At 39.9% G+C, this 288,358-nt stretch overlaps 8 protein-coding genes and 3 long non-coding RNA genes across 19 annotated transcripts; 5 read left to right on the top strand and 6 right to left on the bottom strand.

Annotated features, from left to right (window-relative positions):
• Positions 1 to 56,758: 56,758 nt before the first annotated feature.
• Positions 56,759 to 119,003, top strand: ctnnbl1 (catenin, beta like 1). The gene is made up of 16 exons (XM_003449124.5): positions 56,759 to 56,944; positions 57,874 to 58,104; positions 59,857 to 59,963; positions 60,135 to 60,274; positions 60,865 to 60,962; positions 64,944 to 65,037; positions 68,931 to 69,022; positions 70,576 to 70,648; positions 71,860 to 71,918; positions 72,543 to 72,691; positions 78,705 to 78,886; positions 91,280 to 91,377; positions 94,169 to 94,249; positions 108,414 to 108,551; positions 109,219 to 109,291; positions 118,401 to 119,003. Exons 1-16 carry the CDS (start codon positions 56,915 to 56,917, stop codon positions 118,487 to 118,489), a joined length of 1,734 nt encoding a protein of 577 aa, XP_003449172.1. The 5' UTR covers positions 56,759 to 56,914; the 3' UTR covers positions 118,490 to 119,003.
• Positions 119,004 to 123,701: 4,698 nt separating this feature from the next.
• Positions 123,702 to 173,067, top strand: LOC100698494 (V-set and transmembrane domain-containing protein 2-like protein). Its single transcript, XM_003449125.5, has 4 exons — positions 123,702 to 124,033; positions 165,188 to 165,357; positions 167,155 to 167,199; positions 170,497 to 173,067. Exons 1-4 carry the CDS (start codon positions 123,916 to 123,918, stop codon positions 170,968 to 170,970), a joined length of 807 nt encoding a protein of 268 aa, XP_003449173.1. The 5' UTR covers positions 123,702 to 123,915; the 3' UTR covers positions 170,971 to 173,067.
• A 2,866-nt stretch (positions 173,068 to 175,933) lies between these two features.
• LOC112843376 (uncharacterized) lies at positions 175,934 to 186,449 on the bottom strand. Its single transcript, XR_003215708.1, has 3 exons — positions 186,212 to 186,449; positions 185,396 to 185,600; positions 175,934 to 177,025 (listed from the first exon to the last, which is right to left on the bottom strand). It is a non-coding gene; the product is annotated as an uncharacterized LOC112843376 (long non-coding RNA).
• An 8,966-nt stretch (positions 186,450 to 195,415) lies between these two features.
• Positions 195,416 to 197,262, top strand: LOC100704702 (uncharacterized). The gene is made up of 3 exons (XR_001224757.2): positions 195,416 to 195,464; positions 195,689 to 195,865; positions 196,130 to 197,262. It is a non-coding gene; the product is annotated as an uncharacterized LOC100704702 (long non-coding RNA).
• A 1,799-nt stretch (positions 197,263 to 199,061) lies between these two features.
• Positions 199,062 to 203,590, top strand: szrd1 (SUZ RNA binding domain containing 1). 4 transcript variants are annotated; one of them, XR_266434.4, is made up of 6 exons: positions 199,062 to 199,247; positions 200,491 to 200,540; positions 200,753 to 201,016; positions 201,789 to 202,321; positions 202,443 to 202,463; positions 203,406 to 203,590. XR_266434.4 is itself a non-coding variant. In XM_003449148.5 (4 exons), exons 1-4 carry the CDS (start codon positions 199,200 to 199,202, stop codon positions 201,898 to 201,900), a joined length of 474 nt encoding a protein of 157 aa, XP_003449196.1. In that variant the 5' UTR covers positions 199,062 to 199,199; the 3' UTR covers positions 201,901 to 203,513. The 4 variants fall into 4 exon arrangements, 2 of the variants coding, with proteins under 2 accessions (XP_003449196.1, XP_025757800.1); XR_001224758.3 differs by having other exon boundaries at positions 202,443 to 203,533; XM_003449148.5 differs by having other exon boundaries at positions 201,789 to 203,513.
• Positions 203,591 to 203,893: 303 nt separating this feature from the next.
• On the bottom strand, positions 203,894 to 220,117 carry atp13a2 (ATPase cation transporting 13A2). Of its 5 annotated transcripts, none has more exons than XM_003449126.5 (29): positions 219,887 to 220,117; positions 216,081 to 216,157; positions 215,509 to 215,676; positions 214,667 to 214,725; positions 214,490 to 214,556; positions 214,333 to 214,412; positions 214,091 to 214,168; positions 213,942 to 214,011; positions 213,664 to 213,798; positions 213,504 to 213,570; positions 212,452 to 212,583; positions 211,526 to 211,687; positions 211,147 to 211,257; positions 211,005 to 211,051; positions 210,735 to 210,923; positions 210,430 to 210,636; positions 210,152 to 210,256; positions 209,658 to 209,814; positions 209,425 to 209,536; positions 209,188 to 209,312; positions 208,870 to 209,048; positions 208,318 to 208,410; positions 208,156 to 208,235; positions 207,864 to 208,016; positions 207,624 to 207,720; positions 205,850 to 206,073; positions 205,551 to 205,702; positions 205,205 to 205,377; positions 203,894 to 204,191 (listed from the first exon to the last, which is right to left on the bottom strand). In XM_003449126.5, exons 1-29 carry the CDS (start codon positions 219,897 to 219,899, stop codon positions 204,027 to 204,029), a joined length of 3,477 nt encoding a protein of 1,158 aa, XP_003449174.1. In that variant the 5' UTR covers positions 219,900 to 220,117; the 3' UTR covers positions 203,894 to 204,026. The 5 variants fall into 5 exon arrangements, with proteins under 5 accessions (XP_003449174.1, XP_013129176.1, XP_013129179.1 ...); XM_013273722.3 differs by lacking the exon at positions 219,887 to 220,117 and adding an exon at positions 216,780 to 216,948; XM_013273725.3 differs by lacking the exon at positions 219,887 to 220,117 and adding an exon at positions 216,821 to 216,948.
• An 837-nt stretch (positions 220,118 to 220,954) lies between these two features.
• Positions 220,955 to 224,523, bottom strand: LOC100705239 (succinate dehydrogenase [ubiquinone] iron-sulfur subunit, mitochondrial). Its single transcript, XM_005454102.4, has 8 exons — positions 224,367 to 224,523; positions 223,423 to 223,556; positions 223,228 to 223,313; positions 222,975 to 223,111; positions 222,753 to 222,869; positions 221,984 to 222,085; positions 221,755 to 221,877; positions 220,955 to 221,673 (listed from the first exon to the last, which is right to left on the bottom strand). The coding sequence occupies exons 1-8, from the start codon at positions 224,424 to 224,426 to the stop codon at positions 221,593 to 221,595; spliced, it is 840 nt and encodes a 279-aa protein (XP_005454159.1). The 5' UTR covers positions 224,427 to 224,523; the 3' UTR covers positions 220,955 to 221,592.
• Positions 224,524 to 234,459: 9,936 nt separating this feature from the next.
• Positions 234,460 to 253,367, bottom strand: tmem240a (transmembrane protein 240a). Its single transcript, XM_003449150.5, has 4 exons — positions 252,521 to 253,367; positions 252,026 to 252,132; positions 248,372 to 248,580; positions 234,460 to 235,942 (listed from the first exon to the last, which is right to left on the bottom strand). The coding sequence occupies exons 1-4, from the start codon at positions 252,575 to 252,577 to the stop codon at positions 235,788 to 235,790; spliced, it is 528 nt and encodes a 175-aa protein (XP_003449198.2). The 5' UTR covers positions 252,578 to 253,367; the 3' UTR covers positions 234,460 to 235,787.
• Positions 253,368 to 255,432: 2,065 nt separating this feature from the next.
• On the top strand, positions 255,433 to 262,027 carry otud3 (OTU deubiquitinase 3). 2 transcript variants are annotated; one of them, XM_003449127.5, is made up of 8 exons: positions 255,433 to 256,007; positions 257,425 to 257,678; positions 258,229 to 258,377; positions 259,587 to 259,699; positions 259,812 to 259,934; positions 260,073 to 260,205; positions 260,423 to 260,610; positions 260,826 to 262,027. In XM_003449127.5, exons 2-8 carry the CDS (start codon positions 257,473 to 257,475, stop codon positions 260,988 to 260,990), a joined length of 1,077 nt encoding a protein of 358 aa, XP_003449175.1. In that variant the 5' UTR covers positions 255,433 to 256,007; positions 257,425 to 257,472; the 3' UTR covers positions 260,991 to 262,027. The 2 variants fall into 2 exon arrangements, with proteins under 2 accessions (XP_003449175.1, XP_005454160.1); XM_005454103.4 differs by having other exon boundaries at positions 257,376 to 257,678.
• Positions 262,028 to 262,817: 790 nt separating this feature from the next.
• Positions 262,818 to 268,016, bottom strand: bcas2 (BCAS2 pre-mRNA processing factor). Its single transcript, XM_003449151.5, has 7 exons — positions 267,798 to 268,016; positions 265,995 to 266,087; positions 265,833 to 265,903; positions 263,866 to 264,027; positions 263,725 to 263,775; positions 263,551 to 263,631; positions 262,818 to 263,463 (listed from the first exon to the last, which is right to left on the bottom strand). The coding sequence occupies exons 1-7, from the start codon at positions 267,888 to 267,890 to the stop codon at positions 263,337 to 263,339; spliced, it is 678 nt and encodes a 225-aa protein (XP_003449199.1). The 5' UTR covers positions 267,891 to 268,016; the 3' UTR covers positions 262,818 to 263,336.
• A 13,522-nt stretch (positions 268,017 to 281,538) lies between these two features.
• LOC112843375 (uncharacterized) lies at positions 281,539 to 284,036 on the bottom strand. Its single transcript, XR_003215707.1, has 2 exons — positions 283,981 to 284,036; positions 281,539 to 283,867 (listed from the first exon to the last, which is right to left on the bottom strand). It is a non-coding gene; the product is annotated as an uncharacterized LOC112843375 (long non-coding RNA).
• Between the last annotated feature and the right edge of the window lie 4,322 nt (positions 284,037 to 288,358).

Genomic DNA, 288,358 nt, shown 5'->3' with positions numbered 1-288,358 from the left:
GACACAACTATAGAGACCATTGACTGTAGAGCGATCTGACTGGGACAAGTAAAACTAACTGGGAGAGCAGTTTTCTTCCATTAATCGCTACCAAAATAAAACAGGAAGCACAGTAGCAAATAAGCTAAATGTAGTCAGACCTGGAAAATGTTAAGCTGGAACAGAACCTTAAAGCAGCAAGATGTGATCCTGTAATTCAAAGCCGACAGAGAGTCGTTGAGGTTTTCAAAGAGCAGGTTTCTCTTTTCAGTTTGATTAGAATATTTCCATGTGACAAGAATAAAAAATTATTTTTTTATTCATCCATCCAGATTGTATTTTGGATCATCTTTTAAGTGAAAAACTGAAAAAGTTGATTTGTGTGTATTATTAGTGTAAGTAACCACTGCTGGTTGACCAGGATTTTTAATTACAAAAGAGTTTCTTAAAAAGTTGTATTATTTGATTAAATAAATGCTACATTTTGAAGAGGTTGCAGATGCAATCAGTGTCATTAATGTGAAAGTCATTTTGTGAGACGAGGGAAGTGTTTTATGTAAGGTGAAAAAAATCAAACAAAAGGTGTGTAGAAAGCAGTAACGTGAATCAGAAAATCACTACAGTGACATATTGCGTGTGAGAGGAAGAAGTGTGAGTTTTGCAGCTCTATGCATTAATCGACACTGCAGACTTTTAAAGGATCGGCCCTGAAGCCGTGACCTGCAGAACAGGCAATATGATGAAGATCATGGACTTAGGAGTCATATACAGGGTTCTTGAAATCCTTGAATTTTAATATTGTCTTTTCAAGGTTTGAAAAGTGCTTGAATTTCAGATGTGGCTCTTAAACGTGCTTGAAAGTGTTGTAACTAAAAGTTACTGTGACTCAAACATAGAAAAATTCGATTTTTTTATTTCCCACACCTAATTTATTAGAGATTATTTTATTTAAAAGTATTTTATAGCATATAACACCTTTGAAAATATGCTTTGGTTCACATTTAACTCCAGAAAAACATCAAAAATATGGATATTACCTGACCACAGATTCGTGGTGACATAACTGCTCTTTTAACTGTTTGGTGTCTTTGCTTTGTTTAGTGGTTGTAGAAATGGTTTATATGAGCTTTGAGCTGCGATTCTGTTAGGTGCAGGCTGTGTGCAGACAGGAATAGGACCCAAGGTGCAGACTCCGGAGACCAAAGGTGAACTCAAAACAGCTTTAATACTGAACTCAAAAAGGGGTAACATAACATGACTGGAAAAAAATCAAAATACACTTAAACCAGAGGACTAACAGAACACACAGCTAAGTAAACGGTAGATCGCGACAGAGAGCACAGGAAAACACAGGGCTTAAATACACAGAGGGAGCAATCAGGGAATGGGCAACAGGAGGGAAACACAGCTGGGGCAAATCAGGACTAACGAGACAAGGAGAGCAAAACCAGATACACTAACATGAGACATGGACTTTCAAAGTAAGACAGGAAACATAACACAGACTCACAGGGAGGCATTATAACAAAGGGAACAAAGACGTGGGACCAGGGCAGACACAGACACTGACTGGACGTGGGGATACAGCAAACAGGGGAGACAGCAACTCAGAATCACAGACAGAAAACCAGAACACTAAAACTCTAACAGAACCCACCCAGAGAACCTAAACTAAGAATAATCCAAAAACCCAAAAAGCAAAACTAGAATATAATGAAATAACAAACTCAAAGAACCAAAACACAAACCACTGGGTCGACGACCCAGGGATCCTAACAGATTCAGAGGTTTCTGTGGACACTGTTCATGTCGGCACTTATATTTCTAACCTTTTCTTCTAACCGATTAAACATGATCTCCTCCCTTTTGCCCCCATTTTTGGTGGTGTAGGTGCAAATGATCAGTCATGACATTCTCATAATAAATAAGATACTGCAAATAATTATTTCTGCATTTGTGCGATTGAAGTCAGTTGAAAATGTGTATGCAATGACACTGTTTTAAATATTTGGCCTAAATAATTTTGGAGTGAATGAGTCTAAATATGATGACCTAACTAGTGATACCCTGTCACCTGTCACACACACACACACACTCACACACACACACACACACACACACACACACGCGCGCGCACACACACACACACACACACACACAAAATCTAATACAAAAAGCGCTAACAAAACACATCTCACAAAACACAAAATGGAACAAGAATCAGTAATATTATGGATTAGAATATGTTCCAAAATACCCACTGAAACCTGTTAAATATATATTAAAGACAAGCCTACATGTTCTATATATATATATATATATATGTATATATATATATAACAAATGCCCCACATGCTACTGCTTATGTCGATACATATTACAGCTGCTGTTCCCATGAAATGTTTAGCTTTAAGCACATGGTTGGCATCTTTGTAAGTCATAATTAGATTATGTTTCTAAGCAGCCTGGAGCTGGAGGTGGGAGAACTTTAGTTGTAATGTAACCCTCCGCTGTATTGATAAAATATGACACAACCCTCTCTATTGTATAGATATTTTGTCTACAACCTTTTCCATTAATGCCTTATCCACTTATGCAGCTTAGGGTTGAGGGAGCCTATCCCGGTTGTCATAAAAGGAGAGGATGGGCACACCCAGGACAGGTCTGCAGTGTGTCAGCAGAGAGCGAGACAATTATTCAAGCTCACATTCAATTTAGAATCACCAATTAACTTGACAAGCCTGAGTATCAGGAGAGAACACCCATGTATGCACAGACAGAACATGCAAACTCTAATGTAATGTTTTATATTTAAAAGATAGAATAAACACTTTATCCCAAAAGTGTGGAAAATAATTTGTTACAGGAACGCAAAGCAAAACAAACAGTGTATTGATTCAATCTGGATTCACACCAGAGCAACAATGATAAATTCCATTAGTGAGTTATATGGACGCGTTCCAGTAGTATCAGTTCAGTATGTAGGCCACAGAAACGCCCCCTCACAGCAACATGTCCGTAATCACGCCACTTTCTGCAATCACTTTACTTTGCTCAGATTACTGCTTAGATTTTTTTTTTCAGTTCACCAGAAAAAACCCAAACCTGAAGCCAAGCTGGGTCACACTTTGGTCTGCGCGATGTGTACGTGGTCCATCTTGCTACAATGCCCCAATGCTGTTCAAAGCACATCAAACTATGTTCACTGTGTTCCACCTGAGTCTTAATTAACTCACCAAGCCTGTCTATATTATTGTCTGAATACCTCACATTCCCCAAAATGATCATTTGAACAGCACTGAAGGCCTTTCTCCAGGACTGCCATCTCCATCATCTGGTTAAGATCTATTACCAGGAGTGTAATGTGAAGAAAGATCATTAGTAGATTTGTATAAATAATGCAGTTTCCCTGTGCTTGGGGCAGAAGGTCATGTTGGATCACTAGTTCCCAGAAGCATCCATGAAGGAATGGTGCAGTTGCTCAGAACAATATCTTCTAACTATCCACAAGAAATAAGGCTCACTTGTTGCACCAGGACTCTGTTGAGTAGATGCAGGAGGCTGAAAGGAAAGGAGTCCTGGGACGTTGATGTCCTAGTGAGCTGTCTCTCTGGAACCAAAGAAGATAGTAATATCATTCCAAGATCTTGCTTTCTTGCTTGAGATTGAGAGTATAAGCGACATGTTATGCCATCCAACCTGCCAGTGGCTGATGATAAATTATCCCTGTCCACAGTTCTCAAGTGTGCCTGGGAGGCATCAGATTATTCTCTTCTTGTCTGAAAGCCGGAGAAGAACATTTCTGCAATTGTGACTTCAGCTTTAGTAAAGATACTGACCTTGTCAGTTGCGTCCAAACACAGGCACACTCATTGCTAAGGCCAACACACGTCTGCTTGACTTTAAAATGGTGGCAATCAAAGACTTGAAGAGTCCATGAATATTTGGTTATTATATAACTAGGGCTGACAGCCAGTGTGCAGCCACCACAGGTGGTGTGTCTCAAATAGTAGCCATTTCAAATGGGAATGGTTGGTGTCAGTCCCTGTACACATGGAATATGCAGGGTGGAAAGCTACTCTTAAGCTTGTGATTAGTCTAATTGTTTAGCTGACAGCCTTCTCATTATGTCAACAATAAAAATAGCAGTTCATTTTCTTGCTGGATGTTTTCTTCCACATTAAGCATAATTATGGACCTGTGAGCTCAGTCTACAGCTTTTCTTATGAAAGAAAAAAAAAGAAACAGTGACTCTCAGCCCCATCCAGAAAGTTCCTATACTTTTAGAAGGTATTAGGGTAAGACCCTAGTTGTCCATATATTTTTAGACCCTAACCCTATGTTTTCTTTTACATTAACTGTCTAACAAAACATATTCAAGTTACAGATATTTAATGATTAGGGGTTTGATTCTTCAAAAATTATGTTTGGGAAATCTTGTCAATTCCCACTCCATTACAGGCACAGCTGTTTTCCTGTCATTGCAATGAAATAGCTTTTCACCAGCTAAATTGCATACCCACTGCTATAGCTGTTACACTGCCAACTCAACGTTACCAATCAGTGTTTATAAGGTACAGATAGAAAAAGTTTTATATTGACCAAACTTCTATAAAAAGGCTTATTAATTTGAATACTGTGCCTTTTAAGTTTCAGTCTGATTTTTACTCTTGGCAATTTTTACTCATTCTGTACACTTTCTAATCATGACAAACTGCCAAAAATCATATCTGAAGGGAACCAGGCAATGCTCATCACCTGGCTAATATAGTCCCCACTGTGAAGCATGGTGAAGGCAGCATCGTGCTGTGGGATCTGTTTGGCAGCAGGAATTGGGAGACTAGTCAGGGGCAAGGGAAACATGAATACAGCAATGGACAGAGACACCACTGATAACCTGCTCTGCACCGCTCTGGACCTCGTGCTGGGCTGAAAGTTCATCTTTCAACAGGACAATGACCCTAAGCACACAGCCAAGACCACAAAAGAGTGGCTTCAGCACCACTTTTTGACTGTGCTTAGGTGGTGCAGCCAGATCCCAGACCTTGAACCTTAGTGAACATCTGTGGAGAGATCTGAAAATGGCTGTGTACAGATCCTCCCTATACAGCATGATGAGGATTGAGAGATTCAAAGAAACAAGACTGGAGAAACTGCAAAGCTTGTATCGTCATACTCAAAAACTTGCTGCAAAATTGCTGTAACATGACAAAATGTGAGACAAAAAAATTAGTGCTGTGAATACTTTCCAGATGTACTGTATGTCTGATCTGCTAATTTTCAACAGTTTCAGACAGTGTTGTCTTTCCACAGCAAAACTGCTCAGTATTGCATCATTAATGAGAATTTGGCAGCTAGGGTTTCAGTTCTCTTTTATAATGTACCCATATCAACACCTAATTATTTATATATCGGTGACTTATCACTTATCAATTACATGAATGTATTCTTGATTATGTAGCCCCATTAAAAGCCAGCTTAGGCCTAGTTACCAATCCTTTACTCTGGATCAATGATAATATTTGTCATTAGGGAAGCGTGTATAGAAAGGCAGAATGGAGACAGTAAAACAGAAAGCTCTATACATATACTACCTTCACATGAAGGAATTAGATTCAGATGCAAGGTTTGTTTGTAAGCACAATCCAAGGTTTTTGTTGAAGAATCCTTAATCCTGCTCAGTATGCTTTCCCTGCCATGTGCTCTGATGACTTCTACATTTCTTTGCTGGGAAGATCAGTGGTATGTGACATGAACAGGTCACAGTCACAGTTCCATACAAGATCCTATCAACCTGCCCAAGTGTATCATCCAGTGCTATTATCTGAGTTTAATCTCATTTCCAGGACACATCTCCTTGATAACATTTCTCAGATGTACACATCTTCCTGCCCAACTGACATTATATCCCTCCTAAATTTATTAAATGAGTGCTACCTGTCATCTCTCCCTGGCTTCTCTCTATTATTAATCAATCCCTTTCATCTGGGTGCATACCAGATTGCTTGAAAACAGCCAGCATTTTCACGTTACTTAAAAAAACCCTTCCTAGATCCAGTGTTGGATGCAACATGTTCCAAAGTTATGTATTACTGTAATCACATTACATTTTTCAGTAATACACTAATGCAATACATTACCGCACTAAATTAAGTAATTAACTACAGTTACAATTAGGCCAGCCCTAACTACAGACCCAGTTATAAACTGCCGTTCATTTCAACAATTCTTGAGCAAGTTGTTGCTCATCAGCTCTGTCAGCCGGTTGATGGAAACTATCGTTGACAAATTTCAATCTATTTACCAAAGCACTGAAACAGCTTTGGTGAAAACTGCTAGTGATATTCTTCTGAATAGATATAGATCAAGATGAATATTGCATTTTAGTCCTGCTATTCTTATCTGCAGCCTTTGACATCGCTTTTTCTCAGGGTCATATGCATGACTGGTTCCACACTATTTCTTACCATTGCTATGCTGACAATATACTGCTGTACTTTTCTGTTAAGCCAACCAACCTCAGTAGCCTCTCAGTGAAGGCTTTTGCAGACCTTAGTGTCTGCTACTAATTAAATATCTTCAAATTTCCTTCATCTCAGTCCTGGCAAAACTAAGACTCTTACTGAGAACCTTAAAACAGATTTGTATAGGTTAGCTTTTCCTTTGTTTCTCCCATTATTTTTGTCCATAGTTCAAATCTAACATGTACCTGGAAATGTGTATGTTGGAATGAATGTAAGACCATATGTTTAACTGCACGCACACTTGTCTTTAAAACATGGTTTTATTCAAGTTTTGTAACTATGTTTTTTTAAAATGTGATTTTTTTATTCATAACTTTTTCCATCAGCACAACTCTGAAGAAAATATATTTCTTAAAGTCCACTAATACCACAGATTCAGAACAGATAACACTGATTCAACATTTCATAGATTATTTTAGAAACTTCAGAAAGAAAAAAAATTGAAAACCATCTCAAAAGCTGTGTTTTTCCTGAATGCTACCATGAACACCATAACTTTCTGCCCTGTTTCTATATCCTGTTTACAAATGCATTGCTTGTGAGTGTGTGACTATGTTTTGCTAGAAGAAGTACTCACTAACTCTTTGCTGCCTCATTAGCTCAGTGCAGATGGATTTCCCTGGCCGCTATATTTTCCTGCATTTTCCTGTAGACAAACTCTTGCCATGGGGGATGCTAATATAATGAATTGGTCCCAGCGGGTTCTTGCACAGACACTTGGCAGCCCACAGGTAGCACATTTCCTCTCCAATGCAGGCCTTATTTCTTAACCTGGGACCCATATGACAAATTCATCCTCATTCTGCGACCAAGGCTTATGAAAATATATTGCTAATTTTGCCAGCGAAGAAGAGGTCATTTTGAGTTTTCTCATATTTTATTGATGGAGGACAGAAGGCAGGGAGTTCAACAAAATCTTGGACAGAGTGATATAATAATGGTGATACACTTACCTACATAATCCTGCCAGGTATAAAAATGATAGCTCTGGCAATGAAATGAATCACACTTCTTTTACAGTCGCTGGATTCCTGCTGAATAGATAAAATTTTAACTTAGTGACTTAGTTATATAAAGTCAGAACAGGAACATCCTCCTTTTTAAAAAATCCTTGAAAATGTTCTTGAGACTTTAGCAAACAAATTAAACTTTTATGAACAGTAAATAATATTCAGACAGCCGTCACTAAGCTCAGCTTATTTAGCTTTAAGTTCAGAAGCTGTGACTGTGTGTGAGAGCTCACCTGTCTCAAATGAAAAAAGCACACAGCATCAGTGTAGGTCTTGACTTATCTGTGTCAGGAATGAATAATAGTTCTGAAAAATTAATGAAGTTGTTGCTATGCCACATGCAACTCTCTTCCTTTGGAAACGATCGATTATCATCGATTAAACGTGTGGTCCCGCAGAAGATGCTGGACTCAACACTAAATCTGAATTAATGGAAAAAAGGACAATTTTGAGTGCCTATAAAAGACAGGGAAATTGGATTGCAGTCAGCCATTTTGCAACCAGAATATGTGTCATGGTTTAATGAGTCAGTCAGCCATTTTGGCTTCTGGAGACACGACTTAATCAGTCAATTAGAGCAGCACTTGATTAATATGGCTGGACTGGGAGCAACCTGCAGCCAAGAGAGAAAAGGGCCTGTGAATGAATAATCACCACCTGAGTGCTGGAGCACTGCTGCGTGAGTTATAATCATCAAAGATTAAAGGGGAAATAAACTCAAATTTTAAATATGGTCCTGGCTCTCTGCTTTGCATCATGATGAGCCGTAGCAATTTTTCTGAATGAGTGGAGAAGGAAAAAAAAAAAGTTCAAAGATGGTTATTTGGCAATTGAGCAATAATGATACCTCTGGGGGCTATAAGGAACAAAGTCATGAATAAAACAGGACTGGCTGTAATTCTTAACACTCTCCATGGCTTCCAAGAGGCCATGATTCAAGAAAATCGGACTATATGTTTCAATAATCAATATTTTATGAGCTACAGAGTCATTTTCATCTCCCTTCGGCTCCTTTTTGGTCATCTGTGAACCGGAATACATCATCGTTGAGCTGCTGCCGCGGAAGGTGCTATTAGACTATCAAAGCTAACCGATTGCTAAAGTTGCCTCAGAGGCAGCATTGCTGAAAATCCAATATGTAACAGCAGAAGTTTAGTTGGAACTTTTATGCCTTCAAAACAGTAAGTTATAGCTTGTAGAGCTGGAACTGCATTGCTTCAACGTGTGAGCCGGGGTAATTTAAAGACTAAAAGAATTACAGTCTGCAGTTTCATCTCTATTAACATCCTCTAGAAGAACCATAATGTTATTATTCTGCAGTCATACTGGTGCTATTTGTTCATACTCACAGCAAGTAATACTCTGTGTTTTACTTGAAGAAAAAAGTGTGTGTATTCTGGGAATTCTTGTTAGAAAAAAAAACTTAATTGAAGACAATTATGTGCTTTTGTATTTCTAGTATATAAACAGCATATGGCAGGAAAAGGTAACTAAACTAAAGCAGCCTTTTCATATATGGCAAAGCCCCAGATCCCACAATATGTATATGCTGGGTGGTGAAACCTTAGATTTCCAGTTTTACTGACTTCTGGAAAGCTTTTGAATATACACATGTACATAGATCCATAGGTAATACTAGCTGGTTAATTGGTTTCTTTGTTTAGTTTAAATGCAAATTAGTTTCAATTAGACACCATAAACATGACTGTGCATTAACAGCCATGTTACTAACAGCTGAGAGGCAGATGCTGTTTGGCTAAGTATAAAGAGAGCGTGCATAATTAGCCCAGTCTTTAGGCATGGACTGTTTTTTGGTAGTGCACAAAGGAGTTAGATCACTTCCTGCATTCACCATGTGGAGTCAGCGAGCACTCACTAACCACATGTATAGCGTGTAAATTGGATAATGCTATCTGTTGAAACTACATGTGTTCACACCGATGTTGTTTATCATGTATGAACTAGACTTGTAGTCAAGACCGCCTAAACTAAGACCAAGACAATACCAAGACCAGAGGGTATCGAGACCAAGACAAGACCAAGACCAAGACAGACCGAGTCAAGACCGAGACCAAGACTGAGACGGAGACAAAAAAGTCTTTAAACTGCAGCCAGATGCTGGTTTGTTTACGGGTGTCGGCCATATTTATGTATTTTTGAGATGCACTCGCACAGCTCTTCACCGCTACTGTCTCACTCACTTACTGAGAGGACAGACGCACGCTTAGCACTGATGCTTTTGCACATGACACATTATCGAACGTTACGTTGTGTGCCATGGATACTGTTGACTCCAAATCTCCTGACCACTATGTCGATCTGAGACAGCAAGACCGAGACAGGGAGACCAAGACAAGACCGAGGGATCCGAGACCAAGACAAGACCAAGACCAAAGTCCGTCAAGACCAAGACAAGACCAAGACCACGTAAAAGTGGTCTCAAGACCGGTCTTGAGACATCCAACTGTAGTATGAACAGACTGATTATGCACTTTTTGGAGAAGATTTGATCATTTACATTTGACTGAGAATCCATCCATCCATCCATCCATCCATCCATTCGCTTGTGCTTATCCTTCTTCAGCGTTGCGGGGGGTGCTGGAGCCTATCCCAGAGGTCTTAGGGCAAGAGGCAGGGTACACCCTGGACAGGTCGCCAGTCTGTCGCAGGGCTAACACATAGCCAGGAGACAACCAATCGCACTCACATTCACTCCCACATTCACATCTATAGGCCAATTTAGTGTTTCCAATCAACCTATCCCCACTTATTTTCTGAGTAATTGTAAACTATTCAAATGCCGCATTTAAACAGAAATAAAAAGTCAAAATTCTGTACATTTTGTGCATTTTCAGAAGCAGTCTTCATATCAGTAGGTTTGAAAAATCAATTATTGTAATTTTGCCTCATTACACCACCACACAGGATTTTAATGAATATTTGTGATTGAAAAGATAAAGTGCAAACTTTACCCTTTAATTCAAGGTGTTTGACAAAAGTATTGGGTTAACTGCTCCATTTTCACAGGATCATTTGTAACTTGACAAACTACATATTTTTTAACAAGATTTTTTTTCTGTTACATTTTCCTTTCATCAATAATTTATCACTGGCCCGATGATGCCCATACAAAGAACATGGTCAGGCCTTGAAACCATATGCTCAAATCATAGCTTGTACTGGTCAGATCTAACACTTTACCTAAGAGAAACACAGATTCTTTAAGGCACTTGAGGACATGAAGAGAATTCATAAATGGCCATGAAAAACAGCACGCCCTGTTAAACATGGCAGCCACATTCCCAGAGGAAAGAGTCATGTATGCTGAACAATAATAGGCAGTGGATAATTCTACCATGAAGGAAAATAAGTGTAAAAGTGTTTTCATCACTGAGCCTTGGACCACGTCCAACCTCATCAGGAGGGTGAATTTATTTCAGAGTCAGAAATGCATTGGCTTTAATTTCACGCTGCACGCATTTTGATACCAGCAAAAGGAGAGGGCAGAAAAGAGGGACACAGAGAGAGAGAGACAAAGAAGTACAGAGAGAAAATATGAAGTTTAATTTTCTGCCAAAAGTCACCATACCAAAGAGAATTAAAGTTGATACACTTACAAACAAAAGAGGGAAAATAAGATAAGGGGACAGGGGGAATGGAATAAACACTTTATATAAATTCGGAGGAGGTAATTGGAATTTTGTTTTGGAAATAATTTAATTCATTCAGTATTTAATGTTCGGCTTTGTATAACCCGTCTTCATGAATGCTGCAGTGCTTGTAAAATGTCTCCATTTTATTTCTGGATGTAGACTCAAAGGAAGATTGTTAACAGAAGGAACTGGTACTTTAAGAAAAAAGAAATACTTTGTTGTGAGCCTGTATGTGTGTATTATATTTTTTTAGCTCTTATATTGGATAGAAATGCTCAGTTTTAATCTCTTAGGATGTGCCATGCCTCTTGGTGCCTTACATTTGGCCCCTTTTAGCATGGTGATACTTGCCAGGTAAGACTCTGGCCATGCACTGAGCTGCTGGGTGTTTTACTTGTGGCGTTTGGTCTTTTTACATCGTGGCCAAAGCTTTTCTCCATTGTTTGCACGAGTATGACATGCAAAAGGAGTTAGTGTAAAGGTGTATAGTGACTTTAATAAAAGGACTCCATCATGATTTTGTGTAGCCTGACAATATATACCAATCACAGACAGGCGAACTGATCATCTCTTCTTCATGCACCTGTTAGCTGGTGGGGTATTTTAGGGAGCAAGTGAACATTCTGTCCTCAAAGTTGATGAGTTAGAAGCAGGAAAAATAAAACTGAATAACTGAGATGGTGTATTAGCAAAGTCAATTCAATTCAATTCAATTTTATTTATATAGCGCCAAATCACAACAAAAGTCGCCTCAAGGCGCTTCATAGGTACAGAGAAAAACCCAACAATCATATGACCCTCTATGAGCAAGTCACTGTTTAACTGGTTTCTTATGTACTAATCTGCAAAGGCGGACTGTAACAAAGCAAAAATAGTTTGTTACCATACTTAACTAGAATTTTCAGCTATCTGCACTTCATTTGAATATTTATTTTTCTGGCAAATTTTGCTATTATACATTCTAAAACAGATATCTGTAATTCCCATCCCTTGCATTTTCAAAAAAGGTTTGTTAGTTTAGGTTTAAGCCATTTCAGAGGAGTTATTTCCTCTCCCTGCACGCCTTCAAACATCAAACCAATTTAAATTTAAATGGACAGAACAATAACACATAAACGACAGTGCTATTGGTGTATCCATAACCACTGCTTATCACACACAAAAAGATGCAAGACACAAAAGCATGTAATTTATGTATCATTTATTGTACAACGGTGTTAAAGTGGGTTGGAATGATCCAGAATTATGTTTCTTTGTACAGATGTAAATGAAGTTGCAGTCACAGCACAGCTCCAGCATTTAGTTAGAGTTACAGAAGAGGAGCAATGTTTTTTTAAAGTAAGGTAATTTCAAATGCAACATTTCTAACAGCTCAACAAATACCAGCAAACACACAAAGTGTTTCCGTGCAAATTATCACACAGTGTGTCTGCTAGTTAAAGGTACAAATGCTGTATTACTCAGGGAGAGAAAATAATGTGAGATGAGGAAGAAGAGAGATTACATCAGAAGGTAAGGAGTGTGCAGTGACATTTGATAAACTGGAAATGTAAAGCTTACATCTAATGTCCTCATTTAGTTTAGTTTTCTGTTTTTTCTGTCAGATAGAGGATCCATACATGACGTGAGGTTGAAGTTAATGTTCTCATATTGTGAGCATCCTGAAAAAGAAACTGAAGTATATTAACTTTTTGTTATTTAAAGGTTGAATGAAAACAAAGCAAAGTGCACAAGAGGTTGATTTTCACCACTGTGGTTAAGTTTAGTATGTAACAGTAATGCACTATGTTGTAAGGCAGCTGTGATGTTCATGGTTACTGGTAGGTTACATCAAAGCAGATATCATCATTTAAGTGGATAATGGCGATTAGATTAACTCTATATTTATACCATCTTTGTAATATCTAGGACGGGACCATGTGCCATAAAGTCTTTGACGATAACCTCCTGCTCTCAGCCAGAATGCGTAATTTATTCTCAATAAGGAGCAGTGATGCTGGCCAGGTTCTGGCAAGGAAGTTTGAGATCATTGACTGGGATCTGATAGGTGGGGAAGCAGTGGTTTTGGATGTGTGCAGGTGGGTGGAAGAGGGTACAGCCTCAGTCCTCATAGTTGGAGGACAGTGATATTGCCTGATGGATGAGAAATGATGATGGCTGATGGTGGCTGGGTGATTGAGCATTTACAGTCATGATAGCAGGCTTGATAGCACATTGGGAGCTGGTCATATACTTGTTTGGGGGTTGCTTGAGCCTTCGATTGTCCAGTATGGTTCCTTTCCATTTTTTCGACTTGGTGCCAGGATGGCCATCTTTTAAATTCTTTTTGTTGATCTCTTATAAGCTTGCAGCAGTTTGCTCTAGCAGCACTGCCATATTGTGCTGTTTTGCATTTTTCACACATGCTGACAAACTTGATGATTTTTTTATATTATGCAGCCTGCAAGATAAAAGTGAACACACGTCACAGATTTTGTGCTTGACTCACGACCATCAGCTGTTCCAGTTTCATTGACGGGGTGGTATTTTTCTCTACTGTGTCCAAGAAGTCTGCCAGATGGGTACTGTCATCCTCCTGGTAGCTCCCAGACCTGATGGTGGTAAAGAGCTGCCCAGCAGATATTATTCTTAGTTCATAATTTCACTGGAGTTGGGACAGGATTTTAAAATGGTAAACAGAATGGTACTTATATGGCACTTTTCTACATTCAGAGTGCTTTCTACTGCAAGCCTCATTCACCCAATCACACACATTCACCTTGTCTAATATTCACTCACACAGATGTGTCGTGGGCAACTTATGGTTCAGTATTGTACCCAAGGACATTTTGATATGGAGACCTTCTGATTAGAAGATGTCTCACTTTACCTCCTGAGCCAAAGCCGCCCATAAAACCTTGTAGATTTTTAAACCCCACACAGCTGAAAGTATTTACAAGGCAGTGATATGTTAAACTTGGAGTTAACACAAGCATAAGTACAGCACAAGTATAAAAGCTTGTTTAACTGCAGCTGTGTGACCAGGTTCCCAGTGTGCATGTGCAATGCCACATTTGGTGTGATTGCCATCTCACCTCTTTAACCATGGCAACATACCTAAAACTATGTTAACACAGTGGGTAACAGTAGCTGTAAAGACAAATCCTCATATTTTACGTTCAGAATATAATATCACTAAAATTAGAAAATTGCTTAATAAATCCAAAGATGCCACAAATGCTGTCGCTCTTATAAAGGAACTGCAGCCTTTCACCTGGAGATGATGTCATCAGACAGTGCCCCTGGGTGTTTTGACCCTTAGCTGTGACACTCACCAGTGTCACCAGTACATGTAATTTTAACCACCAGTAAAATGGCCTATACTGTTTTTATGTGTGTGTGTGTGTACTTTTAGAAGCTGATACTAGCTTTTAAAAATGCACACAGCTCTTGGTATTGTTCACGTAAAGAACAAACAACAAAATGAACACCAATAAACTAACATTTAAGTATTTTGAAAATAATTTCCCAGAGGACCTACTGAGTTGAGCATCCATTCAGCTATCCTTTTTTTGAAAATGTACCTAACATCCTAGTTAGTCACTGGTAAACTTTGTGTGGACCAATAAGGGAAGATGCTAACAATCCCCATCCCTTCGGCTCTCCCAGTCTCCAGCTGAATTGAAACTGGCCACTTGACAAACCAAAAATCCCTCAGAAAAAAATACTTTAGGCTCTATTAGAATGTTCTCTTTCTTAGCTTGCAGCAGTCTGCTGTCTGCTTTACAGTACCTGCCAAAAGCTGCTTCTATTTCTGGAGCAGAGAAACTGCTGCATATATGCATATCAATACAATACAGACACAGAGCGTCACTTCATTCATGTGATTATTGCACAGATGATAAAAAAGGAGTCTTAGACATCACACAAAAAAATACAGCTTGGTTTTTAAAAGATCCTCAAATCAGCCACTGACTCAATGTTTTTTTTATTTTTCTAGACAGAGGCCTAGGTATGCTCTAAAAATGACAACTGCACTGGAAGCTTGTTGCTCAGCTGAGTCACCGCTCTGCTGCTTGTGTGTGGGAGATGTATATGCAGGGCAAAGGTAAGCAGACTGCAGAGCAGGTACCTCCCATAAACACACACTACCCGGCAATGTGTCACAAAAAGTATGGCATATTTAGTAATAGCTGATTGTCTGTACCCTGTGATAGACTGGAGACATGTCCAGGGTGTACACTGTCTCTTGACCCATGTCAGCTGGGATAGACTTCAGTGCCTCCGCAGCGCTGGGGATAGTTGGATACGTGGTTAAGAAACTGAATGGATTCTTTCCTATTTTCTAGTAAGAAAGGATATTAATGCATTTATGCATGGCTAAATATTTCTTTGTTGTACTGATGCTTCATAGGGATAAAGAATGTTGGAAAGCCTGTTTATTTCCCCCTAAATGATGCCACATTTGTAAGGAAGATGCATTTGTGGGTTGAGCAGCAACGTTGAGTATGTGGGTTACGCCAAAAAAACACTTGCCAGATCTTCTCTGCTGGTGCCAAACAGCTTATTCTGCTATTGACTCTTTTTTGGAGCTTCTAGTACCTCATGTGCTGACACATATCACCTATAAATAATCATTGAAACACTAAGTGCTATATCATATAACCTTTTTGATATTTGTTGCCTGGAGCGTTGCATTTGGACCCAAAAATCTTTTAGCTATAACAGCATTTGAAAATTATGAGAACAGTTGGGAAGTAATAGAACATTTGTTAAAATTTCCCTTTGGAGAGATTTGTGTCCTGTGAGGCACCAGAATTTTTTTCGACATCCTAAACCAATTAATTAGGAAATAACTGTGGTTTTAATTAAATTTGTTGGGTGTTAAAAAGGTTTTCCACACCTCATAGAAGCAAAAACCCACTTTCTTAGAGTGGACAGGTTAATCTAGTACACACGTGGGTGCGACACTGGACTGGACAACACTAGCATAGATTTTACCAGCTCTTATTCTGGAGAGGTAGCTTATGTAATCTGGGCCATTTCTGCTTTATCAGTGATCAGAATGGATGATGCAGACATTCTGGCCTATTAGTATGGTACTACAGGCACTTAGGTAAAGTACCTGTAGTACCATTAATGGATTGATATCAGGGATAAGGGTCATTTAATGATCTGATAACCTTTGAAGCAGCTGTACACATTTAACATATTAACACTGAAGGTGTATGAAGTTAAATCATTGTCCCTTAAAACACAATGTGCTGCGAACATTGATTCTGACTATTGTCTGTGTCCAGCAAATCTGATAAACCTCTTTAGCTGTTAAATGTGTCACTGTGTTCAGAAATGAGCCATTATCCTTATCTGTATGAGGGTTGATCATCTTCACTAAGTTTAAGCAGATAATTAGAGTTAAATGAAAATGCCATAAAACCAAAATAGTGAAACAGACGGTGCTTTAGGTTTGCCACTATGCATGCATGCACATGCAAACCACGTGCAGCTATTGGATACATTGTTAAAAAGAGAATGTTGGCTAAGGTAACCTTTAATCACTAATTTAAATATGATTTAATTAGACACGATCAAGATATGATCTTTTCACCAGTGCCCTTGGTAACCCACTGCACATCCGGCATGTGACCCTGTTACAGAAAAGGCCTAAGTAAGTGTCATGTCTACATATTGCTCTTTATTTGCAACTCAACATGCTGGATTCTTGAGATATTCTTGCATTGAAAACTTTTGTATCAAGTTCTGTGATGATAATGGAATCATTCATTCTTAAACTTTAAATCTAATTTTAGGTCATTTGTAAGGAAATAGCAGAGCAAACGATTAGCCTGTTAACTTTGCAGCAAAACAGAGAGAGCCCATCAAAGGGTGCCTGCAGCCTGTAGAGCAAGCAGCCCTTTGCTGACTGAGCACTCGGCAGTCATAAGCATGCATCCTGACACATAAAGACAGACAGTGAAACCATCACATCGTAATGTGCTTCTATCTTCACGACATGTTCATATTGAATTTGTGCTACAAACTATGTGATGGCACGCGGACGATGATGGATGACTTTTAAAACCGAGTCTGTCATGGAGATGCATGTTACATGCACAACTGAGAAAGCAATTACGGCAGATATAATTCTCACATATACACAAATGTCAAACCGCTAGTGTCGCTCCTCTTCATCCAACTTCCCCTGCCTGTCTGTGTCTCCTTCACTGCCACTTTCTTTTTCAAATATTTGAACAACTCAAGCAACACTGTGGGTATTTGATGTGATTCATTCATTCAGCAGACTCAGAAAGACATGCAGCACTGTATGACAAGGATACATGAGGAGTGATTACACTTAAAGGAAGTCGTGTCCTTTATATTTGTAATGTAAGTTTCTTTGAGGGTAGACTAAATGGTTTAAAGAAATGTTTATACACTGCATTTAAAGCACTTCGTTCATTTACCTTTGCACACATGAACTTGAGTGACGTCCCATTCTTAATCCATAGGGTTTAATAAGATGTCGGCCCATCCTTTGCAGCTATAACAGCTTCAAATTTTCTGAGAAGGCTTTCCACAAGGTTTAGGAGTGTGTTTATGGGAATTTTTGACCATTCTTCCAGAAACCAATCCCTGATGTTGGATGAAATGCCCTGAATCGCAGTCTCTGCTCTAATTCATCCCAAAGGTGTTCCATCAGGTCACAACTCTGACCTTCCTTATCAAGCTTGTTCAACCGTGTCTTTATGGATCTAACTTTGTGCACTGGTGGACAGTCATGGTGGAACAGGAAGCGGCCATCTCCAAACTATTCCCATAAAGTTGGGAGAATGAAATTGTCCAAAGTGTCTTGGTATGCTGAAGGATTAAGAGTTCCTTTCACTGTAACTAAGGGACCAAGTCCAACTCCTAAAAAACCTCCCCACACCATAATCACCCCCAGCTGTTTGTAGAATCAGTCTGCATGCCTACGTGCTTGATTTTATACACCTGTGGCCATGGAAGTGATTGATACACCTGAATTCAGTGATTTGGATGGGTGAGTGAATACTTTTGGCAATATAGTGAGGTTAGTGAGAACTTAAATTGCTTCACACCAGGAAAGGAATGTAAAAAGGTTTTGATTACACGATAGGTGGCAGGCGCCATCAATTACTCAAATAATAATAATGATAATAATAATGTCTCAGCTTGCTCTTCTTCTAACAGAGAGAAGGAAAAAACCCCGCTGCTGTGCCCCACCTTGCTACTTTTTACCAACTCCCCTCTTTCATTTTCTCAGTGCAGTATTCCTGAGCTCTATTACAGAATTAGGACACCCTCCCCCCAAAAACGATGTCTTGTATATACAAATCATCCACCGACTGGTTCTATTTTCAATGAATAAAACACTAACTTGTCTTTACTGTGATATCTGTGAGATGTTAATTCATAAAGCAACTCAATAAAAGGTCCAGGATTCAGGGAGCCTATAAACACACCAAAATACAACCATATTTCTTTCTCCCATCTTGGCCGCACGCACACACACTCATACACACTCACACAAATGCACACACACTCACACACACACACGCACACACACACACTTTGCTAAGGCACACAGTTGTTGTTTGAACCCATGTAGGCACACACACAGGCTTATAGGATATTTACGCTCACACTCCTTAAGAGACTTGAGATGACTGTGTTGCTATAGTAACATGAGTAGTGAGATACATGGAGCATCTTGTTTGGTCACTGCCCTTTTCAAAGAATCGTCCCCCGAGGCACTGAAATGAGAATGTAGCCTAAAGAAGTGGACTATATAGGACTTCTTCTGCAGCAGCTATAGAAAAGATCTGAACATGTTGAATTCTGTGTGTGTTTGTGTGTTCAAGTCTCTGCCCTCAGTGCATTAAATAAGTACTTGTTCAATGCAGTTTGGACAGAGTGTAACTCGTGGATTTGTAGCCACAATTTACTGATTTTACTGTCCCCTAAAACATCACATGCAGGCAATCATTAAATGCCTGTTTTAAAAAGGGTACTCTATAGAGGACTGAAAAGTTCCTCTATGGATACAGTGTGTGTGTAAATGTGCCCGCTCAAGACGAGACTATGGGGAAGAGACAGATTGTGGCAGATTACAGGTTGCAGCTTTTGTCCAAAAATTATGAGTAAGTAACTAAAGTTATTTGGTACAGGAACCATGGACAAAAAAATAAATAAATAAACAATAACCTGTCAAACCATCAGAACACTTCCAGCTCATTTTTTCCTCACCTGTTTGAGTGCAAAGACTTTGTTTTAGGATTTAGGTTGGACTTAGGTTCATGTTAGGGTTACGATAAGTCTACTCTACTGAGCACTTATTCTACATGCCTATTTCACCCATTCATACTTTTTTCTGCATCTAAGAGTTTTCTATCTAACGTTCACACAACATTCATATTCTGATGAATGCATTAGAGAGCAACTTGGGGTTCAGTAGGGATTGAACCACCAACCTTCCAATTATTTAATGACCTACTCTGCTTTCTAAGCTGCAGCCACCCAGGCCAAAGGTTACCAGGCTTGGAGATGCTTGACTCTCGGTTTGTCATAGCAGAGGCTATGTCAGTGAATTTTCTCAAAAAGGCTAAACAAGTGTATATGTATGAGTGGGCCCCTCAAGATGGGTAGAAAATGTACAGATGGATATCCAGAAATTACTCAAATAATTAGCAAGATGTGTTCTTTAGACTGTAATTAGATTCAGTTTTCTTGTAATTCCTTCTTAGTCAAATCTATCTCGCAGTATCAGTTGGTTAGCCTCGGTAAAAGTGCATTTTTGCATGCTGTTTTTGAGTATTTGAAAATATGTTGAAGAGATTGAGCATCATGTGAAACATCACATTTGATTGTTTATGTAGCATTTATGCCTCTAAAAATTCCTTGTGTTCCATTTGTAATGTGGAACTACCTCAGTGTTAAGTGTAAGCTGTTGCAGCAGCTTGTTTGCACAGCACAAGTGGCGTGTCAAATAAAATAGGTACATCATTTTGGGGAAATTCACCATTTGCATCAGAGTCATGTTTCAGTGTACAATTAGTCCCCAGTTCAAAAGACACGGAGCATTATGTGACACTCCAGTGATCTGTGAGCCACAATCAGTCACCTGTTCCAGATTAACTATCACTGTCTGAATCAGGGTGTAAATGCTTTCATTTTGCAACAACTTGCAAGCAAATTACATTAAATTACTTCTTTTCACTGAAAATCCCATAACACAATTAATTTGATACATTTACTGTGTATTTGCTGAACTTCACTATGCCCTTATAACACAGCAGTGGCATTTCAGTTCTGTCAACATGACTTTATCATTAATGGTGTGTGAGAATTGAATTTTGGAATCTGTAGACTGATTCATGATTGACTGGTTCTGAGGCTGTAAATCAAGTCTGGCAGGATAACAAATAAATTGCATCAATATTCAATTCTTCACCTTGCAATTTAAGTCCTGTCTGAACTGTGGGATTATGTAAAGAGACAGATCGTTAGGATGTGAAGGTCGTGGCAGTGCATTGTTGTAGTGAGTCATACTGTCAGCAGAAGACGACATCCTGCAAATTAATGTTTGTATTCATCATAACCACCATCTTTCTCCTGCCTTAACAAATCTGGGCGTGTTTACCATGAGCACAGTCAGCTTTAGATATTTTAACCTAAATTCTGTATTTCTTGTGTGATTTTTATATTACATGCATCAGCTGTTTGCTTTATTGTCCAGTACTAGTTATCATTGTTTTGCAATAGCAATAAGAGAAGCCCTTTCTTTATATCAAATTTAACTTCTCTCATGTCCTGGGTCCAGAGGGGATTACTTCAAAACAAGACTGAGGTATGCTGACAAGTCTTGGTTTTCAATCTTAGAAATATGGCTCTCTATACTCTCTATACTATATTTATATCTGTCTAGGTCCTCAGTCATCTTGGTCACGATAGTCTTAAGAGCCTGAAAAGATGACAAGTGGACTTCTTTAGGTTTTTTGGAAGACGTTTCAGCTCTCACCCAAAAAGTTTTAAATCAGAAAAGGTGGAGAGTCTCAGGTATATTAACCTTACTAGGGGTTCTCCTTTAGGAGGTGGTTGTTGACCAATTATTAATCATATGCATCATCACATGAGCAAATGTGAGATAAAAAAGGCATGGGTCATTACCACCAAAGGTTTTTAACCACCCATTACAGACGTTCCACCGGTTGGTTTCAGAACTGAAGAAGCCTCTTGGATGAAAGGTAAGACATCTTCAAAAAAAACCTAAAGTCCAGTTGCCTTCTTTTCTAGCTCTTAAAATAACTATATGTATTCTTGTTGAACAAATAAAACACTCCAGAGCAGGTTATATTTAGAGTTTTGGTTTAAAATCAGCTTTAAAAAATACCACATGGATGTAAGATATTTTCTAGATGACATTTTCCATGATTCTCAGGTAATTAGATGTGCAAACATGTTTAGCTTTTTGTCAGTAATACTACCCATTGGAGCTGTGTTGTGCAGTTACAGTAGCAGATTATGTATGCATCCTGTTGCCAGAGTAATTAACATGCATTCAGGTGGAGGTGCAGAAAATACATAAATATATGTTTATATTTAGTTCTGATTTGGTGCCATGTCGGTTACACCGCTGCAACTTCAACAAATAAACACAGGTTAGAAAACTGCCTTTTTTACCCTGTCCAGGGTTAGGAATGGGTATCGTTTAGGTTTTATCCGATACCGGTGCCAAACTGGTACTTTTGAAATGGTGCCGGTGCTTAAACGGTGCTGGAACCGGTGCTTAAAGAATGGAGAACACAAACTTTGTGTTATAAAGTTTGTTTTTATTTTTTTATTTTTTAGCAGTCTCTTTTTTTCTGCAAAATGATAACCAAGTTAGCCTTTTCTGTTGATACAACATACCTCCTTTGGTTGGAACCGGTGCTTAAACAATGGAAAACACAAACTTTGTCCAAAAACCTCTCATGTTTAGCTTTTTTTTTGTAAAAAGATAACAATGTTAGCCTTTTCTGCAGCTATAGGACATATATGGTATCGCTCTATCAAACAAGAAGACAGCCGCATGTAACTACGACGGTGTTTGCTAGTTCACCTTATGTGCATTAATGTAATAATGTGGTTAGCCTACTCAACGTAAATTACACACGAACAACATTAAGCTACTCACGCAGAGAAGAACGGCTGCTGCTGCCATCATCATCGTCATCATTTCTGCTACACTGACAGGGCTAGGGGCCAGGACTCTACTCTTCGGGTTCTTGGGGGATGTTGCTAACTCCAGGTCCGCTAACAGGCACCACACCCGCAGTAGATGTGCTCGGTGTGAGGTCTCGCAGCAAGCTATCAAATACGGTGCATTTCTCGGCTTTTAAAAAAACGCTATACGTCGCCAGGTGTTTCATCAGATTCGAGGTATTACCTCCTTTGCACAATATCAGCTTAAAGCACTTGTTGCAGGCTGCTGAGTTTGCATCTTTTGCTGTGAAGTACAGCCAGACTTTTGACCGCTTCGCCTTGGGCATTTTTAATCTGTAGCTCTGCTCTAAAAGAAAGTACATACCTGGGCCCGCCTACTATCCTTGGAAAGGTAAAATGATTGGCTAGAATCCAAAGTGTATGACATCTCAAGAAAAAAAAAGCACCGAAATGTGCGCTGCTTTTTGGTCTGGTTACTACCATTTATGTCAGAACCGGTGCCATCCCTATCCAGGGTATAACCTGCTTCTTATCGTATGACAGTCTGGATAGGTACAACAACAACAGCACAGGGATATCAGAGCACATGCTACAGTAACAGCCTTACATCGATCAGGTGTAAGATTATGACCACCTGCCTATTATTGTGTTGTGTCTATCAGGAACAGCATGAACTTCTTTGGCAATCTGAACTACAGTCGTCCATCTGTTGGATCAGACCAGCCTTCACTCCCCGCATGCATCAGTGAGTCTTGGCTATCCATGGCCCTGCCACTTGTTCCCCATTGTTCCTTCCTTCCTTCTTTTTTGCTAGATTATGACCACATCAGACCTGGAACAGCCCATAAGGGTTGCAGTTTTGGACGTGCTCTGACCCAGTCATCTAGCCATTACAATGTGGTCCTTAACAAATCCTTTCACTTGCCCAATTCCCTGCTTCTAACACATCAACTTTGAGGACACAGTGTTCACTTGCTCTCTGATATATCCCACCCACTAACAGGTGCCACGATGAAAAGATGATCAGTGGTATTCACTTGGCATGTCAGTGGTCATAATATGCCTGACTGGTGTATAAAGACAAGTTTTAGATATGCTTTTGGGAGAAAAAATGACACAAAAAGAACACAAAGCATCAAAACCTTTCACGGCTGTAGTAAAAGTGCTGGCATAATTGCATTTGTTTCATAGCTACGCCTTACTGGTTATGATCTGAATATTGATGTATTACTCATGGCTTTTGGTCTATTTCCTCAAACGTGTCTGGTCTGACCTGATGAAGTGAAAATCAATAAAAAATTTTTTAGCTGGAAGTCAATTTTCTCTTTCTGTCCTCGACTCTCCATTTATATCAGACAATCTAGCTCTAGTTTGTCTTTGACTGTATATATTTTCTCTTTTGTAGTTTCTTTTGTTTTTCAGGGGTCTTCTATATGGCAAACTCTTTTTCTTTGTTAAATAATTATAACAGTCGTGAGTCATTCTGGTGACAGACCTCATTGTTGTAGCCTTAGCGGTCATAACAGCTCTGAATAGATTTTCTGTGATTACTACTGATAAAATGGTGTGCACCACATGGCCAGTGGTCATGTCTGGCAGAAACACAATGGATTCAAAATTCACTGCAGTCAAACTAGAGACAAAAGGTTGCCCTGCAGAATCTTTATAACTTGTCAAATAACCACAAAGGTAAAAATCTTAATAATGTTTAGCTTTGTCCTAAACTTCATAAAGCATTTTCCGGGGTGTAAATGTGTAGACAGTTCTTTTAAATGGACCGTCAGTCTGACAGGGAGAAATACAATTGAAGAGAAAATGCAAAGAAGGGTAGCAGTGAAATCATGAATTCTTCATAAGGTGTTACAGCTCAATATTAAGAAGGTGTTGTGGTGACACTGTGCACCCAGTGCATAGCTAGCAAGTTTATATGAATGCAGGCTGTGTGGGTGGTGATGCACTGTGGTCGATAGGATTCACACTGGGCCTTCAATATCACAGAATCACGCAGTCTCTTCAGCTCAAAGCTCCATCTTAACAGAGGTAATCATTTATCCTCTGTGGATGCACTGAAATGACTGTCTGTCACACACACACACACACACACACACACACACACACACACATTAGTCAATTCTCCCTCTCCCCTGTGACACCATCTCAGATAGAGTGATGAAATGATTTTCTCCTCCAGTGCTTTTCAATTCACATTAGGGGGAATATTGTGCACCCCCTTTTTTTAAATGGCTACAGGTAAATCAAACTATATTGGATGCACTGAAAGCTAACCCTTGTTACTTTATCCGTACGATCTACAAAGACGCAGATACGTGATTGCATGTAAGTGCAATTGGAATGCAAAGCCTATATTTGAATTATTTTCTCTTGAATTTTAGAGCATGAAACATTTTAGAATATTGCTAAAACAGTGAAAGTGCATTTGCCGCATACATTTAAATCGTCTTAATGGATGCTGCATTTGAAGACAGCAATCAAGTCTGCCAGCAGCCATACCAATGTTCTTTTCTCATTTCAAAGTTTGCTCGGATGGGGAGCTAGCACGGCTTCATTAGCAACAATTTATAGCGGCAACAACAAACCCACACGTACACACAAACTCAAAGAAGTCAGAGTTTCCTGTTAAAAATGCCTGCAGTGAAACCCTTGAACAAATAGCTCTCCAAACAAGAACAAAGCACTACAAAGCAAATCAACGCTCGATGCCAGCTTAATGACATCTGGGAATTAAATCACTTTCGAGAGCTGCAGTCAGGTAACTAAAAAAAAAAAGAAATACAAACAAACTGCATTTCAAACTGACGGCACATACTGAACACATTTCTTCTCCTTCAGCTTCCACCTGCCACTGGATTGATGTCCTGACAGCTGTTTTTGTAGTCCTAAAAATAGTTGACAATAGCTTTGTTTTGGCCTGATGATCAGCACAGAACTTTTAAAACTGCAGTCTCCAATTGATACAACATTTAATGGAGTTTTCGTGATTTCATTCACACATTTTTTCTAGGGATTGATCCTGCAGTACAAATAGTGGTTGCATGAAGTTGGATTTTTGAATTTTGTTTTCAGCTTCATGAAATAAAAGTTTGCCTTTAGTTCAGCAAGTCAGTCTTCAACTCTGCAACTCTGGGTCCAACATTATCCACACACTATGATATAGCCAAGATGGGAATTATAGTCTTACTAGAACCCTGCACAGGTTTCTATAAGATGCATATTTATATAATTGAGCAGATGTGTTAAGAAGTCAAGCACAGCTGCAGTGCCTGCAGATCAGCTGATCACAATTCAGACACATAGTTTGCTGAAGTCATATAGGGAGTGCTGTTTAGCCTGCCTACATTTCCTGTGCGCCTGCAAGTCGCTTTGCAGCCCACCTCCACAACAGCTGCTCCTTTTGTTTTGGATCTGACTTAAAGAGTAGCAGATCTCTTGTCGCTGGTGCCTGCTCTGTTCGGTGTTGGGTCTTGCTGCGGCTTGCGGCCAGGAATGATTATTCTGTCTTATGCGGTCATGCACATAGAATGGCAGATTGGACCAAGAGCGAAGCCACACTGCCAAAATATAAGTTACTGCAGCTGGAACTAACAACCGTCGTTCAACTACAGTGGTGCTGACTGAACTGAATTTTCTAAGGCAAGTATAATGATCTGCAGTATGATCTGGAGGGTAACAGTGACAACTAGTAATTGATCATCTGAGTACAATTTTCACATATAGCTGACTCAGAATTAAAGATATGCCAATGACAAAAAGAACGAGTCCAACAATCTTCCCCCCCCCTTGTTTCCCTAATGAGTTCTTCCTAAACTACATAACAAAGATTTTGTTGCTGCTCAAGTCAGCCTTACAGATTACAGCATTGTGCCTGTACGCATCTGTGTGAGCACATGTGCACTTGTCTGTGCAGCGTTCTGATTATTAGTAAAAGTTTAGTGGATGTAACTTTTCTTAAAACTGGTTTGTTGTGGTTAGTTAACTTTAAACATGCAGGTATTATTCATTTATGTTTGGATGTATCTCCAGTTCACTTGTTACTTGAAGGATCTCCAAAGATTACAGCTGCCTTTCACTACCCTACACACTTTAACTCTGGAACAGCTCTATGTGGGTGTCACAGTGTAGGAGGATGGGAGTGATATTGGTTTGTCTGACCACAGAACAGTTTTCCACTTTGTCTCAGTCCATTTTAAATGAGCTTTAGCCCAGAGAAAACAGCAGTATTATTGGATCATTTGCACATATAGTTTCTTCGTTGCATGACAGAACTTTAATCTTCAATTGTAGATGTGAATGAAATAGTTGCCAGAAATCACTTTCTCTGAACACAGTTCACAGACTGCGATTTCTGGAAGTGTTCCCGAGTCCATGCGGCAATTTCTATGACAGAATCACGCCTGTTTTTAATGCAGCGCCTCCCGAGCACACAAAGATCACAGGGATCCAGTATTCATTTCCCCAGATTCTCAGAATCTCCAACATTTTTGGAAATGGCTTTCTACGTTAAATGTTGCTAATAATGCAACAAATAAGTTTATTTGAATGAATTTTCGGAAGCACTTAACTATATTCAGCTGTTCATTTTATCAGCATTGTACAGCATATATACTGTATGTTTAATGTTGACGTGTACTTGAGACTTGATGGCATGTATTTTATTTGTTCAGAGCTATCCAGTGTTTCACTGAATAAGCAAAGGTTCAGCTGTGTCCTCTTTTCATTTTCTCATCATTACTTAAATATAATTATAGCAACACAGATATCCCCGATTTATAAAAGCAAACTTTCATGTGTTGCCATATACAAGGTCCCTGGTTTTTCAAATGCAACAAACACAAACCCATCCTCAGGGAGAGTAGAATATGTGGCACTGAAGATAGAATTTTATTGTTAACCTCAATATTATTGTTAACCTTAATATTGTAATTAGGTGAACATGAAATTTCAGGTAGCCAGAAATCTTGTCTAAGCATGTAACTCTTAGGAAAGTCAACAACAGTCAAATGTTGAGAAATATTGAAAGTGGATTCAATTGCCTTGATATTTTGAGTTTTCCCTGCTTTTTCTTTTTAACAGAGCAGAACATGAGGCAGTAACTCCAGCAGGAATGATACACATCAAACACAAACAGTATTTAAAAATTCTGTGAATATTGTCACATCTTAATTATGAACTTTACCCCAGAAACTATAGCTGGTTTACATCTCACACAGAAAGCAGAAGACTGTCATTTAACAGGATCAAATCACAGCAAAGTAATTATTTAGCTTGACACACCTCATAAAAGAAGACAACCAGCTGCCCCTGGGCCACTCTCTTTTCTCTAACCCACACTCACACAAACTCAATCACATGGGGGCATAGGGATGATGGGAGTTGTGAGTCCAGTGTAATTACCCATAGTTCTCTGTGTGACATCTGTTCATCTGATAAGCCTTGGGTTCATCTATCTCTCTTAAAAAATCAGTCAGCTCTGAGAAATTGGCGTGGATCTCTGGCATGAAATGACCGGGCTTGGCCCGTTGGCTGAGGCTTGTAAAAGTCTGTCTGTGTGTGCACAGGCTAAAGAGCTGAAGTGCAATTTAAACAGTGTTAGCTGCTACAAACTGTCACTGTATGGTTCAGAGTTTGCTTTTTATTAAAAAAAAAGAGAGAGAGAGCAGCTTAAATATGAGCGATGCCACATTGTACCACATCTTCAGTAAGTGCAAGCAGCAGTCCTAGTGCAACAGGACTGAATGAATGTCTGAATCTCTGTTTGTTTTAAATATAGGCACCCAGACAGTCCTCATCACAGGTCTTGTTCAGGGCACATCCATGGCTGTCTGAACATTTGCTGTGTGTACTCATCCACAAATTTTGGATTCTCTGGAAGTTATGCAAACAATTCACGTCCCTGTGAACACACAAACAGCAAAGAGAGCATTCAGCAATCGCAATTTTCGCTGATCATAACATGACTGATCTAGGAAAGTTAAAAAAACTGTTTTTATATATGTAGGAATTTGTTTTCACTCAAATCTAAAATACTATTTAGTCTAGTATAAACATTTCTTGAAAGAGAAATAATGCATTGTATGGATATTGTGTAGCATGAGGATTTGAGTTTTCCCAGTATTCACGCAGGACTTGCGTATTTAGATAAATCCTTCTGCATTTTGTTAAGCATTTCAAACCCTTTCACAATAATACATCTGTTTTACATCCAGAGCAGAGCTGTGAGGCATTAAAGTAGGGAGCCAGAGAATGAAGGAAAAACACTGCACAGGAAAGACAGGCAAGTTAAGAGAAAGAGAGATTGCCACCTTCAATTCTCTGCTGAGGGATAAAGAGATCGCTACCCTCCATTTCACAAGTCTGTCCCTGATGAGCTGGTTTAGTCGGTTCTGTTTAGTGATGGGCCAGCCACAATTACGGGCAATCCACTTAACTGGTGACAGCTTCCCTAAACGTGATAAATTACACTGGCGGGGCAGAAATAACATTCTAAACTTTGGTTTGATGAATTTGGTCTCTGTTTGGTTCCAAAACTTTGCAAGTTAATGAGTGAAGTCCCACAGCTCCTGAGCTTTTAATTGGTGTATTTTGTTGTGAGTGGCTATTCTGAGGTGTGTAGGAGGGCGTTAAACACACATCTATCTATCTATCTATCTATCTATCTATCTATCTATCTATCTATCTATCTATCTATCTATCTATCTATCTATCTATCTATCTATCTATCGTTAAATTAATTAAAAGATAATTGCACAAAAATCAAAGATTAACACATTTAAATGCAAATTGATTAAATCATCCAAATAAAATTGAGTAAATTACAAAGTAAAAGATTATTAACCTCTTTAATATTTAAAAAGATTGATTTACTGAAATAAAAGAAAACAGTGAAAAGTCAGCCAAAGTACACCAATTAATTCAGAAATAAATAATGGATTTTCTTTTCTTCAATAAATCTGAAAATGCACTTTGAAAAGAGACACGGATGGCTGAAACCACCAGAATTAAGAATACAGCGTTTGATCAGACATTTTAAAGGTCAGTCCAATTTCATCATTTGCTTTTTCTCATCCTTTAAGCTGTTTGATTTTCTTAGCCATTTAGCTGCCCCTTCCAGTCTCTCCATTTTCCTCTCCGTGACACACGAATCAGAGAGGGCCACTCGCTAATTTACATTACTTATTTTTCCTTTACGTCATTTTACCAAGGGCTTAAGTGTCAAACAAAGGGCCAAACCTAACAATCATAGTGTGACACACACAAAAAGGTGGGGTCCTATTATTTACCACAGATGTGATTATTCTTGGTAGAATTTAAACAAGAGGTAAATAGCTTAATTATACTATTTTACTTTACTGTTTTGGACTAACCTGTTTTTCTACATTTATCTTCAGCTGTGACCACACGCCATATTTCATGTTAAGACATGACACTGCTGTCAGCATCTGTTTTCCAAAATGCTGATCTAATTCCTTACATGAGTGTGCTAAATGCCCTGCAAGGGACTTGCAGATCCTGGCATCTGCCCTATGATAGGTCTGGCTGGCTTGCTGAATGGATGGATGGATAAAAGTCTATTAAATAAAACAATATACTTCATAAAGACTGATCTATATTATTTATGTGGTAAAATATCTCCCTTCCTTTTTTTATTTCTTTATAAATGTATTTCTGTCTCTTGTGATTCACTCATTCAAACACACAGACACTTTCATTCTTCACTGTTATTCTTTCCCTCTCTTTCGCCCTCCACTCTCATGTCTCTCGTGTATATCTCCATTGTGACACACACACACAGAATGGCTGACATTTCCACCCTTCTTTCTGTCTCTCTCACTCTACTCTTTACCTCTACCTCTACCTAGCCTCTCTACTTCCATTCCCCTCCCTTTCTCATTCTAATGCATGGCTGTATATTTGGCCTTTGTCGAGACACCCTCACTCCTGGAGGATGCTCCTGGAATCAATTTGGGCTGCCTGTGCCAAGCCACTGATCAACAATTTACAGGCCATCAACTGCTGGGGCTGCTGGGAGGCTGTTTAACTGGTATATTATGTGTCTGACATGACAGAGCATTTACAACAGGTTTAGTCCCAGCTTTAAACACAAAGAGGACTACCTCTGACATTAGCTTACATTGCTGTTTGTGCAATTCCATACTATTCACAGCAGTTTTATTTAACCTGCAGTTGCTTTCCTGTTTGCTTGCACACTACCTTTTGGGACCTGAGTAGATTTAATCTATGATTAAGTTTGTAACACAACTGTATGGAGCAAAACTCTAAACCTGGACCCTGTGGCCGATCAGCTGAGGATTTTGGATTTAATTTTTTTAAGAAAACATCAGAGAGACAGAAAAAAAATAATAATCAATGCACCTACAGAGCAATGAACAAAGCACCAGCACACTTCATTGCAGTGAATTTCATGCAACACATTTGGCAGAGGTGAGACTGAAACCTGCATGAATAAATTTAGACCTGCAAATCCATTAGACAATCCTTGCATGCCTTTGTGATTTCTTTTTATTGTTGTTGTGAACTCCTAAATTGGGAGTGCACAACTTAAGAATTCTGTAGTGCTGTATCCATAGAGATTAATTAAATTCATCGGGGCTCTCGCATTCTCTCTTGACACTATTTACGCGTGCAGAGAAAGGAAAAGCAAATGAGAGCAGAAAGAGAGAGAGAGAGAGAGAGAGAGAGAGAGAGAGAGCTTAAGAGACAATTGGGCAGTTCAAACGACAAACAGGCAGAAAGGAATGTAGTGGTTGCCATGCGACGGCCATATATAGTGGTGATGGCCTCGGTAATGCTACCTGGCGTTCTGTTCGGTGATTTAATCAGCTCTCCCAGCCAGCCATAAATCATCATCAGGGCAAGTTACAAAAGCTTAAAGGAGAAACACTGACAAACACCAGAATTCACAACACTGTTGCTGAAAAATAAGCTTGTTTCTCTGACTTCTGTCCACTTCTACTCTTTTGTCCAGAACAATTACATGGTTCAGTGTATGGTCGGTGATTGTTTTAAAGATTAATGAGCAGAGCCAGGTTTGTAGCCCAGTGGGGAGGACACTAAAAATGGTTGTGACATCAGTGTTGCCAAGTGAACAAAAATAGACTTCATGATGCATTTATATTAAAATGTACCCATCAGTAAGTCTAACAGCCATGTGTGATCATTTTTACATGTCATGGTTTTTCAATAGGAGGATTTGCAATCAACAGCCAGAGCAACGTTCAATTAACCAAGCTCATCTCTGCTGACATCGTGTGACATAAATGTGTTGTGTGGACGTGGAAAGTGTCAGGGTTTGAATGATTTATTGTAGAGTAGCCCCAGTAAGGAACTTAAAATAAGAGATGCACTGACTGCAATTTTCTTGACTGATTTCTGATTTTTCTCTAAGTGCGACCTGTTGATGCTGTTATCTTCCTAAGAACTGACAGTAAAGAAGAAAAATCAGCTTTTAATATAATAAATTATTATTAAAATTTAGATTTTCTCCAAAATTACAATAAATTTGTCACTTGGAATAAAATAATAAAAGCTCTGTTACTGGAAAGAGGTACAAACAATTTACTGATTTGCTGTACATCCACCTTTACCTGACATATTTTACATTAACAAAATACTTAAATTAATTTCCAGTATGTTTATAAATTCACAGGCCATCATATCTCATCTCATCACGTCTCATCAATGCTTTTTACTTTTTCACTTCTCTATAATCATCATTTCCTCAGACAGTGGCAGCTGGCTTATGGATAGCGTTAGCAACTGTCCCGTTGTCAGTTTCTTTAAAATGTCCATTCAAACAGGTGAAGGTGATTTAAGTGTCTGATTGTTAAACCAAATCCCTCCGAGATTTACTTTGACAAACTTTGTTTCCTCACTCACAGTAATAACATGTTAAGCTGTAAATGTGGTGCTGCTGTTTATGTGATGAAAGGCACAAACTCGTAATTGGACATATGTGAGACTCTGAGCAGCTGATCCCTGGTCAGCACTGAGAATGGCAAAAATCAGTTGGTATTCATCAGTACATCCCTATTTACAAACATGTATAGTATTTCCTAGACACTTGCAGTCATATGCTGTGAACGTGACCCACATGGCCAGGCACTTTAGATTTTTGCAACATGACTTTTTGATGATATTTGGAGTGCTTAGACAACGGTGGAACCTCTTCTTCATTGAGCAAGTGTCAACATTAACGAGTTAGCTAGCTTCAGCTTTCCAAATAGTTATCAAGCTTGCTAGCTTCCAGATCCTGCATAGTATCCATACTGAGGCTAGCACTGACAATTTAAGGCGACATGCATTCCTTTAAGGCATCTCTGGGCACTGATGGTCTATACTTCAAACTACAAAGGCTATGAAAAGTATGTCACTGTAGCCCACAGTTTCTGCAAATACGGGCAATGCATTATCATCAATATAAAGCTATTTTTTTTTATTGATATAATAAATATTTCATGTTAGGCAGATAAAAAAAAACTTGAATGCACAAAATGCCAGCAGCCATACGTGCCCATAAGATAACATTGACTTCACCACTTTGACAGATGATGTAGTATGCTTCATATTATGAGCTGTTGCTCTCCTTATCAGTATTTTTCTCTTTCTATCATTCGGGTATACGTTAATCTTTATAAACTCTCTGTACTTCCATTTATGAAGACATCTCTTTTGTTTGTAGACTTTGACAATGAAACGCCTACATTGTCAAGACTTTTCTTGGATTAGATGTTGTGAACCATGGAAATGTAAATTCATCACTTTGAATCAACTTTGGCTATTAGGTCTGCTTCATTTGACATAAAATAACAAGGGAATGGGCCTCACCTTGCCACGAAACTACTTGTCAGTTAATTGTTAATTAAATTTGAGGGACTATGTATAAAAATGGCTCAAATCCCTAAAAAGTTAATTTAATCTCTTTGTCAAACCCCTTGAATTAAAGCTGAAGATCTGCACTTATTAAATTATTGATTGTTTGATTTTAAAATCCACTGTGGTAGCAAAAAAACAGGCAAAACTACAAAAACTGTTACTTTATCCAGCAAATTATGGACCTAAGTACATTTGACACTACTACTTGTTGGCTTCTTTAGTCCAAAAGGAGACACTTCAACTACTATGTTCCCACATGTTTCCATATTTAATATATTCTACAAGATGAACTGGCAAATTTAAAGCCCATTAAATAACCTATGACCTATACTACACATTGGGGAAATACCAACATCAGCAAAACTTTCATTTTGTTTTATATCACCAATTACTTGTTTCTGTGGTATTCCACTGAGTAATATTTGTAGATTTAGCACGTAGGGCAGAGAGATCCTCATCTGTGTCATCTAAAGTTGCGCCCTCCAACTCCCCTTTAAATACAGGACAGATGGCTCCTGTGCAAAGAAAGCTGTCTGAAGTAAGAAGGAAGCACACACAAACACGTGCACCCACACAGACACAGCAGCAGGTAGACTTAACCATAGGTCTTATCAGGTTGCCCCAGCTGTGTTGCCAGACGCTAGCCTCTGCTCACCGTCTGTCTGCCATAGTTAAACTGGGGGTGTTTAAAATTAGATTTAACATCGATCATTTCCCCGGCCTGAATAGGGCCTGGTGGCAGAGGGTGGCAGGGGCAATCCCTCACCCACCGTCTGTCTGTCTTGCCTTAACACAACATCAGTCAGTCTTGGGAGAGATGGAGGAAGAAATGAGGGGAAAAGGAAAACAAGTAAAGGAAGATAAAGCAGAGTTGTGCAACTGAAAAAGGGGAAGGGGGAAAAGCAAAAAAGGAAGAAAAATCAGTGGAACAGGTGATGAAAATAAAGATGAAAGGAAAAAGACAAGATTGTAGAATAGATTGTAGCACCTTATCTCTCTTTTATCCTTTCAAAACAGATAAAGTACATGTAGAGCAAATAGAGATTTGTTAAGTTTAAAACAATTCTGTTAATTTATTGCATTATTACTGTTCTTCAAAGAATAAGACTGCAGTGGTGGAGGCTGCAGGTTCCTGACAGTTGTGTCATTTACATGACTTATTTGCATGGTAATTCTATTTTCATGCTACGTTTCCCTTTATGCAGTGTTACCACCAAGGTAGAGGAGGAAGCTGATCTGCATATTAACAAGCTACATGGTAAGTAATAGCAACACAATTTTGGATTACAGACTGAGTATATATTCTGTCCCTGGATGGTTTTCCCATATTTTAGCTGAATTGCTTACATTCTTACACTATTTGACACAATTTTTTTTTATTATTATTGTTATTATTATTATTATTATTAGGACAAGATATTGAGATTAATTGTGCCTGGAATCTGCCACTCTTCCAGTTTTGGGGTAATAGCTTCTCATGTTCCTGTTACTCTGGACTTTACCGTCCTTATCTGCTCCAGTTATTCCTTCAGCCCCTGGTACTTCTCTGTTTTCCTATACTCTCCTATACTCTTGTTGCTGTGTGCTGGAATTCACATATCTGTCACAATTGTGGTCTTCTGCTCCTTTTCAACCACCACTATGTCTGGTTGGTTGGCCACGAGCTGCTTGTCAGTCCAAACTCAAAGTCCCACAGGCCCTGTTGTTCTCAGCCACCCTTTGTTGTGTCTCCCATCGGGACTTTGGAACTTCTAGACCATATGCACAGATGTTCCTTCACACTATCCCAGGCATTTGGTTGTGCCTCTTAGTGTATGTGGTCCCAGCATTCATCTTACATCATTTGTGTTGGATAGTCTCCAGGGGACCTTTGCACAGTCTGCAATGTGGGTCTTATCTCCTGAGTTAGACTGTTGCCTCTATGGACCTGGTGCTTAGGGCCTGTTCGTATGCTGCCGTGATTAGAACCTTTGTCCTTTAGGTCGGCCTTTTGGCAGGATTTTTTTTAAGTCGGCCACTTCCTTTTTCTGTGGATGGTACATCCCATGCAGGGGCTTGGTCATCCATGATAGTTTCTCTTTCTGTTCTGCATCACCATCTGTCTTCAGCTGCCTGAAGCATTCTTGTAGCAGCTCATCTCAGGAGGCCATCTTCCTGGTGTGTTTGCAGATGGTGCCTGTTTCATCTTGGATTGTGCAACTGATGGTCACTAATTCTCACCCTCCCTCTTTCTTTTGATCAAAGAGCCTGGACTTCGGGTGACCTCTGTGCATTGTAGGACATTTTTGTGCCTCGACATCAATGAAATCTGTGTCCTCCTATCAGTTCACCATCTCAGTATATTCCACATTTAACTGTGACTTGTGGAATTGCCTTCGAGTTTCCAGTCAGTCCGATTGAGTTCCTGATGAATGTTATCAGTCTACTCTTGTACAGTGCCAAGCACTCCAGTATCCATTTGTAGAGCACTGAGTCGCAGGTGTTCTTGAAGTCAATCCAAGTGGTGCTCAGGTTTGTTAGCCTCATCTTAAAGTCATAAAATACTGCTCTGCCAACCAGGATCTGGTGCTTTGGCCCTTTGGTTTTATTTCCAATGTCTTTCTGAGCTTTCCTCATATGCTTACTCAGCTTGGTTATTAAGATGCTGTTATAAAAGTCTGAAAGGACCTTCCATGTTGTGGAGGAGCAGATAATTTTAATAGTTACTACCAATAATAGTTTGATGGTGTTGTACCCTTGTGGGAATCCATCGTGATTGGGATTGTTCTGGCTTGTGTTAGCCAGTTTGGATGACTGCCTGCTGGCAGCAGACCCCTTATTTGTGCTGCCAGACAATCATGGAATGCCTTCGCTTCTTCTGCCAATGGGCATGGATCATGTCATAGCCTGGTGCTGTCCAGCTCATTTATTCTAGAGATTTTATTGTTGGATGTGTGTCTTTGTAAGATCGACTGGTTCTTGCTTGTTGTTGTTGTCTGCTCTAATGTCCACCAGCCACTTGGCATTGGTCTTGTGTGACACTTCTTTACCCCAGATGTTCTTCCAGTATTGCTCAGTCTCAGCTGTGGGCGGTCTGTCCTTGTACTACTATTCCCTTGTAGGTGAGAGCACACCCTGGATGGATATGTGGAGGACAGGCCATTTATTCTCCTGGCCTCTGCTTCTCTGGTATCTCTTCAGCATTGCAGCTAGAGTGATGGCCTTTGTTTGGCACTTTGTAGAGCCTCGGTATTGAAAAGCTTGTTGTATCTTATACGCAAGTGCTTCTAGGTGCTTCCATTATTTCTATATTGCTCACTACCGTTGCCACTGTGTTATAGCCTCTTTGATCCAACTTAGTACCAGACTCCTGTTGACATTATTGCACTGAACAATTAGGTGCTTTTTGGTTAGTGGGGATGCTGGTTTTCTATTCATAGTTAGTTCCCAGATGTTTTGCATGTAACCTCTGTTACTAGGTCAGCTGGCACAGTAGCATGTTCCACTAACCTGCTCCTCATCAGCATGTCCTGGTTCTTCCACAACTGATGTGGATCTTGTTAAGTTGGACGACCTTTGACCCAGCAAGGCTTCAGTTATGTATCTTGCATTCATGTTTCTAGTAGTCAACTTCCAGATAGCCTTGTTTTGCCCACCCTTGGCTGACCACTAATCATCACCTTTTACCTTCTGGTGATTTTAATGTTTTTATAGTTTTATTGCCAATATTTTGGGTAACTTTCTATACATGTATTTTTTGTGATAAATTATGATATTTTATTCACTCATTGGTTACCATAATTTTAAATGCTTTCCATCTGATTTGGAAAGGAACAAATACCTTTTTCTTTCATAAACATTTTTTTAAATGCTTATGATTCTTTTTCATTTACAGTTTTATACACAGTAAATTTATTTAAACTCTTTCTAAAAATTTCACATACTTAATGCTTGCAGTGCTTCTTGGAATAGAAGCAAATGTGGAAAAATTTAATAAAATTCTACTTAACATAACATAGTGTTACTATGTACTCTATCTATCTATCTATCTATCTAGATAGATAGATAGATAGATAGATAGATAGATAGATAGATCAAAGGTGGTTGCTACAGTTTATGAATATTTGCATTTCGAGTTTTAGTCATCACATTGTTTACTCCAGCACTGGACTGAAAGAGTTTTGAAAAGACTGATAAAACAGATGAAAAGTGTCAAAGAAAGCTCAGTTTGGATTAGTCACTTCTATGCTGTGCCGTACCCTTTGCCAGTCAAGCAGCACATCCTTTAATGAAATACACAATGAAGCTTTTCCAAGCATGACATTCTCTCAGTAATGCCATCCATCCACCACATCCTAGTTATGGCCTTGCAGCAGTAATGCCCACTCATTGGACTGTGCTAATACCATCAGCATCCTTGTTATGTTTGTGAGGCATGGCCTTGCCGAATGTGAGGAACATTGATTTTTATATCCCTGCTTCCAGCAAGGTTTGTAGTATCTTTAGTCTTGCACCTGGCCTTGCATCTTTATTGCATTTTTGAGTAAATGCAGTAATTAAACAGTCACTGTTTTTCTGATTGATTTGATCAACAGTGTGATAAATTCTGTCCTTTTCATAGAATAGATGCATAACTCAGTCGCAGTTCAGTTCATTCCTTAAGAGGCTTCCTCATTACTGTCTTAATGGCTGTTCAATTAGAGTTTCCATCACTATCAACTGAAAGTGAATTAGTCCAACACTGTAGACTATGAACTGCAGTCAACTATTTGTACAAAAGGGTCATTTGAGGCGTGGAAATGGGTTTTATTTCAGGGATGAACTCATACGGCTGTTACAGTAATGAGAGACTAGGTGTTTTGTCTGCATATGGACTTACACTAATACAATAATGCATATACAGTATGGAGTCCAAAGTTAGCTGAGGCTTTACATTGTCTAACATACAGGGATCTGTGTTTTATGACTAACTACCTTCAATACTAATAATATTTCCATGATATTACAAATATTACTATATTGTTAGCATACCACATAGTGAACATTAAGCCTGCTATTTGACAGCACTGTCAGCATGAGCGACATGCAGAGCTGCTAGCAAGGCTTTGTTCTCTTACATAAACACTTCCAGTTTGGGTTTAAGATAATATATAATGTATATAATCTCCAGAAGTGTGTGTCAGATTATACCTGTCTTGATGAGCTGACATTATCTGTCTTTTGCCATATATGCCCTTTACTGCCAAACAAACATAGTTAATTTTTCTTTTTCCCCCCCAACAATGTCTTCTTCCCTCTTGAACCCTTTGCGATATCCATCAATCCTTAACTGTTGAGGGACACACTCATTTCACAGGTCAATTAATTTTAATCAGACTGTGTCAATTTAATCTGGGTTCAAACCGCTAGACGGACACTTTGTGAAAATCTCATTAACCTTCCCATTTCCAATCTGCTCACTTCATCAGTGGGGCACAGCAATGACTCAGTCATTTTAGAACCCACGCATTTTCTGTCAGTAAACAAACTCGTGAATTTGGATAATGTCACAAGAAAAAAGGCGCCTGGGAGAGGAAACACGCGACCCTCCCCGCACACTGAAAACGACACTGACATTGACTTAGTGTCCTCAGGTAGGTGTTTTAATAGCAATAACGCTGGCGAGAAAATCAATGTGAACTCAAGATAAGATTATGGTTAAATGATTGCTGTGAGGGTAAGGGGCGACTGCGGCAGCAAAACAATGCAGGATACGAGTGACGGCACTGAAACGCTTGTTAAACAACAGTTGTCCCGATCAGGCCAAAAAGTAAATCTTTCAAACTGCGTTCACGCTGCACAGACAAATGCTGCTACTGGGATGTCTTTTCTTTTACCTGAGTTTTTACTACTGTGTACTTTTCTGCATCATGAAGAATTTGTGCATTTTTATTTTATTTTATTTTTGCTGAAATTGAATGGAAATCTAAGAGAGCCAAAAAGGGACGGTGAATGCTAAAGTTATCAACACAAAAGTCGGTTGGTTTGCATGACTATGTTGTGTAACTTTCTGAAGCTAATTCATTCATTCACACCCACATCATGATGATTGTTTTCCTCTCTCTCTGTCTTGCCAGTTTTCATTCTGGCCCCAACTATTTTTGGCTCTTTTCATGTGTACAAGTTAATGCAACACTCTCTATACTCCCCCAACAACAGCTATAAATACATTGATTTCCAATATAGTCAGACAGCACATCTTAAGAATTATTTCAAGAGAGCATGAAACAGCATTTTAAGTTGTTTTTTTTGTGCTCAAGCAGACGAGAGAGTCTAGTCAAGTATATTACATGGTGTTGTTTATTTCTTTTGGCCATTTCATCCAATTAAAATAGCATTACACGTGGATCATCATTGATTAGTAGATACCCTGAGGAGGTTTGATCTTTGTGCTAAAATGCCCTCTAATTATTTTACCCCTGTCCCACCATGTGTTTTGTTTTTAGTGTGACAGATTTTTACCAACAGCTAAATCATTTTTAGTGCAGCGTAGGTTCTCTGAGATTAATGTCTCCATTAACCAGCTGTTTGTATGCTTTCTGTTGCAAAACCTCCATTTTTACAATCTGCAAAATCGCGGAGAGAAAGTGTAAATGAGCTTTTGATTGTACAACACTCTCTTTAAGTAAATGAAACAATACATAATTACATTTTAAACATGTGCATGGAGTATTTTAAAATGTGATTATCCCTATTTTTGATATTGTAAATAAACAATTGTTCTCTATTTTATGTAAAATATTAAAATTGCAATCATGACTAAGCAGCTGTATGCATGCATTATGTGCAACTAATTTGATTTTACAGATGGAAAACCAACATATTTACACTGGCTACACTGTTGTTAGTTATTAACATGGTTATATTACAGCTTTTATTTAGTGCTCCATTAAAATTTACCAGACTTCAAAGCAAAACCATGCGACACTACAGAAATATGCCGTTGTTATATGGTGAATCTTTAGGCACGACGATTATATCTTGTCAGCTGAGGTTACACACACTTCATTAAGCTTTACCCTCATTCCAACTAATGCTTAGTGGTTTTTATTCTAAAGGTTTCAGTGTGCTTGGCAGACCAAATCGAGTGCACCCGACCACTACGGCCAAGTACTCATTATTTGGACTTCAGTGTCGTGGAGAGCTGATAAGATGCAAACTCATTTGCATGAGAGGCCAAGACACCCTTCAGAAACCATAGAGCCGTGCAGGGAAGCCACTATACTCAACACTGGCCTTTCATCTCTATCTCTATCTCCTTTACTCTTCTATTCTCTTTCTTCCCTCTAACACACACTCACAATGCCAGGCACAAAGAATAACATGCATGCACTGCAAAAAAAGAAAAAGAAAAAAGACAAGGTTGGCAAGAGATTTTATTTGGAATGAAATCTTATCAGGTTAATTTTACAATAGCTACCATAGCTTGCAGACTTGTAGCAGTATGTTAACTGTTTCAGAGAAAAAAGAGAAACCGTCTCAATGAGGGTTTTTTGTGTTTTTATTTCTTTGGGGGGGGTTCATGATTATTCTCCGAAAAAGGTCATTTTGAAGAATTAAAGAGCAGTTGCACAAAGAAGTGCAACTGCAGTAAAGGTGATAATTCTTAGTACAAAATACAAGGCATTACCTGGCTTGTCATTTTTATAGTGTAGGAATATGAAGACACACTCACATACACACAAACACACGCATGTATGGGCGCTCCTACTCCTGCTCTCACTTTCTCATAAAAGCACTCACTGGCCTTTTTAGTATTCTGATGGGGTTCGTGATTCTCTGTCAACATTTGACTTCACAGGCGGTGGGGATCAGACTCATACAGAGAGAGGCCAACCGCCTGTGGCTCACCACTGCAAAGGACTATTGATAGGGATTACACAGACAAAGGGACAGACTGATAAAATGCCATATAGACAGACACCTGGTCTCCTTACACTTGAAGTGAAGAAACATTTGACCTTAAATAACCTGGATCGGCAGGTACAAAATCAGAAACTGTAAGAATCAACTCCTCTTATTCTGTCATCATTTGAGCTACAGTGGCCCTTTATGGTCAAAAAACACAAGAAAGATGGATGATCAGAAAACAGGCAAATAATCTTGCTAATTACAGCAAATACCTTTTTCTATGCCTTGAAGATATATAACAAGCAGTTTTTGCTCTGAGGCACTTAACAGTAATTCATATATATATAAACCCTTTAACATTCATCTCACATCCAGTTTGCTTCTGGATATGATTCAGCTGGAGTACATTTATGGCTGACATTAAAATGCGACAGCAGTATACACAGTGAAATTGGATTTCTCTTCCCCTCGCCTAAATGCAGATTGTGTCCTTTACGTCCTTTGAAACTGACAGTAAACATCTCATCTTAGTTGTTCACCCACAAGTACCGAATTTTTGACATATATTTTACAATTCAAGCCATGTGTTGGCAGTTTGATGTGTTTTTATCTCTGTGTGTAGTTTCTTTATGCACATCGCTGTTGCCTTTCCAGGTGCATCCTGGGGCATCTGGGAAACAGAGATGGCATCCTGCACATGCGCTCTGCCTTGCTTAGAGAAATATGTAGTGGATTATGTACTGAACACGCTGGTGCAGTAATATCCTGATAGTAGTAAAGCTGCGGAGCTTGTGACCAAATACTGAATATTTAATCTTTACTGATTTAAGCTTCTAGTGCATCGTCCTTCCTCTGCATCTGCCACTGTGTCCTGGAGCAAGGCACATCTTATCTCTGTTGCGGTTATGCCTTCCAGGTGGACTTGAAATGATGAAACATTATGCTTCTCTCACTCCAGAGCAAACTCATTTCTTACTGTCATGATCACAGCTGCTAACTCAGTGCTCACGCTGACCTCTCACATCTGTTTTCATTACCCCAACCCCAGCCCCTGTTTACCTATAATAAGTAGAGAGTAATGGGTAAAAACAATAATGTTACCAGTGCTGGGTCAAATTCCCCATTTGTGGAAAAAAAAGAGGTCCCTGAAAGGTTAGGGGAGTGGGTAAGTCATGTTTCTACTTTCATTTTCATCATCCTGGAGAAGGAATTTGCATAAGGAGTTTTCTTAACCAATAATTCAGTTTAAGAACTACAACAGGTTTGATGATGAGCTGGCACTCTGTAAAATGAAATGAGTAAACTAGCAAAAGTGGAGCTTAAAAGGGTATGCGAAAAAAGCGGGATAATTGGTTATTAAATGCTACGGTTTCACATAAATGACTCTCCTTTTTCCTGGCGTAACTTATACTAAACACATGTATGTACTGTATATTCAGAGTTTGGGTTTAAAATCAACTGGAAGTTCCATGTTTTTACAGATTCTTTTATTTAAAGCATGTTTTAACTTTAATAATTCACCTGGTAGGGACGTTTTAGATGCGCACCTTAAGATGTACCAATACTAATCTACTGCCTTCATCATCTGAATACAGTTCTCTCTGAAGAGCGAAGATTATTGCAGCTTTTGCTCTTCACTGAGATACATTTTACACTTACGCCATCCATGACAGGTGTTATCCTTAGACACCTGGCTGGAGGATTTTGCAATGTGTTTCAGCACAGAAACAGCCTTCAAAGAGTACTCCAAGTAGAGAACCGTTCAAAACGTGTGCTGCTAAGCTTGTGTGCCAGACCGGTGACACAAGTTGTGATCTCTGACTGTAATTCTGGATCTGAATTAGGTTCAGCGAGGCAGAAAATCTCCTGGTAACATTGTCTCTGTGCTACATCCACTAGAAAGGCAGATCCTGTTAGCCATGAAGAAAATGTTAGCTTGTCACCTGGTTGCACGATCAGTTGGGTTGTTGTTGGTAGACACATTTCCACTGGCTTGCTCTTGTCGGCTGTTTGATCTGTTGCACACGATTGTGAACATAAACGTAAAAGCGTCTTGACTCATTTAAGTTTTGGCCAAGCACTACTCTGCTATGAGTAAAGAAGTGCGCATCATCCAGTGTCATGTCTAACTCTTCCTGGAGCAGCTCTGCTACCTCGACAGCTAGTACAGCAGCGCAGAGTTCAAGTCGTGGAACTGTGGTCTCTGGTTTCAGAGCAAGCTTTGCTTTCCCAAAGATGAACCTGATGTCACTGTGACCTTTTGCATCTGTAACTTTCAGGTTTTATTGCAGGTTTTAAATGTGTCCTTGATCCAAATCCACTGATTTAAATGGCTAAATTACCTCCTCAGTATGTCTTGAAATTCTCCAGAGGCCTGGTAATGAACTAATCATTTGATTCCGGCGTGCTGAACTAGGGTGATAGATAAAACCTGCAAGATACCGGCCCTTGAAACCTGCAGTTTCCCACCCCTGCTCTATGTGCACTAAAGGTCTGCTTTCTAAGGTTATCTTAAACAGGAAGTCCACTGCAAACCTCTCTTTGACCTTGATGCTGTTTCCACATGGTCTGAAGGAACTGGGTCAACCGTTCTCCAGAATACTGGTCTTAAATGTGTTCACATTAGGTCTGTGGGCTCCCTTCAGGCACACGTCTCTAAATGTCACCCATTCTAAATCAAGGCATTGTGTAGCCCATTAAAGTGACTGCACACCTGATGGACATGGATAATGTCTCTTCCAAGCAACAGGAGCGTTTCAGCTGTTGGGTCAAGAGTTGGTATCTTGGCAGCAATGGCTTTAAGATGATGATGATGAGTAGCAACCTCTGGTGCGGGAATTTCTTCTCTATTGTTGGGAGTTAAGTTGCACTCAATAAATGTTGGTAGTGCTAGGAATACAGCACCATCTAAAGCTATCACAAAGTCCATGGCCCTTCTTCCACTAGTGTGTATTATGCTGGGACATGTTTTCAAGATGTAAGAAGATCCGGCTCCCTGAATGCTGAATATGTCATAGAAAGCAGACCTGACTAGTGACAAGTTACTCTGCTCATCAAGAATCACATACATCTTCTTCCTATGTTCAGGACATCCTTTGAGATACACACTGATTAAACACATCTTTGAACATGTTCAGAGTTGGAGTCTGAAGAGTGAATAACAGCCTTGCAATCTCTAGCTTTATGGTTTGTAGACATGCAGCATTTGTAGCAAATGGAATGCTCTTTGAGAAAACTCGTCCTCTTATCCACAGTTTTCATTCTGAAACTCCTACATTTTTCCAGAGTAATTGTTTTCTAATGAATCAGATGATGCTTGTCTGGATCGATGCCGGGCATTTTGCCATCTGGAGATCTGAAGGCTTCAACCTCTGTCTTATTAGCAGAGATGGGAAACTTGGTCTTCCACTGCTTGTCTAAAATCCTCTCAGATTTCAGGGGGGCTGCACTGGAGCTCTGAAGGGAAAAGCTTTGGTCTGTTTTCATTACTGCATGATAGTCAACAAAGTTAAGAAAGAATGAGAATTGTGGGTAATGAACAAAATAGTTTTGTTTGTATTTGGTGCCTTCAGTACCCATGACTGTTGAAGGTTTTGTGGGAGCTTTTCCAGAATTGGATTGATTCCTCTTGCTGAACTGAGGAAGCTCAAACCAGATAGGTAGCCCTAATTTTTTTGCTGCATCTACCTCAATGAAAAGATCAGCAAGCTCTTGAAGATGTCAGTTATCTTTATTAGAGATCTTCTGGAAGTTCTCAAGACATTTGAAAAGCAAAGCTTCCATGACCTCTGGAGAACTTCACGAAGTTCTTATCTAACCGTTGCCACAATCTGTCAAAACCAGCTCCTGGATTATTGACGTGGACTTCTCTCATTCTTAAAGCATGCAGGTTGACTTCCACGATAGATAATTCTCTCACCAACAGTCAAATACCTTATAAAAATACCCTGCCGTAAGAAGATCATGATGAGCAAGGAAGGCAGCAAGGTCTGAGACCTCTGTAAAAATCTGTTTAGGTCTGCCACTGATTTCATGAGGACCCCACTGTTAAATGAGCATGGACAATAGGCTTTAAGGTTGGCGTGAATGATGGTTGCAGTGTCTTGAAATTGTCGAGGTGTGTGAGGAGAGAGAGAAAGGCTGCAACATAGGTTGGCTGGCATATGTAACACTTTTATACCAAGACTCTGAAGTATTCTTCTTTTCATCTGCTGATGAAAGAAGTGTGCATTGATGTATTCATCAGTGTGTTGTTGTGACACAGCTGGAGATAAAGGAGGGCCAGTGATGACAACATCACTTTTACCATCTTCATTGTCTGCAGCAGTTAATGCTTTATGTGCATTAAGCATTACAGCAATGCAAGCTATCTCCATTTCCATGTCTATTTGAGGTCTGGCAAATTCTGTTCTAGTGCGAGCTGCTTCTGCTTTTCTGCATTTCTGCTGCATTTCGGCTTGCATGGGATTTGCAAGAATGGCGTGAAGACACTGACTTTGACGATTAAACTTTACACTCTAACCTGACCTCCAGGTTTAAAGCTTCATTTGGATCTGGAGGATCTGACATGTCAGTACTTCACAAAGATGTAGTGTGCATCAAATCCACCATGATGCTCTTGATGTATGGTAAATCTTTTCACTCTACAGAACAACTAACACCACTGAACGAAGCCCAACTTTTAAGTTACAGCAGTGCAAACTGTGAATCACACTGTTACTATTCAGTTGGAAATAGAAATGTACTACTATTTGGTCCCAATATCGCTTTCTCTATTTTACTCAACACAACACAAATTAAGGAATTGACTGGTTAGATTTGTATGTTATTTATCACCAAAAATATGTATTACATCAATAAAATTAGTTTCACTTTGATCTCCCCACAAACTCAAGTGTTTTCCACATGTATGTTATTAGGCTGTTGGTCAGTAACCTGTGTAAAAAAAACCCACAGGCGTAACAATTTTTGGCAGCATTAATATCCTGTTATTTACAACAGTCTTGGATTTTACTCGTCTTTTTTATCGATTTTTATCATCATTTTCTCCTCATCTCTACCATCTGATAACATCTGTGAGTGAAGCAGACATCCCTCATAGGGATTATTCTGTGTGGAAGATGAGTCATATGACATGCGAAAAGTCCTTTTTATGGAGCCTGAATCATAAAGCCTGGATTAACAGAGAAAGCTGGTAACGTTAACGACACCTTTCAAGGACGCTTCCTTGTGTGTCACTGTCTTGTGTCTGTGAGTATCCCAGTATTGTTGGAACAGTAAACAAATTTGCACTGAGCCAGGAGGGGAGCAAGAATTGTGTTGGTCAAATGAACTTGGAAATAAAGCAACTAGACTTGTTTAAGTTTTGTTAAGCCATTTCACCCTTTCTTAGAGGCTTCTTCAGTTCTAACACCAAATGGTGGACAGTCCCAGGTATTTAAACCGTAACGGGGGTTGTTGACCCATTATTGATCATTTGCCTCATCATATGAGCCACATGGGCCAGTCAAGCGATACTGACCAATGTGAAAAAAGATGTGGGTCAGTATCACTAGAGGTTTTAGGTGAAACCACTGTGAGAACTTGCCTCATCCTATCATGTGACCTATTGAGGTCAGCTGATGCAAGATATGTGTGGGTGTTAAGGCACCTGGGAAAGGATCTCAAAACCATATTTTAGGTGTCTGACAGTTAGTGTTGCCTTTTCAGTGTGCCGTTTCCTGATGCATTTCATGTCTTTTGTGCCAAATGTTCTTTTCCAAAGATAAAATCTACTGAAATCAAGTTGTGAGATTTTACACACTGCACCTTTAAGTTCATTAACTAAAAAGTTCATTATTATGTTACGTTTAACACAAGTAAGAGTATACACTAAAAGAAAAGTAAAAATGCTTATGTTAATTTCATGTTCTTCAAAAGAATAGAAGCTGCGTTCACTTAGGATTTCAGTATATTTGTTTTTTACTCACTTTTGCTTTTTGTGTAGAGCTGGGAAGTTTTCAGCTCATGCTAGTGCTGTGGGTTCACATGTAATATTAAGTGGGTGTTTTTGGTCATTTGTGTGTTAGGATGTCTCTTGTTTCTTGCTTCTCACTTCAAATCTTTCATTATTGTTTTGATAAGCTAGGATTCAGGCATGAAAAGGGATCTCTGATACACTTAATAATTATGCTGAGCAAGAAAAACTTTGCTGCTTTTAGAAATACTGGGGTTTGACTAATCTTTGCACAGTATGAACACAGCGTGTACACAGATTTTAGGTTTTTTACCACAGTTTAGATGTTTGCTAAAATATTTGACAGACAGTTATGCACCATACAGAAAATGTTTTTTGCTTTTTTCCAAAATGAGAGTTGTGCAAATTGTTCCTGGACTCAGCTGGATAGGAAAGTCTCATGCCCTCAAAAAAAAGAAGAGAGAGAGGGAGAGGGAGAAAGAAAGTCTGCTTTCTCTCCACCCACTAATTGGCAGAAATTAATCTTTGAACCCAAAGCTTAGATGATGATGTACTGGTGTGCATTGTGAAATTTTCTGAACAGCTAATCCCACTATCAGATGTCTGCATTGTGGAAATGCGATTATACATGTGGAAACGTTTGTGGGGAAACGATAAAGAAAATCTCAGTGGGCGCTACTACAACTTTCTGTGTCCACTCGTGTAATCGTGTATGCATGTGAATTTATGCGCATGCAAAATGTCATTCAAGACAAGTGAGGCTTCGGGGGACTTGGTGCCGTGTGTGCATGCTGAGAAGGCGTGATGCAGGGATTAATCCGTAGGGATTTCTGTAGTGCTGTGAATAATTCATTAAAAATCTGAGTTAATGACACATTTGATTTTCAAGCAGCACTTCTGACTCGAGCTCGAGAGTGGAGTTATGAGTGAATACGGGGATTTGAAAAAGATGTCTGTGGGTGACAAAGACACAATTGTGTGTGTTGGAGTAATGTTGGGATTTTTTCTTTATGTCCATTATGAATTAATCCCCACCGTTTTGTATGTAAAGCAAGTGTATATGCAGATTGGACATACATTTATTCAGAATGTATATACACATGTAATTTTTGCAATCCACTGATGTATACAAGGTAGTGGGGGCCAGGAGTGCAGGCATGGATAGACCTTAAATATGGCACCAGGCTATCAGAGCACATTGCTATATAAAGACTATAACCATTCTGAAACAGAAGCTCCCTGCATTTTGTTGCTCTGTGACTTTAAATCAGGTCTTCCGTTGGTATACACAAGGGCGCGCAGATTAATTAATTTAATTAATTTTCATGGCTTTAAGGAGCTGCTAATCCATCTAAAACACTTTCATCAGTATCTGTTTCATCGGAGTTTTTGTATCACATCTTGTTCTAAATTCTTTTTCATAGGCTTTTCCATCCAGCCAAGAACAGTGTGTGTGTGTGTGTGTGTGTGTGTGTGTGTGTGTGTGTGTGCACGCACAAAGGCCCCTCCGATTAAATACCGCTGGTTTGCTATCACCCAAAGGCGTGGGCCACCACCACAGCGCACCACAGCCATCATATTCATAATGGAGATAAAATTAATTTGCTTTCCCCTCCTCTATCGCTTCCTGCCACTCTCCACCTCCTCTATCGCTTGTTCTCTCTCCCTACTCTCTCTCTCCTCCTACACCATTCCCTACATACATTTATCTCTATAGTGTGTGTCCTGCCATCTTCTGTGTCTCTTTGTTTCACTGCCATGTTACAGCAGGCCAGGCAGCAGCCTCCAGCCTCTATCGGTGTCAGGTTTGTGAACCGCACAATGGAGAGAGAGGCTATTAGGTGCTTTCTGGCTCCTCTGAAAACGTTTGTAGCAAATAGGCTTGAGCTTGTTCTTGGGCTTTCTTATCAGGAAAACACCATGCTTCAGTGTGCACATCTATCCATTAGTTGTTCTTCTTTGTTGGTTAAAATGCATTAGCATAATAAAAAAAATGAAATTTTACTTATGCAACCCAACCAGTTCATTAGCAGGTGCAAATGAGCACCTGCTAATGAACTGCTGTTAACAGTCAAGGAAAAACTGCATAAGAAAAAAAGCAAAATTTATTGTTAACCCCCCTTTTTTTTTCTTTTTTTTACCAGCATGGGAATAGTAGCCATAAACATCCTCTCAAATAGCTGGAATAAACCCAAATTCACTTACTTTTCTGCAGGATGCAGGTCACTGAAAAACTAAACTCATCCTGCTCTCCAGTCTCCTTTATCTTTACGCTCAGTTTTTTGCTATGGATTCCTAAACACAGTTTATAATAGTGCTGTACTAACAAAGTAGTCTATAAGTGACCTGATGAAAAAAAATCTGTTTCATGGTTGATGTCCTGGGCATTTTCCACAAATGACAAAGCTAGGTCTGCAAGTACAAGTAATTAATTTCCCAGCATGAGATGTCAGAAATCTATGGAAGAGGATTGGGGCCACTAGGGAAAAAAGTGCAGGTGTTTTTTGGGGGGGTTTCCCCAGAATTCTGACTTTAACGATAGAATTCTGAGATTAAAGTCAGAAATGTTAAGTTTTAATCTCATTTTTTTCTGAGAATTCAGTGAAAAAAAGATATCCCCACTTTTTTTTCTAATGGACCTAATCCTCTTCCATAGACATGCACTTTGACTCCCACAAGTAACTCTGAATTTACTGGGGTAGTCCGCTGTGAAATAATTTGCTTTTATTTGAACTCTACCCCTATAGATGATTTCCCTTACAGTACAGGGATTTTATTTTAAATATTTCAGATATGTGTGTTTTTCTTTATATATCCCTTCCAAGACATACTGGCATTCACAGTACCTTTTTGAACACCTTGTCATGTGGAGTTGAGGAACGACTCAGCCCTCACTAGGGGCGAGATCACTGAGGCAGTTAAACAACTTGGTGGCTGGGTCTCTGGGGTGGATGAGGTTTGCCTTGAGTTCCTAAAGGCTCCAGATGTAGTGCATGCTTTTACAATGTCATGTGGAGATCTGGGACGATGTCTGTGGACTGGTAGACTGGGGTGGTGGTCCCCATCTTTGAGAAGGGGGACCAGAGGATATTTGAGGGTGTGTGGGAGTTTGCTCAACATATCTACATGTGCTTTGTGGACTTGGAGAAGGCATTCGATGGCATCCCTCTGAGTATCCTGTTGGTGGGGTTGCTTCGGGAGGATGGGGTGTCTGGCTTACTGTCACAAGCCATTTATTCCCTATATAACCATTGGATGAGCTTGATGAGCTTATTGTTGGTAATAAGTTGGATTTGTGCCCTTTGGCACCGATTCTTTTCACAGTGTTTATGGGCAAAATTCCCAGGCATAGCCAGGTCGGGGGAAGGTTTTCACTTTGGTGGCCTGAGAATTTCATCTCTGGTTTTTGCAGATGATGTGGTTCTGCTGGCTTCATCAGGTGGTTAAATGAGAATCAGCTGCTTCAAATCTGAAGCCATGGCTCTCAGCCACAAAAAGATTGAAGTGACCACTCAGGGTCAGAGACGAGTTGCTGCCCCAAGTGGACGAGTTTAGGTATCTCGGGGTCTTGCTCACAAGACAGGGGTAGACAGGGGAGCGTGAAATTGACAGATGGATGAGGCCACGGCTGCAGTGATGTGGACTCCGCACTGGTCCATCGTGGTGAAGAGAGAGCTGAACATAAAAGCAAGGCTATGAATTTACTGGTTGATCTACAACCCTACCCTCACATATGGTCACAAGCTCTAGGTAGTGACCGAAAACAATGAAATTGCAGATGCAAGTGGCGGAAATGTGTTCCAAGGAGTGCCTGGGCTCTCCCTTAAAAATAGAGTGAGGATCTCAGCCATCGAAGAGAGGCCAGAGTAGAGCCGCTACCCTCGCAACCCCAGATAAGCAGAAGAAGATGGATGGAAGAAAGAGTAACATGTTGATAGTATACTGTGAACTACAACATACAAAGCTTTACCCAAAATAGGAGCAAAATTGATTTTAAAATAGATCAAAGAATACTTGCTGTGTTAAATCTGACAGCAGAAAATGCAGACACCACCAGAAAAACGAAAAGAAAAAAGCCCAAACATTATCTAATGTGATGATATGCAGAAATCTCTCTGGTTAGGGTTATATAAAAGTATAATAGCAGCATTATGAAAAGGCACATAACCCAAATAATAATAAAGCACCTTTTTACTTGTACAACAAGCAATTCTTGACATATTCTGCAGACTATAACACAATATACAAAATTGTACTTTTACGATTTCCTAACAATCAAAGGAATACGGTGCAATTTCTATTTAGTGAGAGTTTTTGCTATGTTCAATTAAAATTAATTTATTATCAAATGTTCCTCCATCCAAGGAGGATAGCAAAGCTTATTTCTTGTTCATCCACAGAGAACTACTGTACATCATGACCAAACAACTTGTTAATTCTTTAGTTTTCTGGAAATCTAAGTAAGGTAAGTGCTTAATGTGCGTTGTTGGAGAGTGGGGCTTTTAAGTACTCTGCTGATGTGATGCATAATTCAAATCATGTTTAAGAGGAGAGAAAATCATTTGATTGCACCACTTGACTTAGTGAGGGGGAAATGATAAGGCTAATCGGCTGTCACCATCATCTCTCGCTCTCTCTCCCCCTCTCTCTGTGTCTCTCGCTCCTTCTCTGACTGTTTTTTTTAATAACATTGCCACTCTGAATTTTGAACACACTTATGCGTGTCTCCACAGCATGATACAATCACACTGACCTCATGTGATTTAATGTAATCAGCCTTCCCAGCTTGTGTGAAATTGTATTGTTCTGTTTCAAGGAAAATGCTGTGCGATTCTGTGTAAAGGGATCACACAGCGTCGAACCAGAATAATTCTGCGGGGGAAACGATGAGGCAATGTCATTAGGCAGACGGCTGTGTGTGAAAAGCTTTTGGCTCCTTCAGGGATAGCGAAACGTGTTAATTATTGTGTGGAACATAAAGTGTTTGTAATCATGCAAGCTTCAAGGTAGGTTTCATTCAGAGTTAATACTCTAGTTGACATGTTTATATAAAAATATTACACTAGATACACAATATACACCTTTCTGATGATCCCCTTAGAGAGTTAATTGGTGTTTCAGCTGAACTTAGTAGATTTGCTGAAAAACAATAAATTAATTTTAGCATATCATTATTTTTTTGTAATACAATAAGAATGTTTGACATAGAAATATATAAAAATACAACACAATAAGGTCTAACATCTAAGATTAAAAAGACATTAACTTGTCTGTAGAGTTGTATCCTCTCTGTTGTTTAAATGTAAATTTGTTCTACCCATCAGAAGCTTATTCAAGTAAGTCAACTGGCAGCCATAATTTAAAACTTAAAAGCATATCTGTGTCCTCAGTTTCCAGGAGAACACGAGCTACTGAAGAGCATTTGGAATGCAGAAAACATTCACAATGCTCCATGTGAAAGTGTCACAAACCAATTTCTTTGCGTTTGTAAGTATGTGAGGTTTTCTATGCCTTAAATCATGGCTATGGGTTTTAGGGCACTGTAAAGGGCATTTAGGGCGCTGCATCCTCGATGCATGAAGGAGCGTTTCCGCAGGTCCTTCCTCCCTGCAGCTGTCAGACTGTACAATCAAAACTGCTCCCAACAAACAGAGATGTTTCCATCAGCGCTGTAACTGCCATAACTTAATTAACCGATTCGCACTACAACCTGGTTTGCCTCTTATCTGTAGTTATTTTTATTTAATTTAATAACTGTACAGTACTCTGTTTATAGTAACCATTGTCCTTAATGTAAATATGTAAGAAAATTTGTGTATGTTTCTGTTCTGTGTCCTGTGTACCTGTGTATGTGTCTTTTTGGCTGCTGTTACAACCAAATTTCCCCTTGTGGGACAATTAAAAGATTATTCTATTCTATTCTAAAAGAAAATTTTAAAAAAGAAAGAAAAGTACACTATATTAACAAAAGTGTTGGGAACTTGAGTGCCATTGCATTCTTAATCCAAAGGGTTTAATATTATGTTGGCCCACCCTTTGCATCCTCTTCTGGGAAGTCTTTCCATGACATTTAGGAGTGTATTTATTGGGATTTTTGACCATCCTTCCAGAAGCACATGTGAGGTGAGAAGCTGATCAACTAATATATTTGCAATACTGTGGATTACAGTCACTTTGACTTGACTTAGGTACCAGTGTTACAATATTTCTGTTCTATTAAACTATCTCAGTAAAGCATGACAGTTTCAGTGTGACAGTGAGCCATCATGCACAATACCCTTCAACTGAAGCCAAATGGAAGTCAGCAATTAATCATTTCGTCCTATACACTGGTGGTTTTTCTACAGTGACTTGTGTGAAAAAGACCCTCTGATAAAAAAGTTAACTTTTAACATTTAATTTTTTAAATTAAATTTAAATTATTTTTTAAAGTGCCTTACACTGGAAATACTGTGTGTCTGCTTTGCTGGATCAAATCATATCATTTCCTGTGTCCCAGATGACTATACATTTAACTCGTGGCTCAGATATCTGCTCTCTTGAACTTTTCACATTTTGACGATCTCCATAGTCACTATATTCCTCGTCTTTCACCATCCAGTTTTCGGGCATCAGAAGAACATGTGTTCATTGTCATTGTTCACATGCATATTATACAACTGTCAGCAATATAAACATTAATAATGCACCTGGACGTTTACCTTATTGTATACTTGGTAAATAATCACAAACAGGCATTGGGATTGGGAGTTCAGTATAAATACTTTTACATCATCTATTTTTTGTCTTTTTTTAACCCAAATTCATTTGTCAAACTCATAAAAAGAGCCTTCTCCAGGTCCCTGATTCAAAGCTTTGTATTCATCTGAAACTGCCTCTCACCAGCCCTGGGATTTCCATATAAAGTCCTCTTTTCACCCTCATGCTCCCTTTTATTCTCTTTTCTCTCTTTTGCCTTTGATCAAGTGCATTTTCCCTCGTGTTTGGTGGGACGTCAAGCTTGACTGCCTGGCAGTGGCCTTCCTTTTAAATGTTGTTTCTATTGCTCTACTGTCACAGATCACTGGCCAGAGACTGGAGTGGCAAAGGAGGCTTCTACACCATGCGGCACTCATACATTTCTCAATGACGCTCACTGAAAAGGTGATTTTCTGCTTGTCTGGAACAGTGGGACAGTTTGGCATATGAAGCATCTTCTGTTATGAATGCAGCAAAATTGAGCCTATAAGACCAGGATTCAATGTTGTGAGGTCTGATGAGGTAACAGTCATGTGTAATTTAGTTGTATTATTAAGTGGGCTTATTTCAGCATTGGCAACAGAGCCCAAAGGATTCTGTTGGGAGGGGAAACATATTTTTTATTAAGATGTATTATCAGTGGTGGATGAAGTAGCTTATTAATAATGCATCCATATGTACACATATTCTGCTAAACAAGAACAATGAGACTGACAAAAATGTAGGTTTAATGTTTTAAATGCATATTCTAGAATGTTGTATCCAACTTCAATTTAATTTTATTTAAATTGCACCAAATCACAACAAAAGCCACCTCGGGTTTCTTTATTATGTAAAAACCCTACAATCATTGAGAGAAAACCCCAACAATCAAATGACCACCTATGAGCAAACACTTGGCGACAGTAGGACGGAAAAACTCCCTTTTAACAGGAAAAAACCTCTGGGAGAAACAGGGGAGGTAGCCATCTGCTGCAACCACCTGGACGTGAGGGGAAGGAGACAGGACAAAAGACACACTGTGTACAACAGAGATGAACAATAACTACGTAACTGAAATAAATATATAAACACGTGGAGAGTAAAAAGAGATGAGTGAAGAAGAAACACTCAGCACATCATAAGAGGCCTCCAGCACCCTAGATCTATTGCAGTGTAACTAAGGGAGGGTACAGGGTTGCCTGGTCCAGCCCTAACTGTAAGCTTTATTGAAAAGGAAGGTTTTAAGCCAAATACAAAAAGTAGAGAGGGTGTTTGTCTCCTGATTCCAAACTGGGAACTAGTTCCACAGAGGAGGGGCCTTAAAGCTGAAGGCTCTGCCTCCCATTCTACCTTTAAATATCCTAGGAACCAAAAGTAAGCCAGCAGTCTGAGAGTGAAATGTTCTATTGGTGTGAAATGGTATTATGAGGCCTTTAAGATAAGATAGGGCCTGATAACGCAAGACTCTTTACTCTTGCTGTAGCATTTTGGATCAACTGAAGCTTTCTAGTGACTTTTTAGGACACCCTGATGATAATGAATTCATTTATTGTTTTGTGTTATAATACTACTTTGTGATAACATACAAGCAATGTGTTCCTGTTACTGCTTGTTTCGACGATCTAACTTTCAAGCACTGCCGTTGATTTGCAGAATTCTGTTTGGGCACTTTTGGCCCTAAAAGTAACCATACCTCTAACTTCTGCAACCCTGATGGTATCAGCCCCAAGTTTCTTCAGACTCGTGCTAGCCCACTGTCTGTTAACCTGAGTCAAATTTACAGCTCACTTATAAGGCAGCATATGATACTGGCGTTGAAGCCGACATTATCAGAGCTTAACAACTGTTGACCACCACATGTGACTGGAGTGATTGGATGTATCAGTCATGGGCAGAAGGAGGAGGAGTATAAAACACTAGTGAATGATTTTGTGGCATGGTCTTAGAGAAATAATCTGCTTCTGAACATGAGTAAGAAAGAGTGAGTGGGAGTGGATATTGTGGAGGAATACAAGTACCTGGATGTCCAGATTAACCACAGAGCTCGAAAACCCACACAGAGGCTGTATACAAGACAACAATGTCCTATGGACGCTGAGACCTTCCTGATAGAAAATAATAATAATGGATTGGATTTCATATAGCGCTTTTCAAGGCACCCAAAGCACTTTACAATGCCACTATTCATTCACTCTCACATTCACACACTGGTGGAGGCAAGCTACTAAAATGATGGAGATTTTTAATCAGCCAGTTGTGGTGGTTGTGGTGTCCGCTGCTGGCTCTGTTACTGGCTGCAAACTGGACACATTTAAAAAGTGATCACTGAAAAAAATATTTTCTGTCATTCATAAGCCTGATCAACTTCATCGCCGCTTACAGTATAGCGTTTCCGCTAACAGACTGATTCAGCTCCGCTGCCACAAGGACAGATACACGAAATCTTTCATACAATATGCAACAACTTTTTATAATGCAATTCAGATATCTGACATACAGTGATCTGCTTTTTCATTTGAACATTTTATTGACATTTAAAGTGGTTTTTCCCTTTTATTACTGATTTAGAAATATTATGTATTTCTTTATCGTTGCTTGGAATTTCAGAAATATGGGAAAAATAAAGTATTTCTTAATATTATTGTTGTCTATAATAGTGTTTGTGCGCTGTACTGTTAACCAAATTAAGTCATATTTATAAGTTTGGTTAAATCACTTATGAGAAAATGAATAACACATATACAAAGGAAAACAAATAATCCTAGTACGGAGAGACATGGCAGTCCAGTCTACGGGAGAATTCCGTATCAGCAAGGATGAAGATGTAACGATGACAGTAACTTGGAAAATAGTCAAAATCCCTATCCAAATAATCGCTCCGAGACGTTACGAAGATGGTTGAAAACTCTGCTCATGCAACGTCAACGTTTACGACAATTCGTTGCTACGGCAATGAGTGAAGACTGTTTTACGGCAGGCATGTGTATGTAGGGAGCTTGTAGTTAGCGGAATAGCTGTCTACTTAAATTGTGAGAGCGCTTTTTCAACTTTGAAATAAAATTATAAGAAAGCTGAGACTTGTATCCTGGACAAATGGACGTCGGAGAGCTCCTGAACTATCAGGTAGACGTTTCACTCCTGCTAATGTGTGTGAGAGCTAACTAAGCTAACGGTAACTTATCTCATTCATTTGGTTGTAAATAAACGCTAACAGTTTAATGAGTGTGGGCATGTAGACTTTTATTTACCCTCCTTTGTTTGCGTTCTTGTTTAATGATCAGTAAATTAGAACTGAGTGACGCTTGCACGAAAAGAAAGAACAACTTTGGACCTCAAGTCCGTGTTTACTAACGCTAGCAGTTAGCCCGTTTGCTAAAAGTCTGTTAGCTATCTCGCTGCAGCACATCAAGAGGGTTGAACATCGGTGGACTTCCCTGAGATACATCTGTTTAAAACTAGTTATGCATAACAAAGCATTTTGAATCTTTGGCATTCTTAAGTCAGCTCGATTCGGTGTTTTATATGTTAATGTCGAAACAAATGTGTACCTGAACAGTTTCGTTTATCATACAAGGCATACGCACGAGAACTCGACTTCACCCAGTATTTGTATCAAATCTGCAAATCGCCATTATATCTCTCATTTCATAAATCTGTATTTCAGTAAAATCCCGTCTTTTACTTAGGTTCATTGTTCTAGTTGCAACTTTTTAAAATGCCATCAGTTTTCTTAGATTAATTGTTTGACAGCTGCTGAAAACTGTGGCAGCTGCTTCGATTAGCTTGATAAAATTATATGTGCTTCTTTTTTTAAAATTCATTTGAAAAGTCATGATTGAGTGTTTCTATATTGACTTTTCTATAGCTGCCCGATATGACCTAGTCAGGTGCTATAATGGTGTATTTCATTAATTTTTTAAAATCTCATTATATGTCACTTTGCTGAAAACAAGCAACAAGATAATTTTTGGCTCTGCCAACACTTTTTCATATATTCATCTTATAGAGTAAATCCCTGTACATACATTTAATGATCCCTTTTCTTGTTGCAGCCTGATAGGGGAGCAAAGCGTCCCAGGGGCGAAGAGGATGGAGGAGCAGGAGGAGATGAAGACTCCAGAGGAGGCAAGCAGCTGAAAGGGATGAGTGCTAGAGAGCTGGCCAGATACAGGGAGGTGGCAGGAGCAGAAGGAGGTGCTGAGATGAGGGAGAATGAGGAGCTGATAGGGGACAGGAAGATAATCCTGGAAAAGCTGATGGACCAGGATGCAGAAGAACCTGAGGTGGGAAGGTTATTGTAATTGTTATGTTATTATTATAGAGTTGTTACTCTGGTTTCTTTGGGTGATGAAAAATGAAGAAATGTAACAAAGATCATGAAAATTAAATGTGTTCCTTTATTCTCATATGTTTGGAATTCATAGTTTGCATGGCAATCTTTGAACAGCTTTCACCATACTAGCATGCTTCATCAGGACATTAGCCACATTAGCAAATTCAGATAGATTTACACAAACACTACTAAAACAAACACAAACATGCTATGATTAAAAGTGTTTCAGCCAGATTTATACCGTCAGACTTATTAGATGTTAGTTGTTGGTATAATCTGCATGCATTGTGTCTAAATGTAACCACCTGTGACATCTGTGTCGGTGGAGTAATTAGAAAATATTAAGATTGACAACATTAAATAGACAAAAGTTCAGTTTCTTTAACACGTGGGAGCACATCTATTAAGTCAGACTTACTCAAGAGCGCGTTTGTTTCCTGTAAACAACACAAACAACAGACTTAAATGCATTAGCATTCTTAGCGAATGTTCCATTGATAATAACGAGAGCACTTTAAATCAAATAGAATACAATGTTAAATGACAAAGATGACTTATTTCTTTTATGGCAATCTCTGCTTTAGTCTGGAGGAAATAATTCAGACTCCTTTGTTGGAAGACAAATGTGAGATTTGATGGTGCTGCCACTAACCCAAATTCTCCTCTTCACTACTGCTGCATCCTGGCTTTGGGTCTGATTAAGAGATCCCTCTTTTTACGTCATTTAAAGTCACGCCATTAAAACAGACTTGGCCACTGTGGTCATGTCTGTTTATTGTTCTGTGACCTGTTAAAGTCAGTTAATTAAAAAAACAAAAGTAAACGTCCATTTATAAAGTGTCTTTGTATTTTTCATTTTTGTTCCAAGCTGCTTAGTCTGCAGTACCTACTTAAAATAATAAGCAATAAATGATATAAACTGTAAGATCATTATTGTAGTGGACACAAAAGGTTTTTATTGCCACTTTTCACTTTCCCTTGTCATAGTTTTCTGTGATTCCCCACTGGTTTCCCTGCCCGAATTTCCTTTTCAGTTTCGTATTGTTCATTAATTTTTCTGGTTGATTTCTATCCAGGTTTCTGCTTTTAAAAAAGGAATTGCAAAATGGTTTATTCCTCAAAGCTCTTTGAGAAATCCTCTTGCTCCACTGGGGTTAAAACTTCCCATACATCAATCCTCCAATCACAAAGTTGCCAGTATTGCTGGTCCCATATTCAGTGACCACAGGGGGTGTGCAGTCAGTTTGGCTGGTCTAATGCTCTTGTGGCTTTGACAAACCAAACAAAACTAGATTACTATAACCAGGATCTGGTGTCCTCAATCACCCAGTTAATCTTGGATCTTTCAAGAAACTTGGAGAGAGTGAGACTTGAATTACTGAAACACTAACATGGTGAAATGGTAACAAAGTAAGTTCCAGGAAAGGTTGTTTTATGCTACATTGTTATCTGTCCAGCACTTTGGAGGTTTATAATCCATCAGGAGGTCAAACACCTTCTCTTTTCAGTCAAATGCATTCCATCTGATTGAACAAAATGTCTGCACGATTTGCTTCACTCACATGATTAAGGTGACCCTACAGTCTCTTTGTTGTTATTGCAGCAGTTGCTTTAATAAAATCTTTTTTTTTCCTTTTTCTTTCCATCTTCCCTTCTCCATCTTTTTGCTCCCTTTCCCCTGCCTCCTGTGCTAATCAAACAGGCAGAACTGGTCGATGAGAGCTCAGTGAAGAAAATGATTCTGACCTTTGAGAAGAGGTCATACAAAAACCAGGAACTGAGGATTAAGTTTCCAGACAATCCAGAAAAGTAAGCCCATTACAGACAGAGTATCTTGTTTGACTTTATTCCAACAAACAAAACTATATGTGGATTTAAGTGGATCTAAAGAAAAAAGAGGGTGTCAGCATTTCTAAGAAACACTGTCATATTATGATCAAATTTATAATGCAAAACTTCTAATTTGTGTTATTAAACTAGGTTCATGGAGTCGGAGCTGGATCTGAATGACATTATCCAGGAAATGCATGTGATTGCTACGATGCCAGATCTCTACCACCTGCTGGTGGAGCTGAACGCCGTCCACTCACTGCTGGGCCTCCTCAGTCATGAAAACACTGATATCCTTTCACATTGAGATTGATTCAGATCGCCTCTCTCTATTGAATGTTTTGTTACGTAACATTGGTCTTTAAACTTGTTCCCTGTTTACTGTTGTAAACGAAGCTAGTACAAAGAACCAAGGACAGGATAAGAACATGAAAAGAGCTAAGAGAGCAAAGATGTGTCAACTTTTTATTGAATTTGTTGCACACAAAGCTTTTATTTTAGCCATGTTTTTTTAAACTATAAACTTGTTCTTACTTACATTAAAACTGTAACAAAATACAATTTACTAAGTGAGTCATATTTCAGATTCAAAACCATATTGGAGTAAATACATAAACCCTTAAAAAATATAAGAAATAAATATTACAGTAGCCATTAAAATACCTTCAGTGAAGGCACTGGTACTCAAGGTGCAGCCCCCAACAACAAACCAAAAATACGGACCAACCTGGGCGATCAATTTGCATTCTGGGTGAAGTAGTCGCCTGGCTTTGAGAGGAAAGACAAAGCATTGATTTGGGTCCTTTTACTTCTACAGTGTTATAGGATTGCAGAGTTAAATCAAGTAGGGAGTATTGTTATTGTCCTGAGCCTGAGCCACATGTCGCCATAGCCGTGGTGGACCTGCTGCAGGAGCTGACAGATATTGACACACTGCATGAGAGCGAGGATGGTGCTGAGGTACTCATAGATGCTCTGGTGAGTACAAAAGTTTCATGAGTCTCTGCGGATATTGATGAAGCAGCACTTTTTGGAGTTAGTACTTAAGCTTCTTGGATACGGTGGAGAGAAATTGATTGCTTAGTCTTTGTTAATGAATCAAAAGAAAGGTTTCAGTTAAGTCTCACTTAGAAGCATTCATGGTTTTTGTTTTTGCTTTTTTGTGTGTGTGATTTGAAACACAAATTACATTAAATTAAAATAATTCTAAAAAAAAGGGTTGTATTAAAATAACTTTAAAGGGGAAAAAAATCCACAAACATTAGTTCTTAGTAAAGCTGCCAGTGTCATTTACAGGGGCACAAATGTCTGAAGTTACCTGTTGATTTATTTATTTAAAGTCTTTTTAATTATCTCTTAGCGGCGGGCTGTGACAGTTAAAAAAAAAAAACATGATGGGATTAGCAACATGACAAGAACTCAGTCAAGAGGAAAAAATGGATTTCAGTATGTAGTTTGATCAGCATAATTATAGCATCGACTCTCCCACTCTTTCTTTTTCCGTTCTGTTTTCTTTGTCACCCTCCGGCTGTGTGTGTTGGCATCACTTCACTGTCGATGATCTCTCCCTGTCTCTCCATCTCTCTGTATATTTAGCCCCCTCATTCCTGTTTTTTTTTTTTTTTTTTTCTTTTCTAGTTCAGCCTGTCGTGCTGCCGGGCTTTCATAAATATTAGAGTGTCGTGATTCTCGATATCCCATTATGTTTTTTGACATTTAGAGCGACACAGACAAAGGTCAAATTACAATAATGTGCGGGTAAAGCCATGATGGGGAAAAGAAATGCGTGCCTCTGTTTCTTCACACCTGTCACTGTGACACTTCGTCAGAGAATCAGTTGACTTTTTTTCTCTGCTACACTTGACCACTTTGGTTGGGAGTCTTGGGAGTTTTAGAGTAGTTTGATCCAAATATTTTACACATCCACGTGGCATTTTGAACATACTGATAAATTCAGTGTGACTTCATGAGGATAGCTCTGTTTCTGATGTGAACAGAAACAAGATGCTAACACCAGACCTGTGTTGTTGTTTTTTTAAAGATATCTAGGTTAGCCAGTTAAGGTTTATACAATTACCTGGCATGGACTTAAAAAGTGACAGGAGAAGGGAGCGGGAGATCGACAGACGGATTGGTGCTGTGGCTGCAGTGATACAGACGCTGTACCGGTCTGTTGTGGTGAAGAGAGAGCTGAGTGTAAAAGCAAAGCTCTCAATTTACTGGTTGATCTACGTCCCTACTCTCACCTATGGTCACAAGCTGTGGGTAGTGACCGAAAGAGCAAGATCGCAGATACAAGTGGCGGAAATGGGCTGCCTCCGAAGGGTGGCTGGCCTCTCCCTTAGAGATAGGGAAGTTTGGCCATCTGGAAGGGGTTTCAGAGTAGAGCCGCTGCTCCTTCACATCGAAAGGAGCCAGTTAAGGTGGTTCGGGCATCTGACAAGGATGCCTCCTGGGCGCCTCCTGGGTGAGGTGTTCCGGGCATGTCCCACTGGGAGGAGGCCCTGGGGCAGACCCAGGACACGCTGGCGAGATTATATCTCTTGGCTGGCCTGGGAACGCCTTGGTGTTCCCCCGGCCAAGCTGAAGGAGGTGGCTTGGGAGAGGGGGGTCTGGACTTCTCTGCTTGGGCTGCTGCCCCCACGACCTGGCCCCGGATAAGCCGAAGGGGATAGTTGGATGGATAGATGGCCTCTGTGGATTTTTAGCACTTTCTATAGATGGTAGATTGGATTTTATAGGTGAAACCAGCACCATGGAACTTTCGCCGTGCTCTTTGAACAATTTCTGCAGTATAGCTGGTAGCATCATCCTGTTCTATTCAATGAGATCATTGCAGAAAATTACTCATAATATTAAAATACCTTCAGCTCAGCTTCTTCCTTTAATGCATGTTGCTAGCCCAAGTAAACACAGTACCAGCAGCAGAATGTGGGGATATCACATATAGCTGGACCAGTGAAAATCCTGTTTCTATCTGTGTTTAACTGCACATTTAATCCCTGCGATATCTAATTATACGCAATGGAAGTGTATTTGTAACAGTACGTCTCTGTTTTTTAATATGATAAACAAATGTTGCTGTAGTAAATGAAAGAAATCTGTCAGAACAACTCTTCGGGCTGAAAGTGTAAGAAATTGTGTAATTTCAGAAAAATGACAGATCAGGTTCTGGTAGCTCAGCTCAAACTGTCCTGTGAATATAAAACAGAAGGTTTCTGTTAATTCACAGAAAGTTTGTATTCTTTCACTTTGATATGTTTAACTAAAACAATTATACAGTAGATGGTGAAAAAACAGGAACTTTTGCCATTTATTTGTTTATCTATTACGTAATCATTTTGGCATAGTATTAGTGGCCATGGTGGAGGTCTTTATCTCCAGAAAAAAACTTTAAAGCTAAAATTTTCCAAAGTTGCCCGCATGGTCTTTCCTGGACCAATTCTGGGACCCAGACCTCATGTTTGACATCCCTGATCTAGACAGTGTGAAAGAACCTGTTTCATTGGACCATACCTACTTGCTCTATTTTCTGGTTCTCATGCTAAGTTTCCTCTTTGCAGGCACATTAAGAGGTAGATATGAGTTACAGTGTGCAATGTAACCAGCAGGCACAGCTCTGTATGTGGCAAGTAGCAATGAATGGTTTGGACATCTCTCAGTTGTGGCCCTCATTAAGGTTTTCAGCAGTTGTGTTACTGCGCTATTGGTCTATATAGTAAGCCTTGGGCTTGTTGTCCTTCCATTTAGGACATAATGGCAACTGCATACCACAACACCTCACAAGAACTGCCTTAACGCTGTCGTGTAGTTGTCAAATGCCTCAGCTCGTCACTCTACCTGTCCTCAATAGCAGGTGCCACTGTAAATAATTAATGAAATGTATTCACTTTATTGAATGGTTGGATGTATAGATGGTTTCTGTGGTGTTGCCCATGGGTCCTGTCTCTGAAATAGTCTTACAAACACAGAGCAGAATATTAACTTCACTTTCTGTGTAAGTATAATGTGTTGAAATACTGTTTGTGTTCTAAATAACTGACACAGTCAAGTTAAGAACACATATCTGAGGCCTCTATCTTGGTGATATTGGTGTGTGATAGGAAGAACTGTAGATGAAGCAGGATAAACATCAGAAATTGCTGACAAAAGCTGGCTTTTGTGTGTGTTTGTGAGCTGGCTTCTTATATGATAGTGGGTGAGATAGTGACTCGGGTAGCTGTGTAGCACTCGCAGGATGAAGGAATTTTATAAATGCAGTCCATTTACCATGCAATGGAGCGCCCATAAACCTCACTCTTCTTTACAGCTCCTTCCAAGGGAAACAGTTTCAGGGCAGCAAAGGTTGGTTGAATCCATTTGTCTGTCCTCTTTGCTGTAATGCCCTCGGCTCCTCTGTCCTTGCTGCCTGAAGGCCAGGTGGCATCCTTGATAAGATAAATCAAAATGATCCACGGCGGTCTGCAGTGGCTCATAAATCTGTGTTGACTGTCTTCTTTCATCTATAAGAGTACATTTATCCAGCCCGCTGGCACCTTGCAAGCTTTGTGTGGTTATGAGTCTCCAATCTTGACTTGACTGATAACATTCGGACATTGTCAGAGAGGCTCCAACAGGAACCAAGCGTCTTCTGCAAAGACAAGTCTTAAAAGTGAACCATCTCTCTGTTATCCCTGGATAGTCTATATACATCTTTTCTTTCTTTCTTTTTTTTTAAGATGGAGACTGTAATTTTGTTTTCAGACAGGGTAGACACAATCATCTGACAGACCTCCAACAAAGTGCAAGGGTGGGAGTGTTTCTAGAACATGAAAAAATATTGTCTTTGCTATGTTACATTTCACCAAAACCTTTAAAAGATGAAAAATTGTTTCTCCAAAAGTCTGATAAAGTTGTATATGACCTTTGGCAAAATTGTTTTAGAACCGTGACTTGAATTTCATCTTTGTGTGTCTGTAGTTGGAGGGTCAGGTGGTTGCCCTGCTGGTGCAGAATATGGAGCGTCTGGACGAGCAGGTGAAGGAGGAGGCTGATGGAATCTATAACACCCTCGGTAAGGAGACATGATCCAAAATCTTAGCAATGAAAGTCCAATTTCTAGTTGTCCTAAAATAAACTGTCATCACACTCGAGAAGAAAAAACATAAGCAAAACAAGACACTGGATTTACAGTTAAACAAGGCTACATGTAATAATGTGTTTGTCAGCTAATTCCATATTTTATGCTTGGAAACAGTTTTGTCCACTTTGGCTAAAATGACATTGAGTAATGGTTTAAAGGACTATATGCAGTGCTCTTCCAGCTGTGGGAATAACATGCAAGTTTGATTGCTTCAGTCAGGTAATGTCTGAAACTACAACACTACCACCTGAAATAGAAGGACTGAAATACAGCTAAAGTCATTTTGTTGTCATCTGTCCAACATAATGTAAAATAAACAAGCAGTCAAACAGTTGAAGTTTTGGCATGAAGCACTCAAACATTCATCATGGATTGAGTGGAATAGTAGACAAGTGAAACTGCCCAAACAAACCAGGTGGCAGGAATAAAAAATGGAATTGTTTATTTTTTTTAAACAGTCTGTTTCTGTCCTGTTGTTCAGTGGAGTGAATTCAAGTAAGAAGTGTCTCATATGTATATATAAAATAGTTTCGTTTTTTATTTCTGTGTTGCTTGAATGCTTGAAGTTATCAGGCTTTGGCACTTTGGTATTAACAGCTACGAGGGCAATCCCAAAAGTAAGGTCTCCTGGTTTGTTTTAGAAGTACAAAAAACTGTTTATTTTCTGTAATATTTACATCATTTTAAAGGTTAAAGAATAATTTATTTTTCGACATAATCACCATTTCGGTGGATGCATTTTTGTAGACGCTGCGGCAGTTTTAGAAGGCCCATGTCATACCAGCTCGCCGCCATGTCCTTCAGGAAGCGTTGAATCTTTCACCTCTTCATCGGAGCAGAATCGTCTACGGGACAAATGTTCTTTCAACTTAGGGAACAGGTGGTAGTCACTACACCACTTGCAAACGTTTTTGACATCCATGCACAGCTGTCCATACACTTTCATCAATTAGCGATGAATTCCAACCGGTTTAATGCCTTTTGCGTTCAAAAATCGAATAACTGCGCGAACCTTGCACTTGGTAGCGTTCAACGGGAGCTCCGTTGTCAAGGGCTGCCAAGCCAAGATTGAGAATCCCAGTGAAGCTGCACATGCTTGTTTGCGAGTGGAGGAAGCACCAACCACAACAGTGTTGCCAACAGCTGTACAAACAGTTTCCCCACCGCTTTGGAGACCTTACTTTTGGGATTCCCCTTGTACAGATTTCGATGAGTCAGCAGATTCTTATTTGTTATACTTATTATTTGTTTATAGACAAATTTTTTCCACCCACCACATGCTTTATCCGTTTTAATTCTGTGGCTGCACTAATTATGTGACCCTTTGCAGAGTTGATGCTGCAGGATTCTTCTACTTTCTTATTTTAGCAAAATAATATAGAAAAAAAACATGTTCTGATTATTTTCTAAAATACTAGTATTACACGGCAAACAACTCTTACATTTATAGATATTTATACTCACGTTGCACAGTAACTGTATGCTTCAACACTCAGAGATCCTGCCTAATAACTTTATTTGGTCTGCTCTTTGTTGCAGCAACAACACTCACAACTGCTTGTTGAATATCTAGGAGGGAACAAATTTCACAGACTGACTTATTGTAGCGCTGGCATGCTATCACAGACCCATGACCAGTGAGCTCTTTAGAATGACCCAATCTTTCACAAATGCTGTAAAGCCAGACTGAACAGTTTAGGTGCTTGAGTTTTTTTTTAATGTATATATTTATTTTCTTATTATATAATCCTGAAGCAATGGGACTGAAAACACCTGAATTCAAAGATTAGAAGTGTGGCCCAACACCTTTGTCCATAATGCATGTAGATATCTGAATCTCAATAAATGGATGCACTAAAGCCTCCTCAGGCTAGCTGTCTTAAAACTAAAGCTAAAGACATTCACTGCACATCTTAAAGTGTAGTTTTTATTATTTTTGTATTTCAGTGACCTATTTTTTTTTTCTACATTTAGTAACCTTAATTAATTTTTAGGGGGCATGTTATGCTGAAGAAAAGCCTTTTTTGTTTTTTTTTTCTTTTTAACGTGTTTGCTGTAATGCTTGTGTTCATTTTTTTTACCTGAACTTCAGAAATCAGTAAATATTTAAGTTGCTCATATAACACATAATAAGGGCTACAATTTATACGTTCCAAGTGAGTAGCATAAGCAATAAAGACTGGACGCAACCCTAAATGCAGAGTTTTGTACATTTGTTCATATGCAAAACAAGGGAGACTCCTATTTGGGAGAAATCTGGGACATTCACTGCAGGTGCTGCAGAGAGTCTGGTCCTAAATTCAACACTATAAAAACAGACTTGGTTAAAAATAGCACCTCAGTAAGATTTGAATATTTTGAGCAAGAATAATTGGCAAAGCGTGCCTTCTTTCTAGAACTGAAACTTGGCAAGTGTTTCCAGAGGGAGGTGTGCCTGTAAGGTGTGTATGAGCCAGGGTTAAGTCTTTGGGCAGTGCGGTGACAGGGAGTCCTTGCAGACTTGGGTTATACATCATGGAGGCTATAGGCTAACTTTATTTGTATTCTGTTAGCAGTGTGTCCCCCTGTTGCCAACTGCCCTAGAAATTTTCAGTGACAGTGAAAGGAAGCTGTCAATGTCTCGCAATGTCTAGCATCAACTCTTTGGAGGTTTTATACCTTTTCAGAGCCTCCCATAAAAGTCATAAGAGTTTCTGGGGAGTAATAATTGTATACACAAGGTCCTGGAGAGGGCATGGGCCAGCAGATAGTTTGAAAAGTCCTGGTCTCTGTATTTAGCCCCACATGAATCAGACTTTTCTGCCTCTCAGCTCTTTTTGTGTAGAATGAGTCTACTGAGACGATTTTTTTCCTCTTTGTTGCCAGATTGAGGCCGAGTGTCAAGAGGGCTGTTTAGGTGTGTGTGCTTGGCTCTGTGTATGAGGGTTATATCGTGGGGGCAGTGCTTGTGCATCCTCTGCTCAAGTTTGTGTGTGCGAGTTATCAAGGGAGCTCTCCAAGCTTGAATAAGCCTTTTGTCTGCCTTGGCTGCTCTCTGCTCTGAGCCGGCTGTCCTCCAGGATGCTGTCTGTCTGCTCTGTTTGAATCACTGATAAAGGCCCATCTCTCCCTCAGCACCCTGTCACTTCATCCCCTGTTTCACTCTTTCAATCATTTCTCTGTCATCTGCAGCTGTTCTCTCCAGATGTTTTTGCTTTATTTCAGTTTTTATGCTCTCGCAAAACTCTCTTCCCTTTGTCATCTTGTTATCTCCTCATTCACTCTGTTTTCCATCCTTCATCCCTGACACTGTCTTCCCATCCCCTTTTCCCTCCCTTCTGCTTTTCCTCTGCCCTCCTTCCTGTTAATCTTCCTCTTTCCCCCTGGTGTCCTGAACACCCCACAATGTCTTTTGCTCTCTCCGACCTCCTCTGCACTTAGTCTGCTCTGATGGAGACATCAAGTCTTTCTGATGATAACATTAAAGAAGAAGCTGGAACAGAAAACAGATTAACCCTCTATTAAACTGCATGCAATGATGTTTGACTAATAGTTGATTTTGATATTAGGCTTAGAAATAAAACCACTGTACTAAAACAACATTGCATGCAAAGGAACCCAGAGCAACACAGATTAAACATAAATGTTAAGACATGTTTTTATAATGGGGAAGAAAGTGGATTAGTCACATCCGGGCAATTCTTAATCCATTGAATAAGATTGGCATTGGTTTCGATATCAATCTGGCAGATTTTGATCTCTATCAGAAATCCTTTTAGAAACTTACTTAGAAGGAAGGGCTGATATTAACAATAAAGGCTGAATTATGGTGTTGTGTGTTGCAGCCATCATTGAGAACATGGCAGAGTTCAGACCAGGCATGTGCACAGAGGCTGCCCAGCAGGGACTCATGCAGTGGCTGCTCAAGAGAATCAAGGTAAGAATGGGAATATTGTTTTAAGTTGCCCCAAAAAGGGTACGTGATTGGTTTGTCAGGTTGTTAGCATGATTTGATTCATTTTTTAAATTCCTTCCACCAGGAGGTCAGCTTAGAAGTTTGTAACGGTGGAGTCTATCTGAATTAATACATTTCTTTTTAATGATTATTTGTTGTTGCAAGATATTGAGACTAAATACATATCACATTAAATGATGTCATCATCAGGTTCTTAAGCAAATATCAAAAACTAATCGAGAGTTTTCAGCGTCCTTCTCGATTTTTAGACCCAAGCTAAAACTAAATATTTTGAGGATAAAATATGGCATCATCTTGACTTCTGTGTTTTGGAGTTTCTTTACCAATATTTCGATGTAGAGTTAGCATTTGCCTTTAGTTTCCTTTACTTCAAACCTTCACGTGGTATTAAGCTATCTTGTTCCTAAAGGTGTTAGGTTTGAATTAATTCTCATAGAAATTGTTGTGTATAGTGAGCTCATGTGAACTGTTAAAATTAGGCTTAGATCCACCAAGGTCTTCGAGGTCAACTTAATTATTTAATGGAGTGTGGTGTGTATTGTCAACACACAGAAAGTACAGTGTAACATATTGTCACATATGACCTCTGACCTCTCCTTCAGGGTCAGTTGATTGATCTGAAGGTGAAAGTGATAATAATCCAAAGAGCTATTTTAAAACTATATTTCTTACTGCCATTGTTGTTTTGATGACATATAGGGAATGATCTACGTTATGATCTACGCTACTTTAGCTCTCTGATTTCTTCTTCACGGTCAGATAAGGTCAAACCTCCATAAAATGCCTTTATTCTTTAAAACTGTGCTTGAAGTCCTACTGCCTTTGTTTAGATTGGCAACATTTAGGAAATGATACTGGTATAGATCGACTGTATATATCATGTCATAGTTTGCAAATATCAAGTCATGTTTTACCTCTGATGTCACTTTTAAACTTCACATCTGCCTTTCTTTCAAGTTGACCTCAAAATATGTCATATCTTTAAAGGGCGTGTTGTCAAGAGAAAGAGAATGAGCTGCAGAGTTAGTTAGAAATGTACCGTAGGAAAATATTATATAATAAGATGAAGTTATTCATGTCCAGTTATTTACAAATCAATGCCTGTTATCATTACCTACTCCTACAAAATGTTGGTGTAAAGCTATCATGTGTCGTGCTGCCCTTTTTACTACAAACTTCTTAAAGTAGGTTTAAAAAGAACAAAGAAAACAAAATGAATATACATGAAATGTAATACAAATACTGCCCAGAGAGTCAGCTGCCTTGGTGGAGGTTTGTGTTCTCTGAGTGTTTTTTTGTTGTTGTTGTTGTTAATTTTTTTTATTTGGAGTTTCTGTAAACCAGAAAATACAAGCAAAAATTTCAGTTTAAAGAAAGAAACAAACAAGTTTGTTATAGAATATGTTTTGATTTCCAAATTCTCATAAAAACCACAAGCCTCCACCCGAAAACTAAGCACAGCTTCTCAAGATGAGTAGTAATTAGATTTTGGTCTCTTTCCCTCTCCCTCTAAGGCAAAGATGCCTTTTGATGCTAACAAGCTTTACTGCAGTGAAATCCTGGCCATCTTGCTTCAGAACAATGACAGTAAGTGTGTCTCACTAAATGGTTTGTGGATTCCAAATGATATTAGTTTATCTTTCATATTTTTGCCAACCTATTTCCATTCTTTTCATTCCTTTTTTCTGCGCGTTTAGGCTTAGTCATGGTCTGTCGCAGCCTTATCTTATTGTGCCCTTTCCGTGCTCCCTTTTCCCTCCCTGCATATTTCTCCTGTGTTACCTTTTCTTTTCTCTCCCTTTCTTTTTCCTTCCACCACTTTATGACTTCATGTTACCTTTTAATGTTTCTCGTTCTCATTGTGCATTTGCCGTCTTTCCCGCTAACACTAAAAAGCCAGTAGAGCCTCACATAGCCACAGAACTATCTGGTCCTTAAACAAGTAATCGTTAATGGTACAAGTTACATTGACATTCAGCTGGAGTTGTCTCATTTTAAGCTCACCACCCTTCTCATTCACTCGTGCTGCCTCCATCCTATTCCACTTATCTTTCAGACACATAATATAATGTAAATTTAAAAAAAAAAAAAAAATGTTCTTTTACAAAAGAACATTTTTTTTTTTCTTTCGAGAAATGCTGCCAGAAATGATGTACCTTATTTGAAGTAAGAATAAGGCAAATCACACAGCTGCTAAGAAAATGCCAGTTTGGAAAGAGCCTTGATGTGCTAATTTTAATGTTGAGTTGGATTTAAAACTGGACTCCGAAAGAGTGCATTTTAAAATTCAGCGTCCCATCCCAGTCCATAAATAGCATGAAAATTGATCATGTTCTCCAGCTCATTCAGCTGTTTATTGTAAAGTTAACAAAGAAAGGTAAAGGGGGAAAAAAGTCATAGCACAAAATATTATTAGTGTTATGTGTGCCACTTTCTAATGTGAATTTATAGGACGTGTTAGTGTGCGCCAGTTGGGTCTGCTGAGAAGCAGAGGTGTGTTGTGTAATGCTCAGGTCTACATGGAATAACTTGTGAGGATGTGTATTTTTCAATGCCCTCATTTTTCCTCATTTGCTGACTCTCTGGAGGTCCCTCGTAGCCGTTGTGTTCCTCAGTATTTATGCCTCTGAAGCACTTCTGTCGTCCCCACATTTCTCTTGTTTTCCTCTCTCTCTGTCCACTTAAACATGCTTTTTCCTGCTTTCTGTCCTCCCTGCTGCTCACTAAATGTCTTTTTTTGCCACCATCTCGACATGATCTCCCTGCTGTCTTTTCCTTTTTATTTTTCTCCTTCACAGATACCAGAGAACTACTGGGTGAGATGGATGGCATTGATGTGTTACTGCAGCAACTATCTGTAAGAGTTTTGCTTTTTTTTTTTCCTTCTATTTTTAGTTTCTTCTGTGCACTACCCTTCATATTTTCCCAACAGCCCTTTGAGGCATACACGGGTGAAGCTTTAGTATTTCTCTAATATGAGCTTCTCCAGATCCAAGAATTAACTAGAGCTCCACCACACAGTACTATACAGGTCCACATGAATGCCTCATTTTGATCCTTCTAGAGGACGGCTAATGTTTTTAAAAAACCATATCAGAATGTCAAATATAGTAGCCCTGATTTAGACTGCTGTGTAAATCTTTGTAGAGCCTATAATGTAACCTGTGTAAGCGCCTAACGTCATCGCTGACATTTGTGAGTCCTGCTTTTGATGTTATGATTATTACGGTAATTGTTATACTGAAACAATAATTATCGACAGTACTGAACAGCCCAAGCACAATAGTTGAGTGCTGCGTTGACTCGATGTGTAGTTTTTAGGGAGGTGCACATTAGTTTACACCAGAGGGGTTTGAGGTTACACCGGAGCCCTGGTGTAGAATTCCTGCTGAAGCATAAATCCGTGGTAAATTTTTAGAAATGTGCAATACTATGTATCCTTTCAAAATGCTTCCTTTGTTCTCCCGCCTACCTTCTCCAGGTGTTCAAGCGTCACAACCCGTCCACAGCTGAAGAGCAGGAGATGATGGAGAACCTGTTTGACGCTCTGTGTTCCTGCCTCATGCTGCCCTCCAATCGTGACCGCTTCCTCAGAGGTGAAGGGCTTCAGCTGATGAATCTCATGCTGAGGTGAGGCTACGTGAGAAGTTGTAGAAATGTAGAAGTGGAACGTTCCCTGATGGCTTCATGCTGTAGATGCTTAGTTTTCACCTGGCTGAGAGCCACCCACAATGTCTGCATCTCACATTAACACACTTTTTTTCTTATGATACTCAGCTACAGATTGCACGCTAAAACCAAGTGTAATTTAGGTTCAGTCTTGTTAACCCTCTACAGAAATCAGCTTTCACTCTCCTGCTGTTGCAGATGTCACTACGATGTTTTACTTCCCAGTTTCTCTACAAATTGAGTGCTTGCTGGTGGGCCTCTTTGACAGTTCATTCATGTTAACTGTTGCTGTTCACAGCATCTGCCCAGTTAGTGTTTTTGTTTGGCAAGGTAGTGCTATCATTTACTGCCGTGATAATAACTACTGCTTGCAAAGCATTTTTAATCTTACAGTGGAAACTGTGATATTTCTGGAACTTGATTTTGCCATACTAGCTTCTCTTTACAACAACATATGGATGCAACTTCTAAAAACTTGGTGCTTATTGTTTTGTCCATCATTCATACAACCTTTTAGAAAAGTCAAATTCCAAAGTAAAACAGAGTTCAGGCAATTCAAGGTTCTATTTATTAAATTTTGTCCTTGCCTGGCAACAGGGTATCATAACAGTAAAAATCTACAACTATTCTTATCCTTATTATTATTAGTAGTAGTAGTGTTATCATTATATCATGCAGTCAGTATTATTGTTTTCATTATTATTATTATTATTATTATTATTATTATTATTATTATTATCATCATTAGAATATTCTTCACATAGGATTAGCATAATAATGCAAATTTTTGCGGTTTAGTTTTTTCTACCACAGTTTTGAGTAAATGATTTTAAGCTTTTTAGTAGTAGTAGTACTTGTAACCATGGTTATATTGAAAGGAAAGATGGAAATATTTGAAAAGCCACATTTTTTAAATAATTACTAGTGCAGAACTTATAGCTCGCACAGAGAGAAAAAGAAAACATTTAAGGAACAAGAAATTGTAAGAGAACTCCTTCATGTATTTGTGAGGTTTAGAAAACCTTGGACTTTAGAGCTCTAAATGTTTGCTGCAAAATCTCAACCTTTGTGCTATGACGGCTTTCAATTTTAGATTATACTGTAATCTACATCTTATACTGTTTTCTGTAGCTTATGCTACAGTCTCACTAGGTAAAACAGTTGTTAGAGACTACAGCAAGACCCATGTGTAATGAACTTAAAGTCTTGTCGCATTTTGAAAGAATTGCTCTGACTGCGACCACTCTGCAGTCAGTTACTGTTCTGAAAGCAGCTTGGTGTTTCAAAATGGCAATGAAAAAGCAAAAAAGATGGAGTCATTCTGCTATCAGTTTGTGATAGGTGGTCAAGGTGGCAATTAAATGCAGTCTCTTTAGGATAATACAGCAATTAACTGTGATAAATTTGTGAAATTGCAAGTCTGCTGTTGTCTACATACACAGAAATTCAAACTGCTTACATTCAGAAACCAATCGGAACCGCATAAATCTGAAACAGAAACACAAAATAGTTATGTAGGTGCTGTAGGAACACAGTTTAACTGCAAAATGACAGACACAGCAGCATTGCTTTCATTATAGGAATATAACCAAATGGCAATAGCTGAGTTGTTTCCCCTAATTCAGACTGATAGATGTGTCTCACTCAGCTTCTGGGAAACCAGCTACTTGCAACTGGTTGCTGAATGCAAACAGTTTTAATGGAACCCCCACCTCCCCAAGCTGCAAGTAAGTTGCTGTCCTATTGTTACTCTAGTGCAGGGGTGCCCAATCCTAGTCCTCGAGAGCTACTTTCCTGCAGCTTTTAGATTCATCCTTGTTCCAACACACCTGAATCAAATGAATGTCTTGTTATCAGGCCTTTGCCAAACTTGATGACATGCTGAAGAGGTCATCAAACCATTTGATTCAGCTGTGTTGGAGTAGGGATGCATCTAAAAGCTGCAGGACAGTAGCTCTCGAGGACTAGGATTGGGCACCCCTGCTCTAGTGTGACTGAGGCATAAAGCAGAGTCATCAGTCCTGTGCAGTTGAGACGGGGCACTCGTTTTAATAATTAGACTGGTTTAGTGCTCTGCCATAAAAATTGATATATGGGTGAATTACTGCAAATGCAGTGATTGCTACATGAGAACTAATTAAATGTGAATAGATAAAACTTAGTGACGCTACTTGCCATATACCTGGCGACAGTTTAGTTTCATCTGCATCATAGATATCGTACATGAACATGTTTGTTGCAATATTAAGTACCAATGAACAGTATAACTTCCACAAATCCAGAAACAGAACTTGGTGTATGAATTTTGTTCTCAGTGTAGTAACGTACAGAAGTACTATAAGTGAAACTTTAAATGACTTCTTCAATGATATAAAAGTAAACATTAAATGTCTTTGTATAGAATGGGGCCCTTCTGGCACAGCTTTCCTTGCGTGCCTCTACTCTATGCCTGCCGTTTCTGCCAGTCCAATCAATCAACAGCTGGTCGAGTGCAGCACCGCAGAGATGTGACCTTAAAGACTCATAAAGACGCATTACACGCCTTTATGAAACCTTCACAGCTTCTGCATTATTGTGCTAATAATCACATCACTGGTCACGCAGATTTAATGCTTCGATCAATATCTCATTATTGGAATGCAGAACCCCTTTTCTGGTAAATCATCTACCAGGGGAAGGGAGAGAGAGTCAGAAAAGGAGATGGCGCAGTAATTACAACAACATATGATGGAGCAGAATATATAACTCTGGGTATGTTGTAAATGTCTTCTTTAGAAAGAAACGAGTTTTGTAATTTTTCACTTATGAGCACTTCATTGTGCAAGGATGACCTTTATTTGACACTAACTTTGTACAGAGAAAACTTCCATTTTATCATATTAAATAATCCTGCTGCAGCCCTCAGTCTTCATGTTTTCATTACCTCCCTAACAACATGTCAATATCATAGTCAAGCTGTTGGCCTGCATTGAATATGTACCTCTCAATAATCACATTCATGTTCTTTTGTTCATTCATTCATATCTATCGACAGACAGACAGACAGATATAGAGACACACACACGTCTGCAGCAGCGGGATGATGGAAACATTTGTCTCATCTGCTCCTTACTGAAGATGAACACATTGCTTTATAGAGCAATGCTTCAATAATTTTAACATAACTTCATTAACTTTTCACTGTCTTGACTTCCAGCTGACACTTCTAGGTCAAAAAAAGACCCAGTATAGGAAATAAGAAGTATTCTTAGTGGTTCACTTGTTACATAATTTGTCATGTTATAGCTTTATTCCAAAACTACAAGTAGTGGGCAGTTTCTCCCATTTTACTTTTTTGGATGGATGGGGCACGTTGGCGCATAGCCATTTTTAAATCTCTCCAGAGATGTTTAATAGGGTTCAAATCTGCGATCTGGCAAAGTCACTCAAGGACATTCAGAATGGTGCGGAAGATACCCCTTTGTTATCATGGCTGTGTGCTTAGGTTAGTTGGAAGATTAACCAGAGTGCTCTGGAGAAGGTTATTACCAAAGATGTTTCTGTGTTTTTCCCTAACATGACTCGTCTTGCAGTTCCTGCTGCCAAAAAAGATCCCCACAGCGTGATGCTGTCTGCACCATGCATCACAGTGACCAGGTGATGAGTGGTGCCTGGTTTCCTCAAGGCATGCCGCTTGGCATTGAGGCCAACAGGTTTAGTCTTTGTTTCATCAGACCAGAGAATTTTGTTTATCATGGTCAGCGCGTCCTTTGTGCCTTTTGGTGAACTCCGGCTGGGCTGTCATGTGCCTTATTTTGAAAAGTGATTAGTGGAGTGCTGCAGAAATGGTTGGCGTTCTGGAAGGTTTCCTCTCCTCACAGAGCAATGCTGGACCTCTGTTAGATTAACCGTCAGGCTTTGCACTAAGGTCCAGTATAAGATGAATAAGAATAATTTTAAACTGTGAATCATAAAAAAGCTAGGTGTGGTTTAAAAGAGAGAATTAAATTAGAATAAAGATCCACTTTAAACACCAGATCACTTATATTTTCCTTATATTTATGATAAACTGCCAACACGCCTAACAAAATAACCCCACATCATACAAAATGTAGTGTTTTTGATCTTTGAGTTACAAAGTAATCAAGATAAAGAGAATAAAAAAACAATGAAAAGCTACTCTACTCACTGTGACGCTTCGATCAAAAACTCAATTTCAGACCTCTTCAGCCTCATATAACATAAAAGATTTGACACCTGGTGTCTTGATGAATTCCTGGCAGAGCTTAATATTTGTTAGACCCGCCACTGAAACTGTGTTTTATCAGAGCTGTTTTACAAACACACAGTAAGACTTTTAAATGCATCAGCATTCATACAAGTTCTTTAATGTAGTTCCCTGTCTTTTCCAGTGGGATGTAGCCATTTTCTGATCAATCCTCGTAACTGTCTTGCTCAGGTTAATAAACTCTTTTCCAGGTTCTTTGACTTTGTTCTTCAGTTTAGTCTAATCTAGAATCTGACTGAAATCGAAAACATACTGCTGCTGTCATGCTTGTATCCACTAGATACAACCCACAATCCATTTTTTATGTGACAGCAGAGTAGTTCATGACACCAGGACTTTGAGTTAAGTCAGCTGTCTGCTAGCTGAATTGGCTTCCCTTCAGAAGGTTTCCTTCTGAAAGTACACTGCATATCGCTCCCCCTTGCCCTTCACTGCCGTCCATCATATATAATGTGTCTGTCTGCAGAACCAGACACAACTGCCTGAAATATGTGTCCCTCCTGTGAGATAAACACTGTCATCTGTCATTGGTGGGAATGGAGGAAGTGACACTTTGATAGACAGCTACATTTCCTACAAGAAGTGTGTAGAGCCGACAGGGTTGATGCAAAGAGAAGAGAACAGCATATCCTCGTTATTACTACAATAAATTGATGATGAAAAACAGATGACAATTCATCTTGTCATGTTTACTCTTATTCTTTTATTAGTAAAAGCATATATGAGTTTTCATGCATTACATTGGGCCGACAGCCTTTAGTGATATACAACTTAATAAATGATGTGACTGGAGAATATAGGCAACATTTCATTATTGCTTAGCAAGCTTGCACGTTCCTGAACGTCTCAAATCTCTCATGCTTAATACTGTGTGTTGTTTTACAAGTTGTACAAATCAGCTCTTTAAAGCTGCACTTATTTGTTGTGAATCAAATATAAAGCAGCTGTGTGTTTGTCAGATATGATTTTTAGTCTGTAAAATGCTATGAAATGCTAAGTTGTTTAGACCAAGCCCTGGCTTTGAAGAGAGAGGGATGTGACAGTCATATAGATACTGAAAGAGAATATTATATGTTTATGCACTGCGAAAACGTCAACAACACCTACAGCTACCATAAAGAAAGTTTGTTTTAACAGTGCTGCAAGGATTGTCAGGCAGCTGTTTGAGGAATTTTCTGAACCACTACAGAAGTTTAAAGTTGCCACGCAAAAACGCCAAGTATTTGTCAGTAAATTGGAAAGCCTCATGCTGAGGGGAACAGCGAAAAAAGTATTCTTTTATTTTAGGTCTGGATCACTTGTATGTTTTGTTTGCAGATAAGAGAAAATTCCAAAAGCCAGAAGAAAGTGCTGAAATCACTGTTATGTGGTGCTCGATAACAAAAGTGTTTGCACAAGTGATTCTTCATGCAGTCCACTTTTTATTTTAAGTGCTTAAAATTTCCAGCAGCATTATTGTCAAATGCCTTGTTTTTTGTATCTGTTAATTCTAGTGATAATGTAAATAAATAAATGAATAAATATATATTGTTTTTCTGTTAGAAATGAGAACATGCACCTCAAGGCTGAAATTTCATGTAGATATAAATGCATTTAAAAAATGGCACGTCTGTTATCGGTGTCTCGATACTGTTAGCTAGACTTTTCCAGGACAAAATAAAAAAGCCTGTGTTCTGTATTATTCAGTGTTTCTTCTTTATCCTGCAGAGAAAAGAAGATGTCCCGGACCAGTGCTCTGAAGGTCCTGGATCATGGAATGATTGGACCAGAGGGAACCGATAACTGCCATAAATTTGTGGACATCTTGGGGTTGCGAACAATCTTCCCGCTTTTCATGAAAACTCCCAAGAAGATGAGAAAAACTGGTGTTTCAGAGAGGGAGCATGAAGGTCAGTTACTAATTACAGCAGGTCAGCGAGGCTGTGCTCAGCTGTAATCTTGTTACCTTGTTTTGACCTCTTGGAGTAGAGTGACATATTGGTTCAAGCAATGAAAAAGAAATTATTGCAACATTTCTAAATTGCGTAAAATCTAGGGGGACAAAATATTGATTGGACTGTTTTTGGTTTTATTTTCTCTGAGACATTATCAATAGACTGGTGCCAATGTATTGACTTTTCCACTGTGTCAGTACTTCATGACTCCTCGTGGTGGCACTTTTCAAAAGACTACAAGGCACAGTGTTTGAGAGCAGGGAAAAGGCATTAAATTGATCCAGCCTTGAAATTGGTTAATGTTAGTCTCATAAACTTTTTGCAATTTTTTTCTTCTTTGAGTTAAACAGATATTGTGATGTTTTAAAGATAATTGTTTTGAATAAAGTTGAACATAACTGAATTGCTTTATTGTGATTCTAGGCTTTAAGTGGGCACTGGGACTAAATGATAAAACACTGTAGCTTTGATGAACTCGGCTGCTCACAGAACTAAACAAACTGTGGTTCATTTTTTATTGTGACCATACCAGAAAAGACATGTCCCTCTTTAAACCTTTGTATGAGGGGCAGCAGCTCTCTTTTTAAAGTTATGGTGACTCTTCAGAATCAGAATACTTTATTAATCTCTAGGGAAATTATGTGGGTTACAGTTGCTCCAGTACAGTAGCATCAACAAAAACAAACTAGACTATTTATCAACACAGTATGTTAAGATATGAGGAATAGCACAATATATACAAGTCACCGAGTAATAAATATTCAAGGTTGACAGATGTGATTATAAATAAATATCAAGAAATTGACAGCAACATTACAGAACAAAGGCTGACAGTGCCCATTTACACAAGTGCAAAAAGTCATTTGCAAGGCAGAAATGTTACATAGCTTGTACTTATTTTGCATTACAATCTAAATTTGTTCAAGATCGTCTACATGATGATCAAAAGTGTTGGGGCTACTTTGCCTAACAGTCTTCATAATTTTGGTTATTTGTCAAATTAAAAAAAACAAAACATTTTGCTGACCATGCTAATTGAAATGATTATAGTAATCAAGCCAAGGTCACTTGTTTCTGCTCCTGTTTTCTAGTTTTCTGCAACGTCTAGTCACACTCATTTCCTGCAGGCACACTCAGTCCTAATCTGCTCATGTATCATGGTTTGCTACCTCTTCGGCCTGTCAGTTTACACTATCAATCCAATCTTGATTGATTTTCCTGCCTGTGCTCTCGAACCTCTCTTGTCTCTGAGTGAGAGATAGGAAGCGCAAACGAGAGACAGCGAGAGAGACGTAGGTTCGTGTCATACACGACAAGCGAGTAAAAATGGAGAGGAGACTGAAAGAAGAAGAGGTAGACAGCTTGTCCATCTCTCTGCCCTTTGTTTGATTATCAACGTCCGAGACGTAAAATCCTTCCTCTCCTTCTGTTCGTATTAATTAGGTTTCATATGTCAGCTGGGGCTTGCTAGCTCTGCAGAGAAGAACAAATTGTCTTCCATTGTGTCCCGTTTTCACCCAGGGACTCGATAAATTAACCTTTGACCCCCTTGAAGAGCAGGACCAAGATAATAAAGCCCCCCCTCAGTGTGTTGAAGCCTCTGGCAGGGCAGACATACTCTTAAAAGACTAATGTGGAAATCCATCCCCAAGCTTCTCCCAGCCCTTGAATTTTGACAAATGTGGTCTTCATGGGTTAGTATTTGACAACATAAGCTGTGTTTGGAGATCAACAGTGTGATATGGAGTAATGATTAAAGAGGTCAAGATCAGAATCCCAAAATGATGTTTTTAGGCCAAATCAAACACTCAGTTGGGCTGTTTTGTGGTCTTCAAGGGAAAAACTGGGGAATTACTACTGGTCCTTTTTATAGGCATCATTACATGACATTATTATTTTTTTTAATAAGCATAAATGCAGAACAGTTCCTACTGAAGGTGGAATTTATTACATATGCTCTAAATGCATTTCTCTTAAACGTCAAGATTTTCAACTTCTCTTGTAAACTGCAAGCTGCAAAAATGTTCAAAGTATTACATTTTTAGATTTGGAGAGCTAAAATATTTTCCCTCCTATGGAATGTGGGGTCTTTTAATTAAATGGGTGGCTATGTCTCAGGAGGTGTCGCAAGCCATCCACTAATGCAAACGTGAGTGGTTTGATCCCTGGCTCCTTCAGTTTCGAAAGCATCGCTTGGAGTGGTAGCTATAGAGTGCTTAAACACATAGATCAAAGTGCTGTATTAAATGTGTGTATGAATCAGTGAATGTTGCTTCTAGTAAAGAACATTTCAAAGCTCAGCGTGGAAAAGCACTCTAGAAGCACCAGTTAATCTAACTTAATCTTCCATGTTTTTATCCAAAGCTACAAAGAGGATGGTTCACTCGAACAAATTTCTACATTTCTCTTAACAGTTCAACAGTTCTATTAATGATAAAGAGGAAAAGGTTATACCAGCAAGACCAAAATACTGCACACATTTCCTGCAACTGGTGTGTGGCACACCAGTTGCTTTAGCTACGTTTTTACTTTACTTATATTTACTTTGTTGAACTTGTGTGGACAGCTGTTTGCCTCCACCACTGTGCATGAAGCAGACTAATTCTGATTTTGTGCATCTCTACTATTTTATTTATTTATTTAGTTTTTCAAATGCAAACATAATCATTGGTATGGCGGGGAGGGGGACTCAAAATAACTTCATAGAATCAATATAGCGCTCCTAGTTTGATATTTGGCACATGATTACTGTTATTATTCTCTGTGGTTACAAATGGGACCTGCGTAACTTTCCCTATCACGTCTGTATTGATTCGTCAAACAGCAATAGATGTAATGAGTTGCCTGTCACAATATAAGAGTGAACCCTCCTTCTCCGTAAGACTTCTAATTGAATATGCTGTGACTCAAGTGGTTCTCTGGAATAACATAATAACAGTGTAGATTAATTAACTATCACGCGCTTCAAACAGAAGTAATTAGGAGGTATGCACCTCGCTGTCCTTCTATCCACAGTCCCCTCTGTTACATTCACTCTATTGCTCTCTCTATCATAAACCTTTTTGTGAAGACTGATCCCCGTGAAATCCTTTGTGAAATTAGCACAGCCCAAATGACCAGGGATTGCCAGACCAAGTTAGCACACAGAATGGCGTAATTAATAGAGACATCGCAAGTGGCGAGAAAACACTGAAAAGATGCGAAAAAAAGAAAAACCCAAACAACAAATTACATTTCTGTGCTCATAAGTATTCTTGTCTCGACACTGCCATTCACCTTGTTTTAGGGTCTCGGTTTATTGGTGTATGTACTCTGTCATTACCAGTGAAATGAGATTGTATGATGGAAATTGGTGGCAGCCGGTTGTTATATTTAGGTGGCTAATGATGCGAGCGAGTGCGGGAGGGAACAGAAGTAAACAACTAATTTACATGGCGAGGCACAATAGTCCTAGCTCTTTCTGTGGCTCCAACTCAGAAAAGTGTTTTTTTGTGTGTGTGTGTGCACTTGTGTGCATGTGCGTGTTTGTTTGGTGGCGAGAGAGGGAACAGAGGCCTTTGTGCATGATACATTTTGAATGCCACACAAACACCTTCTAGTGCTGCGAACGGCCGTATCGCAACCCTTATTTTCTAATGACTGCACTACTATAGGTAATGAGTGAGACATGCTGCCAGAAAGAGACCTGTATTAGAAGCACCGTCATGTTTTATGGCTCTGCAGGTCTGCAAGATATACACATTGTGGGTATAAAAGATGGAATAGGCCATTTGATGGAAACTGCATGCCTTTATGAAAGGAACTCCACTCCTCCTCTTCCTCCTCAATAAGAGATTTCATTACAAAGAAGAAACATCAAACTCTATCATCTTATTACTTTATCACAAGCATCTCTTCTCTGATATTAACAAATGAGATTTTTTTTTCTTAAAGCATGAATGCATAGTAAAATATATGACATTAGATAAGTGACTATAATGGAAAAACTTGGTTATCTAGATTCTAAGATGAAACTTGTATATTTCGGGAAAAAAGCCCAGAATCAAATAGAAATCTCCTTTATTCGTCCTTCTCCCAGCACAGACGTTTTAGGCATAGATTGGTATCAGTAACATTTTACAAGTATGATTGCAAACTGTGTTGTCGGAGTCGTGCTGTGTTAATCCTATTATTAGTGTATTTCAGAGGGAGAGATTTGCTGTTTGAGCCTTGTGTAAAGACATATCTAATTAACATCTTCTTCATATTTGGTCTTTCCTCTGTGGGGGGATCATGTTTTATCTCTGTAAACTTTAATGAAATGTGCTGTGGTATATTTACATGTACTGTATATAAACGGTTTATTTCAACAGACTGATCAGAAAGGGACTTGGACAACATTTAGGCGAAATGTATTACTCAGTAGTAGTAGTAGTAGCAAGTAATAAACACAGCCGTTTCCAATGTAGTGTTTAGAAAATGATTGCTCTGCAGTCATATACTGTTTGTTAGAAATGGGTTATTAGCATGGGTTAAAGTGGGATTTGGCAGGTAGCTGTGAACCCTGTTCTCTGGTGTAACAATCCAGCAAGGGAAAAAAAATCACTTAGAAATAAGACACATAAATTGCATCATGAGCTCCAGGACGTTTATTTTCTTTGCATACAGGTTGTGACCAGCTGACCCGTGCTGCTGTTGCTCCTTTAGGTTTTATTGCACTTTGTAAATTAGATAGTTTAACAAGATTTAAATTAATGTCTGCTACTCTTGATATAATCTAACATTTACCAAGAACAGCAGAGCCCTGTACCAGTCCTTTATTGCAGTCTTCATCAGAATACTGCAAAATAACCAGTTTAGCCTGCACGAAAGTGTATTTTGATGCAACAAAACTGTTGTACATTTTGTTTTTGTTTTTCACTATATGAAAAAAATACATAAATTCAGCAACAGATCATCAATAAATCCTGTAGCTATTGTAAAAAATCTCTAAATTTAGAACTTTACCTAACCTTTAGATTTTTAGTGTTTCAGATTTCACTGAGCAGTCCTTGCCTCTGAAAATAATCTCACAGCTTCTTCTACGGTCCTCTTTTTTAACACATTTCTCTGTCTCTGAAAATGAATTATCACACATTAACATTTTTCCTTCCCTACTGGTCTTCTGTAGTCTTAGCCAGGCAACTTTATTGATATCTGAAGCATGAATACGTCACAGTGATTACAAGAAAAAAGGATGTGTTGAAGATATAAGTTGACTGTGGGATGACATTATTTTCTTAGTACTGAACATGCATCTTCATTTCGTCAGCTGTGAGCAATTCCAAGTTGCAACACAGAGGTAAATAACTTTCTTGATAGGCAGTATCCTAAAGAAAACTATCAGATTAGACTACTAATTAACTGGATTTCCCATTCTGGATTGTTCCGTTCCACTTTAACAGCTGTTTAGAAGCAATAAAACTGCAACCTTAAATTCTCTCATACCTTACCTGGTGGAGCTGTCTGTGTGTGTCCAGCACAGTCAGATATTGATTTAACCTGACAGCTACTTTTTTTTTTTTTTTCGTTGAAAGAAATAGTCTGAAAAATGCATGCTGAGCAGACGTCAAGTGTCCCACCACACATTCCAACCAGGCAGCGTCCTTGGTTAATTCCATTAGTAAATGACCTCTTATTGTTTGCTACATATCAGAAAGGACAACATTAGATGTCCCATACAAATTACATACAACTTACCACAGTTCATCTGTGATCATGACTATTCTGACAAATATAGACTAGAACTATATATACTTTGTATACAAAAACCGCTCCCATAAAGTAAAACTGTGCTGTATACTGTGTTACAAAGTCTGAGAATCTTACTGAGAAACATAATGAATGAATCCGAAGATGTGGCCTTTGGTCTCTTTCTCCAGACCTTTTCCTCCAGAGGAACTTCTAAAGGCCTTTTACTCACCAAGTCCATTGCAAAAAAGTGGCGCTAAATTCTGGATTTTTTGGATATGAACTTGCATTTTTGTGGAAAATTCATCTGCCACAACCACACTGTGAAGAAAAGTTGAAATTTAGTGATGACAAGCTGGACCTGGTGTTTCTGCACAGAAAAAAGAAGAAATGGAGATTCTGGGTTCATCCAATTCTCAAGACAAGCAAGCAGCACGGAGAATTTCATGGTTTGATCCAGGATTTCAAGCTCTATCATGGCCGCTTTCGTACATATTTCAGGATCTCAGCTGGGCAGTCTGAGCTTTTGTTGTTAGAGTTGGGACCACATTTGAGGCAGAAAAACAATGTCAGAGAGTCAATTGAGCCAGAGCAGCATCTATCTGTGTCTCAGGTAAAATAGTATTATTTTACTATTTGTATATCCAGTACCTGTGCGCATTTTGAGCTGCAAGCACACTTGTTCCCAAATACAGTGGTCTGATTGGTCAGATCTGTTTATTCGCATCTGAAAATTCAAGCTTGGTTAAAAGAAAAACAAATGCAGCAAATTCTTCTATGGAAATTACGTGGTTGGTGTGAACATCTGTATTAAGAAAAATAATTTTAACTCACAAAATATTCAAACAGATTTTACATGTCATGTGTGTTAAGTCATCAGGATGGCCTGCATTTTGTCAACAGGAGCATAAATTAACTTTAATTTTTGTCATCTCTGCCCACAAATCCGTATCTGCTTCCAAGAACATGCTCTCAGATACCTGTTTATGTACTCATCTGAGGAACCGTGAAGATGCTAATTAAACAGATGACTGCTTCAATTATGACAAAAATAGGACAGAAGCATTAGTTACTGTGGCAGCTGAAAACATCCAGGACTGCACATTTCCACCCTTATAGTTCCCAAATTATCAGACCGTGTGCCCACCAACAGGTATCGGAACAAGATGTATTATGCGTTTCCTAGGGGCAATATGTAGATTTAGTTTTTAAACTTAGCCAAACTAATGATAGCAAATTGATAGCAATGATATAAATGAAACAAACGAAACCACAATTCATTCATGCTCCTTCAGGTACCTCCTGACAGTCTATCCTGTGGTGTTGAGAGGCTGATTGCTCTCCCTAGGGTGCTCTTAATCCAGACTCAATCCGTCTATCATTTAGCTACCAACTATCTGTTCTTCTGTCATTCAGAACTACACCATGCTTCCTTTAACTGTCAATCAATAAATGAATCCAGGCCCCTCAGGGTTATTTGCATGTTAACTTGGTGTTATGGATCCCCTGGGGCAAAGCAAATGCAAATGATGAATGATTGATGGAGGATGAGTGAATATTTGCAATTGGAATATTATGCATGGGGTAATGTGAGTGCAAATATTTCTAAGAATATTTGACAGGGACCTTGTTCACTGCTGTGAAGTAGTTTAAGTTTACTGGAGGGTTTTGTGCATTACTTTTTGGAAGTGCAAACACTAACAGCAGTCTCGCTTTGTCTTATTGTCGGCAATGATGCAACTCTAAAGCGGTGAGGTAGACTTTTCAGACTACATTGTAGTCTCTCCCCCCCCCAGTTGTTACACTCATTATTCAAAAGTAAAGCACAGTGTTTGGTTACTTGGATAACCTCGATTCTCTGAAAACCAAGTGTGGTATCTCACTATGGGAGATGTAGCCTACTCCCAGATTGCATGCTCTGAAGCCTGTGCCTCCCTGGCCCAGGCAGATCAACACATCACACCTAATCTAAAGGGTCTGCATGTTTTTAAGAGCTCACACTAAATACTGAATGTGCTAGTAAGTGTGCAGTCACATCAAGGCAATAAAACCTAACATATGTGTGTAGGGATGCCCAACTAGTAGCTGCACAGGTGTCCCCCCCACAGACACACCCCTGGAAAGGGTCCCTGAGGTAGCCATTCCTCTGGTACAATGTGCATGCAGGTGTACAGGAGGCTGCAGCCCCTGGCACTCATATGCCATCACAGTAGCCTCTACCACCCAGTGTGATAACCACTGGCGTGACATAGGCTTTCCTCTATGAGAGGTAGCCCAGGACACAAAGAGCTGGTTGCTTTTCCTAAACCCCTTAGTTCTGTCTAGATAAATGCATAATGATCACACAGGACAAAGTGAGTTAAGCCACCTCTGGCTCTCAGCAGCAAATGGTGGAGGAAAAGCTGATAGGTCCTGGGCCAGCTATAGGTAGACTCCCTAACTTTAGGCATGAAGGCAAGGATGCAGAGCCAACTTATATAATTATTATAAGGTGGGGGAAACTGCAGACAGGAACAGGACATAGATAACTCATTCATAGCATGCAAATCACTCATCATTTTTGCTGATGCCAAAGCCAGCAATAGGACAGGTGGGACCTTTGGCCATGGGTGCATCCTTAATCCTTAATGACATACCTTTGTTTCTTAACGAAAAGAACAAGAGGACATTTTGCATTTTTGCGTAATGCAAACAGATCTGTCCGAACCTCTCCCACAGCTGGTGCACTATTTCTGAATTGTGTCTAAACTCCTGGTAGAGTTGATTCCCTCTGGAGAGCAGATCTGCCATGGTGTTCAACACACTGGGAATGTGCGTCGTGCGTAATGACGGGAGGTGTTTGCTGCTCCACGTAATCAGGCTGTGAGTCAGTCTGTGCAAAGTCACAGAGCGAGTGCCTCATGATGGTTTATATACAGCACTGCTGTTATGTTTGTTTTAACTAAGACATGACAACTTTTCAGAAGTGGCAAAAAACACTTCAACACTGGAAAAACTGCTGCCAGCTCCAGGTAGTTTTTAGCGAGGTGCCATTTATGGTGGACCCCTCGAAAACATACCCCCATCCTGTTAATGAAGCATCCATTGTCAGTTTTCCTCATAGTAACGGTACTCAAAGGGGCACCAGCAGTAAACAGTTTGGGGTCCCTCCAGTGACCGAGAGCCAGTAGACATTCAAGGAGAAATTTTGGCCATACGACTGAGATGACGTCTCACATTCAGCTGCAGCGAGGACAGCCCCTGGGGAGATGACAGAAATCACTGAAACCATCAGCCCCATTAAACGCAAGCAAGCTGTTAATGAGACCAGCTTTCTGTTGCAAAACAGAGCGTTTGATATTTGTAGGCTATGCCCTGGAACGCAAACCTAAAGCATTTCCTGTGCTGGATAAATGCGAATGTGGAAATGAGTGTCCTGTAGATCTATCGATGTGAATAGATTGAAACAACACGTTTTGTGTCAACATTCTGAATTTGTATTTTCTGAGGTGAGAATTGAGGGAGTGTTAATTTCAGAATGGGACCAAATGATCCCCCCCTTTTCGGAATTTGGAAATATCTGGAATAAAAGCCTAGATTGATTTCCTTTTCTGGTCCAATTTGTACCACTCCTCAGCTTAAGCGAGAGGAGAATTTGCTCTCTAAAGCCTTTTTCAAGATTCAAGATTTAAGATTCAAAGTGTTTATTGTCATGTGTCACAAGAGAAAAAGGCATTTCTCTGTGCAATGAAATTCTTTCTTTGCTGTCCACCCACAGATGCTGATTAATATATACAATAGAAATAGAACATATTAATAGAAATAGTACAAATAAATAAATGAAGACAGAAAAAAGGCTTGTCCTGTAGCCATTGAACCCACCATGCCATTGTAAATGGTTGGTTTTATTGCGAGCTGTAGCCTGTAGCCCCTGGCAACAGTTGTTAACACTCATGAATAGACTGCGCATGCTTGCCATTCCTCCACCCTGGCAGCTAATTGGCCCTGGGGACGGAAGTTCAGAAATCAAGGTCCAGTCACACTGCGCTCTTGGCTTTATGTCTGGCTTCATAAAAAAATAAAACAAGTCCATACATACCCGCAATGCTACCAAAGGCACAGGATGTATCTGGATGCCGCCAAGCTAGTTTTGTAACACGCAGATAGCAGTAACGCGACAACTGCTATTATTTCCTCAATGAAAATGCATAGCTACAGCATAATAGATGTTCCTGAAAACTAGAAAAACCCACGTTCTTGAACAACCTTAACGACTGCGTCAATGAACAGATTAAATTAATTATCCTGGTTCAGGATCGCTGAGGAGCTCTTATGATCTTTACAGGGAAGAAAGTGAGAATGCCTAGTGTGGGGGCCAGGGGCTCTTATAAAGGGGGTTGGGGGGCCCCTTGTCCTTGAAGTGATTGGTCTGTCTTGGACAGGCGTGGTGGTAGTGGCGCTTCCGTGATTGGTCACGCCAGAGGACGCTTCCCATAGTGAAATACCGAAGGAGGTTTGAAAGAGAACATTTAAATGAGGTATTGATTGTACACTTTTCTAAAGACAGATGAGGAAGCTTATTTTTACTCAGCTTTGCCCTTTATCTGGAAGCCACAATGTAATCCCGCTCCCACCTCCTTCACAAATCTCAAAGGAGCAGTCTCTGCTTAGTTTTAAACTCTTTGGAAAGAACATTCCGCAGCCAGCGATCAATAGCCTCCCCGGCAGGGCGTGGAGGTGGTGACATCAATTACCACTTGGATCAAGTTGATAAAGTAGTGTCCTTTTGGAAATGGCATTTAGCCTCCTTGTCTTTGTGTACAGGAAATAAGGCTGTCTACATTAAAATAAGGGATCTTTGGACTGAACCGTCCTGATGTGCAGCCTGAGCAGATACCTGTGATACCTCTGAACCAGTCAGATATAGTTTATTTTTTTCTTTCTTCTGATGTGTCATGATGATATAAAGGATTTTAATAGAAATGCTGAGGTGATGTATGGTTAATTAATCCTTAATTTACTCCTGTAAGCAAACAAATCACAGCAGTATAAATCAAAAATTGGTCTACTTTAGACATGGGCATTCATGCAGTGACTGTTGAAATATGGATAATGCCATCAGAGTGCCTTGAAAGTTTTACATATTTAAGTAATCCTCAAATTTTAATGAATCAGAGTTTAATAATATTTCAATCAAAATATAATCGTGGTGTTGTTGTTATTTTGCCATCACCATATATCACACCTGTTTAAGCCATGCCCATATAGGGCTTATCACCAACATTACCTTTTCTCTGTGTCAACAAATAACTAAAAGCTGTTTTTTATTCAAGAATATTTGGTTGCTTAGAGGCTTAATTAAAGCACAAAGCTATAGCTTCAGGGACTTTAATTACAACAGAAATATGGAGTAAATTAATAGAAGTTTGATGTAAAACATTGCAGGGATTTAGTTTGATAGAAGAGCAATAGACGCGAATAGAAGTGTTGAAATAACCAAATATTTGGCTTGCAGATTTAGCAGGAATAAACATTTATTGTTTAATTTTAGCTTTTGCTACATATTACATTTCCTCTGAATTGCCATCCTGAAACACTGCAACTCCAGTTTATTTTGCATTGTACGCTGGTTCATTTTCACACGTTTTTTTTCTTTTCTTTTTTTTTTTCCTCTGCTTTTGATGGATATTTCTATATTCTGAAAAGGCTACATCTGGCAGGTGTTAGAGCCTTAAGTGTTCCCAGCCTTCACTTCTTGTGGGTAGAGAGCCTGCGGGTCATAGGGGATTGCACAAAGGGAGCTGACAGCAAATACGACCCCTTTTAAAAAGTAGAAATGGGATTGATTCCTGCACTCTTGTTGCTTAGCAACTGCAAAGCCTCGTTGAGAGAGAATATTGACCTCTTGTTGATAAAGTCCAATTACATTTTTTTCCCCCTCCACTCTGTATATCCAGAGATTTTACAATGTCATATTCTCTTCCCCCCTTGTGTGTACACTGTATTTCCCATTCAATATCATGGAGCAATATTATGCTATGATTGTTGCCTTTTCGTGCCGCTTTGTGACTAAGAAGGTCTTTGAATGAGATAACACGTCTTACATAGCATGAATTTGGTTAACAAGGGCACTCAATGTGACTAACTGGTGTTTGTTGCTAATTCAGTCAATTAACATGTTTCTAGACCTCCTGCTTGCTAAATGGCCCCAGAGCTGCCACAGACAAATTTCTATCACCCCGATAAATGTAATTCAGCCACAGCCGAAACCATTTAGCATGTTCCAGCATGCCCTAAAATGAAAATTGATTTCTAAATTTCATTAACATTTTTCCCTCCTCTCATTCTGTGCACTCTCTGTAAGAGTATCCAGGCTTAGCCAGCTGCGTGCTCTAATTGCAAATTATCAAGTGCTAATCGATTTGTCCTTTCTGTGGATGTGGGTGAGAATGAGCTTTGCAGTAATCGGTTCTTTTATCGTAAGAGTTTGAGACTGTTTGTTTTGACTGTACCTGTGGTGAAAGATCATGCACCTGTTGGGTTTCAAGCTTACTGTAAACCCCTGTGAGGTCTTTAGTGAAGCGATGCCGTGCTGGAGATATTTGAGAGATATTTTGTGTCGCTGATGAGCTTTACTCTTCTCTCTTTACTCTTCCTCAGAACACGTCTGCTCCATCATCGCCTCCATGCTGAGAAATCTCAAGTCCCAGCAGAGAAGCAGGCTCCTCAGCAAGTTCACGGAGAACGACTGTGAGAAGGTTTGTATCATCGTCATCTTGCTGGTTTCTTCATTATTCTTCTTGCCTTGCCCCCCGTTTTGTTTTGCATCTCATGTTTTTGAGTGCTTCATCAGACTTTTGTTGTCTTCATTGCCAGTTGTGTTTTTCATTCAGAGCAGGTGTGCTGTGTTTCATGAATTTAAATGCCTTAAAAATATATTTTCTAAAATTGCTATGTACTCTGTGCAATAGAAATGCACTGATCAATATTAGGAGTAGATAAAGGTCCAGTCCTGACTCAAAGTGCTGGACTGGGTATCGGTGAGAGCAGGCTGTGAATACTACTACAGCATGACTGAGCTTAAGTAACCTTACAGCAAGGGTTATTTTACACTTTGTCATATGTTTGCAACAGGTTTTTACCCAAATACTAGAATGAAACTTACAGGCAACGAAGCTTTCCATGTTGGATTCTCTTTCTGTCATTTATCCACACTTGCTAATAACTGATCTTATATAATGTTTACCCCTGGATGAGAGCAGCATGCAGTGACCCTACTCTAAGCTGAAATGAGACTAGTGAAAAAATATCAGATGAAAAGCATAATCACATTTTTTTAATCTTTTATTTTCTTTATCCTGGTACTGTTTTCATTTATTAATTTACTAAATGTATATTCTTGGGGGTATTTTTTTAAATTTATTTTATTTGGTTCCGAATTTTGTGACATAATCTTTGGGTCCTGAAACTGGGAAAAGTTGATCAGTATGTCCCTTTTGGACACTGGTAGGTGCGTATTTCTCTGTGCTCGATGATGTAGTGCAGCGGTCCCCAACGTTTTTTGCGCCACGGACCGGTTTGATGTCAGGCAATATTTTCACGGACCGGCCATTAAGGTGTCGCGGATAAATACAACAAAATAAAATTATACGACCAAGACAAAAACTGTGGTATTTTGTAAATATAATAATGAACGCGAATTCACTGTGTAATTGTGTAACTGTATTAGCAGCAGCATCCTGAAATCCGCCAACAACATTGAGAGTAACATCCTCCTCTCTGCCCCTTAATGCTCTCTGGTCGTTATGGTAACACGTAAATATTTCATTCAAAATAAGACACACAACTACAACACGGGGAAATACCCAGGGAAACCGAGTTAACGATAAAATCCCTGAAAACCATAAATTTCACACCCGAGCCTCCACTCTCGTGGCCCGGTACTAAAACAACGGTCCATGACCCGGGGGTTGGGGCCTGCTGGTGTAGTGGTTTACATATTGTCTTTACACACAGAAGATGCTTGGTTCAGGACTGGGAGGAGATACAAACCCAGCCTCATGGGGCCACAAGTTAGTGTACTCCTCATGCCGGCCCCAAGCCCACTTAAATGGGAGGATTACATCAGGAGGGCATCTGTGCCTAATCAAACATGCAGATCCATCCGCTGTGGCGACCCTTGTGATTAAGGGAGCAGCCAAAAGAAGCTTTTAACTATTAGTCAGAAAATTCACACGGCAGTCACATCAGCTGATTTCCCCCAAGCCTTTTCCTAATATCTTTAATTTTTGTTCAAACTAGTCTTTAGTTTAAGTTAATGTGAGCTGCATCAACAAAACTTAAGCCCAGTCTTAACTTTGAGCGGTCTTTGCAATGCAAAATGTTTTACAGCAACTATAGAGGATCAAACGAAAAGAAAAGGCAAGTTCAGTGACATCTCATTTATAAAAGTATTAAAGTTGTGTGGTCAAAAAAAAAAAAAAAAAAAAAGACACTGCCTGCCTAACTGTTTAACTTCATGACAAGAATGTTGAACATGTATAAATAAATGTATAAATTCTAATCATAGATAGACTTCCTGCAAACCTAAGAAAGATGTTTCTTTCAAAAACCAAACAAAAAAATAAATCTGTTTTGAAACTGGTAGAAATACTACAGCTTAAAATGTTAGCATACATGGAAACGAATAAAGCAAAAGTGATTAAAGGTGAAAGCCTGAATATTCAGCGTATCCACAATTTGGCTTTGCCACAGCTCTTGTTTTCATAACATACTCACATTACAAGGCCATTCAGCTTCCACACACTTAGGGAACACCTTTACCTGAATCAGTCTGCAGTAGTTCTATTTTTTCCAGAAACCACTTCTAAGATGTTACAAGGGAGGTTAAATACACCAAGGTCATCGAGTCACTCTGTACCTGTGTATACCGTCTCCCATATGTTGCAGAATGTGAGAAAGTAGTTATGATGTCAAACCTGACAGCTCGACATGCTGCACACTCTCCCACCACCCACCTCAACTCCCACGATCCTACTCACATGTGCCCAAATGTGTCATATTCAGCCTGTGGCTCAAGGCCATTTTAATAGGATGCATGGCTTTTTTTGAAAATGCCTGTGATGCAAATCAAATGTCGATAGCTTTCTCACTACTGAGGCAACCTAGAGTCTCAATTCAATCAGCTTTTAAGGTTTGTATCCCGCGTCTGGCGATATGTTAAGGCAATAAGGGAAGCTTGTGTTTTCTTCTCTTTGTTTGCCACTTCATAGGTTCCTCCCTGCAAAAGATCTGTAGCCAAATGAATGAGGGGATGATCAGTGACATACTAACATATAAAAAGAAATATGAAATTGGAAATGTATTTTTCTATTGTTACTTCAGTTTAAGAAGGTGGAATTTGTTTGTCCCAGTTAGAATATTTCCATATATGCTCGCAGAGCTTCATGGTGCTCTTGCTCTGCTTTGTACTGTCCTCTTTATGTTGCTTTTTTCCACTTTGCATCTCTCACTTTTTTTCTACTTCGCTCTATTTCATTCTCTCTCCAGGTTGATCGACTGATGGAGTTGCATTTTAAGTACCTCGAGGCTGTTCAACAGGCTGACAAAAGGATTGAAGGAGAGAAACATGTAAGCATCTCTCCTTTTATTCCTTTTTCCCCATCCCTCCCTCTTACCCTCTCAGTCTGTCAATGAGGCTTTTTGATTTGATGATGAATTTACATTATGCATTCATGTTTCCAGTATTTCATTACTGATCACAAACAAAAGCCACCAATGAGTCTCTGAGACATTATTGGGAGTAAAATTGCTATACAGGCGTTTTTCCTTTTTGGGTTGGTTTGATCTTTTTGATTTGTTTGTTTTGTAGGACAAGACAAATTCCAAAAAAAGCTCTGTAAAATATAACTAAGAACAGAATGCAGTGATTTCCAAATCCCATTAACCTATGTCTTAGTCACAATGGATTAAAAAAAACATATTGGATGTTAAAACAGAAGAAATGTACCATTTCAGGCGAAACTAGAGTTATTTTTAATTTGATGGCATCAACATGGGTTAAGGCCATCCCCTCTTCTTCTAACAACAGTCTGTAAATGTCTGGGAACTGAGGAGAGCAGCTGCTCCCGTTCTTGTCTGATAGAGGATTCTATCGTAAAAGCTGCAGTATGCAGTTTTGCGTTGCCTTGCTGAAATATGCAAGGCCCTCCCTGAAAAAGACAAAGTCTGGATGGGAGCTTATGTTGCTGTAAAACTTGAATAGATCTTTCACCACTGATGGTACATTTCCAGCTGTGCAAGCTGCCTGTTCCATAAGAACTAATGTACCTCCATACCATCCGAGGTGCAGACCTTGGCATTGAGGACTGATGACATATTGGATGATCCTCCTCTTTAGGCTGGAGGACACCCTGTCCATGTTTTCTAAACAGAAATGTAAATTCATCTGACCACAGAACAGAGAAGATGGCAACATTTCTGGATCTTGTTCAAATATGGCTTCTTCTTTGCATGATTAAGCTTTGTCCTGCGTTTGTGGACGGCACAGTGAATAGTCTGTACTGAATGCACCCAGAGAAGTTGCCCAGAACTTACCATTCCTGCATTCCCTTTCCAGGCCTGGAAGAGTTTGTGTGTGTGTGTATTAAAGGCTATAGATAGAGAAACCTTTGGGACCATTTACTCAAGATTTATGGCCCTTTTTATAAGTGATGAACAGCCTAATTTAGTTTAATGTTTTATAAAAGTCCGTCCATCCATTCCTTCATTTTCTTAACCACTTGTCCAATTCAGGGTCATGCTGGTGCTGGAGTCTATCTCAGCTGTCATATGGCACGAGGCGGGGTACCCCCCTGGACAGGTGGCCTATTCAGAGTGTCAGAAAATGGGAAGAGGGAAATGTATTGTCAGTAACAGCTCATTTATCAGGTGGTTTATCTGTAGTGTTGTGTCGACACTCTTTTAAAGGACACGTACAGAAGCATTGTCAGGTTGAATACATTTAGAGAGAGAGGAAGAGAAGGAAGTTAAGAGACAGGTTTGTGAGTTACTTGAGCAGTCTGCAGCAGGTCATCGCAACAACACAAGATAAACTCTGAGTTGGAATTGTCCACGGACGGGCGAAAAAAATGTGGACTGCAGCGCAATATCAGACAGACATGGTTTTGTATTGTCCACCAGCTAAATCACACTGCAATATAGATGTTCAGATTTCAGCTGCATTTCGTGTTTGAAAGGAGTGGTCTTTGCGATCAAAAATACAGTCTTTTTGGGGGGGGTTTTTGAGGGGGGGTAGATAAGATGTGCGGTTCCACACAGTGTCACATCCAAAGCCATGAGGGAAGAGACCTAAAATACAATCACAGTCCTGCTGATAACAATATGACAGTTTACAGAAGAATGGAAAGTTTGATAGCTGTGTGAAAGCGGCCTATTGAGCTGTCTGCGTGTGTATATGTCAGCGCATTGAGCTGTGGGCTAGACGGAACGATAGAGGGCTACAGATAGAAGATAAGTGACCAAGCAGGGGATAATGGCTTTAACGGAGAGAGAAAGAGCCTCAAAAAGATTGGAAGATAAGAAAAGACATAGTTATACTTTAAATATCTCAACAGATATATAGTCAAAATAAGAGGAGATGGTGTCATAAATGCAAGGAGAAAGAGTGAGGTTTGAGTGAAAGTGAGAATGACAAGGGGAACGGGGGTGTGGCTGGAGACAGATAAGTGTGAGATTCCTATCTAAAGATGACAGAAGATTAATTTCTCAGACAGACATCTTTGGTGGGATTGCCAAGAAAAGGCCAGACAGTTTGACATTTTCTCTCCATCTCTCTTTCTCCTTTTCTCTTCTCTCTCCCTGTCTCCCTCTATCATTCTCTCGCCTCTTCTTCCGGGATGGTGGAAGTATGACTGCGATAACATGGTGATAAGAAACATGTCTGCGTGTGCAGCTATCTTTGAAGCCACATGGTTTTGCTTCAGCCAGTTCAGACTTCATACTGTGAGCCAGGTTGTCGCACAGCAACAGTATTCTCTTCATTTTACACTGAAAAAGAGAATAATTAAAATATCTAGGCTCTGACTGGAATTTTTTTCTGCTCAACTAGTAGTCATGAGTTCAAGTAAATCACATTGATAAGATGCATTTCTTTATTTGAGTGCACATTTTTCAGGTTGAATCAGAGCACTGTTTTAGTTTCCGTGTTGGTGAGCATTATTCACCTTTTATTTTTGCTTGCAAAGGAGCACTTGTACCATTTATAGACTTATAGTTATATGAATATAAGTGTTTAATGGTGTAGAGCAGAGGTATCCAACTCCAGGCCTCGAGGGCTGGTGTCCTGCAGGTTTTAGATGTGTCCTTGATCCAACACAGCTGGTTAAAATGGCTAAATGACCTCCTCAACGTGTCTTGAAGTTCTCCAGATGCCTGGTAATGAACTAATCATTTGATGCAGGTGTGTTGACCCAGGGTGAGATTTAAACCTGCAGGACACTGGCCCTCGAGGCCTGGAGTGGGACACTCCTGGTGTAGAGCTGTATATTGGCATGCATATTGTAGCCTGAAGCCTCTAGCATGTAGCAGGGATATGAAGTACTTTACGGTGAGGTGGTGACCTCGCTGCTTTCTGTGGGTCCACAGACATTTAAAGACTGAAGTGCTTTTTGTCACATTTGCAGTGGTAACACTCGTTAAAAGGAAAAAACAGGGCATATATACTCAGGTAGGATGGGTGTTTAAATGATGTACGGTTGGTGCTAAGGGGCCAAAAGTGTGCAAAGAAATGATCCCCCACAGCATTACATCATACATTACATCCATTGATACTGTATAGATCTATGCTTTTCTTCTTCTAGCAGTCTAGCTGTTCTCCTCTGACATCAGCGAGGAAGTTTTGCCGTGTGTAATTTATGGTCTCACGTGTACCCATGAGGCCATGATTGTTCTCTCCAGCTCCTTTTGACATGTCATTTTAATTCACAAAGCATCGAAATTCCATTAGTGTTTTCTGATTTGATCTCTTCTTTTCCTTAATGTTGGACAATAAACGATACTGCGGTTGCAGTGGTTTCCTTCCCGCTGGTCCGACATCCAGTCCTGAAAACACCCGAGTGATATTTTAAGTCTGTGTGAATCCAAATGCCACGTTACTTTAAATAAGGCGATAAAGACGCCAACCCAGTTCTGTCCAGCGCCTCGTCGGAATCGGCTGCCGTCAGCAGCAGCAGCGTTTTATCTCTCTCCGCCGTGCTTTTTGGTTTTCCCTAGTTAAGCCTGTTTTTAAGGGGCGGTAAGCAAAATGTTTTTCCTCTGCAACATATTATCCACAGATTTCTCAGGAGGATAGCAGAGGAAAAGCTGCTGCTGCCTTTTCTCTGCATCTCCAGCCCAGTCCCTTTCTAATAAGCTGCTTATTTTCTTTCCACCTTGGTATCTCTTTCTCTTTTCTTTCTATCCCACTGATTCTCTCCTCCTTTTTCTTAAAGCTGTTTTTCATTCTATCATATTTCCAATTTTCCTTTTTCTCTATTAAATTGCCTTTTTACGTGCCTCTAATATTATTATTCTACTTCATTTCCATACCCCCCTTTTTCTTCTACCTCTCCTTCTTCCTTTACTTGCTTGTGAGCAGCTTATTTATAGAATTTATTTTTTGTTGTGCATCTTTTCTCCTTCATCCTCAGTTTCTGTTGCTATATCACAGCACCTCCCTCTCTTTCCTTCCTTCTTTCCATCCTTCTTATTTCCCTCAGTTCTCCTTTCCTTCTCTCCCTAATGCCACTGCTTTCAGTTTTCCTGCTTTCCAAACCTTCCCTTTGCTCTCAGCTTGTTGGTAACAGCTCTTTGAGATTGATGAAGCTCAGCAAAACATGGCTGAGGCCGACCTCAATACTGTAAAATGCCTGAGTGCACTTTCCTAGCTCCTAAGAACTCAGTTGCTGGCGGTGTTGTGTGTGTGCATGTGTGTGAGAGAGAGTGTGGGTTTCCTTTACTGGTCTGTGGCAAGTACAGCAGAAATGAGCTAGTTTAGCTTTGCTGACAGTAGACATTTTCAAAGAAAGTCTGTGTTAAGTTGGAATTGGTTTTGCACCTGGATGTGATATATTTAGTTTTCTTAAACGTTCTCCAAGAATAAATGTTTTCCCTCACTCGCTTTCCCTCTATCCGTTTCCTGATTCATACACGATTCTTCAGTGAAATTTTGTTTGTGTCACAGCTTGTTTATCTTCCTGTCATCATTTCTCTTTCTCCTCTCAGCTTTTTTTTTATCCTCATCTGTTATTCTTTCCCTTTAAAAGTCACCCTCCATTCATAAATTTGACTGTTGAGTCCTCAGAGATCTAGGACTAAAAATTACCTTTAACCAGAGTGTGCCCAGCTCCTCTGAATTATTTCATGTTAACAGGTATTAACTTTTCAGTCTTAATTCAAAAAGACATGTCTCTCATTTCTTCATCTACTGTGTTCATATAAAAATAATTTCTAAAGGCTAATACATTTTAAAGGGAAAAAATGCCATTGTATTTACAGGTAATGTTGCACTTCACAGGTGGAAGTATTGTGGTATTATTTTACCAAGGTGTAAACTTAGAGTCAAGTGTCAAATACACAGAGATCAATTTTTGCATCTCCCTGTTAAAATCTCTTTCTTTTACCCAGTGATCCAATTTATTTTAACCAACACATTTATGTGGTATAGAAGTGTCACAATCACTGATTTTCACTACATGATTATTGTAGACAATAGCAAAGATATGACCACGATAACTTTAAAAAAAATAAAATAATTCCCCAAATGTAAATATTTAAAATATGATGTGGTTAAACTGGTAGAAAGAAATGTGGAGCATTCAGTCTCTACACATAATGTCATGAGGTGAAAATACAACAAAAAACTGCAGTGACTCACTCAGGCCATCCAAAAACACCTCTGAGTCAAGGACATGGTGATGGAGTGAACAGATCAGCGATAGAAAGAAAACAGGGATGAAGAAGTAGCAGAAAGAGCAGACAGTAAACTAGTAATTAAATAATAATTCGCTAAAGCAAATCTGCACCTATGTGAGTGACTCAGTCAAAATTAGCAAGTTTGTTGTGGGAAGTTTCAGTCAGTATGTGAGAGATGAATGCCGATAGCTATAGTCACCTTAGTTCAATCAGCCATGAGGCGAGTGGGTAAGTTCAGGCTGCAGCAGTGCAGAGCCGTGTTAAATTGGCGAGTGAGTCGAACCATAACTCTTCTGTTCATGTGCGCTTTTTAAAAAAACACATTATGACGTGATGCCCATGTTTAATTGTTTTAATATATAGTGGGTACTACCAATACTGGTGTATCATGATGCACTTAATTAGGTCTAGCACTGAATATGGCCTAATGCAGCAATAAAAGCTTCTTTTATTAAAGATATACACTCAGTGGCCACTTCACTATTTACTCCTTGCTTGCACACAGTTAATTTTTTTTTCTGCCTTCAGAAGTACCTTATTTGTTCACTGCGATGAAACATGAAATATTTCTCTAAGATTTTAGTCTTTATTGATATCATAGCATCATGCAGTAGTAGCAGATTTTCAGCTGCACAGCCATAATCCAAATCTCCCATTCCACCACATCCCAAAGGTGCTCTGTTTGATTGAGATCTGGTGACTGGGGAGATTAGCTGAGTACACTGAATCATTGTCATGTTAAGGAAAACAGTTTAAGATGACTTGAGCTTTGTGATGTGCTATATTATCCTGCTGAAAGCAGACACCCAGAGATGGATACGCTGTGATCATAAAGGCATGGACACGGTCAGCAACTATACTTGGGCAGGCTGTGGCATGTAAACAATGCTCAGTTGGTACTAATGGGCCCCAAGAAAGTATCTGCCATACCATTAGCCTGATTCTTACAAAGACAGAAACATTTTTGGTTTTTTTGTTGTAGTTTTTTTAATGCTGCTTATGAAAAATTCTGACCTAACCACCAGAATGTTCCAAAAGACACTCTCATCAGGTCAGCCAGTGTTTTCCAATCATCTATTGTACAACTTGACACCCAGTGTGGTATTCTGCTTCCTTATCCTAAATGTCTTCAAGGTTCGACAAGGTTGTGCATTCATAGTTGCTCTTCTGCGTACGTTGGCTGTAACAAGTGTCTGAGTTACTCCTGCCTTCCTGGATTAGTCTAGCTATTCTACTCTGACCTCTAGTATCAAGAAGGCATTTTGGCCACTCATTGGGCATTTTCTCTTTTTCAGACCATTCCCCTTAAACCATAGATATGGTGATCATCTACTGGGAACACTCCCAGTAGATCAGCAGTTTCTGGAAAACTCAAACGAGCCTGTGTGGTGCAAACAACCATGTCAAATTCAGAGTCACTTAAATCATCTTTCTTCCTCATGTTGATGGTTGGTTTGATCTTCAGCAGGTCATCTTGACCATATCTACATGCCTGAATCAATGAGTTTGCTGCCATGTGATTAACGGCGAGAATGTATCACCTAAGCTGAAAATACTACCAAAGTGTAATATTCTAATCATGCCTAAATAATACCTATTGCAGTAAACAACCTAATATTGGAAATAGTTGTTTTACCAAGTGTAAATACTCTTGATATATTGTAACCATCAGTTGTTTGTATCTGTTTTCGAGACAAAAACAAGTGTAGGTAAAAGTCCAGTTGGACCAGTCTCATACACTGCGAGGCAGTCCCTGAAGGACCCATAAATAGGTTAAGGAAATGCCTGTGTAGCATTACATTTTTAATAGGAGGTTGGGCTGTTAACTAGATATTCGATTTGCCACATTAACCAGTTTGTCTTCATATTTGGTGTAGTATTACACCAGGTGGGGGGGGGGAGCCATTACGTAGCTTTAAAGTGGAAAACACAGATAATCTCATTACAGTGCACTTTTCAGCTGAGAAACCTCGGGTCCTGACATTCAAGTGGATGTGACATATAGCACCCAACTAAACATTGCTCCAGACTAAGTTACTCCCCCCTGCTACACTGTGAAAACTCCTCAGTATTGGATTGAAGAACATGACAGAGAGCCTGAGGTGTTGACCTGGCCTGCAAACTCCCCAGATCCCAGTCCAATCAAGCATCCATAGATGCCCTGAACCAAGGCTGATCCACAGAGACCCTCCATGCAACTGTCAGGACCAAAAGGACCTGCTGCCAACATTCCAGTGCCAGATTTCTACAGCATACCTCAGGAGGTCTGTGTTCATGCCCTGATGGGTCCAAGCTGTTTTGGAGCCCTGATGTATCAGGTGCTATAGCCTTCACAAGCACTCTGTTGGACACTTATTGGACAGTTTGGGCTAATGTGTTAGATTTCTTTCTCTATTTTCAGCATCACAACACCAAATAAGGGAATATGTTTGGTTCTAGAAGAAAATGGTGGCCTTAGAAAAATACCTTTTGTTGGTTTTCCTTTTATTCTTTTGTTACTGTCTTTGTTACGATGTTTGCTTTACTTCCCCAACTCTGGCTAAAAGCAGTGTGCCGCTGCTTTCCTGAGTCTTTGACTGAGTCATCCAGTCAGGACTAACTCTGATATCACAACTTAAAAGATAAATTACAGGTGAAGTGTAGACCTGTTCATAAGAGAAACATTGAAGGAAGCTGTCAAAGATCGAGAACACAAAGCTGCTTGAGACTGAACACGGACAAACTGTGTTTCATCGTCCACCTTTTCAACATTTGATCAGAGCTCAGCACGCTCCGAATGTGTTGTTTTTGGTAGCAAATAGCCCCCACCCCACCCCATCCTCCTGGAACACTGCTGTTTTGCGTTTCCCCACTTTGTGAGCAAACGATAACTGATACGAGCCCAGAAGCAGACGGCTCTTCTTTGGCTCTCTCCATCACAACTAGAAATCAGCATGTCGTCGTGTGTTCTCACAAAGCAGTGTTTGGCTCAGATTTTTCCTTATGAACCTCTGCATCTCTGTTTCATAATGAGGCTATCTAACCCCTCCTTCTAGAGTTTGCTTAAGCTTCATCAAAAACCATTAGTTCCTACACACACAGCCACAGTGGGTTTTTGTAAATTGCTGACAAAGAAATCACTTTAATTCTGCATCGAAGCATGCCAGCAGAAAAGAGAGCACCGGAATAACAAGCAGACACACATCTACACGCGCACACAGACACACACACACTCACACACACTCACACTCATACACACACACTCATTAAGGAACACGCTAGATAAATCCTCTTGTTCAGAGATATGTACGCTTATGAACATGTCAAACAAAAACGCAAACAAACCTATGTGGTTTCCAAAAGTATGCAGAAAAGCACGCACACTGTTTCATAAATCATACACATGCCGTCACACAAACCCAAGCACAGTGCAGCTGAGTTACAGTAAAGGGACCGAGACTGAAAATCACTGCTTATTACTTTGTCTGTACTGTAGCCTAGCTGCCAGGCTCCCCTGAGGTTGCAGTAATTGACTTGTCCAGTCCCTCCTTTCAACACGTTTTTCTTCCTCCGCTTCTTCAGTCCGGTGTTTGCCAGAGGGACCAAGCTGACACACAAAAGATATTGGCCACATTGTCAAAACTTACGAGTGAACAAAACTCTGCCGCTGTAATGAATCCTGCCACAGTGCCTACGCCGGTTCAGCTTTTAATATCCCAAATGTCCACTTCCACTGCTCTCGATAATAAATTGTAAATGCACGTCATGCTTCAAAAAGAACTTCCACTCTCTGCACACGTTCGTAGGTCTTTCTTGATCTGTTGAGCTTTTCTTACTGTTACACTAAAGTGTTGCAGGTGACTTTTACGAAATTTTTATTACTTTTTCTTGTTGACGAGGCTCGTTGCTGCTAAAGAGTAACTAAATGGATTGTGGATCATGGGTTATGGCAAATGCCTTCAGAAGTAAACATTGCACATTAATTATGTTAGGTGAGTTACAGTTATAGAGTTTAAGGCTTCTGGTTAAAAACTGCTTCTAGACCTTAAAACCAAAAGGGGGGGGGGTCATATAGAAATAGAAAAGCTTTCAGTTTTAATTCAAATTGGAAGCTGGTTCCTCTGGTTTTCAAGGTAGATTTTTCAGACAGCTCATTATCAGGCATCAACTTCTGGAGCTGAGAAATGCGCCAAAAATTGCAATTCTCTATTGGCCACTTGAGGCTGGCTCTGAAAGCGTTGCAACCCCCTTAAATGTTCATGTTAAAGTGACATTTTAAAAAAAAAAATAAATTCCTTGTAAATGGTAAATGGACTGGTTCTTATATTGTGCTTTTCTACTCTTAATACTCAATGTGCTGTATACAACTTGCCTTATTCACCCATTCATACATGCACTAGATACTTTCTATCTACATTCATACACCTTCATACTCTGATGGATGCATCAGAGAGCGACTTGGGGTTAGTATCAAGGACATTTGTTGTGCAGACTGAAGAAACCTGAGTTTGAACCACCAACCTTCCGATTAGTAGACGACCTGCTCTACCTGAGCTACAGCTAACCAAAAGTGTACAGCTCCTGGTACTCCCAGGTGGTCTCTCATCCAAGTACTAACCAGGCGCAACTCATTTAATGGAATTATCTGACAAATAATATTGCTTTCAGTGTCATAGAGCCCATCCATGAAGGTTGTTCTTCAGTTTTGATGAGTGAAATTATTCTTAGTCATATGTGTTTTGATAGATTAACATACCAGAGTGTGCTGATCTTAGCTGTCTTACGTCGGCAAAGAAAACCATGCACACATTTTTCTGTGACGTCATAAGCCTAACTGTTATTTTCTTTCCTTTTGTCATCCTCCATTGGTGACATCATGACTTCTCTTGCCTTGACAGGCCATATTTACACTCAAAGATTATACACTAAATGTATTTTGAGTCTGGCTATATTCTTTTTCTATTAGAGGTGATAAAGTTCTTAAAATTAATATTAGTAGCTGCCAGGATCATACTGAGGAGGAGTTTTCTGAGCATTTCCCTCTTCCTCCTCTTCTGTCATTTTGAAAAACACCTCTCTCTCCTTGGCACAGTTTCTCAGCACTAAATAAATTAAACTGAGCATCTGACTGTGGAATCAAATAAAAATGATGCAAATCTGATACTTCACTGCCATTTAAAAAAAAAAACATTTTGCACAAGTATGATATTAAAGTGTCAGGGACATTAGCTGACAGTAGTTTAGCTGAGATTTTTTACGCTGAATATAAAACACATCAGGTCTTTGACTTGGGTCTTTTTTCCCCCCCTATTCTTGTAATTAATGAAGGCTAAACCAGGGGAAACCATGTGTAACCTGTTAGTTTTTTTTGGATTCACTAATTAAGTCAGTCATGCACCATACAATACCTGTACACTGATTTAATAAGCAGTTTGCAGCATACATGGCAGCACTCCAAATCAACTATTTTTTAATCAACATCACCTGTCATGTTTCAGTTCTGCTCTCTGAATCATTCCAGGTAGGTGTGCTTTAGTACAAGTAGAATAGTTTTATAACTTCTTTATAATTACTATATGTTTACCCAGTCTTGATTTTTTTCTCTCTCAGTACTTTTTTTTAGTAGTGTGCAAAAGTGTTGAGCTACCCTTCTTTATATTTCACTTCCAAGGAGCCACATGTCCTTGTAATTTGTTCAAAGTGGTCTTGAGAAATAGGCCTTTCCAAGGACTTTCAGCATTTTTGATTGGTTGCTTTTCTACCATTTTCAGAGGAATGTCTGTCTAATAAACCACTTAACACTCACCTATGAATCATTCAGGCATGAAAAAGGCTCCTAACTCGAGGGATGAACTAGTGTTGTGTGTCAGTGTTGTGTCTTTAGGCACTTTGTTACTAGTAGCTGGCTGCAAATGTTGCAAAACATATTATGTGTTCCTATTTCTTTAGCTGAATTAAAAAGAAATGTCAATGCTAACACAGTTTGGGAGGCATAAAATAATATTTGTGGGCCAACAAGGTGATTACTAAGAAGAACCAAAAACTTGGTGTATCTGAGCATGCTTACCTTAATTGGTCAAGTGGAGGACAAAAGAAGAAGTGGGCAAACCTAAAGATCCAATAAAGACCTGCCAGAGGACCTGTGAGATGCATCTGGACCTCTAGTTGATTTATCTACTGTTCATCAGCTCCTCAGCAGAAGTGATGTCAGTGGAAGGATGGCCGTCAAGAAGCCATTCTTCAAGAAGGGAAATGGGGAGAAGAGGCTGAGGTATGCCAGATTACACAAGAAAATCGGTGACAAGGCTTATGAAGAGAGGTACACCCATTTGTAAAACACAGTGGAGGTTCTGTTATGGTGATGAAAAGAAAGAAAAGTATAATCATAAAAAACTAGAAGAAAAATAAAAACATAAAATGGAATGCTGTTGATCATGGACGGGCCTGCTCAGAGCCCGGATGTCATCATTATTGAAGCAACGTGGGACCTTAACAGAGAACAGAACAAAAATCTGCCAACATCCAAAGAAGAGCTTCGAGTGTCCTTTAAGAAGCCTGGAGAAATATTCCTGAAGACTAATTTAAAAAAGCTTGCCTAAGAAACTTCAGGCTGTTTGCAGAATAAAGTAGGCATACCAAACACTGACCTTCAAGCTTGTTAGACTTTTACAAACTTTGAAGGAAAGAAAGAAATGAAGATTGACGCAAGATTTGTTTCCATAGTACTGTAAAGCCAACTAAACAACTAATACTCATCAAAACATTTGCCTGATTCACCACGTCTTACTCAAACTGAACACATATGGGAGATTTTAAACCCTCTTGACAGACGGCACTCTCCGCAAACATCATCAAAACGCCAACTAAGGAATTATGTTTTGGAACAATGGCTTTCTCTCTCACCAGCAGACTTCCAAAGACTTTGGAGAATCCGTCTCACGGTTCATCAAAGCTCTTCTGGTCGATCAACAATTTAATAGAAAATTTATTTTTGTATAATTATTTCAAATGTTCTCTAGTGATTGCTAATATGAAATCTACATAAATATTCTATGCGATCTCAGGGTTAATGCACAGGGTTTATAGTATGCAGTCATCTTGTTGGTTAGGACTCAGTGTGTTACTAGTCTCAATAGCAATAAATGTCCTAACATTCAGCATCACATTCCTTTAAATTCATTTTCTATCTAAATGCAAATATGCTTGTATTTAAAACACAAAAAAAACCCAGTTACAAAGAAGTACTCCCTGAGCAGGGATGCCTCTAGTTGAGAATCACTGATGGAGACGTGGATTGTAGTTTTGAAGTCTGCATAATAATCTTTACCAGTGTTTTTCTTGGTGCTTGAGGCTTACCTTGTCTCAGAATTCGTTTTGTGTCTTTGATGAAGTTGGATTGTGAGATTTACTGTATCCCCTCCTAATAATGAGCCGAGTTGTCCTGGAAACAGAGATAATCTTTTTTTTTTCTCCTACAGAAAGGAAAGGCAACGCAGTTTACATTCAAATAACTTTGTTTCAACTTTTGTGCATCTTTAATAGGTCTGTTTGACAGCAACAAGACTGAGCTCTGGGGCTCTATTTTACAATGCGATAACACTCCTCTTTGTAATAAAACAGAATTCTAGGCCACGGTTTTACTCAGAGGACACAGAAGACAAAAAATGCCCTACATTTAATGGCTTTATTAACGGTTCTTGCTTTAATTATCTGCATTGTCTTGCATGTTTAACAAGCTGCATTATATACCAGGGCTTTGTTGTAAATGTGTACTGGGCTGTCTTCTCTTAGGAATGAAATCAATAAAGCGGGGCGCCATCCTGTTCAATCACAATGTCTCTAACACTGACATGCTATTTTGTTTCCCAGCTTTGCTACATGGTTTAAAAGGGCTTCCCCAAAATAGTCTTGTAATGTAGTCCTCAGAAGAGGCAGCTTCTCGATGTGATTGATCTTAAAGGAGAGGTCCTTAGAGATTAAATCCATTGGGTCTGAAGGTCATGGGGATACCCATTAGCTTGATGCTGAAATCCATGTTTTGTTTAGTTTTTTGTTTTGCCAATACCGGTATACTTTGTCAACCCTGAAATTCTTTTTAAATAATAGAGGCCAGGCAATAATTTTCCCTTTTCCATCATTCCATCTGGCAGCAAGAATCTGATTTTTAGCTGCTTGGTAAAAGTGAAAGTCGGCTGCCTCATTGAAAAGTTAGTATTACCATTTATATGCTTCAATATGAAGGTGTATCATTAGAAAATGGTTTAATCAGCAGCTTAATAAAGCATGTTTCCTGTGAATGTCACCAAAGACACTCAGTTTGTCATTCTGCAAATACATGAATATTGCAGTGTTTTTATTACAGGGCCAATTGCATCATTCACAATAAATAGTGACTTTACTGATGACGTTTAGATGCAAATCTTAGAGGCTGCAATGCGCTATACACACTGTTTGTATTTCTGTGCCACTCTAGTGGCTTACGCTTCAGATTCCCCTCTCCCCTCAGGTCTGCTTCTTGATCTCTAATGATGATTAATGTAGGCTGTGTGCTTATTGGCACCACTGTGTTATTGGCATACTGACAGGACCGTTAAGATGGATAACTATGCAACTGTGTGTACGTATGTGTAAGTGTGTGAGAGCCAGCACTAGAGCTGTGAAATCGATTGATTTGTTTGTCTGGTCAATAAGAAAATGGATTTGTGGAAGAGGCTGAAAAACAACACCTAAATTAAACTTGGTCTCTGATTTTTTTCTGTTTGTTGAATCTTTTATAAGTGTGACACAAACAACAGAAAACTCTCTGCTTTGTGCTTGAAAACATTTCTCGTTTTACAAGCCTTTTCTATCTGTGTGTGTGCAGGAGATGGTCCGTCGTGGGGAGATCTTGGACGACAGCATGGAGGATGAGTTTTACCTTCGCCGTCTGGACGCCGGGCTATTTGTTCTTCAGTTGATCTGCTACATTATGGTGGAGATCAGCAACTCAGGAATCTCGCAGGTACACACACACACACACACACACACACACACACACACACACACACACACACACAAATACTGGTCCTGGCTTACCAATTTCCTTTCAGATTAGTTGTTCTTAAGACGTCTGATCAAACAAACTATGAAAACAGATGGAGGTCAAATAGCTTTTAATGGGTGCAGTTTGTTAAAGTGTTACAGTTATGTAAAGTGTTTGCATTTGACTTGCATTGTGTCACAGTCTATAACGCTGTGTCACTACTGTTACACTATAATACTGCTGATGACACCTTTTGACAGGGTTTGGGCTAAATTCTACTGCCTGCAAGCTGCAACCACTGCATTGTTTTCTATATTATAAAAAATATGAATGAAATATTGTGATAAAGATTTGAGGCTATATTTCCCAGCACTAGTGTTTAAAAGGCCTAGTATAACATAAAAGCCACTATAGTAGAGTCCAAGAATAAACATATGGAGCAAACAATTAGCTTAAAGTTGAACATTTTAAGCTAAGCAAACTAGCATTAACTCAAAGTGGAAACTGTCTTTTTAGCTACGATGTTACCTTTAGTTCTTCATCGCTAAAATACAGACCAAGTAATAAGATGCATCAAAACAAACAACAATGGTACAGCCTTAGATAATAGGAATTCTATTTTCTTTTCTTTTTTGTCTGCATGTAGCTACAACAGAGGGTCCATCAAATTCTTAACCTAAGAGGAGGTTCTGTCAAGGTAGTGCGCCACATCATGAGAGGTGAGTAACTTTATCTTCTCAATATGTCCTTACTCTCTCTGCTACTCTACTGCACATAAACACACAAACACTGTTTTCTGTGAAACATATGGGGAGGGCATTAACAAAGTAAATGCGTTTTATCAATATTTGATCAGTACACAAAAAGTTATTAGTATTTTTTTAAGTGCTGTTAACATGAGTAAAAAAATTTTAACATAGCTTTTTATTTTGGATGTTTATGTTATTTTACTTTGCAAACAGACAAAATTATTTAGAAAAACCAAAACCAGCCTGGGTTAAAATCAATCAGTTGTGTATCCTTTTTGCTGGATAACAGCCTGCAGTCGTTTGTTGTGCTTTACAGCGAGTGTATAACACGCCTTCTCCCCAGGCCATTCTTCTTTGGCGAATCTCTCAAGCTTCTCCAAATTTGACGGAGGTAGTTCCTTACAAGGAGCTACGCATGTTTTGAGTTGTGTTTATGTTGGAGGACAAAATGAAGACCTAGATCCAGTTTGGCTTCTGACTGTTGAAATCTTTAGATATCCTTCATTTTCTCAAGTCCAAACTGAGTTTTGTCGTCTTTTGGCATGATGCTTTCACAGGCGACAGCTCAAACCCTCGCTGAAGTTTTTAATATTGTGGAAGAAAATCCTCAGTTTTAACTTGATTTTACAAACTTTGAGTATGACAGTAGAAAAAGGTAAAACACATCATTGCACAATAGTGGTTTGTGCTATGGCTTAATAAAAAAAGTCTGTTTTTTAGAAGGCAAATAATCTTTTTTTTTTTCTGAAATAATTATGTTATTGTATGTTTAGAAATGCTATGTTATAAATTCCTTGCTCGGTTAAAAAAAAAGAAGCTGGAAGAATTCTGACAAAAACTTCCATTTTGATAGTCCTCATCTATCAAATTGAAAATGTGACATAATTTTCTCCTTATCGTCATACTCAACAAATGGGAAAATAATCTGTAGTGACACATTTCTCAGCACAGGCCTTTCCCGTGACTTTATACCGAATCTACAGGTTGATCTGGGACCTTGCCCAAAAGCGCAAATCCTTCACCTTAGAGTGAACAAGGATAAAAGTAGAAAAACGGCGCATTTTGAAAGGGCAAAGTAGTGCCTTCAAAAGCTGCTCTTACACCCACAGAGATTTATATTACTTTCAGAAGTGCATTTTATTGACACATTTTGTAAAATCCTGTTTCCAAGTGCTTCTCAGCCTGGCAAGGAAACAGCATTTCAGGGGAAAATGTTGGTATAATCGCTGTTCTTTGGCTCTGGTTATTGTTTGATAGCAAGCCTGTGCTGTTTGCCTGCCAAAGTGGTTAGGTTGGAATATAATAAAATACCACAAATAATGTCATATGCTCCTGCTTCTCTTGAACAAAGAACTGGGCCTGGGAGACCCTGTCAGTCTGACCTTTGTTTACTATATTCTTCCTTTGCGTTTGCACTAGCAGAGGTCACACTTGGGACCTTGTATGAGAGGGGTTTTTTTTAATATTTAGACTGTCCTGAAGATTATGATATAGAAAATTCAGATGGAAAAATAAACACGATAAAGTCGAGCATCTCAAATATCCAGGCAGATGTGATCTTTTGTTTTGTTTTTGTTAATTGTATTACCTTTGTGCAGATGGTAAAACAATATGATGAAATTGAGTCTGGCTTGCAAATCTGGCCCGATCATATTGGGGAGCAGAGACAGTCTGTCTGTCCTTTATTCGCTTTTTTCACTTAGCCACAGATTTCTCCTCGTGCTATATTTGTTTTCTGCTGTCAAAGACCTAGCAGGTTGTGTTATTTCCTTCGCGGCGCGACATCCATCCTTCCCGTATCATTGTCGGATAAAGCTCGAGGACGTGGCTCCGTTCACACACCCTCTGGCTCTCTGTGGCATGTAACACTGTAGATAGAGCCATCCGTCACACATGGCACTGCCAGCAAGTGTGGCATTTCTCCAGTCCTCCCCGTGTGTGTGTGTGTGTGCGTGCACGCGTGTGTGTGCGTGCAGGAATTTGTATCCTAAATGTGGCTGTGACTTTTGTTTTCATCTGCATATTTGCATACACGCACATCGTGCTTGTCCACACTATGTTTTTGCTTACTTACAGAGTTTTTTTGTGTGTGTGTGATTGCCATTAGCATGTCTCCATATTTATTTGTACGCACGTCCTTGCTTGCTTTTATGTGCATATCTTTTACATATTAACAAACCTTTGAGAGGAAATCCTTGCAGATGTTTACTTCATTTGTGATTCAGTTTGCATTCTGTACCCGTGCCTGCCCTTGAATGTTTCCTACATATTAATGTGCATGTTAGGTTTCCTTGCATGATCTTGATGTGACTTATTTTTCATAAACTATATTGTGTTTATGTGTTCTGCAAATAACTGTGCATCTGCATACATAACAGCTTAGAGCCATTGCATATGTCTATCATAATTCATCTGCGTGCGTGTGGTTCAGTGACCTCGCCCTTTTTATTAGGCCACAGTGTGTGGAGCCATCTCCCATTTCAAGTGCCCCACCCGGTCAATGTTAAACCACGGGAAAAGGTTAAGCACATGCAGTGTGTGTCGCCTGCTCTGCTATCTTGACCTTAACGGCTTTAGCTTACTGAAGAAAAAAAAAACTGCTCCAGAGGAACAATTTTGCTTATGTTGTGAAGTTTTTGGTTTGAATTCTGAGGTTTATGATTCGCCTTTTTGTTAAATGTTTCAGTTGTGATAACTTTATATAATAATACTTGGATTTTTACCCAAGTATTAAAGCTAATTCTTACACTTAAAGTTATGTTACTAGTAGTTTTAAGCCTACAGTGGACAAAAATGACTGCAATTCTTAAATATTCAATGTAATACCTTTGGTAAACCCCTTCAAATAAAACTGAAAGTCTGCACTTCAAATTATTTTAACACAATGAAAACCAGCCTTTGTGCCATTGAACTATACCGTTGACTAAAATGGTTTATAGCGACTGTGTCGATTGAGAAGTTGGGTTATTTCCTGCAGCAAATTCTTGTGGCCTGAATCTTTATATCAATAAAGATGTTAGAATAGTTTCTGGGCTTTTAAATCAGAGACCACCTCACTAACTGCTGATGCAAACTCTGTTATTTTGTTCTATAAGAAGCAGACCTGAAATATAACAGGAACTGCTCAGTTCAAAAAAAGAGCTTCAAGGTTTACTCCTTAGGCCTTCAAGAGGTACAGACTGAAAAAGGAGTTATTACACTGTATTTAAGCTAAAGGTGGAAGTTGACAGTAGGGCTGTTCGATATAACGATATGTATCGGATGACGATATGAAAACGTCTATCGTTTCATTTTACGCTATCGTTTGTTTCGTGGTGTCGCAAAATAAACTGTTTAGGGCAATATTTTTTTGATCGTTTTGATCAATGACTGTAGCTGTTTTCTACAGTCATTGGTTTTGATGGTCACTGTAGTGGCTATATTAATTTCTTAAAGTTCTCTCTTTCTCTTATATTTAATATAACCACACTACAGACAGACAAGCGCCTGTTTTTATGCGTTGTCGTTAGCAACAACGACGGTAAAACCATCGCGTGTCCGCTTGTTTATTTTCCACATAAACCTTTCACAATAAAGCTCAAGATCCTGTTGAAACTTTTCAAAATAAACTGAATCATGTGAAAGAGTATGCAGAGTGTTTACGGATGAGAAGCAAAAAAGAGCCGTCAGGTGCTAAAAAATAAACCTCAGAACATTAGAACAGGCTTTTCCCCGCAGCACTCTGTGTAATAAATACTCACAAAGAAAACGGCGGCCGTTACAACGCATGTCTAAAAATGTATCGTTTCATTCATCGGTTAAAACACTCGACTCCAGGTACACGACGCCCAGCTGGAAACACTTCACGCAAGTCGAGCTGCCCGAGATTCACAGAATTGACAGAACATGTTAAATTTTTGTGATTTATATTGTTATCGGGACAATAGATGTCTTGTATGGGGATATGAGATTTTGGTCATATCACACAGCCCTAGTTGACAGAAAATATTGAAACCCTTGCTCACCCTCCCATCACAAAACAGGACAGTTAAGTAATGTCAAGCCCTTATTCCAGGGACTAGAAATTATTGCTCCCACAGTATCATGTGGGTAAGAACATCTACTAAAGAAAGAACTAACAAGACTCAAAAATACAAACGATTGTATATAATCTAAGTAGCAAAGTCCACCTTACACAGACTTTCTCTAAAAAATTCAAAAATATAGTCATAGATAAAATTAATTTGCATTTGTTAGATCCACTGATGAAACTGATTTATGAGAAGAAAACAAACATTTGCAATTATTTTTTGAAGCACATGTCTTGCTAAATGTTGTCATGGTATCCAGATTTTAGAGAGCTTTTGCAGTATCTTTTTTTCCCCACTTTCTTTGTTTGTTTGTTAAAAGGCAAACTGCATGATGATTATAGACAGTAGGTTACCCCACTGTGGGCATATTCTGTACCAGCTGTCCTTTGTTCAGTGGGATCACAGTGGCTTGAGACTGGTTTAGCAGTGTTTTAAATGACTTATGGTGCTCCAGCTGCAGCTGTAATCACACTGAAAGTCCTACAGCGTGTCCCTATCCTTGGCTGCCGTTGCAGAGGCTGCTCCTGGAAATGATTCTCCTTGTATTCATGGCAGATCCGTCCCAGTCACTGACCTGAGTAATGGCGATGCTCACTACTGTATTGTCCTCTGCCGTGTTGCCGTGGTGACAGAAGGAGAGGGTACCAGCATGCCAAAGAAAAGGTTCTGCAGAGAGTTGAAGAGTCACGGAATCTCTGACCTCTCTGTCTGTGTGGCTGACTGCAACACCATTTATAGACATGGAGACACGGGCACTCGGTCACAATGACAGGCTGGCAGTAATAGAGGCCATAGATTATCATGTTTTTGTTGAGTTGCTTTCTCTGAGTTGCCCCTTACCTGCTTTTCTCAGTCACCCTTAAAATTGTGCCTTTTTAAGTAAGTCTCATTCGCATCCAAACCTCTGCGGATCAAATTAAAATCCCTGGTTCTGACATTCAAGGCTTTTGTATTTGCACTGTGGACAAATATGCATCCCCATGTCTGCAGATGCTGGGCTAACTTTACACTTTCTTAACTTTACGTCCAGTGCTGTGACCTGCTGTAACTTAGCTCTCCCCTGAATACTCAATGATGGAGTAACCTCTGTAGTCCCGAGCGGATTACTGTCATCCTGAGCATCTTCTGACCTGAACTCAATATTTGTACTTCTAGAAGCACTTCTTGTAGTGTGCTAGGCTGCCTTTACTCCTAACTTCTTTCTAAAGTTGCTCAAACTTAAATACATGTCTGCAGTCTTGCTTCAGTAATTTTTTTTTGTGGTAAAATAAGATCTGCTCCAGTTTGCATGCCAAATATCCTTGAAGAAAGTACTTAACCCCAAGTTGCGAATGTGTAAATGTTAGATAGGAGTACTTGCATAGAAAGACTATAGAAAAAAGTGCTTGTGTGAATGGATGAATGAGCCAAGTTGTGTAAAGTGCTTAGAGTAGAAAACCACTACATAAGAACTGGTCCATTTACCATAACAATCTGAAAATCTCTTTTTACACTAGGGCGTCTCCTGTAATCTCACTGTAACATTCATCTCTACTCAACATTTAAATAAATATACTCGTATTATCAGGCTTTGTGTCAGCAGGTAAGAAAAGGCAAGAATTCAGCTTGGCAGAAGTGTGGGTTTAGGTATTTAAGCTCATTGTCAGCTTAGTGCTTTAAAGAGCCAGTTTTTTCTTTTTCTTAAATAGTTTTAATAGTTTTAGCTATTAGGTATAATCATTGTCTCTCTACAAGTTGCACTGTACAGAACAGTCAATGAATTATGCATTTTTCAAAAAATCTCTGTTAGCTCAAGCTGTTTAGAAGAGAAAATCAAAACTTGGCATGAGTTTCTTGCATAGAGCTGACAATAAATGTCAGACTCAACTGTACGCACAGCTTGGCATTTTTCATTTATTTACTCTCAGATTTACCTCAGACTTCCTCTTACTGAAATAAGCAGTGACCTAAAAAATGAAACTAACATGGAAGTGCCAGAGACTGCAGTCCCTCGACTAGCTGAAAATGATTATTACAGTGGCCAAACTATGCTAATTACCCCGTTCATTACAACTTTGCAGGGACTTGAAATTCTGCTTTTACTGACTACAGTCTACTCATCTATACTTTTGCTGTACTGTGAGCTTTAAAGCATGATAAATGCTTTCTCCTACTAAAGCATGGTGTTAAAATCATGTGAAATATTTTTCTTCTTTTAGAATTTCTGAATTCTATTTTCATACATACATATTTTGACCTACAAAGGTTGACATTACTTTCCATGAGTGGCATTACAAAGTTAAAATTCCTAATGAAGAAGAATGCATCACGCTGCATTTCAGTGTTATTTGTTGTGGTGAGGAAACATAGAAAGTGTTGTTGTTAATAGCTTTCCTGTTGAATAAGAGTTGGAGAAAGGAATGTATTAATCACTGTAGACAAAGACAACTTTATGCACTTGGTCAGCTAAGGAGTTTAAAAGTGGTGCTGCTTTTAAATAACAAGTTAAAACCAATTACCATGCCATTTAAGAACCATGAAACATGGTAGCTATTAATGCTCTCCCATACTACTCTGATAGATACAGATTTGTAGGATGTAGCCGTACAGTGGCCAGCAGGTATGCGAGGCATGTCTGCATGTTAGCCTATTCTTTGGAGAATCTCTCAAGCTTTTTAACATTAGATGGTCTTCTGGGATGGACCTTGATCTTCAGTTTGCCCCACAGATTTTCAGTAGAAGTCACATCAGGGCTTTGTGCAGGCCATGTTCATAATGTTTCTTACAGAAACAGTTTATTTTTTGATTTTTTTGTTGTTCTGGAAGATAAAAACCATGACCCAGACCAAGTTTATCTTTCAAAATAATCGTATATCCTTCTTTCTTCATGATTCCATCGAATCATGAGATTCACAGTTCCAGATACACTGTGATCTTTGGGTTGTACACCTCTCCCTTCTTTCTCCAAAGAAGTCTACATAATCTTTCTCCTGGTTATCATTAGCGTGCTTTAGTCTGGCTTGAATGTCTCTTTTCTTGGTCTGCAACCTCATGGTCCATTCCTTGCAGGGTTCTAGTGATTATCTTCTTTGGGACTACATTTCCCAACAGGGCTAAGGTCACTTGTGCCTCTGCATTAGTTCTGGGGTCTTTAGAAACATCTCTCACTTGTTTTCTTTCCAGAGTCCTTGAAATGATTCCCTTCCTACCTCTGCCAGGCTTGTTCTGTGCTGCATGGCTCTCTTTGAGTTTATTGTTGATACTTCTCACTCCAGTTCTTGACACTTGGAAACACTTTAAAAATTTTGTATATCCAACTCCTGCTTTTTGAGCACCAACACATTTTTTAAAAGTCTAAACTGATTTCTTTTGTTTTTGTCAGAACGATGAAAAAATAAGAAACAGGTCCTTATAAAACCAGAATTAACATAATAAATAATTTTGCCTGTTCCTCCAGAACATCTGTAGACAAGTAGTATTCTTTTACAGTATCTCTTGAGGTTTGTCCTCAGCCCCATTATATCTGTCACTATCCTTTATGTACAATCTAATAACATAAAAACATCCTTCCACCCTCAAAAGCAAAATCTTCTCTGTGTCTTTGGCAGCCATTCTTTATCCTCCTAAACCCTGCGGGCTCTTGTGAGGAAAGCCCTCCTTCATTCTCTTCTCTCTGAAGTGTCTCCCAGAGAAAAATAGTCTTTTTTTTATTATTTATTTATTTTTTTTATTCCATCTTTCTGTCTCGACATCCCTGGGTTTAATGTGTAATCCCTGCCTCAGAGGCTGTGTGAGAGAGATGCCGGATGCACGGACTCTGCTGGGGCTGCGGCAGCTGCAACTTTCTGCACATTAGACTCACAAATCGACCGTCGCGCTGTCTCAGAGGGCTCCTGTGAGAGGCAGACAATAAAGAAAACAGTCAAATGTAGAGCAGTCCACACTTAAGTACAAGCACTGCACAATACACCTGGACCAGTTACTGAGGAAACAGGGTAGATTTCAGTGCAGCCACTGCTGCAGGGCGACTTATTATAGAAAAGCTTTTTTTTTTTTCCTTTCTTTCTTTCCACAGCAAACATCCTATAATTTGACTTTTTGTTGAAAAGCGATGTACAGACTGAAGAATGTCTAGACTAGAGTGAAAGGCTATTTAATAACAAAAGCCTTTTAATGCATAGTTCCCTTTAGCTTAGTCCTTTTAATACAGTGGCTTGCAAAAGTATTCGGCCCCCTTGAACTTTTCCACATTTTGTCACATTACAGCCACAAACATGAATCAATTTTATTGGAATTCCACGTGAAAGACCAATACAAAGTGGTGTACACGTGAGAAGTGGAACGAAAATCATACATGATTCCAAACATTTTTTACAAATAAATAACTGTAATGTGACAAAATGCGGAGAAGTTCAAGGGGGCCGAATACTTTTGCAAGCCACTGTATACAGAGAATAGCTTTCACTCTTCCTCTTGAAGTTACAGCATCGCTGTACTCTGCTTCTTTCTAATTATTCAGCATTTTAAGTGCAGGAAGCAGGCGTCATTGCCAGAAATTTCTAACTGAACTGCAGACTTGCCCCAGGGCCCTTGATGGTCAGTTTCTCAAATCAGCTTGCATGCATAATTCAAAGTATATTTGTATTCAGTCAGTTTTCAATAAATCAGTAAGTAAAGCTGAAGTGAGGTGGTGTTTAAGGACCAGAGCACTGGTTAGTTTTTGGTTGCTTTGACAAAAACCCATCTCATAAATTTTTGTTTTTCTGTGAATATCTTTGCATTTTTTGTGGCCGTTTTACTGAACAAATGAATTATTGAACCTACATTACTCTAATTAAACTTGTTAGGAAAATTCCTAAACCTGAAGTGTACCTTGTTTTTCTTCCCTCTTTCACCTCCTGTTCAGTGCCGGAGGACCAATTCTGTCAATTTCTGGCTCCAAGGATGTTCTGTTTAACCACAAAAGTCAGAAGGTCCACGCCTGTGCTGTCAAGCCAACTAATCCTCTGATTTTTCTTTATCTATTGCAGAGTACGCCGAGAGCATCGGAGATGGAAAGAGCGATGAATTCAAAGAGGCCGAGCGGAAGAGGATCATGGACCTTGCAGACAACTTCTAAGCTCACTTCTTCTCTTGCAGACGCTCACGCTTTCCCACCCTCAAACACGAAGAACCTCGGTGATCATCAAGCCCAGAAAATTAATGATTAAATGAACAGAAACAGCTAAAAGCATTCGGGGGGGGGGTCATGTGAGAAAGAATTTAAAATTAGATCCCTAAGTTAATAATATCCTTTTTGTCTAATTGTCTAAGTCTTGTGTCAGAGAATTGGTTCAGTTCCAATGAAGAGGTTTACTGCAGACACAGTGGGAGTTGAGTTTGGAGGGCAGAAAATTGTATCTTGACTGAAACACCCAGCCAGCAAGACTACTCTCAGCAACAGTGCTGTTTATTTTCTGTACTCTGGTGTTGGACGCTGCAGGATAATCATGGACACAGATTTTAAACTCAGAAATTCCCCCCTCAAAGCTTTTTACCTGGCGAGTTTTTGTTTGGTCTGTTTTGTTTCTGTTTTTGTTTTTTATGGATTTAGGTGTAAAATATTTTCTAATAAAAAACATTTGGTAATGGAACTCTGATGGCCTGTTTGATTTTGATTTTGATTAAATGTCATGTTTTACAGCGTGGGATTGGCACAGCAAGCTGATAACAGTGTGTGCACATGAATCTCATTATGCCCCCACTTGGTTACTGTTGCACGGACGCGCAGATGGAGACAGCAAGCCTATATCTGCAGCCTCGTTCGCAATATTAGAATCCTTGCGGAAAGCAGACCTGCTTCTTCTTTACTTGTCTAAACCCACCCACGGATGGATCGCAGCAGCCTCCCGGAGCTCTCAGCCCACTGCTGTTTTTCTTTGACGCTGATGCTGTTCACGCACATCAGTGAGGAGGTGGATTACAGTACAGCTGTGTACACAAACGGACCTACTGCATTATTGTCTCTGTCTTGTCCGCCAGGCTGCATCTTTGTTTGGGAGGGAAAAAAAACCATTATGAATTACATGTTAACTGAGAGAGAATATCAGCCTCAGCCTAGTATCACTATCTGATAAGAGTAATTTCTATATAAAGACTGAATTTACGCTTTTGGCGACAATGGGAAGGAAAAACTCAATTTTAACAGAGCCAGGCTCCGGGATAGGCATCCATCAGCCTGCCACTGGTTGGGGATGAGGGGAAGGAGGCAGGACAAAAAACACACTGTGGAATATAGTCAGAGATTAATAATAATTAATGAATTAATGCAGAGTGGTGTATAAACACATGGGAATCCCCCAGCAACCTAGGCCTATTGCAGCATCACTAAAGGAGGATACAGGGTCACCCTAATTATTAAGTTTCATCAAAAAGGAAAGTTTTAAGCCTAATCTTAAAAGCAGAAAGGGTGTCTGTCTCCTGAATCCAAACTGGGAGCTGGTTTCACAGAAGAGCGGCCTGAAAGCTTTTCCTCTTTCTTCTTTCGAATATGTTAGGAACCACAAGTAAGGCAGGAGTCTGAGAGTGAAGTGCTCATTGGGGTGATATGTGATTGAAAATAAAATTAAATATAATAATTTTGTGTTATTGAAAAATTGACTGCAAATACTGCACAGTTTTTTTTTTTTCTTCATAGGTGCAGAGGCAGAAGTTTAAGTGATGAACTGTGGAAGACTTGTGCAGGACACTTAGATTTCAGCGGATTCTTAAATCTAAAATTCCACCTTCATACTAGCTTTATACTTGATAGATGTTGAGAAGCAGATGTTGCGTCTAGTTATATCTTGTTGAATTAAGTTGGTTAAATCTACAAAGAGCAGTAAAGCTCAGAGCCAAATTTATTTAGAACAATAATACCGTTCCATATGGTTGTGCCGAAGTCCATCTGAGCCTATTAAGGGATTTCTATGACGCAGTTATGTCAGGTTTCTGTCAAAACACTCACACAGGGCTCAAAGATCAGACCCTGTGCTTATCACAGGTAAAGATTTCTGTGCATCTGAACCATAGATGATGACGATTAAATATTAAGATTATTTGCAGATCCTGAATTTAAATTATTTGACTGTGGAGCACGGAAAGTGCTTTTCCACTTTTAAAGATTCAGCCTGGGTTAGATTTTTTTTTAAATTAATGGCTTTTGGTTTTTATTACACTATATCCCAACTTTTGTTAGAAACAGGCTTACATTATCAATCACCCATTTAAGTACACCATGTCCTCTCCAGATCCTTGACCATGACTGCTGACAGGAGGCAGCAGTGGTGGGAGGGACTGGGTGGGATACTCACTGACAGCTGCCACATCTGCTGCATTTCCTAAGTGCCTTTACAAAGTCTAATATCACTCAGTAACAAGATGGGTAGAGCGGCGGGGCGTCGTTTGCATACCCTATTGGCAGAGGAGGCCCAGCCCCATGCATCTCCTATCAGTGATTATGACTGCAGCGTGTTTAACAGCGGTTGTACAGCAATTTCACAGCCGAGGGGAGGGAGAATAATTGTATTTTCCGAATGACTGAGTGCAAACACTGTGCACCACTGTGGTTTTGGGCTTTTCTCTTTTTAGTAGGGAGGAAGAAGGTATTCTGTTATTGAGAGTGAGCAGAGGGATTGGTAAAGTTTGCAAAACAGCCACCTTAATGCTTTGATATATATAGAGAGAGATAGAGAAATAGATCTATATATGTATATACACACACACCAGATAAAATCTGTAAAGCTAACATGTAATGCTAAATATAGCTCTGTAGCTATAGTCAAAAATCGAAAGTCTTATTTGTATTAGCAATAAATAATATTTAGGTTTGAAATGTTGGCATAATAAAAGCTGTGTATTTTGACCCTCAGTAAACTTGGCGAGAAATAACAAAAGCAGGCTGAAAGCAGTGTGATAAGGAGGGAAGGATGGCAACAATCTGTGTCCACTGCCAGGCAAAATCACTGTATGTGACTTTTGCTAAACACATCTAGCAGGCCGGGAGTTGACATATTTAGTCATGAGCTCGCCCATGTAGACAGCAGACACTGAGTAAGCATACCGGTGGTGACAGGGAAAGAGGCAGGCTGGCTGTTTAACACCCTCTACCTATATCAATGGCTGTCTAAGGTAAAGGAAGAGACAGCAGAAAACCTGAAGCAGACAGGTGAGATTTGGTCTAATGACAACCGTCTCTTATTGGTTTTGAATTCAGTCTGCCAGTACAGTGCCTTAACTGCCCCGACTGGTCGATCGATATTGGTGGGGTACATGTGGCTGTGAGTTCACACAACTGAAACTGATTTTTTCTTAAGTTCTCAGCATCATCAACTTTGCCTTACATCCTCATTAGCAGTCTGGTTCGCATACATAAAGCTACCAGCACTAAAACTCGCAGGCTTGAAAAAAGTTAATTGCTCCTGTAGTCCAACTGCCGCTCTGCACCAGAACTCAGCATAGGGGCTGAGCTCATTGCTGCATAAGATGTTTCCACCAGAGTATCCACTCTCACTCCCTACTGTGAAAATAGTGTTTCAGTGAGACCTGGCAAAATATTACTAACACACATACAACTGTAAGTGTGCCCTAATGGCAACCCTGTAAAGTGACCATCAGGTATTTCAACCAGAATGACAAGCAAAACATCAACAAAAGTGTCCTCCTTTTCCGTTCTAAACTCTTTACACCATTTCCCTAAAAATCAGCTCTTTTTTCATGTTTTATCTGAAGCAGTGCTTTAGGCTGGACCTATGAATGAAGCTCTTTCTTTTTGGAAAAGGATCTTCAGCAGGTCACTGCAAAGACCTCTAGAAGAATTTTATGGGTCTGTGGAAGAGTTATGCACTTGCTCATGTTCTGTTCAACATCCTACAAGCACCTATGATTGAGGTGAAAACAGTAAAAACTGAAAGAATGATGGTAATGGACAGGAAGAAAAAAAATACTATGAAAAATTGTTTCCTGCCTCAAAAACAAAGAACGCATAGCTTTCACAAGGTTATTGGAACAAAACACTGGACAAATTATGTTGAACGGGCAATATTTGATAGAGAGTGCAATGCTACTGCATACTGACCTAAGACTGGAGGGGCAGCTGCCCCTGTGGCGACTTGATTCAATATTTCAGCTGTGCCTTGTGTGAAACAGACCCATCACTGGAAAATAACACAAATACATATCTTAAGCTGAGTAATTCAAAGTTATGAAATAGACAGAAACATTAAACAAAATATAATAAAACATATTATAAGTTACATATGTGTCTTAAGTTTTAATTTCCTTTTTGTATAATTTTGACGCATTTAAGGCAAAAATCCAGTTAGCAGAACTGATAAAAAAACAAAAAACAAAAAAACACCCAGTTTTATGTTATTTTGGTAACAAGGTGGACAAAACTGATGCTCTTAGCTGGGCTGCTCTGTATTGAGAAAGGTCCTTAGGCCCAGTAAGGATTACAAATCACTTGCATACATTTGTCACTAGAAATCTGATCTCTATACTGCTCATGCGGACAGCAGTGAGGCTACATTTCAGCACCACGGATAGCTACACAGCACACAGGCAGCGTGCCCCTGACATCAGTCTCTCAGGCAAACAAACCACACTCCAGCGCCAAATCAGCGATGAAGCTCATTACTGTGGCTCTGCTAGTCTAAACAATGCAATGAATCAGTGAGCAGACTGTAAGCTACATCAAAAGAAACATTTATTTCACACCACTCAGACGTCGAGCAGGAGTAATGCTGCTGTAGTTCACATTGGACGCAAGAGGTGAGCTATGAGACCCCCAAACAGCGCCACTGGATTTGGGTGCACAGGAAACATTGGCGAGGACAGAAAAAAAGCAGTTAGCCATACGTGGTTGTGATGCCCACTGTGGGCTCAGTTGTTTCAGAGTTTAACAGTGTGTGTGTACAGTGATGAAACAAGCCACTGTCTCTCACTACATTTAAATATTAAATGTAGTGAAAGCAACACTTTATTTGCCCAATGCTAATTTTTGATACCTCCCTTGCACGCTTGTCTGGTGAAAAAAACACCTCCGTGACGACATTAACTCATATTATGAAAACATTATAATACTAAAATACTAATTAGTTTGAATACTAGCTTAATAAGGGTTTTCAGCTTTTAGTGGCCTCGCGCCGCTTCATAAAAGTGGATTTCGTTAATGACAAATTCAGCGTCATTAAGTTTGCTGAATGCTTGTAATATCACTCCTCTCATAATTGATATTCCCCACTGCAAGCCGCGGCACTTTCTAATGGGGGAAAAGTCTCCCTCCGCCGCATGTAGGACCGAGTGAGCGGAAGCAGAGCCACATTCACTCAGTCAGTCAGTCAGCTGGCACAGGAGGAGGCTGCGGCGACTTCCTCGTTATTTCTCGCAGGTATCACACTCCGTTCGTCGCCAGAACAATCCTTCCGGATTAAACAACAACAAAAGAAAGAAAAAAAGAGAAAAAAAATTTGTTTTCGACGTGCACTCCACTCGATGTGAAAAAGAGCGCGAGACAAAACAAGCGAAATGGGAGCGTTCAGGGTGCTGTTGGGGAGTTTACATTACATGGGACTCTACATGCAACTTAGTGTCTCCACGAGGCAAGCTGGACACGGCGAGATAGAGAATCACATCTCTGGGAACGGTAGGTGTAAGCTCCGCTTCGGACTGTGGAGAGGGTGGCACAGGTGATGCCATCTGCTCATATGCAGAGGTGGAATTAAACAAAAGAGCAGTGCATGGGCTTGAGGCTGGTGCCGATGATGATGCCAACTAATGCAAATGTGTTTTCTTTGTGTGTGTTTAGGTTACTAAAAGTGCTTCTGTTTGTTGTTGTTGTTGTTTTTTGCGTTCATGCATAAAATTGGAAATACAAAATGTGTTCATCAACCAGTCAGACAGCAAGCTTTATCATTTAAATTTAGACCATTTCCAGTGAAATCTGATTCATGTGATCACCATTTTTAATGAGTTGTGATCTTGTGATGCATGGCGAGCCAGCCAGCCCTCATGACTGGCATGATTTTGTTTTCTCTGAGTGCTGTGGCTTTCCACCAGTTCTGCTCATCCTCCTGCCTCCTGATCGGTGCGTGATTCATCCCGCCAGAGGAGAGGTGATGCCATCTGACAGGTGGATGTTAATATTCTCTTGTCATATCCGAGTAAAATCTTTACTGAGGAACCTTTGATCTGGTTCGGATCAGCCCCCCTTCTCTCTCAGCAGGAGCTTTCCTAAATGGCCTCCAGGGTTTACGCTCGGTTACGTCATAAAGTCAAACACACAGTGAATGCCACAGCTCCCCAGTTTATCCTGGCAACTTTGGCTGAGCCTGCCAATCTCCACAGGTGTCATGCTGCCAGCTTGGCAGATGTGCTTGGCAGGCTTGTGTTTGTCTGGGTCGAAAAAAGAAGAAGTGCACTTTACTTTCGGTGGTAAATGTGCACTCAGACTCTAAGGCACGCCGTTCGTACTGTAAAAATGCACCTTAAAACATGACTACATCAAAAATGAGATGCAAGGTCTCTTAAACGAAGGCATAAATATAAAATAATGCAGAAGTGGCTGAAACCAGAGCTGTGAAAATGTTGATATTTTTGACAAAAAAACAAAAACAGGAAATAATCCTAAATATCTATAATACTCCTACAAATTTCACATTTGAAAGGTGTAATATGTAAGATTATTAGATTAAAATGTTAAAAATGAAGTGCCAGTTTCAACTAAATGTAAAAAAATTAACAATCAAAGACGTCTAAAGACGTATTGTGAAAAGGATTTTATACTTCCCGTGTCTACAAGTCTGATAGGGTCCAATTGGGTCCCTGTGGCATAAATATGTAAGTAAGTGCGAGGAACTAGTCCGCAGAGAATTCACATTATAGTGCACCAAATACGCATGTGCTCAGGCAGTGGACTTCAAAGAAGTATAACAGGAATGACTATTCAGCCTGCAGATCTGTAGCTGTCCGTGCTCGCAACCGATCCAGGCTTCAGTGTGTAAGCACGCTAACCCGCTAGTGTTGGTCCGAGGTATAATGCTGCTGTGAACCTAGCATAATCTAATTCTTCTGTCCAAGATAAGAAGAAATAAGCAGCAGAGATCACATTCTTTTCTCAATAATTCTGGCTACTTGTCAATCATATTGAAGGGCAGATCAATGATGAATAAAGTAGAAAAGCCAGCAGATGCTGTATCTTCTGGTGAGGAGCCACTGGAGAGATTTTTTTAACCTAGCACTAATGGCTGCAGGTATGTCTCCTTACACTCTGCTTACAGCACTTACCACCCCTCACTGACACCCCGGCCATCAGCATCAGTCCGTGCAGAAGTCTGGAGGCTTACTTCCAGTAGCAAAAAAGATTGTGTAGCTCCACCAGCAGATCACAATGCAGGTTTACTGTTGGGTGATTTGTTGCTAGACATGAACATTGGTTGCAGATGTCCACGTCCAGTAGAGATGAAACTAAGTTGGGCTAAGACATAAAAGTTGCCCTTCTTAGGGTCTGGAACAGCCACTGCTTTTTCTTTTAGAAGCAACAGCACCCCCTTCTAGATTAACGTGTTCAACATACTGCATCTTTAAAAGTCAGCATATTCAAATTTTTTTTAATTAAATTTGATGAACGTGGTTCTGTAACAAGCTGAGCTGAACACCTCCTTAATGTGGTTTTATATATACCGTAGTCACATCTTAACAGGTGCTCATTTATGGAGGAAAAACCTTTGACCCCTCAACAGTCAACCATGTCACATGTTTTTGTTTAACGTTTACAGATGGATGAGGCTGTCCGTATCCACATATTTTTAAGATATTTGTCTGGGATCATCACAACCTCACTATATATAAGGTTGTACCTGCAGGGATCCAAATATATTGGATGCTTTGTGGTCACCACAGGGACTCCCTCTGGCAACATGATTTAGCAGCATCCAACCTGGTGTAAAGTCTGAGCTGGATTCTCATTATATACACCATTCATTAGATCCCTCACCCCCTTTGTAGTCACATCCTAGCGAAACACTTTCTCTGTATTTCAGCTTAAAATATTTATCATTTTGTTCCATATGGACCAACATGAAAACTACTTCATGACAGGTCGCGGTGCATCTGTAAAATAAGGACTCTGACTCCTTTCTTCAAGCTGAATAACGTGCCTGTGGGAAGACATATTTTAGGACAGTGTGTGTGCAGGATTTTTATGGAAATGAGTGTGTGCAGATACACTTGTTTTTGTTTTGTCCTGGGGGTAAAAATGAGAGAAAAGAGGAGGGCAACAAGAGATTTAAAACTCCTGCAGAAGCAAGTGCATTACCAGATTCATGTAGTCTAGTTCCTAATTGAAATACTAAATGGCCTTGCAATGTAATAATTAGTAAAGCACTGTGCATAATACTGTGGTATGGAGTTAAGTCTAATAGGATTTTCAAATGGATTGTTTTTTTATAATGAGTGAGGAGGGTAGGAGCGATGAAGGTTCAGCGATTTTGATGGGGATAAACCCAGCTGTACTCAGTTAACACCTTTGTATTTGCAGAAGACAATTTTGCCATGACATCCATAGTTATGAGGTGAGTTCACAGCATGAGCTGCACCACCGTGAGTCATATCCAACAAATGGCACGACAGGGTCAGATGAGGGAAATCGAGAGACCTTCATTTTCTTTCCCATTTGGCTCGTATTTGTGGTTTCTGAGCCTCTGGGGGTCATAATTCATCCTCGCTTTTCCTTTCCTGCATGAGCTGTATACAAAAAAGTGGGAACGAAGAGAAGCAAATAAAAGTGTCGAAAGAAAAACAGCTTGGAACTTTATGAAAATCGAGCAAGGATTTCCTGTCTGCATCTGCCCAGACGCTGTTTTAGTCTTTGATACTTTTCAATTAACTCCTAATTAGGAGGATGTGAAGCCATTATTCCAACCAATCAATTGGTTTCCAATCAGTGAGGGTAAATGAGCCATTGGGGCAAAATAACAATGTAAAACTAAAAAAAGAAAGAAAGTAAGAAATAAGAAAACAGCACTCAAGTTTGAATAACATTACCAGAGCTGTCTGTGTATCATCTTTAACCCCTTTTATTCAGCACAAAACCATTTTCCGAGGTAAAACAGGTCATGTTAAAGAATAGATGTTTGTGAGCCTTCACTTAACACCATTCATTTATCTTCACAAAAGTTGACCTTTGCCACCAGAGAAACCAGCACCACTTTCCCATTATTAGATTGGATTAACCATTTTTCTCTGTTCAACAAGTGAATTACGCTCCATTCAATGAAGGAAGAATGTTTTATGGCTGCTGCACTGTCTTAAAAGGCTTCAGGCATGGCTGCCCCTCCACAAAGTGACAGTTATTTGAGAAGAAGATAGTAAATGGGCGCACGAGCATACCCCCCCGCCCCGAACAATCTGGCACACATGCAGCCGCAGACTGTGATGGTTACACCTCCTTTACAACTGTTCTTACCAACTGAAACGTCCTTTTTGAGGATTTGTAGAATTATAAATATAGGAGGTGCAGGTGGGACTTCCACTGAAGGCAAACTGGAGCACCAATTAATGACATCACAATACTGTTAGACTATTAAAAATTTAACAGCAGCCAACACAGTATCACTGGCAAACACTGTGCAGCAGCTTGCAGGGTTTACTCCTGTCTTCTATGGAATCGCACACCAAATGTCGATGTCTGCTCATCGCCGCACTCGCGGTTCACACGTGATGGCGGTGCATCAGTACATGATACTGAGGCTCCATACATCATCACTGCAGTGACTACAAAGAAGAATGGCTGTCGTAAAAAAAAAAAAACAAGCCAGTCAGGTGCACTGATTTACTGTTACTAATATAGAAGACTGAACTGGGTCAGCTAATATGGGCAGTTATCCAAGTAGCACTGAGTAAACAATGCGTCGTATTTGCTTTTTCGGGAATAATTACCAAAACAGCTGCTTCATCTCAGAGAGATTTTGTAACAATATTCAGTTAAATAAAAGGTAATGAAGAAAATGAGAGCAGTGTTTCAGTTTTCACATCTGCCGTCTGATAGCGAGTCATACTTCATCTTTGGCCTCGTGACCGTGGGCCATGCATTTACTAGCCTTTCCAAGAGAACACAGAATAAATTCTGTAGAAGCAAAATAAATGCGCTGCACATGTTACTGTTTGGTGCTAAATTTACGGCTTATAAGCCAGCCCTATGATTATAACAACGTAGTTTAATGGGGAAACATTGATAAAGCATTTGGAAACTTAATGTGATTCTCGACATCATCCCCTGAATTACTAGCCATATCCTTCCTTTGAGTGGGTGGAGAATAGATCAGTAGCTGAGCACATTGATTCCTGTTTCCAGTCAATCAACCAGAGCTTTGTAGCTGGGATTAGGAACATCAGTAAGATGTAGCCACCATAACTAGCTGCCGTGAGGAAATGGCAACTTTGTGGATGAGTTGTACACAGCTGCAACTCATACAGAAATAACCACTCTTAACAGAGCTAAGCAACAAACTTCAGCTGATTGCAACAATGTTTTTTTTATGTCTCAGGCTGCTTTGCTAACACCAGGGAAAAGATGGTTTTCTGGGTTTAATACATAGAAGGTGAATATTGGATTCAAGAGCAAGGCATATCTTAAGTTTTACAATATTTAACAAAAACTGTGATCTACAGTTTAAAGATCTGTTAAAGTTTTGTTTAACAAATTAAAGATGATAATAAATAGGATTCAGGACAGAGGGTATAGTGCGCTGTACCCCCAACCCAACACTGATTGATTTGGCAACTAACAGATGAAGTGAGTGCAGGTTTGATAAACATTTATTTGAATTATTTATTTAAAAATGCTAAGCATCTGATGTTGCTGGCTTTTCTCTTTGGTGCCATCATAAATAGGATATGTTTTTTTTGTTAGTGTTGATGGGGGAAAAAAACAATAGCTTTTGAAAAGCTGTGGAAATTTGTGTTTTCTCACAGACACTTAACAATTAATCACTAAAAATCTAATTATTTGGAAATGAAACTATCAGCATTCCTTTGATGCACCACTATATACAAGCCTCTGTTTATTCTGCCTCTCAAATGATTAGACTGTGTAAATAAGGTGGCTAATTTGACAATATGTGTTGGGTTGTTGTTTTTGTTCCTGATAGGTTTTGTAGCCTGACTTTCCTTCAGGCGTATAGTCTTTCTGTCTCTCTGCTACTGTCAGTGAATGTGCTGCACAGAAAGTGATTCAAAAATAGAAAAAGAAGGCCTGTGTCAGAACAAACAGGAAGGACGGGTGAGGGAGAGGGACAGGCTGACAGTTTTAAAGCTTGTTGGTGCTCAGCAGTAGGTAGAGCCAATGCATTTAGGTCCTGACCTCAGTATATACTCCTCACTGAGGAGACAAGTGCTGGAGGGCAGCCTAGGATAAACTACACAAAGGAGAGAAATTACCACTGTAGCTGCACCTTCCCTCCGCAAAATACACAGCTTAGTTTTCTCAGGAGTTAAAAATCAATCTTTTTCATGTCTTCCCGACTTTGCCTGCACATCTTTTCGTGAGCAAAGTGTACTCAGAATGGTAATCCGTGATATTTTCACATTAAGAGGCGCTGGTTCTTCCTGCTCTTCGCCATTCGCTGATAGCTACATCTTCATGATAGCTGTTTAATTTTAAGCACTGCCACATTGTAGTGGAAACTCTAGATTATTATTTTTTATTTTGAAGTAATAAAATAAAATGTGAAATCTCTTAGTCATAGTCATAGACGTAATCAGTTTGATGGGTCATGCTTCTTCCTAGGGGTGGCATAATTAACCCAAAAGCTCCTTCAGTTACCAAAAGCAAATAAACACCTAGGCACTGCTGAGAGTGAAAATATTTGGCATTTCTGAAAACAAACTCTCAAAACCTTGAGTGCTGCTTTAATTAACACAATTAAAGACTAGCTGAAAGTGGTGTTTCGGAGGGTCAGGTTGGTAATGATCAGCAACTCGGTGGGTAGCTACTTTGGTATTGTTAGTCTCAGCACAGCACGACTGCTCAAGTTTTTGATTTGTTTATTTGTTTCACGGTCAGATTGAAATTGCTTTCCTTAAAGTATCCTGAGCTTAAACCAAGCCAGCAAAGAGTCTTAGATGGGACCGTCCATAATAACGTTACTTCAATATAGTTTTGGACACTAATGCGATTTTTGTTACTTTAGCTGTTTATCTAAGCATAGTCAAGTTATAGCTACATGATGACTGTGCGGTGATTTAGATTTTATTTATGCTCACTTCAGTTTAGAACTGAAGAAGCTTCTCGGATGAGAGGTGAAACGTCTTCAAGAAACCTAAAGATGTCCAGACGCTTTTCTTTCCAAGCTCCTTAGAAATACGATGACCTGGATGACTGAGAACCTTCACAGAATAGATCCATAAGCTTCGGCCTCTCAGATGTCTGCAGCTGGTAAAGGTAGTCCCTGTTCTCTGTAGCCTTGGTGTGCATAGTGACACATGAACCAGTTCTCCACCTGCTACAGGTTGCTCGCTAAGAGAAACAGAGACAAACAAAAGCTACAGCCACCAGCGGCAGTGCAAGACAATGGGGTAAAGACTGCTTTTATGCTCGCTGCTTACCCCCTGTCGCACAGTGGCATGCGCCAAAAATGATGTCACATCTGTTGGCGTTCACTGTCGTTTCACAGCGATGCTTTGGCCGGTCGTGTACCTTTCGATTTTTCTAACCTGGAGCATTAAGACACGAGTCTACGATAGTGTCGGTTTTTACTTCCATTCTAATGATATTTCAGTCCTGAAGCTCAGATACTCACAGCTATACAGAGGGGGATGTTGCAGCAGTCTGAAAACATGAACCTCTTTGGAAAAAACACAGCAATGTCTTTGCTTCCAGTTTTGACCCTTCCTTTATCAGAGCTGATGTGGGTGTATTGTCTTAGTGGTGACGCCTGTTCTTCAGGAGAATACTGCAGTAGCCTTAACAGCAAGCATAAATAGAAATGAGTGTGTGAGGATATTGCGGTGGCGTGTGAAGCGACCAGGATGAATGGCCAGAGCACTCTCTTAACCTGAGTAGCCAGCCACAATTTCTCTGGGTAGCCTTTTGAAATAAAGCCAGTGTATGGCAAACAGAGGTGGGCTGTGATAGTATTGTAATTATTTAACAGTGTCTTAGAAACTCATATGATTAGTCACAGACATTGTCACTTATTTCCTGACAGTAACAGCTGCATGAGCACCCCAGGCGGTCTTTATGTGGTGAAAATTAAATGCTCATAGTGTTCTTGAATACATTTTTTGGTGAGTTGCTCTTTAAGGATTTTATCAGTTTAGTCGATTAACTCTAACAAAATTGCAGTTAATGAAATTATAACACAATGACTGACTTTAGGGAAAGTCTGGCTTATGCAGTCTTGCCGCTGTCATAGGCCATTACTGTACTTGGACTGATGTGAATAAACATAAGGTTAACCTTGCAGGTTTTGAAGTGAAACTGCTTTTCTGTGGCTCCACACAGTTTGTTTTATATTCATGTAGAAAGTGAATTAAATAAATAATGGATTTTAAGAGAAAATGACCAGTTAAAAAAAAAGAAAAAAAAAAAGAAAATGCCCAGAGCATTTAAATGTCACTCCTGCTATTTTATAGTTGTTTTGCGACCAGGAAAGATATTATGTGACAAAACAACACAGAGTCACTGAAGCCGATAAACGTGGCTAACCTGTATGGAAGCATGGCACCGGTTCAGGTGTTTTGCTCGTTGCTAGACAATGTGGTCTCAGACCTTCTGTGTCCTCCATCATTCTTACCTCTTCCTCCCTTTCCTCGGCTGTCACTGCTCGTCGTGTTGTGTGTACTACACTACGAGACCTCTCCTCTCCCTTGATCGGAACTCTCTTCAAAATCGGCACAAACAAGCTGCGGGGGTCACCCGGCAGTCAAGGACTCTCCCTCTGTCTTTCTGTGCAAGTACCTTCTGCCGTGTTCGTCCTTCGCTCTCTTGCAAAGACTTTATGGTTTTGTGTGTGCGTGGGTGGGGGTGGACACTTTGGGAGGGGAAATGATTGCAGACAGCTTCCAAAACTACACTTTCTCTGAGGTGTCCCTCTATGACAGAAACTCATCTCCGGGAACTCATCATTCGACCCGTGGATGTGTGCTGCTTGTGCACGTGTGCGAAGCCCTGTGGATGTTGTGTGAGAAATGATAAAGGCAGCTTTGACAGAGATGATCCAAACCCTCTGTGTTCTGTGTCTCAGTGTGTGCGCTTTGCATGGATGTACACTATTGAGTTGTGTGTGCGTGTGTGTATACGTGCCAAGTGATGGAGAGGGGGGATAGAGTATTCCCTCTCAGCATGATGATGTTGAGCGAAGTGCTAGGCTGTGAAGTCTTGTCTGAGAGAGTGTTGCTTATCTTCCATTAGACACATTACTGCCAACGTTGCCATCAAAGTAGAGACATACACACATACACAAAGACTCTCAGACTCAGAGAGAGTGACACACAAACACACACACACTTCTCCTGGGGAGGCACTTGGCAGGATTCATCTGTTGGCAGTCTCACTGAAGGAGGAAGAGGAGGAGGAGGAAGGAGGCAGGCGAAGAGGGGAACGTTATGTATCCATGGTCCAGGATCAGTCATTTGCAGCCTGAAAGAGCTCCTCAGCCTTCAGCGGGGTGCCACATAATTTAGTGAAGTACCATTGTTCTCTGAAGAGTCCCTCTGATTTCTGCTGCTTTTTTCCCAGAGTAGGCAGCTGTATTACAAGTTAGCTCAATGTTGATTCCTTATGACTCATTTCGGAAAACTGAACTGTTTTTAGTCTTTTAGGCCAAGCTGTACATCATGAACTGAAAAAGAAAGAATGAAATCCTGGTGCTGTATGGCACTGTGGCACCACACAAAGCTTTATTTGCAAAGAAGAAAAGAAAAGAATTGTGAAGGAATAAATAAAATGAAAAGCTGGGTTTTCATTTTTGTTGAGCTTTGAACGAATCAACCACACCACCTTTGGGTGTGGTTGCAAGGCTGTCGCATCACTCATTTGCAGTGAACTCATCATCTAGCGCTACGGTTTAGACTTATGAAAACAATCATCCAAGTCCATTGAGCTACCATGTAATATTCATTATATGAGCTGCTCTGCTGAAGGCCAGAAGGGGCTGCTCGTGATGTCCTCAGTTGCAGCAGGTATGTGCAGTAGATGCATATTCTAACTCTGTAGCTTTGGCTGCTACAACAAGAAGCACAATGTCAGTCACATTGACACCTGTTTGACTTCTGCAATAACAAAATTACTTCATGTAAATAATTTTTTGATGAATAATTCAACTAAGATGCATCAATATGCTGTATCATGGGATTTATTATCCTACAGTCCTGAGGCGCTCACATAAAGGTCCAGTCTTTGTGAATTTTCCAGACCTTTCAGTTATATCCCACAGACTTTTGTAAGGGGAAGTATCACATCCATATCAAATTCCTATTTAACATGGCTTTTTGGAGGAGTCCCTTTTAGAAAACCAATCAGCTGGATATGTAAAACACCTGGTGTAGCTGATAAAATCTGTCAGCAGCAGTCAGCTTTGGTCTCCTTGCTTATGCAGGCTGCAGTTATCCTTCTGCATGTGAGCTTCATTAGCTTCTACTTCTCAAATGCAAGTTGCTTTGATTGTTTCACACACCCATTCCTCACCATAGCAACTGCCTCTTAAGGACTTGAGGCTCTCAAGAAAGTACAGTGACTCCTGCTGTTCTATATGCTGTGATGTTATGGGGCCCCGTGTCAGTCCTTTGAAATCAACCCATCACATAATCAGCAGGCAGCTTCCCGTGACTTCAATCATATAGGGGGGGAGCTGACTTTGAAGACTGCTTTAATGTGTTTGCTTCTTTCATGTGGCTGATATCGAACCAAGCATTTACAGTACATTTTGAAGCACTGTTTCAAGAGCAGCATGGAAAGGTTACATTATTCAGTCAGCATTGCCTTTAATATTAAACCCTTTCAGGCCCAACAATGAGCTTTGCCCTGCCCTGCTGAGGTGTCAGAGTTAATTTGGGAAATTGGAAAATTGTACGATGAAGAAGTCACCAAATGCTTCTGCTTGATTTAAGCGTGCAGTCATTAAAAACATTGCTGGGTTTAAATACTGTATGTTGCTCTTGATATAAGCGTCCTGTAGCTTCTGTGAAAGTAACTACTACCCAAAAGTCACTAGTGAAAGTTTGTCCATTGGCTAATAGTCAGAAATTAGTTGGTTTTCACAGGAATCTTTGCAGTTCTGTGGTTCCAAGTCTTGCTACTCAGCACCTTTCTAGTCATCTCAGACTCTACAGACCTCAGTTAGCAAGTTCGAGTTCAATTAAAGAACTGAACTAAAGACTGAAACAGTGTGGCTGGTTTGGAAGTGTTGCCAGGAGAAACCCTCTTCTCTGTGAAAAGAACATGAAAGCATAGATTAGGTTTGGACAGCTGCATCTGAACAAACCACAAGACTTCTGGAACAATGTCCCGACAGATGAGACCAAAGTGTAGATGTTTGGCTGTAATGCACAGAGCCACGTTTGGCAAAATCCAAAGTATTCTAGAATCAAATGCCAGACCATCTGTCCGACAGCTAAAGCTTGGCAAAACTTGGGTCATGCAACAGGACAAAAATCCCAATCACACTGGAAAATTTACAACAGAATGGCTGAAAAAAGAAGAAGAAGAAAGAATCAAGGTGCTGCAATGGCCCAATCAAAGTCCAGATCTCAACTTGAGTGAAATGTTGTAGCAGGAACTTCATAGAGCTGTGCACTAACGAATGCCCAAAAATAATGAACTGAAGCAGCGCTGTAAATAAGAGTGTACCAAAATTCCTCAACAGTGATATAAGAAACTGATGAAGTCATAACTGTTACTGTTTCTTCTAGTTGTTGCTGGTGAAGGTGGTTCTGGAAGCTACCAAATATGGGATGCAATTTTCATGGAGTCCCATAAAAAACTTCCTGTAGCTGTGTAAACCAGACAGCTTAATGACATCAACTAAAGTTCCTCAAGTCTTGCTACTCAGCGCACATCCTGGTTACACCTCTGAACAGGTTTTTAGGTAGCCACAAATAAACAAATGACAAGGAAGAGAGCATACCTTTAATTTCAGAGGTCAACTCCCACATGTCAAATCTAGTAACACTCGCCCCGACCCCCTACCCCGACTCAGCTGAGAGAAAAAACAATGAAAGCATCACTGGCTTCCCCCACCAGATCTCTTCTCAGATCCTTGAGTATCTGTGTGATCGCAAAGACACTCAATTTCCTGCAAGTAGTGCAAAGACACAGTGCTTTGAAATCCACATTCATTAGGTGCTACTGCACACATAATCAAGAAAGCTGAAACAAAACAAAGCAAGCAGCAAGAATTGCCCTTTTTATAGCCCTCCCTTTGTGAATTACACACATACACGCAAGCCAGCACATATACACACCATGCTCAATTACGTGTGCTGCCCCTGGCCATTCTCAAGCAGGGTTATCCATTAAAATGTTTCTGCAGTGACCAGGCCTAATTACACTGCTGTAGAGAGCCTCTCCCTTACACAGCAGGTGTGAATGTATACGGACACAGACAAAGTGTGGACATTTGTGTGTGACTGCTGCCTGTGAATGGACTCGACTGCTGGTGGTTGGTTTTGCAATTACCAAAACTCAAGCTAAATTAACCGGCGCACGTGCGTAGTTGTTTAAAATATTGTTCTGGGTTTACACACACACACACACACACTGACAGGGACACTCTTGTTGAATCCAATCATGCTCTTTCCCTCCTTTCGCCGACTGCCAGTGATTCACAAATTCTGTCTTTCATGTCCAACTAATAAGCTCTTGGCCATCTCCGAGGCCCTGCATGGTATTTACAAAGGGCTGCTGAGTTGGACAGCTTGATACCTGTGGGCAGTGTAGAATGAGACATGAAAAAGCACACGTACACAAACACACTAATAGCATTTCACTCAGCTTGGTGTGGAAGAAGTGCATAAGAGAAAATGTATTTTCTCAGTGTGGTTTGTAATGGCTGGTTGCATGGCAGATACCAGCTCTAGACCTGCCTGCAGTTTGCTTTTCTTTTTTCTTTTTTTTAAATCTTTTTTTACTGTTAGTGTTACAGCTAAAATGTTTCTGTTTAATTAATTAACAAGTAATCAGTTCATGCTATTTAATATAATACCTGATATCCTAGCCTTAAATTAAGTCTTTTGTCTGACCGTTTCTCCAAATCCAAAGAATTTAATTTATGATTTTAAGTGACATGAAAGAGTAATGCAATAAATTTGGTATTTGTCATTGAACATTAGTGCTTTGTAAATAAATTAGCTGAACTGAATTGAACTGCTAATTATTTCAGCATTAAGCATTACTAGCCTTTGCTAAGAAGAAGAATAAAGGAGAAGTTGTTATTTGGTCACTTAAGTGTGAATTGTCAACTTTCCTGGCAAACTTTAATGCATGTTCATGTTTTTATCTTTAATATGTGTGTATATACCAAAGCATTTTTGTATTGAAACTCTGTATAGAACAATTAAGCCTTCTTGATGAGAGTAAGATGAACAGAACTATAATTAATGGAAGCAGAGTATGGTTAGTCCAGGTCACCTACCAAGAGAAATCAACTCTCTCCAACTAGCAAAAATCAAGAAAAAAAAATGATTAGCTTATAAGGAGCTTGTTTAGACCTTTGTTTGTTTATTTAATAGCCAAGCTGTTTTCTCCTGCTCCTAATGTTTTTGCTAAATTAAGCAAACCCTTATTCTCCTAAGAGTCTCAGCAAGAAAGCCAGCACTATATGAAAATAAAGTCAACAGGCATCTACTAGAACGAGGGGCAAAGCACCTCAATAGTGAAAGAATTTGGAGTGTTTTCCAGCCGAGACATGCTGAGAATATTCTGCCACAACACAAAGGCTGTGGATGAGGCCGCTCAGAGCTGTGCTTAACTGTCCCCTGGGTGGATTTCTGTCAGCATCTGGCTGTGCAGCTCAGAAAGGAACAGTTTGGCTAGAGAGGATGCTGCTCCATACTGGAGCTACATTGCCCTAAACATGACACGCTACCAATGATGAGAGCATGCTGCATATCCAGCTGAATTGCTACTAGAGGGATGCTTTAGCCATGAAACTGCTCGCTGCTGAAGCTCAAACTGCAGACAAGGGATTAGTGATGAGAATATGTTGCATATCAAATCACCTTTTGACTGGAGGGATGCTTTGGCCAGAGATGATGGTTCTTAGCAGTACATTTGGAAATGCCCCTGTTTCCTCTGATAGAATTCTTTCAGTGCAGTTCTGGAGTGGCCATTTTATTCTTTTGTTCCAGTACATTTCCGAGTAAATGTCTTCGGGATTTAAAAATGGTGTGGGTGTGCATGCTTTAAAGTAAACGGCACCAACGTCACAGTGGCCAGAAAACCTGATTTGGCCTCTAGCAGACAGAAATGTTGTATATTATTTTATACACTATACTTATATTTACAAGGCTTTGGTTTATATTATCTAAATGTAATATAAATGTATATAATATAATATAAATGCAATAATATATAAATATAATATATACATATATAAATGAATTTGTATCATATAAATGTATCCATTATTTTCCAATGTGTAGACAATCCGTTTGTACCAGAACATTTAGTAAATCACAAGTGCAACATGTAATATATAATTGATTTAACAAGCTTTAATTAGCACAGTTTTCTTTAAACAATGGGCGTCTTTTCTGTGTTGCACTGATAGATCAGCTTATGTGACTCATAAAATAATTGAAATGTGTTCATGGAGGTGTGAACATGCTAAACGCTGATTTCTCTGTTTGTGGCAATCGTTTGGATTGTTGGATCGTTTAGACTTTTGACTCAGGGTGGTAATTATCACAAACTAAACACACAGAAACAGGGTTGTTCTTTAAATATGAGAGGGGAGACTATGCAGAGTATACAAAATTACAATGGAAGTTACAATGTGCCCAACTGTTGTATTTTGTACTTTGTGAAAATACAACTTTGAGGTGTAAACAATAGTTTTTGTATTTTATACTTTTGTACTTTTGGCCATTATCCCAGCCTGTACAGTGGCAGTGATGCTGTGCTGTCATCAGTTGTAATTGTTGTCGTTTTATTGATGATTTATTTGGCATTTTCAGGGACGTGTCTATTCAGTGTTATTGCCTACGTAGACGAATGTTTTGCTTTCATATAAAAGTAGAAAAAAGCCCCAGTTTAGCCATGTGTTAAAATAGCTTTAGCATAGCATGTTTTAGTGGTTTTGTAATTGGTAATCAAGAAATGCACTGTAATCATTTCATACCTTGTAGGCCACATATATCCAACTGGCTGTTAAGAGGACTGTAGCAATAAAACTACTGCCTAATAACCTGTTAATGTATCTATTATCTGATATTAAACACTCTGAGACATCATGGGGAAACTGAACCAAGTTTCAACAATATATTTAATTTTTATTATATAGAAATGCTTCTGTAGTAAATTTAGTAAATTGAAAAAACCTGTGAAGAAATAAAATTAAAGAAAAAGCACTGGCAGCTCATTACTGAGACTTTGTCTTGTGATAAAAGACTGAAATTTTGTGTTAGTCCATAGAAAATGTCCTGCGTTTTTCTTTGTTCGTTTTTTAGTGGAGCTACTGTAAAACAAACAAACAAAATACTAAAGCAAATGGTAAAAAGCCTCAGTTATCCAGTCAATTTCCCATGGTTGACACCTGCTTTCTTACATAAATGGTGAGGTTGTATAACGGTAGATACTTAACACAAACAACGCTTTTGTTCATTCATTGTCCCTCCAAATAATCCAAATGCCAGTCCAAAGGTGATGTCAGAAATCAGGCTGAGTAAGAAACACATGTCAGGTTTAAAACGAACCACCAGAATAACCAAAATAATTGTTAACAAGTATAAATATTACCTCAAGTCCTCTCCTAGGAGGCGTCTATGTGTCATCCTAGTCAGATGCCTAAACCTAAATTGGCTCCTTTTGATGCAGACGCAGTGGCTCTACTGCTAGTCAGCCTCAAATGACCGAAGCTCCTCACCCTCTAAGAGAGAGCCCAACCACTCTTTGATGGAAAATTATTTTCACTGCTTGTATTCATGATCTCATTCTTTCAGTCACTGCCCAGAGCTTGTGAACTTATCCTAAATAGTACTCTCCGCCTCTCCCATATTTCCAAGGAGTTGCCATGCATTTGGACTTACATATTTGATTTCATTTTTACACCATATACCCTTTCTGACATAACCCTCCCATTCATTCAGACTTCAAGTGGCACAAGGAATACAGTACCCTGTGATCAGCCAAGACTGGATTCGTCCCCTTCCAGTCTTAAACTGGGGGCTTTTGCATGCAAGCAGCTACTTCTGTTATCATTGTCAGTTCCAAGTCCACTTTCAATCTTTCTGCCACGTTGCCTTAATCAGAAGGAAGGGGTTATTCTTAAAAAGACATGTGCATCTAGAACATCTTGTTCACAAATATTGAATATTTAACAGTTTTCTTATGAGGATGGGAAAATAGAACTCAAAGAATCAAAACAAGTGACTAAAGTGGACACTGAGTTGAGTCTTTTGTTCAAGTTGAAACTGAATCCGCTGCTTTTATGAGTTAGAGTGAAACTGCTTCCTAGTATAAATCAATTTGCTGATGTAGAATGAAGCGAAAGACTGAACCAGGAAGTGTATGTGAGAATAGCTTTTGTTCATTATGAAAGATGTGATATGAATTTAATAAGAGAATTAACAGTCAGTGGAGATATCATTTCTGCCTATTATGACTAATTCCTGAGTTCCAAAGATCCTAAATGGACAGATCCAAAACATATTTTTTATTGGAAGTTCTACGGCCAAATGCAGATGAGATCCATATTACCCATGTCAAATTACTATAACGTCTTCCCATATTTCAAACATGGATAAAGAGCTTATCAAATAACTAATTCACAACTTTTTGGATTAAACATTATTGTGCCTGTAACAGTGAACCCCTGATAAGCTGTGATGTCTTGCTTTTGTCCTGAGATGTGCGATACATCAAACTCATTAGCTCAACCAAATTGTAGTTCCAGGAAGACAAACACTGCAAATGAAATCTGCTCCAAATGAAGCTCGGCGTCGCTGCTGCAAATAGATTACAACTGAGGAGTTGTATTCCCAACGTCGCCTCTGATTAGCACCGCAACGACGCCGCTCGTTCTGTTTTTAGAGAGAGTTGTTCCTGTGTGACAGCTCGGCGTCTCGGAGGAGGCCTGATGTGTCGTGTCCCTATTAGATGTGACACTTTTCGCGCCTGTTATTCTTTTTTAATCTGCTGTGTCAAAGTCATGCTCTCTCTTTTGTTTTTTTTTGTCTTTCTTTCAATCTTTTTTGGCTGTGTCTCACACTTGTCTCACCCCCACTTTTTCTCTCTTACTTTCCTCCCTTTCTGCACATGTTAATGTGGCGGAGGTGTCACTGATGTGGCAGCTGCAGAGAAGATGAAAAGACCCGGTCCTGATGCAGGCAGGGCAGGCACTCGCCTATCACAGGCGGTGTGTTTTTTCACCTCTGATTAATCAAATGTGATTTTCTTTAAAATTCTAAGCAACTTTCGAAAAGTAGGCCAAGTACCTATTTCCTCCCCTCAGCTACTTGTGCTGCTGTCTTGAGTCCCGAGGCACTCTTTTATGTTTTTTTTAATGTAATGAGCTGCATTGAAGTGAGACTGCACATCCTTCCATCCATCCATCCATATGCTCAGACCTCCTCCACAGCCGCCACCTCCAGCTCATCCAGGGGGACAGCAAGCTATTCCCAAGTCATCTGACAGACAAGATCTCTTCATGTCCTGGATCTTCCCGAGGCCAGGAGCAACGAAATACTTCACAGATTCAGATCAGGCAGCGAATTCCTCCCAGTCACACCCCTCCAGGTCACACTGTCATTGCCCGCATGTGTATAGATGTCCCCGAGCAGGACAATGTAGTCCCTAACAGGGCCACCCTCAAGCACCCAGTCCCAGGAACTCTTGGGTACACTGACCTGTCATTTTGCACATAAGAACAGTCAGGACACATTCCCTTACTTAAAGCTGCAGGAAAGCAATCCTCTCATCCACAGGGAAAACCCCATCACAGACACCCCTGAGGGACACAAGTATACCCACCCCTGTCCGTTTTCTCTCACTAGGGGCAACTTCACATTGGTTCCAGAGCCCAAGCAGTGTCTTGAGGCAACCCCAGCTATATCTAGCCATTTCCTCTTGACCTCAGGGCCTTGCACCGCCAGAGAGACTGCAAAGTTATTTGAACATTCCTGGTTTGTGCAACTTGTTTGTCTCAAAAATGTGGTTTTAACAAAAGATTGTTAAAGAAAATGTATTGCTTGGTATTTATAGTGAATCAGAGACCCAACAGTTCAGCTGTTCACATAGGAGTGAAGTGGAGTATTATTTATGTTCAGCTTTGCTATCAGAACACTGCAATAAATTGAAGCCCTGCCAGGGCTCTAACAATCCTCGTATTGCATTCACACAGCCGCTGTCTGTCCTCTGTCCAACCTCTTCAGTATATCACCTTGAGTTTTTTGTGAGACTGCCTAACACTGGGAGCTAGCACCTTTTGCTAAAATGTCTTGCTGAAGAACAAATACACATACAGCGTAATCCCAAATGATGTGTAAATATGAATCCAGTCTTCTATTTTCCAAGTGTAATAAAGCAGAGTACAGACAGGCAAAAGCACTATGGTAAATAAAACTGCAGCTGATCCATCCATTTGAATAAGCCCACAATTTTTCTGCAAAGTAGAACAGTAAATAGGGTATTTCTCCTGTTTACCTGGAAGTTTTGGTAGCAGTCAAATAATTGTTGCAGTGACATTTTTCTAGATTTGAAAAGTGCCTCAAAATGTTTCCTTTTAAGTTTTTACAATGTGAAATGTTTGGGCATTCAATAAGCTCATAAATCTATGACTGAATTATAGATATCACATTATAGAAATGGTGTGAAATGGTTTCGAGGGTCACCAGAAAACACTGATTTAGGGGTTTTTTTGCATCCAAAAATGACCATATTTAGATGAGACTGTGGGGCGGTAAATTATCATCTCGTGCTTGTAAGACTGGATCCTTGAACTGTACAGGTACGAAACACAGACGCACACACACAGGCTGAAAAACCAAAATAAACCTTCACTTGCGTCGACATATCTTTTGGGTTAGTTAAAAGCTACCAAATGTTCAATTTTTTAAGCTTAATTTTTCCTGGAATAATGAGGGAACAGGTCTCACCCTGACATGAAACTACTTGTTAGTCAACTGAGTGTTAACTTTTGAGCCTCTGAAAATGGCTATATAAAGATGGGTGTAATTCCCAAGCAGTTAATGCAATACTTTTGTTAAACATGTTTGATTTGAACATCTTAACTGGCTGATATTGTGTTTTTAACATATTAACAACCATACTCACATGAAAAAAAAACCCATGTAAAACATTTTCTTCAAATAAAAATAAAAAAATCTTTTCTTCTGCATCTCTTTAGAACACATATGGCATTTCTTGTTTATTGGATGCTATAGTGTGGAGAAAGAGAGCAAAGACGGGACAGAAGGATGAGGATGGCATTTAGCAAAATGCTGATTTGCAGCCAGCGTATAATGAGCACATGATGCAGGACTGTATAACTCAGTATGAGTCCAAATTAGTCTTAGCTTCTGTTTGGACAACCATAATGAGCTTAAGTTAAAGAACCACAGACTCTTTGCAGACTCGCGGTCTCATTATGTCTCTGGTGTTTCTTCCACAGAACAAAAATGGCCAGTGTTATCCTATCATTCAAGAGTGTCTAAATATAGTTTAGTGGCGATACAGAGGAAAAGAAAAATCTGTTAAAGGGATGATTCAGTTTCGTGTGTACATAAGATTGTTGGGAGGTTTTATTTTAAGTGAAAAATAAGTTCTTATGACATTAAAATACCAAAAAAGGGTAAAAGCTGCAGTGCAAGTAAATTAATCTCAGCACTATCAGAATTTGTTTGAGCAAGATAAGTCTGAACTGCAGTATCTGTCTCCAGCCTTTTATCTTAAAGTTGACAGCTTCAGACTGCAGCCTGGTTTTTTTATATTGTTCCATTCTATCGAAACAATAAAACCTTATCCACTGCTGTAGTTTGTTTTTTTTGTCAGATTCAACAATGTAAGAAGTATTTTTACACAGCATAGGTCAGTAATCTTAGTGAACTTTCTGACATTGCAGATTTTTTTTTTAGCTGAGACATCCATTTAAATGAACTCTGCATACAGCAGTTTCTTGTCATTGTGTTGATCCATACAAATCCCACCCCCATTTGTTGTCTTCCCTTGATGTCATTTCGGAGTTGTTTGGAAATCATTCATTCTAATCTCTGTTTATTGGAATAGTCAACATGCTAATCCGCACATTATGTTTTACCTCAGTTGTTAAAGCCTCTTTTGTTTATAGACAAACAAAAGTATCACTGCGTGGTCCCTCTGCTATGGTTGGATAGCGGTGTGCACAGACAGAAGTGATGTTGTAATTATGGGCACTGAATACTCTTAATAATGCAGCTTTAGACCATGAGGGGTGGAAAAAATCATATATATACACTATCGGTCAAAAGCTTTAGAACGCCCGAATTTCCAGTCATTTATTTAAATTCAGGTCGCTCAAGTCCAATGAATGAATAGTTTGAAATGGTACAAAGGTAAATGGTGAACTGCCAGAGGTTTTTTTTTTAAAAAAAAGGTAAGGTTACCCAAAACTGAAAAATAATGTACATTTCAGAATTATACAAAAAGGCCTTTTTGAGGGAACACAAAATGGGTTAACAATTTAAAGCTGTTCTGCAGCAATGGACGTTGATCAAGCCGTTAAAGCTGGTGCTACTAATTCCTACAGGTGTTCCAACTTTTCTGGATTACTTGCAACCCTCTCTGTCTGCATAAAAGCAGTGTTGGAACACACTGGGGTAACATACCCTCAAAAGCATCAGTTGAACAGTATTGTAGTGCAGAAAGTAGTGTCTTGCTACAGAAATGGCAAGAAAAAGGCAATTACGATGGAAGAGAGACAGACCATCATAACAATTAAAAATGTAGGTCTTTCCTACAGAGAAATTGCAAAGAAAGTCAAGGTGTCAGTGAGTACAGTTTCCTTCACCATCAAAATTCTCTCAAGCAAACTCTGACAGGAAGAGGTCTGGCAGACTCAAAGCCACAACTGAATCAGAGGACAGGTTTCTGAGAGTTAACAGCTTGTTTGATAGGTGCCTCACAGGACAACAGCTTCAAGCACAGCTTAATAGTGGTTGCAGTAAGCGAGTCTCAGTTTGAACTGTGAAGGGAAGACTTTGAGCTGCAGGTCTGACAGGACATGTTGCAGCAAGAAAGCCATTGCTAAGAAGTCAGAATAAGACAAAGAGGCTTGACTGGGCCATGAAACACCGCCACTGGACTACAGAAGACTGGAAGAAGGTTTTATGGACTGATGAATCAAAACTTCAGTTCATCACGCAGGATCTTTGTAAGTCGTCGTGTAGGCAGAAGGATGGTTCCACAGTGTGTGGCATTAACTGTCAAACATGGAGGAGGAAGTGTGATGATCTGGGGCTGTTTTTACTGGATCCAAGGTCGGTGACTTGTACAGAGTGAGAGGCACCCTGAACCAAAACGGCATCTATCTGTCTATCTATCCGTCTGTCTGTCTGTCGCTTGATTTTCATCGACATCACACTGAGTGTGGGAGTAGCTAATCAGCACATTATTCAAGGCAGTGTAAGAGCAATCAAATTTGATTAATTCTTATCAAAACTGCTGGTTGTGACAGAAAACCCTCTGTTGAAGAAAAGCACTTGTCAAGCAGCGCAAGCTAACGAAAACTTCACTTTCTCATTTAGGGAAAGAATTGACCTTATTTTAGTCGTGAATTCCTAAATCACGTTGACCTCGATCTCCGAGATAATCCTAGAAGTTGTAAGTAGGCACTGGTGTAATGGTGCAATAATGAAGGTGATAAAACACATAAAATCTGGACCAACCATGCGCCACTCTTTAAATTTCCAGTCCAGCTAGGGTGATGAACATGCATCTTTGAATGAACATTGTTTTTTAAAAATGTAACAAAGTAAACCCCTTCTTCCTCGAGCACATTCACAATTGTCTGTTTTGTTACCTCTCCCGCCTCCATCTTGCAGGGTGTAAAGTTCCCCCGATACTCTCTGTGTTTGATTACATTCATTCTCTGATGAAGCTACGCTGCAGTCTGTCCTGTAATCTCTGTCATTCATCAATGTCAGCCTTAATAGAGGCAAAGAGGAAAAGGAAGGGAGCCCTGGCTGTTGGTAAACCTCCTGTGACTGGCTATACATCTGCTGATGTGTGTGTTTGTGTGTGTCTGAGAGAGAGAGAGAGAAACTGTGTGTGTTTGTTAAATCGAACCTCCTTCGACTATGTGCGTCCTCTCAAAAAGCTCATTTTATGTTATATGTCCGCAGGATTATCTGCTTTCACTTAATGAGTGTTGGAAAGCTAGTGTAAGAGTGTACCTCTCAGTGTGGAAAGGTGTGTGTGTGCACATCCAATAAGCCCGTTCACTTATTTATGCGTGCTGTCAGCTTGCCCCATGAGAGCCTTACTCGCACAACAGTAACCTGCAGAGAGGAGAGGGTGAGTGAGGAGGAAAAGCACAAGGAAGCATGGAAGGAGGGGAAGAAGGAGGTGTGAATTGAGTGGAAGGGAATTTCACCACTCCCTGCCAGACACTGAGGCTCAGTTCCAGCTGTCCTGTCTACCAACACCCCACCTCCAACCTCACCCCCCCTTCTCCCTGTTGGTGCCTGTATGCCTCGAGCTGTGGACTCAAAGGCTTTCTCAGCTCTGGCTTTTAGCAGAGTGGAGATAATGGGAGGCACTTTTGGCTCTTTGCAGCAGCTCCATATAACCAATAGTGCGCTTTCAGTCCAATTAAAGAAAGCTTCTTCATGTGTGAGGAAGACATAGAGGTCCATTTGTGACACACCATCCACTTCATACTCCACAAATGTCCCCTATTGCAGTTTACTGAATATAGATTCAAACTGTAACTCTGTTTATGAAATGCTATTTTAACTGCAGCTAAACATTTCATGCAGTTCCACCTGTGGCAAGACACAAAGGTATTACAGAGATATTATCACAGGGACTTCTTTATGTTACATTATGTTGAAATGCTCTCCTTGCCTTAGGCTTTGCTTATATAATAACTTCCTTCCACGTGTCATCAAAGTCAACTTTACTGGTGTACACTGGTTTTGTTGGCACTGCATATTGGCTGTGGGAAAGGAGCAGTAAAGTGTGAGTGATTTAATCGCCTTAAGTTCTGAACTGGACTGTAGTCAGGCTACCAACACGTTTCACTGTTTGTAAGCTGCCACATTTGGTGGCTGATCAAACCAGACATTAATGTGCAGAAAACAGAGGATTGCTCCGCAGAAGTGAAGACGCATTAATGGCAGGTTTTCTGTTGGACATTGTGATGATAGATTATTTGATGGTGGTTTCTTTCCAGCAGACACAACACATTACAGAACTGTTCATGCCATTAAGCCTGCATCGTATTTTGTGTCCAGTGAACAGACGTCGCTGTGCTACATTGCTAATTTAAAATGGTAAACATGATAAAAGTAGCAGCTAATATTGTCCGTGGGGTCGTTTTAATATACAGTGGGGAAATAATTATTTGCTAAATTTAAACATTTGCTAATTTACAAAGAAATGAACACTTGTGGTTTCATTTTAATTGACAGAAGCAGAATATCAACAAGACCTCTAGAAAAACACATTACATAAAAGTTATATATTGATTTACATCTCCTAGACCCAGCCAGAATTCTGGCAACCAATGATGTCCATCCGGTGTCCAAGTGGCACACAGATTACAATCAGTCAATCAATTACTGAATCATTTTCCATTTCACCATAGGTAACACCAAAGAGCTGTCAAAGGACAACAGCAACAAGACTGTAGACATGCATAAGACTGGAATGGGGTATAAGACGATCAGCAAGATGCTTGGTGAAAAGGTGATGGCTTATTTGGAAACTGAAGAAATATTAATTAACCATCAGTTGCCCATGGTCTGGAGCTCCATGCAACTTTGTTAATGGTCCGAAGGCGGTTAGGGCCATGGTCACCAAGAACATCATTGGTAACACACTACACCGTATTGGGTTAAAATCTTGCAGCATCCACAAAGTTCCTTTGCTTAATAAGGCACATGTACAGGCCCATCTTAAGTTTGCCAGGGAACATGTTGCACTCATCTCCAAGAAACTAAATGGGAAGACTTGGGAGAAAGTGGTGTGGTCAAATGAAGCCAAAATCTGGCTCATTTGGCATCGACTCGACCCGCCAACCACAAGAATACCATCCGCACAGTCAAGCATGGAGGTGGAAGTGTTATGGTTTGGGGCTTTTTTCTGCTAATTCCCCGTGCATGGGATGGGTTTTCAAGCTTGACAGTGGCCCAGAACATACTGCAGGGCAATAAAGAAGTGGCTAAAGAAGGTCATGAAGTGGCCTAGCCAGTCTCCAGACTTCAGTCCTATAGAAAAACTGTAAAGAAAGCTGAAGCTTCAGGCTGTAAAGCTCTAGCCAAGAAGCCTAAACAATTAGGAGGGTTTCTATAAAGACGAGTGGGCAAAAATCTCTCCTGTTATGTGATCAAACCTGGTGACCAAATACAAGAGGTGTCTTACTGCTGTGCTTGCTAACAAGAGTTTCTCTACAAAGTACTAAGTCATGTTTTGCTTGGAGATCAAATACTTATTTCAGCCAATGAAATGCAAATCAGTGCATAAAATTTATGTAATATGTGTGTAGATGTACATCCTCACAGAGCCACTACCGTGGCTAATGAAACACTTATTTACTCTAAATGCCCCAAAAATGCATTTGTAATGCTTCTTTCATAGCTCTTCTTCCTATTAACTTTATTTTTTACTGTCTTGTACTCACCTAACATTTTATTTTTGGAAACATATTCTTTCTGTAAGGTAATGCATTTAATAGCATGTATGGAATTTCTGCAATTTTGCAGGTTCAGCATACATTTTCACTTTACTGTTAGACTACGGGGTTTTATACACCATCACAGTACATTTAAAAACATTTGTTGGAATACTGTGTTGGAATATTAAGTTTGGCTTAACCTTTGGAGAAATGAGTCCAATCTTATCAATCAAATATTTCATCAAGTGACAGAGAGCCAAATGTAGTAGCAGTTCTGCGTTTCTTCCAGGTTTGGTTGCTTGCTGTAATTTAGAAAATGTCTCATCTGCCACTGTCCCTCCTACACACTTGTCACTGTAGGTGTTTGCTTGTTTTCACAGAGGCAGTAGAGGCCAATAAAGGCTGATACCACTGTGCACTGTTGGTACTGCTGTAATTGTGGTTTTCAAAGTGATTTTTTAAAAGCACATTTCTTTTGTAGCTGTTTCTCAGCCTTTGCTGGAAACAGAGTATATTCAAATGTAGGAATCAACCTGTGGGAGATGGGCAAAATCTCACTTTTAACTGGTGAAATAAATCTTCAGTGGGACTTGCAATGCAAATCAACATGGTTTAAAAAAAAAAATCCTGCTGCAAGCAAAAACAAGCATTATCTTTTTACTAGTGACACGTTCCTTCAGAAATTTCTGAAAGATTTGCAAACTGAACTGTAAGCAAAAATGTCTTAATTTCACCCTGCTGGCAGAATTTCACTGTCGTTTTAAAGAAATACGAAATGAAGTGTTTATTTGTGTAAATGTCTTGTTGATGTGGACTATTTTTGTTACAGAATTAGAAGCCCCTAGGATTGAAGTGATTGATAAGCCTTTTTGAGGTCTTTTCGAGAAGCCTTCCTCCACACACAGCCCCCCACCCCCCACTTCCCCCCCGAGTCAGGCCCAGCAGGGATAGCGTACGTTTTGCTGTAAAACTCGGGTGCCGCATTTTAGCTCGTGCAGCTGTCGACTTCTATCTTTTTGCCCATGTTGGTGCTGGAGAGGATACTCGAGGGTGCATTAGAGAGGGTAGGGAGATTAGATACAGAGTGCTGATATCTCTCCTGCTTCTCTCCCGCTATGTCTCCTCTTCGCTGCCGCTGCCTGGCCCAGGAGAATAGGCTGGTAGAAGCAGCTTTTGTAGAAGCAGAGACAGAAGGATGCGCCCCGTTGTGATTTCTACAGGCCTGTTTCTTTCATTTCGCCTTTTCTCCTCCCTCTGACTTCATCGGTTGTTTTTCTGACTTCTTCTTTGAAACTTAGTCTTTCCATACCTGCATTGCTGCAGAAAGCACTCTGCATACCAAAATAAAAGACACAGTTATCCTTTACATTATGGGAGAGAGAAAAAAAGGTGTTTCTTGGCTGCTTGTTAGTCTGAGCACTGAGTGTTTTGTTGTATTGTTGAAATCGTGGCTTTATCTCCACACCTTGTGCACACAGTTTTCTATTGGGAACTGTTATAGATTCACCTTGGAGATGACTTTATTGATTGTTCTGTCTTTCAGGCTGAGAAACACATACATCAGATTCAATGACTGATTGATTGGGGAGGCACTTTTAATTGCTGTGTTTTTATACACTGTAATGATGGAAACAGGGGAACTGAGGCTTTCAAGAAAAGCATGCATGCTTTTGGACTGGGCGAGGAAACGGTACCCACTCGAGCACAGAGAGAACATGTAAACTCCACAACAAAAGGTCTTTGATTTGAACCCAAGTCTTTCTTCCTGTGAGGCAACAGCTAGTCACCACACCATACTGCTGGCTTTAGTTTATTTGTATTTATTTTTGATTTGTTGATCCAAATATTTCAATGCATCTACAGAAAAACATCTTGTGAATAGTTCACAATCATTCACAGCCCCCAGGGCAAAAATTGCAACTGAATATGATACATTCAAAGTTTGCATGTCAGTGATATCTTTGTGGATTTTCATGAATGCTATGAAATCTGGTGCAAATATTCCCAGTACAGTATGAATCATATCAGGGTGCATCTGACCCAGTGGAGGTTCCTGTGTTGTAGCTAATCTTGCGCGTCCATCTGTTGTGTTTGGTGAATAAATAAAGCTGTGCAGTGAATGGCTGGATAGTGCTTTAGCTTGAAAATGTGTATTTTTATGTGTGTGTGTTGTTGTATTTTTTTATGCTTTTAGTCAGTTGTGCTCAAAATGTTTTATTTAGAAGTGGATGAAGTGCTCCATTACACAAATTAATTTGAATTTTTATGTTTAAAACATTTTTTGGGGGGGGATCTCTAATGCAAACAAGATACATTAAGCACTTGTGTTGCACACACAACGTTTAATGTTTAACATGGTAACAGTGCATTAATCTTTCACCTTTCAGAAACATCTTAAACAATATCTTGTGGTAAAAACAGATCTGTGGTGATATTAAAATGAGTAAAACACATTAGATGTATTTGTATTCTGTTATATCCCACAATACTGCAGAATGTTTATATAATCAAATGACTAAAAAAAAGTTGAATCTTACATGACATCCTGCACTTGTTGCAAGATGACTGGTGTGAAATTCAAGGACTGGGATGCCAAATCCATCCTGTTAGAAATAGTTTTAACACTACGAGAAGCTGTCCGAATTAAACTTTATTCAAACTGCATTTTAAATGTCATTGTTCTAAATGATTAAAGATCACACTATAACAAAGCAAAAGCTTGCAACATGTATAGATTTAAAGTATGCACATACCCCAGTATACCCCAAATATATATAAATTTCTATACCTCAAGTTTCTGTAACATTAGACTCTGTATGGAGACCGTTGTAAACACCAAGCAATGGCTCACAAACACAGTGGCATTTACTCATCGCTGCTTAAACCTTCTTATCATCCATCACTGTTTTATGGCTAGTTAGCTCAGCGCCTGCTGCAACTGACCACACACGAGCCACGAGGCATTTTCACTGAGGCTTGTAAAAATCATTACACACCTCACTGTGATGTGTCCTTTGAAATAACTCATATAAGCTGAAATAGTGATGCTACTTGGTGTGAACACTGACATTTTATGTTTTTACAGCTGTAGTCTCTTTTTTTCAGTGTGAACAGGAAGTGATATGTGCTAATTGATGATAGCTGATTAGTATTGCTGGTTGCAGTTTGACAAATAGCATGATGGGTAGGACTCAGTGCCTTTCCATGAGCATTCAAAACGCTGGAAAAGTTTGCTTCTTTTCAAAAAGAGTCTGTTTTTAATAATGTTTTGAAACTTCATCTCTCAATTCCCCTAGCCCCAAACTATTCCACATTCATTATGCTGAGGAAACACTTTATTTCATTCTGTTGTTTGGACTGCTGATGAAAGTTGTGAAGCATTGTAGACTTATGAATAGGCAATAGGCACAGCAAATTTAAAATGTGCCTTTCTGCAGTGAATTCATTTGTGGTTTCTCATTAGTGAATCTTCAAAAAAAAGAGACACAGAGAGGAAAAAAAACTCTAACATCTTCCAAAGAGACAAAACAATCTCGTGGATTCTGCTTGCTCAGGCTGGCTGGTTTGTCTTCGGCTATGCTCAGGCTTAAAGCTTCCGGCAGGTTCTCTGTGTAACTGATGGCAGCTGTTTACCACCGAACTGTTTAGAAGCTCATTATTAGAGCGTGAAGCTTGTTATGAGGCCATGTGAGAGACTCGTTACTCGCTAATTATTTCTGAGGAGCTGCCTGGCAAGCTGTGATGGAAGTAAAAAGAGAGAGAAGCAGAGAGACATAGTGTTGCAGAGGGGTCAAATGAGTGAGGCTTTCTTACTGTTTGCTTTAATCCACTGGGAATTTGAGTTCACTGGAGTGTACATGAATTTAAGCTTAATCTGTATGTTTGCCATGTGCTTGTTTTACTTGATAGATTTAATTTTAAAAGGGTAAATGGGATCATTTTGAGGGGTCAAAAGATGTAGAAAAGAATAAAAAAAAAATGAAAAAGATATTTTGGGCTCTTTTCGTTTCTAGCTTCTCAGAATTTCACTTTTCGTCAAATTTTCAACACTTCTGCCTTTTCATTTCCCTAGTGTAAGTTGGGGTGAGTCAGTCTAACATACTCTTCATTGAACCATTTATAGTAATGTGATGATGACATTGCTGTAGACAAAGTTTTAAGATTACATGTGCCATGTTGAGCATCCCCTGGCCCCTCAAAACAAATGTTTCCCTCCTCCTTTGTGCATTTTAAACAAGTAAAACTTCTTGTTTGGTCTCCCTGATTCTTTTTCTTGCATGTCCCCTTCTCTCAGACTATCTGTCTACATCCCTGTTGTCAACCTCACATTCATTTGTGCATATTCCTACTGTATACACACCAGTGTTGGTCAAGTTACTTGAAAAAAGTAATTAGTAACTAATTACTGGTTACTTCTCCAAAAAGTAATCCCATTACTTTATCGATCACTTATTTTCAAAAATACTTAGTTACTTAGTTACTTTTAAAAACATGATACATAACCTGAATACATAATAAAGCAATAGACCTTTCAGCCCAATTCTACTTTTTCTGCATAATCCATCATATAAAATGTGATCAAATGAAAAAGTCTCTTTTTAAAACTTGTTTTATTTTAATCTTTTAACTTTATGCACATTGCATCAAAAATTAAATTATATGCCACAGTCTTTGACTTGAAGAAATTTAACATTTAAACCTATTTTCTGCATATTCCAGCATTTAAAATAAAGTAATTTTTTCTTTGTTTACACTCATTCTTTCAATTAGATACAAGTAAAACACAGCAGAAAAATAAATAAAATGAAAGACTCAGCAGCACTGATTCCTGTTGTTCTTAAATCTATTTTCACCTGTTTAGCAGGATTGGGGCCGGTGGAGGTTTGCTCGGTGCCGCAGCGGTCATGTCATGTGAATTTCACATTCCCGTGGCAGCGTGCTAGGTACTTGCTCAGAAGTTTAGATGTTTTTTTTCACTGTAAAAAGAAGTTTTCCTCCCGCAGTGTACAGCAGTGCACAGCGGACTCTAATGTTTTGGTCATTTTTTACGGAATCAAACTCAAAGTAATGTCAGTATTTCCACGCTGTAAACTCTGCACGGTCATACTCTCTCCTGCACTCGATATATTAGCCATTGTTGATCTGCACACGTTTGTTACCACGAACGTTGCACGCGCTTACGACATTGTCATGAGACACTCTCATGAACAAAATCACGGTTTAGTAACGCAGCATGCTTCCGGGAAAGTAACAGTAATCTAATTACTTTTTTTGCAATAGTAATCCCTTACTTTACTGGTTACTCTCTGATACACACACGTGTGTGTGTGTCAAATGACTGCCTTCTGTGTGGTATAAATTCAACAAGGTGGTGGAAACATTCCTCGAAAAATTTGGTCCATTGACATGATTACGAAGCATCATTACAGACTTGCTTAAAACAAAAGAAGAAGTAAATAAAATTAAATAAAATAATACTATAAAAAGTTAAAATAACTTTTATAGTTTGTGGTGGTGTACAAACAAATAAAGATGTGACTGAAGTGTTGCATTACCTGGGCTTAAAATGGATTAAAGCCATTTTTGCATTGTTCTGTGAATCCCAGTTTTGCAGCAGTGGTTGAATCGGAGTATAGACCTGTGCACTTCAGAATTCATCCTGCTACTTCTATGAGCAGCCACATTACCAATGAACACAAGTGATCTGATTCCACTCTCAGCCCTACATGTCCATGCCTATAACATTGCCTCCTTCTTACTTTTTCATCCCATCATATTCTGGGTCAACATAATCTTGATTTCATCTGTCCAAATAATTTTTTGCCAGGCTCTTTTTCTGGCAAAGTCTAGCTGACCTTCCTGCTGTTAAGTGTAACCAGTGGTTTGCAGCATCTTGTAAACCCTTTCCAATTCCTTTCATGAATGTGTCTCTTGATTGTAGTCTTTGGCAGTGATGCGCCTACCTCTTTGAGTGTTTTTGACTTGCCTAGATGTTGGAAAGGCATTTTCCTTCACCAAGGAAATAAGCTCTGGTCATCTATTGTAATTGTCATCTGTGATCTTTCAGGATCTTTGGTTTTGCTGAGATGGCCAGTGCATTCATTCTTGCTTAAGAATAAACCAGAATGCTGAACTGAAAAATGTTTATTGTGTCTCTGATTGGTTTATTTGGACTTTTCAACCTATTGCTGCTGGCCTCTTTCAGTCAAAATTTACATTTGAAGTCATCTCTATTTCTTTAATGTGCTTAATTTGTTGTGGAATAACAAGGGAACAGGCCTCACCTGCCCATAAAGCTGCATAGATAAAATTGTTGTAATACCTAACAAGTCAACTTAAATTAAAGCTGAAAGTCTGCCATTCAAACACGTATTGATTCATGTCCAATCCACTGTGATGGTATATGCAAGCTTAATTACAAAAATTGTGCTTATATACTTTTGAGCTAAAGTACTTATGGACCTAATTGTGAAGTAATACTTCTATATTATACATCACTTTACTGGAATACTATAAGAAATGTATTAGATAATGTCCTACAAACTGTTTTTTGTAGGATATTGTTGTAGATCACAGTTGGTAAACTGTAAAATAACAGTTTCATGCTGGAAAATACTCTGCTTACAGTGTAAGCAGTGGATAGATTGTTTTGCAAGAATGGATATAAATAAACCCAGTGGGGATTTAAGTTGTCGCAGCAGCAGAAAATATAGTGGAGATAAAAATACAACAAATAGACATACAGATAAAGATACAGATAAAGAGGTAAATAGGGCGACTTTATCTTTATGGGATGTGTACGCAACCACGATCAATTATAATAGATATTTTTACCTCATTACTCTCCATCTTCACTGGGTCCATGAGACAGTCATTTATAACTGACTTGAAGCTGGATGTGCCTCTCAGGGTTCCCAATGAAGAGAAGAGAAATCATACAGCACCTTACAGGCTGCATGTTTTTATGCATAGCACAGAAGACAGAAATAGCTCCAGCTCAAGTCCTGAATTTCTTATTGTTCCAAACGGAGGCTCTGAGCAAGACGAGCGATGTAGTCCAGAGCTAAATAAGCCATCTTCGGAATGAGGAACCAGATTCCTGTGGCTGTATTATTGTCGTTATTCTTAATGGAGATAAAACAAGGAAATTGGAGAGTTGATTTTTCTATAAATTCTGCAGACAGAAAAGTTGCTTCTAAATCTGGTGTATCTGGTACATGTTATGTGAAAATAAGACTGAGGTGACATCAGAATGACTGGATTAAATCAAACCGTTCTAGATGGTAAATGCCATAGCTAGCTGATCCCGTTAGCAATGACAATACAGGGTATTTCAGTATATTGTTATTCATATTTCTCGTACTCCATCGAAGTGAGCCTCTTCACTCGCCTGCTGTTGCTCTCAGACATGTGGTGAAACAAGAGATGCTTTAAGCGCATTCATCTCACACTGCTTTGTAATACAAGGACTTAGTTGTTATTCTGAACTCTCTGCTCTCATTGTGTTTTTGTGAAGAAATAATCGCTCAGTGATGATGTGGTAATAATTTCTTGTGCCGAGGTGCCACCTTTTGTTGTGTTGAATTACAGGAAAACGATGACTTGTCCTTGGTGTTCTGGCTGAACCCTCTGGCTCAGGAAGCCATGTTCTCCTTTTAACCTTTTTCATTTGATTAAGAGGGAAAACAGTGTTTGACCTGCGCTGTGGGGAGGCGGGCCGGCAGCTGGGATTTAGGCCAAAACAGCAGGAAACTGATCTCAAATGGAGGAGCTGGCAAAGCCAAGGGTGGTGAAGGTCCACACATACACAGACAATACACGTGTGCATTGTGTGCCACTGCAGTTGTGCAGTGTTGCTGTATATAGAATACAGACACAATAGATTTTGGACACAAGAGCATACAACACAAAATTCCACATGCACGCACATCCCAGGACTGGTGTGTAGTGCAGATCGTTTCATTTTAACCTCTTTTAGCTCATTGTTTTGGTTTATGTTGACACAGCTCTCAGTGTAAACAAATGGCAGAAAGACAACATCAACAACAAAGTCAAATGCTTTCTGCTAATATGGGCTATTGGAAACCAAGCTAGAGCCAAAAGAAGAGTGTATATAACTGCATATTTGCCATTTCTTCCACCTTGTCTATCCTCTGGTCATTTAATTTTTTATCTTGCTACAGTAATGTGTAAGGAGTGTACAGGTAAAGGGTAAACTTCCAAACAAAATAGGAAACACATAGATTGGAACCCATGGAACAGCTATGTAATCAAATCCAAAGTAACATTTTTGTTTAATGGAAATTTTGACTTACTGGAGGCACTTTGTAACAGGCATTACAACCTTATCCTTCATATCAAAAGAAAAACATGTGCAAAATATAAAGCCTGTATTACTGTAATATCTGCTAATGTCAGATAGGAATGTGTTCAAGTGATACTGAAGGTACAGCTGTTTGTGTGCTTCCAATAATAGAAATCAAAATGAATGCATGGTGTTACAGCAGCAGGTCTTATGAAAAGACACATTTTAAGTTTATGGCAGCAGATTTGACATCGTCTGTCTTTTGAAGAGTCCTTGAAAAAGATTAACTCCAACCAGCTCTTGCTGAACCCGTGAGCCTCTTGAGAAGAGGAGAAGAAAAGGTCTCCTCTATAACATATTTTTCAAAACTTTTATGCACTTCAGTTCTTGAAATTCTTCTCCATCATTCAATACCATCGCAGAGACATCTGATTTATTTAAGTTCACTTCCCAACATGACAGCAATACCAGGCATACAGCCACACAGAGCAATAAAAATAACTATATTTAACCACCAGAAGGCCAAGTCACTGTCATCTGGCTGTAGGGGTATCTTTCAGTCTACAGCTAAGCAAAAAGCATCCATTGTGCAAAAATGAATAGCACTGTGATGTTTAATTTCATCCATTTAGCCAACAGATTAAAGCACCACTAAAACTAGCAACTACAAATAGATTTACATTTGTATGTGTGTGCATCTATTAGGGATTATTAACTAAGTTAGTGTTGTAATGAAAATGGAATTCTATTTTTGCAGAAATGTAGCTGGGCAAAATATAACCCTTCTTTTTCTGTGTGTAATGGAAGATGCACATACATCAGTTTAATTACCATTCTAATAGGCTGTGAGCCACATTACATTGTAACCACTTGCTTAACTGTTATGAAGCCATTTCAAGATGCTGAAAAGCTCTTGAGAGCACTGTACGCGGCACGATGCACCACCAGCCATCTCGCACACTGAGCAGCATTGACATTCAGAGGCTGATGCCGCCAGCTGCCCGATCATGATGGATTCAGATCGTGAGCAGAAAAGGCACAGAGAGGCTCAGTGTTGCCAAAGCCCTTATGTATTAAAAAAAAAACTCGACTGTTGCACCAATGCGTTGTGGAAGCTATGAGGAGTGAGAGAGGGTTACACAAGGCTGCGGGCGAAATGCACAGAAGCAAATGCATGACGGGTCTCTCAATATCCTTGTTAGGCAGCTGTGAAATAACATATGAGCCCTTGGAAAGTGATTTTTTTTTCTTTTTTCTTTTTGAGGCGTGGAGAAGAGGAGAAGTGAACAGCAAAAAGTTTTACCTGTGTACTCTGCTTGGATTTAAATGTGACTGCTCTTGAATTCACAGTCACTCCAGGTGTAGTCCTCAGAGCTTGTCAGAGTTGTGGTTTGGCCTCTGTTTTGAGACAAAGATCATAAATAAATTTAAGAATGATTACATTTTCGTTCTTCACTTCACTTGTATCTCTTTAAAATGCAGTACTGTGCTGTAAATTGTGAATTTGTTGCCGTGGTTATTAGATTTATGCCTGCTTTGGTCTGTTTACCCTCCAAATCTCCAACTATAATTGGAGCAGAGCATATGTGCAGCTGCACGGTTCCCCATTGGCAAGCCTTAGACACAGAGCTTTTAGAAAGGTTGGGAATTTATGTATACAAACATTAACAAATGATAAAAATAACCATTTTCTAGACCTAACATCCACTGCTAGATTCAGGAGTCCCTTTTTAAACTGTGCACTGTAGGTCAGGATCTGAGTCTGTGCAGTTGTGGAGCCTATACCTGCTGCTGGATGGTCATTAAAGCCTCCCAAATGTATGCACTGTCAGCTTATAAAACCCCAATATCTTGTTTTATATTTCCGTAGGTTTACTAGAAAAGATGTGACTGCGTTAATGAGTTTTGTGGAGTACCAGTAACAGAGCTAAACTGAGTATCAAAAGTCAAGTAGCAAATTATACAACTGACTGGATCGGACTCTTTTGCCCACAAAAGTTCTTTAATTCTTCATGGCATAAATTTAACATTCCTTAGAGATTTTAATCCATATTGATACAGCTGCTGCAAATTTGTCAGCTGCACATCCATGATGCAAATCATCCCAAAGGTGCTTTGTTGGATTGAGGTCTGTGGCCATCTGAGTACATTGAACTCATTGTCATGTTAAAAAAACAAACATTTTAGAATGATTTGAGTTTTGTGACATAGGGCACATTATTCTGATGGAGGCATCAGTTGGTACTGAGGGACCCAAAATATGCCAAGAAAGTATCTTCCACACCATTGCACCACCTCGCCAGCGAAGGATACATCCATGTTGTTGGTTACGTCAAGATCTGACCCTACCATGTCAATGCCGCAGCAGAAATCAAGACTAATCGGACCATGCAACATTCTTCCAGACTTTTGTTGATTAGTTTTGGTGAAGTGGTGGGAGTTGTAGTCTGTTTTCTGTTCTTAGCTGACAGGAGTGGCACCTGGTTTGGTCTTCTGCAGCTGTAGCCCATCTGCTCCAACGTGCTGTGCGTTCAGAGCAGTCTGGCCATTCTCCTGTGACATCTGGCACCAACACAGCCATTTTCTTCCAGAGAACTGCCACATTGGACGTTTTATCTAACACTATCTGCCTCCTGTTTGGTGCCGGGCAGGTAGTATTGGTGAACGTATTGGAGCTGAAAACAGCTAGCTGGCACCAATCACTGAGAAAATCAGCATTTCCAAAGCAAAAACCATCATCATCCAACGCAGTCCCAGTGTCTTAGCTCTTGACAGATTTTCTTCCTTCTTCATTTCCACAGTAAAAACAAAAGAAGCTACTGTGAACTCTTATAATGACTTTATTGACATGAACAGGCGCCTGCAGGGTATGATTACTGCTCTTCTGAATACTATACACAAGACAAGCCACAAACCAAATTTACTAAAAGAATTCGGTCCAGAGAGGAAGTAAATAATCAGAAAATGTAATATGTTTTGCAATAACTCATCTTAGAACCTCTTGTATCTGTTCTCCTTGAATTTACATCCTTCTTGTGGAAAGCAATGGACAGAGCACAAGAGGGGTGAAGAGGTAAGTGCAGGCAGGGTGGAGATGAGTGTGATCTATAACAGAAGGGTAGCAGCAAGTGTGAAAGGTAGTTTCTTGACTTAAGAAATGTCATATTTATGGTTCTTTCAACAAAACAGAAAACAATTTCCTTCCTTTCTCTCCAAAATTTCGCTATTCTGCAAAGTGTCACCTAGGCGGATCTCATCCGTGTAAACAAGCTTATAAAGAGTGTAAGATAGACGTTAGGTTGGCCGGAGTAAGTACGTTACAAAGGAACATTTCCTGCTCCCCTCTTATCACCACTGTAATTACCACATTCCACTTCTCAAAGAAATAAACAATAGCAGGCGCCTCTGCAGCTTTCTCCACTCCAAGCTATCTGCTGCCTCACACGCTGTCCTCTACCTTCCTCCTCCTCCTCTCCTGTCCCTCTCCCTCTGTCTCACGCACAGCAAATCTCATATTAATTCTTCCCATATACAAACACACAGAGCCACACTCTCACAAACATCACTCGTTAATTTGATCTCTGGTGATGAGTTTTCTCGATGACTGCGCAAACACACGCAGCCTTTTCTTCTCAGCCCCCGTTAATTTGTCTGTCCATCTCTCCATCCTCCTGTGGTAACAGGGCTGACACGGAGTGTGACTTGGCAGCCGTACTGTAGCTTTTAAGCACCGACTTGCAGCAGTCGCCCGAGAGCCTTCCGTCGTTTATCTCGCGGATAATAATAATGCTTCGGGGTGAGCAGACCTAACTCATCACTGCCTTTTATGGCTTCAACAATGCAGTGATTATAAATGGCTATTAATAAGAGATACAGCATTAGAGAGCCACAAGTTTGAATCATCATTACAGGAGAATTGTCGAGATTTGCAGAGTAGCAGAAGATAATTAAATTCAGCACGATAATATGTGAGATTTTCCTCAGATTTGTTACATTTTAAAAGCTGCTTTTAAAGTCTTAAACAGGTGCGGGAAATAATGCAATTAAGAAAAGAGACATTTTACTGGAAGAGGATGACTGAGAAACAGCACATCATGCTATCAAATTAGCATCTGCTGTGTGGGTTTTGTAAATTACTGGGTGAGAATTATCTCTCTTACATTATAATAAACTGCTGATGACTATCACATTTTCATGTGGTTTTATAATTTGGGAAGCATTAAAGCCCCCTTCCCCCCCCAAAACAATGCCCAAGGATTTTGCATTGTGGGCTTCACAGCTAAGTGGGAAAAGATAGATTATCATTGCTGAAAGCAAATTCAAAGGCTCTATCTTCCACCGTGCTTTATGTCCCAGCTTTGAATATTATCTACAAGAGAAGGGCCACGGGCATTGTTGCTGGCTCCGGCTGTGTAATGTCAAATCGATACCTGGTGTGTTTCGGGTTTCACAAATGAAAAATACAAGCAGATTTGATCAATGTACAAGAGGGATATATGACTCGAGGCTTGTACTGCTCTCGTAATACAAGACGGATCCATAGCGCAGGCTCACTGGTTGAACGGGCTAGATTAATCTATGAACCGAGATGAAAATCGGCACTTAGTTGGCACTGATTTCACTCAGTCTTATTGAGTGAATAAGCTGGACAAATCTTGGTAGGGGCACTTTCAAAGGTGGAGATTTTTTAAAGTTTACTGAGTTTGAAGGAAAACTCCTAATTCCAGCATGATAAATGAAAAGTGTTGTAGACAATGCTGAAAATACGGCAGTGATGTAGACGCAAGCAACGAGTGTTGGGTTTCTTTCATAGTAGTAGACATCTCTGGTGTGATTGATCGCTGCCTGTTGAGTTTTGTTTTGATTTTTTTGGTGGGAGTATGTGAAAGGAAAGGATGAAGAATAAAGATGATGTAAGATTCTTGTTTTCTTGTGTTCATGTGTGAATGTTTTCCCTTGTTTTAATGTTTAAACAGTGTGAAATATATTTTTAATGGTTCCCGAGCTTTCAGCCGGGCTTTGAATTGGCTATTTCCATAATCCTCTTTTTTTGAGCCATTCCTCGGCAAATTTACTGTGCTTAAGATCATTATCATGTTGATCAATTCAATTCCAGTTTAGCTTGAACTTTTGGACAGACGGCCTCATATTGTCTTCAACGACCCTTTCATATGGTGCATATGATGCATGGCACATTATTTAAAACAATGGGCTGTCTTTGCTTCTGTGTTTATTGGCAGAATGATTTTTTTTCTCTATGGTTACTCTTGGATAGCAAAGACTTTTTACTGGCACATCTCCTGCACATTTAAAATTAGGGCCATGGCCTGATTGTAGATACATGCACTTTAACACCTGCAGAAGGTGAATTTGGGTGTGTATTGAAAATTTATTTTTGTAGAAAATTCTCTTGCATTTGGTGGTTTTCGCATTCATGGACAAACTAGCAGTAGTGACTTTTGTTATTGCTAAGTTACCTTTCTTAAATAATTCAAAGATATTTAAAATCTACTGACAGACTCACAGGCATACACATACAACGCACTTTGATTTTTAGACCAAAGACCAAAGACCAGCTCACTTTTCCATCAGTCTAAGGAAGTTTAACTGTGAATTAACTATCCTTTATATTCTGTCATCTAATTGTTTATATATTACTTATTACTTTGGAGTAGTATGAATACCCATGGGGGAGGTCTTTATATATAGAAACAGTTGTAAAACCTATGAAAATACAGTTAAAAGTCAAAAAGTTTACTCCCTCCTTCACATTTTCCAATGCCATCCAATCTTTGCCAGGCCAATACTGGCCCCTGGGCCTGGTGTTTGACACCCCTGCCTTACAGTATGATATGATAACACCACACAATCAAAAAGCAAAGAGGATGCTAGCCTAGTTTAATAACTCCTGCCTGATTTTCACTGTGGACAGTGGCTAGCACACTGCTTCACAGCAAATCCATTGGCCGTTGGGTCTTTCTGATTGGAGTTTGCTGTCATGATTCGGCTGTGTGCAGGCAGGAAGAGGACCCAAAATGCAGAACTCAACACACGGGAATAACTCAAAATGCAGCTTTATTGCTGACACACAGAAAAAATACAAGACTAAACCAAACTGGAAAATATAAACTAAACTAAACTTCATCAAGAGGCACACAAGGAAACACACAGCATGACGGAGGACGCGACACTGACACAGAGAAACACAGGGCTTAAGTACATTGGGGAATAATGAGGGGAATGAGACACAGAGGGGGGGACAGCTGAGAGAAATCAGACATGACGAGACAAGGAAGCAAAGCAGAATACACTTACATGAGACAGAGACCTTCAAAGTAAAACAGGAAGTACACAGAGACAGCCTGGAGGGAGATAGAGAACACGGAGGAGCAAAGCACAATACTCACATCACTATATCCACTTAGACACACAGAGGGAGACACAGGGGTCAGCTACACAGAGGGAAACCTATTAAATACACAGGAAACTTAACAGAGAATACAGGAAACCTAAGAACACTGGACACTATGGAATAAACTAAGATACAAAGAGAACCTTAAACATCAAACATAATACAAAAGACACAAGGAACTCAAAACGCCGGGTCAAGAGACCCAGGATCCTGACATTTGCATGTTCTCTCTGTGCCTGCATGGGTTCTCTCTGAGTACCCTGGCAAGTCCAGAGATATACACTTAGTGGGGATAGGTTAAGTGGTGATTCAAAATTGCCCATAGATATGAATGGTTATCTTTCTCCTTTTGTCAGCCTTGTGTTAGACTGTTCAGGTCAAGAGGTCAAGACGTGGGGTACACCTGTCCAGGGTGTACCCCGCCTCTTGCTCTATGACAGCTGGGATACGGTCTAACTCCTCCCTGATCCTATATGGGGTAAGCTGGCAGGGAAATGGATGGGTGTGTATACATTTTCTCCTGTTTATTCTTATAATGTGTTGGAAAGTCTTACATATTCAGTTCAGATCAATTGTGTTTTATTTGCACCCTTCACTGTTGGATTGAAAACCCCAATGATCAGATTATGAGCTTGGCGATGGTGGGAAGTAAAAACTCAGTTTTAACAGGAAGAAAGCTCCGGCTCAGCGAGGTGTAGCCATTTGCTGCAACCGGTTGGGGGTCCTGAGCCTGGTTCTGCTGGAGACACCAGATCCAGCCCTAACGAGAAGTTTGAAGCCTAATCCTAAAGGTATCGAGGATGTCTGTCTCCTGATAGCTGAAAGCTCTGCCTCACGTTCTATTTTTAGAAATTTTAGGAACCACGCTGTGTCTTCAGTCTCTACTGAGATATTCCTCTCACTGGCTTGAGAATTCCTAAAAAATAAACTAATTCTTCTTAAAATCAGCTTGCAAAACAAGTCTTTGACCTTAAATTTTCAGGAACAACATCTTTTTCTGACTTGCCTCTAAACCTACCTCATCCTTCACATGGACCACTTAAGTCACACTCAGCAGATACTTTCTTCCAGTTAAACACTGTATTCGATCATATGATGATACTGCTGTAAAGTGGCCCACTGGATCACTATAATGGGTTGGACCACACCCATTGTCAGACTCACCCTTTCGTGTAATCTCAGCTACAAAGCTATAAAGTTTCATGACTGCTTCATATACTGTTGTGATTTTAAAGGTTTAAGCACAGCTGCACTTTTTTGGCTGTAAATTTTTTTTTTAAAAAGTTAAAAAAAAGCCTTTCTTTCTCCATAGGTTTCATAAACGCCAAAAAATTTAACATTTTTTATGTGTAGTTTTCAAATATAACTTACACTTCCTTCTCCTCACCCTCGGGGTCTTTCTTCAGTACATCCCCACTCATTCTGCCTGTTCGCGTTCATCAGTCTCACCTTCACACACACTTATCATTTAGCTGTAGCAGCTTGAAAATGGAACAAAGAAAGCACTCACCTCGTTTCCTCCATGATTTATGCTAGGGCTGTTGTATTATTGGTTCAGTTAATATCCAGACTCATTACACTCATCCAGTCTCAGATCTATCAACTGTTTTGCTGAAGCAATTTAAGGGTTTTCCTGAAAATTGATTTAAGTGTTTCAGAATATATTTCTGAGTACTTATCACTAACAACTTCCTCCTTCGATTTCACTCTACCTCGATTTTAATTTGACAGAAAAGGGTCTCAAGCTCTAACTTTCTCTCTTCTCTGAAAGATTGTTGGATTTGTGATGTATAAATCAAACCTCACTGTGTGTCTAAATGTTGGATCAGAACATTTTCTACCCTTACAAGAGTAAAACCGAGCAGAAAAAATAAATATATAGTGATTAAATGCCCTTTTACCAGGCTCAAGTCAAGAAAATTGTCATCCACTTGTAAAAAGCTCATTACGGTTTTGGTGCAAGCTCCAAAGGGCATCCACTTCAGGCTTGCTGTTCTGTCTGAACTGAAAGCTAGCTACTAGAACCATTTGTTAACCATGTCTGTGTCTGTCCAGCCATGTTCACAGAGGTGCCTCACGATATGACTGCCCAAAGAGGTCAGGATGTGGAGATGGCCTGCTCATTCAGAGGAGCAGGAACCCCTTCCTATGCACTGGAAATCCAGTGGTGGTACATCAGGAACCATCTTGACTGGACCCACAGGCAGCCCTGGACAACTAATGAAGTAAGTTCACAACAGAAAACCTGACTCCTTTTTTGGGGGGGGGGGTTATTTAAAGGATATGTTCACCTTTAGTGATGTTGTTTACAGGTGATCATCCTACCTGGGATAGTTCTAAATGCTCAGTTGAATCACTACTGTCTGACTGCTTGTTTCTACAATGCTACCAAAATGATCAAAAAGATGAAAAATTAAAATAAAAGATCAACTCCAGATGTGAATTATAGATGATCTTGCAATGGGATCCCACCAGCCCAGTGATGCTGATGCACACATCTTCTAACTAGAGTTGGCACTGTAGTAAATGTGTTTGTAACATGTAAATGGACAGATTATAAATCACAGAAAGAGCTATAAGTATGCAAAGGAAGACAGACTAATGTGGGTGCAGGTTTGTAAGGTGGGAACAGGTTTTGAGCCCCTTGCCTCAATTTCTTCCAGTGTCCTTTACCAGTACTTATCTTGGAACTCAGCCTTCATTTTGACCTCAGCTACACACTTGTCAAGTTTCACATCTGTGTGATCACATTGCTAAAATATGCCCACAGAGACACATTTCAACACCTGCCAAAGTGCTCAAAACAACCTTTATGGCAGTTGCCACAGCAGGTGTTTTTAAGCCCATGGACTCATAAGGTGAAAGAACTACTTACCCTCTCTGTCTCTGAGGTGTCTTCAGAAATTGTCTTTTGAGTATATGGGAGAGTGAGGTAATATGAGCCCTTTTTCTTTTTTAACTTGACTTGATCTAAAGTCAGAGAATTACAACCTCAAGTCAAAGAAAGTGGCGTTATGGATCGGCTTGCCACATGCAGACAGTAAGCTTTGGTCCCATTTTGCTCCGCAGTCACTTTTGCATGTTTTATTTTTATTATTTGTTTTGATGTATTTATTGGCATTTCATCAATATGTGATCTATAACTATAATAATAGCTTTGGACCTGAAATTGATGATACCTGTTATGTCAAAAGCGTTTTTTCTTTAAAAAAAAAATGTGTTGTTTACTTCATCCATAAGATTCGTCATTTACAGCGAGCTGAAAAAGTTACTTTCTAGCTTAAATCAGAGTAAAATGACTTGCATGTGGTATGGTTGCTCATATTCAGGCGATGTATTAACTTACACACTTTCTCATCTTACCCAGCTCCCCCTCCCACAACACGTGTATATCCCTTATGATTTCACATAAGCTCGTATTAAAGTCTTTAAAACAACTTTAATTATTCTATTAGCCACATGGGGGCGAAAATTAATAAAACGATGCAGAAGAACATGAAGCCAATACAATAACATAATTAGATGTTAACCAGCTGCTCTCACATCTACTAGACTTTGAGTAACATTAGCCTTCATTTAGACTCAGATTCGATATCACATTTATATTCAATATTAAATATGTTTTGTTTTTTAGATGTCTGACTATGTTAAGCAGTTGGTTTGTTTTTCTTGATGCATGTAGGAATTGATGACAGTCAGACTGAGCCAAATACAGTAACTGTGCATAAAACAGAACAGAACAAAAACCTGCACAAAACTGCATATTGTGATGGTATTTGTCCCATGACAGCTGACATTTTCCTCCAAAAAAATACAGAACTTGAAAAAACCTTTGCGAATTTTATGTTGATTTGTGTGTTTGTGAAATATTGACTGTAGTATGTGGGCTTCAGTATCTAACTGGCACAGTAAGAAAAACAAGAAACATAATCAGTTCTGTATTCTGGTACATGTGTTTCACTTTTAGTTTGGAAAGCCAATCAAACTGAGATCCTTCTGCTAATGTTTGTCACTTTTCCTAGGTGGCTCCTGAGGAGGAGATGGCAAAGGATGCTACAAAGATAAGTGTGAGTTGTGAACAATATCTGCAGTTATTTTCTCCAGAAAGCCGTTATGTTTGCCTTGGTGTTAGAAGACTCAAAATGCTTATGATTACATTTAAATTTCTTGTTCTGCATGATCCACAGATGTTGTCCTTATGCTGTATTGCACACAGCGATGTGATTTTCAGTCGTTGCAGCTCGCATGGCGGGTGAACGCTCCAGACAGTGCATTAACACATTCACTAAAAACCTCGATGGCTCTGCAGAAGCACAGCGTCAGGCAAAGAGCAGGCAGCGCTGCTGCTCGTGGGTGGTTAAGTGTCCTCCCCATGGGGGAGTGGCCCCCGAGGGCATCAGTTACAAATTTTAATAAACACTACTGAATCTTTGTGGCTGCAGCACCAGATCTCAATAAAACACAGTGAAAAAGGAAGGGTGGGAAGTCAGCAGATCTTTTTATATCTCCTCTGGTACTCACCCTGGCAAACGGGAAAATAGGTGAGCCTTTTATTGAAAGAAGCAGGACAGTATAGAGTAACTCAACATTTTGACTTTTTTCTAATTACCTGCAGAAGTGAGCAGACTGCAGGACCGACTGCATGTTATCTCTACATAAACTTATTCCCCTAGCCTTATCTCTTTCCACTGACTTTATAATTACAAAAATGAACCAAAAAATGTTCTACTTTCTTGAGTTTTAAAGCTGTGTGTGTGTGTGTGTGTGTGTGTGTGTGTGTGTGTGTGTGTGTGTGTGTGTGTGTGTGTGTGTGTAGAAGTTGAAGATGCATAAAGCTGCATTAAACATGCAGAAACATGTACACACAAAAACACAAAGCCTTTCGGCTTTCTCCCAAAAGGCTAGCTGCTGCTGAATCACTGATGCTGTGTTTTTTGTGACCGTGTGTGTGTCTGTGTGCATTTGTGTGTCTGTGTGCATGTTTGTGTGGGTGGAGCAAAACACTGCAGGCTACACAGCTGCAAAATCATTATGAGCTCTCTCTATATAATGGATCCTGGCTAACATCCATACAGTCAAGCAAAAAACACCATGAGATGCTCACATATGCAGACACAAGCTCGCAAACAGCACACATTAAGCTCACGCTTACAGCCAAACGCGCAAATGTTGCTGCCTCACACGATGCACACATCCCAACATCTACTGGCGTCACGAGGAGGAAGGTGGGTGATAAATGAAGTTGTATTTATATCTTGGTGCGTCACATCTTAAGATGTCCCCAGACTCTCATCATCTCAACTGCTGCTCTGCGAACTTGCAAAGCGCTTGACGTCCTGGGTACCTTCTCTTCGTACTTTCACAGATTTTATTAAGCGCCACCTTTGTCTGAGTGATTGGCTCGGAGGAGGCGATGCCTCAGAGTGCATTCAGGCCACACTACACATTTATTCTGTTCTTCTTATGATCTTTCTTTTGTACCTCCAACACTTCACGCATCTTAACTATCTTCAAAATATACTCAGCTCATTTTCTCAACACAGACGAGTGTATGATAGGCAGCCGCAAGCCTTAAGTGGCTTGACTGAATTTGCATGCAAGAAGGATGCTTATACAATCAAAGTAATAATTTGACATTTTGAAACGATGCACTGATTTGCATTCTCGCTGATTGTTAGATGAGAAGATAAATGCCACGTCTGTGATGTCATTTTGTCTTGATTTTCTATGTGTTGTGTTCTTCTTCTGAGGAAAACCGGCTCAGGACTGCAAAGGAAAAAAAAACCTTTTTGTGAAATCTGATACATTTGGATGAGCCATCCATCTATCATCATCTTAACCACTTATCCAATTCAGAGAGAAAAAAGAAAAACTTAAAGGTGTTTCAGAAAATTGCACAGGTTTACAAGAAAAATGATAAATTTCATAACATTTTGAAAGTTTGCAGTCAACAAATGAGATTAAAGTTACAAATTTATGAGAAATGTTTCAGAAACTGTCTTTTTGTAAATGAGCCGCATCACTTCATTTTGCAAGTGGGATCACCATCATGCGACAGAGGCTACAAGTAAACAAGGAGTGCTGCCAATTTCATTCAGATCAGTGTGTTATTTTCTTCTAAACAGGCACAATTCAGGGTCATATCCAGATGCTTATGATAATATGATGATTCACAGTTAAAATACTGAGTTTATCTTTACTGCCGAGTCAGATTTGAAGTGTAATTTGCGTGGCCAGGCAAGTGGGCCACATGTGTGATGTAATGAGGTTGTTCCCACTTTACAAAGGGTAGCCATGAGGTTCATTAAAAATGATGACTTTAATCTCACAGACCATGCAGTACTCTGCAAGTCTTGAGCTGCCTCTTATTTCTTCACTCATTTCTTTGTGTGCTGCTACAAAGAAAACGAGAAATAGGTGCATCGATTTATTGAAATGTGCAAACATATTCAGACGAAAAACACAAAAACTCTTTGAACAGGGTCACGTACAAGGACTGGACTGAAAATAAGTAAAAAACAGCTAAAGAGAAACTCTAACAGACCTGCAGAAAGCCCGTGAACTCAAAACTATCTTAAATATGACAAAACATTTGACTCCTTTGAAGGAAAATATATAAAAATGAAGGACTTTTGCACAGCCCTGTATATGTTGACCCAGCTCAAACTTCTTCTATTTCACCTACAATAACATTAATACGCTACTGTAGCAGCCTCGTATGAATAAAGTAAAACTTCATAGCTGAAGCCAGTAAAAAGCACACCATGCTTAGTTGAAGTGAGAAGGTGAGTGCACATTTTGTAAGAACATAACTCATCCCGGGGTCTGTGAGATAGCAAAAGTCCTTTTTGGGGGGTTTTGTGCACTTTTCCTATGTTTTTTTTTATTTTGAAGGCTCATCTTCAGCTGCATATACAGAACAAGAACAAAGCCAAACAAAGCTGATCTGACAGCACAGATAGCTACAGTACAGGAGCTGCTTTTTGCTGAAATATTAGTCGAATCATTTTCAGGGTTTTCAAATTGCTCTTTTTCATTTTTTGAAAGAGTAAATGACATTTTCCTTCTATTCCAGTTAAAGGGACTCAACATTAATTAATTCAGTACTCTCAATAGATTGCAGGTTTTTCTTGGTCTGATATGAACAGGAGCTATAGTGACAGTTAGTTCATTCATTCACTCATCAAACTAATAGTTTTTACTTCACTACATTTATTGTTGGGTTGCCATTATCTTGAAACGGCCACTTATTAGTAAAATCTCTTCTGATTGGAAGTTATATTGGATATATTTGTTACAGTCCAACCACATTATATATTTTTTTTATTTGTTTGTTTGTTTTTTTGTCTGTCTACCTTCATCAGGTTGTGAAGGTTGTAGGAAGCAACATCTCCCACAAACTCCGCCTCTCCCGAGTCAAGCCGTCTGACGAGGGCACGTACGAGTGCCGCGTCATCGACTTCAGCGACATCGAGGGCGCGCGTCACCACCGCGTCAGAGCCTACCTGCAGGTGGTGCCGGAGAGCGACGTCATCAGCGGCAACCCCAGCAACAACTTCGAGGCCATGGACGACACCAAGAGAGGAGTGGGATTCTCTGACGGGGACGATGGGGAGTCTCTCGGTGGCACCAAAGAGCACGCTCACGGCCATCACCAGAATCACGGGCACCACCAGGAGCATGGCAAGCGCTCTTCTTCACCTGCCCACCACAGCCACGGCAGCAGCAGCAGCAGCAGTCAGCAACACAAGGCGGGCAGAGAGCTGAGGAAGAGGGACGTGGACAGTAACCACAGTAGCCACAATGACTGCACCAACGAACCGAGCTGTGCGCTGTAGATGGCATTACACAAGGATTGCATAATATGATGTGTGTCACAGCATAAAAAAGCTACTCTTCCCACACAGTGCAGGCCTGTGCACAAATCCAGAATCTCTAGAAAATGTCCAGTATGGCTTATTCTAAGCACAGGGCCGCAAACTGTGCAGGGAATGTAGCTTTTTCTCGCTGTGCATGGGTCTGGGTTGGACTGCTCGGCTGTCTGTAAAGCCTGGCTTCACAGCATTCAGCAAAAGGGTGGGAAGGGGGAGGGGGGTGCTGATGTGTAGATCTAGGCAGCTCCACAGGTTCTGGTCTCAGCACCAATTATTTAAAAAAAAGAAAAAAAGAGACTTCTGTCTTACTATTAACCCGTGCTCTGTTCCACTCTTGTACTTTAGATACTGTAAAAGACACACTCTGCTTTCATGCTCATACTTCTTCCACTGCCTTACTCTGTCACTTGATACACCCTCAGAAAAGAAAGGCTGATATTGTACATTTATAACTGGGTCTGTCCCCAGTAGAAAAAAACCCTCCCTTTCATTCTGAGAGTATTCTGAATGAAACTCAGCCTACTTCTTTCCCTGAAAATCTTTTTCAGCTTCATTACATCTTTTTTTTCTCTTCTGTGTGTATTCAATAAGTATACAGCCACACATCGACAAGTGTTCTCCCTGTGCAGCAGTGCTTATCCAGCACAGACACAAGTCTTAAATCACAAGTACATCGATAGTTTGAAAAGGGAGAGATTTTAAATCAAACCAACAACAACATGGGCTGAATCCTCCCCACAGAGCTCTTTTGAGTTTATGACGCCTCTCTGAAAATTTGCCTTCCCTCCTTCGTGCTGCAGGTTTGGTCCACTCATGGCTGTTCACGCTGAAAGAAATCAATCAATCAAATCGCTCCATGCGGACCCCAACCTATTGGAAAGCCATGAAACGGTCAAATCCCAATGCCTCTAAATTAAACAGATTTGGTGTGCCTCTGAATCCTGACTATAAATACATAGAAAGAATAGATCGTGATCTTCGTGGAACAAACTTCCCCCGTTTATGGAGGAGCTGGGCTGTATTCCTCTCCCAGCTTAGTTCTTTTATTCCAGTGCTCTGGCCCAGTTCTTATCAGTCATTTTAAAAGAAAAAAGCCTCAATCCTCTCCACTACAAGCCTCTAAACCCACCCTGTGTATATGACTGTAAAATATGAATTAAAGCTAGTGCATGTTCAGTGATTTTCTTAAAAAAAAAAGACTTTTGCAGCCAACCAATAAAAACAGTGTTACCTGAGTTTACTTATATTGTAAAAAAAAAAAAAAAAAAAACATCATTCTGTTCCGAGTCCATATTTTACTTTTAAAGTCCTTTCAATGAGATCTTTTAGTTTTTAAGCAGTTTTCTGTTGCTTTCCTGCTTTCCAAAAGTGCTGTACAGACAGATGAATGACACATTCTCTCCATAGCTGCTCAGAAAGGGGGGCTCCCCTAATGTATCTTAGTACTTCAGCAGTGTTTCTTAAACTACTGTATTTGCAGGGCAGCAAACATGAGTGTAATCACATAATAATGAGCCTGAACATGTGTGTCTGAAAAGGTCTGAGGGGCCGTTTTACTTCTGCCATTTTCAAGAATAATCTCTTTGCTTAGATGCTTGTATGAAACCTCGTCTGTAAAGGTGAAGGGGAGGCTTTCTGGGCTGTAGGTTACTCTGAAGGGATCAATTGGGACAAAGTGGACATGGGTAACACTTTGGATAAAGCCTTCGGCGGTGAGGGGGTAAAGTAAGAGGAAATGTTAGTGAAACACTGAAATCCTCTGCCTCAAAATATATTCTTGGGTTTCAAAGGCCATGAATGGTTCAACTTCTTTGGTGTATTACTCTCCAGAGGGACAACAGTGCTTCTGTTACTATGGGCAGACTTTAGGAGGCTGGTTTAATGGTTTAAAGCGGTGATCAGCAGAATTATTTTTCAACCAGTAATTTGATTTGATGTTTTGTAAAGAAGAGATCACTGTTGGGGTGAAAAACGAGGGAAATGTACATTTCTTCTAGAATGTTTGGTCTCTCACTAAGTGTATGCCTTTATCAAATGAAATAAATTGTATATGAAACAATGGAGTTTGAGTATTCACTACACATTTCTACCTAAGTGGGTGTTTTTTGTTGTTCTTCGCCAGTTGCGGTTTACCTTTACAGCCCCTTGCTCTGTGTGTGTCTGTCCATGTGCATCAAGGAGAAGCGATGTTCGGCAGTTGCCTGCGTGTAATAGGTGCTGCCAGATTCCCCTCATCCTATTGCTGCTGATGACTAATGGTGCTATTGTCAGTACTGGCAGCAGGATAAATAGCAACAGCACCGGATGAGATAAAGAGGCGCTGTGCCGCACTCGCTAACATTAAGCCAGGCCAGCTAAATACAAAACATGCGGCGATCTTGTTTCCCCACACTAGACGCGTCATACATCCATTATGGAGCGGTGAGGTGGGGAGGTCCCGGGCTCTCCCATCAGTGAGGAGATGTGATAATGGAAGAGACATTCTGCTTCCTTCATTTACACATCTCTTGAACCCTGCAGGGCTCTGACTGATAACAATGATAGATCGGCCAGCATCCTTGTCACTATGTCAAGCAACCTCTGCCTTAATAGGGCACAGCCTGTCCTCACCAGAGCTAGATTTGCCATAGAGTTTCCAAAGGATGGATCTTGAAGCACTTCCTTTACTTCAAATTTTTCTAACTGCTGAAAATTTCATTTAAAAACAGACCAAAATTAAAACTTTGTCTGTGTTGTCCTACTACAACCATCAAAAAGTAGGACACAAATGTACAGCATAAAAAAAAAGAAAAATCAATCAATCAACAGCTGTAACCGTATTCATATATATATATATATATATATATTTTTTTTTTTTTTTTTTTTTTTTTAGTGGCTCCTTGGTGGAGAAGACAGCCACCCTCAGGGCTTCCAAAGCTAGTATACTCGTACTGTTGGTCCCAAGCCTGGATAAATGAGAGGATTACATCAAGAAGGTCATTTGGTGTAAAAATGTGTTTAGATCCATCTGCTGAGACTCCCTCCTCTGGAAAATAAGGGAACAGCCAAAAAATGTCCAATACTGTAGTTTTTGTTTTCTCTTGTTAATCAAACATAACTCAGTAGAGCTCCATTTTCACCTAATGTTAATGTACAGTAAGTACTAATTATGGGCTAGCAGAAGCTAGGAGGTTAGATAATCAAGGTGATGACTAAGGGACATTTTCTAAATGACAGAGTAGCTCTTAATTACACAGAGCTAGGTGATAAGAAAGAAGAAAATCTGGGAAATAAAACTGCTATCATAATGAAATTTGCTGGTAAGGATTTAAATATTATCTTTGCTTTAAAAACAGAAAGATTTTCAGTCAGTTTTATGACATAGCTGCTGTCATGCCGGGACTTTTTTAATGTCATCCAAAAAACTGTTAAAATTATATTTGTAATTCAATTCAGTTCAATTCAACTTTATTTATACAGCACCAAATCACAACAACCGTCGCCTCAAGGCGCTTTATATTGTAAGGTAGACCCTACAATAATACATACAGAGAAAAACCCAACAATCATATGACCACCTATGAGCAAGCACTTTGGTGACAGTGGGAAGGAAAAACTCCCTTTTAACAGGAAGAAACCAGAACCAGGCTCAGGGAGGGGCGGGGCCATCTGCTGCGACCGGTTGGGGTGAGAGAAGGAAAACAGGATAAAGACATGCTGTGGAAGAGAGCCAGAGATTAATAACAAGTATGATTCAATGCAGAGAGGTCTATTAACACATAGTGAGTGAGAAAGGAAAAACTCAATGCATCATGGGAATCCCCCCAGCAGCCTATGCCTATTGTAGCATAACTAAGGGAGGATTCAGGGTCACCTGGTCCAGCCCTAACTATATGCTTTAGCAAAAAGGAAAGTTTTAAGCCTAATCTTAAAAGTAGAGATAGTGTCTGTCTCCGGAATCCAAACTGGGAGCTGGTTCCATAGAAGAGGGGCCTGAAAACTGAAGGCTCTGTAACATATGATATGTTTTTCCTGTGACGTACATAGTAATGAATAGTTTACCTGATTGGCAGTATTTTAGATGTGCTGCTAGGCATGTATTGTGACATTCAGCATGTGTCAGACTGATGACAAATAAAGAATTTCACTGTAATGAATATATCACTGAAGTAGCCACACTGACCCAGTGCCTGACATCCAGCACTGAGACAGTGTGTCTCACTGATGAGCTGGACTTTAAAGCTTTCAGCTTTTGGTTGAAAAAACAATATTTATGAAGATGATGTACTCACCTGTTAGTCTTGGTGTTTCATGTGATTTATTTGAAGCTTTTTTGGGTAGAAACCTTAAAAAATGGTGCCAATCTAAATATTATAGACTAATATTTAATAAAGGATATAAGCTGTAGAATTTAAATTATTATTTTTAGCAGGTAATTTGGTTAAAAAAGACTTCACTTTTTCTTCTGCATACACTTTATGGATTTTATGGATAAATTATGGCTATTAATGACCAACATAGCAATACGATGTCAACTGGATGGTACAGTTTTCATTTATGGCATTCTGTCCAGTGTCAGGGAAAGATTAAGATAGATCAACAGTTTAATTAAAAAATAAAAATAAACAAAAAAACTAAACAAGTAAAAATTCTGCATTTAAGCTTAAAGTGTCTGACTAAATTTAGATTTACAAAAATTAATGTCTGCATGGTCACAACTCAACACTAAATGAGGTAACTGGACCACAGGTGAAGTACTGCAATATTTATAAACTCAGCAGCCACTTGGTTAGACATTAAATACAATTATCTAATCATCCAATTACAGGCAGTATTTTTGTATGTAAGCATCAGAATGGGGAAGAAATTTGGTTTTAGTGACCTGAAAGTCGTATGACTGTATTTCATAAAATGCTCATCTACAGGGATTCTTCCAACAGAGCCATCCTTACTGTTTATATAGATGGTCTGATAAAAAGAAAATACCCTTTGAGCTGCAGTTCCCTTGATGAAAATGTCTTGTTGATGCCAGAAGTTAGATGTCTTTATGAACTTTGTCCACTATATAGTGACTGATTCTGCAGAAAGTTGGCAACCTGCACACTATGTGCCCAGCATCCCCACGCTGTGATTTTACATGGCCTACCACTTAGTGGCTGAGTTGCTGTTGTCTGCATGTCTAAATTCTTGATTTTATAAGCCTGTGGCCACTGAAGTGATTAGAACTCCTTAATTCAAGGATTTGAATATTAGAGACAGAATTCAATGTATTGTACTGGTGTACCTAACTCTGGTGTGCCACTGCAATATAAAGTAAGATGAGGTTAACTTATTGCCTTCCTAAAAAAACAACAATAGTTAGATTTGCTGGCCCTACAGTGTATGGCCTTTATATTAAAGCTTTGCTATTAGCACCAGTAATACAGTGGTTGTCAAATCAACTAAGACTGAAAACTCTGAGATCTGCACTTCACATATTCATCTCTGATTAACTAGCATTCAAAGTATCAGGCAAAAAACACTATTAGTTATTGCTGATTAATAGTTAAACACTCCAAATGTGCTTCATCAGAGCTGTGTGTTGTGGTTTGATTAGAAACAGACTGAAGATTCATTTGCAGGGCCATGTGAGCACAGATTTGAAAAAACAAAACAAGAAAAAAGCAACACCTTGTCTTTTGTAAAAATATCAGACCATACTAAATTATTATCAGGCAGGACATGCAAGAATTTCAATACCCAAAGAAAAGTACCGTCTTGCACATAGTACAAATATATGTGTATATACTGCTTAAACATTAGTAATACCTAAAAACCATAAACAGCAAGTAAATAATTAAATGATGGATAAGAGTTGAGCCTTTTTTGTTTTTAGCTGTGCTAACACTCAAACACATTAGTATAAATGAAAGATTTAGTTACTTACTACAGTGGTCCTTAATAAAGACTTACCTTAAACAGGCTTCTTGCAGTCTGATGGGTTGTCTGGAGCTCAGGTAGGGTAGACAGGCTTCACAAACCACATCTAGGTCTGCTTCAGCTGAGAAAACCAAACACAGGACATTTTTACTATATTTTATTCATAGAAAAATCTGATATTTTTAACTTTTATCCAGAAATTACAACAGAAATCAACTTGTAAAAGAAAATAAAAAAGAATAAAATGGAACAAAGCCAAGTTAATTTCACTGATTAATCACAGCAGCAGAATACAGTTTGAGCTCGGTGCCTGGTCTTCGGGTGGATCACTCCCTGCAAATATGTTACTCATAAAACTCCAGGAGCATACAGGTGGATGCTGGGGTGGTGGATGGGCTGAAACAGCAGGCAGTGGTGCAGCAGGATGTGAGGAAAGCTCCAGGCTTGGCTCCATACATGGTTACTGTTGTGAGTGCTTCTTTAGTGATTATGTCCAGTGCGTGCACATAATGACACTTTTATATCCAAAAGAACAAATCCTTTAAAGATATGATCCTGGTTCCAAAAATATGGGATAAAGATAAGAAGGGAGGAGGGAAAGAAGAGGAACCAGGAAAAAGATGAAAGAGTATAAAAAGTAGACCAAGCCTGGACTTTACCTCTGCTAACTCCTAATGAGCTCAGTAAAACTGCTGAGGTGGTTCAGGGAGAATTTCACAGCAGGCTGTTTGCACATCCCAGGATTTCAGACATCCAGTCTTCCTGGCATTAAGGAGTGGATGTATGTGGAAAAAGGGGGAAAAAGGGGGCGCCCCTTTTTCCTCTACACTTCCCTCCACCTTTATGTCTTGAGTCTATCGGTGGCCCAGCTCCCTGTGTTCTCCTTTCCTCCCATTCACCTGGTGCGCCTCTCGTAACCTTGCCAGCTCCTGCTCCCTCCATCCACTCTTTCATCTTCCTCCTCCCATCTCACTCACACTCTGTATCTCTCTCTTTCACCATCCTTCCCAGCAGACATTTAGCAACTCCCTGAGCTGCAAACTGGGCTGCCTTTCAAGCCTCATTTCAAAACATGTCTCTCTCCCTCTCTGCTTACTCTATTTGCCAATTCAACCCACACTCGGCTTGAACCAGGCCTGCTCGCTGTGTGTCAAGAATAAAAGCAGCAGTGCACATTTCAGAGTTAAATGGGATTATTTAGCAGCTGCTTTTATCCCCTTTCTTCCTCCCTTTCTGGGGCTACACTCTTGGCCTGTAGTCTTTTGTGGAATCAAGGTGTTCGGATGGAAGGAGAGGAATGAGAAATACTAAAGAGGAAAGGGCCTGGTGGTGGTAAATTTTGCGGTAAATGAGTAACAGGGTGGAATTGGAGCTGAAGCTGGAGCTAGAGCTGAAACATATTATTTGTTTCAGTCAATGTGTGTTTCTGTCTTTCTCTCTCTGTGACTAAGGCTTGGTAATTGGCTTGCTGCAGGCGTCCCAGAGGTAAGCTGTAGCCAAATCGGTATTCACATGAGTGAGGCTGCAGCCGCTGACTGTTTCTCTGCTGCTCCTTCGTATTCCTTCCATCTCCCAACACCAAATCTCTCCCCCGTCGGATAGAAAGGAGGACAGCATCAAGTGCCAGCAATGAAAATCAAGCACAAGATTGATAAAGGAAAAAAATAGCCCCTTTTTTTGATGGGAAAATAAGACCTTTTCTTTTTAGCATGGGTACATCTCAGTAATAAAGCAACATGGTGGCTTAGCGGTCAGCACTGTTGCCTCGCAGCAAGATGCCCTGGGTATAAAACAAGAACAAGACTTTGTGGAGTTTCTGTGCTCTCCGTGTGATTCTGTGTGTCCAGGAGTTCTGGTTTGTCCAGCCATCAAATAGCATGCTTGGCTAATGTTGTCCATTTTGGCAAAAATTCAAAAGGAAAACTCAAATTTCTAAATCTCAAGAGATTAATTTCCTCATAAAAAACAAGGTTTAAAAAGACAGGAGAGGTCACGCTTCCACTGCTTTACTCCTCTGAGAGAGGTTGCCTGTGATAGTACTAACCAGTAATGCAGTACAAGGTAAGCAGAAAATCCTTCAGTGACCTTTAGAGCTTTTGTTTTTTTAAGGCCATAGAATGTATTGACACAGACAGGAAGCATGTAAATATAGATAGAGACTGTATTTATTAATCCCACTGGGAATTTTTAAACATAATCTATAACAGTTTGTGCCCAGTGTTCTGTTAGTGGTTGTGTGTAGAAACTCCAGGACTAAAGACCTTGAATCTAACTGAGGCTAGAAATCTGCCCGTGGCTGAGGCTCAAGAAAAAGAGCCTGACTTCAGCTATGACATGTGAGAGCTGAGCCCGGCGTCATGTTTCTTCATAGCAGACAGAGCCTTGCTTTGGCAACCAAATGAGCTGAAATGCTCACCGGCCAATTTATTAGATAACGCCACAACTGCTCATTAGTGCAAATATCTGCTCAACCGATCATGTGACAGCAACATTCACAAAGCATCTAGAAACTGTCAACAGAAAAACGAGGCCACAGTGGCAAACTCTAAACATTAAATTGAAAATTGTGGAAAAAAACTATTCCAGCTAGCCTAACAGATCTCTGTTCCTCCTGCTGCAATATACATAGGATTCAGGAAAACAGTGAATCCATGGATTAGTTGTGCCATCTAAGAGGCTAGCAGTGTTGTTGTGGTGGTGAGGGAGGGGGATAATTTCCTGGCATACGTTTTGTCCCTTAAAACTAATTCACCATGCTTTAAATTCTATTGCTGGCCTTGAGCATTCACTTAAGGGCACAGCCGACACATCTTTTAATGATTCTTCAATGTTCCTTTGAACAAGAACTTATTTGAAATAATCTCCAAGTCTTCTCGAGCTGGTTCCACTAAAAAGATGTTAATGACCATTCACTGTACTCGAACCTCAGATATCAAGCCTGTAGATTAATAACATGAATGGTCATCTGACAATCTGCAGCTTTAGCGTGATGCCGACACAGACCAGCACCTTGTTAAAATTGTACCTAGGAGTCACTGGGACACAATTACCTCAGATCTCAAGCTGTGAGACATTTTGAGACTGTCTTGCACACACAGCATGCTTAAGATCTCCACAGAGATTTTCAATTATCAGGTCAAGAGACTATAAGAGCCAATCCAAAAGCTTCAGCTTGCATATCTTAAAGTAGTTCAAGGTATTTTTTTTTTAACCACAGAACACCCCAAGAAGTCCCATGTCCTGATAAGTAAGAGCTGTTTTGGAGGCACTGACGAGCCCTGCAGCTAGCATGGCTAAAATCCAATCAGGCTCATTTTGTTTCCATCTCACACTGAAACTTTATCATTTCAGCTGATGATACTGTTCAGTACGAATGATAACATGAATGATGTCCAGCGGTGTCTTTCAAAACTTTGCACACTCTTCCAGCTTTAAGAAAAATAAACATTATGAATTTATGTGAGTATGCCGCTACATTAAATGGATTAATTCAAATGCCACACATGCATAAAAAAATTATTTTATTTAGTATTGAACGTATGGGCACTACAGTCTAACCTAACATACATAATGTAAGGTTGTTATCTTAACTGTTGCCTAAATGCATTTTGGCTCCTTTGTTAGGTGTAATTTAGGTGTAATCTTACTGGGTTTAAATACAGAAGCATCAGAGCCAGAGAGAAGTTAAAAAAGTATATGCAAACACTGCTCTCAGTTTTTACACTAAAACCATCAGACAACTGTGAGCAGTGCTTTCATTTCAATGTAATAGTTTTATTTTAAGAGAAAAATATCTGGTTTAAAGAGAAAATAAAGAAAGAAAAACAAACCTACTACAATCAAACTCAGGAACAGTGATTAAGTATGCCTGAAAGAACGAGTAAAAAGTACGGTACTGTGCAAAAGACTGGAGTCAGTTTGCCATGGGCGACCCTAGCAGAGGGCAAAAGCCCCCCGACAACATAGCCCCTGGGATCCCTGGGACACACAAACCCCCCCACCACATAAGGTAGCAATTCATGGAGAGGGGAGTCAGCCTTCATTTCTTTATATTTTGCACTTTTATGAGTTAATAATTCCATCAGTTTTGACAAGATCTCCACTGCTGACACGGAGCACCAAACCATGACAGAGCCTCCACCGTGTTTTACAGACAGCTTTAGACCCTCACAGCCATCACTACACTTCAAGTTTCTTTTCAAGGACACACCGCACAGCATCCCAACCTATGCCAGATTTTTGGCTAATAGCACTTTAACACCTTGCTGATGCAAATAACATGATAATAAAAACTATTTATTGTCATGTATAGAACTATAAAAATAATTATATGCTGTCAAACTGTATTTTAGTTTTAATTTTTCATAGATTCAGTACAAGTACAGAAATGGAAACAAATAGTGTTTTTGCAAACACTGCTAGTAACAAAGTGCAAAAGATTTTCAGTTATGTGTAGAAACAACACTGGTTCATCCCTAGAGTTAGTGTCTTTTCTATTCTTGAATGAGTCATTGGTCAATTTTTAATGTTTCAACAGGGACTGGACTAAAAACAAGTGAAAAAGCAGCCAAAGTCCAAATAAAAACTTTGAAATAGGCTCATAAAGTCTGGACAATATTGCTCAAGACGACTTTAATAAATGTTAGCGTCCAAATCAGGCTCCTCGGAAGCAAAATATAACAAAATGAGGGTTGGCTCAAGACTTTTGCATAGTACTGCATATTAGATCTGATGACGAAGGTATAATAAAGACCAAAAAGAAGGAATTACCCGTAGGGCCCAGAACCTAAAAGTACATTTACTGACTTCTCAGCAAGTTAGTTCATGAGAAGCAAATTACTTTTGTGACAGAGGATAAAGTGAATGCTGCCAAAATTATCCAGGGTCTATTAGAGTTCTCAGTTAATTTACAATAATAATTTGTCTTAATGTGACTCAACCACCCAACCGATTAACCTATTTAATAGAGACGATTGGACTTTTTTTTAAATTACGGTCTACTGTTATATACATTTGGCAGCTCTGCCAAGGCAGAAAGAGACAGCAGGAGGTAATCACAGTAACGGAGCTTTGCCTTCTAACTGAGCCACTGAGAGACCAATATAGTTTATTCTCTGCAAGTCACTGTAAGAAACTGCCGCCTTTCAGGTAAGGCTAACAAATCATCATCACAATGTTAACACTGTATTTGAGTTCAGGTATGTATACTTTAATGAAATCTTTAATCTGTGAAATTGTTATTCACTTCACGTGTTTTTTACTTTACAGGTGTGTATACCAAAACCATTAAACCTACAGAAACTTGCAGTTACTGTTTTTCCTCTCAGAGAAACAGTTTAGATTTGCAGTCAGTACAGCCTGTACTCTGATTTTGTTTGAAATACAGTGTTAATGTCAAACCAAGAGGCCAGTGAGGCATTTCAAACCAAACTGTCAGCTAAATATATGATTTCGGTGATAGTGGTGTAACTGTGGTTGTAAAACTCTATTTACATGGATTTTATTTATTAAGAAATTAGCACTCAGATTATATTTCTTTTCCTGAGACCCACTCCCTCATTATTCCACGACAAAATAAGCAGATAAATGATCTGGAGTTTTTCATTATTTCATTATGATTTATAAGAGTTGAACTTCCATTTCAGAGAAGACTCAAAATGCAGTCCGAAGAGTTAATGATCTAAGTGAGAGAGAGAGACAGCAGAGTGTTTATGGACTTAACAAATTAACAATTTAATGCATCCTTTAAATAGACTTATGTAAAACACACTGACAAGCTGAGCAACACTGAAAGGACTGGGAAATCCTGGAGGGTGACTAAAGTGGATGCTCACAGGATTCTTTTCTTGGTGAAGAAAAACCTTACAAAAAACTAACAAGTCAAGAAGTCACTAGAGGGGATAGACATATTGATGTGACAGCCGAATCGTTGTTTTCCGTCTGTACTGTGAAGTACAGATGGCTGACTCAGTCACCCAAACTAAACCCAGCTAAGCAGGTTTGTCGCCCTATGAAGACAAAACTGAAGGCTAAGTATCCACAACAAGCAACAGTAAATGATGTCAGAGCATCTTTAGTGAGGAACCTAAGTTTGGTGTTTCTTGATGGCTACAACCTTCAGGTAACCATTGACTAAAAAGCATTCAAAGTACTAAAAATAATCTTTAGGTTTAGAATTATTTTAGCTTGTACAGTTTGGCTTACCAACACTAATTCTGCCTGTCCATGTGAGCATTTATTCTCGAAATTGCCCACTCCACCTCTCCCTCACCACTGCTGGTTAATCTCCTTTATAAACCCATCCTTGTCACACCCACTGTGAACTGAAGCCACAGACATACTGAAACCGACTTCACAGAATAATCACAAAGAGCATCTCAAACACACAACGTGTATCGTGCCTGTTTATCTGCACACTATGAGAGAGTTTGCTGTACACAAAGTGCCGTAAGCTATTTTAAAGGAACAGTTTCACAAACAACCTGATTTCTTACAAAATGAAACAACTGTCTTTACACTGCAGTCCTTGTCACTGTTAGATGTAACGCTGGCTCTGGAAAGGCTGCAGACAGCTCTGTCACCTTTGTGACACCACGTGTCACCAGCTGGTAACTTTTCCTCTGTCAGCGATGAACCTCAGTGGGAGGGTGTGACATTCGTGATGTTCACCGTGTCACTCAGTTCACCTCCACACTGCGCAGGTGACCAGCCTGGGGCCACCACTAATGAAAATTAAATCCCAGTTTTGTCAGTAGATGAAAACTTATTTATATAATGCTTTAAAAAATAATAAAATGAGCATTTCATTTCCACTTTGAATATCCAGACCACCTTGTCACTTGGACCCCATCAGCCAACTGTAGATTGAAGTTTGGGGGTTTTTCTTGTTTCTTTAAAATTTACGTCCCTCTATCTTACTTAACTGTGTATCCAGTTTAGGATCATGCAGGGTTGAAGCCTCTTCCCAGATATCACAGGGTGAGAGGCAGGGTATACCCTGGACAGATCACCAGCCTCTCACAGGCCTAACATGAAGACACACACTGACATTCACACCGACCACTTTAGCCTCCACGCTGAAAGGCACCAGCTGCAGGTTCCAACCAGGAGTCTCTTCTCTGTTAGGTGACGGACTGTAACATGTCATGTTAGGAGTAAGATCATCTCAGTATAGCTCAGACACATGAATGACAGGATGAATACTAAAGGGCGCACACACACACACACACACACACACACTGAACAGCTTTGGAAATTTAGAGCAATCCGCAGCCATTATGTTGTGACAGGGACATCAGCGCTTAATGAACTTAATGACTGATGAAAAATTACACAAGCAGCTCATAATTGCATAATTGGTAATGTAATGGCAGAAGCCTGCAGGCCACTTGAATATTTTCAACATGCTAATGGAAGTATGTCGAGCACAAAGTAAACAAAAACAACAACAACAACTTCTCTGAGCTTATCAATTAAACGGCCTCCTTCGCTGTCACCTCGTGATTCGCTGATTGAACAATCACATTTCTCAGTTGGGTATAAGAAGAGCTGCTTGCAGTCGTAGCTGTGTGTGCAGTTTGGACCTGAGCAGCATCCTGCTGGCACAGCTGGCTGTGGTCCGTATCATCAAAGTCATGTTTAAAATATGTTGAATGACAGAGCTGCCACAGTGAAGAGGCATTTTTAGCAACAACATCACCGTCACGTGTTTAGGATGTCAAACTGTTTCACACTTTAAGGTTTTTATAATAAAACAGAGATGCCCTGATTTATGCTGTGATACCACTGGTTGATTTTCATTGTTATACGAGACTGCCACCTGGTGGTGAAGGAGCTTCAATGAGTTCTTTGAGTTTTTTGGCTTTTTCTGACGACTCATCTCCCCACACACAGCTTTAATGTCAAATTAGGCTAACAACCTAATTTGTTAACCTCAGTACTGAGACGTCTTCATCTCTGTACTAATGTACAGACACAAACTTGTATTGCTGTTGTCTCACTCACAGGAAGAAAGCTGACTATAACTCATTCATTTAGGAGTATCATAAAGTTTATTACTACAAGAAAGTTACAGCCCTCTGATCAAATAGGCTTCGATAAGATAGATAAAATGTATTTACCCTAAATAAATATGGGATGAAAACATCACAGAGAAAAAGTGAAAAGAAAAAGTAAAGTATTGGACAGGAGGCATTTAGCAGTAGGCCAAACAAATCCTCCTACCCTTTGCTCTCATTGTGTTCAGTTAAATATTACAGCTGAAAAGAGGTAATCTATCTTCAATGTGGTTTTACATAAATGGGCTTCATGTTGCACCAACCTCCATAAAGTGAGGCGTCATACTAAGAATAGTTGTCTTGCTCTGATTTGTCCATGTTGTGGCTGCTTTGATCATTGCCAGATCCCAGGTACAGTTCTACAGGATGATGCACTCATGTTGTGTCTTGGTAAAACTGTGCTGTTTGTGAGGACTGTGTCTCTATTCTCTTACCCAGATCCAGTCTCTGGCACAGTCAGCCCAGCCCCTGCAATACAGCCAGCTGCAGTTTGTAGGCCAGGGTGTGTGTGTAGACAGGCCCAGCCTTGGCGCTGATCGGAGCCTGCCGTGCCAGAGAGGCGCTCAGCTTGGGCAGAACCTCTTTAGAAACCCTCCTCCTCAGAAAGTCCCCACATGTTTCAGCCAGCACGCACAGCACCTGGAATGAAATGTACAAAAATGTAATGTACAAAAGCAGCAAGCCGTCAAAATTCAATAAAACCTTCCCGTTGTGTACTCATGGATGAATTGTAGTATTTACAAAACTCGTATATATCCCAAAGCTGATGAAACAATTTCCCAGCAGCAGCTCTGAGTGAATAAATAACTGTTTACAGACTTAACGTGTCTGAATTTGTCAGTTCATCAATGAAAATATGAATAACAAATTCAAAAATATTCCAGCTGATGACAGGAGCTGACGAGTAGCCTAATTTACACCCACAAGTTGAATCAGCTGACACTTGCACCAAAGATCACAAAACACTATCAGCTTCATTTATCCCAAAGTCCTACTTTGTGATTCTCTGAGACAGTTTGAAAAGCAGCCTCTAAGAAGGCATCCACAGTGATTTTTCTGTGCTGATAGAAGAAATGTTAGTTTAAAGAGTCTTCACATTACAACCCAAAGAAGAAAATAATAGAACTATTTCTGAATGAAATAAGACTGTTGTTGGGCACCATCTTTGATTAGTTCAATATTACAAGTTACTATAGACGACTTGAATAATTTTGACTCACATAATGAAAAGACAGGTTTGTTTTACTTACCCTGAAGGCTCTGAGGACTGCTAATGGGTCATCGGCTGTGAGCCTCTGCAGGAGTGCTGGCCAGCAGCGATGAAATGCTGGTTACCGCCAGTTTAGCAGTGAGGTTCAGATTTCTATGACTCTTAATTACAATGATCCATCTCCTCTACACTCTGAATCTAAAATAACCACCACTACAAACTATAGCTTATATTCCACTGGCCCTTAGACAGACCTATTACCTCGGTCTTCAGTGTCATCGTCCTCTATTCCAATGCCCTCTGTCAGTTCTTTCTGTTTGTGGTAATTCAGCAGGAATTGGCGAATGCTGAGGTCTTCCTGGTCACTGGAGCTCTGCCTGGAGCTGGCAGACGTACTGGTCCTGCTACAAGTGGAAGGAAACCACCTCGCTAAAGGAAAAACAAGACAACAATATGAACATAGCTTTGGTTACAATAAAATAAGTCAGTTGATCAAAATCAGTGTGACACAGACGCTGATGTTTTTGGAAAGAGCCCAATAATGACATTTAATTTAGACATTTTTACCGTGAAGGCTTGTAAAACTGCAAACACCTATAGTGCCACTGTATAAATATTATTATGAATATTAATTCTACAACAGAAAACGACTCAGCATTTAAACAATCACGATGTATTAAATGTTTCCAAAGATACTGATAATTTCATATCGAGCAAAGTTATATATCCTGAAACGTACTCCTTGATAGAAACTTTGAAAGGCACTGCAGAAAACATAAAGTTAAGCAACATAAAAAATTGTGGCAGTGCATGCAATGAGTCACATTTTCTTCTTTGTCCTCTTTGACTCCCAGCATATGTGAGACTCAAGCTGACATCACTGTTGAAATCTTACCCAGTGCCTTCATGAGCGCGTGCAGCACGGAGCAGAAAAGAGCAGCTGTGCGCTCGTAGCTGAGATCCAGAGCAGTCAGCACATCCTGAACGATGTCCCCGACCAGCGGCAGCAGACTGCAGTCAGAGTGAGTCAACATAACTGTCAACACCCGTGGAGCCTGGCCAACAAGACAGGATTATAATGAAATACAGTACAAGCTCAGGGCAGCACAGGCTTAAGCAGGCAAAGAAGGAAATCAAGTAAACCCTCCAGCAGTTATTTCTGTGTCCATTTTGGGTTGAAAACAAAAACACGTTATAACTACCTGTGGATGCTGGCTGAGCCTCTGAAGGTTGAGTGATATGTCATTAAGCAGGTAGTCAGAGTTCTCATTGATCAGTTCCTTGAGGGAAGTGTATCCACAGGCCTTACTGATGTCCCACATGGAGCTCAGTGCCGCCTGGCTGACCAGCAGTGTCTCCTCACCAGCTTTCTCCAGCACAGGATACAGCGAGGTCATCAACAAGGGACGGAAATCGTGGCCCAGCGCCTGAGCACAGCAGGCGATGCCCTCGAGTTGGATACACAGCTGCCAGATGTTGCTGTTGAGCTGGTGGATCGTGGATGCAGATGTTGATGATGAAGGAATCACTTGGAGAGAGCTTGTATTTGAGTTGCCGGCATTACTGTTGGATATGGAGAGGAGTCTGGATGGACTGAGCAGCTACGCAAAGAGACAAAACACGTATTAACGCACTGCTTTCTAACCATTTTTACACATGCACTGCAGTCTGACATTTTGTAGATATTATCCATGCACGTGAGAACGCAAATGTCTGACACAGTTAGATCAGACATTAAACAGCCTTTAGCCTCCCTGCTCCTGAGTGAAAGCCTGTATTATATCTGACTGTGCTCATGTGAGGATAGCACAGATTAGCCTTGCTCAAAGTCAAGAGTGGGGCCAATTTAGGATCTTCACTCAAATTTAAAATACAAGGGAAACTGATGTATTTCCTTACATAAACAAAAGCAACACAGGCTGTTATAAAATGCTCATCCTATGCAGTCACAGGGTTATGAGTGGGTAGGATAACCCTAACCCTAATTCTAAAATGTAATGGAAGACAGAGTAAAGAGAACAAAACCAGTTTAATGTGCTCTCTTTTTCTATTTAGGTCAGAGCAATGAGTAAAATCATAAACTAATAATTTCCTAGTACCAGTTTTAATTCACATTTTATATGAATACATTAATTAATAGATAATAAATAAATATAAGTTAATAAGTATATAGTTTTGAGCTCTAATAGAATTATTACAGCCCACCTGCAGTACTGTTGTAGCCCACCAGGGGGCCCCAGCCCACACTTTGGGAATCACTGGTGTTTATAAATGTCCAGTGAATTCTCAGCTATAGAGAAAGTAGCATGTATGATCTCTCCAATCGAACTATCAGTATCTTTTACTGATCCTGTCAGTGCAGGCAGCTTGTTTTTTTCGAACAGAGTCATTCTGTTTCTTTGTGTAAAAGATTTTTTTATAAGGATGAAACTGCACTCCATTTATGACCTTACCGAGTTTGACTTGAGTGCAGATATTTTCTCTTGCTCCAAAAACCCAGCCTTGATGCTTCAGAGTAGCTACTTCAAATCTCGCAGCAGCTTTCACTTCTGCTCAGTCTGCTGAGAAATCAGTCTGAAAAGGAGCGTGGATATGTGAGCTATTAAAGCCCAGAGACCTTTGTTTTCAGGGAAGAAATTTGATCTTGGAAGAAATTGGAAGAAATTTAAATGCATTACCTGAGCACCAAATAAATTGTGGCTTGAAGGATTGAAATATCCTCACCTGCTGATCCTGTCGGTCTCTACCCGTCTCCTAGCTGACTGTGATCAAATGCCAGTTCTTCAGGCTGGTGTATTCCTCAATGATAGAAACAGCTGCTGCTCCCCAATCAGACCAGGAGTGACATGTTTAGCTGCATGTTCTCCTTAAATTGCTGGCTGTCTGAGTGGTATCCAAAAAACGATGTGGGCTTCATAGATAATTGGCAAACCTTCTGAAAGGAAACCTGATCTTGTTAGGAGAGACGGCATCCATCCCACTTTGGATGGAGCAGCTCTCATTTCTAGGCATATGGACAAATTTATTAAACCCCCCAAAATGACCATCCAGAGTTTGGACCAGGAAGCAGAGTCTTAAGCAAAAAAAATTACAAAGAAAGAACAATACAGTATCCACATCCGAATCAAAGAGTAAAACAGTGAAATGTGGATTATTAAATATTAGGTCTCTCTCCTCCAAGTCTCTGTTAGTACATGACTTAATAATTGATCAACAAATCGATTTACTCTGCCTTACAGAAACCTGGTTGCAGCCGGATGAGTATGTTAGTTTAAATGAATCAACACCCCCGAGTCATTCTAACTACCAGAAACCTCGAAGCACAGGCCGAGGGGGCGGTGTAGCAGCAATTTTTCACACCAGCCTATTAATCAACGAAAGACCAAGACAGACTTTTAATTCATTTGAAAGCCTGATGCTTAGCCTTGTCCAACCCAGCTGTAAAACTCAGAAACCAGTCTTACTTCTTATCATCTATCGTCCACCTGGGCCTTACACAGAGTTTCTGTCTGATTACTCAGACTTTTTATCTGATTTAGTGCTCAGCTCAGATAAAATAATTATTGTGGGTGATTTTAACATCCATGTAGATGCTAAAAATGACAGCCTCAACATGGCATTTAATCTGTTATGAGACTCAATTGGCTTCTCTCAAAATGTAAAAGAACCCACCCACCACTTTAATCACACTCTAGATCTTGTTTTAACATATGGCATAGAAACTGAACATTTAATAGTGTTTCCTGAAAACCCTCTGCTGTCTGATCATTTCCTGATAACATTTACATTTACAATAATTGATTACACAGCAGTGGAGAGTAGACTTTATCAAAGTAGATGTCTTTCTGAAAGCGCTGTAACTAAGTTTAAGAATATAATCCACCCACTGTTATCATCTTCAATGGCCTGTACCAACACAGAGCAGAGCAGCTACCTGAACGCTACGCCAACAGAGGTCGATCATCCTGTTAATAATTTTACCTCCTCACTAAAAAATAAAATAAGGCCTCAAACCAGAAGTACCTGACTCCGTGGTATAATTCTCAAACACGTAGCCTAAAGCAGATAACTCGTAAGCTGGAGAGGAAATGGCGTGTCACAAATTTAGAGGATCATCATTTAGCCTGGAGAAATAGTTTGCTGCTTTATAAGAAAGCCCTCCGCAAAGCCAGAACATCTTACTATTCGTCACTGATTGAAGAAAATAAGAACAACCCCAGGTTTCTCTTCAGCACTGTAGCCAGGCTGACAAAAAGTCAGAGCTCTACTGAGCCAACCATCCCTTTAACGTTAACTAGTAATGACTTCATGAACTTCTTCACAAATAAAATTTTTATCATTAGAGAAAAAATTACCAATAATCGTCTCACAGATGTAACATTATCTACAGCTACTTTCAGTACCATTGATATTCATTTAGACTCTTTTTCTCCAATTGATCTTTCTGAGTTAACTTCAATAATTACTTCCTCCAAACCATCAACGTGTCTTTTAGACCCCATTCTTACAAAACTGCTCAAAGAAGTCCTGCCATTAATTAACTCTTCGATCTTAAATATCATCAACCTATCTCTAATAATCGGCTATGTACCACAGGCCTTCAAGCTGGCTGTAGTTAAACCTTTACTTAAAAAGCCATCTCTAGACCCAGCTGTCTTAGCTAATTATAGGCCAATCTCCAACCTTCCTTTCATATCAAAAATCCTTGAAAGAGTAGTTGTCAAACAGCTAACAGATCATCTGCAGAGGAATGGCTTATTTGAAGCGTTTCAGTCAGGTTTCAGAGCTCATCACAGCACAGAAACAGCTTTAGTGAAGGTTACAAATGATCTTCTTATGGCCTCTGACAGTGGACTCGTCTCTGTGCTTGTCCTGCCAGACCTTAGTCCAGCGTTCGATACTGTTGACCATAATATCCTATTAGAGCAATTAGAACATGCTGTAGGTATTACAGGTACTGTGCTGCAGTGGTTTGTATCATATCTATCTAATAGACTCCAATTTGTGCATGTAAATGGAGAGTCCTCTTCACACACTAAGGTCAATTATGGTGTTCCACAGGGTTCAGTGCTAGGACCAATTCTGTTTACATTATACATGCTTCCCTTAGGCAGCATCATTAGAAGACAGTATACATTTTCACTGCTATGCAGATGACACCCAGCTCTATCTATCAATGAAGCCAGATAACACACACCAATTAGTTAAACTGCAGGAATGCCTTAAAGACATAAAGACCTGGATGGCCGCTAACTTTCTGCTTCTTAATTCAGATAAAACTGAGGTTATTGTACTCGGCCCTGAAAATCTTAGAAATATGGTATCTAAGCAGATTCTTACTCTGGATGGCATTACCTTGGCCTCCAGTAACACTGTGAGGAACCTTGGAGTCATTTTTGACCAGGATATGTCCTTCAATGCACATATTAAACAAATATGTAAGACTGCTTTCTTCCATTTGCTCAACATCTCTAAAATTAGAAATATCCTGTCTCAGAGTGACGCTGAAAAACTAGTTCATGCATCTACAGTGGCTTGCAAAAGTATTTGGCCCCCTTGAACTTTCCCACATTTTGTCACATTACAGCCACAAACATGAATCAATTTTATTGGGATTCCACGTGAAAGACCAATACAAAGTGGTGTACACGTGAGAAGTGGAACAAAAATCATACATGATTCCAAACATTTTTTACAAATAAATAACTGAAAAGTGGGGTGTGCGTAATTATTCAGCCCCCTTTGGTCTGAGTGCAGTCAGTTGCCCATAGACGTTGCCTGATGAGTGCTAATGACTAAATAGAGTGCACCTGTGTGTAATCTAATGTCAGTACAAATACAGCTGCTCTGTGACGGCCTCAGAGGTTGTCTAAGAGAATATTGGGAGCAACAACACCATGAAGTCCAAAGAACACAGCAGACAGGTCAGGGATAAAGTTATTGAGAAATTTAAAGCAGGCTTAGGCTACAAAAAGATTTCCCAAGCCTTGAACATCCCACGGAGCACTGTTCAAGCCATCATTCAGAAATGGAAGGAGTATGGCACAACTGTAAACCTACCAAGACAAGGCTGTCCACCTAAACTCACAGGCCGAACAAGGAGAGCGCTGATCAGAAATGCAGCCAAGAGGCCCATGGTGACTCTGGACGAGCTGCAGAGATCTACAGCTCAGGTGGGGGAATCTGTCCGTAGGACAACTATTAGTCGTGCACTGCACAAAGTTGGCCTTTATGGAAGAGTGGCAAGAAGAAAGCCATTGTTAACAGAAAACCATAAGAAGTTCCGTTTGCAGTTTGCCACAAGCCATGTGGGGGACACAGCAAACATGTGGAAGAAGGTGCTCTGGTCAGATGAGACCAAAATGGAACTTTTTGGCCAAAATGCAAAACGCTATGTGTGGCGAAAACTAACACTGCACATCACTCTGAACACACCATCCCCACTGTCAAATATGGTGGTGGCAGCATCATGCTCTGGGGGTGCTTCTCTTCAGCAGGGACAGGGAAGCTGGTCAGAGTTGATGGGAGGATGGATGGAGCCAAATACAGGGCAATCTTGGAAGGAAACCTCTTGGAGTCTGCAAAAGACTTGAGACTGGGGCGGAGGTTCACCTTCCAGCAGGACAACGACCCTAAACATAAAGCCAGGGCAACAATGGAATGGTTTAAAACAAAACATATCCATGTGTTAGAATGGCCCAGTCAAAGTCCAGATCTAAATCCAATCCAGAATCTGTGGCAAGATCTGAAAACTGCTGTTCACAAACGCTGTCCATCTAATCTGACTGAGCTGGAGCTGTTTTGCAAAGAAGAATGGGCAAGGATTTCAGTCTCTACATGTGCAAAGCTGGTAGAAACATACCCTAAAAGACTGGCAGCTGGAATTGCAGCAAAAGGTGGTTCTACAAAGTATTGACTCAGGGGGCTGAATAATTACGCACACCCCACTTTTCAGTTATTTATTTGTAAAAAATGTTTGGAATCATGTATGATTTTCGTTCCACCTTCCACTTTGTATTGGTCTTTCACGTGGAATTCCAATAAAATTGATTCATGTTTGTGGCTGTAATGTGACAAAATGTGGAAAAGTTTAAGGGGGCCGAATACTTTTGCAAGCCACTGTAAATAAAAGTGAATTGAATTGAATTGAATTGAATTGAATTGAATTGAATTGAATTGGATAACAAAGCAGGGCAGGGACAAACTGGATGAAAATGACAAGATGACAGGCATATGGAAGCACACACAAATTGAGGGGATGGGGGGATTGACAAAGAACAGAAGCAAACTGAGGGTTTAAACACACAGATTAGGGCAGAGTTGAGACACTTGCTGAAACACACATGAATAGAATCCAATGAGACAGAGGGATTATCAAAATATAGAGGAAAGATAACAGACGAATCTAGGTTCAGTTTTAGTGGTGCTCAGCTCCCAGTCATAATGTCATGCATATGGTGACTTGCAATTAGTAATAAAGGAGAATGTTAATTATAGTCATGTCTGCAGACCTCATTTCACTGGGTGCATACTATGTTACCTTTAAAAGCAACTTAAATAGATGGATGACCTATTGCAGTGTCTAAGAATAATTCATAAGAGAAGAGAAGATAAACCTTTATTAGTCCCACACGTGGGAAATTTTGGGTCATGGCAGCAAGTACAAGAGAAGTAAAAAATTAAGAGAAAAACAATAGAATAGAATAAGATAAACAGAATAACATACTATACAAAATAAAAAAGAATGCTATATACAATAGAATAAGTACTATAGAAATAGAATCAAATATTTTGTTAAATAGGGAAAATTGGGAGAATTGCACAATTGCATAATGAATAATCACAGACTTTAACATAATACAGTAGTTTTATGGTGAACACTTTAGTTATCAAATCTGAGGCAAAGGCATAACCATGTTGACCAGATTTTTCAAAGCAAGTTAAATAATGAGGAGAAAGAAGAAACAAGTACAACATTGTTTTAGTTTCCTAATCACATAAAGGAAGTCCACCAAATCATAAAGCACTTAAAGTAGCATTATTTAATAAAGAAAGTAGAAAATCACAATGCCAAGCTTTACACAAGAAACAAAGTTGTAAGAGAGCTGCTTTAATATGCTGTTTATGCCATGTTTACATAAACACACACACATCTGTTCTATTCTATTCTTTCCTATTCTATTTACAGTTGTATTTCGATAATACTTTTGTGTCATTTAAATGTCTATCTATAGCTTAATTACTACTAAATCGCGATGTGGGAGGTCTTTTTCAGTAGGAAAAGCTGGAAAACTAATTAAAATACAGTTAAAAGTCCAAATTGTGTGCCGTTCTTCCCTTTTTACAGTGCCATACAGTGGGTCAGAGGGAAGGGAGTGCAGGTCATTTTTTGCTCATACAAAGAGATTTCTGATTAAACTGAGTTATTTTTATGTAACAGGACACATTAGACATCCATCCCTAATGTTAATGGCATGTTATTCTGACATGGAGTTATTCTATTTTAAGTAATGTTAATTAGTAATATTAATTAATTATTATATTATTACATTATATTATTAATTGTAAGATAACACATAATATTTTATATAACAAGTAGTTAACCAATGTGTGATATAATGTCCATTCGTCCATGCAAGCTCTTAGCATCTTACCAAACTACAGTCACAGAGGGTCGGGGAGGGGGCTTGAGGGCACCCTGCTGATGTAAGGTCTATGGCAGAGTAGACCATAAAGAAGTTAATATGTAATATTTGTCAAAGAAAAGTACATTAAACGCTTTGTTCTAAGAGTGGAGTACATGCCTATTGGTTACTGTGCAGTTTAAACGCATAATCAAAGTCAAAATGAGTGATTGCTGGATTTATTCATGCTACAAACACCAGAGGGTGCTGTTATTCCAACCCCATCAAGCTGGATCACTAACATTCTCTGCAATGCAGCCAAAGAAAAGACAACAAAAGACAACAAGTTTTCACTGGCACAGGGGAGTATTATGACCATCACCATTAACATTTTTATTTCATCTGTAGTCTACTATCTGCACAGGATGTGCAGGATGAAACCGGAGACTATAATGAACCACACCAGGTTTTATAACTGAGAAAGAGTCATATAATGAGGTGGAAAAAAGAAGAGCAAGATTACAGCAGAATTTATGACAGACTGACATGTACTATGGCCAAGGTCTCATACCAAGCAGGAGGCGGGGCTTTTGATCTCAGGCTTGGATTTAAAAGTGCCTGAGAGCAGAGATTCCTAAGCAAGCTGGTGACTGTTTGAGACTCCTACAGGTGAGCAAAATCTTTATATGAATGGGAGCATATGAAGTGAAAACTGATTTTTGAACATTTGTCAATCTCCTGCGTAGAATATTACATCAGTTAGTGGTAATAATTAAACAGATTTACACACAATCTCAAAATTGTGACCAAGATTATGACCTGAAAGTCTTTTATGGACACTTGATATTGTGTTATTTACACCAAGACAACTCTCTCTGAACTTGCTGTTTCAGAGCGCAGTGAATCTGTACAGGAAAGCAGTGAGTGAGCAGTGATTCCAATAGATCAGTCTCTGAAAGGAAGTAGAATTTTCACATGGAGTCCAACGGTACCCCCAGCGTGCAATACGACCGCTGGAATGAGGAAAATATCAATATGAACGTGGAGGCTTCACAGCCTGTTCTGAGAAGGTGAGCCATGAAATGATGCATGACATTAAAGTTGCACATTTTCCAGTGGTATAGAGAAGCAAAGCTACAATGCACTGAATAGAAACAGAACTACACCAATAAAATAAAACATAAAAATATAATGCATAGGTTTGATGGGGGGCATTGCAAATTCAGTTTCGAACTCAGCATTATACGAAAAATATACCCACAAGCATTGTTTTAACCTTTTAATCCTGAACCATTAAATAATTGATTCTTCCTCCCCTTTTCTACCATTCACAGGATCTACAACAGAATGTGCACCGGCAACATTGGAATAGCAGTGAAGGTTACAGGAGCTGTAGCTGCACTGGTGACTGTTTACATTATAGGATATGTGACTGGATACCACATTCATCGCTGCCCGTAGAATGAAGGAACCCATCACAAGATAAAAGTGCATGGACAAACCATGAATTTATAAAATGCTACGTTAAGTGAAAAATTCTGTGTTGAACAGAATTCAAATCAACTCATATTTCAATTTTTATGGAAAAAAACACAAATCTGTGGCTTTATGTGAGATTCAGTGCCTCTGATAAATCTCATATCCACCTTCTTAATAAAAAGAAGCTGAAAGCTGTATTGCAGTCCTGATGGATAGCTGTTGCTACTGTAAAACTATAGCATTACTGGGCACTCAGCTGTACTTTAAAATGCACTTGTATCTGAATGTTTCTTGCCAAACAGAGGAAATTCATTATTAACTGACATCAAGCACTGACAGCATTTTCTTAACTCAGACAGCCTTTTCCTTTTTTGCTGTACACTGATTTCATTATGCTTTTCAGCCCGTAATTAGTTTTCCAGCATTATGTAGCAAAGACATACTGATTTGTACATTCAACAATATTTGCAGCACCTAGATGAGTGTTCCACTTTTCAGAAATGCATCTAAACACAATCACCAGTTAAACTGTGCAGGATTGGCTGATTACACAGCATCTTAAAAAGGAGTGACTGCAGCAGCTGACCTGTTATAGTTTGTGAATAACCGCCCACGAACATTCACCAACAACCACACAGGAGGTTAATTTCCCAGTTGTTAGCGCATTACAATTATCTTGCGCAGAAAAAGCAGCAATGATGAATTGTGCTTATTATGGAGACTTTTAAGAATCATGTAGCACATAAAATTCTGCTATTAAAAAGAGAAATTAAGTTAATCAAGACTAACTGTAGCATTCCTGACTGATGCTTAGGTTAGAAATACAACATGATATAATGTAGTATTTCTGAATGAATCTGAATAATGCCTAGCTAAACACAGTTTGCTGGACATTTTACTGCAGCTCCTTTGTAATCATTCCTTCTTCTAATGCTCTGCTTTAAGAACTCACTTTTTTTGTTTCAAATAAATCCAACTTTTACTTTCACACAGTGTCTGTTGTTTATTTCATGCTTTTGATTACCCTCTGGGAGACCTGCTCCAGATGTTTATCTTAGTTATGTGCTTGTTTTTATTACGCCTGAAATATTAAGCTATAGGGGCATCTAATCTTTCACTGACATTTTGACATTAACCCCTTTGTAACATGAGGACAAAGTGGACATACTGTTTGGAATAGGAAATGACATGAAAGATGTGAAAGTGCACATTTAACGCTCTACATTTTTATTCTTTTACTCTGCCTTATCTATAGGGTAGCTTTTGTATGATTCACTTTTCTATACAGTCATCTATTTCTACCATTTATACAGTAGAAAAACTGATGGATTGATGGTTTAAAAATAATCTTTATGTATCCTATAGTTGCCCTCAGTGAGCCCCCAAACAACATCCACTGTGTGTAAAAGTTGTTTTAGCTCCTGTCCCTTTAAGGCCATCTTTTCTTAAAGGCAGCTGATTGGCTGCCATAAACAGAAGGCTGCTGTGCTCACAGCCACAGCTGTGTGCCAATCCCAGGTAAAAGAAAAAAAACAAACAAACACTTGACTTTTAGTTCTGTGTTTAATTCAAAGTGTTGCACTGAGATCGCTTTCATGTCTTTATTCAAAAATATTAATATCCTACAAATATTTAATCTACAAAATATGTCTCCACTGAAATGAGATGTAGGACATATTCTACCTAATATGTACAGTATAATCTGTTGTTTACAAAAAACAAATGAGTAAAATGTAAAAGCAGCAGCACATTTCTGTTGCATTGTAAAACAGAAATATATCTGGCTGCAATGGAGCACATAGTGCCACTAAAGCTGACATGCACATTAGTAAGTTTATTGAGTTCATGTTCTTTTTGTCCAGGTTAGCTCCAGTGAATCCGGTGTAAATCACTTCAAGAGCAATTTGAAAGTCTTTATTATCTATCAACGAAACTGTGATAATGAGGAAGGAAATGTAACTCCGGTAGCAATAAAGATCTCTGGATAACAAGTACAATACTTTAACAGCTTGCTGTGTCATCAATCAGTCTGACTTTCTAATATAAATTACAGCAAGTCTTCTTTATTTTATGCAATGAGGGAAAATATATGCTTGGAATAGGATCACATATGCATGCACATGAAAATAATACTATATTTTGGTTATATTTGCTTTGAACTTCTAGCTTTTATGCTATAATGTAAAGAAACACCCAAAGAGATTTGAACATGTAATGCTTTATAAGATCTGATAATAAACATGAACTCTAATCCAGCAAATATTGCTGCCATATATGACAAAAAAGGACTCCAAGCTGAGGAAATTATTCTCTCAATTCAAGAACACTAATGACTTTTTCTTAGACATAATAGCACGAAAAGGGAGAAATAATGAACAAATTCATGATTTCTGAGGCTCACTAAGCAAGTCATATTATTTGTGCAGCCACACGGACGTTTTTACCTCGCTTTCTAATGTAAAATTTAAACACACACGAACCACAGATGTTAATACAAGGTCATAAAAAGTATGTGTCATTTTATGACAAAGATTTCACGTAGCACAACTGGTTAAAAATACTGACATCTGCATATAGAGTTTTGCTAATAAATCTCACTAGAATAGGCAAATGTCCTCTGGGACCTGTCTTTATACTGTCCCTGAAAACGGTGCGACTTTTGTTATCATAAAGCTTCAACGCCACGCCTGTACGCGAGAACTGTTAACAGTGAAGAAGTCACTGTTTTGTTGAACACAGTTCACATAACTTTACGCATAATATAAATGCTCTGTTACACTGAAATGTAGTGTGGACTTTAAAAAAAAATCAGCGTCAAACTGGGGAAATCCGTGATCGTGATGTCACTGTGTGCAGGCAGCCGGGAGGCGGATCTGAAGGAGGACGGTTCAACTAACTCCACAGCGTGTCTGAGCAAAATGTAACATGGATGAGGAGGTCGCTGAAAGTTGGGAAGAAGCTGCTGATAGTGGGGTAAATAACAAATGTCTTAATGTAGCTTCGGTTAAAGACACATATGCTTCTAGGTGATTCTTTTTAACGACGGGGTTTGCTTTAAGAAGTTCCCATAACGCTGTTCAACGTTAACGGGTCTTACGGGCCAACAATGTGGCTAAAGCTAATGTTAGCTGTAAGAAACTTGGCGAACAAGTAGCGATAGCGCGATACTAACCCAGGCTTAACGCGGACTTAACCAAGCAAACGACTTGAGCTGTTTGGAATAATTTTGCGTTGAATGTCGTTAATGTGCTATATTTTTAGCTAACGTTGGCGAGCTAAGCACTATGGCTTCTGACGCGAGCTAAACCCCGGAATTCCAATTGAAATGCTAAGGTTCAAATTGGCTAATGTAATGCTAAGCTAGCCATTTACTGCTCGCGTAGAAAATGTGTCAAAACAACGTCAGTTTATTTGTCGGCAGGTGTAGGCACTTCGCACAAGAGCACCAGAGCCCATATTCCTATCTAAATTTGCCTCATATTCATTTCGGCATACATTTTGAAAGCTTAAAACTTATCTTGGAAAAAATGACATCTCCGCGGTAACCTCAGAGCCAATGCAGCCCGTGGATGGCGACAAGCAGCGTTGTCAATTTAAGAAGGAGGAAATTTGTCAGAAAGTGAATATAAGCTTCTTTAAATTGGCACCGCTACGTTGTCATTCATTTTCATGGGGCCTGATTGAAAGTGGACGTATTGTTCAGTGTGTTCTTTCCCCCCCCGACTTCCCAAGGCCAGGCTGTTGCTCGACTATTTCGGCCATGTTGTCAACTAGTTCCCGGTTTGATATCTAGTTATGTCACCAAACTGGTCAGTTGGTATCACTCAGCTAACATTAGCTAGCTGTCGTCACGGTAGTTTGGCAAACGCTCGTTAGCTGGTGACGTCAAGAACGTGGCTCTAGGTTGGGGCTGGTCGGAACTTCAGAAGCTCCTCAGGTTGAACTTGCGGGTTGATTTAGCGTATCTTGCTGTGGGTTGATGGTACCTCTGCTAACATCTACATTTAGTTTTCGTTGGCAACATCAGGCGGCTAATGTTAGCAGGCGAAACACTCACTCTGTTATGACTTGGCAGCTGTTGTGCACATGTATAAATAGCTTGTAACTGAATCCTAACTTCAATCCACTTTCCCACTTATTGCCTGCTGTACTTCTTCCTATCTTGAACATTTCATTTGTTTATATGTATCCTCATGCATGCTGGTTTTCCACACAGGAAATGGAAAAACGGTTGGAAGAGAAGCTAAGGATCAGCCAGAAAGAAAAGTAAGGATTTTAAAGGTTGAATAAAAATGGTATTTGTGTTCTTATGCTTCTTGCTGTACCATTTATAGCAATACCTGCTTTTGTTAATACAACTTTTTTAAAAGACTTTAATTCTATCCTCTAAACCTATTAGCACTCATTTGTAGTGGCCTCTTCCCATCTATCATGTAAGTAAATTTACATGGACTGCCTCTCTGTTGTTTTGCTTCCAGGGATTCCAGCAATTCTTCCAGATCACTGAAGAAAACCATGGTAATACAGGACGACTCCTTACCAGCAGCACCTCCACCCCAGATACGCATTTTGAAGCGGCCTGCGAGTAACGGTTCTCTGACCTCGGGCCTGAATCAGAACAGGCCTACACCGCAGGTCAAATCCCTGGCCCAGAGAGAAGCAGAGTATGCCGAGGCCAGGAAGAGAATACTGGGCAGCGCTTGCCCAGAGGAGACGCCTCAGGATAAGCCCAACATAGACAGGTAATACTCATCAAATATAACTGAGGAGTTTTAATCACAGCCTAACGAAATGCTTGCTGATAATTGTTTATTCAATGTGCTGAACACTTTGTTTTTTTGTTTTTCCCTTACTTTTGGGAGCTGAGCAGTCATTTGATAGTACAGCAACCTATGCACAAGTATGAAGTTTGTGTTTCAGTCTAAAATGCAAGGCAGTCTCTTATCACAATTTCAGGGGGGTTATTTTTATTTACAGTTTTGATTTGACAGTTATAATCTATACTCTTGAATAAACAGGAGCTTTGAGGACACGATTACTAGGATGGGTGGACTTCATGTCCTCCCACTCTTAAGATTACAGCTAATTAATATATCTTTCGGTTTTGGTTGAAACTTACACTGATCACAGAAAGCTTCCTAACCCTTTGCATTACTTAACGTGACATTATTTGAATAAAAAAGAGGAAGTTCTATTCATTTGATTTGAGTTTTGCCAGAATCAGTGTTAATGCAACCAAAGTGCAGTGGTGTAAAAGTCAAAAGTTTGATTTGCATAAGATTGTTTTTTTTTTTAAGACAAAACTGTAAAATCGTGTGCTGGTACTTGTCTCTCGTGACACGAGAGGAATCCTTTAAGTAGGACCGTTCTGGAGGAGGACGTCCATTTGAAACAAAAACTATGACAGAACGTTGCCAATTGGCAGCGAGTTGTGTGCAGTTTGTGTCAAGCTGTTGGCATATGGAAAAGGCTGCTGTCTCTAATTTATTCCTGTTTCTTTTTTTTCCATGCCAGACCAGGGCACAATAACTCTACACTGCCTTCAGAGGACACCAGATCAAACAGTCACACTGTCCGGCAGCCAGCCGGCCCAGACGGCACCCAAGGGTTCCGACAGCACAGATAAGTGCACCTAGAGGGCCGCCCAGCCCCTGAGGGAGAGGGATAAAGGGTCCCCTGAGAGCAAATGCAGTACTGTATTCTTAAAAACTTCTTCCTTCAGTTCCCACATACACGGGGAGCTATAAGTAAAGCATCCTCCCTGTCGGCCTCTTTCACAGCCGTCTAAGACCGACAGGGAGCGAGGAACTCCAGGAAGAAGTCCAATGAAAACGTGCTCTCATCTCTCCCCACTTCAATCTGTTTGGCACTGTGATTATGGACATCTTCTGGACTCACTGTGATGTTCCCCTTTAAGAAAAGCCCCTCACCTCCATCTGTCTCCCCTCCGGTTCTAAGTGGCTTCGTCAGAGGATGCCAAAAGGACAAACAGAAAGACTTAAACAGAGGAGGAAAAATGAGGGGCCATGTCAAAATGAGATGAGCTGGTACTTGTGCAGCAGCTTTCTCCCAGCAATAAGACGTCACCTTTTTGTGTTTTTAATTTTCAGATGTTGGCTCACTAAATTTTAATCTCATCTTTCTCTCGCTTGTCTTTATCAAATCTAGGGTTGTTCTGATATCTAACAGGTAAAAGTATGTCTCTCTCACACACACACACCACAAGAATCTGTTTAGAGCAGCTTTTTATATTGAGTTTGTTTTTTAAAATAAACTTAGCATTTGCGGTTTTTAAGAAATAGGAAATGTTTTTCACCTTTATTTGGTGGCAAAATCTGACAATATGTTGGGTTCTTTGTATGGTTTAAACACCTGGAACTGCAGCTGGTGTCTAAAATGCACACACTGCTAATGAGTACTTGACTGAGATTTTAGATTTATCAGGATACCACCTAATATGTAAATTGCCATTTGTTTCTTAAAACGGGGGTTAGGATTTATGTGTGTGAAGTTGTATATCTGACAAGGTATGTTTACGTTGTTTTTTTGATTTTTTTTTAAAGCTTTCTGGCTGTCTTCCTTAGACTGTCATTTCATTTCTATTTAAAAGTAAAGGCAAAAAAGATGAGATGTTGGATTTAAGTCCATTTTAAGTAGCTTTCCTGCAGTTTTTTCTTTAACAAGAGGGCAGCAATGTCAGAGCAGTATTTTTAACTAAAAAAGAACCAAAAGCCCTTTTTTAAAAAACAAAAACTAACAAAGAAAACCCTAAAAATCATTATTTGAAGGTGATGTTGGCAGCAATTTAAAGAAGGGTCAGATGGTGAATTTACTGCTGTACCTCTCGAGCCTCACTGTCTTAACTCCACCTTGTTGGCGGCGTGCTTCTTTTCTTCACACACCGCGCTGAAGTACAGCATGTAGGAACTCAGGTCAAGTGAATGAGGCTGAATGAATGAATAAGATTGTATTTTTCCAGCAGGGTTGATTGCTCATACAGCTAATGTCCGTATTTAAGCTTGGGTTGGCACTTAGAAACCATGCTCTATAAATTGCAATGTAACTGAAATGATGTCTATGCCCCAAGGTGTATGAATGTTGGGTGTGTTTTGTTTTTTTTTCCACCGTCAGCATTTTAGTCACAAGAATGGTGAGTGATGGTCCACTGCTTAAATGGAGCAGCTAGATGCAATCCGAAGAGCAGTTGCCTGTGTGGCTTTCAAAGACCGTTGTGTTCAATAGATTTTTTTTTTTTTTTTTGAAACAGAGGAGATCTCAAAGCCATATTAAATGGTGTGACATAAACACAAAAAGTTCTTACAGTGGTTGAATTCAGCTTGTGCCTCCTGTATCACATCTTTACTTCCTGATTTTTTTTTTTTTTTTTTTTGGTTGTGTTACTGTATTTCAAGAAACTGAGGGTGAGTTCACAGTACTGGTAAGCGATTTTTGTTCAGGAATTCTAGCGACAGAGCAGGAGACGGGTTTAGCCAAGTGCGAACACAAACTGCCTGTAAATACTTTAATAAAATGATTTGGAGAAAAAAAAAAAAAGGTTTACGTTCAGTGCTTTGCATTGGAAAACACAAACTCTTGGAAATAACTTGTTAAAAACACACTTGCAGCTTAAATAAAAATAGTTTATTATTGAAGGTAAACATGACTTCGCATTGTTGGTCAAGTTGGGGATGTAGTTTGGACATCTGTGGCATAGTTTGGCTCAGATTACAGTCACAGAAGGCCAAGCCGATGCTAGCTACAGTACAAAACTGTATCTGTGGGGGTCAGAGTTTGATTGAGGGGTGGCCATGATGTGGAGTCTGACAGAAGAGAGTCCAGCTGTTTATATTGTTTCTTAGATGGACGCTTCCCTCGCAGCAGTCGAAGGCAGTTCAAAAGACCCAGGTCTATCAGCACCTGGGAGAAAAAAAAAAAAAACCATGAAAGTGGTAGAATAATTCAGGGAATCTGTCGATATACAGTACTGCACAACAGTACTGAGGCACCCCTATTCCTTTCTTTATATTTTGCTCAGAAAATAGAAAATGACAAATTATTACTGTCTGAGGTCTTGGCAGGATTGGTTTATTTTATGTTCATCTAATATAAGTTACTTTTTAGACCCAGCACTTCTTTTATAAAAAATTTAAAAAAAGCAAGTCAGTGTCCAAAGAAAATTTTGAAAGATCTTCAGAGTCAGGTCTTGAGCAATAGTTCTCCAAATTTGCAAAATAAGCCTGTCTCCTTGAAAGCAAAGTATAAGGAAATGGAGTGTGAAGACTTTTGCACAGTACCATATCTCACTTAAAGCAATGAAAGCATCATTATTGCTATTACCCCATTTAACAGTCTACAAGATCTCAAAGTCTGCAGAGAATTTTCTTACCCAAAATGTAAAAAAAACAAACCCGAAATGACTATTTGGAAGTCATAACCCTCTGGATTATTTAACTGATAGCCTGTGCCCTCTTGCTTCTTATTGTTCCCTCACTATTATTTATTTTTTTTAAGATGCTTCTCTATTTTAAAAGAACTAAGTGGCCACAGTTCTTAAATAATGTTCTATCAGTTACATCAATTCGCTAAGGAAAAATCCCATCTTCTTTATTCAGGCCTTCAACACCTCTAGAGTGGACTATGTGCGGTTAGTCCAAAATGCTGCTGTGTATCTTTTAACAGGTATCAGAAAGCATGGTCGCATCACTCCGTTGCTCAACACTGCTGCTTTTAAAATGTGCTACAGTTTAAAAAAAAAAAGAAGACATGAAAGTCTACAGTAGGGCCTTATTCTAGGAAACATGTTCACTTTAGAATGTTACGAGCTTTCTATCACAGCCATTGTAAAGATGTCTGATTTCGTTGATTTTGCTGCATAGTTTAACAGATGTCCTAGGACAGGGAATCTGGGAAGCTCCGTACAAATCACTCACCTCCACGACAAAACAAATGAGGAAGTTGAGAGCAGCCAGACTAACGAGCAGCAATTTAAAATTCATGTCAGAGATGTTGTACAGTTGAAGTAACCAGCTAATGGCAGGCCCAGGATACAACACCAGCCAGGTCATCACACCAAACTGGATGAACAGCAGGATAAGGAAAACCACTGGGAAAAGGAGAGAAAAAACACTTGTGACTCAACTGTCCTGCATCAGTGATAAATTTCACTAATAATGTTGAACTCAGTATGACTTTGATGAATAGTTCTAAATTTGTCCAAATGCATCGACCTCCCAAACTGAAATCATCCTCCTGTGGCATTTGAACATGTTGACTTACTGTTGTGGTAGAGGGGTTTCTTGTGGGGGTAGCTCTTGGTGAGTACCACTGACATGATGATGTACTGGAAACCCGATATGTCAAACACACAGGTGTTTTCCAAGTTTGGCAGATTGGCTGTTCCGACCTCAGTCGCATTGAGAGGAATATACCTAAAAATGAAGGAGGAGACAAATAAGAGTTAAAGTGCAGAACACGTGGGATGCTCTTTTTCTAAATCTGCATCTGAACACACAGAAGTCAACGTAAACAGTTTTCTTGAGGGCAGTCTGATGAGAAATAAAAGCTATTCTGCTGACCACTCCTCTGAGGTTGTGATGAAGAGCGCAGCCAACTGGCCCAGAGCGATCATGCAGGTGTGGATGAAGAGGCTGCCCAGGACGGGCAGGGCCAACAGACTAGCCGCGGGTCTGGAAGGGTACAGCTCTTCACTAGGGCCTCCTCTCCCCATCACAATGGCCAGCACAGTCACCAGGAGAACGTCAAAATACAGGAACTGCGGGTCTGCTATGCTCGTCTTCACCTGGACACACACCAAGAATGATTATTTAGGGGAGAAAAAAAAAAACAAACCTGTGATTTAGGACTTTGTTTTGATTTCATGCAGATCAAGTCAACCGAACTGTGGTTTTGTTTGGCATTTGGTGTTAAGAGACTGCACAGGTCACATCTTATGGGCTAGTGTTCAATATTGAGTGAAAGAACATTTTTCAAATTTTAAAGTTTTATCAATGAAGAGCTCCACATGCACAGTCATTTCCATTTGCTTCTAAGAATAACAGTTAAAACTGCTTTTTTAGAGGAGAGCTGAACAGAATGCAGTGTGCTTTCGCTCATGCCGTTTTATTAAAATTTTTGGCCACATTCGTTTCTCACTACCTGTAGACCAGGCTGTACTGTTTTGTTTTGGGTTTTTTTCACCCTTGGCAGCGAGAAGTCCAATCAAGCATTTGCGATAACTTGCAATTAATGTTTCACATCGCTGTGGAGGAACTTTGCTCAACTTTTCTTCGGAGAACTGCTTTCATTCAGCCAAAGCGGAGGGTTTTCCAGCATGAGTGACCTGGATGAGTCTTCAATGAGCTCTTGGAGTATTTTTGGTAGACTTGCCACTGTAGGTCCACCACTGTTCCGAGTTTTCTCCATTTGTGGATCATGTCTCTCTCTGTTGATCACTGGAGTCCCAAACCATCAGATATTTAACCCTTGCCAGACTGATAGATGTTGATGAATTTGTTTTTAAGCTGCTTTTTGAGATCTTTTTGCCTGCTTCGCTTTGTCAAACAGGTCACGTGATTTCTTCACGTGACCACAAGTCTGTCAAGTACTGTAGGGTCTTGATTTTAGTGGGTTTCAGCAAGTTTCAATGTTTAAAGACATTTTTACAAAGCCTTAAATCAAGCTGTGTTCCATGAACAACTATTGTAAATAAACAGACCCTGATTAGCTTTGACTGCTTACATCAGTTAAACTTATCAGTCCACATTTTGTTGGTGACACTGAATTAACCAGCTAGCTAAGTCAGGCACATAATATTTGGAATCTAAAAATATTCCTGACAGAAAACACAGAACTCTGGATTGTTTTTGCCAATGCTAACAAGAGCTAACCAGATCTAACAGGTACTAACAGCAGCTGGCTAAATTTGGTAAAAGTATTTAACTGTTTGCTTTGAGGGCAGGAAGGGAAAGAAGAGGACATGACAGCAGTCATGTATCAAAGTAAACATTGTGCTTCTCTTTAATAATTAATAATTTCATAATTACATTTAATTATAAAGTGTCTTTGTGGTAAATGTCACTTTACCTACTACTTGCCTTTTTTTTACCTTGAAAATAAGCCTTTCAAAAGTGTATTTTGAAATGAATGATGCATAACGTTTATTATGAGTTATTTATACACATATTTTCATAAATTTTCAGTTTATTTCAGTCATTTTATCCATAAAATGTATGTTTTGGTTTATTTCTACAATGGATGAAAAGCTGGCGATAAATTGCAGCTTTATGTTTAAGGTGATCTACGGGGACAAAGCAGAGAAAGATGAGGGAGTTGTGATCTGCTAAAACTCACTGTGTAGAGGATGATGACGGAGCAGAACTGAATGAGGCTGTAGAGGGCCATGTATCTAAAGAGACTGAAGGAGGTGACCAGAGAACATCGTCCCTCTCTAAATGGAAAAAGAGGAGGAGGAAAAAAAAAGGACAGATTTTTTTCTTTTTGCAGACACAAATGAGAAGTTTGGTTGGTTTTCAAAAAGACTTCCCCCCCCATCTGCTTTGTGTTTTCTAGGCTTTTAATCTCAGTCTTTACCTGATAAGCAGGGGCACACAGCTGATGTTTTCAGTTTTGGAAGTAAAAGGTGAAGCGACTGAAGCCTCGGCTTCGGAAAGAGAAACCCCGACATCAGCAGCTCTTAGTGCCCCGCAGTCATTGGCCCCGTCTCCACACATCCCCACTCGGTAGCTTCAGAAACAGTATTTCACAGTTAATATTATAAAAATGACTTTCTTTCAGTATATTTCTACTCTGTTTTATTTCCCATTTGTTCTCCTTATGTGTCAACTCCTTTCTAGTTTGTGTACACTGCAGAAACTGCACTCACTTCAGTTTTTGCAGCTCCTTCACTAGCTGGGTTTTCTGGTCAGGGGCCATGCGTGCAAATATCGTGGCTCTCATCAAAATCTGCAGTGACAGCAGGTTAAAGTCATTAGCATGCAAGTGCGGTGCACTGTCAAAGTATTCCTGTTTACACAGTTTCCATTACCTTTGGCAGATACTCAGGGAAGTGGTCACAGAGGACAGCAAAGGACTTGCCATTGATAGCCAAGTGATAGACAAAACCACCCTGATACAAACCCTGAGAGAGGAGGAGAGACATCAGTAACAGTAACTCGAATGAATCCTGCCGGTTGAAAAAAAAGTAGGCCATGGCTGGACTTGTTATGCATACAACTGTCATAGAAACAGAAAGCATTCAAGCTGTTAAGAAATGTGTTGATATGAGAGAGAGATGAAGATCATACCATTTCATTTGCCTTCAAAGCTGCACAAATTTGCTTCCATTAAAAATGAACTATAACCAGGCAACAATATGAGGCCTCGACTTTACTTGAGCACTGAGGTCATTTACTTCCATGTTTGCAGACCACAGGCACAAACACAGAACCCAGGCGTGACATCAGTGAGCAACACTTCAACAGGAACTCTTTCACAACGTAGCCGTTTCATAATTTCATAGCTGCTAGTGTGAATGTAACAAACATTTTAGCAACAGAGTACAATCCAGAGTGGAATGTCCCATTTAAGCAAGACCAACCTGAGTGATGACCTCTACTGAACTTTGGCCAGAAAGAGCCGCTTCCTCCTCCAGGCTGAACCTCAGGGTGGGCATGGACTGGGCAGTGTGGGGGGTTGCAGTGACGAATATCACTTTCTCGTCAGATCCCACCATCCCACAGGTTTTTGCTACATTAACTGCTGTTAGAACATTGTCCCCTAGGGTTAAAAAGACACACAAGATAGGACAAAAAAAACGTTAAAAAACCCATCTGTGTTGATTCCTGCAACTTACTATCTTATAACAAGAAATATTATAAGTTGCACGGTCAGTGGTGAATACAAAAATATTCCTCACCAGTGACCATAATGCTGCGAACGTTCGCCTTTCTCAGAATGTTGATAACTTTGGCACTCTCAGGCTTTACCAAGTTCTTCATCATCAGCAAACCCAGGAAGCGCATGTCTTTCTCTACTTCCCCTCTGTGGACAAACAGCTTGATCAGCAAACATATTAAACTATTCTAGATATTATTTTAAAAATTGATAATTTTTTGTGCCACAATTAAGCCAGAAATATAGACTATGTTCTTACCGCTCAATGGTGCTTAAGTTAGAGTTCACATCCAATGGCTTGTAGGCGACTGCGAGAACCCTGAGGCCTTCACTGGAGAAGCTGTGCAGTTTGCTGGAGAACTGTGCTGGAACTGGAAATGCAAACATTCCATTTTGGACAAATGTCATAAAATAGGAAAACGTACTGCAAAAAAAACAAAACGTGAGTGAATGTCACTAAAACTATAGTTATGATTCGTGTCAATTTTGAACCTGTTTGAGTGTGACAGAGGCTCGCCACCATCTCTGGAGAGCCTTTGATGAAAGCAAGAGCTGAGCGCCCCCCGTGGGTCACTGTCACCACACTCATCCTCTGCAGGGCCGAGGAGAAGGGAAACCTTTGTACAATGGCCATCGCCTCATCTGTGGACTGAGAGCAAAATTAAAGAATAAATGAAGACTTTCTGCAAGTTCTTGATCTTTCCAAATGGCAGACAAAGCAGACTAAAAAAAATTACAATGCTTAAGCTTACGCGTTTTCATTTATCTACCTGCCCTGGCTACATCTGCTTTCCAACTGTCTTTCATTAGAAAAGAGGCACAAACCAAGTACATCTTTCATTATCAGCAGCCGAAACACAGGGGCAACTATTTGGGAAAAAAAAATAAAAAATACCGCTGCCCATATAACAACTTTACAGTCAGTAAGCATTCGCTTTAATAAATCCTACTGATCAACCTGTATCAGTGATAACAGGGATACTCACTGCTCCATAAGCTTGTTGATCTGGTGGTCTCATTACTGCCAAAACTTTGTGGCCTCCAAACTCTGCATTTAGCACACTGCCATCGCCATCTGGCTCTTGAAGAGTCTGCAAAATCAGAAAAAGCGGAACTCTAATTCCCATTAATGTTTTCAGATTGTGAAACTGAAAGAGCCTCCAAGCATACATTTTCATCAATTATTTAAAAAAAAACAATCCAAATTTTTAAATGAGATGCATGCAAGCTTAAGCACTTTGAAATAAGTAACACGGTAACATACCCAACCAGTGGACTCGACCATCTTAAGCTCCAAAGGGTCTCCGAGGAGCTGGCCATGCAGCAGCGCAACAGTGTGACAGCAGGCCAAGCCGGACTTCAGGTGCCCCGGAGGCAAAAGCCTGGGCTCAGGCACCAGCTCTGAAAAACCGGCAGGCCCCGCCTCCATCACTCCCCACACATCCAGACCCTCCTCTGTCAATGTTCCTGTCTGAGAAAACAGATGTACAAAGCACCGGCAACATGTAAAGTAGCTGTGGTTCATCTCTATGTACACAGCGCACTTCTGGTAACACTCTTCCTCCTCACCTTGTCAAAGCAGAAGAGTGAGACCTTGCCACAGATGTTGATGCGCGGTGGACTGATGCAGAAGATGCCATGTTGCTTCAACCTGCGCTGAGCGTAGATTGTGCCAGTAGTGATGGCAGCAGGCAGAGCGGGAGGCACCGCAATGGTCACAATATCCAGACTCCTAATAACCAGCTCTGCCCAGGTCACCTGGACACACATCCAACCACAGGTCAGTGATAGCATTTTACTATGCGAGCAAAACATGCAGTCACTAGAGATGCCACTTACATTTGATCTATAGAGGACCACAAAAATGTAAATGGTTCCAATGAGAGCTGCAGCAGTGAGATGGGGAATATTGGAAAAACTTGTTATTGAGTCAAAAGGCTTCATGTCTTAATGATAACCAGGTTGCTGTTAAAGCTCTTACCAACTAAAGCCAGGATGAGCAGGAACTTGACGGCATCTCGGTAAAAGCGGAAGTCGATTGGCTGAGGATATAAAATGGAGCTGACCAGGTCACCTTTGGCTGTGAAAAACCCTGCGGATAATCCACATAAAAACAGAAGTGGTTTCACTTGGTGTATAAACAGTTTAAGTGCCAAGATATATTTAATGTATAATTATTTGCAACTGTAAACCCTTTTATATTTTCTTTATACTCGTTTTTATTAATCACTTCAGAAAAGTCTGATCCGTCTTGTCTCAGTGAAAAATGTTTCCGCATGGAGTCAAAGCATCACAGGGTCCCTTCAACTTGCAAAATAAACACTAAAAGAATGAGTCACATCATCGGTTTCTCTACTCACCGGTGCTTGTAACAACAGCAACAGCCCCAACGCCTCCTGGTCTTCCTCCCTTTGCCTGAATGAGCTGCGTACCGGAGAACAGGGTGTGTCTGCGCTCAGTGTCTGAGCTGTACTTCCTATCACTAGCCTGCAGTGGAGTCTTGAGCACTGGGACACTTTCGCCTGGACACAGATGACAAGAGCAGATTACTGCACACATTCCTCAAAGTCAGGCTGTAATAAGAATTAGTAACACACCTTTATGACCAAGCGCCACGACCATTAGTTGGTCAAATAATAAAAATGTGTCTGAAGTAAGTTATGTACCCTCTTTTACACAGACTCATATACTAAACATTCATTGAATAACTAGCACTGACATGCAAAGTAGTTGGGAAGTGAAGAAAATCCCTTCTGATGGCCAATTTGTTGCTTCAGTCAAACTCAAGGTTGTGAAATGTGACTTGATTCTAGCCTTGATAAGACTTTTAAATTAGTCTTGTGGGCACGACGAGCTAATAACATGACCACCGAGCAGCACGGCCAATCGATTTTGTTTTTCCACACATTAACTCAGGTCAGAGAATCAGGTCAGGACCTGGTTATGATAGTTACATAGGGACATTGTTAGAAACTGTCCTCTCTCACAAAGCAGGAAATTGTCTGCCTCACATTTATTCTCTCTACTGGAACGACTCAGTTTGCTTTAGGCCAGGGTGCTACCTGGTTAGAACACACTGAAGGCACGATGCAGGATCTACGAATTCATCAGACTATTACCTGTTCTAAACCATCAGCATGGGTCACAGAGCTATCATACATTACACAGACTGGCAAATAAAATGTCCAAACATTTGCTCTCACGTGCACCTCTGCAGGATGTCTTAGAAAAGTTCAAAATGGCTGTTTGAAAATGTCTTTAGGTGCTGTTGAGGTCAGTTAATTACCTGTGAGCATGCTCTCATTGACAAGACACTCCCCAGCCAGCAGGGCAGCATCGCAGGGCAGCAGCATACCTTCCTGAGGGATGATCAAACAATCGCCGGGGACCAATTCCACCGAACTCACACACTCCTCCTCTGAGAAAACACACAGTCCAGTACAGATGTCTATGCGAAGACTTCTGGAGTGACTAGTCAGAATCAAAAACCTACTAGAACATGATAATTTCACACTTCCTTTGCAAATGTTTGTCCTCGTGACCAGTCCTGCACTAATGTGCTTAATGTAGTACTTTTCTCTGTTTCTGCATGTGTAACCTTGTAGGCAATGTGGAACCAAATTATATTTTCTCACTCTCTCCCTTTTTTTGTTACATTTCTATAGCTGCTGGATATTTTTGCAAACTAGTTAAACAAACAAAAAGCTCAGCTGCTTTTTGCCTCAAGGGAACAGCTTAAAGTTTCCCTGTGGAGTTTTTCTGTTTGCACTCAGCAATGCTTATTAGAACATGTTTGTGTATGAGATAGAATAACAAAGTTACACAACTACAGCCGGTAAAGCACATTGTCAAGGTCCTTGTCCACGTAGGTGCATAAAGAGAGGACCATAAAGGGAGGACAAACATGTGCCAGTTAAACTGTTTAACAAATTACTTGTACACTACAACTGGTCCAAATGATTGGACTTTAAATTCTGTTTAATAGGGTGCATCTGTGGTTTAAGAGTTAGCAACTGTTACCGACACAAAAAACAGCTACAATGAGTTTCATTAAGTTTGAACACTATTTTTTGATCTCATCAGCAAATCGAAGTGTTTTTAACTGACAAACATGCTTTAACAATTAAAACTTTTTAATATTATTTATTATTTAATGAGCATATCGACTGCTCTTCCATCTTCACATGAATTACATTAGTGGACTCCTGTCAAAGTTATTTTAAGTATCAATCAGTTAAACATTCCACAAATAACTGTGTTTCTGGAAAAAAAAGTAAATTCATATTAGAAAACATCTGCTTTAAAAAACAAACAAACAAACAAACAAAAAACCCTCACCTCCTGACTTTCTGCGAATAGTGACGGTTGTGATTAGCTGGGCCATGTTGCGAAGCGTGATGCTTTGCTGGTCACAAAAACATAAATACCATTATTCTCTCGTTTCTGTGCTTAAACACAATCAGTTACAATTCCAGTGTGTTTCTGATAACAGGCTCACCTTCCGGGTCTCATAAAGTGAGATAGTGATGGAGATGACAGAGACAATAAATATACATATGGCATAAATATAATAGTGATCAACCATCCAGAGGACGATGCTGAACATCTGGAACACATAGAATGGGTTGAGGATCTACAGAAACAAAAAAAGAGTGAAAAAATGTTAAAAAATATACAACTGGATGTGTCATGTGAGCTTTTTAAATAAATTATTACATTAAATATTTAAAAGCCCAATGAAAAAGAAATTGGTATGAAGGTAATCATGCATCCCACCTCCTCAAACAGCAGCTTTGTGTAAGGCTTCACAGGCACATCAATAAGATTTGTTCCATATATGGTTCTCCTGAATGAAATCGTGCATTTGATTATTCAGCATTGTCCTCTGAGATTAGGGAATGTGTTTGTGTCCATGTGTTTCCTACCTAAAGCTCTGCTCCAGGGGACTCAGTCCCTTTTGGAAGCTATGCAGGTTATTGCAGGTCCAGTCCTCATTGAGGACACTATAAAAACAAATAAATAAATAAATCCTTTTTTTTTTTTCACAACGAGTGCATTAGAGTATTAAAATAACGAGTTTTGGGGTATGTTCTTCTTTTTATTTAAGACACACGAACTCATGAGTCTAGTTTAGTTGAATCCCACTGCATTACATTTTTTTCCGTACCTAACACGACAGAACGCGCCTTTCCTATCCACCCAGACGTAACGCAGTCCTTCAAACAGGTAGTACCGTAGCAGTGTTTTCTGCAACACAATAAAGCTGTCAGATCTTGGAGAAGTACCGTTCAGGACAAAAGGTTCTGCTGAAACATCTGCTTTACCTCCTCTTTGTACAGCTGAACTGTATCTCTGGATTCAGTATCCTCTGACTGTCCAAGCAACTCCAAACTGGAAAGAAACAATCAAGTTAGATTAGTTTTGTTTAACAGTTCTCTTAGATACATGTACACAGTTAAAAGGCTTAAGGTGTCATGTAAATATATAGACAAGTAGTTCACCTTCCCTCCTCCATCTCCTCTGTAAGGATCTCCACCACATGCTGCTGGCCAAAACTGTCCTGAAGGAAAAGGTTACACAAATTCACCAGTTAGAGCTGGAAAATTGGACACTTTTTTAAAGCAAGACAGGAAATATCTAACAGAAAACTGCCATTCAATCTGGGTGATCAGAACATCACAAAATAAAGTAAAGTAATAACTGTTCAGCTCAGTGTAAGCAGGAGTATTTCACTACAAAGTTCCAGTACTTCAGTGCTTCAGTGCTTCACCCACCTGCTGTTAAAATCTTTTTACATTTGGCAGTCAATCTGAAGACAGTTGGCGTAAAAGGAGGCTGGTCTTAATGAGAGAGGAGCTAAAAAAGCTTGTTTCAAACTGTGAATGCAGGACACCGGGAATACAAAGCTGGAGAGGATGTCCTATTTAAAACTATAAGTACACTCTGTTTTCTCTCAATTATTTCCTGATGATGTGGAAAAGACATTTAAAGACTACAAAGGGAATGCTAAAGTGATATTAAAATAATATACACACCACTGGAGGGGAACTATCATTGCATATATTTTTAAAAAGTTACGGAAAGTTACGCTAGTATGCCGGATGCCATTCCTGACGCAACCCCAAAGGGATTTTTGTTTCCTCCTGGAATCACTTGTTAGGAGAATGTGTAAACAACTACACATAATGCATATACTAATACTCTATGATCAAGCCAGTTTTTGCAATAAGAAACCTAGATTAAGTCCTGCAAGGACAAAGTGGAACAAAGTGATAGGCAGTGATAATAGTGCCAGCAGTCAGGTTGAGTTTACTTCAGCATAGGAACTGTTTGATTATCTCACTCTGAGAAGCAGAATATCCGCCAAAGCCAGAGGGCAGGACTTGCAGCGGGCAAAGACACCAAACCGTGGGCGCCAGTGAAACACAAGCAGGAGGAGCCCCAAGGACAGCAGGGCAGCCAGTCGACACAACCACACCCGCCAGCGCACCCACTTATACCCCTGAACATCCTGGTGGGAGAGAGAGCCAAACAGGATTTCAGATTCAAAATCAGACTCATTTTCACATCCACACAGCGGTTCATTTCAATAAATCTAGTCAACTTATCATTGCTGGCATTACATGTTAAACAGCCACTGTAGGAAGCCAGATTGTGTCAGGTTTTGTCTTTGGAAGTGATACTAAAAACCACAAATGAGAGGTTATTTATAGCAAGGCCACAGAGACCAATGTAAGTTCTGCATCTACAGGTGACAGGTGCCGGGCACAACATCAAGTCATCAGTTTCTGCACTTTCACTTATACAGCATTTGGTTTTCCCAGTTTATCCTTTTCTTTTCTATATCTAACTCACGGTTATATAATAAACAACACACGCCACAACAGCAGTCAGAAACACTGAATAGGTTCTTACCATGTGTGTGTCAGGATTCAGCAGTGGGTCTCGTGGACTGGGTGAGGGGAGTCCGCTCTGCGGCTCCACCACACTACCTACAGAACAGGATGTGCAGGGTGAGTTTTGCCTCTGTTAAAACATTAACATGAACCGAGCAGCATAACGCGCACACATACACACACACCTTCAAAGTCAATATTAACCAAACACAGTGCAAAGCTTGTGTCCGGTCCATGCCGCAAACTTGAAGAAGACTCTCTTTAATGTGAGACATCCTGAGCAGGAATTCAGATACAAATATTAAAAAATGTTTGCCTCTGCAATTTGGTCTAAACTGAACAGGGAGAGCTCTCCAGCCCAGGATAGTGCGGGTAAAACAATGTCAGTGATTAACTTGTTCATCTGTGTACTTCTAAATAAATAAGATCACAATGTAAAAGATTTTTAGGAGATTCAAGAGTCACCATAAACTTTAATGAAGTCAACACACGCATCTCATTAAGCTGGAAACACTTTGAGGTTTTACGAAAACATTAACTTTACAGCGCGAGCGAGGTGAAAAGCTCGCTATAAACTCATACCGATAACAGCGAAAAACAAAACAAAAGGTTGTTTTTTTTTCAGAACAGACTTCCGCTTCTAAACAGCTGGCTCGCATCGAAACGAAACCACATTCCTTTATTTTGAAAACAAAATTAAGGAATAAACTAATCTTACCGTCAAAGCACGATTAAAATTAAGCCCTTTTAGAAAGTTACCAATCAGACCACCTTGCAGTTGTGCTTCGGCTCCGTGTAGCCTGCGTATACTGATCCGGGCTCTTCATACCTACGAGTTTAACCGGCTTCTGAAAACAAACCCGTCACACGAAACGTCACCCGGATAACTACAGACAGGACGTTCATTTTTATTTATTTTAATCTTTTTTTTTTTTATCATGTCTAAGACTGCGGGTGCAGACAAACGGACAGGGCAGTAACATTAAAAGAAAAATGTACTGGGGAATATTATTTTATTATTATAAAAGGTAGCTAACAGTCAGACTGCAGCCCGCCCACCGCCCCGGGTGAGGTAACCATGGGAACGGCACAGTAATTAAGCTGCACCTGGGCACAGAAAAGGACTCCGGACAATATGAGGGGCATTCAATACCTCACAGCTGTTTTATAGCACAGACAGACTCTGCTGCTTTCCCTGGTTTTTGAAAACTAAAAGAACGAGTTAATCTGGTTCATATCCACGCACACACACAACACCGCAACAGTTATAGACAACAACACAATTACGTTTCTGTGCTTGTTTGCGCCACCAGCTATCTTAAAATACACTGGATGTTGCTGCAACACTGTGGACAGTGCCAGCTGAGAAACAGTGATTGCTCTCTGCCTTTCTTATCGTGAGCTTAAGATAAAAGAAGTGAAGATAGCAGAGGGCTAATCTGCGCCTTCCCAGATCACCTACCCCCTTTATGTCCCAGTACACCTTAACTACATTTAACTACATTTCCGCAGATAATAACAAAAGAGAGAAACTCTACGGAGGTAAAAATCTACATTTTTAAAGGAGGGGGGGGGGGGGGAGCCTTTTACAGCCAATTTTTAAGCTGGTTTATATCAAACTTCTGTCTTTCTATTAAAATTATAATTAAACTGAAGACAGTGCTTCGTCAAAATAATTTTCAACAAGACTCCTGACTACCAGGGTTTGCTTCTAGAAAGACTTACATTTGCCTACCTCATTTCACTTCAAGACCAAGTCTGATCTTGTTGGAAAAACAACAAACACACAAATGCACACACACGTATCAAGTTATCATTAGGACAATGCATTGTGCATGATAAGTGATTGTATTGGGTGTTACCATCACTGCTGCATGTTCATAATAAGAATATAATGTACTGTCACTTTGTCTACATATAAACACACACACACACGTACACGCACGCTACCCTGACCACAAGAAACAACCGAGTCATCTGTTCTGCCATGCCTGTAGTGCAGTCATGTGGAGGATTACCCAAGTTGGGCAATTTGACCAAATCACATGCTCACGTTGGTCGAACTAGGCCATACTCAACCAAAAGAAGCCTGTAAAGTATCAGCTATTCATTCACCACAGTGGGCCTTGATTTTGAAGTCATTCACCACGGTTTTCTGTGTACCCAACTATTTGGAACGGTTCATTGAACGACATGTTGCTACTCACCAGCTTCTACCAATTTTCTTTGTTAAAACCAGTGCTTGATTTCATCCGGTTAAGAGTCACCAACTCATTCAAATATGTCACCCATCTAAGGTGTCATCTCTTTATATTGTAGAGCACATTGTGCACAAACTTAAGAAAGCCCAGACTTTCAGTTTCAACAAAAAACAGAACTTACACGAGTAAAACTTCTGCAGTGTCTGAAAAAGGAAATGCCCTGTGTGCGAAAAAAGACTAGACAGACACAAGACAGTCATCTGAGCTGAGGATGCAAAAACAAATCCTTGAAATTAAATAACCCAATTCTGGGCTTTTCTGCCGGGACCAAGAGCCCGTACACCCGAAGGATAAGTGGGCCATCCTGATATGGCCAGTAAATTTCTCTGTTACATCTTAGCAGCTTAGAAACAACAATAGTGAAGTTTACTGACTCAGAGCCCAAACAATACTTTATGAAACTGCAAAAGGGCATACAAACTTATTAACACACAGCGCAAGTGCTAGTATTTGTAGCGGCAGCAGATACAACAGCAATACCATAAGTAACAGTAAACTGAGGAAATGTTAGTTTCTGTAGTGCTTTTTTAAGTAGCAAAAGCTGGGCAATGGTGAGGTCTTTAGATTGCACAGCCTAAAGGGATAAGCATTAATTCATCTCCAGGGTATTATGTTATTGGCTGAAATTTCACAAGAACTCAACCGAAAAGTCAGTGGCAACAGGTCTTATAGAGTGACTGTTGACAGTATGGAGGAGGTGAGAAGAGAGGTAAACAATGAGTGTCTACAGGGTAGGGCCTCTGTTATGGTTGGGTCTGCATTTCATCCAGTGGTGTTGGGATCTTGTCAAAATTGATGGAATTATGAAGTACCATCAGATTTTGATCCGCCATATATTGCATAGAATGGAAAATGTCTGATTGGCAATGGGTTTATGGCAATGACCAGTGCAGTAAAAGCACACATTTATAGAAAAACACAGAGTAGAACACTATTAGTCATGAATTGGACTGTCCCCACAGCCCAGACCTGAACATTATCGAAGCAATGTGGGATCATCTGAACAGAAAGCAGAACAAAAAGCAGCCAACATCCAAAGAAGAGCTCTGAATGTCCTTCAAGAAGCCTGGAGAACTATTCTTGAAGACTACTTAAAGACATTTTATGAAAGATGCCTAACAGAGTTCAGACTGTGCTGACGAATACCCTAGCTTGCTAAAACTGTAAAAACTAGGTTGCTGCATTTATATACTGTATTTTCGTTTATTCATTTTTCAATAAATCGCTGCACCTTTTCCAATTTTCCTACAAAACTATAAAGAAATGAAAGGTGACTCGCTTCACATTAGAGTAGAATTTCCATTAATTCTGGATGCTTATCTTTATCAGCAGCCCTTTGTCCTTTTTTGACACTATACTGACGTAGTACACAGTCGCTCAAATGAAAATATAAGAAACTGGGACCTTAGTAGGCAAGCTGACAGAAGATGACTGTTAGTTTTTGCCATCGGCGGCCAACATTTATCAGTATCTAGCCGGCGAGATAACAGAGTTGTGGCTAACAGTTAGCAAACACAGTGTGTATGTTTGCAGGAAACGTTCCCTTTAAAGCATCCGCACTTACCGCGCCTGTTCATCCCGTCGTCAGCTCCCGCATACCTCTCATACCATCATAATGTTAATGACAAACAGTTTCCTCCCCCCGGTCATAAAAGCTTCTTTCAAACCATGCAGCGACCCAAACTACAATGACACATGTCTACGGATAGCCTCCTCGTCCAAAATTGTGACGACGGCAGAAATAGCATTATGTTAAAGAGCGTGGTACGTGAAGCGGTGATGTTTACTGCTGGTTTGGTAAGGACCACAAATACAGTATCTGCTCATTTCTTTCACGCGGCTCATATTTTCCCAAATAAAACTGTCATGATATGCGTGAACAGTTGCTGCTTTAGGCGCAGTTCATGTGGATCAGGCATATCATGACAAAAACAACATGCCATAATTACATGTCCCTAGAAAAATATTGGCATCCAACAAATTAGTTTTGGCCTTATACAAAAGGAAGGCTTACATTTTTATTAAATGGACAAAAATATCAAATAAAATGCTGTGAACTAATATTGGAAAACCTGTTTCCTTAAATATAAATACCAACCAATCGTATTCAGCCATCGCCAAGAGTAGAGGCGGGCGGATCAATCCAAATAGCGATACAGACGCTCTTATTGGTATCGATACCAGCGCGAAAGGATCAATACTTTGCGTCTATCCAAGCTCACCACGCAGCCCGCTGAATTGTGTTAAATAAATTATTTACTCGGCAATGAAATAATATGCCTGAAACATGATCTATTAAAAATGTCTGAATCTTTTTGCGTTGACTGTCACCTCTGTTTTATTTATAGCCTACAACACATTTAAACAAGAGAAGCTGACCTAAATAAATCAGTGTTTTAGTGGTCATTAAAATGTGTTCAAAATCTGCAAACTCATGACACACTGCTCTCTCTGGCATAAGCTGCCTTTAAAGATTAAAAGTATCCACACTGGTATCGACAATATTGGCCCTGTATTTACTTAGTGTTGGATCAATACCAAAATGTGCAGTATGGCATAGCACTCCCACAAAGGCTGGTATGGAGACAGTATGTAAATGGCTTTAGCATAACATGGGTGTAATAATACCTGGTTACATTTTACCACTACTCATTCTGCTAAGAATGAGTTGGATTTATGGTCCCAAAAAAATGTACTTGTTTACAGTGAAATCAGCTTACTACAGACCAATAACACACGCAGCCCTGTAGTTGTTGGGCAGCTTGTAGGTGTAGGACATCAAAATTTAGAATTCAGGTAGCGCTTGTTGTCATTATGACAACAGGTGTAAGTTATTTCTTCTTCTTTGCCATAAGCAGAAAATTATCTCACTGTGACAAAACATCTGATATGTTTTCATCTCATTATCCTTCAGTATTGGATTGCAAGTTGCGAAGGTGATCAGCATACAAGCATAGCCTCCATATCAAGCTTTACTCGAGTTTAATGATTAATCATATAAATATTAACAATCTGATTAAATTTCAAGCAAATGTAGTACAGCATGCAAAAAGCAGAACTGTAGTCCAACATGTTGCAACACTTGTACGGGATTTCTAGCGTCCTTTTCTCAGAATTTCCATCTTCCTGTTCACTTAAACACACTTGGACTCAAACACATACGACACTCATCAAGAGCACAAAATGTACAGTTTTAAGCAAGGTTTACAGCTGGCCTCCTTAGTTTGAGGTATTCTCAGTGGATCTTGAACCAGTTTCATATTCACACGCTCATGAAGCTGCTGCTTTCTTCTCTTTGTAAGTCGCCATCATTTTCTTGATCTCCGCGATGGCCTTTCCCGGGTTGAGTCCCTGTAGAGAAGTGAGTCAGACAGAGTGAGAAACTGAAAGTCTTAACTGTGAGGAAGTGTGTGTTTGGTCACATCGGAGCACCTTGGGACAAGTCTTAGTGCAGTTCATGATAGTGTGGCAGCGGTACAGTGAGAAGGGGTCCTGAAGTTTAGACAGGCGATCCTCTGTGAATTCATCACGGGAGTCAATCATCCACCGGTATGCCTGTGGGATAAAGACACCAAATTCAGTATCAATGGCATCTCCACCAGCAGTTTTTTAAAAAGAGTTATTTCCCTAACACTATAATATAATATAACATATTACCCACCTGCATGAGGACAGCAGGTCCCAGATATTTGTCTCCATTCCACCAGTAGCTGGGACAGCTGGTGCTGCAGCAGGCACAAAGGATGCACTCGTACAGGCCATCCTGTTATGTTTAACAGTCAAATATCAGCTTATTCTGCCTGTTTACTCAAAGCAGCAACAGCTCCTAAAACTCGGCTACCAAATTAATCATTTATTTTAATGGTTAAACCAGAGGTGTCAAGCATGAGGCCCGGGGGCCAGAATCAGCCCAGTGTGAAGAAAGACAGAAATTTGGACTTTGAAGTGCATTTTCTCAAGTTTTACAGCTTCTCCTACTGATAAAAAGTTCCCCCATGGCAACTCACAATACAGCAAAGTAATTACATTATAGATTTCTGTAATTTTACACATTTACTTCTTACAACTTAAGCCCAAAGAGTCAGGCTGCCAGTTTTCTTTCATTTTACTACAGCAGCATTTCTTTATCATCTAGAAAAACCAAGGCACACTGTTGAAATGAAGCTATTTCATCTTATAAGATATCCCATTGATTAAATCTGTAGTTAAACTTCTGCAGACTGACAGAAAGTGGAGTTCCATTGGTCTGGCCCACATAATATAAAAGTTGGCTGTATGTGGTCAGCAATGTAAAATAAGTTTGACATCTCTGGGTTACACGATCAGTTCTCAGTGTGTTATACAGTACTGACACATGGCTTCAGGGTTGCTTGTGTTACCCATGTGAATCACGTAGAGGTTAAAAGAAGAGGTTCTTTTTTTTTTTTTACCAGCTTCTGTCTGTCCTCCACTGACTGGAAATACTGCTCCTTCCCCTCCTGAGATTCATCTTTCTTTTTCAGGTAGGGCTCAATGGATTTGTACTGCGCGTAGAAGTTGCTCATATCCTGGTGGTAATAAGGAAAGACATATGATGAATGTCATAAAATATACTTTCTTCCACGTTGCTTGTTTTTAAACTTGGATGGGTTCTCTCAACTCGCAGTACTTACAGGCACAAGATCTTTGACGACATACATGTGTGGAAGCGGGTAGATTTTGGTGGGTTTGCTAGTGTTGGTGTCGATCTTGTTGAGGCACGCCAGCGTGTTTCCTCCATTTATATTCATGGCACATGAGCCGCAGATACCTGAAGATATTTGATATATTCACAGACGGTCAGTCTGAAACCAAGTCATTGATTTCTTTCATTCAGAAATTGTTCACATTATTATGTGCAAACAGAATCCAAATGGCCTCTCTTACCCTCACGGCAGGAACGTCTGAATGTGAGCGTGGGGTCTATTTCATTCTTGATCTTAATGAGGGCATCCAGAACCATCGGCCCACAGCTGTAATAATGAGGACAAGTCAGTAGATTAGACACTGGCATAAAACGTGCAGTAAAAAGTAAACATACTGCTCAGCAGCCTTCTGTTCAATGACCAGATCGTGACTTACGTGTTGAGATCGATTTCATACGTCTGCATTCGTGGTTTGTCTCCGGGTTTGTCGGGGTCCCAGCGGTAAACCTGGAACTTTTTGATCCTGGGTTCAGGAGCCGGAGCAGCTGCAGTCTGAGCATGACGCACCATCTGTATCACAGATAGTAAACAAACAATCCCAAATGAACTGAACTGAACATTCCCAAGGTATCTGAATAAGAAAAGTACAACTACACAGTCCGATTAAAAACATTAGATATGTACAAAGGGACGCCTCATGATGTGACATTCCTGTTGGTGGTGTCATGTAAAACTAATCTGGAAATATCCTGGAATACAAGAGTCTAGTACCAGTGCTAATGCATTCCCTCATATGAACAACAGCAACAAGGGCATTTAATTTACAGTTATAATGACAGACAGTACACTTAGATGCCCTCAGATCAGTCTTTGTCGCGTTGTGTATTTACACAACACAGTTATTTACTGTACGCTCCTTTTGTGTAAGATAGTATGGAGTCTCCCCCTAGTGGAGGCCTGAAAGAACTGAACTGAAAGCGTTACATCACCTTGCGGACTTTGGTTATCTAACTGACTCTTTCAGGACAATAAAAGATTAATATAATGCATTAATAACTGATATATTTATTAGAAGTTATGAAGTGTATAACCTATGTGCACTACCACTCAACATAGAGGTCTTTACGAGGAGAAAAAGTTGTCCGACGGTTTTCGCTTGACAGCTGACTCTGTCAAGTACTGTCAGATTTACACATAGGCATAGGATACAAAAAAGCATATGCTACACATAGTCATAAACACCTTATGATAATATCCTGTAGCCTAGCACAAAGTAAACAGTGCACGAACCAACAAAAACAGCCATTAATAGTTACGTCAATGAAGTCTTCAAATACCGAATTAGATATTTTTTGTTGTTTTTTTTGTTTTTTTACTTACCACCATCATACTAGAATTCCTAAAAGCCAAAACATTTCTACTCAGACACGCCACCGACATGTTTCTGCCTGGATATTTCTAACAGCCACAATAGTCTCGGTCACTTTACGTGAACTGCTGCTGCTGTCTGTGCTCCTGATGTAAGCTGAGACCACGCCCCCTACGTGCTTGACGCAGGGAACGTCTTTGTTGCTGCCTTCACGTCCCCTCTCCAAATTCTTTAAAGTCGTCAAGCATATTAGTCTGCTCTGACTAAAGCTCGTGCAGAATTACGTGAAGCATGAAACGACAACATTTTAACGATTATGTATGAAACTCTGCTTAATCACTTAGCTGGGCCGTAGGTGTAGGTTTAATCCATTACTCATCCATATTTTTCCGACAGCACCTGAAAGCAGCATACGTCTCTTTCACAACTCTCTTTGCTGGAAAGGAGGGTCAGTTACATACTTTAAAATGCACGGCTGTTGTTTGGAGTAATTTATCTTAGCTTATGATTGTAATCAATTCTCTTTGTCCCAACACCCTAATCATTGCTATTTGAGGAAATTAATACTATTTTTATATCCATAAAGACAACATGTTTTAAGATATTTTCAAAATGTAAGTTAATCGGTGATGTTTTACGTTCTTTTATATGGTTTATTTTGCTGGTTGCAGTTTCATGAAGCATCTCAAGGAACATCCTGCCTGTCCGCAGACTGACAGGGGTCAAGATGACAGCATCTTCTTTTTAAACCCCTAATTCTGAAATTGCTGGGATGCTGTGTAAAATGTAAATAAAAACAGAGTGCAATGATTCACAAATCTCATAAACCCATATTGTATTTACAGTAAAACTGAGAAAACAGAGAAGATGTACAATTTTAGCTCATCTTAAATTTGATATCAGCAACAGATTTAAAGTTGGGACAGGAGGGCCATGTTTACCACTGTGTATCATCTCCTTTCCTTATAGTTTGTAAATGTTTGAGAATGGGGGAGACCAGGTGAACTGCTGGAAATCTAAGAGAGGAATTTTGTCTCGTTCTTGTCTGATGTAGGATTTCACCTGGCCAGTTTAGCACCCAGACTCTTATACTACGAACACATGCACTATGTGGTTTGGCTTGTTGAAATATGCAAAGCCTTCCCTGTGGATGGCACTATATTTTGGCCTAAAGCCTTTCAGCACTGATGACACCTTTCCAGATGTGTCCATGAGAACAGAACAGTGTTCCACTTTACCTTAAACCATATTGAATGAGTCTTAGTTCAGAGAACACATCAGCATTTCTATATCATATTCACATATGGCTTCTTCTTTGCATGATTGCAGCTTTAACCTGCACTTGTTGATGAAGTGAACTGTATCCATGTAGGGATTTGTATGAAATAATCACAACTGTGTTTAATGCAGTGCTGCCTGAGGACATTCAAAGATCACAGTCATCTAATATTCACTTTCACACTTGTCCCTTGTTCACAGAGCGTTCTCCAGATTATAGAAGATACGATCTTTTGATGATACCATGTACTGTAGAAGACGAGATATTCACCATTTCCACAATTTTACATTGAGGAACATTATTCTGAAATTTTTCCATAATTAATAGACCTTGTTTTTCTGCTGACTAATGAACTTCTGCCCATCTTTAATCCTCAGAAACTCTGCAGCTCTAATGTGCTCTTTACACCCAATGGTGTAATTGATCTGTTGCCAATTAACCTACTTAGTTGCAAAACTGAACTTCAGCTGTTTCTTTTTAGTGCTACTTACTTTTCCAGCCTTTTGTTGTCCCTGTACCAATATTACAGAGAAACTGTACCTCTGTTGCTGAGCTGAGCTGATATTTTTAATAAACCAAAGTAAAACGTCTCTGTTTAAACATTTGATGTGTTTTCTGTGTGCTGTTTTTACCCCTGTGCTAAAACCAGAGCAGTGTTTGGGTGCAACTTCAAGTGCATGAAAAATTTACGACGTCAAATTCGGGAGGCTTGTGAATCTACAAGTGTCTCCAGCTTGCAACAAAAGAGATCGTTTGTGCAAGTACGCTAAGCATGAACTGTTTATTTACAAAAAGATAAAAATTGTAAACTCAGTAAATCAGTGGTGTGGTATGTACACTTGAATGAGCAAGCAAACTGCCTGTGGCCATCAGCCCAGAAGCCCGTCTGCCATGTGGAGGAGAGGAGAAGAGAGAGAAATGGTGGCCAGGGTAGTTCCTTGTGTACTCTAGGCCACAATCAGCCCTCTGAATCACATGACCCGAAAAACTGAGGAGGGTCATCATAGTGAACCTATAGTGGCCAACCTCACCCAAAAAACCTATTTGTACATGCAGCATATGGGGGCCATGAAAAAAAAATCTAATAAACACCAAGGATAATGTTGGAGACATTTACCAGTATTAAAGACTGAAATGATGCTGGTATGGATAAAGCTGAAGAACCTGACCAAGATGAAACAGATGGAGACAAAGATCCTACAGAGCTGAAAGGACAGCTTGAAAAAACAAACAATGACTCACCGAGATAGCTCAATAAAAAAGCAAAATGTCGCACTCATAGTGACAAAAAGAGTGCCAAGACTAGAAGGATAAAAAAGGAAGTAAGGGAGATCTAAAGGAGGTTGATGGAGGACAACAGAGGAAGAGAAAATAAGGAGAAAATGGAACATGAAAGAAAGAAGAAGAGAGGAAGTGAGCAAGCAAGAATTTGACCTCCTTTCCATCCATCACTTTGGCCTTTTATACCAGGTATAAAAGGCAAAAAGTAATGTATATGACTGTAAATGGTTACATTATGTTCCACCTCTAGAGGGCACAACTTGGTAGTCTGTGTGGCTGAGCTCAGGCAACAGTTTTCCCTTTAAATGGACCAGTAATAAATATCAGCTAAATGGGCAGTCCTCATATGTTATAACACTGCAGTGAAGTCTATGATAAAAGAAAAACAATGCTGATGTTTTAGCTAACTTGCTGCTGGGATTTTTTGGGATGCCAGTCTCACCAAACCTCCATTATGTTGTTTTTAGCAGCAGGAGGTGTTTTTTAGGAGAGACCTGACACCATTTCCAACACCACGACCGCATTTTCTAACTAGCTGGTGAAACATGGTAGAGCACTGAGCAGTGCCATGTGTTTTCTTCAAGTTGTTACTGTACACTGCATCAGAGGTTACATACAGCAGGTGGGCTCCCATTAAATATCACACAAACAGGGAACTGTTTGCTCTCCTTTGCACCATCATTATTTAATAAGAAGATAATATGTTGTGTTTACAGGTTATTCCACTGCCCCCAAGTGGCAAAACAACAAAACCAATTATTTATTTATTCAGAGAGGAGCTGGCTATGCACACTTGTTTACAGCGACTTCAACAAGATATTCATGGAAGACAACAAGAGAAGCTCTATGAGGAACAGCCTTAATAAAAGCAGCCACAAAAATTACCCCCAAACCAGAGCAACTGTTTCCATGGAAATATTTTCCATGCTAAATTATATTAAAATTATATAAAAACGCCTTTTACCAAGCACTTTTTGACAATGGGAATGAAAAACTCCCGTTTAATACGAAGAAACCTGTGGCAGAACCAGGTTCAGGAAGTATCAGCCATCTGCCACCACTGGTTTGGGGGTGAGGGGGGAGGAGAACAGGACAAAAGAAATCCACCCTAATTAATAGTAGATCAATGCCAGGAGTGGTCAAAGCATATATTCAATAATATCTGTTTCTTTTTTTTTCTTTTCAGCTAACATAAAATGCAGCTGTAAGAAAAAAGTTGCAGCAGAGGCTAAAACCTGTGCTCTACAGGAGCCAGAAATCTGATCACAGGACAGATGTACCTGAAAGCTGCTGAACACAGACAGACTGTCCTTGAGTGTATGAGGTGAGAGAGGAAATGACTTTCTTCTTTCCTTAATCCTCAGAATGACTGCTATGTTATCTTCTAGTATCTCACTCAGCAGCGCTTTAAGCAGGAATCTCACAGGGCAGCAGTGACTGGAGCTGCCATCGAGGCAGCAGTCAGTGTGATAATTGTGCTGCGTTCCTGGCAGGACTGCAGGAGCAGTGTTTGGGCAGCGATTCAGGGCCTTCATCTCAGTCTGGGACAAACTCACAGCCATGCTTAATCTCTGTCTGACCTGTCAGGCTCTGTCACACTTTCACCACAGGAGCACTGTAGGGGTTTGTGGGAGGCAGTGGTCTTCATTTGTTCAAAAATGTCTTTTTTTCTAGCGTAGGTTGCTTGATTGACCCTGATGGCAGCACGAATTTGTGGCTGGGTGATGAATGCATCGTCTTTGACTGAAAGACCTCCAGGTTAACTGTTTGCCATCAAAGACAGAGTTAAGATCAAATTATGTTCGCATTTCCATAATTTAAAAGGAAAAAATAATTTATTTTCTAGTTTGTACTGCTAATAAAATCCAACTATCACTGATCATTAGGAAAAACATGCAGGATGTGTGGCTAAATAGGATATTTTAGTGAGTTTGCGCTCCATAAATTAGCTTTTTACTAGTAATGTACTATAATGTAAAGTACTAATATGAGTTTTTTGTGCCACTTCTTTGATTTACTGAAACAACACTTCTTTATGATGTAGAAAAACTGAGATGTCCAGTTGAAATTGTGCTTCTTTTGCTTATATTAAAATATCTTAGTGATTAAATGTGTAACTGTCTTTAAAATGACAGACAGGAAAGGAGAGTTTTAACTGTTCTGAAACGTTTATGACAGATACCTGCTTTTTCCTGAGCCAGGCACTGCTGGAGGTTTCTTCCTCTTAAAAGGACGTTTTTCTTTTCCACTCTCACCAAATGCTTACTTAAAGGCAGTCGTCTGATTGTTGGGGTTTTCTATACTATTCTAGGGTCTTTCTCTTATATTAAGCACCTGGAGGTGAGCGTTGTCGAGATTTGGCGCTATATAAATAAAACTGAATTAAAAAAATCTAAAGCCTTGCTGTAGGTTTTCCAACATCAACCTGGAAGTGCACAAAATTTCAAAATAAAATAAATGCTTTCAGTTGTCGTAGTGCATCCTGTAGATTCTGCCAAACAGGCTGACTCTGAGAGGATTTCTAGAGTGTAACATAAAAAAAAGAAATGTGGTGTTAAGAATGAATGACTACATTAATTTTAGTATATCTAAAAGCGAAGCTATGGTTATTTTCAGGCTTGGTTTGAATACTTTTCACTTCTGTAAGTTGTATTTATCCTGCAAGTTCAAATATAAAAGCCTGAGACTTTCCTGTAATTGTGAAATGATTTGTGCTAAAATGAACAGGTCCTCATGGCTAAGAAGCCGTGTGGTTTATTGAACATGGTTTATCATTCTGATGTACTTTTCAGCCCATATTCACAAGCACATGAGATGGCTGTTACAAAAAATACCAAATGCTGCACTCGAGTCTATATATAGATGTTCCAGCCTTCTCACTATAGCTAAAATCAGATTACCCAGCTCATCACGCAGTTCCTGAATGTACAGAGAATTAAAACTAAAAGAGGTGAAGACACATACCTCACTGAGGTACTCCATAGTCTCTCTCTCTCATGTGTGTGTTATAGGAGGCTGAAATCTTTTTGTCATTGAGCATCTTTATGCATTTACTGTAAAACACACCAAGTCCACCTGTGTATGAAATCTACCACACAAATAAAGCTAACTTGACCTAGTTCACACAAGCAGCTTTGAAAGAAACGAGAGGAATTACCTGTGACAACTTGAATCCGTGAGCAGAACAAAGGCCTGTAAAGATACATCCTAGTGCATCTGGACAGGAAGCAACTCTCTTCACAAAGGTATGGCTCTGTCTGTCTTTTGAATAATTAAAAGGTTTCTTGTTACTCTCGATTTATGTAGTGTTGATCAACACTGCATTTGGTTTTGTCTGGGATAAATCTATGTAAATCTAAGCGCTTTGTTTCTAGTTCAAACTGACTCCATGAAGAAAAAAAAAGCGGTTAGCATGAGGAGTGATGGTATCACAACACTGTAAAGCACAGATTATGAATAAATATTTCCTACATACATTATTTGCATATACAAAATATATAAAAACAATGTAATAGGTCATTTATTATGCTTATAACAATAAATAAATATTTACTTAGTATCTTTAAGATGGCAGTGCAGTTCTGTTCTATTTTTTCCCTCTTTTTCCATTTCCTCTCAGAAACTGGCTCTCCATTCAAGCATGGACTGTGCCACTGTGACAGGTGGGGACGTGGCACCCATGGGGAGCAATGGAGTCACTGCCACAAGGTGTTTGAGCGAGCCAACACCAGCAGGAGAGGGGGAAGCACTTTAATGTGCTCCATTAACAATCAATGAATTAGATCATGCGAATCAGCTGTTAAATACTGACTCTTGAAAAGGTTGAATAGGGTAGACTCTGTTACAGTGTTATATGTGGAAATGTTTTTTTAAATTTATTTATTTTTTACTGGCTAATTAAGTAAATGTTGTTTTTAATGCTCATTCTCTTTGATGTTCTCTTCTGCAGCGTCTTGCTGTTCACAGATGAAGCTGACGCGTTCTTGTGTAAGCGAGCCACAGCGAGTTCAGCTGCAGTGCCATATGCATGGTGATGATGCCCTGTTTTTTTGATCATATATTTATGAATCATGATTTTTGCATTGCGGGAGTGAAGTAGTGAGGACCTCGACGCCACCCTTAGTGCATTCCTGTACTGCACCGGGAGCAAAGCGACACATTGGCGTCGTGCTTTATTTACCGTTTACACTGTTGGCCATGAAAAGGTCACCGCTGTGACTAAAAAGGTCACAAACTGGGTATAGTAATGACTGGGCCTTTAATGGCAACGTGGATGGGATTTCAAACTTTAAAAAAATGGTTTAGCTGTACTTGGCAAATTTGCACTGGCCCCCTAACTGCAGAGAGACAGTTAGTGCTTGTCTTGGTCCTGGATGGCTGAGGTGATTTACCACCGCAAAGGAAAGTAATAGTCCCCAGACACTTCTTTGCTAGCTCAAGTTGCATTGTAGTGTGTATAATGCTTTCAATCGTGAAACCACAGTGGTGCAGTATCATGTTTACAGCCTTTATGAAATGGTGTTTAAGTCCCCAGCAACACAAGCAGACTACTTTGCTCTGTGAAAAATACCAAGTGTTAGGTATGGTTAGATGGAGTTAAAGGTCAGATAGGGTTAAAGCTCAAAAGTGACTATTGTGCAGACTGTTTTTGCTTAACTCAGCAGGAATTTAAAGCTGATCTAGATGAACAAAGGGCAGTAGCGTTCAGACATTTCAAAGCACAGAGGCAGCATGTCTGATTGTAAAAACTTGGTGATCAGGAGAAAGCCTCACTAATTCAAAACCAACCTGGCAACAAATGTGTTTCCTGCAAAGACCGCGCTTCTAAGGATGGAGTTTTGACTTACCTTTACATTGATGATGCCATCAAGCAGCGCAGTGTTCAGAGAAAACGACCTCTGATGGAAGCAGGTGTCAGGTTTGGCATGGCCAGTGTACTCCAGCACATGTGACGCATGGTTTGCTCATTGCCCATTGCTTGGTCACACTTTGTACTACAGTTTTTCACTCCAAATTAACTATATACATTGAATCTGAAACTAGTTCAACGCTGAGCGCTTCATTCTAATACTCACAGAATTTCATTCATTTTCAACTGTGTCTCGTTGCTACATTACTGCAGTTTATTTATGGACCTACACACTGCAAGGCAATGGCTAAGGAGCAAGCACAAGCTGCTTTACTTGCACAAAATTAAGACACAACCCCAACTATACAACAAGTAGTTTGCAGGTGGAAGCAGCCACTCCATCTTTAAAGAGAGTAAAGTTGTTGCTGCAGAAACAGTTAGAACAACAAGCGTACATGAAACAGAACCAGCTGAATCAAATGTTGACAGGACAAAATAGTGAGAGCGGCTGAGCCTGTGAAGGAGCTGACTGAGTAGGCTAAGTTGGTCTGTTGGTCCAGATATAGTTGCACTTGAGCTGAAGGACATACTGCATGCACTGAGGCTCTTATAGACGCTGAAGGTTATCCCAGGTTCCAGCATACAAGAATCTGTTGTGAGGAGAGGGAGGCAGCTGCTAACGTAATGCAAGAAACCGAGTCCAGAGACATTGTCAGTGAGGAGGACTTAGATGCTGTCCTCTCTAGAGATGATGTAGGGACGACACCAACATGGAGATTTTTCTTGGGGTGAGTCAGTAGCCACTGCTACTCACAGAGAAGCAATTAAAGCTGGACTACAGTATATAGCAATTGGCAGTACAGCAGATTATATTGTACCAATGGAGCTTGAATGAGTAGACATTGGCAAATTTAAACAAGCCTGAATGTATAATAAGTACAGGTTGGTGATGGTGTAGCAGCTCTCACTGAGGAGATGTGGGGAGAAGAAGGAGATTAAGAATGCAGCAGTTGTTCCAAAACCAAGGTTGATATAAATAGATTATGATGTCAGAACTATAACCTGTTCACACAAAAAAAAAGGATTTCAAAACAGATAGGGTCTAAAAAAAAGGTCAGTGTGGAAGTGCCTGAAGCCTGTAGTCTAATGGCCATGAGGGGACGACCCCTCTGCTGGCTTTTATTGGACAAGGTGTCTCTGGTGTCCCCCTGGTGCTGTTGTTCCTGCATCGTCATAATAATGTTGGTCCAGGATCAGCATTGCTACTGACCGGTCACATTGCTGTGACGTCATAGGAAGAAAAAGAAAAAAATACCCATGTTTATATAAAACTCTCTTCCAGAGCAAATATTAAAGATTTCACATGTTTATTTATTAATTTATTCAATATAACAAATATTTTTTATCAAGTTAGGTTTGCTGTCAGCCAAATTTAGGTTACTCATGTTGGTTTGTTTGTGATCATTTATAAGTTAGCGTTAGCTAATTCTTGGCTAACGCTAACTGATTGGTCAGACACGATGTAGGGACAACACCAACATGGGGATATCGGCCAACTCCCTCGTCTCGCTCTCCACTCTTTGATGTCCGTAAGTAATTTCCTGTTGAGTTTACAGATACAGTTGATAGTTTCAAGTCTTATTCAGTACAGCATTATCATTTTGTAAATGTTTTAGCACATGGCTACCTTGCATTGGCAATTTGCTTTCATTTGAGCAAAAGCAGCTGGAAAACATGCTTGTCTGAGGGCTATACTGGACTTTCTAAATCTAAACCAATGGGTGACGTCAAAGTGGGGGCGTAACCATCTTTTATATACAGTCTGTTAGTCTGCCTCTCAGATTACCAGCAATGAAGATGGGAAGTTCCTTTCAGCACATCAGAGTTCATAAGCCAAAGCCAACAAAATGACCACTGAGGATCTTTGATCACATCCTGTAAGTATAGAGATTCTATATTCTGTTACCAACATGGTATATTTCATTTGCTGTAAACAACAAGATAAAAATAATCTTTAGATTCTGGGCTGTAGGATGTTTGAACAACTGGGATAGGCCAACTTTTGCATTCCCTCTTCCTGTATTTCCTTATACTCATGTGCTGTTTCCAAAGTCTGACTGTGTGTACACTTTAAAACAGTATTTAGCCTAATAATCACTGGAACAAAATAATCAATAATTTGTCACAAAACTAGCCAATCATTTGCTGAGTCCAGCTTTTCAGAAGAGATTTTCCATCTCCTCATAAAACAGATTTTTGGCTTGCAGACTGAAATGAAACATTTGGTTAAAATATGTCAACTTATGCACAATTAGACACTGTGAGTGCACGTGGAGCCAGCATCTGTTGATGGTGACTGAAGGACATGTATCTGGTAACATATACATTAGGGCCAAAGTATTCTTTTAAATGTCCTCGCTGCCTCCAGAAGCTGTCATTATGCTCCACTGGATAATGATGGAGGGCTTTTCTCAGTTACATCCGGGTGTCGCTGGCATTGTTAGTCACGGCAGAAGTGTTGTTAGTCAGTGCTTTAGAAATTTCTATTTGAATAATAATAAACCAAACTGAAGTTGTCAGCAGGACCTCTCTGTATAATCAGTCTGTTGGTGGTGCTCCGAAATCACCCCTCGCTATGAGAACGCGTCCTCATCTGCGCTCATATGATTGGAATGACACAATCAAACATCAGAGGTCACTGTTGTGCTTCAATGGCACTTTTAATAAAACAGACATTTCATCCTCACAACAGCAATGTCTGGACAGAGAGGGTGAGGGGAGGGGGGGCTGGGTGAGGGTTCCCTCTGCTGATAGGCTGGTTGCTCCTGATAAGTGAGAGGGAATTGGATAAAGAAAATTGAACTGTGCTCCCCACAGTGAGGGGAACATGGGCAGGCGTGTGTGCGTGTGTGTGTGTGTGTGTGTGTGTGTGTGTGTGTGTGTGTGTAAATGTGTGCGTAACTGTGTTGAACTGACTCATCTTGGCTGGCATTTATTTCTCCTCCAGTGTCTACTAAACAACAATAATGTAGCAAAGAGAACCCGGATCACAACCATGCTCGCTCCCCTCTCCCTCACATATTTACAGGAAAAATTAATACATTCAGTTAATTCACTAAGTAACAAAGCTAATTAATATATGTGTGTGTGTGTGTGTGTGTGTGTGTGTGTGTGTGTGTATGTTTTTAGCAGAAATCACATGGTTTCACATCCAGTTTTCCAAACAGTCTCGTCTTGCTTTTCCCATTCCTACAAACTTTACCCACAGTCCCATCATTCATTTTTCTACTGATGAAAGACTCACACAGAACCCCCCGACACCCCCCCCCCTTTTTAAACACTGTCAGATCCCACTTGCCTGTTTTTCTAACTATTTACAGAAGCAGCATTCTAACCGTCACAAAAACCCACCCACCCGCCAGTCTCACTCACCCTACCCTGTGCCAACAAAATCCTGGTCCCACCCAATAGAGAAAAAAAAATTATATTATATATATATATATATGTGTATATATATATATATAATGACACCTGTCTTGCCGCCCCGTTCCATACACTACCCACATCTTACCCTGTTCTAAAAGAGCATGCCAAGTTTAACAATGAACACAGAAAATGTCTCTATACAGAAAAAAACACCCTTAAAAATGTTTTTTTTTTCTTCTTCCTCCCACAATGGTGGACATGGACATAAGACAAGATTTTAGTGGCAACAAATAATCGTCATCTTGCTCCATTTTGGGACTTCTTTTTATTAATTAATTGATAAATTAATTTTTTTAGGTGCTGACAGGGACTGGTTTTAGTTAAAAGAAAGTCCTGTCATTGGGGTTTTGGAGGGCCATGTTATGAATAGTGGGAGGGCAGTTTTTCAGGGTCTCTGAGGCAACAGTTGGCCTTGGGGCAGCTGGGAAGGGTCAGAGGTGTTTTGGAAGGGAGGAGAAGAGGGGTACAAGGGGAGGGGCAGGGGTCGTCTATATTATTTTTGTTTAGTTTATTCTTTTTTGTTGTTTTGCTTTAGAGTCAGAGGTGGCGGGGACTTGGGTGGCCGTTGTGGTAGAGCTTCTGCTTGATGTGGACCATGTTGCCGCTGGAGTCTTCCAGCTGTCTGAGCTGGGCTCGGCGACGGAGGTCTCGAAGGTTGCAGAACTGGGGCAGCCATGACCAGGATGGAGTATCTGAAGAAGAAAGATGAAAATAAGTTACGTGTGACTGAGTAAGTCATTTATTTTTTTATTGGAAATCATAATTTAATTTGTTTCTAAAAGTGTAGAAGGTATGGAATCACATGGGCCGATTTACCTGCTCAACCACCAAACTGAGAAAACAAAAAAAGCAAAAACATTGGGGGTCGTTAATAACCTAGTCCCTTTGTTCATCTGATTGTTGATAATTGTTCATATCTAATCAGCCAATCACATGGCAGCTAGTCAATGCACTTAGCCATGGTCAAGGCGCCTTGCTGAAGTTCAAATATTTCACAAACTGCTGATCTATTGAGACTTTCCTGCACAACCATCTCTAAGGTTTACAGACAATGGTCTGAAAAAGGGAAAATATCCAGTGAGTAGCTCTCTGGGCAAAAATGTCTTGGTGTTAGAGGAGAATAGGCAGACTGCTCTGAACTGGTAGCAAAACTTAAGTAACTCAAATAACCACTTGTAGCCATTAAGATATACAGTAGAGGAGTCATGCATGCACCCTGAATGCACAACATATATAAAAATTTGAAGCAAACCAGCTGCAACAGCAGAAGACCACACCTGTCAGCTGAGAGCAGGTAACTGAGACTACAATTTCCATAGCCTCACCAAACGTCGTCTGGTTTGATGAGTCTTGATGTCTGTTGCGACAAATTTAACAGTAGGGTTAGAATTTGGTGTGAACAAAATCAAAGCATGGATCCATCCTGCCTTGTATCACTGGTTGATGCTGCTGGCGGTGTAATAGCATGGGGGGGGGGGGGGGGGGGGGTTCTTGGCATGCTTTGGGTCCCTTAGTATAAACGGAGCATTGTTTAAACACCACACCTGAGTACTGCCTCTGACAAATTTCATCCCTTTTTGAACGTGTACCCATCTTCTGATGGCTGCTTTCCAGCAAAATAATGCCATTTCAAGAAGCTCGAATCACCACAAACTGGTTTCTTGAACATGACAATGAGTTCACTGCATTCAAACGCCTTCCACAGTCACTACATCTCAATCCAATAAAGCACCTTTGTGATGTGGTGGAACGGGAGATTCAAATCATGGACGTACAGGCAACAAATATGCACCAACTGTGTGACGCTTTCAAGCCAGAATTAGGGCAGTCCTTTTAATGAAATTACACTGAGGTTCTGCATCAGTTGCCAGTCATTGATTATAGTACAGTAGGATACTAACAAAATTAATTCAAAGTACTTTTAGCTGAACCACTAATCGAGGTAAAACTATAGCAACACATAGATCCCCGAATTCCTATATGTAACATGTTAGTATTCCACCAGATCTCCAGACTACAAACTGTCTCTCTACTTTTAAATCACGTTTCAAAACCCATCTATTCAGAATTGCATACACCTCATTATACACCTTGGTCCATTTTTACCGTGCTCAGCTTTTATACCTGCTTTTATACTTTCATGCTTGTTTTTTCCCCTCTCTTTCTTATTTACCTTATGTTTAAAGTTTATTTTGCCATGTTTTATTATATTGTATTGTTGCTACTGTTCTGTGCTAATGTAAGGTGACCTTGAGGGTCTTAAAGGCGCCTATAAATAAAATTTATTATTATTATTAGCAGTAGTAGTAGTAGTAGTATTCAAGCCTTATATGAAACATAAATAGGAAATGTTCTATGGGAATGAGAAATTCAATCTGAAAACAGATTGTTTTTTCTGTGTCGTTTCTATATGTGATGGAGGAACTCAGAGTTTGAGTCTTTTAAAAGACCCCAAAACACGAACATGTCAATATTTCATATAAAAACAGCCAAAAGACTGAGCTGCTAGACAGCAGGACCTTTCAGAGATGAATGTGTGGACTAAAGAAAATGCCTCAGCGATGATGTTAACACAAAGTATGGGGACGTGAGTATGTGGTTTATATTATTAAGCTGCACTGTCTCTCGCACATGCAGTTGTGTCGATGTAAGCAGCTGAATGCAGGCGTTTAAAGACACCAAAGCCGAGTAGCTAGACGACACACTCATGAGCTCAACACACACAATAGTGTAAAATCCTAAAATCCTTCTTAGCCTGGTTTTCTGCTTCTAAATCCAGTTAGAGTTGTCACAACCCGGCTCATAGGAAGTGACAAACAAATGGGAGACCACACACAGGCTTCTAAAGGCTGTAAAACATATTTAATGAAAATAAGGTAAAGTAACTTAAACACAATGTAAAGGACATAACAGCCATAACTGAAACTTCCAAACGAACAAGACGGGAGCCAGAGACAGAGCCAGTCAGAGCAAGAGAGAGCCAGCTGGTTCAGTCAAAGTGTCTTTTATATGCACTGGGACTGGCCTACTCAGGTGTGCTGCATCTGTAATTGGGTCAGCTCCACCTACCTGCAAAAACAGGTAAAAGCAAAAGCAAAACACAAGGCCAGCCCACTGGCTGTCACACTCCCCCCCATAGAACAGGGTCTTACCCTGAGTGGACAAACACAATCATTTACATTATGAATTTGCAGCTAGAAGAACATGTACCATGTACACCCACGCAACACCTTTCTCCATGCTGAAAATCCTTTCATCTTCAGCACATCTCCAACCTCAGCAACCTTGGTACCTAGGAGCAATTTAAGAGGAAGGAAAACGATACTGGAGAGGACATACTTCAAAACATATGAGGAGTGAAGCTGCTGGTTACAAAGGGGCACGGGACAAAGCATCTGCCAAGACATTATCTTTGCCCTTAATGTGCTGGATGTCCAAAGTGTAAGGCTGCAAAAAGAGAGCCCACCGCATGAGCCTCTGATTTGGGTTCTGCAATGAGTTCAAGAAGGTGAGAGGGTTATGGTCAGAGAATACCTCAATAGGCCGAGCAGAATCCAAATATACTCTGAAATGCTGCAAGGCCAAAATTAATGCCAAAGCTTCCTTTTCAATGACTGAATAGTTCAGCTGATGGGAGTTGAACTTCTTGGAATAGAAACTAACTGGATGTTCAGTACCTTGCTTGTCAGCTTGGACTAGAACAGCACCTGCACCAATGTGGCTTGCATCTACATACAGCTTGAAGGGCTGATCCAGACGAGGTGCTAAAAGCACAGGTTCAGAGCACAGTAAAGCTTTCACATCCCGAAAAGCTTGCTGGCATGCTGCAGACCAAATAAACTTTACTTTGGCCTTCAACAAATCAGTCAGAGGAGCAACCACTGTTGAAAAGTTTCGACAAAAACAACGATAATAACCGACCAGACCCAAAAATCTCATGAGTTCTTTTTTGGTTACTGGAACAGGGAACTCTTTGATGGCCAACACCTTTGCATCAACCGGCCTCACATAACCTTGGCCCACAACCTTACCAAGATAGGTCACAGTTGCTTTTGCAAATTCACATTTTGCCAGGTTGATAGTCAGATTTCCCCAACGTCTACATCATAATGTTCAACAAGTTTCAACAGTTGTTCTTTAGTACAACTGTTTAAGAGTTCCTCCGATGGAGACTGAACAAAAGCATCAACTGTAGCCATAACAGCAAAGTATTGATCTTGAAATGCAAGTGAAATCAGCACTTCCCCACTAACTGCCTAACCAAAATCTACGTAACTGAAGCCTAGTCTTCATGCAGTTACTTACGGTGGGTACTTACGCACTAAAAACCACCAGAAAGAGAAGGGCAACTGCACAAACAGCGACCCCCTCAATTCTGGGGACGTGCTCCCGAGACGACTGCTCTAACCGTGTTCACCGCAACAGAAATGTCAATGAATGAGTCTCAAGAGAGAAACACTCCTTCAACCTAACAGGGAAAGCACTGGTTTTAACTTATGCACATTCAACAATCAATACAGCTCATATGCTCCAAAGTTGACTCAAGACAGCACATCAGCACTAGCTCCACCAAACCTAAGCCTATAGGAAAACATCAGTGTTAACATGACTGCCTCCACTCAATCCCCCTAACAAAACGGCCTCCCAAACAAAACACACAGCAAACCCAGAACATCAAACCACCACAAATAACCAAACGCATCAGCAATTAACTCAACAACTGCCTACAAAGCAAGGCCTAGCCAAGACACAACCAGACAAAGCCAGCCAAATAGATGAAATCAAACAGCACTAGCTGCAATCAGCTGCAAACAGACCAGCTCTCAATCAAACGTCAGAAAGCTTACCAAACCAGGGTAATATCCCGGACGAGCCCCCATTTGTCACAACCCGGCTCATAGGAAGTGACAAACAAATGGGAGACCACACACAGGCTTCTAAAGGCTGTAAAACATATTTAATGAAAATAAGGTAAAGTAACTTAAACACAATGTAAAGGACATAACAGCCATAACTGAAACTTCCAAACGAACAAGACGGGAGCCAGAGACAGAGCCAGTCAGAGCAAGAGAGAGCCAGCTGGTTCAGTCAAAGTGTCTTTTATATGCACTGGGACTGGCCTACTCAGGTGTGCTGCATCTGTAATTGGGTCAGCTCCACCTACCTGCAAAAACAGGTAAAAGCAAAAGCAAAACACAAGGCCAGCCCACTGGCTGTCACAGAGTATACAAGACATATCAGCAACCAGACACACAAGCTGGACTGATCTCAGACCCGTGAACCTCCTTTTAGCTCGTTAATGTCATGATCTTTCTTTCTTAAACTTTTTTGAACTAGAAAGAAAAAAAATCAAGAATCTGTACTTACAAAACCAACTGAAATTAAAGAAAAATTAAAAAACCCTTTGTGGTAAATGCCATTAGTTTATACTGGTGAAATTTGCCAATACAACCTGCATGATGAGTCTTTGGTGTATCTGTTTATTTATCTGGATATTTACATGAGTGTGAGTCAACCTCCTCCACGAAGTGTTGTTTGCACTGTAATATCTGCTGACAAATACCCTTCTTATTAGAAGAATTAAATAAGACAAAAAGTTATCAGGAGGAAACATTCACTCTTTCAGAGTATTGGGGCTCTTCCTGAATTATCTACAATCCAGCTGCTAAAATTGATGTGACGTCAGTGTCAGTGATATCTGATGATCTATCTTTTAGTAGATTTTTGTGATTTCCAGACGTGTTCTAAAGCAGTTGTGCACGATAAACATGTTGCAATGGAGAATTATTTATTAAGATGATCCTCAGTCGACTTTTTATTTGTTTATTTCTTTGTTCTCTTTATCTAGGCATTAATTGCATGAATTCAGTAAAGACATTTGTGGGGGAAAAACTTGAAATTAGCAAACTGTGCTGTGGAAACTGACTGAAAATATAAATACATTTTGGCCTGACTCACACTGGCTTTAAAAGCAAAGGTTTGCGCGTCGATTTGTCCATTAAGAGTTTCTATTTTTCATCCTCGGAGACAAGATGACGAGAACTGTGATGGCTCACGGGTCACTTTTCTGCTCTGAAATGGACAAAATTCTGAGCTAAATGTTTCGATGGCCAAACGGGTAAACTTACGGTGTGTAACTCTCAAAGATGGACGAGCTTAATGTAACAAACAAACAAACAAAAAGAGAATCAGACGAGTAATGTTCCTCTTCCGCCTGGTATAAGCATGAGTAATGAAAGGAAAGGAAATGTATATATATCACATTTTATTACACATAAAACATAAAAAAAAAATTAATAAATAAAAGAAGTCAGTTTATGTCTGTGAATTTTGCACAACGATGTTACATTTTTATTTTGTCTTCACCACAGATGTAGCGTTTTATTCCGTGGAGCAGAGGCGAGCTGTTTAAGACGGAGAAACCGAGACGAGAATAAAAAAAAAAGAAAGTTTGAAATATTGCATGTGAACTGTAAATGGCGTCACTGTCTTCAAGTGCGCCGCGGCATTGCCCTTGAGCTTTCACATTTGTGCTTCGACTGTTACATCGGTGACTGTGTCCTGGCATCGCTGCCATACACCAAAATGGATTTCACATATGACATTATACATATTTAAGACACAACGGATCCATCTGACTCCACCCAATTAGCAGCCAGCACATCACACGTATATAATACGTGTCTCAAAGGCCGACCTGCCGTGAAATTTGTGTCTGTGCCGGGAAACAAAGTGGGATTTTTTTATTTTATTTATTTATTTATTTTTTTGCAAATCCGAGGTGCATAATGTGAGGAGGGGAGTGGCGGGGCAGACATTTGTGCTTGTCAGGTTATAAACTGGAGCCGGCGAGGCGGCGCGAGGTCCACAGAGACAGCAGAGAGAGAGGAGGGGAGAGCCCCAGACAGCAAACCCAGTATAGCAAATGGCCCTGCTAGAGGATGAGCAAGAAAAGAGGGGGTGGTGGTGAAGTTAGGCAAGAGCTGGTGGTGGGGGGGGGAACTGTGTTCTGTGGATGAGAGGAGGTGAGGAGGAGAGGGAGAGAAAGAGAGAGTTATTTATAGCTGTGAATGGGTATGCTGTCCACAAGGACTGCTCTGAAGGGTATCCAAAGGAAAAGGGGCAACCAAGACAGGTTTCTCTCATTTGAATAAAAGGGTGGAGGTGGAGATGGAGTCCGGAGGAATGATAATGCATGGCAGGAGAAGAGGGAAGCAGAGATACAATTGTTATGCTTTAAATTTAAAGCGGCGGGGGTTGGCGGGGGTGCTAAGTCATCGTTTTCTCAATTTGTGTGATCGTTGCTGCGTTTTTTCCGTTTGGCCTTTGGAGTTATTGCTGCCTTGCCGTGAACGCCTAACAGGAAAATGTATTTGCAGCAGGAAGCACTGTAAAGGAAATGGACAGGAGTAGATTCAATAAGTGAAGAAGAGGGGGAGAGAGGGAGGAGCTAGACGAGGAATTAGGAGGAGGAAAAAAGGGAACAGTGTGCATCTGAGTGCGCTGTGTATGCGTGAGTGCGTGTGCGCGCATGTGTTTGTGCGCGTTTCTCACTTGCTATTCCAGCTGCTCTCTCACTCGTTCTATTTTTAGCTTTGGAGGGGAGTTTGTGTGTGTGTGTGTGTGTGTGTGTGTGTGTGTGTGTGTGTGTGTGTGTGTGTGTGTGTGTGTGTGTGTATAAAGTGGGGGTGGGGATGTGACAGCATCTCCATCCTGCTCCCCACCATCACACACACTCTCCTCCCCGCTCTGTCAGCCTCACCTTCACTCCTCATCTTGGGGAGGCTAAACGAGTGTGACCTAGCACCGGCACATACAGAGAAATGAGGGGTATTCCCTCCAAGTGCCAAAAAAGCCCAAACTATTCTCCCCATTCTATAAGTGCTGCTAATGAATATGGATGTTCTCCTTTCCCTGGGTGTTTTTTTTTATGATGATGCATTTTTGCGCTGTTGTACTAATGCACTGCAGAAAACCAGCATTGTTCTCACTTCCATGACTCTGTGCAAAGCAGCAGCAGCCAGTAAACATCAAAGCTTTTACTATTCGAGCACATTGTTCATTATAGCTGCAAACGAATGGTAAAACCTCCACCCTAAAGCCCCATATTAGTGCATTTTAAAATCACTGTCACTCTTTGATCAGCTCTTGACAGCTTCCCATCCCGCCTGGGGAGCTTTTCCATAGCGGTCCCAGTATCCAGGTCACATATCACCTACTTTATCCTGAAAACTGAAGATCCAGGCCACTTCCTCATCGTGGGGCCTGCCCCAAACGCTCTGTACCCGCTACAGCATAGAGACAACAGGATAGTGCAGTTTTCTCCATGTTTCAACTGCAGCAAAAGAATTGCTAAATGTTCATGAGCGTTTCCTCACATGACTTCAATCCTGGCGGGGTGGGAAAAGGCTGAGAACCCACCATGATCGCGAGAAACTAAAGCACTGCAATCCAGTAACATCAATACCCAGCTCACTGAGCATCTCCCCCGGTGCACGCAGATGAATCGTGTATTTCGCATGTTTCAGCTCAGCTCTCTGCTCAAGACGAGCTGTGAGGGACTTCATGCTGTCATGTCATGATTTCACACGTGCGTCTAATGGCTGTTTAACTTTGGCACCACTGAAAGCTTTTTCCTTTCTTTGCTCGAGCCCGCACAGGCCTAACAGTGCCGGCGAGCTGTAGAGCACATGTTCTGTCTCATTAAATCTGCCGCGTTTGCTTTCTTTTGCAAAAGTAACATGCATCCTTCATCTGTCAGGAGGAGATGGGGAGAGAAATGAGACAGATATTTCAGGGAGGGAGCGTGCCGACAGAGGATGGGAAATAAAGAGGCAACTATCACACTCAGTTGGATTTAAACACACGATATGTGGGAATGTAGCATTCACTACAGCACAGCAGATGGTGGGAGTGAAGTCATCTCACTCTCTGTTTTTCAAGCCTGGTTTAAACCAGTCTTGGTGATTGCTGTGTGTGTGTGTGTTTTCTTACACATATGGATGACAAATTAAAAGAATAACTGACATTAAAGACTCAATTTAATACCTGTGAAGCCATTTAGCAACATCTCCTGCCCTGTGGATTGCTTTCTTGAAGGTTGACAATCTGGAATATCTCTGAATTGATTTGCAGTGACCCGTCGTGCTAAGTGGATACAACAGAGCATCACAGAGACACTGGATCCCTTCACTGTAGGGGTCACAGATTCAGGCTTTTCTTTGATTTTTCACCCATCACTGTGTATCACACTGATGATCACACCACAGCAATGTTTGCTTTAAAATGAAAAATAGTTTGGTCAGATTTCCCTCATTAAACAGTTAACTACCAGCACTTCCACCGCATCATTCTGTGTAATATCAACGGTGACAGTTTTCCTTTTTGTCATCCACTGCGCTGATGCTCCCACGCGCTTCATTATTATACTTTTAAGCAAAGATCTTGGAGAGCCAGAGATATAGCACTTGATGAGCAAGGATGGTAGTAGAAGTATAATTTCCAAAGGGGAAAGAGCTCTTTAAAACCATCATTTGGAGCAAAGTCAGAAACTTTATAAGCATTTTTATCAGATTGGATTAGTGACTCTATACATGCAGTTTTTATGTCTTAGTGACCATTGTGATTAAAGCTTATTTAGGCAATGCTTCAAACTAACTTTCCAAATAACAATGTTGCTTCCAAAGTGGCAAAACTTGCTGCTAGAAAGACTATTAGAGTATCCATGTAATCCAACTCACAAAGTTACACCTTCCAGTAACTAACACCTTCCACTGAAACGCCTCTCTTGTTAGCTTTCTTGAGTGCACAGTGTTGTAGTGTGTGGTGTACACTGCAGCTCTATTACAGATACAGAATGACACACGCTAACGTGAACTGATTAGTCTGTGTATCCGTGTTAAAAGCATCTCAGTAAACACATATTTCATGTTGCTGTTTGTGTGCGTGTGCGTGTGCGCATGTGTGTGTGTGTGTGTGTGTGTGAGTGAATGTCTGAATTCATGTGGAAAAAGGTACTGCCTCTGAAAAGATTGCTTTAACTGACTGATATTGATTTAAATTGAACCGGCCACCTCATATCGCGCCTGGACTCCATTTAAAAAGGTTTCCCGACCTTGCAACTGCTTAATAAGCGTCACAGCCAAATGGAGCACAGCCATTCTTTGTAGTTCATTTAGTCTGGTGACCTCACGTAAATCCTAGGACAGCTCCGCCCACCTTCAGCTGAAGAGGAGGTCTAATCAGCATATTACTGGAAACACCTTCAGTGAAGTTTTTTTTTTTTTTTTTTTTTTTACATTTTATAATTTTTTAATATGTCACAACCAAAAAAACATGGAAGTATAATGATGGCTGAATTTGCTTCAGCTGCTTTGGTTTCTGGGCTCTGATCATGAACATGCTGGTTTAATATCACACTCACATGGCTAAGTGGGAGAGATGAACAGAACAGAGGATCTGTTGATGGCGTTGGCTGATATTTCTACTATGAAGGACTCATAATCAAGAGCCCAGATTCATGTTTGCTGTCAGTGTAGCTGGGAAAACACAACTACTTGATCACAAAGATGTTCCAATAGCAGATGTAGGATGTAGATTTTATGAACTGTCTTTCATTATTATTGGTAAACATAATACATGTTGGAATAAATGAAAGTTATATGAGAAAATACCACTATGGAGGTCACAACAGCTTCCCAAAAGTGAAGCCAAAATATTTCTGTGCTGCTTACATCAACTTCCATTAAATCCTGTGTTAAGTGGGGCATCGGCACAATGTCCCCAGTTACTACAGCGGATACACTCACAAGTGCAAGATGGCAGCTCTTATTTCTGAGATAAGTTGGCTTCACTTTTGTACATAAAGAAGAAGTGTTGATGCATAATGCACCTTTATAGATATGCTATGGAGCTGTGATCAAAATCTTTTGAATTTTAGCGTCTAATTGTCGTTCTTTAATGAGTTAAATGCTGGAGCCGCTTTAAAGCTGTCAGTGGATACTACTCCACCGGCAGAAACTCTGGAAAGTCAGTACATCTAAAGATATTTTAGTACACCTTTGCGTTTTACACCTTTGTAAGTATTTAAACCAGTTATTTGAATATTTTTAGCACCAGTGATGTGGTGCAAAATGCACAAAAAGATAAAACGGTCTTTACTTTTTCTGGAGTTCCTCAAGAGTCTATCCTTGGTCCCTAATTGTTCTGTAATAAGAAGCTAGTCTTGGGATGTATGACTGTGAGATTCCATTTTTATGTAACTCAACCAAACTGTAAAGCAAAATGAAAATGTTAGCATAGAAAAATGTCTCACAATATACAAATCTCCACGTAGCAATATTAATGATGTCATGTAACACAACCAAAAATGCAGGCCTGTCATTAAAAGTTTTATTGAAGGGATGAAGTTTGATTTAAGAAGGGGGGTTTATTAAGTTGAGATTTCTTTTTCTCTCTTTTGGAGCCTCCATAAAGGTCACGTTGCTCTAGGTCTGCAGTCATTGTAGAAGAGACATCAACATATTACAGTTGTTTCAGAGCACTGCTCTCAAGCCAATCAATCAAATCTAGCATATTACCTAAATCCTCATCTCCATTTAGAGCCTACCTGGTAATTGAACAACTGATATGGTGTGACTGGTTAACCCCATGACTGCTGCTTGGAAAATCTCCGTTGAGATCAGAACCTTTTAAAGGACAAAGTCAATGCATCTCAGGCTTGCAATGTTAGCATTTTCCTATAGATCCGCTCTGAACACTCAGCTTATCCATACATTTTCCCCAAAGTTTTGTTTTTCATTTCCTCTTGCGCTGTTTACTTGTTTTGGAAAAAAGTGTTAGGCAAGTTCATTATTTATTATTAGTCTACACTTATGCTTGGCTGAACTTTCAAACAAGGAAGTTATCTAGCCACGAATGTCATAATCATAATTGTTAATTTGCTAAGTCGGACCCTGCAAAGGCACTTTGTCTAGTCGTCCCAATTAAGTTCAACCGAATGGAGGTTTTAATTGGAGGTTGTATCATCTATATTACATATTTAAAATCCCATTAATATTATGTTTCACTTGCATTGCTATTTTGCTCTTATAGCATCCCCAATGAGATAATTAAAGCTCTAACTTATTACAGACCCTAAAAAGAACTTTTCTCTTCGAGCCATTTATCCAGACACTGGATGTAAACCTGGCCCTAGACTAAAAGGACACAAATCTTCCAATGCAAAAAAACAAACAAAAAACGTCTATGTGTAGAACTAGGCTTAATTCTTGTCAGGTAAACTGAGCCTAAATACGTGAACTTTAATCCAAGCGAAGATGTCAGCTGTTCAATTCGGCTTAATGCTAACACAACATTTGGGCTCAGAGGCTGATGCTGAATAACATACCAGCATGCAGCGATAGACACAAGTGATTGCACTAATGTATTTAAAAATGACATACCTGCAGGGAGTTTAATGTGTGTCAGCAGTTTGGGAAAGACAACATTAAAGAGTGATTTTATGTCGTCCTATCAAGTAATGAGCTGAATACATCCCGAGCACAGAAATTACACTTAATGACAGTGCCATTACATGAGCATATGACTGCTGTTTCCTGCAAACAAATTAAGTATTATTAGTGAAATAAGGTGTGAGATATGTAGACTGTCCAAAAAGAAAAAAATAGAAGAAGAAGAGGACAGCCATTTAAATTTAGCTTCAGCTCAGCTGGTGCGTCTGATGTGCCTACGTCTGAATCATCGCAGTTGGAAGGTTTCGCTGTGATTTTTTTCCAAGAGGTCGCAGTAAACTGAGAAAAAAATCAGCAAGAAGAGCCAAAAGTGGGCCAAGCAATGGGGGGGAAGGTCATTTTCCAGAGCTCTACCAACTGCTGTGTTAACCTGGCAAGCACTTAGAGATGCAGATACATGGCGGTTACACGAAAAGATCTTTCTGCGTTTTTGCTATTACCCTGCAATAAAATACATGTTATTTCATTACATATTACATTTTTTTCCAGTCTTTCAAGCATTTGTGCCTCAGGGTGTTCAACTAAAATGAATAAAAACTTATATGATATTAAAGTATTGCTGAGCTTGCGTATAAGTCGCAGATAAACAGCAGGCAGCGTCTGTCTTACCGTAGTATCGGCTCGCCCTCCAGGCCCTGACGGCACAGTGTAGGACTCCATCCAGCCACAGCAGCAGCCAGCTGATGCAGAAGCCCAGTAGCAGTCCCAGCATTAAGTCCATCTCCTGCTTGGTCACACTGTCACTCACAAAGTAGTTCTCTGAAGAGTCCACCAAGGAATGGTCCCCATCGTATGGGATTACATAGTGGACATGATGCCTGGGGGCGAGGGCAGACAGGGCAAAGTGGTGGAAGAGTTAAATATGCTCTATGTTTGCATCTTATATAACCCCTCTAACTAGGGGGTTGTCTGGAGATTTCTAAATTATGATAAGATTGCACAAATCCGCACTTTGCTGTTAACCCCAGAAGCATTCTCAGGGAACCCATGGGTATCTCGGGGCTGCACTTTAGGCAGAAAAATTCACGGCTGAGTTGTGATTTTTGAATTTGGAGAAGCAGCTCAAGGACTGAACACAGAAGGGTTTCTGCCTCTCTCAGGGACGATAGTTGAAGTGCCTCTAAGCAAGGCATTTACTCCCATATTCTACCAGCTCAATAAAAGCCTTCCTGAGCAAATAGGACAGGTATATAATGCAAACTGTACTGGGGGTTCTGGAGTGATCTTGTAAACATCAGTTTGATTGTTTTTTCACTTTACTTTGGAATTAAAAGTGTATTTTAAAGCCAAACCAGCTCCTGTTAGAAAGTCTCCTTAATTTGCTCCAAATAAGAGAAGCAAGAAAGAAGGCAATTTTATTCCTTTACCACAAATTCACAGGATGCCTGATTGCTACTAAACAGGTGTTCACATCTCACAGGGGAACGCATGGAAATGTTCCACCCATAATGCACTGAGAGGAAGAGGACAGCTCATGCTGCATTACAAGTAAATATATAGAGAGAGATAGATAGATAGACAGATACCAGTGTATATATGTATATATATATATTGAGAGAGAGTGTGTACATATAGACATATATAACAGTGGGGATCTGAATAAAGAATAAAAGAACATCCATAAAGCTCTGCACATCCACTACTGTAGTAAGTAACTAGCTGTGGCTATCACATTGCCTCATTGTCCAGAACTGCCCTCCCCGCCACTGTAAAATAGATCCACTTGATGTGAAAGCCTCACTATACAGGTATTACCTGGCCTCCTGGGAGGGGATGAAGGCGTTTTCAATATAACAACACAGGCAGCTGTCTGACAAACACGGTGAGGGAACGCAGCGGGAGCTGAGAGATTTACCTGCTGGAAGTGAGTCCAGATGCACTCACACTCTTTGGGACATTACTTTGATAGCAGGCATGGACTGAAGGAGGTTTGTGAAGACCTGCTAGACTAAAGACATGCTGCAGCAATTTAAAATAGCTTCTAACTTCTGTAAATCTGAATGGCTCGCAACTGTTTGATTAGATTTCTCTGTCTCTGACATTACTATAGTTAAGACTGTTAAAAGCGCGTTAAAAGTTAAGGTATGACTCTGTTCTCTGTACCATGAACAGCTACAGAGAAAAACACAAATTTGAACTTCATTAATGTAAATTCCACCCAAGCTGCGTGACTGACAGATAATCTCTGGACACTGCGCTGCAGGAACTCTACAGCACTTTAAAACACAAATAGATCTTGCAGATGAGCACCTGAAGCATCTTGCTAAAGAAGTATGACCACATGGGGGATCAAAGCAGCCTCTGAAGTCCATTAACAGGAAAACATCTAAAAAGAAATGCTAAGCAATGTGTAAAGATAACCGAAAATGTCTATCCAGGGTCATTTCTTTCCCCTGAAGAAGGACCTTGCATTAATGCTTGTAAGTTTCTTGTAGCACATAAGTTTTCTTGTGCACCTTTTTCCCCCTCCCCCACTATAAAAAAGATACAGGGAAGATACTCATGACAGGGAAGATACTCCTGTATCTTCATGCAGCTGTTGTAAGGCCAGGCTTGAGCCCATCATAGATCCTACAACCACATCCAAAACAGAGCATGAGCGCTGCCAAATAAAATGACACTGGCTGTGTCCTCAATCCTGATAAGGTGAGCACTGTGGGCGTCCCGACACCTCCACGCCTCATGGATGGAAGGGCAGGCAGGCGAAGCCAACGCTCTGCTCTATTCATCCACGTATCCCACGTTTCTGCTGTTTGTGTGAAAACAGATGACTGGCTCTCATTCAGGACTGTTTCCAGGTCAGTGAAAGACACTGTGGTTACCTGAGCACTAGCAGGAGGAGCAGAGGTTTTACTGTGCATACTGTTCATTAGCATGGAGGTTTATTTGATCATTGCCATATGCATTAGGGAAATACTTATATGACAAGGGTTTTTTTTTAATTATTCTTTTTGCATTACTTTAAAAGAAATCCCTTTGGCCTCTCTCAGCAGTAGCAAACATGACATGCCTGTCTAAATATTCCAGGGAAAAAAAAGCCCATCAGTGATGCATCATCTCATCTCAGAGCTGTACCCAAACATGCAATTTTTTTTTTTTTCATTTTGGCTTTGAGGAAACTATATCACATCACATTTATTAGACGCCTTTCAAAACTTTGACTTGGACAAGCATAATATAATTGCCTATGATTGATGATGACCCATTTCTGGATTTAGAGGCTAAGAAAACACACACACACACACTGTGGAACTGCCCTCTTAATGCTGCTAATGAACTGCTAACACATCAGCCCCCTCACTGCAGTATGAACACTATGGGCTGCTGTTTTCTTTGAGCATGCATCTGTTCAGCTTGCACCAACATGAATAGTGAAAATTCTTCCTTCTAAAGCCTCTGTGTGTTCTCCTAGCTGCTTGTCTGCAGAGCACAGACCAATCAGGATCCAACATGAGGACACTATAGGTGTGCACCCGTTTGAAAAATAGGAGTCTTACTTTAAATCCTGCTCTAATATTGTTGCCATACCCTCAGGCACTGAGGAGAGTTAAGAGGAAGAAGAAGAAAAAAACACAACACAGAGGCCCACTTGTGCCATGGCTCACCCATATATCTAGCCTGTGTCATATTAAGTGCTTAATGATGATGGAAAACACGTAATAATGCTCATTAAATCCGAATTAATACATTAATGAGTGTCATGCTGTTGTTTTTCCACACTTCAATCCCCGCTCTCACCGTGACAGCAAACAGGTAGGATGGTGAGCAGCCAGCTCCTTCAGCCCTGTAGCACTTCCTAAGCCATAGCCACCTCACTTCGGCACTTAGGATCATAATTGGCCCCAGCAGGTTATATTCTTGCCGTGTAGGCCTGCGTGTGAATAGCACGGCGCACTTGATGCTCAGATTGTTTTTGAAACGGCCTCACATCGCTCGTAGTTCATTACCTATTTATGGCTCCGACACACACCTTCGTGTATGGAGCAAAATCAGAAATCCTCACCGCCACCGGTGGTATAAAAAAGAAAAAAGAAAAAAGCAGCACACGGCGATCAAACGTGAGATCGAGCGAATAATAAAGGCTCTGACAGTCGCTATGTAGCCTGTGAGAGCGCCGACAGGTTTGGCTTCACCGCCGGAAATCTTCGAGGCCTCTTCAGCAATTAAGAATGGACGACTAAAGAAGAGAACACACACGCGCGCACACACACCATGAAGCACACCATGTTTAACCCGAATATCGTGCTGGATGATGGCATTTACCTTCCACAGTTGCAATGACAGACGCGGTCCTCCCCTCGTAGATGCGGTAAGATGTAGTTGTGAAAGCGATCCAGTAGTGCGTTCATGTCCATTAAACAGGCTATCGCCTGCAAAGAACCATTCCAGTCAGCTGGGACATGTCAAGCAATAGGCTAGGCTATTACCACAGACAGCGAATAATTCTTTTCATTAGGTGCTATTAGGATAAATAACAGCAGGCTATAAAGACCACAGAGACATGAGTGAAAATAGTCTTGGCAGATCCTCCCGATTCTAAGAGGGGGGACTCTTGCCTCAAACGGACTTAGATTATTTATTTATGACGGCAGGTAATTATAGGTAGGCTAACCTACTTCCTCGTGTCAGTGATAGGCCTGCTGTAGTTTCTTGAAAATGTGATAGGCCTACATTTGTGAGGTATTTCTGTCAAATCGGGAGGCTCTCAGCCCCAGTGAGGAAATAAGATCGTGGCCGAGGGAGGTGAAGGTGTCTTACCATTACAACTGAAGCACCAAGAATCATAAAAATCATGGTGGTTGTGATCATATGCATCAAAACTTCCAAACTGGCCGCCGTCCTGTTGCCCGGGGTTCTACCCGCGGCGGTGGAGACGCTCCGGCTGGGCTCTGGGCGCTCTGTCCCGGCAGGAGCCGCTCATGGAGCCGCCGCCGCCGCTCCTGGCTCCCCGTCCCTTCAAACTGCCCGGTCTCCCTCCGTCCCCTCCTACACACGGCAAGCCGCTAGCCTTCACTGCGCCCTCTCCATCCAAGTATCCTGATCTCCCCCCACCCCCCACGGTAGGTCGGATGCGGCTGCCGCTCGATCCAAGGAGGCAGTCTTCTCCTAATTACCGATGCAAAAGTGATCCGTTCCTTCACTTGCGTCTCTAGCTGTATCCCAGTTTAAAGAAACCATAAAGAAAATGAATGAAGGGTTTCCCTGATATCCTCTACGGAGTGCCCCGGTATCCTCTCTCCCTCCTTTCCTAAGTTATTCCACACCGGTTCTGCGCTTCAGATTAATGCCGGTGAATCCTGTCCTCCATGGGAGAAGACGGTCGATTTCTTTTGCCTGGACGTTTCAAAGAGCTGCACCAACTCCTCTCACGGCCATCGCCCTCGTCTTTCTCGGAACGCTTGACAACATCGACACGGGGTCCACACAGCTCCAGTCGGGAACTAGACCCACCCTGCGCCCCGAGTCCACTCCGTATCCAGCAACGGCAGCTGCATCAACGCCCGGAGCCAGGATTATCCCATCCTGGCTTCCAGCAGCTACACGAGCATCCACTCCCACCTCTAGTGCATGCGCGCACGCACGCTTTCGCGTTCGCGCGTCTATGCGCGCGAGAGAGTGTGTGTACAGTGGGCGGTGTGAGAGGGAAGAACTGCAAGCCGCCTTTAAGGCAAAGGCCTGTAGGCTCGTTATTTACAGGACACCGGCAGAGGCACCGATGGCACTCGTCATCATGATTTAACCTGCTTTATCCCCACAGTAACCCCCCCACCCCCAACCCTAACACACACACACACACACACACACACATACGCCTGCCTTGTGTTCTACTTCTCCTCCAGACACTGCTGCTCCTCAGTTTCTGACTCTGCACCATTTCTGCTCACAACATGCCGCTTGTTACATTTCCAAAATGAGCCTAAGGTTAAAACTTGCTTTGGGGTGTCATTTGGATTACTTATTTAGGCTACAGTGGAAAGTGTGGAAATTCAGAAAATGTCAAAACTTCTCCAAAATAGTGATAATATTCTACTGGTGGAAATAATAAAGGCCAGATGTTTCAAAGACTAGTTCCAGTGTGGAATGACATTTGGACCATGGCTCACTGAGTGAATATCCTGTTTAAAGTATTATTTGAAAGCGTCTGCTCTTATTGTCTCCATGGTAAAAGTTTAAAGTTGCTATATAGAATACAGACATGAGAGGTGGAACTTGCAAGTATTCAAACCATCAAATCAAAGAAAATATATAACTGTCATATCCCAGCCTGCAGCTCAAATATGTATATCCAGATTTCCTGTATCCCTCAAGTACTTCCCCGAATAGTCTGTATGGCCAACCTAGGTATATTTCTGTCAGTTTGTTGTTTCTCTGGTATACCAGAGAAACAACAAACTGACAGAAAAATGTGTCATAAAAACCAAGTAATCACTCCAGGGAAGGGTGGCTGTTTCAGCACCATGGACAGCAATCATCCCAAGTAAAGTAGTGAAATAGACTGAACCGTTGTACAGTATTCCAATTTTCTATGCATGCCCAAATAAAATCTAAAATACAAATACTGTAAGAAAATAATCACTGTACTCATACCCTTCGTCTCTGGTGGAGCAGATTTTAAAAACATCTGCTGTTGTCACCCACAGGCACACTCCTGCTAGTGTTACTTCATTTCGACCTCGCCCCTCGTGAAGAAACTGCAGCCAAGCTGGGCACCAGAGTAGCAGGCTCTAATTAAAATCTACAGGGGGTAGAATGGGGGTAATGTAAACATTTAACTGTAAAAAAAAAAAAAAAAAGGACTTGAAGCCTGAATGGTCACAATTATGCACAATTGGTCACAATGGTCACAATTGCACAACTCTGTTGCTTGTGAAGCTCGCACACAAGAATTTCACTCACATGTACTGTACCAGTGTACCTGCACATGTGACGTGACAATAAAAGTGATTTGATTTGATTTGATTTATGAGTGCAGCTGCAAACATGAAGCTGAATGCAAATTTACTACAACTGAAAAATATTTAAGTGGCCATCCCATCCATTTTCAGGCAAGTAAATCAACTTTCAACTAGATTAAAATAAAAGGACACAACTATAATGATAATATGATCAAGCTCCCTCTTTGTAGCAGTGGATCCTGTGGTGATCAACTTTAAATTCAACAAACTACAGAGAAGAAGAAGAAGAAGAAGAAGAAGAAGAAGCGGTGGCTTGTGGGTCATATCCACGGTTTGCAGATGGTATCCATACAAACAACCTTATGTCATGTCACAAAAGCCTTTGAGCAAGGCAGTGAAGCTGACAGAGATGGTATGCTCTCTAAAAGAAGACCATCAGTCATAAATTTAAAATTGTGAAGTCAGCTGAAAATGGCCTTTCTTTCACATGATGTTCTAATATCAACTCAAAAATAGAAACTCTTATCTTAAAACACGATGTGCCTTGCTGACACACACACACACACACACACACTGCTCGTGCACATACAGTACAGAGTTGTTGTCCTTTGAGTCACACGTGGCTGACGGCTCCTCTGTTTCACTCAGGTAACGGGCGCTGATTGCTGCACACGCACAAGCACGCGGGTAGCCTGTAGGCCATTACATCTGTTCACACAATTCCAGCACTTACCCACGATAACCCCTCCACACACAGAGCCACATATCACAGGAGACGTACGGCTCCTTTATGTTTTTTCTTGTCTCGTTTTTTGGAAATAAAAAAAAGTTTTACTGCTTCCACTTCCTCGTTTTGTGATGCAGTTTTATGTCTCGAGGCTATTTTCTTTATCTGTGTCTGTTTTTGTTTTTCTTAACGTTGCAAACATCCTGTTTATTGCTGTTCAGCCCACTCCTCCTCCGCCTTATATTCATCAACTGCGTGGAGTCATTAAAATGAGTAGGTTGTGAGTAGCCTTAGAAGACATTAAGAAGGCAGAAGGCGGTGAATTTGAAGACCACGAGATAGAAAGAAAGAAATAGATAGATACTGGAGTCGTGCCATTGATTTTTTTTTCTTGTTGTTTGTTTACTTTGTTTAAATGAAGCAAATTTGCTGCTACAACAAGCTTTTTTAATCGCCTTTACGGTTTGGTCCATTTCTCCTTCCGTACGTTTTGACGTACACGGATATACGTACGCGGAACCTCAGTTGTAAACAAAAACGGACAATCACAACTTTCCTTTTCTGAGCTAGAACATAATAAAAACAAACACTGGTTTATCTCGTCAATCAGAGTTTTTTAAAGGTAAGTGTCAGCACGATAACCATGTAAAGTTACTCGGTGTGTCATGATGTAGTGATAAAGACAAGAGATGATTTGTTATGTAATCTCTCCAGCTGTTGAGTACTCTGCACTTAGCCGCTAATGCTAGCTAACAGCTAAGCTGACGCCGAAAACGCTTCGTTCGAACTAAGTAGATAGCGAGTAACTTCGTACCCACTTAAGTTTCTACGTGTTTATTAGTTAACTTCCATACTGCTGACGAATTGGCTACATTTAAGAAAGCAAAGTAAAATTATTTCGCTTCGGTACAAACAAAGGAAGCAAAAAAAAAAAAAATTATTGGACGTTCTCTAAAGTGTATCACGGCGTATGTTTACAGGCCAAGAAAAATAAACAATTAAATTCAATTAGATTGAAAAAAACAAAAAAAAACAAAGCCGGGTTAGGGGATAGCCTCCAAAGAAAAATCCAGAAAGTTTCGAAATTGAAATTGTTAATTTTCAAGAAAAAAACAGAATAGTATTTGGCAGAATTAAAGTCAAAAAACGTCGTAAATTATCTGAGATAATACTGACAAATTTATATATATATATTAAAGAAATGAAAAAAAAGTGTATGCTGCTTTTGAAGTAAAGGTACACTACTGTGAAAACGTCTTGAGCCACCCCTCATTTCTTTCTATTTTGCTTTCATACAGTCAGACTGTCTGAAAGTTTGTCAGTCACATAACGGAACCGGCAGATTTTGGTCCCAAACAAACTGCCACACTGTAAAAGCATACGTCAATAGAAATACACACATGGGAACACTATCAGTCATGTACTGGCCAAAGAAGAGCTTTGAATGTCCTTCAAGAAACTGTTCCTGAAGACTACTTAAAAAAAAATACTAAAAAAGCTTGCCAAAGGGAGTTCAGACTGTGCTGAAGAATAAAGGTAATGGTAAAAATGGCACTGGGTGGTTATACTTAGGAGCATAAATGTGTAAACTTACGAAAAGGAAAAAAAACCCAAAAAACAGATATTTGCTAAATATAAAGTGGCAAAGACAAACAAAACTCACACAATTAATAGTAAAAACATAGAATATTCTTGGGGAATATAAAGTCACAATTTTAAGAGGAGAAAAAAAATATATATATATGTTGTTATTCTTTCATCAGCATATTTTGACTAACAACACTGATACTATGGGTGAATGGCGAAAGCCATAAGGACTCATTAGTGAGGATGCGGAAGGGTAATTTAAAAATTAACACCTGTCACATATTATTTGATCTAGAATGGTCTAATATGCCGTCTGGTTGAAATATTTAAAAAACAGAACTATGTCTTTCCTTAGCCTGTCATCTCCAAACTACTATTTCTCTGTCATTTAAAAAAAAAAAAGGTTGCAGACGTGTGGTAGTCTTTCATGAAGTGCCTGCTCACTGCCACAGGGAGACGCACTGTGGTGTTGTAGGCCTGCAGACACGAGTGCGGCCAACATGTCGAGGAAACAGACGCACAAATCTGTGCGGAGCAATAAAAAGAGCGAATTGGAGCGCAAGAGGGATGAAAGGGCAGCACGCCGGGCCATCGCGAAAGACCGCAAGAACCGCCCTCAGGATGGCGATGAAGGTGCAGAGTTTGTCAGTTTCTCCAATCAGCTGCAAGCACTGGGGCTCAAGCTGAGAGAAGTCCCTGGAGATGGGTAAGAGCCAGAATATCAGACCTGCTCTCTCTGTGTGGTCCTGCATAAACTGATTTTTCATTTATTTCAAAGTGATCAAAATATTATGTGAACTTATTATGTGAACATGTGAACACCAGTGTTGAATCTGTAAGTTGCATTAGCTTATTGCTGTATTAAAAATAGTTTTGACTCAGAGGGAATCGTGTCTAGTAGATGAGGCTACTATCACAATGTAGGTAAACAGGAGATTGTTCATATCCTATAACTTGGCCCACCACATCCCATGTGGTGATATCTTGAAACACGATTCTGGCTTTAGATTGGAGCACCTGGACTTGTTTTAAATTTATTTGGATGCAGTTTTTAAAAGAGCTTAAATGTATTAAATCTGTCCTAAAAATGCCATGTGTTTATCCTTTATATAATCAGTTATGAGGGCTCAAAAATGCTTGGAAAAAAATCAGGCGGAGCAGCTCTCTTTGATTTAAAAATTTGAACAACTTTTAAAGACTGTATATTAAACCCTTCAACCACAGGCAGTCATTTGTCATTTCCTTTTGTCCTTTAGGAATTGTCTGTTCAGAGCTCTAGGCGACCAGTTAGAGGGTCACTCCCGGGGCCACCTGCGTCTTCGCCAGGAAACTGTTGATTATATGACATCCCATCGACAAGACTTTGAGCCCTTTGTTGAGGATGACGTTCCCTTTGCACAGCACTGTAAGAAAAAACACAAAAAAACAAGCGGGTAACATCGGCTACATACGCCAAGAAAACAATGTGATTAGCTAGACTTACTCTAATTGGCAATTCACAATCTATAATGGTACCTACCCTATATTGCCAAAAGTATTTGCCTTCACACCTATACAAACTTGACTGACATCCCACTCTTAATCCATAGCGTTTAAAATGGTGTCAGCACATCCCTCACAGCTGTAACAGCTTCAGCTCTTCTGGGAAGGCTTTCCATAAGGTTTAGAAGTGTTTACGGCAGTTTTGACCATTCTTCTAGAAATACATTTGTCAGGTGAGACACTGATATTGGATGAGAAGGCCTGGCTCGCAGTGTCCGCTCTAATTCATCCCAAAGGTTTTCTATTGGGTTGAGGTCAGGACTCTGTACAGGCCAGTCAAGTTCTTTCACACCAAACTTGTGTGGAAGAAGGCAAACACATGTCAAGGTCCACGTCTGTGTGGACTTGTAAAGTAAAGAGCCAAGCCCAACTTCTGAAAAACAACTCTACACCATAATCCCCCCTCCAACAAACTTTACACTTGTCGTAATGCAGTCAGACAAATACTGTTCTGATGGTAACTGCCAAACCCAGACTCATCCACCAAATTTCCAGATGGAGAAGTGTGATTCGTCACTCCAGAGAATATGTCTCCAATGGTTCACAGTCCAGTGGTGGTTCAATTTGCACCACTTCATCCAACACTTTGTATTGTGCTTGAATCCAGCTGCTCTGCCATGAAAGCCCATTCCAATAAAGCCCATTCCATGAAGCACTCTACACATGATTCTTGAGCTAATCTGAAGGCCACATGAAGTTTGGAGGTCTGTAGTGCTTGACTCTGCAGAAAATTGGCAACCTCTGTGCACTATGCACCTCAGCATCCGCCGACTGTGGAATATTTAGTAGCGAGGAAATTTCACGATTGGACTTGTTACACAGGTTCAGTGATCTCTGGTGGTTATTGCTTCTGGGTGACAGATGTATGTAAGTGGCCTGTGGGAGGGACGGGGTGTCACAAAATAAATATACAATCTCTTAGTTTAAATCTTTCAGTTTAAAAATGTGGAAATACTAATATATACAATAGGACAGCTTTAGTCATTTTAACAGACAGACTTTAAGAGTCATGTGTTGAAAGTTCAAGAGAGCAGTTGTGGCAGTAACAGCTCTGTGCTTCTTTTCCTTGCAGTGGCCAATCTTTCTCAGCCTGGTACTTTTGCTGGCAATGATGCCATTGTGGCGTTTGCTCGCAGTCAACAGGTGAAAGTGGTTATCCATCAGCTCAACACTCCGCTGTGGGAGGTAGGAGCAGATACTTTCAAATTATGTCTCCTGATCTTGTGCGCTAATATAATTTGTTATATGATGTCTCTGTGGCACACCACGCTGTTTATATGTTGTGTTTTTGTTGCAGATCAACGGTTCAGAGAAGCAGGTGTGCCGAGAGCTACACATTGCCTACCGCTATGGAGACCATTATGACAGCGTGAGACGGATAGGAGACAACTCCGAGAGTCCTGCTCAGCTCCGCATAGAGGTGTGGTGTCCTACCAGACCAGTAGTTAAAGAATAGTTAGCTCCCAACTAGCACAGTCTTTATATGTCAACACTGCACCCAATGAACCGTCTTCTACTAGATTGTTTCTGATGTTTTTCTTGTCGTTGTTGTTCCCAGAATATGCAGAATTCACATGGACAGCAGCGTGAGTTTGGGGATGGTCAGAGAGACAGGCACAAAAAGTCTTCTCCTACAGCGTCAGAGGAGGACAACGTGATCCTGAGCTCCATCAAGAATCGAGGGATCCAGGGTTAGAAGTTACATTTAAATTATTAGCTGGTGGAACAAGTAGACTTCTGTGAGGGAAAGCAACATAATCTTCAGAATCATGAATGCTTTGGATTTTTTTCACAGCTAGTTGTTGTATTGATCACATAAATATCCCGGGATTGAACTGAGACTGTTTGCATGACACTAACAGAAACAGATCTGATTGTATTTGCGTGTTTATATCTTTTCTGCCTCAGGTGATGAGGAGAACTTACTTCAACTGAGTGCAGCAACAATCAACGCTGAGTGGCTTGTTGGCTCTGCGGTGGGCCAGTCCTGCCAGGGGCAGTGTGCCTCTGGATCCTGTTCAGCCTGCAGAGCTGCAGCCGCTCACTGCAGTGATCCCACCCAGACAGCAGAGGGCAGCAACTTTCAAAAATCCAAGGTTGTCGACACAAGTTTCACGCTAATTATTTGCATTATAAAGGAGCCTGTCTAGCTAAATCAATATTTTATACTTCACATTATACATGAAATAGATTCACATTGGTGTTCTTAACTTGTGAAATATCTTTTTGCAGCATTGGTCATGCTTTAGCAGTTTTAAACTTTACTCAATGAGCATAACTTACTTTTTCGGTTTTTTTCGGTCACCCCAAGGTCTCCAACAAGCAGAGGAAAGAGCAGCAGCGGCTCGAGAAAAAGAAGCGTCAGGAGGAGCGGCATCGACAGAAGTTCCTCCAGAGTAAAGGAAGCCAGGACCAGAACCAAAACCTGCCAGACGCTGTTACTTTAGTACCAGCTCTGAACACTCTCAGCATATAGACTGGAGCATGGCCAAAAATACCTTCTGCTACTCTTGCTACCGGTGGCTGTCCACAAAGTTTTGCACATAGTCAAAATTTCAGTCACATTGGATAACTTTTCCTAAGGAGAACCCTCTAGCATCTTTGCAAAGAGTTTAACGGTGCCTGTAAGCTGGTGTGTGTGTGTGAGAGAGATGGGCGAATGTTGTAAGAGATGAGCGAAAGCGCATGAGTATCAGTATTTCTGTTGGGATTTTGATTTGGTTCCATCCATTCCTGGTGTTGGTGTATGTAGAAACTGCTCAGATGTGGTCTAAGTACTACATTATCTAACTCCTTTCTATTCTGGACATCGGGCTTTTCATGACTACCACACAGACAATCTTGCACAGCCAGGCTTTTTGATTTGCCACAGACATGAGTTTATTCTGATGTTCGTTCTGTCTGTGATCGAAGAATGGATTCATTATTGGGGGGGCAGACGAAATGATTGTTATACACAATGTGTGTAAGGAACGTGGCAATAAATAATAATAAATCAGATTTACCTTTTTTATTCCTGTGTGAACCCGGTAGTACGCTATGTACTATCCAGGGTGACGTGCTGTTCAAATTAGAGGTTTATGAGTCAAAGTAAGTTCCTGACATTTTTATTAAGTAATGTGTTTAAAGGTATTAGTCACTTTGTCTTTGTCTTTTTTTTAAAATTAATATGGCATTAAGAGAAATGATGACATAATTTTAACAGACACAAAGGAAGGATGCTGACAGATGCTCCCTTATTCGCCACAGCGGGTAGAAAATGTGCGGGCACTTACACATCACCTTTCTACTCGGAGCTTTTTACTACAAGCGTAGTTTTTCTCTTTACTTTGTGTAACGCTCACACGGGTGCATCAGAGGATACGGGGGGTTCAATATCTTGCTAAAGGATACCTCAACATTTGTCTCTCCTCCAGGAAGCATACTGGAGATTGTTTGCTTCTTAAGAAAATGTGTAAACCACTACACTGTGAAGCCTTTGCAGAAGCTTCTCGATATTATAAAGCAAATGCAGAAATCCTGAATTTAATTTGGTTTCTTGACCTTTTCCCACCCCATGTCACTGTCAAGGATCCCACTAATTTGTGCATAATGCTGTAATTTAGTTAGCCAACAACAGTAGTCTGTCACTGGATATTTGTGCACTTAGGCGTAATTATCTTGCACTCAGTAAAGCTGCAGCCAATAAACGAATCTAATATAGAGGGACATACATGTGTTGATATGTTATTATGGATACTAACTAGCCTAATCTCATTATGTTTAATATTCCTTCAACCTTGTGTACACTGAATGTTTAAAAAGGGAAGCTATTAAATTACTTCCTGTCGTGAATTCAAGTATTCCCCCGAGAGCCAAAAGGTCAGATTCAGACTGCGTTTATTTCAGTTTCAGCTTTTTTCTATTACCTGTGTGTGATATTGGTGAGAGGAGATCCCCTTAAAATTGTCATCTGAGGCAGACAGCTCAACTCACCTGATGTTCTTCTGTTTGTGAGCGGCAGCCAATCAGATGGAAGCTAGTTTAACGGGAGAAGTGCTAAAGCTACTAGCTTCAGCTGAACAGTACATGAACTGAGGGACTGAACCGTAAGAGTATTGTGTAAACGAGCACACCAAGTGCCCCTTGTAGGAGGATATAGCTAACTAAGGCTGCGGTGCCTTAGAGGAAAGAAGAAACTGGTGTGTTTTATGATTTTATATTAGAATAAAATATAATCAGCAAAATAAGTGAGTGGATATCAGACCAAGTTTAAAAAAGAAAGGGAAAGATTAATAAGAGTTCAATCAAATTCACACTACAATATAAGAAAAGTTCATTTATTAAAACCCGCTTTAAAAAATTACATTAATTGAAGTCATGCTGGAGCTCATAAAGATGAGTCTGGCTTCAAACGACAAACTATGTACATTTTTTCCAAACACACAGTTCAGTTGGAAGAGAGCTTGAAGAATCAGGTTGATGTAAACTTCCAAAATGAGCTCATGTGACGAAATATTAAATGCTAATACTATAATATCATTAGCACTTACAGCCAACAGACTAAATAATGTCACATGTGATATTTAAGCTGCCTGTCCTATCAAACCAAGTGAGGCAACAAAAGCTGTTTTATTGTGTTCAACTTTCCGTTTGTGAAAAGATCATGTATTGTGTCTTGTTTTTACACTGGAATGAGGTGTACAGTGGTAAACTGTGTGCTGCAAATTGAGATTCGTGGGCGCATTGGTAACGCGGCAATAAAATTTCAGTCCTAAGGTTGCTTCTTAGTCCTGTTAGCCTCATGAGCCAAGATGGGATCTGACCAAGAGATCAGTAGCTCCTAAAAGTCCTGTCGGATGTTCTCCTTGTTTTCGTCTCCCTGCTGCTGCCGGAGTTGAGTGACTTCGTTTTCCAGCTGAACGATTGCCCGCTCGATCTCATAGTTCTTACTGACCAGTGACACCCAGCTGTTGAGGACACAAATACACATGTTAAAACAGAAGGGAAACTTCCACGCGTCAGTGATAAAAACATAAACTCTTCCAACTACATACTTAGACTCCAGCTCTCTGAGTTTGGCTCCTGCTCCCAACTGATCGTTCTTACGTTGCCAGTTCAAATCCTGAATTTGCTTCCTGTGTGGCAGAACAAACACACAAACAGGTAAATATTAAAACACGTTAAACACCGTGTTTTGGAACAAAAAAGTTTTGAGGCAATGAACTCACCTGAATTTGTGAAGTTCCTTTTGTGCCATCTCAATCATGAAGGCCAAGTTGCTGAAGAAAAAAAACAAACACGACACGTGTTAGCAGTATTTCCCCACAGACATCAACACTGTGCAGACTGGATCTCGAGACTGTACGCACTCGTTGTAGGCCTTCCATGCGTTGGTTCCATACTGCGACATGAGTTCCAGGTTCTCGATACGGACCGCCTGGTGCTCCAGCTGGGCCATCGAGTTGTTCACGCACTCCTGCCACGCTGTAATGTCATTCTTCTGTCCTGATGAGGGCGCCGGCAACTCATACCTCAATGAGGAAAACATTTATTAAAATACTGGTGATCAGCAGTGCTAAACCTCTGCCTAGTAATAATGGATTGCATTTACATAGCGCTTCTAGGCACCCAAAGCGCTTTACAATTCCACTATTCATTCACTCTCACATTCACACACTGGTGGAGGCAAGCTACAGTTGCAGCCACAGCTGCCCTGGGGCAGACTGACAGAAGCGAGGCTGCCATATCGCGCCATCGGCCCCTCTGGCCAACACCAGTAGGCGGTAGGGTAAAGTGTCTTGCCCAAGGACACAACGACCAGGACAGAGAGAGCAGGGGGATCGAACCAGCAACCTTCCGGTTACAGATGAGCTTCCCAATCCCCTGAGCCACGATATCAACACGCCGATGGTATCAACTTGAAAATCCTACATTGTTGTGTTCTTCAATTATCGCTCTCACAAAGTTTTCAGAAAACTTGACCTCTGAAGTTGAGGTTGAGGTCACCGAGAATTCGTCTGAGATTTTTTAGTAGATGCACCTATGGTATCGTCTGCAGCTGCTATTCTTTAGTTATTGCATTCACAAACTTAGGTGTCCACGCTGCCTGTCCGGGTGACGATAATACCCAATCAGCCTTTTACAGCAGAGGGTTAAACTTTAACATGCGAACCAATAAATCAGAAATGAAGGCAGAAGAAAAAGCAGAAAAATACAGTTACCACGCAGTATTCCAAATATGTTGGAATACTATCCACAATGTACATTTAGAAAAACAACAACAACAAGAGCTGAGTTAACTGGCCTGTCCGAAAATGTGGACATCATTTAAGTGCCACATAAAATGTTGAATTTCTATTTTTTTCTTTCTTTTTTTTTTAATGTGGTGCCAGAATCATGTATCATGTGCCATGTGACTTGAACAGTTGTGTAATTAAAGAAGGGGAGGGATATAGCTACTACTGAAAAAGCAAGTCATATAAAAACAGTTTTTTTTTTTTTCACAAGAATCTATGAAATCCTGTGAAAAACTAAGTACATCCATTCTGCTTCCATATGAATTATGACTGTAGCAGCCAGATCATGCCAATCAAATGTAATTTATTAACTGATCATCAGCACCTGTGAGCACCTCTTTAAAAGCTGAAGTTTTGTCAGTTTGTTATAACGATGCTACAGTCCTAGCAACTTGTAACACAAGGTCAGATCGTGAAATGCTCAGAGAAACTGCAAAATGACCAGGGACTACATCTCAGACTCTACAGGCCTCGATTAGCATGTTAAATGTTAAAGTTTATGACAGTAAAATTAGAAAAAGTTGCATTTGAACAAACCAAAACACTTCTGTAACAAAGTCTTTTGAACAGAAAACCAAACACAGCACATCAGCACAAGTGTCTCACATCAACTGTCAAGCACGGTGGATTTTTGCTTGTTTTGCAGCCACAGGGCCTGGGCATCTTGCAGTCACTGAGCTGACCATGAACACCTCTGTATACGAAAATATTCTTAAGTCAAATGTGACCAACAGCTGAAGCTTTGGACAAAAACTCACAGGACTGCACAACAGCAGATCAACAATTTAAGAACCACATTTTGCATCGTCCTTGACAAACTTTAAATGAATGGTTGTGATCTTTGGGCCCTGAGACTACACTGCATTAAAAACATAACTTTACAGTGTAAATCAGTGAATGGGTGAACAGCCTAGAAAGAACTTAGAAGCAGTGTAGTAGGTTGACGATATGAACTCATCTCTCTTCCTCTGTGACAAATAAGCAAAAAGCTCAACTTGCAGCTAAGCTACCACCAGGCTCTTACAGCTGGCAGGATTTACCTCTTCATACTCAGGAGCTCCATCGGCTGCCGAGCTGCCAACCGCTCAAATTCATTCCTCATTATTTCTGTCTGAAGGGGGTGAGAACAAAGAAGAAGTGCCGTTATTTCCTTGTCAACAGCTGAAACCACTAAGAAGGTTTTAAACTGATGAGTTCATCACCTCAAAAGCAGAGAAATCAGGAGTAGGCAGGTAGCTCAGGTAGTTTTTTGTAGGTCGGTATCTTCTCGTCTCTTCTTCGACCAACGCTGCTGCCTGAAGGAGGAAACAGGATTCGTGTTTGGCACGGGGAATATTTTGCAGCCACTGGGAAATTCACTTGAAATGAATTGCATTAGAGTTGCACAATTCACTTCTTGTTACTCGACCACTGAAACACTTTGAGGTTCAGCCTTTTAATTAGGAATTCATCAGTTTAGAAACTGTGGGCCAATATTTATTGGTTAAAAGGTACACTTCTCTTTTTTTCATAAACATGGAAAAATGAAACAGACCTTTAGCGCACATAACTTCTGATAACAGACTGGGACTAGTGAAAAATCAAACATTCCCATTGCTACCATATTAAAATATTCTACTGCAACAACTTTTGACAAATGCAATATTATTCTTGAGCATGAAGGAGATCAATGACTGGACAAGTACAGTCACTGAGTCATTGAGCTGCAAGTTGAGAGAAGAATTTGAGAAGAAAAATAAATGTTGCTGTAAAACTGTTCTAGTCTAATGGACTCCAACTTACAGCAAATCAAGAAAACATTAAATACCGCTCACATACTAAGAGGATAAAATCCAAACATAGGCAATAAACACCCTCATATTTTTGTCAGATTTAAGAAAAATCATCAAGTGCTGAATGAGTAACTGTTTTTTTGCCAAATGATGCTGCACACACTGCCGTGGGAGTGTCAGAGTGCTTTTTTGTTGTCAGCTCTCCTGTTATGCCACTTTGGTGTGACTGTTGCAATAGCTGCTCTTACTACAGACTGCAGAGCTGCATGACACAAACGGCAGTAATCTGTCTACCTTAGATGTGATGAGAGCAAACTGAGGATCCAGGGAAAATGTCTTGATCAGTGAAGTGTTTAGTAATGACTACGAAGAAATTATTGAAAACACTGACACAAATATATATCAATGTGCAAAAGTCTTGAGCTACCCCTCATTTGTTTCTTGGTCATTTTTTTAAAAGTTGTCTGAAGCAACAGCTCTCAGGCTTTGTGAAGATCTTTCAAACGTTTTCTTTGGACACGGGCTGCTTTCTCACTAGTTTTCAGTGAGAAAACCCAACTTAAATTGTATCTTTAGATACTTTGTCACCAGCAGCCTCTTACAATAACATCTAATTTTTCCCCCCATTTCTTTTGTTAAATCTACAAAATAAAAATAAAAAATACAAAGAAAAACCCCGATAGAATCCATAAAATACTGTTTTGGGTCAACAAGTTGATTGCCAAAGAGCTGTTAAATGGAAATTTCGTATTTCTCTGCCTGTTGTGAAATTTGAAGAAATTGAACAAAACAAGAAGTGGCAGACCTAAGAACCATCTACTGTATCTGAAAGTCATGTCTTTCAGAAATTAGAAAAATATAGCAGAGACCTGACACCGGACCTGAGATACACATCTGGACCATCATTTGACCCATCTACTGTTCACTTCACGAGAAATTATCTCAGTAGAAGGGTAGCTGTCAAGAACCAATTCTTAAAAATGAGAAAAGGGAAGAAATTATTCAATGAATCTATACATCTATTTCGCTTTTTTATCTAATAAAATATAAAGAAGGGGTTTTTCAAGATTTCATTTAATCTACATAATAAAGACACTGTCCTGACATGCGTCTGGTTAACAGAGCACATTACCCAGCTTCAGAAATCAAACTTATAGTGTCCGCTGAAACATTGCAGTGTGGCATGTAGCATGGTTAGCTAACACGCTGTGGTTGAACTGCCCGTTTACTCACCGCTTCTCTCACACCTGCCGCATCGTAACCTTGGTCGAAATATGGCAGAGCATCTACAAACACTTCTCCAGCTACTGAAGCCGTCCCGGCCATTTTTAATCAGTCTATATATCGTTCACTTTATTGAATTGTCTCGCTTTCTGCTAAATAAACTCAAAACCCAAGTGTCCCTTTTCTTCTTCGTTAATTTTCGCTTCTTCTTTGAATCTGTGCTTTAGCGCCACCGCATGGTTTGGAGTGTTTATCTTAATGTTTCTTCTTTGAAGCGTGGAGCATAGCGCACATCGAAATAAAGCATGCCATGAATTCATAATTGAATCTGCAATAAAACATTAATTATTAAATTCCTTTTTTAATGTTCTCTTTTAATTTGTTGTGGATTTTTAATTTGTTGCGGTTTTTTATTTTGTTGTGGATTTTTAATTTGTTGCGGTTTTTTAATTTCTTGCGGATTTTTAATTTCTTGCGCTTTGCACTTCCCAGCCACCGTAATTAACAAAGTAATTCATTATTTGATCAATCAATAGACATTAAAAATACATATTTTCTACAAACTATTAATACATATGAAATATCTCTAACTGAAAAAGGGTTTACAGACAAATATATGAAATACTTATTAAAAAAACAGCTTGAAATTAAAAATGTAAAAACAGATTTTCAAAATAGTTTAAAAAATACAATTTAATAAGAGAAACAGGTCAATGGAGTTAAAAACTGAAAGACAAACCTTTCTGACATTTAAAATGATGATGCCATCCCTCATTTTTAATTCCATTTCTGTTCCTTAGCTATTGGATTGGCTATTGGATTAACTTCTCTATTTTGGAAACCCTGACCTCCTCAGCAGTATGTTGAGTCTAAACAATAAATCAATGATCTTATTATTATAGGATAATCTATTTGATTAGCTTCTCCATGTAACCTTTCCATGACTCTTTTGGTCTTTGTGAATAAAACAACGCCAATTAGCCATAGCAGAGTTGTGCAATCCTAACGTGACCCTACACAACTTGTTAGTACTCATATTATTTTACCAAACCTTTGATGCCTAAGCTTAAATGCTAGTTATTGCAACATACTGGACATTGATTGCTTACGTCCAACATACTGTGAAGTAAGAGTGGGATTTCCTCATTGGAGAGGGTAATCCAATAGCTAATAGGAAAAGAGAATGAATCGAAAAGGGAAACAAGCATTATTTTTGATTTCAGAAAAGTTTGTATTCCTAATTAAATTGAGGAATTCATTTACTTATTTCTATCTTACATTTTATTCTGTAAAAATTTGGAAAATCTGTTTTTAACATTTTAATTTGGAAATACTTTCTTAAATTAGTTTTTTATTGAGTGTTTCAATCTTTTGCTGTAAATTGCTTTTCATTTAGAAAGATTTACCTCCTGTTTTTATTGAACAATGAATTATCAAATAATAAATTGCTTTACTGATGCCTTAATAAATAGAATATATTAAAATGAATTTGTAAATTCATTTACTGGTGAATATTTTATTGGGCAATTAATTATTAATTCATGAAATGCTATAATAATGTGGGTGACTTTCAGTGGTGGTCCTAGCCTGTTTGGCGCCCTGGGCGAACACTCCCTCTGGCGAGTTTTAGCGAGGGACCACTGTAATTGTGAAGATAAGTCACAACATACCCTTCGTAAATACTAATATATAGAGACCCTTACCAGCAATCATTCATGTATTTTTTATATCCTGTGGCTTTTTTTCACGGTTTGTTGACATGCTGTGGAGGTGTGCACTTGACCAGCTGATATTTGGCTTTGACTCTTGTTAACCTGTAGTTTGAATACTGGACATTTCCCTCTTTAAATCATAAGAACTGTCACTATACAGAGATGTGCTTCTGAATGTGGATGATTCTGATTTTGTAATGCAGGTTTGCTTGTGTTGAGTAATGTAAACAACCAATCGATCTACACGCTTCAAACGTCAAAACTGATCATTTGATTTTTTTATGACACAGCAATGATGAGTGTTCCCACCTCCTGCTCTTTGTAACTTAACGCGATCTCTCCATTTTCCGTATTTTGGACATGATTTTGGAGTCCACCTTCGCAGTAGCGATTGACCGCAAAATAAAGTTACCGGAAATGTACAACCCTACATCCGGTCTTAAAACAGGAAGTTAGCGTTTTCTCGTGCACAGGGTCTATGCGGCCTTCAAATGCGTCCTTCATTTCCCTGGATTTTAAGGATGGGTCGGTGTAGACTTCATGGCCCAACATATCCCAGACTTCATAGCGCGGCGGTGGGTGTGGATAATTTTGCCGAAAAAAACGGCGGAAGCCGGGCGGCAAAACAGTAAACCTTTAAAAGTAAGTACTGAATATTATGTTACTTATTTATGTGCAAATGTTTAATAATGAAGAACATTAAAACATTAGCAATGTTAGTACTAACTTGGTTTTAAAGCCTTTACTTTAAAATATACGCCGCTCAATAGCCTTAATTTTACAGAGAATGTGATGATTTTATGGACAATTAAAGTCAGTCATATATCCACAAACACAACAAGCTGAAAGTCAGTGATGCTGCTCGGTTTGCAGTCCTGAATATCACGGCACAAGCAGGATTCACTGCACTGTTCATGTTAGCTGTGTGCTGCCTCTGTTCGGTGGAGTCGAGCCAAACGGACTTTAACGTGTGTTTGAACGAGGTGACGGTTCACTCGTTAAGCTGAAAGAAAGATGCTTTAATCACAGGAGTCACACATGTGTCCACTGCACCATCTGGGAACTCTTCTTGTTTAGCACTCGTAATAACACAAACACTAAATCCTCCTTCTCTTGTGCTGTTTTGTAGCAGTGTATACACCTGAGACTGTCACCTGTCTGTCTGTCCTGCACTCTTTCTGTTTCTTTCTCTCTGATTGTGGAATAAAAGTATGAACATGTATTTATAAGTTACACTTGTGTTTGAATCCTGCAGCTTATCACACATTTGATTTCCATGTGTGACAACTGCAAGTGTCCAGAGTGAGGACAGACTGAGGGACCCACTGCTGCACATCATCTGTGAGGCTTTGCACCCCTGATGATCCACCAGGACAAACTCAGCAGTGTGTGAGGAAGAGGAAGAGGAAGAGTCAGCAGCAGCTGACAGATGGAGAGTATAGACAGACTGTTCCCTGTTTGTGAAGGACTGCTAGGAAAGTTTAAAATAACTAATTGTCTGTCCTGAATCAGTCTTATTAGGTAATGTTCAAATAATTTGATCATTCCAGTGTTTTCAGTGTGGGAGAAAGTACTCAGGGCCTTTAAGTTAAACACTATGAAAGGCAGCAACAAGTTTAATATTCAGAAATCTGAAGTATGTATCAGCAGCAGAATGGAGCTAAAAATAAATGTCCATGTTTGTTTCAGTTCTATGAAGCTTTGAGTATTTTGGATTAGTAGTACTGCTGTGTTTGTTGCATCATATTGCTGTAATTGTTTATATGCTTTATATATTCTGAGGTAAGTTGATCTATAGTGTTACATCATATTCTATACTGTAAGGATGTTATGTGTTTGTATACTTTCTGCCCAGTTTGACCCATTTAGCAGAAGTCAGCCTGTTTAAGGCTCTGATATCTATTCTGTACGACTTACAGCAGTTATGACATGGTATGATTTTCTCACCCAATAAAGGAATATTTAATATATCAGTCTGATCTTCATTCTATCAGAAACGGTTATCACAGCTCGTACATTTTCTTTTTACACATATATGTAAGCATTGAGCCAAATTTAGTAATGCCAACATATTAAACTAACAATTGTCTCTTATATATAATACATCTATAGATACACTGTCAGAGATACTTGTCTTTGAGTGAAGATTTAAGGTGAAAGGAAATATAAATAACTGCAACTTGAATCTTTACTGAAGCTCAGTATTTAACACAGAGTTCAAGTTCACTGCTGTAATAACTAATAATGATTAATATAATAACTATAACATTGGCCATATTATATTTACATTACCAAAGTGAGATGACTTTAGTCTCATGAACAACATTAGCTAATTGTTATTTACTAGCTAACCTTAAAATAACTGTTCAGTACAGAAATGAAGCCCAACAATCATGTTTTACAGTCCTGTGGTCTCAGCCTCAGATACTTATTAAATCACACAGAGCTCATGTAGAAACAAACAAATGAACAAGATATGTTCTCCTTCATTTCTGTCAAACAAAGCTGTATGACACGTTTCCAGCGGTTAGTATCATGGTTGCTAGGCAACCTGGGCAGCGCGACGGAGGCTAGACCGTCCCATTTCACAAGCCTCGCACTTCCGGCCTTAGCGGTCTTTGGGTACGCGGCCCTTGAGGACCGTTAAGGCTGCGTACTTTAAGGCTGCAGACCCTGAATTGGGATACAACCACAGAGTGGCGATTTGTTTATCGGCTACTTTGCGCCAGAAAGAACATCAGCTGATACTACAAAGTAATATTAAATAAATTCTAACAACAGCTTATCAAGCTTGAACGTGCTGCTGTTGTTTAGCGCAACATCCGCTGGTTTCTGCTTTCTGGCGCAAAGTGGGCAATAAACAAGAGAGACGGCAGAAAAGCCGATCAGCTGATCAGTTTCATGATTGAAGTGGTAACAGGAGAGGGAGGGGGATAGAATGAGAGAAGAAAGGGCATTTGTGCAGCAAAGACACAGAATAACTCCAAGCTTTGTGTCTTTTTTTCATTCTAGCTGAAGTCCGGGACGAATCCCGTTCCTTTTCACCTCAATACGGATGTATTGTAATTGGTCCAGCCCAGAGTTCATCACGATCAAGTGGCTAATCCACCACACTTCATTGTTTATACCCTTACAAAAACAAACAAACATAAAAGTGAAAAATCAGCAATTTGGTATGCCCAATGGCCTGTCCAGCTGTGCGGTTAGCTGGTGGGTAACAGGCATCTCCAAAAACATTAGAGCACTTTTGCAAATATGTGAAGTCTTGATGAATTAAGCAGACATTTGAAGTTTACACAGCACCATTCTCGCATGAAAATATCTTAAAAGTTTATTTTGTGATCCAGAAAAAGTAATATTTACATACAGTTATTAAATTAAATAAAAATAACTACAGATAAGAGGCAAACCAGGTTGTAGTGCGAATCGGTTAATTAACTTATGGCAGTTACAGCGCAGATGTAAACATCTATGTTTGTTGGGAGCAGTTCTGATTGTACAGTCTGACAGCTGCGGGGAGGAAGGACCTGCGGAAACGCTCCTTCATGCATCTAGGATGCAGCAGTCTGTCACTGAAGGAGCTCTGCAGTTCAGCAACATTTACATGAATGGGGTGGGAGACTCTGTCCATCAGAGATGTTATTTTGGCATGAGTCCTTCTGTCTCCCACCACCTGCACTGGGTCCAGGGTGCATCCCAGAACAGAGCTGGCCTTCCTGATGAGTTTATCCAACCTCTTCCTCTCAGCTGCCGATAAACTGCTGCTTTGCACGCAGCAATGAATTTTGTTCACTCAAATTTAGCTTTTCTTCGCTCAAAATAAATTTCTTCTCAAAATGCAACACTTGCACCTGCAATTTTTTTTTACGTGGGCTCAGAATAGTGGCACAAAAATAACGCCATACACGTCTGCCATTAGGGAAGAAGGGAACGAAGAAAGTAAACTGGATGTCTGTAAAATTAACTAGAAACTTGTGAGGCGCTAAGGTATAAACACCTAAAGAAGATAGTCTCAAAAGGGAACACTAAGTTTCTAGTACCTGAGTAAAATTTATCACACTGCTTTTTTGTTTGTTTTCAATGAAGTGACCCAAATGCTTAAGCAAATTAAGGCCTGTTTCAAACATGAAAGGCAAGGGCATCAGGCCATGACGTCAGAAACTCTGACAGAATGTTCTTTGTGCGCGTTACCTATTTTCAATCAGCCAATAGGGAGCGTTGTTGTGGGCGGGGCTAGTTTCAAAGATGAAAGGCAAGAGAATCATGGGCTGACATCAAAGTCAACCCAAACCCATAAATAGCCAGGTGAAACCGCACACTGTCGCACGTTTCTTACTTACAGTCACGAGCGATTACTGGATGAACTTTTGTTCTGCTACCCTCAGTCTTATCTCAATATCGGATTCATTGTAACACCGTAGCTTTGTTCTGGAGCAGGAGAAGAAAGTCCTGGAGGAAGAAAATAAGAAAGTCCTGGAAGAGCAGAAAGTGGTGAAGGACACAAAAGAAATGGAGAAAAAAATGGATGAGCAGACAAAAGAATTAGAGGAGGCAAAGACAGAGACAGTAGAAACGGTAACCCCAGAGAGATACATCCTCCAGACGTATCTGAGCACAGATGAGATCAACCAAATACAGGAGACAAAGGCTGAAATATCACCATGGGAGAAAACACTGAAAATGGAGGATAAGTTGTGTGTGAACAGACTGATCCAGTTGGTGGTTTCACAGGCCATAGAAAAAGTCTGCTCTAAATACAAGCTCTTCACAGAGCGCCTAACTCCCGACTGCATCAGCGATCGCCTGATTCAGAAAATCTGGCCTGAAATTGAAACAATGAAACATTTGGATCTGTCCCCAAAACGTCTGAAAAATCTAGACAAGGCCATTATCAAGGATCTTTGCGTAGCACACAACTGCAAGGAAAAGTATTTGATTTTTAATCTGAGGGAACAGCTTGATAACTTTACTGTCCCAACCTTCACCAAACACCTGTTTGCATTGCCAAGAAGAGTACTCAGTGTGTCTAAAAACAGGGAAGAGTACAAGGAAGTGGTGAAAAATGTCATTGAAGATGTGGTAATGCACACTATGAACCAAAGAAATAAGTCAGCAGATCCAGATATAGTTGAGTTTACTATACAGAGGCTTAACAGTAAGATGTGGAGCAAAATTGTGTCCAAAAACTACAAGATGTCCTTGGAGAACATTGAAAAACTCAGCCTGACAATATACACTGAACTCCAAGAAACGTGGCCTCCTTCAATACTGAGGTCAAGCAACTCATTGGTTGACAAACTAATCATGGCAACCTTCAAAAAACATGCCAAACTGAGGAGACAAAACATCATCTTTAGGGCTTTCTCGTGTGCACGCTAAAATTAAACTGACACGTGCATGTAATTATGTGACAAAACTCTTAAATGGGCTTAAAATATTCATTTAGATTGGGCATCTAAATTAAATTTTCAAACCAGAGTGGTTAAAAAGAAACACTCTTCTCCCAACTTCCTTCCCTCATCACCAACTGGCCGAGGCAGATGGCCACCCCATCCCAGAGCCTGGGTCAAAGACAACCAGAGAGCAAATCAAACAGCGGATGGCCCAAATTTCAATGATGCTGTTATGCTAAGTAAACGGACTCTATGGCAGAACACACAGAAACGCAGAAAATGCAGGAAGTGCTTTTTATTTACAGTGTCCAACTTATTTACACGGGATTGAATATGTACACCGACAAATAAACGGAGGGAAACCAGAGAAGGGAGCTGACACGCATACTGAGGGAAAGGGGTAACCCGCACACGCAGGGTGGATCTATGGAAAAAGGAAAAACGTAACTTTAGGAAAGGATGCCAAACAACCGGTAAGAAACGGCAATAAACATGGGGAGAGTTGGAGAGCTCACTTGTCACACTGGCTGTACAGACTCGGGCGAGGATTCCCGGGAAGTAGAAGAAATGCTGAGATCTATCTCCGTGGAGATCCCGGAAATGCGGCTTCACAAACAGCTGACAGGTAAGCGGGTGATAGATCCAGCTGAGGATACAGGACAACAGAAAAGTAAACCAAATCCAAGACATAGGTTGGCCGTATGCACACCGCAGAGAATTAATAAACAAGTTACCACTCGGGGAGGTGGCAATACTCCGACACAAGACATCAGTCACGCTGCTCCTAAATAACGCTCCATCAAATGACGTCTGATGTACCGCCGGTGTGTCAGCATCCCGTGACACACCACCCCGCCTACCTGTGCTGAAAACAGAAGCAGACCCCGTGACACCACACCAGAGAAACCCCACCAATTCCTAATAGATGCGTGACAAGCTGGAACAATATAAGATCCAAGCTGGAGAAGAAAAAGAGGAACAGACTTGTTCAGATCAGGAAAAGATCATCACCTTTGACCTTGAGATGAACCGTCTGAAACAGCAGCTTCAGCAGAGGGACAGCGAAATCCTGATCCTCAAACAGGAGAAGGACAGTCTGTCTGCCGAACTTGCACAGCTTCAGACACCCGAGAAACCAAAATTTGTGTGCTCTCTGCCAAAGAGTACACTGGACGACCTTATTAAGGTTAGAAAAGCCTTCCTAAAAGCTCTGTCTGAAAATAGACCTTCAAAAGAGGATTCAAAGACAGTCAGAGAGCAAATCAAACAGCGGATGGCTCAAATTTCAATGATGCGTGACAAGCTGGAACAATATAAGATCCAAGCTGGAGAAGAAAAAGAGGAACAGACTTGTTCAGATCAGGAAAAGATCATCACCTTTGACCTTGAGATGAACCGTCTGAAACAGCAGCTTCAGCAGAGGGACAGCGAAATCCTGATCCTCAAACAGGAGAAGGAAAGTCTGTCTGCTGAGCTCGCACAGCTTCAGAAACATGAGGCCTCTCTGAAAGAAACTCTATGAAATGAGAAAACACACAGAGAGAATCTGGAGCAGGAGAAGAAAGTCCTGGAGGAAGAAAATAAAGTCCTGGAAGAGCAGAAAGTGATGAAGGACACAAAAGAAATGGGAAAAAAAACGGATGAGCAGACAAAAGAATTAGAGGAGGCAAAGACAGAGACAGTAGAAACAGTAACCCCAGAGAGATACATCCTCCAGACGTATCTGAGCACAGATGAGATCAACCAAATACAGGAGACAAAGGCTGAAATATCACCATGGGAGAAAACACTGAAAATGGAGGATAAGTTGTGTGTGAACAGACTGATCCAGTTGGTGGTTTCACAGGCCATAGAAAGTCTCCTCTAAATACAAGCTCTTCACAGAGCGCCTAACTCCTGACTGCATCAGCAATCGCCTGATTCAGAAAATCTGGCCTGAAATTGAAACAATGAAACATTTGGATCTGTCCCCAAAACAGCTGAAAAATCTAGACAAGGCCATTATCAAGGATCTTTGCATAGCACACAACTGCAAGGAAAAGTATTTGATTTTTAATCTGAGGGAACAGCTTGATAACTTTACTGTCCCAGCCTTCACCAAACACCTGTTTGCATTACCAAGAAGAGTACTCAGTGTGTCTAAAAACAGGGAAGAGTACAAGGAAGTGGTGAAAAATGTCATTGAAGATGTGGTAATGCACACTATGAACCAAAGAAATAAGTCAGCAGATCCAGATATAGTTGAGTTTACTATACAGAGGCTTAACAGTAAGATGTGGAGCAAAATTGTGTCCAAAAACTACAAAATGTCCTTAGAGAACATTGAACAACTCAGCCTGACAATATACACTGAACTCCAAGAAACGTGGCCTCTTTCAATACTGAGGTCAAGCAACTCATTGGTTGACAAACTAATCATGGCAACCTTCAAAAAACATGCCAAACTGAGGAGACAAAACATCATCTTTAGGGTTAAAACGTCTTGATGCATTCTCAATCATCCAGGAAAGTAAATCTCCAAAAGTTGAATCTGTTCATCTGGACGTAGCGTTCTCAGTGAAGTCAAAGGTGTTTGACTTCACTGAGAAGGCTCGTCTAGCACAGCACAAGAAGTCTAAGACCAGGCAACAACGGAAGTTTGACTTACTTTTTGTACGTCGGAAACCACCACAAAATACGGAGAGTGTCCTCAGTGGCCAGAAGAGACAAGGATGCGACATGGAGGATGTGGACAAGTGGGTGAAGAATTTGTCTGACAGACAGCTCACCCAAACAGAGAAAAACATCCTTGCTAAAGGGTTAAATTTTGCCGTCACACTGAGACAAATCCCTCTAGTGGAGCTGATCACAGCCACAGAAACAGCAATTCGTAACAACAATATTGCAGAAGTGGAAGCAGAGCAACTACGGACGAAAGTTTCGGCCTGTCTCAGCAATGCAAAGCCCCCAGCATCCAACATCACCGTGGAGGAGAGGAAGGCACTCACATCACTTAGTGATGACAACAACATTATCATCCTTCCGGCAGACAAGGGTAGGTGCACAGTATTGCTTAACCAGAAAGACTATCATGAGAAGATTTTGTCACTACTCAGTGATGAAAATACTTATGAGCCCCTGAAACGAGACCCAGGAAGTGGCTACAGGAAGAGGGTCATAGACTGTCTGAAGCAGTTAGAACAAGACAAGGCTATCGACCGGACCTCATACCACAGGCTGTACCCAGGGGAGTCTACACCAAGTCTGTATGGTTTACCGAAAATACATAAGCAGGGTGCACCTTTAAGACCAATTGTCTGCATGATCAACTCGGTCACCTATAACATCTCCAAGTTTCTGGCTTCGCTCCTCAACCCGCTGGTGGGCAGCTCTGAACACCACATCCAGAACACCCTGGATTTTGTTGAGAAGGTGAGAGATGTCATTATGGAGGCAGATGAAACCATGGTCTCGTACGATGTTACATCTCTCTTCACTTGCATCCCAGTCACAGAAGCGTTGGAGGTAGTCCGTAAGAGATTACAGGATGACACCAACCTCAGCAGCAGGACCACTCTCAGCATCGACCAAGTGTGTTTGCTTTTGGAACTGTGTCTTCATTCCACCTACTTCACATACAAGGGTCAGTTCTACAGGCAGAAACATGGGTGTGCCATGGGCTCCCCAGTTTCACCCATCGTGGCCAATTTGTACATGGAAGAAGTGGAAAAGAGGGCATTGCTATCCTACCCTGGAACACCACCAAGCCATTGGTTCAGATATGTGGATGACACCTGGGTGAAAATCAAATCTCAGGACGTACTACATTTCACGGATCACATTAACTCGGTGGACCAACACATCAAATTCACCAGGGAGGATATGAAAAGTGGCAGGTTAGCCTTCTTAGACTGTGAGATTTCCATCAGTAATGGGGGACATCTAAAAGCTGACGTGTACCGTAAACCTACGCATACGGATCAGTATCTAAGGTTTGACTCTCATCATCCACTGGAGCACAAACTGGGTGTCATCAGGACGCTACAACACAGAGCGAACACCATCCCCACTGACACAGCGGCCAGGGAGGCAGAAGAACAGCACATCAAGAAGGCCCTGAGTAAATGTGGTTATCCCAGCTGGACTTTTGTCAAAGCTGGGAAGGCACCTAAAGAAAGCTCCAGCCGATCCAGGAGAGAAGGACAACCGCTGCCCAGGCGAAAACCTGTAGTGATCCCATATGTGTCAGGAGTATCGGAACAGTTGAGACGCATTTTTTCTAAACACTGGGTCTCTGTGGCTTTTAAACCCCAAAATACGCTGCGCCAAAAACTGGTCCACCCCAAGGATCGGGTCCCCCGACACAAACAGAGTAACATAGTGTACGCTGTTAAGTGCCAGGAGGATTGCCAGGATTTATACATCGGGGAAACCAAACAACCTCTAGCGAAGCGGATGGCACAACACAGAAGAGCAACCTCATCAGGCCAGGACTCTGCAGTTTATTTACACCTACAGGCCAGTGGACACTCTTTCAACGATGAGGATGTACACATCCTGGACAGGGAAGAACGCTGGTTTGAGCGCGGAGTCAAGGAGGCCATTTACGTGAAAAGGGAAAGACCATCTCTGAATCGAGGAGGGGGCCTAAGGGTGCATCTTTCGCCATCTTACAATGCTGTGATTGCAGCCATTCCCCAACTCTCTGTGAATGGTACTCATGGCCATTGATCAGTGTTCTTTGATCAGTGGGTTTTGGTCAGTGATTGTTGATCAATGGTCATGGAATTTGCATAATTATGATGAAGGAACTGACCTCACAGCCCATTGTTCCCTCAGTGGGCTGGTTTCAGTCATTATGCAAATGTACTGGTTATAAGGTTTGGGGAAACCTGCAGTCAGCTGAGACTGAAGGTCACTTGGATGAGTGACGAAACGTTTCTCCCACAAAACGCTACGTCCAGATGAACAGATTCAACTTTTGGAGATCATCTTTAGGGCTTTCTCGTGTGCACGCTACAATTGAACTGACACGTGCATGTAATTATGTGACAAAACGCTTAAATGGGCTTAAAATATTCATTTAGATTGGGCATCTAAATTAAATTTTCAAACCAGAGTGGTTAAAAAGAAACACTCTTCTCCCAACTTCCTTCCCTCATCACCAACTGGCCGAGGCAGATGGCCACCCCATCCCAGAGCCTGGGTGTGCCGGAGGTTTCTCTCTTTTAAAAGAGAGTTTTTCCTTCCCACTGTCGCCAAAGTGCTTGCTCTAGGGGGTTGGAGTTTTTGTGCATTATTGTAGGGTCTTGACCTTACAATATAAACCACCATGAGGGAAGTGTTGTTGGAGTTTGGTGCTGTTTCCTAAATCAAATTGTCCAATTACAACAGGACATTTGGAGTTCAGAAACAGCGCCAAACCACAAAACAAAATAAAATAAAAATATAAAATAAAAAAAACTCTGAATTTGTGCTTTGTTTTATTTGCTGTAAATTTGCTAAGAATGTCATATAAGATTAGAATTGTGTGTCTCAATATCATGTATCATAGCATCACCCTGTAGTTCAATTTGAAGTGGATGTCATAGTAATGTCTTTCTGTATGTGTGTATAAACCGGTGCTGAAAAAACACTGGAGACACTCAAAGTATAACCGGTGTTTGAGGTTAGCTGGTTACATTTGTTTAGATATTCTACTTTCCGTGTTGTGTCGCACCTGCTGCTGTTGAGGGAACACTCCCACGTTACCTGGTGATAGTCACAGTTTAGTGTGGTCAGCCGCCTGCTCAATATAACATGACATCATTACATAATATTTATGTTAATGTACTTTGTTTCTTTAGCTCAGAGCTGCTGGAGATTGCGTTCACACTCAGGCTGACACATCTGAATTAAAACTAATAAATAGGATTTAAAAGGAGGGAGCGATGGACTCTGAGCAGCAGATCAGCCCGTGTAGAAACAGGACATAAGTTTAAGGAACAGGGGGAATAATTCACTCGTGATCATTTTTGATCTGACTGAGTGATGCTGGCTTCTCTCCTGGACACATCTTTCCTTTACATGCAGGTCACTGATGTAGAATAGAATAGGTGTAACACAGTAGGGGACCAGGGTGCCTCACTGCAGCTTGATAAATAATAAGCTAATCAGAAGTGCTTCGCCTACGGAACCTGGGTGTGTGAATAAAACACAGGAAACAGAAATAGAGCCCAAAAATAAATATATTATTTATGTTAAGTTGCTGTGGAATTTATAGACAGATATACAAAAAATAAATATATGCATATATCACAACAAAACAAAATGGCCCAACAAATTTATTCAACAAAAGTTGAATAAATCGGCCGGGTTATTGCACGCTGTCAATCGATATGGTCCATATCTGACAAGCACGCTAACCACACAGACAGCAGCAGCGATGAGAGCAGGGGACATGGAGCAGATTGACCCGGAACTTATACAGAGTTCATTCCCACCACAATAAAGGGATTTCCGGAAGTGGAAGCGGAGCAAGCCTATATGGAGACCTGCAAACTGGGTCATACCACAACTCTGGTCGAATATACTTGATGATTTTAGGCACTATATGGTTGAAAATAACTCCTGTTTTTTTAAGTCATTTAAACGTATCGTGATATAGCCCAAAAAAATATTCTGATGTGAGATTTTCCAGTTTTAATTTCAAGCACACCCTACAACAGGCAATACAGTATAGTATACAGAAACATCTGTGCTGAGGAATGGCCTGGAAGTCCCAAGGTCCCAATGACAGCAACAGCAGGAAGAAGGAACAGGAGAAGCTGGAGAAGTACCAAGGGCTCAGAGAAAAGCTGGAGAGGATCTGGAGGGTGAAGGTAAGAGTGGTCCCAATGGTAATCGGAGTGCTCGGTGCGGTGACCCCCAAGCTTCATAAGTGGCTCCAGCAGATCCCAGGAACAACATCAGAGATCTCTGTCTAGAAGAGCACAGTCCTAGGAGCAGCAAAGATACTGAGCAGGACCCTCAAGCTCCCAGGCCTCTGGTAGAGGACCCGAGCTTGAAGGATAAAGACTGCCCGCAGGGGGGAGAGGGAAATTTTACATATATATAAAGATACAGTTGAAAGATACAGACACAGCTGAAGTTATAAAAGAAATAAGTTGATTTTCAGGTGTCAGGTGGGAGGCAATGAATTTATTGAACACCACAAATTCACTTCTGGCTTCATGTCAAAGTTGTCATAGCTGTACCACATCCAGCTATAGACCTGAGTGAGTCATGATGAGCCCATAAGAAATGGCAGCAGGACACCATCTTGTAAACCTTCCCCTTAACTCTTCTTGTCCTTCTGTCACAGATCACCACTAAAACTCGTTGTATCCTCCCACTACACCCTGCCTGCACTCTGTTCATCACCTCATTCATTCACTTTTTGTTTCTTTGGATGGTTGCTTTCAGTTATTTACAGCAAACTCATCCACCTTCACCACCTCCATCCTTCTCACTCATGTATTCTGTCTGACTGCCAAAACACTGGATTCAAAAAGCTGAGATAAAGGTGTGATTCCAAATCTGAGCTGAAACTAAAGAAGCAAAGAATTATGCCACGTGAAACATTTGAACAAGCTAAACAAATGATAATGGATGAGTGAAAGTAGCACTAGATTTGGCAGCTAAATACAGAGAAATGACTTTGTTTCTAAAACATTCATCTCTGTGATTAATCAACATGTTTGCTGAATTTGCAACTATCATGTTTTGTCAAAAGGATTAAAGTCAGAGATTAAAGTCAAATATTTTAACAAAATAAAAAGAACAACAAAAACATAATACACATGATTTAAACGTTTTAGTGTTGTGTAGAAACCTCATAAATACAATCACAGTCATTTTCACAAGTTTAAAGTTTAGAGGAAATGTTCAAATGCCCCGACACAGAAAAGCACCTGATCAGAAAATGTTTAGGATTGTTGTTTGTGTTTTATACTTAATACGAGTGCCTGTAATAAACCAGTTATCGTTTAGTATGGGTTATTACTATTGTTTAGAATTGTTGCAGAACAGGGTTTGGCTGTTGTAATGCAATATTAATCCATATGAAATAGGTGATGCTCATTTTCATCCACTCAGGCCAAAAAGATCCATTTGTAATGCTGCTTAAAGTAGTAGCATCAACTTAGTCTAACTAAACACAGTGAGGCTGATTACATGGACATTCATAGAAAATCCTGTCTGGTAGGTGGGATGGCAGACTCAATTACTGCTGACAATCATTTTATAAATTTTATCTTAACTTAACCTGTTACATTCTTTAGAAAAGATGATCCAGTGAAATAGCCTTTGAAAAAGGATCTCTTCACATGTAAACAACAATTATTTAATACATGCATGCTACAGATTTGACAATTACAGCTTCTCATTTTCCACCTTATTTCCCCTTTAATTTAATGACTGATATGTTGAAATGGTTTGACACACAGTGAAATGAGTTAATGCACATCAGAAAGTGCATATTCAAATGAATCTCCACATTAAGATGAGTGTAGCCTGGAAAATGGTTAGCCACACAGGACACAATTACTGGGGTTCTTAATGTGCAGTTTTTATTGTCAATGACGACTGAATAAACAAAAATGTCCTTTGACCTTTACTTTTGTCAAACAGCAGCCATGTGGACTTGTACTGAACACTGACAACATGAGAGGTAACGTGGCAAAGTAACAGAATAAACGATTAAAAAAATAGATGCGCCAGTACAACACGAGGAATAAAGGAAATGAAATAAAGTACAAAACACAAAAATATGGCAGTGGCCTCTGTCTGTGCAGAACAAAATACAAACAGCTAAATCACACAAGGCTCCTTTAAAAAATGTGGAAGTGTTACATACATTTTCTATAAACACTTACATTCCACGGCAATCTCAGCTCACTTGGAATACTGCAGCACACAGACGATCTCGCAACTTATCCCTTACTGCAGAAAATGGCCGCTCACCCACATACAGGTCCTTTGCATCATCCATGTCAGAAATACATCATCTTGTTAAAATACTGACGTTTTACCACTGCACTACTACCAGTATGTTTCAACGAGTTATGTGCATATTTAACAATTTCTTACCAACAATTTAACTTCTTCACAACAATCCCGTTTCACATCCACACATAAAAGTAAACAGGAAGTCCCAAGATGCATTTCGGTTGAGAATTCGTCTATAAACGAAATAGCATTTTCAATCTGATCTTCGTTTTTTAAGAATAAAGCGGTGTCGTCTGCTAGTTGAGTCAGTCGGATTTCTTTAGCAAAAATACACAAACCTTTAGTTACTGAGCTATTCAAAATGTGTAATGAAAGTACTTCAGCCACAATCAAAAATAAAAAAGGCAAAATTGGGCAACCCTAGCGAACAGATCTCATGACTGGAAATCTTTTAGTAGTATTTGGTTATAGTATAACACAACTGTCAATATTTTTATAAAACCTTTCGATAGTTGACACAAAGTTTGGACCAAAACCAAAAGTTCTGAGTGCTTTAAATAAATAATAATGCTTTATTAAAATCAAGAGACACAATAAGATAATCATCATCTATATTGTCAGAGTGGTCTAATAGGTCAAAAACAGCCTTATGTTTGAACTGATGTGACGCTTGGTCATGAATCCGGTTTGCGTTTCAGCTATGATCTCATCAAGATTTTTTTTTTAATCTTTTGGCATAGAGCAATGAGATAATCTCAAAATCTATGTTCAAAAGCGTGATGGTCTCAAATTTTCTATAACAAGAAAATCTTTATCAGTTTTAGGAATTAAAGTCATAATACCCCGTTTCATGCTTGTGGACATTTCTTGTCTATTAAGGCATTCCTTAAATAATTCTAATAAAGGATCAACAATGATATCCCAGAAATGCAAATAAAATTCTCCTGATAAACCATCATTGCCTGGAGATTTGCCCTTTTTCATTGATCGAATTGCCTCTGAAATTTCTGATTTTGTTATGAGACGTTCACAATTAGTTTTAAAGTTTTCTGAGATAGTTGGTGCAAAACTTTTAACTGACTCGATGAATCTATCACAATCATTGATATTACAATTTGATCTGTATATATTATTGTAGAATGAACCTACATGTTTTGAGATATCTACATGATTAGTGGTTATGTTATTATCAATCTTAAGAGCAGATACATTGTTTCTTCTTTGGTTTTGTTTCTCAAGAGCAACAAAGGAACTAGAATTTCTTTCACCTAGTTCTAGCCATTTTGCTTTGGACCTTATAAAAGCCCCTTTAGCCCTGTTAATGTTTGCATTATCTATTTCTTCCTTTAGTCTGTTCTTATTGGTACTCTATCCAGAAGATCGTCCGGTGGATCATTATAATCCCCTCCAAGAATCATGTGGGCTCCCTTGTATTTTGACTTAAAAAAATCAAGTTTCTCAGATAATTGTATGCACATGGATTTGGCCTGATTTGGGTTGTTATGACTGTATAAGTTACAGAGTATAAAGAAGGTGTTGTCCAATTTGAAAACCAGAATAATGACAGTGCAAAACGTTTCGTCTACATTGTTTTTGTTGGGGAGAAAACTTACAAACATACAGTACAGCACTTCAGAGTCACACTGCTAGCGATTGATGTAGCGATTCTGTACTGTACAGGAGAGACGGCAGGGAGGAGATCGACAATGGTCTACAGATTTCCTGGTGCTCTATGAAATAGCCCCAATGTTCTGTTCGCCGAATTAGCTTGTCTAAGATTCTGACTTACTATTACTCATTTCTTGAGTACTTGAGTATAAAATATCTATCAGATACCTCAAATTTCTGACAGTGAGGCAACATTCTCTACTGTTTCTTGTCCATAGGGGTCACATCTATTTGTAAAGTTTACATATTTTCAACATTGTACTGTTTAGTCAAGTACAGTGGTCCCTCGTTTATCGTGGGAGTTATGTTCTAAAATATAACCCGCAATAGATGAAATCCGGGAAGTAGCCAATGTTATTTTTTACAATTATTATAGATGTTTTAAGGCTGTAAAACCCCTCACTACACACTTTATACACTTTTCTCAGACAAGCATGAACATTTTCACACTTTCACATTTTCTCTCTTGTTTAAACACCCTCAAAGTTCAAACCTTCATAGAAAAATAAGTTCAGTATTATAGAATGAAACAAAAGATCAAACCCTGTTTTCAGGTCCAGAACATGGGAATAGAGCAGCTGCGAGAGAATTCAACATTAATGAATCAATGGTACAGAAGTGGAGGAAGCAAGAAGAATGAGTTGAGTAAAGTTTGACTTAGCTGACTGTTTTGTTTAGCATGTCCAGAAGTGCAACTTTTTGTGCGATGGTTAGCATCTTCCTCTGCACTGTAAAATATAACTTGTTGTTTCAACTTAAAAATATGAGGTAAAGGGCTGCCTTAAAATTTTAAGTTAAGTCAAGAAATAGAGTTTGTTCTTATAACACAACCAATTGTTATCTTAATGAAAAATCACATGTTGTCTAAACTTTCATCTTAGTTTAGTTGACTGAGATTTGTTAGTCAGTTCAACTCCTTTAATTGTCATTTTTACTTGGGAAAACCCTTTCAGCTAAATTAAAATAATCTATTGTTTAAACTCTTGTCCTAGTTCAGTTGACTTGGGTTTTTTAGTTAATTCAAATACTTTAGTAGTTCTTTTAACTTAGGAATCTATTTTAGCTTAACTAACATAATCTGTTAGCTAAGTTGATTTAAGTTTATTAATTAACTGAGCTCCTTAAGGTAGCTGAGTGAACTTGTAAATCATTTTCATTTTAATTATCAGAGTTGATTGACTGGATGTAAAGAAAAATGTGTATTAAACATCTTAAGTTTTGTTTTGTTTTTTTAGCTTTCTAACATCCATTTCAGCAAAACTACCTGTTAGGTTCATCTTAGAGCTCAGGTTTAAATACCTACATTCCTTTAAATTAATTTTCTGTTGTTTACAGAAAAAAAAATAAAACCCCACAGATTCCATTAAAGTCTATCTGATCATTTCATACAGAAAGTTTGTTTTAAGAACATGACAAGACAATTACTCATGAGCACCCAACATTCACCATTTATTGTGCCATCTTAGTCATCTGAGAAACAGAAAAATCAGTGACGTAGCTCATCAGGCTCACAATCCATCAAAACTCAAAGGCTGCTCCCTGTGAAACAATAAATTTGAACTTGGTCTTGAGCCCAGTTTGGGTGAAGATTAAATTCTGACCAATACTCTAGGAGCAGTAGTGATTCTTGTGAAGTAACAACATAAAGTCTGCATTAATGTAATGTATCAACGGGACACTTGCTATTTTAGAAAAGTTATTCTTTACATTTACAAAATTTTTAAACTTCATTGTGCTCAGTCACACCTGTTAGCATAAAACTTGAAATATTAAAATAGTACAAAACCTTTGATAAGTGACAGTAAAGATCAGTTTATAACAAGTAAGACATCAAACTCTTGTATTTGTCTTCGTTTACAATTGCAACAAATTCCACAGAACCAATATCTCTGAAAATGAGTGCATGCTTCTGAAACATTTGATAATATGGATATTTCAGAAACATCAGTTTGAGTCTGCTCAATTGCAAAACAAAGGAAAAACTACTGACTTGCATGAGATAAGCATCTGCAAAGTCCAGCATTATATTGTTGTTCACATAAGTTTCTTAAACCATGAACAAATGAGTAATTGTCTAATCTGGAATGTAAAGTGTAGTCATTTAGTGACATACAAAAGTGAGAATGAGAACTTGCAAGAATAAAAAAACAAACAGTAAAATAAAAACTGTCCTTAACACTAAGGAACATACAATTACAGTTCTGCATGGCTTTCTGCAAGAGTCTGTTTCTTAGACCATGCACTAGTGAGATGCACTGCCTTCCACCAATGTTCATTAGGATGTTCTGAATGACTTCAAAGATGTCCTTAAGTTCCTTTGGATAGTCTATGTTGAGGGCAAAAAGAAGGCCCATCAGCATGGAAATGGCACTTGAGACATCCCTCAGATTAGACAGGATTACTGCCGCCTCAAGGACAACCAACACATCGATGATGTCTTCTTCTTTCACCATCGCAATGCCAACTTTCATCCTCTTAGAAAACGTGTCTTCAATACCTGTCGGCTATAAAAGGGTTCAAAGACAAAAAAAAAAAAAAAAATTACACAATTACAATTACACAATATCCCCTGTGTTTAAGAATTCATGTCTTTCCAAAGAAGAGCCATACTGATGCTTTGGATGATGGTGATTGGCTTTGGGTAACACTTATTAGTTGTTAAAGTTTTTTCAGAATGAGATATGCACCCCCATGTTACAAATCCATTTCTTGCTTTAAACAAAGACCATGTTCATAAATAACTGAGCATGTCTTCAATTGCAGAATTCAAACAAAATTTTCAATTTAAATGGTAAATGGCCTGTATTTGTATAGCGCTTTACTAGTCCCCTAAGGACTCCAAAGTGCTTTA

Source organism: Oreochromis niloticus, linkage group LG20 (assembly GCF_001858045.2).
Source record: "Oreochromis niloticus isolate F11D_XX linkage group LG20, O_niloticus_UMD_NMBU, whole genome shotgun sequence".
Lineage (NCBI taxonomy): Eukaryota > Metazoa > Chordata > Actinopteri > Cichliformes > Cichlidae > Oreochromis > Oreochromis niloticus.
Note: the sequence above shows the minus strand (reverse complement) of the source record. Positions and strands in the feature narration are given on the sequence as shown.

Excerpts from the sequence above, each read along its gene's own strand:
- otud3 (XM_003449127.5), top strand. The coding sequence starts at position 257,473 with ATGTCGAGGAAACAGACGCACAAATCTGTGCGGAGCAATAAAAAGAGC. Across the intron at positions 257,679-258,228 it reads AGAGAAGTCCCTGGAGATGG|GAATTGTCTGTTCAGAGCTC; the intron begins GTAAGAGCCAGA and ends TTTGTCCTTTAG. Across the intron at positions 259,935-260,072 it reads CTGCTCAGCTCCGCATAGAG|AATATGCAGAATTCACATGG; the intron begins GTGTGGTGTCCT and ends TGTTGTTCCCAG.
- bcas2 (XM_003449151.5), bottom strand. The coding sequence starts at position 267,890 with ATGGCCGGGACGGCTTCAGTAGCTGGAGAAGTGTTTGTAGATGCTCTG. Across the intron at positions 264,028-265,832 it reads GAGCTCCTGAGTATGAAGAG|GTATGAGTTGCCGGCGCCCT; the intron begins GTAAATCCTGCC and ends TTCCTCATTGAG. Across the intron at positions 263,464-263,550 it reads CTCAGAGAGCTGGAGTCTAA|CTGGGTGTCACTGGTCAGTA; the intron begins GTATGTAGTTGG and ends TGTCCTCAACAG.
- atp13a2 (XM_003449126.5), bottom strand. Across the intron at positions 214,726-215,508 it reads CGGATATTCTGCTTCTCAGA|GACAGTTTTGGCCAGCAGCA; the intron begins GTGAGATAATCA and ends CTTTTCCTTCAG. Across the intron at positions 211,052-211,146 it reads GCTCATCCTGGCTTTAGTTG|CTCTCATTGGAACCATTTAC; the intron begins GTAAGAGCTTTA and ends TCACTGCTGCAG.
- ctnnbl1 (XM_003449124.5), top strand. The coding sequence starts at position 56,915 with ATGGACGTCGGAGAGCTCCTGAACTATCAG. Across the intron at positions 58,105-59,856 it reads AGGATGCAGAAGAACCTGAG|GCAGAACTGGTCGATGAGAG; the intron begins GTGGGAAGGTTA and ends CTAATCAAACAG. Across the intron at positions 70,649-71,859 it reads CTTGCTTCAGAACAATGACA|ATACCAGAGAACTACTGGGT; the intron begins GTAAGTGTGTCT and ends TCTCCTTCACAG.
- LOC100698494 (XM_003449125.5), top strand. The coding sequence starts at position 123,916 with ATGGGAGCGTTCAGGGTGCTGTTGGGGAGTTTACATTACATGGGACTC. Across the intron at positions 165,358-167,154 it reads AGCCCTGGACAACTAATGAA|GTGGCTCCTGAGGAGGAGAT; the intron begins GTAAGTTCACAA and ends CACTTTTCCTAG. Across the intron at positions 167,200-170,496 it reads AGGATGCTACAAAGATAAGT|GTTGTGAAGGTTGTAGGAAG; the intron begins GTGAGTTGTGAA and ends TACCTTCATCAG.
- tmem240a (XM_003449150.5), bottom strand. The coding sequence starts at position 252,577 with ATGCATATGATCACAACCACCATGATTTTTATGATTCTTGGTGCTTCA. Across the intron at positions 252,133-252,520 it reads TTGGTGCTTCAGTTGTAATG|GCGATAGCCTGTTTAATGGA; the intron begins GTAAGACACCTT and ends GGTTCTTTGCAG. Across the intron at positions 235,943-248,371 it reads GAGGGCGAGCCGATACTACG|ATACTCCATCCTGGTCATGG; the intron begins GTAAGACAGACG and ends TTTCTTCTTCAG.
- LOC100705239 (XM_005454102.4), bottom strand. The coding sequence starts at position 224,426 with ATGTCGGTGGCGTGTCTGAGTAGAAATGTTTTGGCTTTTAGGAATTCT. Across the intron at positions 223,314-223,422 it reads TATGAAATCGATCTCAACAC|CTGTGGGCCGATGGTTCTGG; the intron begins GTAAGTCACGAT and ends TCATTATTACAG. Across the intron at positions 222,870-222,974 it reads TCGTCAAAGATCTTGTGCCT|GATATGAGCAACTTCTACGC; the intron begins GTAAGTACTGCG and ends TATTACCACCAG.
- szrd1 (XM_003449148.5), top strand. The coding sequence starts at position 199,200 with ATGGATGAGGAGGTCGCTGAAAGTTGGGAAGAAGCTGCTGATAGTGGG. Across the intron at positions 199,248-200,490 it reads AAGAAGCTGCTGATAGTGGG|GAAATGGAAAAACGGTTGGA; the intron begins GTAAATAACAAA and ends TTTTCCACACAG. Across the intron at positions 201,017-201,788 it reads GATAAGCCCAACATAGACAG|ACCAGGGCACAATAACTCTA; the intron begins GTAATACTCATC and ends TTTCCATGCCAG.